At 38.7% G+C, this 288,358-nt stretch overlaps 2 protein-coding genes across 2 annotated transcripts; one reads left to right on the top strand and one right to left on the bottom strand.

Moving 5' to 3' along the window:
* The first annotated feature begins 66,453 nt into the window (after nucleotides 1-66,453).
* Nucleotides 66,454-276,298, top strand: LOC129766907 (serine protease inhibitor dipetalogastin). The gene is made up of 5 exons (XM_055767504.1): nucleotides 66,454-67,387; nucleotides 273,491-273,908; nucleotides 273,975-274,388; nucleotides 274,465-274,656; nucleotides 274,722-276,298. The coding sequence occupies exons 1-5, from the start codon at nucleotides 67,318-67,320 to the stop codon at nucleotides 275,266-275,268; spliced, it is 1,641 nt and encodes a 546-aa protein (XP_055623479.1). The 5' UTR covers nucleotides 66,454-67,317; the 3' UTR covers nucleotides 275,269-276,298.
* LOC129766906 (mucin-5AC) lies at nucleotides 205,475-207,805 on the bottom strand. Its single transcript, XM_055767503.1, has one exon. It carries the CDS (start codon nucleotides 207,786-207,788, stop codon nucleotides 206,079-206,081), a length of 1,710 nt encoding a protein of 569 aa, XP_055623478.1. The 5' UTR covers nucleotides 207,789-207,805; the 3' UTR covers nucleotides 205,475-206,078.
* Nucleotides 276,299-288,358: the final 12,060 nt, after the last annotated feature.

Raw genomic sequence — 288,358 nt, 5'->3', positions numbered from 1 at the left:
CTCCACCATCTTTATGTGTTTGATCGTGATATCGGTAAATCATGTTGCTAAAATTACCAACATTGCAGATTGCCTTTACAAATTCAATTAATTGGAAAAACACGAACCTGCTGTTCTTATCATATCCCAGAGTATTCTTCAGGAAAAAAGTACTATCATAGATTCGCAACAAATCAAGTGCACCTTTTCCAGATATTTCACCAAATTTCTTCCAATTTTTCCCAACACTAATGGTGTAGTCGATTACGTCTCCTATGCAATCATGGGCAGTTTTGCCACCATCGGAATGTGTTCCCTAACAGAGACATCAAAACCAAGTATCTTTTATCTGATACGCACCATCCAACGACTATTTACCATCCTTCTGTCATCATCACTCGGTAAACACTGGTAAAGTGAATAAACAATACCCAACAACCAAACAAAACGGCCCTTTTCAGGAGGCCACCAAATCATTATCAAAGAGTTTAACGATGTAATTCTTCAAGTATACCTAAAATCAACAGATAGTCTAACGGAATCCTACGTCAACTATGCGGTCGTGTCTCGGACACAACCCTCCTGGTACTTTTTCATTGCGCCAAGATTGAGATATATTTCGCGCGACTGACAGCTGAGACGCGAAAACGATAGCATCGCGCGATTTGTTTGATAGTTTTTCAACGCTCGGAAGTTTTAATTGCTTCGTCCGAAACGTTTTCGCTTCCTGTCGTGTTTTGTGTCGGAATTGGCGGAAAATTATAATAACCAAAGATACCACACACCCGGCGGAGACCCATGGATGAAAGTGAATCTGAAAGCCATTAGCATTTTTGCACTTGGGATGGAAATCGAAATGCGCTTTTATCATTGCTAAATACAGCAATAATAGGCAATCAGTGAGCGAAGGAAAATACAGTACTGGAAAAAAACATTAACAATCGACAAATTGTTAATTAGTGGGTCCAAAAGACTCCTAATGAATTTACCCTTTGCGAAAGAAACCTAAATATGGAATGTGCACTGCAACACTAAGCCAGATAAAAGCTCGCTGTAAAAAATATGTCTTTGTGAAGAGATAATCCATCATGACTAGGGATGCGTTAGCTTTAAATTCACAGCAATGAACTTCTAGCTCGTCGTTTTATATCCAAATGCTAGAGTTTTGCATCTGATTTATATCCAAATGCTAGAGTTTTGCATTTGATTTGATTCCACAGTACCCTCGGTCAACTGTTTCAAAAATTTTTACCACATATTCGCGAGATCTTTCTCACTATTTGCATTTCCTCTCGATTTTCTCAGGTCTTGCTCCATGATTTTCCAGTATATATCGATCGGAAGAAGTTCTTGCGCGTTTGGAGAATTGCGGTCTTTCGGCCCAGTGTTGTTGTTATTTTCCATAAACAACATCTTTCCGGCATTGCAAGATGCCAAAACAAGCCAGCATAACACTGAACATTTGTACTTTTGGATAAAAGGCAGAAGTCATTCTGTAAGCACTTTTTGACGTAAACTCGATGATTCATCGTGCTTGGAGTATTGATGTTATTGCTGTTTCACCCAGAACTGCCTATGATCTGCCGAACCATAGCGAGCATCGGTAGATTTTTGTTCTTAAAATGATCGCTATCATTGGCACGTTCTGCATTCGTCTTCCTAAGCTCGAAGCCGCCGGACGGTTTTATATCGTTATCGTCCATCGTTGAAGTGATACCGTTATTTTCGTGGCTGGTGAAGTGAGTGTTGGACACTAACGGGATTCCCTGTGAATTCATTGAAGCAGACACAACAAGCGAGAGGAAGAAACCCTGCACGCGAGCGCTGAGTGCTGGTGTGTTATCGCCGTAGCACCGTCTTCGACATCATCACCGCGTGGTGCGATACACGGGTTCAGCTGTACCGAACGATCAACACGCAGCACCGTTATAAATAATCCGCACTGGTGTGCATAATAAGTATACTCAAATTAATAGGTTGAGGTTATTAGGTTAAGGAATTATAAAAAAAAATTGCAAAAATTATAAGAAAGTGTACATCTGCCATTTTAAATGGCAGAAGGGGAAGAAAGCGTTGACATGGATATCGAATCCACTGTCTCCCCCTCCCCAGCTACGGGTGCTGGGAAGTCGCTTAAACGCGTTCCCCCCTGAGAAGATGTCTCTTTACAGGAAGAGTTAACTCACCTCAACAAGCCTCCCTCAAGAAAATTTGCAAACCTTTCCTCTTCACCCCCTCATTCTCCCGCTCCCGTTTCCGCTCAACTCCCGAACTTGCCTCCCAGCCCTACTGATCCCGCTCCCGCTCAACAATCGACCTCGACCTCCCCCTCAGTTGCTTCTTCTCCTCGTGTCAAGGTCTATCCAGAAGATTCACCTGGAGCTGGCCCATGGGTTATTTTTTTCCGGCCCAAACCGAACGGAAAATCCATCAATGTCATTCAGGTTTCGAAAGATCTGGCAAGATATTATTCCTCCGTGGTCGAAATCTCTAAGGTTAGACCGAACAAACTGCGTGTTGTCGTGAGTGATCGGAAACACGCAAATGCAGTTGTGATCGACGAGAGATTCTCCCTAGAGTATCGTGTCTACGTGCCGTCCCATGACGTAGAAATCTCGGGGGTGATAACTGAAACGGGTCTGACGTGTGAAATGATAAAGGAAGGAGTTGGTAAATTTAAAAGACTCCCGTTGGTGGGCGTTAAAATTTTGGACAGCCGCCAACTAGGGAAAGTATCCCAAGAAAAGGGAAAAACTAAATTCACGCCGTCAGACTCGTTTCGCGTAACTTTTGCTGGTTCCGCTCTCCCTGACTACGTCATGGTGGGCAAATTAAGACTGCCTGTGCGACTCTTCGTGCCAAAGCCCATGACTTGCCAAAAATGCAAGTCAGTTGGTCACACTTCAGATTATTGTGCCAACAAGGAGCGCTGTGCCACTTGCGGAGAGCAACATGAGGGGAAATCCTGCAGTGCGACTGAGCATAAATGTCCATATTGCGGGGGATCCCCACACGAGCTCTCAGTTTGTGAAACTTACAAGAGTCGCTGGGAGAAACAGAAGCGCTCTTTGAAGGAACGCTCGAAACGCACTTTTGCGGATATTTTAAAGGGCGCTTCTCCACTGGCCCAACAACAACAACCAATCATCACACAAAATGTCTTCGCCACGTTGCCCGTTGACGAAATGGAAGCGGACACAGCTAACGGGGGCACACCGTTCATTTTCCAAGGGAATCCCCGGCGCAAAAATGTGACCACTCCCAAAGTTCAAGGACAAGCCCCTCCGGTTATACCTCCTGTTAGCATGCCTAAAAAATCGAGTGCAGCGGACAAGCAAAATCAGGTTCCTCCTGGCTTCCGTGGGAATAGTTCACCTTCGAACGACCCAGCACTCGAGGGGACATCAAAAACCCCAAATGTCCCTATTTTTCCGTCCAGCTCAACTCCCCAATCGGGATTTATAAAGTTGTCTGACCTTTTGGACCAAATCTTCAAGTGTTTTAATGTTTCCGACTCCATCAGAACCATTGTCATTTCAATGCTTCCAGTATTAAAGACAATTTTGCAACAATTGATGCAAACATGGCCCCTCCTTGCAATGATTATCTCTCTTGATGTCTAATTCAAATAGAGAGGTCGGAGATATCACTGTTTTACAGTGGAATTGTCGTAGTCTTATCCCTAAATTGAATACATTCAAATTTTTAATTCATAACTTCAATTGTGATGTTTTTGCTCTGTCCGAAACTTGGCTTTCTTCGCGAGATGATATCTCTTTCCACGATTTTAATATTATACGCTTGGACCGTGTTGACAGATACGGAGGGGTGCTATTGGGTATCAATAAGTGCCACTCATTTTTTCGAATTGACCTTCCACCTATTGGAGGGATCGAAGCTGTTGCTTGTCATGCAAACATCAGAGGCAAAGACCTCTGTATTGTCAGCTTGTATTGGCCTCCGAGAGCTGCGGTTAGCCGCAAGCAACTTGTTGACATGTGCTCACTCCTTCCTGAGCCACGATTGATCTTGGGAGACTTCAACTCTCACGGAACTGCCTGGGGGGAACAGTACGACGACAATCGTTCATTGTTGATATATGACCTTTGTAACAGCTTCAATATGACCGTTTTGAACACTGGGGAAACAACACGTGTGCCTAAACCTCCTGCTAACCCAAGTGCTCTTGACCTCTCGCTTTGCTCGAATTCACTATCGTTAGATTGCAAGTGGAATGTAATCCAGGACCCCAACGGTAGTGATCACTTGCCAATCAAAATTTCCATCACCATTGGTTCGAATTCTTCTGAATCTATAAACATGGCATATGACCTCACAAGACACATTGACTGGAAAAAATATGCGGACGCAATTGCTCTAGCCATCAATTCCAGAGATGGTTTGCCTCCATTGGAGGAGTATAACTTCCTTTCTCGTTTGATATATGACAGCGCGGTTCGCGCTCAAACGAAACCCATCCCAGGCTCCACTTTTCGTCAAAGGCCTCCCAATCCATGGTGGGATAGCCAATGTTCCAAGCTTTATCAGGATAAATCGAACGCATTTAAAGCTTTTCGGAAACGTGGAACCATTGAGAATTTTCAAACGTATTTGGACCTTGAAAATCAATTTAAAAACTTGATCAAAGGGAAAAAACGTGCTTATTGGCGAAATTTCGTGGGAGGTTTGTCACGAGAAACGTCAATGAAAAAATTATGGAAAGTGGCTCGAAACATGAGAAATCGCTCTTCATCGAATGAAAGCGAAGAATATTCACATCGATGGATTTTTAATTTTGCACGGAAGGTTTGTCCCGATTCCGTTCCTGTGCAAAAAATTGTTCGAGATATACCACAAGATAGGTGCGATCTTGATTCCGAGTTTTCGATGGTAGAATTCTCTCTTGCTCTTCTTTCTTGTAACAATTCGACTCCAGGAACGGATAGAATTAAGTTCAACTTGTTAAAAAACCTCCCTGATGTGGCGAAACATCGCTTGTTGAATTTATTCAATCGGTTTCTGGAGCATAATATTGTTCCAGATGATTGGAGACAAGTGCGAATTATAGCTATTCAAAACCCCGGAAAACCCGCGTCCGACTTCAATTCGTACCGCTCAATAGCAATGCTGTCTTGTATACGGAAATTGTTGGAGAAAATGATCTTGTTTCGCCTTGATCGATGGGTTGAAACGAATGGCCTACTCTCAGATACACAATATGGGTTCCGCAGGGGCAAGGGGACGAATGATTGTCTTGCGTTGCTTTCTTCAGAAATTCAAATGGCTTACGCCGAAAAAAAACAAATGGCTTCAGTATTCTTGGACATAAAGGGGGCCTTTGATTCTGTTTCAATAGAGGTTTTGTCAGACAAATTACACTCTCGGGGTCTGCCGCCTCTGTTGAATAATATGTTATATAACTTGCTTTGTGAGAAACATTTGAATTTTTCTCACGGGGATTCGACAGTAAATCGGGTCTCCTACATGGGCCTCCCCCAGGGCTCATGTTTAAGCCCCCTTTTGTACAACTTCTATGTAAGCGACATCGACAATTGTCTTACACAAAATTGCAGCCTAGGACAACTTGCAGATGACGGAGTGGTGTCTGTCGTAGGATCAAACGAATCCGACCTGCAAGGACCCTTACAAGATACTTTGAACAATTTTTCAACCTGAGCCATTGGGCTAGGGATCGAATTCTCCACGGAGAAAACAGAGATGGTGGTTTTTTCTAGGAAGCATAGACCAGCAAAACCAAAGCTTCAACTTTTGGGTAAACCGATCACTCATGCTATGTCATTCAAGTATCTTGGGGTCTGGTTCGACTCCAAATGTACTTGGGGGGCCCATATTAGGTATCTGAGTAAAAAATGCCAACAAAGAATAAACTTTCTCCGTACAATTACCGGCACATGGTGGGGAGCCCATCCCGAAGATCTTATAATATTGTATCGAACAACTATTCTCTCAGTGATGGAGTATGGCAGTTTCTGTTTTCAATCAGCTGCCAAAACACATCTCATTAAACTCGAGCGAATTCAGTATCTTTGTCTCCGTATTGCGTTGGGATGTATGCCCTCAACGCATACCATGAGTCTCGAGGTTTTGGCAGGCCTACTCCCACTAAAAGATCGCTTCAATTTATTATCGCTTCGGTTCCTCATCCGGTGTAAGGTCATGAACCTATTGGTGATCGGAAATTTTGAGCAGCTTATCGAGCTAAATTTTCATTCAGGATTCATGAGCTCATATCATGAATTCATCTCCATGCAGGTTGATCCTTCTTCGTATACTCCCAACCGTGTTTGTTTTCCTGACTACATCAATTCCTCTGTACATTTTGATCTGTTCATGAAGGAGAAAATCCATGGAATTCCAGATTATCATCGATCGGGGATCATTCCTACGATCTTCAATGCAAAGTATGGGCGTGTCAATTGTGTTAATATGTACTTTACTGATGGGTCCTCTATGAATGAGTCCACAGGATTTGGAGTGTTCAACGAATTTTTTAGCACCTCCCACAGTCTTCAGAATCCTTGCTCTGTGTATATTGCTGAATTGGCAGCAATACATTGGGCGCTGGACAGCGTCGCCTCACGACCTGTTGAACACTATTACATTGTAACGGATAGTCTTAGCTCTGTCGAAGCTATCCGTTCAGTGAGGCCGGAAAAGCACTCGCCGTACTTCCTTGAGAGAATACGAGAAAATTTGAGAGCTTTAACCAGACGCTGTTATGTCATTACCTTTGTCTGGGTCCCTTCACATTGCTCAATTCCAGGTAACGAGAGTGCTGACTCATTGGCAAAGGTAGGTGCAATTGAAGGCGATATTTATCAGCGTCAAATCGCTTTCAATGAATTTTATTCTTTAGTCTGTAAAAATACCATCGCTAACTGGCAACGTAAGTGGAACGAAAATGATTTGGGTCGGTGGCTTCACTCGATTATCCCTAAGGTTAGCCTCAAACCATGGTTCAAAAGTCTGGACTTAAGTCGGGACTTTATTCGCACCTTCTCTCGACTCATGTCCAATCACTGTTCGTTAGACGCGCTACTCTTTCGTTTTAATCTTGCCGATGGCAATATCTGTGCTTGTGGCCAAGGTCAGCCACAGACGGTCCTTCTTCGGAAACTTGGAGTGGGAAGTGTACTTGACGTCATCGCTTACCTTTTTGGTGAGTACCAGGTCCCCTGCCAGTCGTTCCCGTCCAGAGTCAAGTATATACAAGTATAACATCATCCGTTATGATCACCAAGTCGCCTTTCGCCGGAAGCATGTTGTTCACCGGAACCTTCAACCGCTCCTTCTGGGTGATTGCTTGCTGTTTCGCCGTAGCGGGCCTCGACTAACGCTTCCGCATAGGAATGGCCATTTTGGCCAGATGTTCTTCTTCACCGTTTGGTCGGTTGCTTGGACCTCTCGGCCTAAAGTGCGGAGTGACGAGGTCACCTTGCTCTTGGTCTTACTCTTAAACTACTGCTGCAACGTTACGTAAAAAAATCCATTTTTATTCCCTAATAAAGCAGCAGACTTCGATTCTGGATTCATCGACCGAATGAAGTGTGTTTCCTGAGACAAGATGATAAAGCACGTGTTGTAATGGGACTAACAGCATCCAATAAGCAGGCTCCGATATAAATGCATCTCGAATACCGCGTTAATGTTCCGGATCATGATTTTGTCGTAACAGCTAAACATTAGCTTATTCCATTTTTTATCGTAGGATGCAGAATAAAGGACATATTGATCATGCTCAAGCAATTGGATACAATGGTGCACTTCGTTCAAGGCACTGTTTTTCGAACGCATCTTCTCGTGGGTCCGATTTTAAAAGAGAGTGTGAGCTGCCTGAATTTCGTGAAACTATTCGGTATTAAGGAATAATCAATCCAGCAATCATAATTACTGTGGTTGGTGGACCAGGTGAGAACCATCGTTATGAAGAGGTCACTACATGGGCTGGGCAGTCCGGGATTTTTAATGAAAACAATCGTTTTTTGGGCAAAGCTGTATTTATTCCTCAACATAGTTTCCTTCGAGGGCAATACACTTGGTATAGCGAGTTTCCAACATTTCGATTCCCTTTCTGTAGTACGAAACTTCCTGGCTTCCTCATTCGATAATACTCTCCGGTATTCGTTTTTCCCTTCTGCAGGTTGAAGATGAAAATTATGCCATGTGCATCCCAAAAAACGGGGGCTAAAACCTTCCCGGCCGACTGTTGGTCTTTTTGCCGTTTTGGCCGTCTTTCGTGGTTCGTTAGCCACTATGCAGACTGCCTATTGGACTCAGGAGTGTGGTAATGGATCCACGTAAAAAGTGTAAAGTGTACGTAAAAGGAGTGTGGTAATGGAGGTCGTAAAAAGTTCACTCGATTACGCCAAACCGGCTGTTGAATCATCAACGCGCCGCTGCTTCTGGTCGACAGTCAGCAAACGCGGCACCCATCGCGCGAACAGCTTTTTCATGTCCAAAATGTCGTTCTTTTAAAACGCCTCCGGCCTCAGCTAACTCGCGTAACTTTACTTTACGATCGTTCAAAACGAGTCGATGAGCTTGTTTTAAGATTTCTAGATTCGTAGTCTTTTTTTCATTCGATCTCGTCGAAATATTTGCCAAAATTTGGGTTGTGTTTGTCAAGCTTCGTTTTCGGCATCGTGAGAAAGGTAGACACATAAGATCATTCCGAACTATGTGAATATTAGTTGATATTAAGCATGTTTTTTGATACTTGGGCGATAGACCAAAAGTCGGAGGAGCGATTTCGAAAACCATGAAAAAACATAATACGTTTGGCACAGTAGAGCGGAAATCCTTGAATAAAGTATTGAATAAAGGGCTATTTTGTTAAAAATCCGGAAGTGGAAGGCCTCGCAAAACCTCAGTTCACAAAGATCGCCTTATTCGCCGCTTGGTTCGATCGTATCCCGATAAATCTTGTCGGGTGATCCAGAAAGAGTTGAGACTCAACATAACTAGTCGAACTGTGAACAACCGACTTCGTGAATCAGGTCTACAGAGCTTCTTAAAAAAAAGCCATTGATACGGAAAGCCAATATCAAAAAACGCCGAAATTTCGCAAAGAAATATGCTTCTTGGCCTACCGACTTTCGGAAGAAGATTGTTTGGACCGATGAGAGTAAGTTTGTGCTAAAAAATACGAAGAAACGTCAGCGAACTCGTGGCCTGAAGTCTGAACGTCTGTGGGGCTGTTTTCCTGGAATGGGATGGGCAATCTTGTTAAGATCGATGGAAAGATGACTGATGAAACCTACGTCAAAGTCTTGGGGGAAAACTTAAAGCCGTCACCCAGGAAAATGAATATGAATTACTATATTTTCCAAAAGGACAATGACCCCAAGCACACCTCGAAGGTTGCGAAGCGCTGTTTCCAGCCCAAAAAGATTAAAATTCTTAAGTGGTCACCCCACTCCCACCTCAACTTCATTGAGCATATATGGTCAATATTGAATGAACAAATTCCATTGGATTCGCGGAACCGATTTTTGGACGGGTATGCAAACAGCGTGGGATGCGATTCCTAAACAAATGTTGCATAATTTGGTCGAAAGTATGCCTAAACAACTCATGACAGTAATAGAGAAGCACAGAGGACATACTATATATTCAGCCATTACATGACAAACCGATATAGTGGTTCTCAGATTTCTCAGATTTTGGGAAAATTATTTTTTCAAATTTCATAACTTTTGAACTACTAGACCGATTTTGATGATCAATATATCAAATTGAAGCCAACCAGCTAATCTTTATATAATTAACATACTTAATATTATACTTGCAAAAAAATTGGTTTCGTTTTCGTAATTATTGATTGTATTTGTGTCACCGCGATCAAGTCCTTTTTCGGGTATGGGAATCAGTGCCTACGATTTTTGGGATAAGTTCTAGAAGATCTGAGCCCATATTGCTCCACCAGTTAAGAATGAAACGATAATTCGGTGTGATGCGTAGAAGGTTTAATTTGATACTAATCCTATTGCTTGAATCCGTACAACTTCTAAGTGAGAGAATAAGTGAACAGAGATGATGCGACAGCTCTCTTTGGATAAAGTCTTGTCCAGTTAGAATCCGTACGGAAGAAATCATTTATATCTCGGAGATAGAATGACATACAAAAAAGAGTGATCAACCAAAAGAAAGATATATTCTTGCACTTTTACAAAAAAATGTCCTTAAAATTATTTTTCTTCATTTCTGATGAAACTTCTCACTTTTCTGGTGATTCCTCCCATCAAACGTTGCACAGCGGCAGTGTCGACCTCTGTGGCCAGTTTTTTCCAGAATCTGGTCATCCCTGCAGCGTCCCGAGCCATTTTTCCGGTCTTCTTTAGCTTCCGCTTCATAATCGCCCAATATTTTTCAATTGGGCGGAATTGGGGGCAGTTTGGTGGGTTGAACTCCTTCTCGATAAAATCCACCCCGTTGTCGCGGTACCACTGGAGAACCTCCCGGCTATAGTGGCAACTCGCTAAGTCAGGCCAAAACTTAACGGGACCATTGTGTGCCTTTATGAAAGGCAACACACGCTCCTTCAGGCACTCTTCCTTGTACAATTTCGAATCCATGGTCTTTGTAGTGATGAAAACCGGCGTCTTCGCACCACAGGTGCATATACCCTGCCAGATCATCATCTTCTTGGCAAATTTGTCCATGAACATGAACTTGAATTTGGCGGGGACATCGCCTCGTGCCGTGGAAAGATAAAATTTTTGTCCCGGAAGTTGGCCGAAGTCCATTTTTACATAAGTTTCGTCATCCTGGAGCAGGCATCCATGGTACTTCGTTAGTACCTGATAATACAACTTACGAGCGCGAGTTTTCGTCACTAGACTCTGCTTCATCGTCCTATTTGGTTGCTTGATTGCTTTGTAGGAATGAAATCCAGCTCGGTGAATGATTCGTCGAACGGTACTACGAGCGGCACCGTATTTCTGAGCGATATCATGTTCGGACAGTCCAGGGTTTGCTCTGACGGTTCTCAACACCTTCCAATTCAGCTGACGATCGTAGGTTCCGCTTCGACGCTTCTTTTGAACCGCCCGGTCCACGCTGTTCCGCTCGCGGAATCGTCTGAGCACATCACATACGGTAGTTTTAGCGATATCCAACTGTTTCGCGATCTTCGCACCCGACCACGTTGGATTGTCAACGTGGGTGTGCAAGATTAATTTTCTTCTTCTGTCTTCCATGTGGAATAACTCCGGACTTACGGCACGAAAAAATTTGAAACTTTTACCACCAGAAGAGGAAACATTTGTAAACAAACCGCTGTAAAAACTTTCTTGCAGCGGCCACTGACTGTGCCGCTGTAAAATGTGCAACGCGTACGGATTCTAACTGGACAAGACTTTAGTGGTCGGATGCTGCGACAAAATTCCCCAATTCACGTTAGGCGTGAACAATTTGATTTTCATAGTTTACTTGGTCTCGGGACCAATATCTTTTTTTTCTTGAAAGCTGAGGTATTTCCACATAACACATCCAAAATTCAGAGAGGCGTTATTTTTCGTTCTTGAGTTATGATTTTTCAAAATTAACCGATGGTTCGAAACGTCATTTTTCTCTTTTTTTTTTTTTTTTTCCAAAAATGACTTTCTTCAAAAATGTATGACGTTTGAACTACGGGGTCGATTCAGATTATCGATATATCAATTTGAAGCCAATGAGTTGGCCTTCTTTGAAAAAATAGTAAACTTGCGTAAACATTGGATTCTAGTCACATAGGCACCCTAATAAAAATATGGGTCAAATATTTTGGGATAAGGAACCACTTCTGGTGAAAACTCGAGAACCACTATATCAATTTGGCATGGAATGGCTCTATTAAGATATATTTCCCACGAGCATCGCTTCCTTAACAGTGAACTGAATCACTGATATTTGAAACAAAAATGAATTGAAGTACAGGTCGGACTCGATTATCCGGAGACTCATTATCCGGGATTCGATTATTCGGAATTTTAGACTCGATTATCCAGAGTATTTTATTTTTGATTTTCGGAAATTTTGAATAATTTGTATAATAATTCTATATTGAATAGCTAGTATGGGTATCAAAAGAAAGGGCTTGATTGGTAGAATGCAGTTATTTATGAAAAATGCAAATCCAAGATGGCGGCCACTACAAAATGGCGGACTTCATATTTTCTCAGAAACCCATCAATATGGGTATCAAACAAAATGGCTTGACTAGTAGAACACAATTATTTATGAAAAATGCAAATCTAAGATGGCGGCCACTACAAAATGGCGGATTACATATTTTCTCAGAACCCCATCAATATGGGTATCAAATGAAAAGGCTTGACTAGTAAATCACAGTTATTTATAAAAAATGACCAAAAATGTATCAAAAGAAAGTTGTCGACTAGTAGCACATAGCAGATAATGAAAAATACAATTTCAAAATGGCCGCAGTGCCCAAACAACTAATTACTTTATGAATGGTTTCATTCAACTTGACTTGTTTCTATGTATGTTTGAATGTTTGTTAGTTTGTTCCACATTAATAGAAAATTGACCCCGTTCCTGTTGAATGATTGATCTGAAATTTGGAACATACATTTAATTCTACCGTCATTATAAAACTGCGTATTCCATGATCCTGAAAAATTCAATTTGGCCGCCGCAAAAAATGACTGAATGGCTTGATTTGGAGAATACACTACACTATGAACAACATAAATTCGAAAAGGTCGCCGCCACAAAATGGTCGACTATGTATTTTTTGCAATCCCCTCAATATTGGTATCAAATGGAATGTTTTGACTAATAGAATACAGTACAGGTCGGACTCGATTATATACAGACTCGATTATATGTGATTCAATTATATACAATTTTGAACTCGATTATATTCAGTTTGGAATTTTTTTTATATATTTCAAATATGGCTTATTTCATGAAGCAATGTAACTTTTCAATGTTAAGGTGCAGTTTAAGTGGCTATTACATGTACAGTGGGGTAAAAATCGTGATTTTTGTAGATTTTGCTTGAATTTTCACCAGGAATTATTTATATCGATATTGCAGCCAAATTAAGAAAGATAGAAGTTGTGCGTCAAAGAACAAATTGTGGAGCGGTTAAAGAACTTCATTTTAATTGATAGAAACAATCTAGTTTAAAACAAATTTTTAGGAAAATTAATAATAACACATTAAAAATTATTAACTTGTAAGTGTTTCACTTCCAAAATGTTATTAAAATTCACTAATTTAGTTGTTCCACTACTATATCCTGTACTTAATTTTCTCATCTTTCAAATGAAAGCATCAGAATCGTCTTCCGTAGCGTACTTTTTAAAGTAGAGCCAGTTTGAAGCAACAGAGTCAGAAATTCGAACATGTGCGTAGGGGGATTTTTTTCATCAAATATGATCGTCTATCACCTCCTGAGAGAATCTGGATAATTTTTTTTTTCATTTGAGAAAGGTGTTTTCTGACTTTAAGGGGATGAATCAAAAATCAAATTCCTCTTTTATTTTCAAAAAACCAAAAATACATGCACAAAAACAAATAAAGAAAACAATTGTTTTGACTCGATTATCCGGAGTGAAAAAAAAGTCAATACTCCGGATAATCGAGTCCGACCTGTACTATAAATTTCAAAATGGACACAAACAATGGCTTATTTACATCCTTTTCATTGTAAGAAATACGTAATTTTCCAAAAAAAATCATGAATAAGTATCCTTACCGTTTACTTTTGTTCTTTCCAACACTGTATGGATGAATCGTATTGTATTTGTATTTTTAAATATTTTTTTTTATGATTATAAAAGTTGTAAAAATAATTCTTCAGCCAATGCTAATAAAACATGAAATTCAACCGAACGTACTTGCTCTATATATTATATTCGATGACGATGAATAACTGCAATTTTATTGCAGAATATGGAATATTCTGTTCAATCGATTGCGAAGATTCTGTGAATATATCAAACAAGAACATATGTCATTTTTGTGTGAAAATAATCGGCATAAACTATATCACATTTGACAACTCCAACTTTTCACGTGATTCGTTTTCATTGTTCTTTGTGCTTGGTAGCTGAAAAGCTAAAGAAGGGAAGTTGCATGTATTTTTTTCTGGGAATGAGAATAATAATTGTGCAACTCGGATAGGCTCCTGTTTATTCCAAAAATTTTTTTTTTCTTGGACGCTTGTTTTTTTTCTTCCTCAAAATGTTCACCAGACGGTGTAATAGTAAATCTGTAAGCGAGGGAAGTAGTGACGACGAAATATTGAGAAACGCTAGAAGAAAAGATTCGAGTATTATCTCATCGAGTTCCGATTCGGATATTGAGGAACTATACGCAAGTGAAGACCTGTACGATATGTTCGAAGAACTTTCTATAGACTACATAAATATATAAAAGATTTTAATATTAAATTAAATTTTTGAGAATGATTTTTTAGCAGTAAAATTCGAAATGTGATTTTTCACAAATTGTTTATTAATTTTTCAACAACTTTTCACAAATAAGTATGTTCAACTAGTCAACCCCTTCCGTTCGACACCCATATCGATGAATTGAAAAAAATGTCGCGATTTTGTGATGGCGGCCATTTTGAATTTGCATTTTCATAAATAACTGTGTTCTACTAGTCAAGCTAGACATTTGATACCCATATTGATGAGGTTTTGATAAAATATGTAGTCCGCCATTTTGTAGCGGCCGCCATCTTGGGTTTTCAAGATAATGGAATACGCAGTTTTACAAACATACTTACAATAGGTCGTGCTAAATAGAACCGTTTAAAAGTATAGTATAAAAACTATATTTTTTATGTTTTTGTTTTTTTATTATTATTCTACATATCCCATATTTACATTTAAGTGCCTATTCTATCAAATTCTATCAAAATCCTATACAAATTGAGGGGCTTAGAATGAAAGGGGTGTAAGTGATTTCATCGATTTCTCTACATCGACTCTCTCTTTTGGTCATAACTTAGCTGCAAATACATTCCCAGCTGTATTTGACAATGCGGAAGAGCATTATTTTTATGAGACCCCCTCTCCTTTCCAGAGGAGGAAGGGGTGTCATACCATCATAGAAACATTTCTCGTACCCAAAACCCTCACACCCCAAATTCGGCTTCATTTGGGTGTAGATGTGTCGAACCACCATAGAAACGTTTCGTGCCCCCTAAAACCTCCACATGCCAAATATGGCTCAATTTACTTGATTAGTTCTCGAATTATGCAAAAATTTGTGTTTCATTTGTATGGCAGCCCCCTTTTAGAGAGGAGGGTGGAGTGTCTAACTACTATAGAAACATTTATTGCACCCTAAAGCCTCAAGATGCCTAATTTGGTTGCATTTGCTTGATTAATTCTCGAGTAATGTAGAAATTTGTGTTTCATTTGTATGGCAGGCCCCCCTTAGAGAGGGGGGAGGGGTCTCAAACTATCATGAAAACCTTCCCCTGCCCCAAAAATCTCTACATATCAATTTTCATGTCGATCGGTTCAGTAGTTTCCGAATCCATAGGAATCAGACAGACAGACAGACAGAAATCCATTTTTATATTAGGCTGTCAAAAAAGTCCTGCGGTATTTTTTTTTTGAATTTTCATTTGTTCATAAAATTAGTTACAATCATCTGTTTTAAGTCAAATATGCGCCGTTTTGTTCGATGACTTGTTCCCAACGAGATGCCAACTTCATAATACCCCTGTTATAGAAGCTCGCTTCCTTATTGGCAAAAAACTCGGATAGCCAATTTTCACAGGCCTCTTTTGTGGCTAACTTCTGACTACCTAGCTCGTTCGCCATGGACAAAAACAGGTGGTAGTCACTTGGTGCAAGGTCCGGACTATCACTTCTCATCGCCAGTCACCATCCGCTTCAGAAACGGGTCGATTTTGTTGCGATTCAGCAGCGATTCACATGCTTCTTTGTGAATCCAAGCTTCTTCAAATGGTTAATAACGGTTTGATGACTTATCCCCAGCTCTTGGCCAATGCTACGGCTGCTAATATGCCGGTCTTTCTCGGCTAATTCAGCGATTTTGTCGCAATTTTCGACGACAGGCCTTCCGGAGCGTGGCGCATCTTCGACAACCTCTACACCAGAACGAAAACGTTGAAACCATCGTTGTGCGGTGGAAATGGAAACTGCATCGGGTCCATAAACTGCACAAATTTTATTGGCAGCTTGAGATGCATTTTTGCCTTTGTCATAGTAGTACTGTAAAATATGTCGGATTTTCTCTTTATTTTGCTCCATATTTGCGACACTCTAACTCACGAACAACTTAACCAAACAAAACACTGTCAAGGACTATATTATAGCGCGCAAAAATACCTTTCCAACAAGCTATAGTATGACTCGATACAATGAATACAACTAGAACTACGCGCTTACAACGACACCTCGCGGAAATACCGCAGGACTTTTTTGACAGCCTAATATATAGATTTCTCTTGAATTGAATTTATCTTTTCCGATTTCCTGAATAAAACATATTTTTATAAAATGTTTCGCATTATTTTTGTGGATTATTTGAAGGAAATTTGTAAATTGGCCAGAGGAGGATAGACATTTTTACACACTGTAAATCCGTCAGCAAAATATACGATCAACGGTTACATACAAAGCACACTGTTCGGTAGCTGCGGGGATGTCGTAATCTTCTTTCGATAGATTAGCTCCCTCAGATCGATTGGATAGTTTCCTGGATATCCATTTCCTTCTTCAAAAACTCCCGTGTCCAATTTCACGAATATATGATTTTTTGAAGAAGCCTGTTTCGATTTTGAAACATTGAAGTTCAATAACTCTCTTGATCATTGTGCAATATTAATTGGCCATTTCTCTGTCTCACACTGTATGTATACTGACTCCAGAAGATTTATTCATACCGATTCCATGAAATTACGCTGATCGTTACATCTGGTTAACCACCACCCACCCAGAGACAGAGAAAATCAGTGATCATTTCCACTTGAATTGGCATCCGTTACGAGCGTTCCGTTATTTATTTAATTACAAACTATGATACCCTGCCATTCTCGTGGGCATGCTGCGCTGCTGCGAATGCAATCGAGAGGAGAAGAAAAAATAACAACTGTTTGTTATTGACGTTGCACTTTTCCTTTCAAAACGTAAAACATGCCCATTAACGGTTATACCAATGTCAGTCACAACATCTTATCATTCCGAGGTAGTCACCTCACTCTAGCATCGATAAGCGCAACAAGCGCGGTTGGTTGATCAGATTGCAAGCTTCGATGCACAATTTGCAGTCGCATCCAGTTTTCAGCAAAAGTGAAACGGAAGAGGGGGGGGGGGGAAAAGAAAGCAATTATGCGATGATTTGTAGCGGGCTGAGGGAAAAAATAAATAAATATAAAAACCTTGGCGACAAGTTGGCATACTCTCGGTGGTCCTAATTTGTAAAACGATCGATCGATAGATTCAGCGAGAGTAATTGCAAAAATCTCTATACGTGCAAGTGCCTGGTTGCCCCAGAGGAACCTGTGGCTCGTGCCAACTCTCGATGCATTCGACTACCGTCGAAATGAGGGGGTGGAAGGTGCGGATGGGAAAACTGCTCGACCCATTCTCTACTGTCGATGACCAAGATTGCGTCTCGATGTGACTGAATTGAACCGAAATTGTTATTTCGCTGACATTGCTCGTTTTCTAAATTGATGACAAATAGAAAGCATTATTTTTTTTTTGCTCTGCTCTGCTCCAACAAAGAAGATTGCAATTGGAACACATTCTCCGACCGTGTTTCACAGCACAGGAATGCCAATTTTCGCGCTTGTTCCCTCCAAATTAGGAACATACGGTAATTTACATTTTACAACCTTGCATACTCGTGTGCCCAGTGCCGATAATTCGAAAAAACCAATAGAGGGAAGGAAAAAAATTAAAACAAGGACGGTAACAAGTTGCCTAGTCACGGGCACAAGAGTGGCAAGCTCAATCGCGAAAACTTATTTGCACCTATTTCACTTTCTTCTCGATGGCCTCCGTCCTCCTCCTTCTGGCAGGGGTCCCATTTTGCACACCGTTTAGGCACTGACAACGTGTTTAAAGTCATCGCAGTTTAGGTGCCCACGATGCGGACATAAATCACGAGCCAATAAATCAAACCGAGACCTCATCGTGTGGCCGTCGTGGTGGTTTGTTGGAGTTAATTAAAAAATTAAAGACATTCCAGTGTTTCCCCCCGGGTCTGCATGCGAAGCACGGCCAAAAGTGGAGTCCTCGAGTGGAGTGTTGTATTAGGTGATCGCCTGGTCCGAGTTAAGTGCGGTGTGCATAAGCAGCTGGAGAAAGGTGTGATTCAGTTTATACATCCGCGTAGATGATATTCGATGCGAGCGAGAGGCCTGTTCAAATGATACACTTATATGGGTGATTTTGTGGAATGTTTAATCACTAGAATCAGCAAATCAGCGTTGTCACTGATTGGAGCACTGATTGGTATTTCACATTCTCACTTTTCTTTTCGTTTGCACCCTCATGAGATTCCTATATCAGAGAAACCATTTGCCATGAGAAACGAACAGATGAAACTCTGTGCATCTGAATGAAGCGAATTGGTTTGGCAATAAATGAGAAAAAAAAGTTTACACATTGTGGCACATATCGATCCCTTTGATATGATGTCTTCACTTTCGAAATCAAATCGACAACGCTTCCACAAGGATTATATAATGACAGATTTTCTAGTTCGACGAGATTTAGAAAACTTTAGCTGATAAGTGATGATGATGTTGGGGGTCCCATAACAAAGGTGTGAAGTGGACTTGACGATTGCATTTGCGAAACCTGTAGTAAAAGGAAAACTGACTGGTTCTGTTGCAGACACAGATTTACTATCAAAGGAACTACAGGCAATAGAGACCAATTCCAAATGAGGGGGTTAGAATGCAAGGGGTGTAAGTGACTTGATCGATTTCTCTTCATCAACTTTTTCTTTAGGTCATAACTCAATTGCAAAAACGTTCCAATTTAAGTTTGCTATAGAATCTGATAGGTGAGGTCCTGACCTATCTTCCACATTGTCAAATACAGCTGGGAATGTATCTGAGACTAAGCTATGACCAAAAGAGAGAGTCGATGTAGAGAAATCGATCAAATCACTTACACCCCTTTCATTCTAAGCCCCTCAAATGAAATCGTCCTATAAATGCAGATTTTGAAACCATCTATTTTTGATTGGAATGAGAGTTTGTATTCCGTTTGGGTTGGTGGAAATATGACTTTTCCACAGCAATTGGGATTATTTTTAATTCAAGTGTAACTTTTCAATAGGGCGTATCGATTTTAGTAAGAGAAATCTTGATAATTTATATCTCAAAAACTATGAGTCGTATTGAAATAGTGTTCTAGAAAGAGTTATAGAGTACTGATGTTTAGATGTGAAAAAAATGCACTGAGAAAAAAAAATAGTACTCTTTTTTAACGGTTTTAAGGGCTGTCCACATACCACGGACAACTTTAGAGGGGTAGGGGGTTAGAAAATGTCAACTCTTGTCCACGGAGAGGGGGAGCTGCCATACAAATGAAACAAAAAATTTCTGCATTACTCGAGAATTAATCAAGCAAATGAAACGAAACTTGGTATGTGGAGGTTTTAGGGTGCAATAAATGTTTCTATGGTGGTTAGACACTCCATCCCCCTCTCTAAGGGGGAGGGGATGGCTGGGTGGCTTCCATACAAATGAAACACAAATTTATGCATTACTCGAGAATTAATCAAGCAAACGGAACCAAATTTGGCATTTGGAGGTTTTATGGGGAAGAAACATTTCTAAGGTGGTTCGATACTCCTCTTCCCCTTTCTCCCATACATATAAAATACAAATTTCTGCATAACTCGAGAACTCATCAAGCAAACGAAACCAAATTTGGCATGTGGAGGTTTTAGGATGCAATAAATGTTTCTATGATGGTTCGAAATTCCTCCTCCTCTCTTAGGGTGAGCTTAGGGTGAAAAACAAATTTCTGCATAACTCGAAAACTAATCAAGCAAATGGAGAAAAAATTGACATGTGAAGATTTTAGGGGGCACGAAACGTTTCTATGGTGAATAGACACTCCTCCCTCCTCTCTAAGAGGAGAAAAGAAGAGGGGTCTGCCCTTATTTTGTCATAATTTCTGTATCAAAAATTTATTCCATGTAACGGAGAAACATGTTTGCAAGTGGTTGAAAAATCTTGAACGAGAATTGTGTCAGAAAATAATCTGATAATATAATGATGAGTTTTGGTAGAAGTACTAGGAAATTTTTAGTAAAAGGTAAATTCAACGGGGTCGATTAGAAGATCAATCAATGAACAGTTTTGCGATAGGACTCATGAACTTGCGTTTAGTAAGAAAACATGAATGTTTGAAGGTATTGATAACAAAAAATAAATGTTGGGCGTTACGAAGTTTGCCGGGTCAGCTAGTTTATCAATAAACGGATTGAGAAGCCTGAGAGTGCTGCCCAGTCAAACGTTCATATATTTTTTCTCATATCATGGATCTTCTCCAGTGAAATCTGTATTATAAAAATATCTCACGTAAATTGTGAATGACCAACTATTTGCTATGATCGAACTTTTATAGTCACGGGGTATGCGTAGCCCTCATAGCCAAAACTATAAAAATAAAACGATTCCATAATGGTTGAGATTCCATGATATACGTAAATGATTTTTATCAAATATAATTTTCTATACATGTTGTTAGATCTCGAGAACAATGTATGATACGTCTGTATAGTTTTTCATACAGAATTGCGCGTAAAATCATTTTCCCAAAGTATTTTCATTCCATTATTTTCTAGGAATAAATATTTACATTTGCAGGAGATTATCAATGCACCACTAGTCGTCAACTTAAAACAATTGAACCAGTGTTCTGATATATTATAGGATAACTAGCTAACCCGGCAAACTTCGTCCCGCCCATTTACTTGATTAATTCTCGAGTAATGTAGAAATTTGTATTTTATTTGTATGGCAGCCACCCCTAAGAGAGGGGGGAGGGGTATCTAACCACCATAGAAACATTCATTGCACCCTAAAATTTCCATATGCCTAATTTGGTTTAATTTGCTTGATTAATTCTCGGGTAATGCAAAAATTTGTGTTTCATTTGTACGGCAGCCCCCTCTAAGAGAGGGGGAAGGAGTATCTTAACACCATAGAAACATTTATTGCATCCTAAAACCTCCACATGCCAAATTTGGTTTCATTTGCTTGATTAATTCTCGAGTAATGCAGAAATTTGTGTTTCATTTGTATGGCAGCCCCCCTTTGAGTGGGGGACGGACTGTCTAACCATCATAGAAACATTTATTGCACCCTAAAACTTTCACATGCCAACTTTGGTTTCGTTTGCTTGGTTAATTTCCGAGTAATGCAGAAATTTGTGTTTCATTTGTATGGCAGCCCCCCCTTAGAGAGGGGGGAGGGGACTCAAAATATCACGAAAACCTTCCCCGGCCCCAAAAACCCCTACATACCAATTTTCATGTCGATCGGTTCAGTAGTTTCCGAGTCTATAAGAATCAGACAGACAGACAGACATCACTCCATTTTTATATATATATATATATATAGATAGATAGATAGATAGATTTCAGGAGGTGAAGAGGATCATGTTTGATGAAAAATCCTACGCCATGTGGTCAATTCTCAACTAGGGCATTGTTGAATTTTTGCTAAGTCTAATTTTATGTCTTGAACTGACTCTAATCTAGAAAGTACGCTCCTCAGAATAATTATACTGTTCATTTGAAAGATAAGAAATTTTTGCATAGCATGCAATGGTAAAACTTTCAAATTAATGAAACCCAGAATCAACTTTTAAATGTAAAGAAGAAACTTCAAATTTTGTGTTTTTAATTAATTTTCCAAAAATGCATGACAAACTAGATTGTTTCTATCAGCCAAATTGAAGCTCTCCAACCACTCTACAGTTCCTTCCTTGACACCAAACTATTATCCTTTTTGTTATCTTCCACTAATTTAAATGTGTTCCTCAAATGAAAGCAATTCAATCGTGCAAAATAGCGCACTTTTTGAAGTCTCAGGGAAAAGTTCAATAATTCTTTCGTAGTGAGGATGGCGATCATAAGCGTGGAAGATTTTTCATGATGCCCTATCTCCTAAAATATTTCGGATCAGCTACCTAACAACCTATATAAAACAATATGTTAAACAGATATAATAGTTTTCGATATTTGATTCAATTTATGAGAAAGTTTTCTCAATAGTGTAAACATTTATAAAAAAAATAATAGAAGGTTAATAAATTTTTCAAAAAAAAAAAAGTTTCAATCGGGCAACAGGCTTCAAGGCCATTTTTGGAAAAAATGAACAAAATTTTAATATAATGGGGAGGATCGGGGCAGCGGAAGATTAATTTGACATTGACTTTCTCTCTGGAAAACTGTGACGCTAGTGACGTTCTGATAAGGATTTAGCTAAATTAAAACTAAACAGCAATACAAATAACTTTTCGTGGAAGGTTAGTAAAAAATTATTGAGTCGTGAGTTTTCTGATGTTTTTTTATCCACGAGCATTTTGGAAGCTATCAAGGCACTCAAGGCAGAATGGTCAATAAGCAGGTGAAAAATAAAACAATATGTAGATACTGAAAATATTTTTAACAAGGTACCGTTTTGTCTCAAATTCCGAACATTTTAGCTTTGATGACCATTAAACGGTGTTTCATTACTCAAAATGGAACTTTGAGAACTAATCACATTTGTCTCAAATTCCGAACACCATTTTTGTCACTTACTCATATTCTGAACACTTTTGTCTCAAATTCCGAACAGCGAAAATGCAATTTTTTTTTAAAATCATAACTTTTGAACTACTAGACCGATTCATATGCTCGATATATTAAATTAAAGCCAATTGGCTAGTCTTTTTTGGGAAAATGTTACACTCGCAAAAAATTTGGATTTTATTTTCGTGATTATTGATTGTATTTGTTTTTTATAGTTAACATGGTTTTAGGACCAAGGTCGCTATATTTTTCATATTTTTCATGAAAGCTGAGGTTTTTTTACATTACATATGTATTATTATTATGCTACAACAAAATTTTCTCGTGTTGTGTGGCGTTTCCGAAAAACGGTAAGAAATGTTCATCTGAAAAACCTTTCTTAACCGTGTCAATGATTGAGAAATTTAAGTTAATGGGATGCAATATCCTTTTAGATACATTTGCGAATCGAGCCTCTATACTCTTCCGAACCGAAGCAGTATAATACTGAGGAGCAGAGCAATACAGAAGAGCAACCTTCTAATCCAGCTGTATTAGGTAAGTTTCTTCGGTTTTACAACAGATGGCGTAACTTGATTATTATTCCAGTGAATCAAATCATAGTTTTATGCCACTTCGAATATGTCGAATTTCGTACCAACGAGAGTGTTTTTGCGGAGAGTTCTACTTCATTACTTCAATGTGAAGAAAAAGCTGCTGAAAGTCATCGCATTTTGATGGAAGTTTATGGTGACCAAGCTCCAACTGAGCGAACGTGTCAGACGTGGTTTGCAAGGTTTAAAAGTGGTAATTTTGACTTGGAAGACGAAGAACGTTCCGGACCGCCAAAAAAATTTGCAGATGAAGAGTTGGAGGCTTTACACGATCAAGATCCGTCACAAACTCAACAAGAACTTGCAGATACACTTGGAGTAGCTCAGCAAACCATATCCGATTGTTTAAAAGAAACGGGAATGATCCGAACGATAGAACATTGGATGCCGGATGAATTGAAGGAAACGCTGAAATAGCAGGTCCTGTCCCACCCGCCGTATTCTTCAGACATTGCTCCGTCCGCAAAACTTTGAATATTAAAAATATATATAATTTTTGCAGAATAAAGCATTATTTTTGAAAAAAACATGCCGGAACTTCTATTAGATATACCGATAGCAGTAGCAAATACTCTAGAAGAACTTCCATAAAAAATTTCAGTCATTTCACCATCTTCACAAGATTCCCAAAACAGCAATATATTAGAGTATTCCCAAGCGTACAACTTTGAGGTATTCAACAAGAGAATCGCCGGTATTAACGTTTCACCGATAATGACGAGGAGACTTGAATATGCTAGTTTCCCCGAGCGAAAACTCGAAGAAATTTCTAAAGTTATTAAAAGAAATGTATTTTCCTTTTCACATAAAGAAGACGAGGAGTCGAACTATCAACAAAAGGCAAAAGAGTTTGATGAGATTATCAATCAGCTCGAAGAGAAATTTCTCCACACAGAGACAAGAAGGTCAGAAAAAGTTAGAATTTTAACGATTGTCCGTGCGAAAAATGGAAAAAGAATTTGTCGTTAACCCCTTCCCGTACGATTTAATTTTCAAAACAGCGGACCAAATGCAAACGCTTCGATGGGTCACGGATCGAGTAATTTCACTACCCTGCTGAGCGTCTTAGGGGCCTTGTGATGTGCAAGCGCACCACGAGAGAGACTCGATACTGTACGTTTTGGCACAATCAATTCATATCGAGTGAGACTCGATGTTTTACGTGAAAGGGTTAATATTAGGTTGGGGAAAAAGTTATCCATTATTTTCTCGTTGGCTGGCTTTAGTGATCAATATCTCGCGTAATATCGATCATACAATTTCAAGTTTAGGATCATTGTATAGGTGGCACTTCACACTGAAAAAAATGGCACTTCACACAAAAAAAAAATACCGAATTACGGCTTAATCTGTCGTGTGAAGTAAAATCTCGTTTTCTGCATTTTAATTCAATTTCACTTTCTATACGACATAGAATATGCCAAGTTATACGATTGATTGATTTCTCCTGCCGGGAAAATTCCACTATCGGTCCTAAGAGACCAACGTGGGCCAGCCGGAAATTTCATTGTAGGGTCGAGACTCGACGTGTTAAAAAAAATATAAAGACAACTATTCTGACTAATCACAGTCCTACGAAAAAGATTCCGTTCGTGCCCCTAGGGATATACTTTCCTATTTGTTTCGTCGTTTCGACAGATCGGAAGTGGTATTAACACGTTCGTCGCCCAACGCGACGTTTTTGGGGTTTCTTGCAAGGCCCAACTTGCGAATAAATTATTAAATGTTGATCTTCTTAGTTTGTAGATAACTTTTACATGATCTAGCAAAATTTAGTTAAAGATAATTTAGTTATTTTTTTCAGCATTGAAATCAGTTAGGCAAACAAAAAAAAACAACGAACTGATTTTATTTACAGATCTAAGTTCAAAAAATTGCAATGTCAAATGACAAGCCAATACTCAGTCATGTGTGCAACAGAGCCGATACGGCCACGACGAGGCCCTTGCAGCCGAGTGGTCCACCAGAGCACAAGCCCAACCGCCAGCCTTGTATTGGATTGACTATGAATATCCTCATCCAGAGAAATCGAGAAAATTTCCTTAACGAATAATTTCTAGACCGGCACTTAGAAAACTTTCAATTCAATATCCTTTATATCTGTGCTACGCGCGCGACGCTCAAACTAATGTAGACTACTTTTATTTTTTTAACTAATATAATATAAAACAACAAAATAAAAATAAAAATAGTCCATCATCACCAGGATCATGACGGACATAATAGAGAGGACATAAATACAAATTAAAAAAAAGATAATTTAAAAAATTGAGTAGTTTGCATAATATAATCCGTTCAAAAAAAACTTCGTCAGGTTAATTGAAAATATAAAAAACAAACTGAACATTAAATTATCCGTTCGTATAAAACTTCGTCAGTAACAATCTTCGTCATAAAATTTAAAAATATATCGGTCGGCTGTTAATGAAACCCAGCTTTCACGTGTGAAATACAGTGCCTCTTAAATTCTGTAAGTGTTGTTGCACGTTTAATATGTCTTGGCATCGAGTTGAACACATTTATACCTTTGAAATGTCAAGAAATTGGGTGTTCTCAATTCATTCGCATTTCTTGTGTTATAACTGTGAAAGTCACTTCCTCTTTCAACTCGATCACACAAATATCGAGGCAGCAAACCTTTAACTACTTTGAAAATGAACACCATAGTTAAATGAACAATCCTTTGCTTCACGGATAACCATTGCAGAGCGTCCAACATTAAAGATGAGGAAGTGAATCTGTTACATTTTAGTATCAACCGCATTATTTTATTTTGCAAACGCTGTAATCTCGATATTTGTGTTTCATTGGCCAGAAATAAAATGGAAGAGCAAAAGTCTAAATGAAGAGAGGTGATTGATTTGTGAAGCTGTATTTTGCTGCAAATAGTTAAATCGTTTTTCAATCGGCATTGATTCCATACTTCTTGGAAATTTTCTTGATGACATTGTCAATGTGAGTGTTGAACTTGAGTTTGCCATCAATAATCACGCCAAGATATTTAATTTCCCGAACGCGATCAATAGTCTCATCATCAATAACAATAGAGACGTTTTCATTTGAACGATTTCGCGAGATTACCATATATTTCGTTTTACTTATGTTCAATTTTTATTGCTTATACTTCAACCATCTACTTAAAGAATGCAAATCTCCATTTAAATGTAACGCGACCTGGTTCTGCAAAAAGATTGATATCACAAAATCGTAAAACTCGTCGCATGTCATTAATGTACATAATAAATAAAAAATATTGATTATATTGATTATGATTTTATGTTTTTACATTTTATTATTTTTCTACACATCCTGTAGTTACATTTAGATGCCTGTTCTAGCAAATTCCTTCTGAAAATACTATTCAATTTTAACGAGGAAAGTGTCACCCATATCTAGGTGACGAAACGACGAAAGGGTTAGAAGAATTGCGCCAAGTTTAAGTCGAACTAATTTTAGCCGTAACACACTCTAGTTTTGAAATTCGTGAACTTTTCTTCTCATACCTCACATCTTTTCTTGATCATTCTGTTGGTACGTAAATTCAGAACGTGATGTGACCGAAAGGTGGAGGCAGCACTTCGATGAACACCTGAATGACGTACAGGCAGAGTACCAAAATGACGATGGAAGCAATTACGTTGGTGCAGTAAATAATGAAGATGTATCACACCCAACGATAGGTGAAGTAAGGAATGCTGTTAATCAGTTGAAGAGCAACAAATCAACTGGCAAAGATGGCATCGGAGCGGAACTTATCAAGATGGGCCCGGAAAAATTGGTTAGTTACCTGCATCGACTGATTGTTAGAATTTGGGAAACAGAACAACTACCGCAGGAGTGGAAAGATGGGGTTATTTGCCCTATCTTCAAGAAAGGAGACAAACTAGACTGTGAAAACTTTCGGGCAATCACCGTCCTGGATGCCGGCTACAAAGTGCTTCCCCAAATCATCTTCCGTCGTCTATCGCCACTGACAAACAGATTCGTGAGAGGTTATCAGGCCGGCTCCATCAAAGGTCGGTCTACTACTGACCAAATCTTCACCTTGCGGCAGATCCTCCAGAAATGCCGTGAGTACAGAGTCCCCACGCACCATCTATTCATCGACTTTGAAGCCGCATACGATTCAATAACACGAACAGAACTATGGAGAATCATGGACGAAAACGGCTTCCCCGTGAAGCTGACATGACTGATTAAGGCTACGATGGATGGAATACAGTGCTGTGTGTGAATTTCGGGTGGATTATCTGATCCATTTGAGTCCCGCAGGGGGCTTCGACAAGGTGATGGTCTCTCTTGCCTGCTCTGCCGTAATCTCGCAAAGTGACACAAGCGCCAAAATTGTCATTTTACTTTTTATGTTATAGATCGATAAAGAATACCAAATCCTTTCAAACGACTGCGAAGTTTTATAGAAATGTGAAAGAATGACCCCGCAAAAGCTTGAAAACGGAATGGCGTAAGCGCCATTTCCACAGTGATGCGGCGCAAGTGCCATTTCCCTTATAATGTGATGTAATTTGAATCTGATGCGATGTGATTTTTAATCCATTCTGATGGCATAAAGGGTGTGTCACATCAAATTGCCTCACGGAAAAAACGCTGTAGAAATTCGCCCAGTAGACCGATCCTTTTGAAAATTTTAGACAGTAAATAAAAACTATTGAACAACTTTTGGCATTTTCTTTTTATACATACTTCGAGCCCAAGCCCGTATGCTCGCACCTTCCTCTTTACCCCGTCCATAAGGTTCTGTACAACGTCAGGTTGTAGTTTGTTTTGAACAGAAATCCATTTTCTCTTGAAGTCCGCCTCCGAATTGACAACTTTTGGGTTCTTCCGGAGGGCCTGCTTCATAATCGCCCAATATTTCTCTATTGGGGGCGCTCCGCTTTCCGCAAGAGCAGATCGCTTGCCACACCATGTACTTTTTGGCAATCTTGGATAGTTTCTGTTTGCGAATCTCCTCCGGAACGCTGAATTTGTCCCCTGCGGAGAAGAACAACAGGCCCGGCAGCTGACGAAAGTCCGCTTTGACGTAGGTTTCGTCGTCCATTACCAGGCAATGCGGCTTCGTCAGCATTTCGGTGTACAGCTTCCGGGCTCGCGTCTTCCCCACCATGTTTTACCTTTCGTCGCGGTTAGGAGCCTTCTGAACCTTGTATGTACGCAGGCCCTCCCGCTACTTGGTCCGCTGGACGAATGAACTTGACAAATTCAGCTTATTGGCGACATCCCGGACCGAACTTCTCGGATCACGTCTAAACTGCTTAACTACGCGCTTGTGATCTTTTTCACTGACGGAGCATCCATTTTTGCCGTTCTTCACCTTCCGGTCGATGGTTAGGTTCTCGAAGTATCGTTTTAGTACTCTGCTGACCGTGGATTGGACGATTCCCAGCATCTTACCGATGTCCCGATGTGACAACTCCGGATTCTCGAAATGAGTGCACAGGATTAATTCACGACGCTCTTTTTCGTTCGACGGCCTTTTTCCCAAATTTACGAAAAATTGACAGTGAATCATGGCCAACGTGATCTATACACTCTTATCTGATAATAAGCGAAAGCTGAAGATATAATTCCTAAAAATTAAATTTCTACAGCGTTTTTTCCGTGATGCAATTTGATGTGACACACCCTTTAGAATGAACGAGAAGGGACAACAAATTTCAAATAACAACATCAATCAAGGGACAAAGCATCTTGACGATGTTCACTTACCTCACTTGCTCAATGTCTCTTTCGGATGAATTGAAGCTGAGAGTTGATCGAAGGGTAAATGTCGGATTTGCTGAACAGCTGCACTCTTCTACAATCTCCATCGAAACGCATCTTATAACAAAACTCAGAACATCCTCGCGGAAACTGTATTTGCTTTACATCGGATAATTTCGGACGGCATTATCTTGTTCAACACGGATGTTTTCAATTGCATTTTGGATTGGAAAAGAAAGTTCTGTCGATAGTTGTTACAATCGGGTTCTCAACTACGTTGGCCCGCTCGACACATGCTACAAAGATGGAAAATGTGTAGAACTGTTCTCCCTGATGCTACCTCATGCTCCACTCAACGGTGGCATGTTGTTCAAAATATTTGGAAACAGATTCTCCCATATTTGATGGATGAACGCCAATCGGTTGTGGAAACAGCGATTAAAATTTGCCGTTTCCTCAACAAACTGGCGTTGGTAACATATCTTAAATAAAACTGCATTTTTTCAAAAATCGTGCCTATGGCAATGTTTTTCAATCAATTGTACACAATTTGTACAGATCAGATTTTCGAAATGTACGCGTATGCTGATTATACATCCAATTTTACGAAAAGTCTCGTACTGAAAAAAATTCTCCCTCTGGCGCTTGCGTCAATTTGCGAGATTACGGCAGTGCTGTTCAACATCGCGCTAGAGGGTGTTATGAGACGAGCGGCGTTTAACTTGCGTGGTACGATTTTACCATATAGATCCAGTCAATTCATTTGCTTCACTGATGACGCAGACATTGTCGGCAGAACATTTGAGACGGTAGCTGAACATTACACCAGACTTAAGTACGAACCAGAGAGAATTGGACTGAAACCCAAGGCGTCTAAAACCAAATACATGCTGGCATTCGGATCCAAGCACGAAAGGACCCGATTAGGTAGTAGTGTAATGATCGACGGCGATGAGTTCGAGGTAGTGGACCAATTTGTCTACCTTGGCTCAATGTTAACGTCTGACAATGATACCAGCCGCGAGATCCGGAGACGCATCATCAGTTACTCTGGTCTCGACAAACACTTAAGGTCAGACAGACTTAGCAATCGTGCGAAATGTTCCCTGTACAAAGCGTTCATAAGACCGATTGTCCTCTATGGACACGAGACGTCGACAATACTCGAAGAGGACCTGCGAGCACTCGGAGTCTTTGAACGGCGGGTGTTAAGAACCATCTTCGGCGGTGTACAGGAGAACGGCGTATAGAAGCGAAGGATGAACCACGAGCTCGCGCGACTCACCGGCGAGCCCAGTATCCAGAAAGTGATCAAAGCTGGAAGTATGCGCTGGGCAGGACATGTTTCAAGAATGTCGGACAACTATCCTGCAAAAATTGTGTTCATCGGGAATCCGGCTGGTACGAGGCTTAAGCGCCACCTCGTAAGAGGGCCACTCACTCGCTGTCTGCCCGGCAAGAATTCCGACCTCAGGGCGGGTTCTTGAATCGATCCCAAAACTCACAAATAGCTGAATCCTCCTGACACCTACACCTCGCGTTCCCGTTTCTCTGCTCTGTCTCCAACAACACAAACGAGAGAAAGTTCGCAGATTCTACCGGAGGCACTGATACGAACACCAAAGCGTCTTCCCTTGGTTCCTCCTGCGGCCTAAACCTTCCCAGTCGCTTCCGTGAACAAGAGCCGAGATGGACTGAGACTCCCAAGCAGTCCACACTTGGAGTACAAACAAAAATCTACGAACAGAAGACGACGCGAAGCTCGAAAGGGTTTCTCCAAACAATAACGTCAACTCAATCTAACTACAACATTTATCTAACATGAAATATTTATTCTTTTAACCTACACTATACATTCATTTCCCTAATCTAATCCCTATCTATAAACGACGAACCGGCCTCCATTCATCCGCATTGCTATGCTTTGTGTCGTGATCACTTCATTCAAATTTTATTTCAACAAAAAGTACCCACCCACATGGTCATGTATTTATAGGGCTAGGGTACTCACGCGTTGGTTGGCTCTGCCTGAAGCGCTGTATTGATTTAGCAGCTTCCTTCCGACGATTAATCGTTCGTGTCGAGAATTCCTATCCAACACGTGGGGTCAGAAGTGCGGTCAACGATGGTACGAGGTGATGTTGCGGTGCGCCGAGCACAAAACCGGGAATAGCAGTTCCGGTCAGCCGAAATCCTCTGGATTTTTGAACCATAATAAAAAAGCCGTCGAACGGCTGTCCGACGCATTTAAATTCATGCCTTCCCTACATATAATTTTAATAATTTACCTTTTGGAAATATTTCTCACAACACAAAACACTGAGGAATAATTATTTTAAATTCCTGATCACCATTCTATAAGAATCAAAGAAAAAAACCAAAAATGACTAGCCACATTTGAACAAAACCATTTAACGAGTCTTACAAGGTTAAACTCGCCGCGACGCGACAACGAAAAATATCACGCACTCCTGTCTGTTCCACGAATCAGGTTGAAATGGGTGAGCAAAAATCCTCAGTTCCTCAGAACACAATTAGTGCCTGATCTTTGCCCCCGGAGAACAATATTTGCTAAAGCAAATAATGTTCTATTCAAATCCGCGAACTTCCCCCAGCCCACGGTTCGAAACAGAGCAAAGAAACGATTGTCCGCTCTCATGAGTCAGGTTGAGTCAGCATTCTCGCGAGTTTCAGAATCGCCTCTCGAAACCTGACTCGGAACTCTCGCCAAGCCGCGCATAAGTGACCCAATTGCGAGGTACCTCGTTCACTCAACCTTGAAATGTATATGTGTGACGAAACATGATTCGCTGCGCTTGCGTCCAACCACACAACGATTGCGTACAACTTATGCACATCGTTGTGTGCAAGATGTGATAGATAGCAGTCCGTTTTATTTGAACTGATACCCTCCGGAAAATATTTATAACTTGTAGCATGACTGCTACAAAGGTGGTTAGACCAAGTGGAGCATGACATGGTGAGCACGGGGAGCCCGCGGAATTGGTGAGAGATAGCCACGAACCGAGTTCATTGGGTTAAAATTGTTAATCAGGCCATGTTGTAAAGACGTTAAGCCAAAATAAATAAAAAACAGGAAGTGGGTTATATCTATGGTATAACCGCAAGGGTGACGTAGGACTATCGTTGATTTAGAGATCATTTGTTTGAAGTTGAATCTAAATCCATCCTGAATGAATGAATAAATAAATATTTGGGTGACTTCAAAAACGAGAGTGTTACGTTGGAATAATCTGGAGACTCAAGGTTTTATGCATCCAATATTGGATACAAAAAACCTTGTTCTGAAGAATAATCTTCAGAAGCTTTCCTGCTAACTGCACTTGATTGACAAATCACAAAACCAAATGTATGTGGTCGCTGTATTATATGGATAGAAAATATTAAAATAAACTCGCTTGAATGTAATTTTCAATTCCAAGGGGAACTGGCAGATTATTTTTCAGCAACGATCATTTCTTTCCAGGTTTCCTCAAGATAACCAGCAAACGAAAAGAGTTGCGCGCGTGTATGTGTGTGTGTGGCGGCTGCTTCTATGTCTTCCCGAGGAACCGTATTTCGATGCTGATACTCTCTTGGTCACGAGAGTATCAGCATCGGCTTTTCTGCGCTCCCTCACAGTTAAAACAAACTGATTGCATTTCAGGTCAGGTCAGGCCAGGTAATGAATCCCTCGATCCCTCGCCGTTCAGCTCGTTCAGTAACGATGTTGTCTTGTCGATGTCCTCAGGCGTCGTACACAAATTACGTAACGCTAAAAATCCGAATTTTGAACCACCTCTCCCCCCCCCCTTTCGTAACGCAATTTCCTATCTCTAATAAACAGAAAGTAACGCAACATCTACCCCCTCCCCCCTTATCACGTTACGTAATTTGTGCACGACGCCTCACGAAAAATGAATCGGTTTCACCACCAGAATATCATTTCAGTATGCTTTTCGTGCGTGATTGAATCGAGAGAAGGTGTGGTTTACGATGGCAATTTGGAAGGCAAACTAGAGGAGAATGAACTCTCTGAGTATGAAAATTTCGGCGACTGAGCAATAATCGATTGAAAATTATATAATTTTCGCGATACGAAACATTTTCCGTTTTTCATGTTATGCATCCAATATTGGATACGAAAATATCCTACTGATGGGAAAGAATAATCTTCAGAAGCTTTCCAGCTAATTACACTTGATTGAAAAATTACGAAATCAAATGTATTTGGTCGCTGTGTTCGCCATATAATTAGAAAACATTAAAATAAACTCTTTCGCATGGATGTATTCTTCAATTCCCAGGGAACTGGCAGATTATTTTTCAGCAACGATTAGATCTTTCCGGAATTTTCTCGATGCTGTATGGCATCCAAACGAAAATTCTTGTTTCAGTTTGGCCTGCAAAAAACTTTTCTAAACTCTAATCCATCAAATTTGGAGCCCTGAAAAGGACCGATGATTATATGCTAAGCTAATATAGCACCCTCTCCTTGGATTCGATGGGCCAGCTGAATGTCCTTGGGCATGATGTGACGCGTTTTGCGTGGATAGCACACAAATTGGTATCTTCGAATAAGCCTCCTGCAGCGTCATAACCGCGGAAGTTTGGAAGCGCAAGTCGGTTTTGAAGTCCTGAGCAATTCCACGATCCAAAAGCTGCAAAGGTAGCTTGCGGATCAGCAATTCGGTCGACTTCCGATAGCGATGAATTTCACGCAAAGTTCCCGGTCGATAGCGATGACTTCTTCACCTATCCTGCGGCTGGTGCGCTTATCCGAGCTGCTTTCGTGTGCCTTACCACTGAAAGACTAACTACCTATCTGCTTGGTCCCAAACAAACGAGTCGTCACGGTGCGAGAGTAGAGTAAGAAATGAACGAAAGCAAAGGAAGCGTCATTTTATAAACCATAAAAGTATAGACTGTGGTATGATATTGAATGTAATGCAAAGTGTCCGGATTCAAAAGCATTACTGTAAAAAAGAGTTAACTCGACTGAAATTTTTTCGGTTTGGCCTGCAAAAACGAAATTAAGAGCCCCCGCCGACTGCAGACTGACTTGTCGACCGATAGTTCGGTCGGCTTCTTAATCAGTACGGAGAAAAAAAGTCTGTAGTGTACAGCATAATGCATAGACGTAAGTATGAGCTTCCCCATCTCACATTCCAATAAGATTAATGGGTTTCCAAGTGGGCGCGCTACGCTACGAATGATTTCAATAACCTGTTTTCGAAGCTATCATTAAGCTATTGAAACAATTTTTCGACTCAATAAATAGCAATCATATAACTCTTGGACATTTTATCTTTTGTATGAAATGATTATCATACTGTTCCGTTGATCCGAAGCAGAATGAATCACGCTTTAAGAAGGAATGGATTTTTTCTTGGAATTTAGTCAGCAGAAATAATGCCCATTCCCAACAATTAAAAACGACAAACGGTAAACAGTTTCATCAAAGTGATTTCTTCGAAATGGGGATATATTCACTACATCATGTCATATATTTCATATTTTTCATTATGAAATCCATATCCATGGCACCTATCGGTATCGAATTATCATCGACACCACGATTTTCGCTAAATGCTCCTTTCAGTTCGGCTTGTAAAAAACTTTTCTGAACTCTAATCCATCAAATTTGGAGCCCTGAAAAGGGCTGTTGATTATATGCTAAGCTAATATAGCACGCTCTCCTCGGATACGATGGGCCAGCTGGATGTCCTTGGGCATGATGTGACGCGTTTTGCATGGATAACACACAAATTGGTATCTTCTAATAAGCCTCCTGCAGCGTCATAACCGCGGAACTTTGGAAGCGCAAGTCGGTTTTGAAGTCCTGAGCAATTCCACGAACCAAATGCTGCAAAGGTAGCTTGCGGATCAGCAATTCGGTCGACTTCTGATAGCGACGAATTTCATGCGAAGTTCCCGGTCGATAGCGATGTGGCTTCTTCACGCTTCCTGTGGCTGATGCGCTTATCCGAGCTGCTTTCGTGGTGCCTTACCACCGAAAGACTAACGAGCTGTCTGCTTAGTCCCGATGAAACGAGTCCTCACGGTGCGAGAGTAGAGTAAGAAATGAACGAAAGCAAGGGAAGTGTCGTTTTATAAAACATAAAAGAATCGAATGTAAACCCCACCCTCTTTATTGTATAAGCTTACTGTATACTCACGAATATAATATGGGTGGGATTTAGATTCTATACTTTTATGGTTTATAAAATGACGCTTCCTTTGCTTTAGTTCATGGTTGTGGTTCTTGTACGGTAGAGAAATGAGTGGCATAACAAAGCACATGCTTTTTGTGAGTTTAATTTTGAAATACTTCAACAGTTGTCCGGACATCAGGAAAGGAGGAAGCAGCCGAGAAGCCCCCAACGGAACCAATCAGGAAGTTGGTTCGGTCGGATTGGCCACTTTGACCGGCAGTTTTCACTGCCCCTTGCGTGTCCCGCTGTTTGCGACCGTTTCATCAGCAACGTTTTCCCTGCCAGTGACGCGCGATTTTGGCGCAATTTTCTTCTCATCAATCATCAGCAGCTCAGGAGGTGTGAAAAGAGTTTTTCTTCGCTTCGTCGCTTCGAACCGCTGCGGCGATTGCCCTGCCGTCGGCGGTATCTGGTCCCTTCCCCGCTACCCCACTACCATTTGGTGGTGTATTAGGAGTGGTTCTTCAACACGATCGGTGAGTGACCAAACCTTTATTAATACCAGGAGCTAGTGAAAAATAGGACGCCCATAGGGTATAGGTTAGAAAAAAAAAAAACTTTTTACTACATATCCCAAATTGATTTTAATTTAACTGACATTTAAAAAGTGATTTTTTCCAAGTGTTTTTAAAAAATAGTGTTTTTCCGCCAAGTGATTTCGGTGTTTGTTCTTGTAACTGCGTCGGCATTGTCCCCCGCCGTTACTGTCCTCCGCCGTTTTCGTCCCCCGTCGCACGTCGTATAGTCTACTTTGGTTCGTGAATATTTTTCCGCGCCTGGCTGTATTTCGATATAGCCAGGCCCCAATCATGGCTTCCAGCAGCTCCGGCGCCGGAAGGCCAACCAACATTTACAGAGGTGTTACCACCTCTCGTACCTTGCCCAGATGGGCTGATCCTTTTGGTGGCAACTTGCAAATATTATTGTTGAGAGCCACTGAAGGTAACATTCTTCCATCGAATCCTTTCACCGTTTCCAAATCGATCCAAGGAGTGATCGGTACGGAATTTAAAGACGCGAAACCTCAACGCGACGATAAAAATCGCCTGCAATATGCGCTACATTTACGAGATGAAAAACTCGTTCAATTGCTTCTGGGTACAAAGTCGCTGATCGACGAAACACCCATCGAAATTTTATACCATCCCACCTTGAACCAACGCAAATGCGTTGTGTCCTGTCGTGACGTAATGTTCTTAAACGAAGACGTCCTCCTAACTGAACTAGCCGACCAAAATGTGATCGGCGTTAAAAAAATCCTACGATTTGACCCAGTCTTGAAGGAAAGAGTTCCTACTTCAACAATGATCCTTACCATTAACGGAACAGTTATCCCTGAAGCAATTAACTTCGGATTCCTCCGTGCTTCAACCAGGAATTTTTATCCAAACCCGATGCAATGCTTCGGATGCTTCGTTTTCGGCCACACTTCCAAAAAATGCGCCAAAAAAATCCAGCTTTGTCGTAACTGCGGTGTAGCCCACCCTGAACTTAACACAAATAGTAACGATAAGGACAAAATTAAATATTTTATCTGCAATGCACCTGCCTCTTGTGTGAACTGCAAGGGAAATCACGCCTCTACCAGTAGGAAGTGCCCAGTGTGGATCGCAGAGGATAACATCACCAGAGTCCGAATTGACCAAGGTGTATCTTATAAGGAAGCTAAATCCATTTTTGAGAACAAAAATGGTCCTTCCTTTGCTAGTAAGCTTCAAGAAAGACTAGTCAAAATCCAGAATACTGGTTGTTCTCAATGCAAATGCAACTGCAATCAGGCTAAGCTAACTTCTTCAGAAAAAGCAGTTCCAACCCCGTCCAGTAATCCACAGGAATCGGAACTCAACACCTCCTCGTCAGATTCAGAATCCGACCCAGAAATTTCTATGGAAATCGAAACTACCCCTTCCAACAAGAGGAAAAATACAAACAAAAGGTCAACCTCAGATGAATTCAAATCATCAGAAGAGGAAATTTTTAGAGGAAAAGAATCCAATAGGAAGAAATCCAAAAACCAAAAATATAACTCAACCCAACCAGCCAACGAATCCAAACCATCCACTTCCTTCCAACCATCCACTTCCCCCCAACCATCCACTTCATTCCAACCAACCACCGCAACCAAAACTAAAACTTCCAACCAATCCAACCATTCAAACAAACCCACCCCACCTGGCAACAAATCAATTGCCAAAGCTTCCAAAAATGATCCTAGACTGAAGAACAAATCCAGCAAATCTACCCATTCCTAATCTCAAGTCTTCTGATGAGGAAAACAAGCAAACCAAAGAAGTCCAACGGAAACGGACAAGGAACGAACAAACAAATCAAATAAATGAAAGAAACAACACACACACACCAACAATAAACACCCACATAACAACAATCAACAATCACATGCTAACACTCTATACCACTCCACTCCAAATAAAAATAACACTAACACAAATAACACACACACCAGGAAAGTTTCCAGCCCTCCAAAGGGTAATAATAAAAACAAATAAATTATTCCTTCTATTACATAATTTTAACCTTTGATCTGCAGCATTTTTATATCAATCAATATTATTTTAGTTAAACCGAACGGCCCGGAGTTACCGTCCACCTTATTTTTGAGGGAGGTAGGATGGACGGCGGCTCCAGCCCTCGATCTCTTGATACTATTTACCATACTTTTCATAAAATAATTCATAAATCGAAAGACCTGGAGTCACCTTCCGCCTTATTTAAGAGGGATTGGACGGAGGGCGGTCTTCAGGCTTTCACTTATTCATATTATATTTAATCTGATTAATTCTTTAAATAACTTTCATAATCGTAGGACCGGAAACCGACTCTCACCTTATTTTTGAGATGGCAGGGTGAGCGGCGGTTCCTAGTCTAATATTATATTTTCTCTAAAGGCCGGGAGTTGTCCTCCATTTCACTCAGTGGGAGTGATGGCGAAGACTCACGGTTGCAGACACCATAAGGACAGCACTATCGGACGACGCCGTCGAGCAAAAAAGGACCATCTAGTTCCTAAAGGATACAGGTTCATTCGATCAGATCTAATGACAAATTACTATATCTACCTATACTAATAAAACTACGTTTGTTTTCTCTTCTAATTTCAGCAAAAGATGAGCAGGTTTTTTACGCCCTTTTTAGAAGCGAGCTCGTCAAGCACACTAAAAGGGGCTTTTTCCCTGCTCCAATTGTTTGGTTGTGTTTTTGGCCCCAGAGCCGTGTAGGGTGCGGCGATACGACATACGTCCATAGCGGTTACTAAGATTGAGTCGAGCGAGAATAACGAATTTTGCAATAGTTTTTCTTAGTTTTCCTTTAGTTAAATTTCCCGCCCTCAAGGGCAAGAGACGAATGAACTCTCAGAGTTTAAAGTCTCTCTAATTCATTACCATTACCATTCAGTTCATTTCTTATTGTACTCTCGCACCGTGAGGACTCGAGCTCGTTAGTCTTTCGCAGACAGCTCGTTAGTCATTCGGTGGTAAGGCACACGAAGTCAGCTCGGATAAGCGCACCAGTAGCAGGATAGGTGGAGAAGCCACATCGCTATCGACCGGGAACTTCGCATGAAATTCGTCGCTATCAGATATCGACCGAATTGCTGATCCGCAAGCTACCTTTGCAGCATTTGGTTCGTGGAATTGCTCAGGACTTCAAAACCGACTTGCGCTTCCAAACTTCCGCGGTTATGACGCTGCAGGAGGCTTATTCGAAGATACCAATTTGTGTGCTATCCATGCAAAACGCGTCACATCATGCCCAAGGACATCCAGCTGGCCCATCGTATCCGAGGAGAGCGTGCTATATTAGCTTAGCATATAATCAACGGCCCTTTTCAGGGCTCCAAATTTGATGGATTAGAGTACAGAAAAGTTTTTTACAGGCCGAACTGAAAGGAGCATTTAGCGAAAATCGTGGTTTCGATAATAATTCGTTACCGATAGATGCCATGGATATGGATTTCCTTATGAAGAATATGAAATACATGACATGATGTAGTGAATATATCCGAAGAAATCACTTTGGTGAAACTGCATTATAAAATTATTTGTGTACGAATGCCGCAATCGATAGTCGACTCTAATTTGCGCTGGGTAATTTCCTCGGAGGACTCGATTCCTCCTTTGAGCATTAATAATCTCTTTCTGGCAAAACGATATGGTATGAATCACATTATTTGAATGATAGAATGAAGAAGTTTTCTGCCAATTTCCTTCAACCTCCAAACGTATCTTTCTCCCGTTTGTCGTTTTCGCGTTCGCTAATCCTCTCTCACAACACCCATTTCTAGTTTGAGAAATTGTTGAGTAAACATTGTTTGCCAGTGCGCGTAGAGCGGGAATTCCTAAAGATTCATTGCACCTCTAATAAATTGCCGAAAGACGTGGTCTTACGTTGATCGCACTTGATTAAAAAAAATCCAAAACGAAATGTATTTGGTCGAAGCATTATATGATTAGAAAGCAAATAATCGCTCGAAAATGACTTGATTTTCGCGATGTGAAACATTTTCCGTTTTTCATGTTATGTATCCAATATTGGATACGAAAATTTCCACTGATGGGGAAAAAAATATTCAGAAGCTTTCCTGTTAATTGCGATTGATTGAAAAATAACAAAACCAAATGTATTTGGTTGCAGTGTTATATAGATAGAAAACATTAAAATAAACTATTTCGCATGAATGTATTTTTCAATTCCCAGGGGAACTGGCAGATTATTTTTCAGCAACGATGATAGCAACGAGAATTCCGCGCGTGTATGTGTGTGTGTGTGTGTGGCGGCTGCTCCGATGTTTCAAGCGGAACCGTGGCATCACTCTCCTCCTGATGGATTCCCTTTTGGCCTTAGGTGCACAAACAGGCTCTTGGTGACACCGTTCATCAGCGCATTCATGATAAACGAAATTAGCTTCACAACAACAGCGACAACATGCTCCAATCGCTGTTCAATCATAACTGAGTGGGTTTACGAGCGGCGCTCGCTTATATACCGATTTTTGATTTCAATAGCCTGTTTTGAAAGCAATTTTAAGACTATTGAAACAAGTTTTTGGATGAAAAAGTAACAAGTATATGACGCGTAGACATTTTATCTTTCAAATGAAGTGTTTATCATACCATTTCGTTCAGTTGTTTAAGAGCTATTAACGCTCAAAATCTCGGTCTCCAGCGTAACGCTTTCGTTCTCGAAACTTTGGTTCTACACCCCGGTATAGAAATGAAAGACGTAGTCCTACGTCAAAACGTAAATTCAGATTACGATCATGAGAAAATATGCTTGATAATTTGTTAGAAAAAATCAGCTGATTTTGTGGTTTTTGTAGGACATACTCTTAACATGAATATTTATATCAACCTCCCCTCAAATAACTCAAACGACCTCAAGCAATCCACAATGCGATCATGATCGATCCAAAGGGTTCCGAGATCCCGTCAGTACCTTCCATATAAAAGAAAAACCCTATAAATTTAATCGTGCAGTTGAAAACCGAAAGTAATCAATTTCCACGATTCGCCGCCGCCGCCGTCAAACGATTCTTCCCACAATTCTCGCTCCCAACTCCAGCGCTTAACCACGGAGAGCTGCGCTTAAATCGTTTAATCTGCAAACTAGCCACCGATGTTTCTTTTCGCGTCAATCTGTCAAACAACCGTGACTTGATCAGTCACTGGTCGCCGCGACTTCGCTGACTTCGAACTTCCCTTTCAAATTTGCTTCCCACCTTAACCGACACATGAAATCGTCGGAATGGTGGCGGAATGGTGCAGCATTAAATACATCAATAAAACATCATTTTGCTCGAATAGGTCAACGGGCAAATCGTGATTGCACCCCTGGGGGAGAAATGTGAAATGTGATCCTGTGTGTGTGTGTGTATGATTGTGGCCGGCTGGAGCTTTCGATGCACATTGTGTTTTTCCTTTCCTGTGACCGACCGGCGATGGCCTTATCGGGGCGGATGGTCCAGCGCGACAGCGGAAACTGAGCATCCAACTTTCTTTCGCGGTGGCGGGACACGGCACAAATTTATTCTGAAGCACGCGAGCTGAGGCTGGGGCTGGCTGGTGAAACCCAACGCGGGATGAAAGCGAAAGTTCGCATGAATCAAGTGAATCGCGCGGGACCCAAAGGGGATCGACCGGTAAGTACAGCTTTTGGCACACCGTAGCTTTTTCCTGCGGTGGATTATTCAACAATGCGTGATGTGCTTGCTGGTGGATAGATAAAACCTGGCCATAATAGACCCCACCGGCATAAACTATATGATTATTCAAAGCGTAATTTCTATTGCGACGAAGTGGGAATACACAATTGCGAGAAAAGTCATGATAAGTCAAAACAAACACTAATTACGATGCACTTTTTTTCTCTCCTATCTCGGAAAGGGGGGGGGGGTGATTTTATGCGCAATGAATACATGTCGAGGAAAAGTAAAAGTGAACGGCGAATGGGAAAACAATAATTATTGTTGTGGTGTAGTGCTTCTTCCAAAATGCAGATGCGGAATTTAATTCGATAGGATATTTGAAGATACAACTCGGAAAACGATTTCATCTGGAGAATCACAGTCATTGCTGTATAGAAGATGATCGTAACTTTGCGAGCATTCGCCTTATTTTGCATGTATGTAAATAGGCCTAATCTTACTAAAATATATACATTCATACAAAATGGGAAAACGAGAAAACTTTCGAAGGTATCGTTTCTAAATTTGTTCACTGTTTAGCGGCTGCGGGTTTGTCGCAAAGTAACGTAAAAATTGCATTATATTTTAAAAGTTTCTTATGTTAACATATTTTATTTTCTTTTTTTATCATCCTTGTTCATGAGTTATCTATATAAATAAAAATGATTTGGTGTCCGTTCCTCACGATTTAACTCAAGAACGGAGCAACGGATTTGAACAGTCAGTATCAGGATTGAGGAGTATCAGTGTGTGCCTGGTGTATATGTCAAGAAAGAAATTATATACTGCCAATATAGATCGCGCACAGAAAAATAATTCTCGGGAACGTGAGTGTTCGAAATTATTTAAATCATAAAAGCAATTGTGGGCGGGACGAAGTTTGCTAGCTAGTATGAAATAAAACATTTGAGTAAGTAAAATTCAAGTAAAACTGATACACCCGAAACGCACAGCTATCAGACGGAGGCAGATCATTGAATTATTATTCCTAACAATAGTAGGGTAGGGCGAGGCTAGTTGGTCATATGGGTAAGTTGGTCAGTGACGATATCTTGGAATCTGAGAATCCAAAAAATTTGCGATCTATGGATGAAAAATAGCGAATTGCTGATACAAAAAAATAAGCAAATCGGAAAAACTTTTCATTAAGTAGGTTAAAAAATACGGACATGGTTCCGATTTCGTCAAAAATCATTCACGGCTTGCGCATTATAAAATGTGTTCTAAAACTGGTTAATAACCATGAACAAAATCGGCTCAAACGTAAAACAAAGCTTTATTGTACGTATTAGCTTTAAATGTTAATAGAAATCGCTTTTACAATTATTTTTGTTGAATTTTCATGAATATTCTTTTTCTTATATAGAGGGGCTAGTTGGTCACACAAATTGATCGTTTGAGAGCAACGCATATAAAATTTTCAGGTATGCTGTGTTTCCTTACGCAAGCTATAAACAAATAAAGAAGGCACATGTTTTACTACTAAACGCAGTGTATTTGAAACGAGACAACCACCACACAAACCACTTGCAATATAATTGTCAGAGTTATATTTTTTGTTGTAGAATTTTCATTAAATATAATAAACGCTAACATTGAATATCAGAACTCACAATAATGCATTGAGTATTGTAGCATACCTGAAGGCTATTTCTATATACTTTGGGGCGAACGGTACAATTGTCATCAAAACAAATGTAAGTAAGAATGCAAGCGGTTTTGCGTCGCAGGGATGCCATTTTTTCAAAAGTCTTGACATGGTACGAGAAATTTCTTCATCATAATATCGGAGGAAAGATCTTCACACAAAAAAGGAACTCTATTTGTTTATTTTAGCTTTGAAATTTTGGTTGTAACTCAAACCATATCCATGAAACTAATTGTAGAAAAGACATGTAACCGAAAGACCTTCGATTTGTGAAGTGGTCGTTTGAAAGATCTAGGTTAATCTATTGTATAGTAGGGCCAAAATAATAGAAATTCTATGTCAAAATCATTCGAATTTTCGAGCGCAAATGATCTAATGTCTTTTAGAGAGAATATGCATTCGGACCGCTTCGATCGCTGAGACTAAAGCCCTACCTTTTGGACGATATTTTCGGCCAATAGTTAGAATTTCATGGAAATACTATCTTTTAAAAATCCACGTACGCTATCATACTGAAATTTCTTCACATATTTCATAATGTCTTCAAAATGTCTTCACAAAATCAAATGTCTTCAAAATGAAGACATGTATTCAAACCTGGCATCTCTGGTTCGCCACAAAGTGGAAGACAGACGAAATCGCTAGAAAAGATTGTCTGACTAATTTTCAACGATGATAATTTGAAATTTTCATTAATTTGTTTTATTACTTGCTACATGATATCAGTTAACTGTTTTTGTTTTGATTTAATTAATTTATTTATAATGAAGGAAACTTGTATTCCGTTTGGGTTGGAGGAAATATGAGTTTTCCACAGCATTTGGGAATTTTTTGACTCATATGTAACTTTTGAAGAAGGCGAATCGATTTTAGTAAGAGAAATCTTTGATAATTTATATCTCTAAAAATAATAAGTCGTACCGAAATAGTGTCTTAGAGAGAGTTATAGAGTATTGTTGTTAAAACGTGAAAAAAATGTACACTAAGAAAAGAAATTAGTACTCTAAAAAACTTGATTGCAATATCTAAAATATATATATATATATATTATTTTATTTTTAATTATTCATATAAAATCGAAATCATGTAGAAAATTTAAAAAATGATTCCAAGATGGTGAAACTATTTTTGACAAACTTTGTGGAACGTCGAATTTTTATGAATTTTCGAAACTTCGAATTTCATTCAATCCATTTCAAACCAATCATTTTTAGCCACAAATAAAGAATCCTGATGTGATTTAAAATAAAAAAGCTCTTTATCAATCTCCTTCTAAGAGCAGCCATTCTCGAGATATTTGAAAAAAACATTTCTAATTTATTGTCTTTCAATTTTATTTTATTTTTTTTAATTTTTATATGTATTTTTAATTTTTTTTCTATTTGTTCATATAAAATAGAAGTCATGTAGAAAATTTAAAAAATTAGTCCAGGGTGGTAAAACTAACTCCTAAACATATAGTTTTATCATAATGATGTATTTGGAAAAGTTGTTGAAAATTATAAACAAATTCATAAAATTTTATGGACATGGCGGTAAAATACGACAAACATTTTGAAGGAGTCTATTTACTATAAAAAAGACAATACATTAGAAATATTATTCAACACCAAACCTACCATGAGGGGTCAAATGACCCATTTTAAACATTTTCAAAATTTTCTACCAAATTACCTTGTCACAACATCATTTACCTACAATACTTTTCCTAAAACATACATCGAATGCATTTTTCAGTGGTTACTCCTCTCTTGGTATGTTTTTTACTGAGAAATATATGTAATTTGCCCTAACTACCGCAACGGTTCATTTGAACCTTGCAAACATTTATATGATACTAGCTGACCCGGCAAACTTCGTCCCGCCCAAAATTTGTTTTTTGTTATCAATACTTTCAAACATTTACGTTTTTTACTAAGCGCAAGTTCATGGGTCAAATCGCAGAACTGTTCATTAATTGATCTTCTAATCGACCCTGTTAAATTTACCTTTTACTATAAAATTCCTAGTATTTCTACCAAAACTCATCATTATAATATCAGATTATTTTCTGACACAATTCTCGTTCAAGATTTTTCAACCACTTGCAAATAACATGTTTCGCCGTTACATGGAATAAATGTTTGACACAGAAAATATGATAGAATAAAGACAGCCCTAAATCGGACAGTTCCTTCCTCGAGTTTTGCTCTTATCAACATATTCGGCAATCCATTTTTATTGGTATAGATAGAAGAAGATAAAGATATTTCGTTAGCGCAAACATCAAATGGACTAACAACGCTTGTCACTATGTAATTGTAGAACATATGGGAATTTAATTTTCCGAATTTTCCCTTTTTCCTTTCCCCCCTTAGATAGGGAGGAGTGCATTCATCATAGAAACGTTTCGTGCCCCCTAACACCTTCACCTGCCAAATTTGGCTCCATTTTCTTGATTAATTCTCGAGTTATACAGAAATTTGTGTTTCATTTGTATCTTCTTAGAAAGATGGAAGGAGTGTTGAACCACTTTAGAAATGTTTCTTACCCCCTAGAACCTTTGGTTCCGTTAGCTTGATTAGTTCTTGAATTATGCAGAAATGTATGCTTCATTTGTATGGCAGTCCCCCACCAAGTGCCAATTCACCATAGAAACGTTTCGAGTCCCCTAAAACATTCGCATGCCAAATTTGGCTCTATTTACTTGATTAGTTTTCGAGGAATGCAGAAATTTGTGTTTCATTTGTATGGCAACCCACCCTTAGAAAGGGGGAGGAGTGTCTAACCACCTCAGAAACATGTATTGCACCCTAAAACCTCCATATGCCTAATTTGGTTTCATTTGCCTCCCCTCAGGGAGGGGGGAGGTGTCTCAAACTATCACGAAAACCTTCCCTGACCCCAAAAACCCCTAGATACCAATTTTCATGTGGATCGGTTCAGTAGTTTTCGAGTCCATAAGAATCAGACAGACAGACAGACAGACAGAAATCCATTTTTATATATTAGGCTGTCAAAAAAGTCCTGCGGTATTTTTTTTTTGAATTTTCATTTGTTCATAAAATTAGTTACAATCATCTGTTTTAAGTCAAATATGCGCCGTTTTGTTCGATGACTTGTTCCCAACGAGATGCCAACTTCATAATACCCCTGTTATAGAAGCTCGCTTCCTTATTGGCAAAAAACTCGGATAGCCAATTTTCACAGGCCTCTTTTGTGGCTAACTTCTGACTACCTAGCTCGTTCGCCATGGACAAAAACAGGTGGTAGTCACTTGGTGCAAGGTCCGGACTATACGGCGGATGCAAAAGAACCTCCCATCCGAGCTCCCGGAGCTTCTGGCGCGTCACCAAAGAAGTGTGTGGCCTGGCGTTGTCCTGATGGAAGACAATGCGGCCTCTGTTTATCAAAGATGGCCTCTTCTTCATGAGTGCTACCTTCAAGCGATCCAGTTGTTTGCAGTACAGGTCCGAATTGAGCGTTTGGCTATAGGGAAGCAGCTCATAATAGATTATTCCTTGACAATCCCACCAAACACACAGCAGAACCTTCCTGGCCGTTAATGAGGGCTTGGCCACCGTCTGAGCCGCTTCAGCGGGCTACGACCACGACCGTTTGCGCTTCACGTTGTCGTAAGTGACCCACTTTTCATCGCCAGTCACCATCCGCTTCAGAAACGGGTCGATTTTGTTGCGATTCAGCAGCGATTCACATGCTTCTTTGTGAATCCAAGCTTCTTCAAATGGTTAATAACGGTTTGATGACTTATTCCCAGCTCTTGGCCGATGCTACGGCTGCTAATATGCCGGTCTTTCTCGGCTAATTCAGCGATTTTGTCGCAATTTTCGACGATAGGCCTTCCGGAGCGTGGCGCATCTTCGACGACCTCTACACCAGAACGAAAACGTTGAAACCATCGTTGTGCGGTGGATATGGAAACTGTATCAGATCCATAAACTGCACAAATTTTATTGGCAGCTTGAGATGCATTCTTGCCTTTGTCATAGTAGTACTGTAAAATATGTCGGATTTTCTCTTTATTTTGCTCCATATTTGCGACACTATAACTCACGAACGACTTAGCCAAACAAAACACTGTCAAAGACTATATTATAGCGCGCAAATAATATAGTCTTTGAAAAAAAAAATACCTTTCCAACAAGCTATAGTATGACTCGATACAATGAATACAACTAGAACTACGCGCTTACAACGACACCTCGCTGAAATACCGCAGGACTTTTTTGACAGTCTTATATATAGATAGATCAGAATGATTTGTATGTGTGGTTGTGATATAAAACCATTGCATTACACATTTTTTTGCTATTGCTTTCTATATTTTGTTGTATTTGTGAATTTGTGAATGATCAGAATTAATTGTATTGCTGACTATCCAAGCGAGCTAACGGTAACCATTCGAAGCTACAGTGCTATTTTACGTGTCAAAAATTGTAATTTCAATATTTTGCTTAAAATTGTTATCCCAAAATGTCGAAATATACAGGAGAAATATGGTATGCCACGATCCTCAACAGAACTATATAAATCGAGTCATTTATTCACTAACTATTAATAAAGGGTCACTTGACCCGCTGTGGTAGGAATAGGTATACATGAAACATCGGTAGGTTTAGTGTTAAATATCTCGAGAATGACTGCATTTAGAAGGAGATTGATGATGAGCTTTTTTGTTTTAAATTACATCAGGATTCATAATTTGTACCTAAAAATGATTGCTAACATGAAAAATTCGAAGTTTCGAAAATTCATAAAAATTGGATGTTCCACAAAGTTCGTCAAAAATAATTTCACCATCTTGTACCCATTTTTTTTATTTTTCTACATGACTTCTATTTGATATGAATTTTTTTCTAAATTAAAAAATATGTGTTTTAGATTGCAAATTAATTTTCTTTTCTATTTCGACTTATAGTTTTTGAGATATATATTATCTAAAATTTCTCTTACTAAAATCGATACGCCCTTTTCAAAAGTTACACTTGAGTAAAAAAAATTCCCAAATGCTGAGGAAAACTCATATTTTCTCCAACCCAAACGGAATACAAACTTTCATTCGAATCAAAAATACTCATGTTTTGTCATTTGTCGATTTCATTTGGAATTGCTCAATATTCACAAACAAATTCTTTGCAGTCACTGATTGTTCAAAATTCAAACACTTCTGAGTCATTGTTCCTAACGTACCCCACAGCAGAAAGTGAAACTTTCCCACAGCTCGTTTTACCTATTAGCGGTTCAATTAACGAGAAGAAATGAGAAATACACAAACTGTGTTGTCTGTTTGAAGAATGGATCAGTCAGCGAGAAAACTGAGTTCTACCACTAACCCTCGTTTTGGGAATCATCTTCCACTGTTTTAGTGCTCATTTTTTGAGGCACTATAAAAAATTGAAAACCTAACAAATTGAGCGGTGAAGTAGTCCTTCTATACTTTTCATACGGTGGCAACATCGGGTTTACCCAAGGAAGATGTAGGAGGCGAGCGACACGTGAATCACGACTTCTCCAGGCCCAACGTGTCTTTTCCGTACAAAAATACCTGCATCAGCATAGGGGATAAAACAAAAATCTCAATCGAACATGTGAAGCCGTTTGCCTTATTAAATTATTCACACCAGACCTTCGTTTTTCTCTGTTGTCATCAGTCCACCACCCCCTCCTGCCCACTTCCAGAAGTAACGCCGGATGACAGCGAAAGTTTAGTGGCTCTCTGCAAATTGACCGCAGTGAGAGTGTAAACAAGAAAGGGAAAGACTGGGAATTTCCCTTGAATCGTTCTGATTGTTTGACAACGCATCGGGTGTTTCTGTTGAGTGGGAAAGGTCAACGGTTTCAATATGTCTCTTTTTTTTCTCGGGATGAACAGTTGAACGCACTTTATCGGACTGAAAAAATCTTGCGCGAAGTGGTGATTATAGAGTTACATCACTCGAGCTTGATGATTGACTTAATTCGCGAAATTCATTAGGGATAACGAGTGAAACTGCATGCAGCTGCTTATTGTTTTGGTGCATTTCAGTGACCCCGGAGTGCATCACGTTTTATGGAGTCCGGAATTTGGGAGCTCAATGACCTGAATGGCGCGCGGTTCTGTTGTGATTCGCGATAATTTATGTTGCTTGAGGTGACTCGTGAAACAATCCATTGTTAAAGTTCTATGAAACGGAGTTTCGTGGAAAATTTGAAATCATTTTAATAAAAAATTTAACATTTGCGAAAAAAAAATAGATTTTGTTATCGTAATTATTGATTGTATTTGTTTTTAATAGTTTACTCGGTTAAAGATAGAGGGCGCTATATTTTTTTGTATTTTATTTCTTGAGAGCTGATGGTTTTTCAACATAACATATCCAAAAATCGGAGAGGTATTGTTTATCGTTTTGAGTTATTATTTTTCGAAGGTTAACATGTTTTCAGTCTTCGTTCAATATTCCTATGCGACAAAGGTAGGCCTATGTGACAAGAGTCCAATTTTTCTACAAGTGTAATATTTTTTTAACGAAGACTAGCTCATTGGCTTCAGTTTAATATGTCGTTCATTTGAATCGGTCTAGAAGTTCAAAAGTTATGATTTTTGAAAAAATGCATTTTCGGATAAAATTTTGGATGAATTTTACGGACTATCGGTTAACTTTGAAAAATCATAACTCAAAAACGAAAAAAACGCCTCTCCGATTTTTGGGCATGTTAAGTAAAAAAAACCCAAGAGAAAATATTTAATAAAAATCTGGTACCCTCTAGTACAAAGCAACGAAAACAACAAAAACACATAAACAATCAATAATCACGAGCAAAACATTTTTGCAAGTGTGGTATTTTCTCAAAGAAGATTAAAAATTTTTTAAAATCGCTTTAATTTGATATGTCGATCATCTGAATCGGTCCGGTAGTTCAAAAGTAATGATTTTTTGAAAAAAAAAATCATTTTCGGAAAAAAGGGAGTAAACTAATTTTTCAGACCACCCTAAATTGTAATATTTATTTAATTATAATATTAAAATGTAATATTTTGCGATAAGGCACAAAACTACCACTTTTCACGGAAATCTGAGAAGCACTATATCGGTTTGGCTTGGAATGGCGGAATTAGCATAATAACTAATAAGCAAATTGCACAATTTCATTTAAAGACTTTTCATAGATTTTTTTTTTTTCTTGCGAGAAATAATTTCGACAGTTCAGATGGACTCAGTTTTACTGGATATATTCACGAGAGGAAGCATGGTATATTTTCAAAAGAAACTTCAAAGGTGGTTTTTTAATAGTTTGGGGAGCCTTGACACGCTAGAGTCGACTTTCCCTAGCAGTGATAACTGAATTCTACTACAGAATAAAATAAGTAAAAAAAACTTTTTAAGTTAAACGATTCAATTGTGATTACACATAATAATGTACTAAAAGCTAGAAAATAATTAGGCAAGTAGCAGTTAGCAGTTATCACACCTCTCCTTCATTAGTCTAGGGCATTGATGAGACTAAAATAAAATCGTGAGACATATGATGGAGTCGCTAATTGTGAATAATGGAAATCCAACTTGCCCCACGATTTTATTTTAGTCTTATAAATGCCCTAGACTAATGAAGGAGAGGTGTGATAACTGCTAACTGCTACTTGCCTAATTATTTTCTAGCTTTTAGTACATTATTATGTGTAATCACAATTAAACCGTTTAACTTAAAAAGTTTTTTTACTTATTTTATTTTCTAGTTTTTAGTACATTATCTGTTTCATTAGAATATTTCTCTACAATAAAACCATTGTACTGTATTCTATCAGTCAAAACATTTCATTTGATACCGTTATTGAGTGGATTGCAGAAAATACATAGTATGTTTTCCAAGTCAAGTTCATTCGTTTGATACACATATCTCAATCAACCTTTTTTTTTTGAGATGATATGGAATCAGCTATTTTGTAGCGGCGGCAAAATTGGACTTTCAAGATAAGCAATTTTAAAATGACAGCAGAGATAAAGATGTTTTATAAATTCTTTAGTTCCTATTGGTCAAATTTCTATTAATTTAGAACAACCCTATAGACATACAAACATACATACGAGCAGTTCAAGCTAAATAAAACCGTTTGATAAAGTAATTGGCTATTTTGTGATTGCGGCCATCTTGAATTTGATTTTTCATGATCTACTGTGATCTACTATTCAAGCCCTTTCATTTGATACTCATATTAATCGGGTTTGAGAAAATATGCAGCCCGCCATTTGATTTAGGCAGCCATCATAGATTTGCATTTTTCATAAATAACTATGTTCTACTAGTCAAGCCCTTTCATTTTGGTTTTGAGAAAATGTGTAGTACGCCATTTTGTAGTGGCAGCCATCTTGGATTTGCAATTTTCATAAATAACCGTATTCTACTAGTCAAGCCCTTTCATTTGATACCCATATTGATGGGGTTCTGGAAAACCCAAATTGATTTTTTTTTTTATTAAATCGTTCATTTACATAAGTTTAAAGGAGCCAAACTCCTATCTGTATAGTTATAAGTATATATAAACATTTTTTATTAATTCTAATGTTAATGAAGTAGAGAACCGATTACTCGCGGCTTGCTTGAGTTTAGAAGGGTGACATTTTGTTTCAGGAAAAGGATGGGATATAAGGATATGTTGACAATGTTCACACTCACATTCGCACTCACATTCATCATACTCAATTCTTAAGCCTATCTTATATCTAACATGTATTTACATTTCACCTTATTCTATTGTTAGTAAGAAGGGATTTGATTTCTCGCGAAGGAAAAGGAAAAGGAGAATATAAAGATATAAGGACAATCACACACGAAGATCGATAGCTTTTAGGAAGACATATATTTGGGACATGTAATCAAGGTCTAACCGAGCCAACACATCTCTCTCCGGCACATTGGGCTGTCTTCCTCTAGCCCGAAGAGAGTTTTCTAAATTCGATCTGGCAACAAGATACTCCTCGCACGACCAAACAACGTGTTCGATGTCGTGGTAACCTTGGCCACAAGCACAGATATTGCCATCGGCAAGATTAAAACGAAAGAGTAGCGCGTCTAACGAACAGTGATTGGACATGAGTCGAGAGAAGGTGCGAATAAAGTCCCGACTTAAGTCCAGACTTTTGAACCATGGTTTGAGGCTAACCTTAGGGATAATCGAGTGAAGCCACCGACCCAAATCATCTTCGTTCCACTTACGTTGCCAGTTAGCGATGGTATTTTTACAGACTAAAGAATAAAATTCATTGAAAGCGATTTGACGCTGATAAATATCGCCTTCAATTGCACCTACCTTTGCCAATGAGTCAGCCCTCTCGTTACCTGCAATTGAGCAATGTGAAGGGACCCAGACAAAGGTAATGACATAACAGCGTCTGGTTAAGGCTCTCAAATTTTCTCGTATTCTCTCAAGGAAGTACGGCGAGTGCTTTTCCGGCCTCACTGAACGGATAGCTTCGACAGAGCTAAGACTATCCGTTACAATGTAATAGTGTTCAACAGGTCGCGAGGCGACGCTGTCCAGCGCCCAATGTATTGCTGCCAATTCAGCAATATACACAGAGCAAGGATTCTGAAGACTGTGGGAGGTGCTAAAAATTTCGTTGAACACTCCAAATCCTGTGGACTCATTTATAGTGGACCCATCAGTAAAGTACATATTATCACAATTGATACCCCTATATTTTTCATCGAAGACCGTTGGAGCGATCCTCGATCGTTGGTAATCTGAATATCCATGGATATCTTGCTTCATGGACAGATCAAAATGCACAGAGGAATTGATGTAGTCAGGAAAACAAACACGGTTGGGAATATACGAAGAAGGATCAACCTGCATGGAGATGAATTCATGATATGAACTCATGAATCCGGAGTGAAAATTTAGCTCGATCAGCTGCTCAAAATTTCCGATTACCAATGGGTTCATGACCTTACACCGGATGAAGAACCGAAGAGATAATAAATTGAAGCGATCTTTTAGTGGGAGTACGCCTGCCAAAACCTCGAGACTCATGGTATGCGTTGAGGGCATACATCCCAACGCAATACGGAGACAAAGATACTGAATTCGCTCGAGTTTAATGAGGTGTGTTTTGGCAGCTGATTGAAAACAGAAACTGCCATACTCCATCACTGAGAGAATAGTTGTTCGATACAACATTATAAGATCTTCGGGATGGGCTCCCCACCAGGTGCCGGTAATTGTACGGAGAAAGTTTATTCTTTGTTGGCATTTTTTACTCAGATACCTTATTTGGGCCCCCCAAGTACATTTGGAGTCGAACCAGACCCCAAGATACTTGAATGACATAGCATGAGTGATCGGTTTACCCAAAAGTTGAAGCTTTGGTTTTGCTGGTCTATGCTTCCTAGAAAAAACCACCATCTCTGTTTTCTCCGTGGAGAATTCGATCCCTAGCCCAATGGCCCAGGTTGAAAAATTGTTCAAAGTATCTTGTAAGGGTCCTTGCAGGTCGGATTCGTTTGATCCCACGACAGACACCACTCCGTCATCTGCAAGTTGTCTTAGGCTGCAATTTTGTGTATGACAATTGTCGATGTCGCTTACATAGAAGTTGTACAAAAGGGGGCTTAAACATGAGCCCTGGGGGAGTCCCATGTAGGAGACCCGACTTACTGTCGAATCCCCGTGAGAAAAATTCAAATGCTTCTCACAAAGCAAGTTATATAACATATTATTCAATAGAGGCGGCAGACCCCGAGAGTGTAATTTGTCTGACAGGACCTCTATTGAAACTGAATCAAAGGCCCCCTTTATGTCCAAGAATACTGAAGCCATTTGTTTTTTTCCGGCGTAAGCCATTTGAATTTCTGAAGAAAGCAACGCAAGACAATCATTCGTCCCCTTGCCCCTGCGGAACCCATATTGTGTATCTGAGAGTAGGCCATTCGTTTCAACCCATCGATTAAGGCGAAACAAGATCATTTTCTCCAACAATTTCCGTATACAAGACAGCATTGCTATTGGGCGGTACGAATTGAAGTCGGACGCGGGTTTTCCGGGTTTTTGAATAGCTATAACTCGTACTTGTCTCCAATCATCTGGAACAATATTATTCTCCAGAAACCGATTGAATAAATTCGATGTTTCGCCACATCAGGGAGGTTTTTCAGCAAGTTGAACTTAATTCTATCCGATCCCGGAGCAGAATTGTTACATGAGAGCAGAGCAAGAGAGAATTCTACCATCGAAAACTCGGAATCAAGATCGCACCTATCTTGTGGTATATCTCGAACAATTTTTTGCACAGGAACGGAATCGGGACAAACCTTCCGTGCAAAATTAAAAATCCATCGATGTGAATATTCTTCGCTTTCATTCGATGAAGAGCGATTTCTCATGTTTCGAGCCACTTTCCATATTTTTTTCATTGACGTTTCTCGTGACAAACCTCCCACGAAATTTCGCCAATAAACTCGTTTTTTTCCTTTGATCAAGTTTTTAAATTGATTTTCAAGGTCCAAATACGTTTGAAAATTCTCAATGGTTCCACGTTTCCGAAAAGCTTGAAATGCGTTCGATTTATCCTGATAAAGCTTGGAGCATTGGCTATCCCACCATGGATTGGGATGCCTTTGACGAAAAGTGGACAACCCATACTTTTTTTTCCCCAAAATATATTTTTTATTAAGGCACATGTGGCGTTAGCCTGACGGGGCCGGGAGTCCAATATTTTGACAATTTTTGTCTTACAACTATGTTAGTAATATGTAACCGATTACTCGCGGTTGGCTCGAGGTTAGTATTACAAGTGTTCTCATAATTGGTATGTTGCAGTCTTCGATGCTCTATACGTGTGCCCGACACGGGCTACTTCCTATTGGGATGCAGCTGACCATTAATCAGCAACGCTCCCTAGTCTGTACCCCATATCTAGCGTGGTGCGTCTTTCTCGACTCGAGGAATCCAGGATAGAATGGTCACTAGCCGGCGCAATCATCAGTTCGTGTAGAGTTGTCATGAGCGGTACAACCTTTGGCTCTTGTTGAATGATCAGTGGACTGCACAACCTTTGGCCCGTGCATCTGTAAAGAGTGTGTGTATGTATTGCCGCGACTAAGTAAAAGTTTATCGATCGGATAGGAGGGATATGAAACGGGGACACAACGAAGGAAACATCATTAAACGTTGACATCGGCGTTTCTGAGGAACAGGTATAGATGAAGCAGAAGATCAGGATCCCGGCTACCTAAGATATCCCGGACGGGGATATCCGATTGTCTGCCTTGTGCTCTCAGTGCTCTAGAGAGCTGAGAGCGAGCAGCATGGAACCGGATACACGACCAGACAACATGCTCGATGTCGTGGTAGCCATCGCCACAATCACAAAGATTGTTTGCTGCGAGCCCAATGCGATAGAGATGCGCGTTTAGGTTGTAGTGATTGGACATAAGCCGAGATATAACGCGAATGAAATCACGACCTACATTCAATCCCTTGAACCATGCACTCGTCGAGACCTTAGGGATAATCGTGTGTAACCAACGACCGAACTCATCTTCACTCCACATGCGCTGCCAACTAACGAGTGTGTCCTGACGAGGAATGTGAAAAAATTCATTATAGGCAATTTGCCTTTCAAAAAGTGTACCTTCTGAAGCGCCCACCTTAGCTAGCGAGTCCGCTTTTGATGAGGTTTGATTTTGATGATGATTTTGATGATTTTGATGAGGTTTTGAGAAAATATGTGATCCGCCATTTTGTAGCGGCCGCCATCTCGGATTTTCAAGATCATGAAATACGCAGTTTTAGAGTGACTGCAGAGATAAAGGTGTGTTCCAAATTTCAGATCAATCGATCAACAGGAAAGGGGCCAAATTTCTATTAATGTGGGTCAGCGCTACAGACAAACACGTTACACGTTACAAACATACAAACATACAAACAGATTACAGGGCAAGCTAAATAAAACTGTTTAAAAATCATGCTCCCTTTTTCAAATCGTAACCACGGAAAATACATTGAATTCCTCAAAAGATAAAGTCGTGGTGTATAGGAGTGAGTTTCGTTACTAGCTGTTGACAAAACGTTAAATTCACGTTAATTGCAATATCCACTTTTTTTTTTTTGCAGACTTGTCTCACACTTCTTAACTAGGCGAACCTGGTCAGAATTTTCACCTGCCCCCGGGCTTCTGAATGCCAAAGGGGGACTAGGCTCTGCGGAATGCACGTATCTGCATGCTCGTGTTTTTTAGTCCTGACCGAGGAGTTGTCGGACAACCGCGCAGGAGCTAAGGATAACCGACTTTTGGATGCCGGCCAATTCCTTCTCCATATTCAACACCTTCAGCGTTTCCAGAAGTGTCTTCGAGACAATTCCAGTTCCAGAGAGAACGACTGGAACAATTCCCCCACAGTTTCTATCAGCTCCACGGGCAATGGTCGGTACTTGCAAATTTTGCGACCGTGGGTCTCCTCCAGATTTTGGTTCAGTGGAATAGAGGAACATCGATTATGGTGACTTTACAGTCGTAAGTCGTATCTGGGTGGTTGTGGTGGATCGAGAGGTCGGTCAGAACAGTGTGATCCCAGTACAGCTTGAAACGGTCAATTACAGGACAGGTGCAGACAGGTACCGGTATTTTGGTACGTTGTCTTCCAGTAGAGTACATTGCAGCGCCAGTTGTCAGTGAATAATACGGGCCACGTTGTTGTGGCGCTCGGTGTAGGCTACGTTGGCCAAAACGGGACAGCCTCCCATAATGTGCTCTATGTTTTCACCTGGTTGATGGCACATCCAGCATCTTGGAAAATTCACATTATTTTTTTAAAAGACATTTTTAAACGCTATTTTAGGAAGGTGCCCCCGAGGATGAAATAATGAATCAAAAATTCCTCTACAGCTAACAAATTTAGATGATTAGAGCAAAATCGGAGCATTTTTGACGTGTGATTACGTCCTTCGGGAACATATTGGGGTACAAATTGAAGATTTAAAATCGAGCACATCGTGAAAATTATCCAATTTCAAACGCTTATTGCTCAGTCAGTCATGATGGATTGATGAAATTTTTGCGTCAATCGATTTCGGTACTCCATAAAAAAATTTTATATTGAAGAAAATAATATATGTCATGAAACTAACTATCGAACCATTGAAAAATCTCAACCTCTATCCTAACGGAAATATCCACGTCTGATTGGTCGAAACTGACGACACATGCGGCGGGTCCCTAACAGAGACATCAAAACCAAGTTGCCTGGGGGAAATCGGCGTTGCAAATACATGAAAGTAGGGGGAGCTTTTGTTCTTACCGAAATGTATTCCCCAACAGAGATATCAAAACCAAGGTGACTGGGGAAAATCGGCATTGCAAATATATGCAAATCGGGGGCATTTTGATATTGCAAGTAAGGTGAGTGATACGATTTGTTCTAGCAAATAAAATTTAAATTTGGAACTTTAATGTTGGTTGATTCGTAAAATTTCATATCAATGACCGATCGTGTATTGTAAAAAATTTACAACAAGTGTAAGTGTAAAATTGTATATGGTAGTAGTTGTGTTATAAATGACTTGATATATGAAACGATTTATTTCAATTTTCATAAATAAAAACCAAGGTGTGTTCCTGCTCGAGAACGGGTCGTTCGGTTTAAGCTGTCTGTTTTGTTGTGTTCATTTTCACCCAAGGAAATTTTTTATTGCGAGATAAATTGGAAAAGTGAAGAAATATTAGAAAAAGTGATTTCCCATATGCTCTACATATAGTATTAGTTGTTGCTAGTCCAATTAAATGATGATGATGACTCACCTCATACCCCTACAAAGGTTTGAACTGGCCGATTTATCTAATATATAATATTTATATTTAACCAAATTAAGATATCAGTATTATGAAACAAAACAGCGAACTGACTCTGTTGCAGGCATGAATTGCTATTAATCGAACATCATAAATAGGCAAAAACTTTAAAAGAAAAACGATGGTCCTATCCGTATCGACATTATCATAATGATAATCCCAACTTCAGACCCAAAATATTTTTAAGGCATGTCAAGAAGATTTCCAACCCGGGAAGATCCTTGACAGATTGGGAATCGAACCCAATATCTAAAAGTGTCTACTTAGAACATGAGAACATGAGAACATTCAGAAATACTCGATATAACCATCTTATAAAAAGATAGTTTACGACAATTCTGAATGAGCTATGCCCATTCCAGTTTCCACTTCAGACCCACAAAAAAATTTCATTATGTATCCGTGTTCTGCCAGTGTTCCCTTAACATAGTCCAGGCCCACCAAACGCGCGCGGGTCTCAAACTTTCGTAGACAACGCTTATTTTTTTTTTTACAATATACATTAACAAAACAACAACAAAAAATCATCATCATCATCAGTACGAACATGGTAGTTTAACCTGTAAATAAATTTTATTAATTTTAATCAATTGAAAACATAAATGGATGATTTAGGAAAAAAATTATAAAACCTGTTTACAAAACCCTACCCTTCTGCGACCTACTAAACATAAAGTTGGGTGTTCTTGCATCATTCGCGTTTCTTGTATTGTATCTATGAACATCACTTCCTCTTTCAATTCGATCACACAAATATCGAGGCAACATATCGTTTAAAATTTTGAAAATGAACACCATTGTCATGTAATAAATTCTCAGCTTCACAGATAGCCTCTGTAGCGCGTCCAACATCAAACTAGAGGAAGTGTATCTACTACATCTTAAACTCAAACGCATCACTTTATCTTTTCAACGCTGCAATCTCGTTAATTGTGTATTATTTGCAAGGCATAGGATCGACGAGCAAAAATCTATGTGCGGTGAAATCAATGATTTATACAATTTAATTTTACTGTTTATTGTCAACTCTTTCTTCAAACGACACAAAACGCCGTACTTCTTGGCAATCTTTTTGATGACATTATAGATGAGAGACTTAAAAGTTAACGTGTCATCAATAATAACTCCTAAGTATTTGATTTCTTTCACGCGTTCTAATGTCTCACCATCTATTTCGAAATTTACGTCAATGCTGGAGTTTGCTGCAGAAATGAGCATGTATTTTGTTTTGCCAACATTTAACTTCAATTGTTTAAATTTAAGCCATTTAGCCAGAGAATGCAAATCTTCGTCTATGTGCTCCGCGGTTTCTTTTATATCCTTAGCTGCGATGAACAGGACAGTATCATCCGCGAACAAATTAATGTCGCAATATCGTAAAACCCGTCGCAGATCATTTATATATAAAATGAACAAAATAGGCCCTAAAACACTTCCCTGTGGCACCCCGAGTGAGTTGCCAATGGGATCGGAAACAGAATCGTTGAAAAGAGTCTTTTGAGTTCTGTCGCACAAACAGCTTTCAAACCATTTGTACGCCATTCCTACAATTCCAATGCGCTTCAGTGTTTGTAACAATAAGGGCCTAGAAATTGTTTCAAAAGCGCGTTTAAGATCCAGAAATATCTCTATAATCTCTTTCGCCTCGATATTCTCTTTCCATTTTGCTTATACCAGATTCAGCGCGGTTTCACAAGAGTGTCCCTCTCGATATCCCGATGGTTCTGGTATTAGCAAACTATTATTATCTATAAAATCATCAGCTGACCTTTCACAACAGGTTCTAACACTTTCTCTAATAGGTGCAGCATGTTAATAGGGCGGTACTCTTCAGCTTTATCCGTCCCATTAACTTTGGGGATTGGAATCACAAGGGATTGCTTCCAAACCTTTGGCACGTGCCCAGTTCGTGAAGATTCATTTATCACGTCCAGCAGATCGTGTCCAATGATGTGAAAGCAATCTTGAATCACTTTCGCGTTGACATTATCGGTACCAGCCGATTTTTGCAATGAAAAACAGATACCTTTCAACTCAACAAAAGTGATAGGTGAAAAACAATCTAGTCTGCAATTAACAGAAATCGGCTGTATTATTTCGTCAGGTCAGGTTAATATACATTGGGTTGAATAAACACTCAGAAAGTAAAAATTATAAAAGAAAACTACATTTTCCATTTCAAATATGTTTTCTCTATATTAAAGTAACATGTTTTTACTGATTTTTTTTTATTTTGATGTGAGGGAAAAGCCTGCTGAGAAAAAATTATAATTGTGTTCGGTATTGATAATTGTCTTATATTACATTGGTGAGTTTTTTATTCATTGCATTCATACCTAACACAGGAGGCATCTCGTCTAGGATCACAGAGAGCGGTTTTCATCATATCTCGTTCCACTGCGGTATCTTTTATCTGATACGCACCATCCAACGACTGTTTACCATACTTCTATTATCATCACTCGGTAAAAACTGGTGGAGTGAACAAACGACACCCAACAACTAAACAAAACGGCCCTTTTCAGAGGCACCAAATCATTATCAAAGAGTTTAACGATGTCATTCTTCGAACATATCCCAAATAAACAGATAACCTTCCTGTGACTTTTTTTGTGTATTCTTTTTTCATGAAATTCTGCTTTTTATGTTTTTCACACGGATGGTTTGATGACTTCTGCATCGCTTCTGGAAGGTTGAAACACTTTTTGATAAAAATTTTAAAAGTTTTTTTTTGATGATATGAATATTGTGGTTGATAACTCATTAGAAACATTATGACTGATGCCATGAAAAAAAAGATTTACTGAAAAAAATATAACTCCGATATTGCTCAAACTTGTTTTTTTTGTTTCTTTCCGAAAAATTTTGAACGCGCAGAATTCAGAAAATTTGCAACTTCTAAACCGCTAAACTGATTTGCGATTTCATAAATGCAAATGAAAGGTATTTTATTAGATTTTTCAGAAAAAAAATGTTATTTAGCAACTCAAATGCTTTCTTTCGGGCGAATAGCATATAAATGTTCGTTTTTTTTGTGGTTTTCTATGTATATCAAGACATAAGAGGCCGTAGCTTTTTAAATCTTATTCAGAAATCTGACACATTTTTAAATAAAACTAGCTGATCCACCGAACTTCGTCCCGCCCAAATTGACATTTTCTTACTAAGCGAATGTGCTTGGGTTCAACCCTCGAACTATTCGACAATTGATCTTCAAATTGGTGTTTTTCAAGGCTAAGGCTAAATCATAATTTTCCATAAATAATCATTATAAATAAATCATAATAAATAATAAGGAAATCATACTTTGTAGTTCACAGCCTCTTTAATAAAAATAAAAACAATTAATTCGCGACAGATACGGAGGTATGAAGTATGTAGTCGTACTCAAATCACGAAATCACTGAAGGTGGCTAAATTGACAGTGTATGATGTATTGAAACACGTTTTTATGAACGTGCCAGTGTTGTTCTGATGGATCAGAGAACGCGTCTTAGTCGAACATACGATCGGAAGCTGAGGTTGAAGGTATTGAGATAATTAACGCAAACTCTCGGACTACGACATCGTCACAAATACAAACTCTAACCAAAGCAAATATCCGGAAAATCCATATGCGAGAACGTTATCGTAATTTCTGTGTCTGCGAGCAAACAAAGAAGAAGCTGAAGCAAAACCTGGTAGCCATAAGACGCGCTCGAAAGTTGTACAACAATGTTTTGATGAAGTACGAAGGATACAGGCTGATGGATGACGAAGTGTACGTGAAGATGGCCCTCTGGCCTGAAATTCTAGAAGGGCACTGCTAGACAAGCCATTCCCAGAATATTTAAGTTTGTTTTCGCTGATAAATTTACCAGAAAGATCTTGGTTTGGCAAGGGATTTGCAGCTGTGGACAGAAAACCAAGGTTTTTGTCACAAACAAGCCAATGGACTTGAACATATATAAAGGAGCGTGCCTACAGAAACGTCCAATCCAGTTTCTGCCAAATTTGGTAACCGACCAATCGAAAAATATTGGCCAATTGTCAAGCGGAATTGCGGAATTTGTGCCAAAGTGATGCTGCAGACATGAAGAGATCGTGAAATGAAATGGGCAGAGCCCAAAAGTATGAAAATTCATAAAAACTGTAAAGGAGTTACTTTTACAATATTTTTTCTGAAAAAAAAATGTATATTTTGATATAAAAACATGTTTTGTACCTTTAACCAATCCCGAGATAAAATTGGTTTTATGATTCCGGATTCTAAATGAATCAAGCTTTAATCGATAGTATGACCATGAGAAAGGTTGGCTTCATCTTCTAGTTCAATTTTTTCTATCATTCTTTGATTATCTTATCCATACAGCAACACAAAAAAGTAATATAAGCTATGTTCCTGAGGTCTTTATTATGCTTCGATATAACGTACAAATTTGAAAGTAAATGTACGTTATATCAAAGTTTCCCTGTGTACAGTGACTCAAATCCGTAATCGTACTCCACCATGCAGATCTCCAGCTTTCGGGACATTCTATTTAGATAAAATTATAGTGTCATATGAGAGTTAAAAGGTTTGCTATCTGTTTTCAGAATAATTATTTTTATTTCTCTCAAAATGGTTAATGTATATGAAAATTGACTCAAACTCATAATCGTACGCTGGTTGAAATCTCTACTCAATTTCGAAGGAGTTGGCCAAATTTTCCTTATTCCATCATTAGTATGGTATCCCTTGTTCATTGCAACTATCGTTAGCTGGCCTTATCTACGAGTTTTTTGGTGTATTCGGAAAGTAGGTATTATTTTTTTTCATTAAGTGGTTTTTAAAATCATTATTTTTAGAAATTTAATGGTTTCTAAATTTCCTACACAGATAACTTTCCTAGTTTTTTACTGGGATTGTTGTCGGAAGGTTGTGGAGAAATATCAATAACTTTTGAGTTATTGTAATGTAACCATGCCCTGGGTCATTGTCTTAGCAAAACTTGAGTCCTCGATTCCATCTCATTTTGTTCACACTTTGCTACATGCTACACCTATAGGATGTTCAAGTAAACATTCAGATCCATTACACCATCGATAAAAACCAAATTGAGCAAACAAGAAGTTTGTAATGTGCCTAGGAAGGGCAGCTTGAATGTCCGAGCACAGATGGACAAACCGTTTCTCGGCAATAAAAAATCAGTAACTTCAATTTGAGTATTCCAAACAGCATGAAACACATCAATGTCATACTGGTAAGATGTTATTTCCATAGATGGGTCCTAATTTGATATTTTTGGCTCCGATGGTTATCGTTTCGTATGGAGGAATCCAACGATGAATTAAACGTAAAAAAAATCTGAAAGCAACGTTCAAACATGGTGGTGATGGAGAGACGATATGAGGATGCATGTATGAGGAATTTGGTTTTTATCGATGGTGTATTGGATCAGAATGTTTACTTGAACATCCTGATGGAAAATATGAAGCAAAGTGTGAACAAATGTGATGGAATCGAAAATTCAAGTTTTGCTAAGACATCATTGAGCTCAAGACGTATGAAGTTCGCACATGGTTACATTACAATTACTCAGTTTTTGATATTCCTCCACAATCTTTCGACATCAATCCCAGTAAAAAAAACTAGGGAAGTTATCTGTGTAGGAAATTTAGAAACCATTAAATTTCTAAAAATAATTATTTTAAAAACCACTTAATGAAAAAAAAAATGTAAGGGGTTGTATCTAGGACACGACCGCATGTTTTCGACGTAGAACTACGCAATTATTTTATGCAATCCACTTGTTTTCCACTTCGAATATTATTTTAGAATGCGTCGAAATTTTTGTAATAGATTATGTTCTTCGTTACAAATAAATTTGATGGACGTCCTTTTACGTTTGAAATGATGCCTAGGACTACAAAATATGTGAACGGAAAAATTGTCAAACGATCGTTGTATTTTACATTTCCCTCTGAAATTATTGCACACCTCATGTTTACGTAGTTCTCGAACCGCGAAAGTTAATTCATCTCTGGTACCTGAAATGACGATTTTCCCAGGCTTCTCAGTTTAAAAGTACGTTTTAGGGAAACATTCTGGTCTGCACAACGATAAGCGAGTCCAAAAGTACTCAACACCAAAGAATACCCCCGACAGGCATGTAATTGAAAAAGCGGATTTCCCCAGGCACATTGATTTTGAAGTCCGTGTTAGGGAAACGCAGCTCAATGGGAAAGAAATACCCCCGACTTGCATGTATATTAGGGATGGGCAAACCGTTCATGAACTATTCATAAGAACTAGTTCATCAAAAAGAGTGAACGAACGGTCGTTCTTTTTTACTGGGCAATAGTTCACATGAACTGCTTACCCAGTTCAGAACGAACTGTGTACGAAGACCGCTGGCTGAACTGTGTATACAGTTCAGTTCAGAACCAACTGTGTGCGGAGAACGATGAACTGTGTATACAGTTCATAACTAGTTCAGAACGAACTGTGTACGATGACCGCTGACGGAACTATGTATACAGTTCAGAACGAACTGACCGCTGGCTGAACTGTGCATACAGTTCAGAACGAACTGTGTATGGTGATCGGTGTATAAGAGGAAGGTAAACAGTGCTCAAATTAACGAATGAAAACAAACTGTAGCCCATATCATAGTTTGATTTTCTTTTCTGCTAAGATATTTTTAAGAAAATTCGGACATATAATTATTTGCTAACAGAAAACATTTTATGAATGAACAGAACAGGCATGTCACAACATGTCACACTTTTTTATACTTGCTTTGGCATATCCCTCTAATGTACGAAAGAGTGAGTGAACTGTTCGAAAGAACTAGTTCACTTAAGTGAACGGTTGGTCACTGAACGGTTCATTAAAGTGAACCGTTTTGTCCATCTCTAATGTATATTTGCAAAGCGAATTTCCACAGGTACTTCGATTTTGAAGTCTGTGTTGGGGAAACCGTAAATCGGGCCAATCAAAACTTAGTAGTTAGGGCGTTGAGATAAAGATTGACATTTTACAGTTATTCAATTGTTCATTTCATGAAAAATAATATTTTCTTATTTGTGATAGACGCGTAGAAATATTTCCTATCAACTGAGGGAAACATCTTTCCGATTTGTTAAGATTATGTTCGAGTTATAATCATTCGAAATACGGGTAGGGTTAGCACACAAATTGGCAGAACAAATGTATGGGAAAAAAGGAAGTTCTTCTAGTTTTCATGAATTTAAACCGTTTAGAGATTAGCGAATTGTAATGTATAGCATGTCAAACAAATCTTAGAGAATTTCCGATTCGATTGGTATGCAAATCATGGGAATTCGTTCACAGTGAAAATAGTTATTAACGTTAACTTTATTTCATAAAAACGTGACCTGTTTTCTGATTTGGCACCCTTCCTGAAAGACGTAGTTCTACGTCAAAATGATAAATATACCTTCCGAATTCGCCAAAAAAACTCGTAGATAAGGCTAAAGACAGCTAAAGATAGTTGCAATGAATAAGGAATACCACACTAATGATGGAATTAGTAAATTGGTTAACACATTCGAAATCGAGTAGAGATTTCAACCAGCGTACGATTATGAGTTTGAGTTAATTTTCATACATTCGCCATTTTTAGAGAAATAAAAACCATTATTCTGAAGACAGGTAGCAAACCTTTTAACTCTCATATGACACTATAATTTTATCTAAATAGAATGTTCCGAAAGCTTGTTTTCGACTTTCAAAAGAAGGGAAAAGAGATCTGCATGGTGGAGTACGATTACGGATTTGAGTCACTGTATAAATCCCCAAACATCTTTGAACATAGTAAAAATAATCCTTTAAACGCACATCATCGCTCATCGCCCTCCGAACGTAACAAGCTGGTAACCGCACGACACGCAAATACACCAAAACAAAAAGAAATCCCATCGAAACCGAGCAAAACAAACCGCGAAGATCATAAAACAAATTCACGAGAGATAGGATGCGCTTTTGATGCCCTCATCGTCATAATCATCATCATCATCTCAGCAGCGCCGTCATCATCTGCACACACAGTCTCCCCAGGAGAAAGCATCGGCTGCGAGAGCGAGAGTGCACAGCGAATCAAGAGAACCGACACAGTTTTCCCGACTCTCCTTCTCTCGCGGGTTCTCTCGATGCATCCGAACGCAGCTTCCGACACAGGTGAAAGACACACACACACACACACACACACACACACACGCGAGAGAAGATCTATTCGCGCGGTTCGGTTCGGGAGAGCCCCGTGAGGGGTTCGTCTCTTGCGCTACGCACCAAGTCCCCCAAACAAACAAACAATCAAACGAACGGACAGACGGCGCTCGCAGCATAAAACTCTTCTCAAGCGAAGTGCCATCGCGCGAGAGCAAAGCCAAGAGCAAAAACCGTTCCCGCGAGGGTCCATTTCCCGCTCAACGCGGAATTTGCTAGCCACCTTTCTCTATAAATGGTGCAAGCCTTGGCATTGAAAATTCATTCTCGGGTTATTTCTCCTTGGACTTGGACCAGTTTCTTGAACCCAAAACCCGGTGGCTCCCGGCAGCAGCGGTGTTTATTATTATTTTCCCAAGAAGTGTGTGTGTTTTTCACGCGACAACCACGACCCACCCACGACAGGTTTCGTGTTCTTTTTATTTTGTGTAATTTATTTTCTATTTTCCGCGGATTTCGGAGGGTTTTTTTGGCCGTTTTTCGGGCGGTTCCGACGAAGTGTTTCGCGATTTGCAAAAGACGTAAACCGAGCTTCCGCGCGAAGGAAATTCAAGTGCATACGAGTTCGAGTGTGAAGTGCATAGAAGTGTGACTTTTTATTCCCCCCCCTGCTTTCAGAGGGCCGGCAAACAGAAACAGAACTCTGATCATTCTCCTAGAACCAGTTTGAGCAGGTTGGATTGCATTTTATGCTATCTGGCTGCTGACTCGGCTTCGGTGCAGTCGGATACTCCAAGATCGTTATCGGTGAACCGGCGGAGGGAAAGGCTGAAAATCTGATCTAGCAAGGGCTTTAATTAGCAAAACCGAAAGGCGCCCAGAACGGGGAGAAGAAGAACAAATAAAAAAAAAAGATAGTGAATAGCGAACTCGGAAAATCGGAAGTTTGAAGTTATCACCGATCTCTCCCCAGTGTGTTTGGAAGAAATATTGCCATCGGAAGGCTAACAAGCAAAGGGCCCAAGTGTTCGAATAGAAGAAAAAAGTGCAACAACAACAACGACAAAAACAAGAGCAACTTGAACGAAGCGACAGCAGTGAAGTTTAAGAAAAACAAAATAGAAAGATAGTGTGCCTGACAGCATCCAGCGGAGTGAACGGCGAGGATCGTGTATCGTCGGAAGGCTTGAGATCTCAAGGATGTGGAAATCAGCAGCGGTAATACTGGTGGCAGCGGTGATGCTTCTGTTCGAGGCCAGCTTTGCAAAAGGTGCGTCGGGGAAGGGGGAAGTGAGGGGATGGACAGGAGGGTGGAAGAACATTTGCATAAATTTGGCGCCCGTTGCCCACGGAGTGGACCGATACGATTCGAGTGATTCAATTCTTTCAAATAATGTTGGTTTATATAGATTTAGGGGCATCCGCTATTCACGCTGGCATAAAACAGCTTGGGGTATAATGTACAAAATATGTCGATGCCTTGGTTGTCGTTTCAGGGAATATCGATGGTCGTTTGAACTCGTTCTGCTAGATGAGTTAATTGATTCTGTACTCATTGATTTTTTTTTATATAAATCGTTTATTTTTACAGGCTCAGATACATTAGTTTAAAGGAGCCGAATTCTTAAATATATGTTTTAAAACTATACATAAATAATTTTCCTAACACTATGGTTAGTAAGGTGGAAAACCGATTACTCGCGGTTTACTCGAGTTTAGAGGGTGACATATTCTTTCAGGAAAGGGATGGGATATAAGGGAATTGTTACAATGTTGATGATCACACTCGATTCTTAAATCTATTCGTATATCTATTGTATATTTACATTTCAACTTATTTTGCTGTTTATACCAAGGGGGCCAATCGCTCGCAATGGATGAAAAGGAGGGTATAAGGACATAGGTACAATCACACACGAAGATCGATAGCTTTAAGGAAAACATATATTTGGGTCATGTAATCAAGGTCTAACCGAGCCAACACATCTCTCACCGGCACATTGGGCTGTCTTCCTCGGGCCCGAAGGGAGTTTTCTAAATTCGATCTGGCGACAAGATACACCTCGCACGACCAAACAACATGCTCGATGTCGTGATAACCTTGACCACAGACGCAGAGATTGTTGCTGGCAAGATTGAAACGAAAGAGAAGCGCATCTAACGAACAGTGATTGGACATGAGTCGGGAGAAGGTGCGAATAAAGTCCCGACTCAAGTCCAGACTTTTGAACCACGGTTTGAGGCTAACCTTAGGGATAATCGAGTGAAACCACCGGCCCAATTCATCTTCGTTCCATTTGCGTTGCCAGTTAGCGATGGTATACACTCATTGATTTATTTGAACGTTATTTAGCCATTTGGATTAAGTTATAAAATATAGATCTGTTGTTTTAGCTGCCCAATATAGCACACCGGATCTAAGGTTCAAGGATGGTATTCATTGACGTTTTGACGTAGAACTACGTCTTTCATTAAGGGTGCCAAATCGGAAAACAGGTCACGTTTTTATGAAATAAAGTTATCGTTAATAACTATTTTTGCCGGCAACAGATTTTGACGATTTATATACCAAACGAATCGGAAATTCCCTAAGATTTGTTTGTTATGCTATATATTACAATCCCCTGGTGTGTAAACGGCTTAAATTGATGAAAACTAGAAGCGTTTCTTTTTCCCCATACATTTGTTCTGCACATTTGTGAGCTTCCCAACCCATGCCGTCAAAACCGAGCAACTTATCGGCGTTTAACGAGGGGAATGATTTAAAGATTGGGAATGACTAAAGAGTATTTGCCTAAAGCATAAATATTGGATCTCGCTGAGCCAAACTTTCAGTATCATTCTAGATACGAAGCAATGAACATTGCTTGTACTTCCTTGTTTTGCGTCATCACATGTTTTCGTTTCGGATTGAGATGTGGACGCGACCAAATTACTTTCTCGCTGATGTCTCTGGCATTGCAATCATTACATCAAAATGACGCCATTCCTTTAAGGTTCTAAACTACACAACTGTGTGGGAGTTATAAAACTGGACTATGATCGGCCCACCAAGAAAATAATTGTTCAGGAATTTTGTGTTTGATTTGGTTTCGCATGACAGTAGCAAAACTATCTCTCGAATATTTGCGCTAGGATTCATATGGATCTCTGCTGAGGCAAATATTCAGCCTTTGAAGCAGTTAACACCAGGTTCACGGAACGCGTCAATTTGACGCATTTTGAATTTCCTAAGGAAAATTATATAAACCGGTATTGAAATATAGAAATTCTCTATGTTCTTGCCTACGTTTAAATTGTAAACATCAATAACATATGCGGAATATATAGGAATATATCCACATTTCGATCCGCTATCTCTGTTATCTCGCTATTTGAAATGAAACAAGCGATAGACAACTGTTGCCGAAAAGCAACAATAGAAAGTGCACCTCAATTTTACATATTTTAATTTTCTACTTATCTATATATATATATATATATATATAAATGGATTTCTGTCTGTCTGTCTGTCTGTCTGTCTGATTTTTATGGACTCGGAAACTACTGAACCAATCAACATGAAAATTGGTATGTAAGGGTTTTTGGGGCCGGGGAAGATTTTCGTAATAGCCCTAAGGAGGGGCTGCCATACAAATGAAACACAAATTTCTGCATTACTCGAGAATTGATCAAGCAAATAAAACCAAATTTGGCATGTAACGTAACGGAGAAACATGTTATTTGCAAGTGGTTGAAAAATCTTGAACGAGAATTGTGTCTGAAAATAATCTGATATTATAATGCCGAGTTTTGGCTGAAGTACTAGGAATTTTATAGTAGAAGTAATTAAAAGATCAATCAATGAATAAGTGGAGGCGATCTGGCGTAGTGGTAACAACCATACCTCTCACGCAGAGATCACGAGTTCCATTCTCACTCCCGACATTCTTCCAAAAATGGAAGTAAAAGTGACGAACCAGCCGAAATGTGTTGAAAGTCACTATAAAAGAGAAAAAAAAATCAATGAATAATTCTGCGATTGGACCCATGAACAGCGGTTAGTAAGAAAACGTGGATGTGATAATGAAAAATAAAAATTGGGCGAGACGATGTTTGCCGGGTCAGCTAGTAGTATATACTTAAGTAGCTTTCTAAGTGTTGTAATATGTGTGCAGCGTCAAAATGACGCGTGTTCGTAGAGATAGATATATAAGAAACGTCCGTAAACCTAGTGTTAACAGCGCTTGTTTTCCGTCATCATAAGGACTTCGTTGGTGCCTTTGACATTGTATCAATGCATCGAACTGACGCTATGGCGAATCATGCGTTAAGGTTGTGTGCCACATAATTATTTGAGGAATATCAAACTAAACCATAGTGAAAGTCGTGCTGGAATATTGTAAGTTATTTGCATTTGCACAGCAGATAGAATTTATTTCGTTTTCGTTTATTTCTATTTATTATTTCTCTTCAGCTTTGCTTCTGCCCGTCAGTGCAGGTTCAGCATTATGCTTACTTCACGCATATTCTGAGGCGAAAATTCCGAAAAGGCATCCGTTCAACATGGTAGCAAAATAGAAGCAGAGCGAGCACAATATTTATAGTGTCTTCATACCCATCCGATGACATGCAGCAACCGCTGACTATGGAAAAAAGTTTTGGAGTCTAAAAGTTTCGCATGTGATTGTCATATCAAGTCGTTCATTTGACAGAGAGTTATTAGCCCTTAAACCCTTGCACCCCAAACGTAACGTTCGCGTTTCCAAAATTCTGAACTAACACCCCAATATAGATGCAAAAATGATGTGGTGCAAAAATTCAGAATTACTCTCGACCAGACGGCATGGAAATCGACGAGGTGTCTCCACCGAACAAAATTGCGTCTCAGTGTGCGACATCCTTCTTCCATTCTTCCTTTGTATCGAACGAAACAGCTGTATATGACATCAGCATTGCGAAAAACTGCTATCTGCTAGCTGAAGCGAGACTGTGACTTGAATAATGATGATCATGGTTTGAATTATGAAGGCTAAATTCTTTTGCCTCTAGTCTTGAAAAAGGCCAATTTGGAAAGGCTATTTGGAAAACTTCTCTTTCGTTTGGACGTTAGCTGGATGAATACTGTGAAATCGCGAAGATCTTGTTTTTACTCAACTAGCTGACCCGGCAAACTTCGTCCCGTTTAAAATTTATTTTTCGTTATCAAATCCACGTTTTCTCACTATGCACATGTTCATGGGTTCAATCGCAGAACTGTTCGTTAATTGCTGTTCTAATCTACCCTTTACTTTTTTTTACTATAAAATTTCAGTACTTCCACCAATTTGCTTGATTAGTTCTCGAGTTATACAGAAGTTTGTGTTTCATCTGTATGGCAGCGTGTCGAACCACCATAGAAACATTTCGTGCCCTCTAAAACCTCCACATGCCAAATTTGATTCCGTTTGCTTGATTGATTTTCGAGTTATGCGAGTGTCAAACCACTATAGAAGCATTTATTGCCCTTTATATTATTACTATTCATTGATTCTTGAGTTCTGCAGCATCCCCCCTGAGGGAGGTGGGAGGAGTGTCAAACCACCATAGAAACATTTATCGATCCCTGAAAACTTTTTATGCCAAGTTTGATTCCATTTGCTTGATTAGTTCTAGAGTTATTCAGGCCCCCTCCCCTTCAGAGAGAGGCCTAACCTACCATAGGAACAATTACTCCTCCCTTAAACTACCACATGCCAATTTTGGGTTCGTTTGCTTAATTACTTCCCGAGTTATGCTGAAATTTGTGTTTCATTTGTATGGCTTAACACTGTATTTGTATTTGAATCCACTTAGTAAACACTTTCTTATACAACCAATCATCTTATATCAGTACATTCTAGCTAGAACTAGGAAAAAATGAAAAGTAATCATGTTTGTCGATTGACATTTTGACATTTATGACTTTTATGAACGATTTAATATTCATATCCACAAAACGAATAAAAGGTAAATATTTACTACGACACGAAATTATTCCCAATTCCTCCATGAAAGAACATTTTCTTAGGTTTGATGTATCAATATACATAATTAATTAAATTACTTGCTCTTCTGCGTATCTTCTTCGGGTATAATTATTTTTTTATGAAGAGTTAGTTTTTGAAAGGATGTATGCATTTTAGCATAAACTTTATTTAGAGAATTATAGTCCTGAAACTATCTGTTGTGTAAAAAAAAACTTATCGACTACCGTCGATGGGGATGAGAGTAATACCTTCACAAATTTTGAAGATATTTTGGAATGCCGTGAACCGTTTAACAAGACACACATTTTCACTACTTCCAATGCATAATACTCAACTGAAGTACAGATAGTTATTGTTCGATAATTCTTCAAATTTTGATTTGTAAATGACCATCAAATAACTCCTCAGAAAAATCTAATGTATTATACATTATACTACTACAAGGTTAAATGTTCCATAGAATTCTTCTTTTACGTCATGTCTAGATGAATAATAAAATAAAGCGATATTTTCACTTTGGAAAATTTTTATTCAGTCTTTTTGCAACGATCATAGATATTGATAAAAAAAAAAGCTAGGTACAGTTTTGTATCAGTAGAATTTAATTTAATGTAAGCAGTTTACATGTACGGACCGAAGAGTTATATTCGAAGTTTTCATTTCCAACCAGTTGTTGACAAACCTTTAATGCTAGTTGTTGACTTCTGGTTGATGTGATGACATCGAAACGCAAAATTGCCGCTTGTGTGATTATTTTAAAAATGCTGGAGAGGAAGAAAACACGTTCTGTGTGGATTCGAGATTGGATTCTGAAACGTGAGAGATATGGTGCCTGCAGTCAGTTGATGTCTGAGCTCTATATCGAGGATCCAGCTCAGTTTTCCAACTTCCTGAGAGTCAACCCAACCAATTTTGAGAAGCTTATCTGTAGAATTGGTCCTTTGGTATCGAAACAAGATACCAGCTTCTGAAAAGCTATTGATGTAACAACACGGCTTGCTGTTACATTGCGTTTCTTAGCAACAGGTGAGCAGAATTTTGCTGTATTATACTACTTAATGATAAATTATTACACATTATAATTTCAGGTGATTCATACGCTAGTTTGAGCTATTTGTTCAGGGTACCAAAATGTACAATTAGCATAATTGTTCCAGAAGTATGCAGAGCTATATATTCAGCACTGAAAGACGATTATATTAGCACTGAAAGACGATTATAGGTAATTTCTATATATATATATATATATATATATATATATATATATATATATATATATATTATTAATTGTCGTCAGTTCTCACAGTTTCAGTTTCTATATCAATCAACATTTGTGGCGAGGGTACGTTTTCATAATATTGCGAATGGTTTGATGAGTCGGTACGTCTATTTACGGAATTCGCGGAAGCACTCAAATATTCATCTTCCTCGCTTATTTCTATCATGATTTGTTGAAATTTTCGCTTCATTTGACAAGGACCCAATATGTTTATCACGGAAAATTAAAAAATATAAACTGATAAAACAAAAACTATCAAAAATCACGGAAAATTTCTGATCATTTCCGCAAAACCAAGCAAAATTGTATGTTCGTCGGGATATCAGGGAACGTGCAAAAAAGTCTGGGAAATCCTGAAAAAAACTGGAAGGCTGGCATATCTACCAATGTTGCAAGTTCACAAGAAAGTATTGAAAACAAGGGGAACCAAGGGATTCCTCAATTCGAATCGAGACATAGTTGATGAGGGTGGCACACGAAAGCCAAAAAAAGAAGTGTGACATCCCTGCCGGAACCAGCTTCACGGCAGAATGAGGAAAAATCTTCAAATATAATCCTTTTCATCGCACTTTTAGGTGGATTTTCACTATTTTCGTAACTCAAATACAAAATTGAAGAATCATGTTCAGGAATCAATTTCCTAATAAGCTCATTTGAGCATCATTTGAACATAATTCTTAGAAGAAAACAATACCTTCTAAGGGGTGAGATTGGGTCAACCTTCAATTTAATAACAGTTCTGTGAAAAATTAATACTTCTCTACAATTTTCTGCACACTCGTAAGTTTATTTACAGAACATTAGAGAACATATCTACATAATCAGTAATGGGTTCCACTTCAATTTACGATAGTAATTCAACAAAAAATTCGAAAACATCCTTTTTTGGCCCATGCTCACTTAAAAACTTTTGTTTTACAAATGATTTCGGAACTATAGTAGCAATTTCCAGCTACTGTATGTATTTTTTATTATTTTAAATGGAAATTGAAGCAAATTACTATACACTAAAGTATGTTTAACATACCATTCAATTTACGTCGAGTGCAGTTAAAGTGGAGTAATTCAGTATACCAAAAAAGTAAGTGAGTGATAAATATGTTAGGAGAAAAATAACAAAAACTTCTTAAGCCAAAAATTGTAATGGGTTGTATCTAGGACACTACCGCAGTTTTCGACGTAGAACAACGGAATTATATTATTCAATTCACTTGTTTATCACTTCGGATATTATTTTAGAATGCATCAAAATGTTTGTAATATCTTTTTAGCTTTTTAATTTTGTATTACTTCAGGAGACTCGAAAGATTCGAGTAGAAAGCTATCAGCACTTCTCGTTTATTTGGTTCAACTTGCATCAGACTTTCTCCATCCCACTCAGATATCGATCACAAACTATGAACCCTTTTGCTCCTATATTCCGCTTGAGATGTGATCGAACCCCACAACATGCAATAGTAAGCTTACTCTGCTGGAATTTGAAAGCATACTTTCATGAAATATACGTTTATCTAGAGAAATGCAGTGTATATCTATATTCCAAAATTCTGGATACTCTTCCATATTCGCACTAGCACAAAAAATTCTCGTATGCTGCTCTTCTTTATTGTAGCACACATTGATACAGAGGGCTTCTTCTCCTTATATCGAGCTGTGTGTGTATGTGTGTGAAATCAGCATTAGGCATGAATGATATTCGCTGGTTGTGTTATGCTAGCTCACTCACATCTGTGTTTTCATTCTATTCTATTTTTGGTTTCCGCCTCTAGCCCTGAGAAGGGCCCTCGTGGAAAGAAACTCTATTCCATACTCCTCCTTCACCCGACTTTAAAACAAACCTCTCCCGCTCGACGCTCTGCGGCAATGTTGCTTCGATGACCACCAAACGAGAAGTGGTGTTGGCTTCAGGAAGGAAGGATGGATGTTGAATTAAAGAGACTTTGAAATCTGGAGTGCTCATTCGTCTCTAGCCTTGAGAAAGGCTCTTGGAAAACTTTACTCTACTCCTGCACTACACCTCCACCCTCTTTGCCTTGAGAAAGGCACGATGAGGGATCGCCCTCGTCGTCCAGCTCGTCCAGCAACGATGTTGTCAAGTCGGCGTCCACACAAAGAATGGTGTGGCTTCCAATCGTGGATGGCTTATTTAAACCAAATATGTTGAAAACGGGCAGAAACGAATGTATCAGTTGCTCGTTATTGACAGCTCTGTTCGGGAATGCACACAAATCGGCAGAACAAATGTATGGGAAAATGAGAATGATTCCAGTTTTCATTAAATTAAACTGTATAGGCATTAGTGGATTGTACTGCATATTATATTAAACGAATCTTAGAGAATTTCCGATTCCATTGTTGTGCAAAGTATCACAATTTGTTCGCTGTGAAAATATTTATTAACGTTAACTTTATTTCACAAAAACGTGACCTGTTTTCTGATTTGGCACCCTTCCTGAAAGACGTAGTTCTACGTCAAAAAAATATTTTTGCTTCCGAAATATCACGTGATTCTACTTGCTGGATAATGTGGGAACTCTGCTTAGAGGAAATTGTTCTCAATTCAGTTGAAATTTTTTGTCGTCCTCAGAAGGGTCGATGTATTGCGAGTTTTCGTCGCATCCTTTTCTGCAGTCCTCTAATCCCTAACCCATTCAAAAACTTCCAAATTGTGTAAAGTTCAATTTGAAAGTTTTCGATTTGGATTTTAAAATTGTGTGTTCATCTCTCGCGTTAATCCACCACCATATACCGTTCTGAATCATTCGGAACACTCTGTAATAATAGCTTGAAATACTCAATGCCATGATGATATAAGTATAAAATTAGTATAACAATTGATTTTTAAGAGTGACCCTGGGCACGCACACAAACTGTCACTTCGGTTCGTAATCACGATTTTGTTTTCAAATATCTTCACGCGATACAAAAATACTTCTTTACGTGTTTTCACAACCATTTTGATGGTTTTATATACATATATTAGGGTGCCAATGAATGTATGGCAAAAAAACGACCCTAAAATTTCAAAAAGTTACCCTACGCAATATGTTCACCACCTCGAAAAAAAACACCATATGCCAAATTTCAGCTCAAGTGGCGCATGTCGATCAAAGTTTGAGTTTTTTGAAAATCGAAAAATCACCCAAGGGGGGAGTAAAGGAAGGGGTTTTCGAATAAAGAATGTTGATGCCAAATGTCTTAAAATTTTGCACAGTTATCTCAAATATTTTTTTTTTTTGTGAAAAATCATCTTTTCAGGCAAAGAAACGAAACTTTGCGTAAGTACCATCATTTGATACTCACGACAATTCGCGGCTCAGTGCATGCAAATTGTGTCTCGTCGCTAAATTAGCTACTTGTTATACGCCCTGATCGGGTAGACCCAAAACTACATAAAACAAATATTGAGTTTGGGAAAAAGTAATCCATTATTTTTGCGTGAAATCCAAATCTTTGCCCGATTTGTGTCAAATATGCACCGTTTTGTTTTCAAATCTGTTGTCATAGTAAAGCTGGCTTCATAGTGCATCTCTCATCGTAATTTTGGTCCTTATTGGCGAAAAACACTAGCAATCGATTTTTACAGTCTTCTCATCATCCCAATTTCATATCACTCAGGAAATTTTGCAATACGAGTAGAAGGTGGTAATCGCTTGATGTCAGGTCCGGAATATACGGTGGGTACATCAAAACATTCCAATCAAGATCCCGGAATCTTCGGTGAATCACTATAGTATTTTCTGTTACAGTATCGACACCATGAACACTATTCACAATATCAGCGGTCTGGCTTGCATTTTCGCCTTTATCAAAAAAAAAAATGTACCGAATTTTCTCTTTGTTGACTTCCATTGTTAACACCCTGTAACCCACAACTGAATGAAACAATAAAAAAATGCAAAGGATTTTTTTCAAGTATTAAATGTCACCTTTACAACGAGCATAAACTTGAAATTGTATTATCGATATTATACAAGATATCGATCAGTACATCCTGCTATCGAGAAAATAAACGATTATTTTTTCCCCAACCTAATATATGAACAAATGGGAAGGCACAAAATGCACAGGATTTTCGTAAATTGGAATAATGATCATCTATCATCAACAACAGATTCTCAATAAGTTTCCTAACATCATATATATATATGTATATATATATATATATATATTACTAGGAAATCAATGATTTTGTAACGGAATATATTTAAAAAGATGGGTGGGTTATATCTATGATATTACCGCAAGGTTGACGTGGGACTACCTTAGCTTAGTAATCATTTGTTTGTATTCATTGAATTTTTGATTGAATAAAACAATTTCCGAATTCAATTGAATTCAATATATTTGAGTTGTGAGAAAAAATTTGAACAAATGCAATGTCTCTAGTGTCTGCACGATCTTACCAGGTACCTAAGTTTAGAAGACCGTGTTAGGGAAACGCATTCTAGTCTGTACAAAGGTAAGCGAGTACAAAAGTACTCGCAGTTTGCATGTGATTTCAATGCCGATTTCCCCAGACACCTTGGTTTAGAAGTCTTTATAGGTAATCAGATTTCAGTCGGAACAAAAATACTCCCGACCTGCATGAATTTGCAATCCCAATTTTCCTAGACACCTTGGTTTTGAAGCCTGTGTTCAGGAAACATATTTTAGTCGGAACAAAAATGCTCTCGACTTGCATGTATTTGCAATGCCAATTTCCCCTCGCTCCATGGATTTGAAGTCTGTGTTACGGAAACACATTTCAGTCGGAACAAAAATGCCCCCGAATGCATGAATTCGCAATGCAAATTTTCCCAAGCTCCTTGGATTTGAAGTCTGTGTTAAGGAAACACATTTCAATTGGAACAAAAATACCCCAGACTTGCATGTATTTGCAATGCCAACTTCCCCACGCTCCTTGGATTTGAAGTCTGTGTTAGGGAAACACATTTCGGTGGGAACAAAAGCTCCCCCTACTTTCATGTATTTGCAATGTCGGTTTCTCCAATGTTGCTTGGTTTTAAAGTCTGTGTTAGGGAACACATTTCGGAGAGAACAAAAGTCCCCCTACTTTCATGTATTTGCAATTCCGATTTCCCCAAGGCTGCTTGGTTTTGAAGTCTGTGTTGGGGAAACCGTAAAGCGGGCCAATCAAAACGAGGCAGTAAGGGCGTTTAGATAACGCTTAACATTTTACAGTTATTCAATTATTTACCTAATGGAAAATAACATTTTACTAATTGCGATAGATGCGTAGAAATATTTCCTATCAATTGATGCAAACATCTTTCCGATTCAGTAGAAAATGTTCGAGTTATAAGCATTCGAAATCTTGCATTTTTTCCTGCATGTTCAGTGTTAATGTTTTCATTTTACCCCCCATATATTCCGGTTAGACGTAGTCCCACGCCAAAAACGTCGATTTACGTAGATTCAGTTGCATAAAAAGTATCATGGGTCTGACAGCTCTGGTGTTCGAGAGTGATGGACAGTACGACTACGGTTCCGAAACTGTGTAAAACATTTCAGGAATATGATTTTTAATATATAAAACCTGTAGCACGGGTAGTCTTAGCGTAACAATCTCAATATAGTTAGCCCAATAGAATCAGTTTTGTTTATGATAACATTTCCTGAAAAGCTACAGTTTTGAAAAGTTTTGAAAATCCATTATTGAAAAACAATATGTCGTCCTTTTCGCAAGCCCGACGACGTGCTCCTAGTTGTCAAGCTTTGGGAAATTAGGTATGCAATATAATGAAAACGAAATACAGGTCGGACTCGATTCTATGTGATTTGATTGTATACAGCTTGAAGAATTTTTTTTTTTTAATATGACTTCTTTCATGAAAAAATGTTACCTTTCATCGTTAATTTGAAATTTAACTGGCTATTACATGTACAGTGGGGTAAAAATCGTGGTTTTTGAAGATTTCGCTTGAATTTTTACCGAGAATTGTTTATATCTATATTGAGAAGTATAGAAGTTGGATGTCAAAGAACAAATTGTAGAGCGGTTGGAGAGCCTCAATTGAATTGATAGAAACAATTAAGTTTAATATAAATTTTAAGGATAAAAACACATGAGGAATTATTAACTTTTAAGCTTTTCACTTCCAAAATGTTATTAAAATCCACTAATTTGAATGTTCCACTACTATATCCTGTACTATTTTTTCTCATCTTTCAAATGAAACCAATAGAATCGTCTTCCGTAGCGGACTTTCAACACTAGAGTTACACGTCATTTTGACGCATTTCGAATTTTATAAGGAAAATTACAAAAATCGTCCGCATTTATATTTCATCTCTACTTATTTCACTTTTATGCATTGATCGATGTAAATATAAATATGTTGATGTCTATTTCCTCCTTGAAAGTGACGCGTGCCCGTAAAGATGATATATAAGAAACGTCCATAAACCAATGATCGTCTATCATCTCTTGAGAGAATCTGGATAAGTTTTTTTTGCCATGTGAGAAAGAAGTTTTCTGACTTTAAGAGGATGAATCAAAAAAACATTTTTTTTTAATTTAGAAAACCTAAAATACATGCATAAAAAACGAATAAAAAATATTTTTGGCTCGATTATATACAGTGAAAAGAAATCAGAGGCTGTATATAATCGAGTCCGCCCTGTATATAAAAAATATTTATTTTATTTAGAAGAGTTTTAATTATTGTTGTAAAATCTATAAACTCTCCAACAATATAGCTGTTACGATTTTTGAAGAAACAAATCAAAATTATGGAGACACCCTTATAAAAAATTATTTACAATTAGAACTGATCATATAATGTGAGAGGCATAGTTCTGGCCTGGTCTTTCTGGACTATTTCATCAAAAACTACTACCATAATTTTATAGAGTTGTTTGTTAACTATAATAGTTTCAAATGATTGACAAGATTTTCTATTTTTGTTAGATTTTGTTCACTCCCTTACATGACTTCTTTAATGTGTGCAAATATGCGCTGATAAAAATAAAAGCCCATCCCTAAAAACAGTATCAAAACCGCTAAAAATCTTTGAGTATCCCCTCGTTTTTCATGTTAAAACAGTTAGAGCTGTGCGGTATTGTTAGCAATCGATAGTGAGGCGATATGAACAAAGTGTTTTTTCATTGTATTGAAAACAGCACTAGATAACGATTTTCTCAATTTTGTTTGAATAAAAAACAAGTTTTATTTAATAGCAATTTGATGAGCAACAAAAAACAACATTTTTCATTGCATTTCTATTCATGTTTCATTCATGTTTAGCTGGATTCAAAGCTAACAGTTCAGCAAGCGAACTGTTAGCTTTGTGCTTGTGCACAATTTCATGGACTGCTCCCCGGCTTATTTCGAACTTATCTGCAATCTTCCGCTGCGAAATCTGCTGCAAAAGATCCTGAACAACAAGATTTTGGACTTGCATGCAGATTTTCTTTCCACCCACTTTGATTTTGTTGAAAACTCTTTGTGTAGACAATAACAATCGACTTTTATGTACCGACGTAAACTACACATTGTTTATACCGCGTCAACTGAATCACTGAAAGGTTGTAAATAATATCGCACAGCCCTAGCTGTCTTAACATGTGAAAACGTGTGGTTACTCAAAGGTTTCGAATATTTGGGGTGGGCTTATATTTTAGTCATCGCATATTTGCATACTTTAAAGAAGCCATGTAAGTAAATTAACAAAACCCTACAAAGATGGCAAAAATTGTTAATTACTTGAAATAGTAATAGTTAATATACATTTCTGTGGAATTGAGACAGTAGTTTTTGATGAAATAGCCCTGAAATTGAGGAATGTTTTTGAATATGCAAGGTGGGCTATTTTATGCCAATCACTGTAATAAAAAAAAATTTAAGGTAGTCGCCAATCCGACGAGGATCCGAACGTCAGCATTAGGAGTTACCCGCCAATCTTTTCCAAACGATTGTACGCGTTGGGAATAATTCAAATGGAAGGATCTTGAGTTTCCTAGGATGTTGAGTCAAGAGACGATGCGCTATGTTTGTTCTTCTGTAAACACAGCGGAAGGATGGTTTACTTTGCGAGGGTCATGCGGTGTACCTCGAGGACCAAGTGCACCCCCATTTAAAATCGAACGAAACTTTCATTGAGGAAGGATACAAAATCCAATTGATGCGTCTGAGACGAGTATTGCGCTGAAAATGGCCACAATATGAGCAGAAGCACGAAAAAGTGATTCTACACCATGACAACGCTCGGTCACGTTGCCAAACCCATTAAAACATGCTTGCAAATACTCAAATGGGAAATAGTGTCGCTGGTCAGCAGCTCCGCTCATATGAAAACATCAGAATATGGCTTGATTCATGAATAGTGCCAAACGACGAAGATTTTTGCCGTAACGCGCGTAATTTGAATGATTCATTTGTAATCATTTTTTCACGAGAAGTTGCATTTAAAATAAACAACGGGTATTTAGCGGCGCTTTCCATGAGCAAACAATACGATTCGGTATAATATGCTTGAAAATCTGCGACATCACGAAGGATATGAAAATATCATTAACGAAGATCTGAGATTGAAAGCATTATTTCTTGTTTCCCTCATTCGGGCGCCCTTTCGGGTGCATTTTGATTCTTCCGAAGAGCACCTTTTGACCATCGTTGAACCGCAAACGTCGAAAGAGCGATTCCTACCGAGGTAACCCCACCGTGCGTTCGCTGATCCTGCCATTAACCGATGTGGCAGGAGTGAGCGAGTAAATATTTCGAGATTTGCGTTTTGTTCGCTGCGCTGTTTGTGCTAAATTTATCTCCCGAAAGGATGCTGGAACTGCTCGTGAAGCCCCATGTTACGCTCGCTAATCCAGCTAAGCATTCACGGTTTGCTTTTGGGTTGCTATTTTTTCGACTTCTGGAACCGCACTGGGAACATTCGGTGCTCCTCGTACACCGCTAATATGGCTATTTAAATAATGTTGATATGCACGAGAAAAGGGTGCTTCAATCCCACGTTTGTTTTGCGCGCTAATCCGTCTCGAATGACGTGTTTGGTTTTTTTTCTCTCTCCGAAACGTTGACTGCTGATGTCGGGACGTCTGGAAATGAACTTTCCGGTTGATTGTGCTGATGCGATTGAAATTGTTTTGAAATTCCACGATTCCTTTCCATTCTGTCTTTGTTGCATTTTGACTAGCTGCCTTTGAGTGTTTCATCTTCTGTTGGTTACCGCGCTTACCTTCCCCAAACCATGATTATTTATTGGGCACGCTTCAGGCCCGATCGATCGGAAAATGGGCCGTAACGATTAGGGCAGAAAAACTGAATTTCACAGCGATAATCGCTGTGGACCCATGGCCCATTTCATCGCACTTTTTAGGTATCGATTACAGCGGAAAGATTGCTACCTTTCAGCGGCGCACCCTTCTCATAAAAACAGTCGATTGATTGAAATAATAATGGTGAAAATCGACAATTTGGGGGATTCGTCAGAGATTCTGAGGGTTCCGTCTGAAAAAACTTCCCTAATTATGTGTGATGAATGAGTGAATGCACGTTCGGTGGTGGCTCCCATCGCAGCGTTTGAAATCCGTGTCATGATTTCGACAATCGAACGCTTTCACTAGTTTTTGTTTGCGAGAAATATTTTCATGGTTTTCTGTCAAATATCAACTGCGTGACTCCCGCCGTCCCGGTAGAGATTTGAGTTTCTTCCGAGTCTTTCAATTTGGATTGAAAGAATGGCATTGACTATCACCCAAATGGGTCACATTTCGTGCTCTCGTCGCACTCGGGACGGCAAACTCACTCACGGAACCGTGAAATGAAAAGTGAAACTCGCATTCAAATGTGCAGTCAAGCTTCCTCCTTTGCTCTCTGGATGCCGTTAGCTCCAAGGTGGAATGCTAGTCGGGGTCCACGATCTGTACTGCTGTGAAAACCAGCCGCACGTGTTTCGCTGATGTTCGCATTGAAATATGCTGCGGAAAGATTTTCCACTACCGCCAGCATCCTGCGTTATCCCTCTTCGTACCCTAATCGGTTGGATGGGAGCGAAATAAGAGGAGGAAGAAAAAAAAGATATGCAACAGCTAAAATGCACGAAAGTGAAATCTAGTCGGATGCATGAGGGCCTGCATCCGCAAGCGAATCTCTCGGACTCGGTTCGCGGTGGGAATGCGGGGGAGTCTCGGTTTATGCTCTGGTGCAAAAAATAACAGATGATGATTCGTATATGCAGATACGAAAAACGTTGAACCCTAGCATGAATGCTCTCAGTTCATACCAATTTTGAAGTTCACTACTTCAAACCATCGATGCCCGTATTTACTAATTATTTTCCTCTACTTACAGGTGAATGCTTTTTCATACACGATAATTTATTTGCGAGCAAAAAAAATGGTATCTCTCCGGTATGTATTACATTATCTCCTCCAATTTTAATTGTTGCGCTCCAACAGAAAATGCTCCCACACGAATCATACCAGGCCTATAGTCCAGTGCGGTTCATAATTGATACACTTCAAACTTAGCGCGTTACTCTCATTATGTATGTAAAAACGAACACCGACCAACATCCTACTTTGCAAAGTCTGGAAGGCGGCCGAAGAACAAAGTGCGCGGAACCGCCGACACTAATCCCAGCTCCGAATAACAACGGTAGAATATATTAGAATGGAACAGAATAGACACAGCGGTTAGCATCGGAGGAAAATATCCGACGGTAACGCTTCGATAGAATCAATTAATCACAGCCCCCCGACTGGTGTGAAGAAAACCGGAGAGGTGGCCAGGGGGGTTTCGCGTTCTTTGGTTTTGCTACTTTGCATTTTTTTTCCTATGCTCGGAAATTGACCATATGTTGTTATCTTTCGGTAGCCAGCCAATGTTTACGTGAAATACTCGAAAAGCTGCCCAGGTGTGTCGAGCCTTGATATCGGTATTATAACGGCGAAATGATTATGGTTCAAAGAATCATTTTAACAACGGTTTTTTGCTATACGATTTTTAATTATTTTTTTGCAAACTATATCAGACTACATTTTTGGAAAAAAGATAGAAAGTTTATATTAAATATCGAAAACAAAAAAAAAAATTTTTTCATCTCTTTTTATCAGGTCATAACCGACATTTTAATCACATTTCAGGGATGTAAAATAAAGCATGTCCACGTTAACTTTCGAACACCAATATGATGCCAGTAAAACAAAAATTAACATTAAAAAAGACATTCCTTCTCGTAGACATCTTTATTGATAGTGCCGGTAGAGACGAAAGATTTGGATTTCCGGCCACAACTAAACACACTAAACACGGTACTCTTCGGCAGTTTTAGCTTTTTGGCGAGATCGCGTACTTCCACTTGATTCGACGCCATTTTACCAAACTGAAGAAGAATGTAAACATGTTGGACATCGAAATGAAGAGGAAGGTTTCAGCTGTCATGCAAGTGAAATATTTCATTGATTAATGAAATATTTCATAAACAACACTGAAAGAAAAGTGTTCGAAATTTAACGTGGACAGGCTTTAAAAAGAAACGAAATATGAATTAACTTTTAGTTCAATTTTCAAATCTATTATTATTATTAAAAGTAAACATATTCTGATGATGTATTATAGCTCTAAGGACATTTGAAATCACGGATCTCATAATAATAAACATACCAAAGTATCCGTTTTCGATTATTTAAGTATAACAAATCTGAATAGTTTATGAAAATACACCCTTCTCGTAAGAATTTCGCGTTTCTCCAACGACAATTGTTTTTTTTTTTAAAGGTTTACTTATTTTTAAATTAACTATCTCTTTAACTCTTTCACTCAGACTTTTGACTCTTAATTCTCTACTCTCTTCACAGGGTAAAATAACATTTATTATATCACTATTTAAATTACATTTTTTGTTTGTTATTATCGATATTATATCAGCCATTCCATTCCGTATTTTTTTATTTTATTATTTTATAATTTATTTTTTTTTGTTAGAGTGATCATTTTCATTTTAAGGTGGTCTGAAAAATCATTTTTTTTGCATTTTTTGCCAAAAAATATTATTTTCAAAAAATCATGACTTTCGAACCACTGGACCAATTCAGATGTTCGACATATTAAATTAAAGCCAACTAGCTGGTTTTTTTTTTGGAAAAATACTACAGTTGCAGGAAATTTCAATAATGTTTTCGTTATTGTTGATTGTATTTGTTTTGAAAAGTTTTCATGGTCTCGGGACCAAAGGCGCTATATATTTTTTATATTTTTTGTGGAATTCTGAGGATTTTTCACATAACATATCTCAAAACCAGGGATGTTTTTTTTCGTTTTTGGGTAATGTTTTTTCAAAGCTAACCGATGGTCCGAGAAATCTTTTTTTTTCTCTACAAAAAATATAAACTTTTGATCTAAAGTCTGCTTCATTTAATATAGAAACAAATTCTTTTGCTCATTGTGGCGCTCCTAGTGGACGGATTTAGAAACTTTTTTCACCCACGTGTCGGGAAATTCATTACCTTTCACCATGTATTTATGTCATAACACCAAACGATAGCATTTTGTAAACAACCGCCATGGAAGCCGAACGGAGAGATAAAATTGTGCACAGTTTTCTTGAAAATCCATTGTTGTCGGCATCTAAGCTAGCTAAACAGCTTAAAATGCCCAGAAATACCGTATGGCGTGTTATCAAGCAGTACAAGGAAACATTGACGACGGCTCGGAAGCCGCATTCGAAGCGTCGGAGTGGAACTGTCGACCGGAAACTGCGTGGGAAAGTCATCAAGGCCGTCAAGAGGAATCCCAATCTTTCAGACCGTTTCAGACCAATAAGTTTCAGGCCGCTCACAGTACGGTGCGACGAATTCGTCTCCGGGAAGGAATAAGGTCATTCCGAGCCAGCAAACAGCCAAATCGGACGCTGAAGCAGAACAATGTGGCCAGAATCCGTGCTCGAAAGCTGTACGACCAAGTGCTGACCAAGTTCGACGGATGTATTCTGATGGACGATGAGACCTACGTGAAGGCGGACTTTGGGCAAATCCCAGGTCAAAAAATTTATTTGGCGACGGCTCGGGGGGATGTACCTGTAAAATTTAAGTTCGTGTTTGCGGATAAATTCGCCCGCAAGTACATGATTTGGCAGGGGATATGCAGTTGTGGACAGAAAACCAAAGTCTTTCTCACTGACAAGACAATGACATCAGAAGTCTACAAAAAAGAGTGCCTACAGAAACTGATTCTGCCGTTTATTCGTGCCCACGACCGTCCAGTAATGTTTTGGCCGGACCTCGCAAGCTGCCATTACAACAAAACGGTTATAGAATGGTACGCAACGAACGGGGTCAGCGTAATACCGAAGGACCTCAACCCCCCAAACTGCCACCAGTTCCGGCCGATAGAGAAATACTGGGCAATCACGAAGCGGAGGCTTAAGGCAAAGGGAAAACTTGTTAGGAACATGACTCAAATGAAGAACTGGTGGAATCAAATCGCCAAAACGGTGGACGAATGTTATCACATGTTTGCAGTTTTTTGTTCAATATTTCTATGCGACTAGACTGGATGTGTGTGACTATAATCCAATTACTTGGCAAATGTGTTATTTTTGCAAAAAAGGCTAGCTAGGCTTTAATTTGATATGTGAAAAAAGGAAAAAAGGAAAAATGATTTTTTGGATCGGGTAACTTTGAAAAATCATAACCCAAAAACGAAAAAACATCTCCTATATCATATGTGAAAAACTCAGCTTTCAAGAAAAAATATAAAAAATATAGCTCCCTTGGTCTCGAAACCATTTAAGCTATAAATAATAAATACAATGAATAATTACGAAATAACTACGAGTAACTTTGAAAAATCATAACTTAAAAACAAAAAAAACGCCTCTCTGATTTCGAGATATGTTATGTAAAAATTTCTCAGCTATCCAAAAAAATATAAAAAATATAGCGCCTTTGGTCCCGAGACCATGAAAAACAAAAAAAAACAACTACAATTAATAGTAACGAAACCAAAATTAAATTTTGTTGCAACTCTGGTATGGCCAAAAAAGATCAGCTAATTGGATTTAATTTGATATGTCGATAATCTAAAACGGCTCAGTAGTTCAAAAGCTATGAATTTCAAAAAAAGTCATTTTTTGAAAAAAGTGAAAAAAATAGATTTTTCGGACCACCCTAAAATGGAAATGATCCCCCTAACAAAAAAAAAAATACGGGTCTAATAGTTTGCGACAAAGAACAAAATTTCCACTATTCACGACAATCTGAGAACCACTATATCGGTTTGGCATGCAATGGCTGATATAACAGTTTTACTTAAATGGATTATGTTATCCATTAACATTTCTGAACTGATTTCATGAATATAAGTCCCATTTTATTATTTATTTTTTAACCCCGAAACATTCAACAATAACAAACCAGCACGAATTGTATACTCAATCTTGCGATTGACTGTATGTATTATGATTACCTGGTACTTCATCATTAGAAAACAGTTTTAGGATGTACATGGTCTTAAAAATATACTTTCCAAAATAATTCCAAATTTTATTCTTTATTTATACTAGCTAACCCGGCAAACTTCGTCCCGCCCAAAATTTATTTTTCGTTATCACATTCTTATCACATTCTTAGTAAGCGCACGTTCATGGGTCCAATCGCAGAACTGTTCATTGATTGATTTTCTTATCTACCCTTTAAAATTACCTTTCACATTACCTTTACCGTTCAAGATTTTTCAACCACTTGCAAATAACATGTTTCTCCGTTACATGGAATAAATGTTTGATACAGAAAATTTGATAGAATAAAGACAGCTCCCTCTCCTCTTCACCCCTTAGAGAGGGGGAGGAGTGTCCATTCATCATAGAAACGTTTCGTGCCCCTGAAATCTTCAAATGCCAAATTTTGCTCCATTTGCTTGATTTGTTTTCGAGTTATGCAGAAAGGGCCTGGCCGGGTAAGGGAGTAAAAAGTGCCCCCAAACCAAATCACTAGCTGTATGGCAAATATTGTAAAGGATATTAAATAAGAAATTTTGGTGGTTTATTTGAAACCCTATGTGGTTTGACGTAGGATCTATAGTGAAAAACGTACTTTTTGGATTATTTCACGCCATCCTCAAAAGATCCGAAATAAAAAATTGAAAAAAATACTGAATGTGCATCTTACTACGGTGTATAAAAAAAAATTTCATCAAAAATTTTAGTACTGAAAAAATATTGAAATTTTGCAAAATTTTGTTTTGGGATTTAGAGATTCAGTACTACTCTAATTCATATTTTAATGTATTTCTACGGCTTTTCTAGATATGTGTGATTTTTTCAGATTTTTTTCAATGTTGCGCGGTATCAAAAAATATTTTTTTTATATTTCCAAGAGTGGTTAGGTAAGGGAGTAAAAAGTGCCCCCAAACCAAATCACTAGCTGTATGGCAAATATTGTAAAGGATATTAAATAAGAAATTTTGGCGGTTTATTTGAACCCCTATGTGGTTTGACGTGGGATCTATAGTGAAAAACATACTTTTTCGTTTATTTCACGCCATCCTCAATAGGTCCGAGATAAAAATTATCAAAAAATACTGAATGTGCATCTTACCACGGTGTATCAAGAAAAATTATCAAAAAAATATTTCATCAAAAATTTTAGTACTAAAAAAATATTTAAACTTTGAATTTTTTTTTTAGGATTTAGAGATTCAGTACTACTCTAATTCATATTTAAATGTGCTCTTACGGCTTTTCTAGATTGATAAATATCTTCAAGCTGTTTTTTTCAAATATCTAATAATAAAAATAAAATAATAAAAAAAAAATAATACACAGTACCAAAAAATGTTATAGATTTTCTGGAATTTCGAAATTTTGAAAAAAAAATATAACTTTGAGACCACAAATTCGATTTGTTTTTTTATTTTAATCTTTCAATTGAAAACCACGAATACAATAAAATAATCGTTTACAAAAAAATAAAAATAATAATGCAGACGATGAAGAAAATTATTTTTGTGTCACACAATGCTCTTAAAAATTCAGGAAAAATTACGCCACATGTAGAAAAAAGACACATACGAACGCATTTAAATAAAAATTTGAGCAGGAGTGGGTCTCAAAGTTATATTTTTTTTTCAAAATTTCGAAATGCCAGAAAATCTATAACAATTTTTTGTACTGTGTATTTTTTTTAATTTTATTTTTATTATTAGATATTTGAAAAAAAAAACAGTTTGAAGATATTTATCAATCAAGAAAATCCGTAAGAGCACATTTAAATATGAATTAGAGTAGTACTGAATCTCTAAATCCCAAAAACTTTTTTTTTGAATTTAAATATTTTTAGTACTAAAATTTTTGATGAAATTTTTTTTGATAATTTTTCTTGATACACCGTGGAAGATGTACATTCAGTATTTTTTTTCAAATTTTTATCTCGGATCTATTGAGGATGGCGTGAAATAAACGAAAAAGTACGTTTTTCACTATAGATCCTACGTCAAACCACATAGGGGTTTAAATAAACCACCAAAATTTCTTATTTAATATCCTTTACAATATTTGCCATACAGCTAGTGATTTGGTTTGGGGGCACTTTTTATTCCCTTACCTAACCACTCTTTGGAAATATAAAAAAAAATTTTGATACCGCGCAACACTGAAAAAAGTCTGAAAAAAATCACACATATCTAGAAAAGCCGTAGAAATACATTTAAATATGAATTAGAGTAGTACTGAATCTCTAAATCTCAAAAAAAAAATATTCTAAATTTCAATATTTTTTTAAGTACTAAAATTTTTGATGAAATTTTTTTTTGATAATTTTTCTTGATACACCGTAGTAAGATGCACATTCAGTATTTTTTTCAAATTTTTATCTCGGATCTTTTGAGGGTGGCATGAAATATACGAAAAAGTACGTTTTTCACTATAGATCCTACGTCAAACCACATAGGGGTTCAAATAAACCGCCAAAATTTCTTATTTAATATCCTTTACAATATTTGCCATACAGCTAGTGATTTGGTTTGGGGGCACTTTTTACTCCCTTACCCGGCCAGGCCCTTTGTTTTTCCCCTAAAACCTCAATATGCCTAATTTGCTTTCATTTGCTTGATAAATTCTCGAGTAATGCAGAAATTTGTGTTTCATTTGTATGGCAACCCCCCTTAGAGAGGGGAATGGAGTGTCTAACCACTATAAAAACATTTATTGCACCCTAAAAACTTCATATGCCATATGTCCAATCAGCCATTTTGACCAGCTATGTCATACTTTACACTCGTTAATTTTTTCAAACAATCACCTGCGTCAACATTCAAAAACGGTACCGAAAATTGCCGATTCTACAATTTCCTTTCATTCGTCGTCTGGCACTGTTTTTTTTTTTTTTTTATCTTCGCTTATTTTTCGTCGGCCTATTTCCGCCACTTTAGTGCCAATCACCGACATCAGGGAGGCGACTCCACCTGTTCCTACCTATCAGACTCAACAACTCATGAGCCGGGCCAACTTCTTTTACTTCCGCTCCGAAGGAAGACGTAACCAGAGATTTTTCGCCTCAGAAAATCCCAACGACGCCAGCTGGGATTGAACCCAGGCCGATCGGATTGTGAGGCTGTTACGCTAACCACACAACCACTGGCGCCGTCGTCTGGCACTGTTCAAATGTAAGAATGTGACCACCGGACCGAGGCGCGACGATGTGTCGAATTATAATCACCAAACAGAAATAATGAGATAACGATTCTCCACTTTTTTTCCGTCAGGTGAGAAGTTAAGATAAACGCAAGGGACTGCCTGCCTTTCTACCATCGACGATAAATAATGTTCCCAAGCCGAACGAAGCGAAAAAAAAATCGCTCTGGAAAGCATTTCGCATTTAAAAAACCATCAGACCCAATCATCCACAATCATCATTTTCTGACCTTGTTTCATAATTACCGATAAAACCGCAGAGCTCATGTGAAAAAATAAGACGTGATTGGTTCCCGACTACGATACGGTGAAAGTACCACGCAGAATGCATTTCAAGCTAAACGGCCATAAGTTCCCTTTTTGTGCTGCTGCTGCTGCCTTTGGGAGTTTTTCGAAAGTTTGTTTGCACTTTAACTCCGTTCCAAATCTACAGATTCCCTGCCTTCCCTCCGGACTTTCGTGCATTCGGTCAAACGGAGGTTTCGAGCAGGGAAAGGGCTGAGAGACATTCCCCTATCCGATCCCGTTGACTAGGTCAACGGCTAATATTTATTTGCTTTCGACAGATTGGGTTGATTTTGGTAAGAGGTATGCAAACAGGGCAGCGTGAGATCAGATTGATCGTTTGGGCGTTGGAGGGTACCCAATTCGGTCAATCTTCCCAAGCAAGCTGGAGATGACAAGCGAATGATGTCTCGGGTCCACAGGTGGTAATCAATTAACATCTGCATATGTCGTCAACGGGATGAGCAACCCTGGATGAGGAACACGTGCGAGGGCCACATGCGCTATTTGTTTTAAATCGTGTCGCTTCCATTGGGGCCGCCGTAATTAACTTCCCACGGAGAGAAAGATTGGTTGCGTTGCGTGCACTGGTTTCGGTCGCTGACACGAGGATTTGCTCTGGTTGGCACTATGCAACATGGGGGCTAGCGCAAAAGCGGAAGACGGAACAAATAAGCCGAACCTCGCGGCTTTTGCTATACACCGAAGTGCCGAGCGCGGTTAGGTTTAAGCGATTTGCGGTGGCTCGGTGCGATTGGAGGGACCACAAAGTGCCGAGCGGTGCGCTAAAGAGCGTAACAGGTAGCAGCACGTTAGTAAAAGCGTAAATATTTAACCAGACCAGACCGCAGGGAAAAGTGGTCGCTTCACTTTGACAAACACGCGAGCCGATAGGGCCGATGGTAAATAACCGGCCAGGTCACTTTCGGTTTTCAAACAACATTGTCCACCACTTAGCCACATTTGAATTAGGATCGATTCCAGCTTGTCTGCCGATACAGGTTGATAGGTATGCGGGTTGTCAAACAATGATGAAGGTCTCACTTAATCCCGCGACAAATGCGTTGTGTCGGACAAGTTAATTTGAAGCTGACCACAAACGAGGATTCCCCTTTCATATAAAATTTTCCACAAAGAGATAAAACTTTACGGGGTTTATGTGACTATCCTAAGAATTGCATGAACCTAAATGTAGCCCTTAGTATTTGAATGATGGGATTTTCCAATAATTATGTTACCAACACACGATCTTATGCTCAGCCAGAGAACTTAACAACCCCAAGATAATTTCTAGCCTTCAGACCCTTCATAATTTAGAGTTTGAGCATATTTATTGGATCTCGTCATCAAATTTGCCAAATTTTTTTGATAAAGACAAAAATGTTGCCAAGCGAAATGCGCCCAGGATTCTATCCTCCAAATTCGTGAATTTGAGAACCATAGCACATACTTATTGAAGTAGAATTTCACATTAGGAATATGACTATAAATGTTTTATTGCAATTTTGGGTTGACAAGTTTGTTACGGATACAAACCCTGATAACAAACTAAAAAAAAGTCACAGAAGGGTTGCGTCCGAGACACGACCGCATAGTTGATATAGGATTCCGCTAGGCTATCTGTTGATTTTAGTTTTAGTTTGAAGAATAACATCGTTAAACTCTTTGATAATGATTTGATGGCCCTGAAAAGGGCCGTTTTGTTTGGTTGTTGGGTATGGTTTGTTCACTTCACCGGATGATGTTGACAGAAGGATGGTAAACAGTCCTTGGATGGTGCGTATCAGATAGAAAATGCCGAAGTAGCATGAGATGTGATGAAAACCGCCCCCTGTGACCCTAGACTAAATGCCACCTGTGTTATGTATGGATGAAATAAAGAAAAAAAAAAGCTCACCAATGTAATATAAGATAATTATCAATACCGAACACAATTATTAATTTTTCTAATCAGTAAAAACATGTAACTTTAATATAGAGAAAACATATTTGAAATGGAAAAGGTAATTTTCTTTTATAATTTTTACTTTTTGAGTGTTTTTTAAACCCAATGTGAATTTTAATTGGACTGACAACACCTAATACTATATGTAGAGCAAATGGAAAATCACATTTTCGAACATTTCTTCACTTTTCCAATTTTTGGACATATATTATTTTATTTAATATAAAAATTGTTATGGAGTGATGAAATCGATTGACGCAAAAATGTCATCAATCCATAATGAATTGACCGAGCAATAACCGTTTGAAATTGGACAATTTTCACGATGTGCTCCATTTTCAATTTTCAATTTGTACCTCAATATGTTCCCGAAAGACGTAGTCCTACGTCAAAAACTAAACAAGCACAAAGTACACAAGAAACAATACGAAAAGCGCGTCATTATTTCGTCAACCTTCGCTTTTTCTCTATCGAATAAATCACAAATCCAATTGTTTCAGGCGAATGTTCTAGGATACACTATAATTGAGCAAAATAAAGCTAGAAATGCAGAAAAAGTAGGGTGTTGTGTCTAGGACACGACCATATTGTTGACTTAGTCATACTACTTTCGACTAAGAAATAGACTACTAAATTATTTCATTTTTAAAACAACTTTTTAGTAGAGAGTTTTTGTGACGTGTAAATATGTTTCGTAGAACCAATCTTTAAAAGATGGTTGTGTCAAGATTCATCTTTTCTCTCACGAGTAGCACGACGAACACGATAATAATCAGCAAGCATTGATGGGGCTTACCCGTTCCTTTTCGAAGGATTTTCCACCGCCGATAAACGACGGCCCAGAAGACGTATTGCAATGGCGGGATACACCGACGCTGGCTATCCGTTGAATTCGTTGACTCCAACGATGGGATGCTCGGCCACTTGTTCACCGCAAGTTGTGCTTGATGCAATTCTGTTGCACAGGGAACCAACGATTCCAGGAAGTTCGGTTCACTAAAATTATTCTCGTGACCACTAAATTTCCGTCTAAGTTTTATTACACGACTGAACAATAATACGAATCATGAGGAACGACTTCACACTCCAATGATAAATTTCGTACTGACCTATTCTTAACAATAGTTTCCTATCCTAGCCTATATATACAGTGTCCACTACTAGTGGACATCGAACGGAATTGTTCTCTCTTCGCTTTATCTCTTAGATATAAATTCTAGGGTGATCCCTTTAGATCGGGTCATCATAGATTTAGATATAAATTTTAGGTAACTAAATTAATTAGAAAATAAGTTCAAATAGATTTAAGCGCATTTAGTGTTAAGTTAAGATATTTTGGTTAAGATAGATTAAGTAATTAATGCATGACAATATTCGTCAAGCATCACATACGTTATTTTTCTTCTTGGTCTTCTAACTATAGAAGTTATCGTGGCTGTCTTTTTCCAGTTGTATGTCAACGGTCATATATACAAAATATCAAAACCATTTGTAACCATTTCGATCAGCATTTGGCAACGCATCACAACAACTGATTGTGATGTAAAAATATACAAACACTCTACATCAGATGGCATGAATACGATCTCATTCACGACACGAGACACTATCGACCCTCCAAAGTGATGTTGACCGCTGGCTAGCTGACCAATAGAAATCTTCGATATTCTTCTTTTACAATATGACTGTGTAAGTAAGTTTCCTTCGGGCGGAGCTTAAGTTGCAATATTTACTCTCTCCACATATAAGCTCTGTCCGTGCACATGTGGCAACATTTCGGATTTTTTGCTTTACGATTTTTTTCGCTAAACATGTTTATATTCTACCAATGTTTCGACAGCTGAAGGTTGTGTAGTTCCAGTTACGAATGTTTGCTTCTAGTGTAAAGCTGACTAGCGTTGTCAGGATATGACCTCGCCACACCTGGTTGTAGGCTTTATTGATATCCAAGAGAGTACTTGTACTCCACTGCTACTTTGGAATACAAAATGTCGTTCTTTCTGTAGCAGAACCTTACAAATTCTCTCCCATTGACACATTGTCACTCAATATTGAACCTACCGCATTTCAAGTTACGGGTTTTTCGCCGCAACGCCGTTTTTCGGTGCTCTCTCTTCACGTTCAATGAAGAAAATATTTCTGCTCCTACGTGCATGCTTCTTTCGCTTCACGTTCATTCTGATGGACAATGAATAGAGCCATCCGAGCAATTTCAATCGTCATTAAAAGCTACTACTTTCCAAATTGAAAATAAACGACAACAGAAATGAATGAAACAGAAGAATCGATGTTTCACTACGGGTAGTGTCTAAGTTCGGCCACAACTATTTGGCTGAAAGTTCTACGTTAATCCCGCTAATCAACTGAACCTGATCCGTTTTTGCTCTCCGAACACACCTTTTAACAACTTGCTGAACCGGATGAACCTTAGGATCATCATTCCCTAGCCTAGTGTTTTAAAAAAAGATTCTGTATTTTTGTAATGTAGTTTTAATGTAGTAAGTAAGTGGTAATGTTGGAATTGTATTAGATTTGTTCTGTCCATTTGTAAAAAAAAATTAAAGAAATTTTCATTCTCGGGTCTCGAAATCGCTCAAAGCGTTCCTTCAAAAAGAAATCAAAAAATCTAATTATGGAGTTTCGCATTTAAATTTACCATTTACCAAAAAAAAATCAAAATGAAAATGTAAATGTGCCATTAGTTTCGGTCAATCCAAATCTGTTATAATTGAAACTGCGCATAAATTTATCGAAGATCGGGATGTTGATTCGGAGTCCAGCAAGATCTTTCGCATTTATCAACGATCGCTAACGTGAGAATTAGAAATTCGAACATTTCGATGGATTCAAACATATTCTGCTGTTAAAATTTTCCAGCATAGCCTATGTAGTTCACAGGATGGTACATTTTGAAATTATCTACACACGAACGCAACTAGAGCTTTATATGTGTGTCATCAGTCTACTCTTAGAAAATTCTGATGAACGACCATTGAACTCATGGTCAAAACTTGTCAATGATGATGATCCTTACTGCACCAATCAGAATCTCACAAATTCCGTTAGATGTTGCTTCCTCCAATGACGTAATATAACTTACAGGAACTCATAAACTCGTCCATATTTCTTCCAATAAAATTTCTCATTCTCGGTTTGTACAAGACTCGGATGTAAGAACGCTGGCAGCAGAAACTGAAGGGAATTCTTCACATTTCCTTTCAAACACCACGGGTCATGCTTTTATTGCTCAGCTCCATGATCCAAATGTCACCATCATTTGCGAACAAATTTCTTTATCGCGCGGTGTAAATTACCAAAATGACCCATCACGAATGGGTTTAATTTTCATACTCGTGTGCCTGAGCCCGCATCGAAGCGAAGCCTTTCCCACAGCCAACAAATTACCTCCATATTGATGCAGAGAATTTGGATTTTTTTTGTGTATTTCACACGTTCCTTTCATTCACCTCAAAATATTTCCTCGCATCCGACGCCAATGCGCTTTTTTGTTGTTTTAATGCATACCAAATCCGAACCTGGACCGCCGATAAATTTATGCAAGTCAAACCGCGACCAATTTCAGCGGCATTCCGTTTGGACCAATCCCAGGGTGTGTGTGTTTGTGGTTCTCTTTCGGTGCAAGGGCGCCACGCTGTTCAAAAATCTGCGAAGCGTGCAAAAATGTGTTTGCACGAAAAGTTGGAATGAATTGGTTGGATTGCCAGCAAACCGCACTCGAGAGTTCTTTCCCTGTTTTCGTTTTTTTTTTCGCGCCAGTTTTTTTTTTGTGTACGAGTGAAAGTTTGTGGGTTTGTGCATTGAACATTTATTCTCAACGTGCGAAATGCAATTAAAAACGATTCAGTCAATCTGGAGGCTTCAATGACCAGTCTAGATTATGGCTGGTAAATCATCATGTAAATTAGAATCAAGCCGCGGTTGTTACTCTCCTCAGTCAGGAGGGTCTGAGGGCGCAATACAAAGGCGTAAAAGCAGGAAGTGCCGTCTCAGTCACCTCTTGGTGAGCTGGAGGAGAAACATGGACGGGAGGAATGCGTATAAAAATAGCACCCGGAGAGATGATGGGGGCTATTCCAAGCAATTCCCTAATGAAAATATATTTATTGCAAATCACCTCTAAGACCGGCGATTTACAAGCACCGCTATTGAATCAGCAATTGCGCGGCAGAACTTGCAGCCAGCAGTCAGTGCATTCCGGCGGAACGCGAAAAGAGACGGTCTCGCGCGGTGCAGGACATGACCACTCGCGGGCTCAGGTGGCGTCCACTCACATTTACCGGTTTTTGCTCAGCTGTCAGCCAGAGAAAGACGGAAGTGGAACAACAACGGGAGGGTTCATAGACCTTGTGGCTAGTAATCTTGCTGCGTCTCCGCTACCGGGGGCCTATAAAATACAAAAAAAACACAGACCACACCGTCTGAGAATAAAAACGATACAGCAGGAAATCGCAGAATAACGAAGAAATAACGCACAGAATCGTTGGTCGGTAATTCGAGATACACCGGATGATCCGGCAGAAGCGGCATTCGTCGGTGGCAGTCTTAACAAATATCTGGAAGCCAATCTATTGACAACGGTATTCTGTTCTTGAACTGGTTCGTCTTCTGCTGTAGACAAGTATATTATCGATCGAAATTGGACCACTGATTCGAAACTGGTTTTGCGTCATGCTGTTATTATACCCATCTCTCTGCCCGAGAAGTTACCCAAGAACGCTTCGATAGTAGGTTCCACACGAAGCTATCTGAGCTTTATTTTGTCATCATTTGTTATCAGTCGATTGGTGGGAGTTGCTCTAAAGATCATTCTTATAAGACAATCGAAAATCAGAAATATAAAACTGGTCACAACTATCAGAATCAAATTATCGACATTGCCAACAAATATTGAATTGTTCAAAAAAATGGCCAAATGATCTTGGATGCGAAAAAATTGCATCACAGTTTCATTCTCAACGCGATACTCTGTCCACTCTCCAAAGTTGATGTTGACCTCTCGCTAACAGGAGCAATACTGGTTATGGAAAATGTAAATATTTTGCTACGGCGCTCTGGCCAGATAAGCATACAAATGTATGGGAAACCAGGAATGCTTCTAATTGTTATCAATTTAAATCATACACAGACTAACGGTTTGTAATGTATAGCATATAAAAAAAAACTTAAAGAATTTCCGATTCGCAAACAAAAATTCGTTCGCTTTAAAAATAGTTATGACCTATGTGTCAACAAATTTTATTTACCATTCGTCTAATGACCCATTCCAGCGTGACGTGACCAGGTTTCTTCTCGGGTTCATGTATAAATCACACGATTTCCAAATAGTAAACGTTATTAAAGCAAAATAGAGAAAATTTCCTACAAGAATTTTCAGTTGGAGAATATTTTACAGTACAATTCGCTATAATGTTGTAGCAAGCTATAAACTATTTTAAATGTTTTTATTACTCTGAAAACTTCTCACTTTCCTCTGAGATCTCCCCTTCCCCTTCCAAAGGTCCATCCTATAGGGGAATGTGGTCCTAACCCGACCGGTGATCCTGAACCTACCCCTCTTTGTATCTCAGGAACGGTACTTCCTACCGATTTTCAGTAGTGTCAAATGAAAGGTGTCATAACGCTGACAATTTGATAACATGGTGACTTATTTCTGACTTTCTTCATTCTAGCGTTTTAGCGTCATTGCTTCAAAAATAAAGCATAAATATTTTTGACCTGTATGCAAAATGAGTTCAAAGTTCTTTTAGATTGTGAAACATTGCGAAACAAGGCAATTGTATGTTATGTTCATCAGAATAATCTATATAAATTGAATCTACCTGTTACCTGTAATACACGGTATGCCATTTTTTTTGGGAAAATTCGAAGTGGTCCTAAACTGACCTCCAATTTTTACATCGTGATTATTTAACACCTTCACTCTGGCGCTTGCCATCAATGGCTAGCACGCATGGTTCATGGTTCATCGAGTGGCGCTCTACAGGGAGAACGCATTTGATTTTTCTATCATAAATTTTTGATAAACTCTTTGTATGCATCTGTGTGCATGTGCGCGTACCTTTGCAAGGGCGTTTATGTGTGCGTGTTGAAGAGACTTCGACTTTAACTTGGACGTAGACTTTGATCGTTAACCGTTGACGTTTGCGTGTGCATTTGAATGTGTACCTCCTTTGTCTAAAGGTGGAAACAGAATGCCGCGTTGTGCGTTGCTTCTCATCAGTTGTCATTGCTTGCGTTTGTACTAAAACATTTGCCCGACGCAGTCTGTTGATTTGCAGTCACAATCTAGCATTCGCGTCACCACTTTACATGTAAACAAAAACAAAATAAAATTCATATGAAAATCTTGTTCTTGTTGTGTCCACGAATCAGTTGAATGTTTTTAAAAACAACACATTGACATATCCGCGCTGGCGGCATTGAGCTTCGTTTACTAGTTTAGGGGAGCGAGAAAGAATAGCTGAGTTTCAGTCGGAATGAATACATTTTCAAAATTAAAATTATGAATGAAAATTAGCTTTTCCTTATCAAACCGGTATTCTATTTAAATGAAAAACATTTTTGTTTGCAGGTGGTGAAAAAGTCTCATAGGAAAATTGTTTATGAAGACAACTCTATATTATGATGAAAAAAATTAGCAACAATGTTGAAATTGTTTAGCCATATGGTTGAATGAAAGTCAGAAATACGTGTTTCTAGTAATCAAATAACATGATGAAAATTTTCATTCAAATTTTAGAATTTAAAAACCGGCTTCGTGTCTTCTAATCTGATAGAGATTACACTAACGAGTTTGGGACCCAAATTATGGCCCTAATTTGAAGTTGCCACCAGACGTCGACACCATGCCACTTTCATCGCGAATTCGGCGCAAGCAGTTTAGAACAAATGTTAGCGTTTGGTACAACGATGTTAATGACGCAACGCATTATTGTGTTCGACTAAATGGAAACACACATATTTAAAATGAAGTGTCAAAGCACAATTGTCGCAACGCGACGCATAGCGCGGCATTCTGGTCCCACCTTAACTCCACACGCGTCACTCTAAGGCTAAGTTCTTACCACTCAAATATTATCTCCCTCTCGCTTGAATCGTATCAGCTCACTATCAAACTTTATTCTCTTTCTTCATCATTTTTCGCCTACCCATGAATAAATGCCAAAGCTACCATTCACGATCGTATTGTGGAATTTCATGCCATTTTCGGTCTTTTAGATCCGTTTTTAACGAACCGGAAGTCACCATCCTTGATTTGAAAATTACATCGGAATACGATATTCTACTTCCGCTGGTAAGACACCTGCAACGAAATAACCAAATCGTATTGGGTTTCCATATTTTTTGTCATTCAATACCCGAAGTCGAAACAAGAATCAATTCTATATTGTGGAATCTACGTGTATCTATTGTTGACAAAACATAGAAGAAAGTTCATTTGTATGTTTTGAAACGGTTTCAGTTCCGGTTCAAACATTAATGTTCAACAGTCCGAAACAAAGTCAGTTGATGTTTCGTCACAAAAGTATTTGACAGACAACAAGTCAATCTACACCCAAACTAGCGTTGGCTGAAAACATTTCATCTTTGGTAGGAATAATGCTTTTTCGTGTGCTGGAGGGTCAATTGCGCAAATAATGAGCTGTTTTAATAGCTTAATGGGAGCAGACATCTCTTTCTTTTTTCTTTCTTCATTTCATTTGGGATTGTGCCAAAAAAAAGTCCATACGACATCAATGGGGATCGAACCAAGGCCGGCTGGAATGCGAAGCTGTTTCATACGACCACGTTTTACATATAGCTACTAGTTCTGTTATATGAAAGCTTGGTAATATTTCACCTCATCATAAAATGAAGTTGGAAAATGTTTTCTAAGAGGAAAAAGAAAAGCTTGAGCGAGAATAGATATTTTTCTCTGTCTGGGCCGTGTATTTGGAAAACTATGTTTCGCCTGTTTCGCTCGCTCATATTGGCTCATATTGGCTCATATAGGTTCTAGCAAATATATTATAAAAATTATACACACGTATTGGGGAGTAGAGCATTTTCTGTTATTTTTTCTGTTATTTAATGTAATAAATCGGGATGCTAAAAATGTGCTAAAAATTAACTTTGGGTGCATCTATAAATATATATTCTCCAACTAATGATTCTTGTAATAAATTTTCTCAATTTCACTAAAACATCGTTTAATTTTGTGTGTTTCAAACATAAAAACGCCAAAAAATGTTTTGTATTGAGTCGAAATATTACCACGTCACGCTGGAATAGATCGTATACTTTGCGTGACGTGACAACGACTTTTTGAGACAGTTGATACTCCTCTATTTGTGGACCGATCTTAACCAAATTTTGTGGGTTGTTGACTCTTAGTGTTTGCTCAGAGAAACCGAAGTATAAAAAGGTTTGGACTTAGGTTCAGCTGATAAATTAAAAAAAAAAAGATCTATTTTTGTGACGTGTCAACGCTTCAAAATACCTGTATTTTAAATGCTTGTTTCTCATATATTACAACATGAAACCTAGATCTACCCACGGCTCTTCAAACAAGTATTTAATTATCAATTCAATGGAATATAGACTTTAAATTTTGGTTAAGCAATTGCGGAGATATCTCAAGAAATTCGCTAGATTCATCTATTGATAAACAGCGGGCACTTAGTTGCGCACCTAATATCACAAACGTTCGTGATCAGGCCCTATATAAACCGACTTCGTCCAGAAATAGTTTTTCACCCAGAAGTGCTTTTTTTACAAAGCACGTATTTGTATGTTGATCCTTTGGAAGGAAGAACTGTGCGCAAGTTATGGTCGTTATGAGTTGGTGATTTCAACCTGGAAGACCATTAACCCCTGGGGCAGATATTCCATCTCGATGATGACGAAATTGAGATGAAACGGTCAAGAAGAATTCTCGATATACATCATATGAATTAGCGAATTCATAATAGAGCAATTCCATGCAAAATCGGCCGACCGCTAACCTGACCCCCTTCGTTTTTTTTTAAACTTGGTACTTATGATGAAAACTACCTCAAATCCCATTTTGTACTGTTTTACCAATTTGAATTACGACTGATTTTTGAAAAGGGCGTATTCAAACTCATTGATCTTTATTTCAAAAATTCATAACACAAAATCCAGATGTCTGGTTAAAATATGATGTTTGACAAAGTTGTTGGAAAATCAATTAGCTATTTAGAAAAAAAATTCAGAATACACTGTTAGAAAATCTCACTCGACAATTGAATTCAATATTACAAACTTCTATGTTCCAAAACAGCTGTCGAGCTGAAAATGCTAATTTCCACTTAAATGCACCTCCTGGACCATTGTGGCATCAATTGAATTCAAAACCGTTGCCGTTGGTGGTTTCAACCTGAAGACCAACAACCCATGAGGCAGATCTTCTACCTCTGATGGTTTCCAAATTGAGACGAAATAGTCAAGGAGAATTCTCGATATACAACACATGAATTAGCAGATTCATTATACACTGCGTTTCACAACTATAGAACCACTCATTTTTTCTGAGTTTCCAGAGATATGCATTTTTTCTGCGTTTCACAACTATAGAACCACTCATTTTTTCTGAGTTTCCAGAGATATGTAGATATGAAGTCGATTGAATTGAAGTATATAGTGTAGGATATAACAACTATCTTCATTTAAAAGACTGGCCAATTGATCTTTATTGTTGTGTTTAGGCGCGAAACAATCAAAAAACAAACAAAAAATCCAGTGTTTCATAACTATAGAACCAGATGGAAAAACTCTCACTCCTTTACAAAATTAACGTGAATTTCACATAAATTACAATAAATTTCTAATTCGTATGTCATCTTTAGTCATCAATCAGTTCAAATAACCCATTCGAGGTGGTTTTGACCAAGTTGCGCCTTGTTGTAGTGCGTGTCTTGTTCTACGCAGAGGATACTGCTCGTTTAAGCTCTTCAAATCACTTATACTGCCTGTAAGCTGCATCTACTATTCGTACGATCACTCCTCATAAGTTCTTGATAGGGTTTTGATCTGGTAAACAAGCTGACCAGTCCAGAATCTGAAGCCCCTATTCAATACACCATGATTTGACTTTCCGGATGTTATGAATTGATGCCAAATTGCCCAATCATCACATTGTTTTTTTATGTAAAAACATCAGTAAATGATTCTGAAGAACTTCGTTGCACTTCTGGCTGTTGATTCGTGTTGATGGTAAGCTACCTAAACCAGATAAAATTCTCCCCAAACCATAAAAATCCCATCTCCAAAGCTGCGGGTTCAAAAACTAATGTGGAAGCTAATGCCTTGTGTTTCAGTACTTCAGGAGCACTTTGATAAAAAAACAACTTGAATGGAATTTCTTCATACTGGAAGGAATTACGGAACGGGTCATGTAATTTTTCAACTCGTAACTTTGCAGGCGGGAGATATGAAAATCGATGATTGTCAGAAAAATCAACAAGATGTTGGATCTTCAAAATATCCACATCATACTATTTTTAATACTGCAAGAGAACAATAAATAACTTCTTCGGATATACATACTGAGATGCAATTTAGATTTTAATGCAATTTTATATGCACTTGGTGCATATCGAACAAGAATTTTTACCGTTCAATATCTACGAAATAAGATATTGGATCCTACATTATTCTGATGAACAAAAAACAAAAATCGATGGGATTTATACGTTTTTGTAGAAGAGACGAGCGTTCCCAGAATATGTGGACTGACAAATTTGCTCTCATATCGAAGTTTGGCATATAAAAAATCCAAAACTGCTACAAACCAGTTGGAAATGTTATTGTTTACGAATAGACAAAATCTAGATGCAGATCTACTCAATATGAGCAATGAAATTTGTATCAAAAATAACTACATTAGTAGGAATTATTTGATTGAATGAAATTACCCAAGCCCGCAAAACAAAAGAAAGACAAAATGGCACGTACATCAGTGCAGCCTTACATATCAGATAATTGTAGTTTTACAATCATCAAAAACAAACCGAACACATAAGTTCTCTTACTAAATTGGAAGCATAAATTTGTGGAAAAAAACAAGTCAATGTATACGACGGACAGACGGGTAGAAAGGACCAAATGGCCAGAATGTATAAAACAAACAACAAAACCTCGTAGACAGGCCTTCTAACATTTTGGATTTAATTGCTATAAATGCATGGGCTTTATATGATCAAACAACTGGAGAAAGAATATCGCGACAAGAATTTTCAGTTCAGTTGGCAGATGAACTTTCCACTGAATACAGTAATTTACAGCAGCAGGAAATGAAGAGTATAGATGAAACTTCAGAAGATTTAATAACAATTTATAAACGACTTAAACAAGTCAAATTTGACATTGCGAAAAAAAAATTAAAACAATAAACATTTGTTCTAAAGGTGAAAATATGTTTGTGGAAAATTTTTACGACAGAGACCTTTCATCTGATTAATTTCAAATGAAATCGTCCTATAAAAGCAGATTTTTAGAACATGTATATTTGATTCGAATGAAATTTCGTATTCCGTTTGGGTTGGAGCAAATATGAGTTTTTCACAGCAATTGGAAATTTTTTGACGAATTTTTATGAATTTTCGAGACATCGATTTTTTGTATGTTCACAATCGATTTTAGCCACAAATTACTAATTCTGATATCATTTAAAACAAAAAGCTCATTATCGATCTCCTTCTAAATGCAGCAATTCTCGAGATATTTAAAAAAATATTTCTAATTTATTGTCTGTTTTATGGTAAATAGGCCGTTTTAATATGTTTGTTGTGTTACATCATCATTTTCATGAAATTCTGTGAATTTGCTTATAATTTCCAATAACTTTTCCAAATACATGACTATGATAAAAATATATGGTTATGAGTGTATGAGTTATGAATGTTGAAAAACATTCGAAGACATGTAGGTTAATACAAAACGATATTGAAAAATCTTTTTTTATCTTAATACAAACTTTTACCGTATTACTCGTGTTTCACAAACAGAATACGAACTATTTTCTCTTTATAGAGATAAACGGCATAATACGCAAATTTCCAAAGATGTATTCAAAAGAATATTGAAGGCCATTAACTTAAGTTTCTCAATCACTGACACGGTTAAGAAACGTTTTTCAGATGAACATTTCTTGCCGTTTTTCGGAAACGGTCTACAACACAAGAAAATTTTGTTCCAGTCCATTGTGTTATACTGTTATTAACTCTGAAAGGGAAATTGTTCGACTGATAAAAGATGTAGTACAAATAGTTATTATTTAATAATTCATCAAAGTTTGGAGTGTAAATAGCCATCAAAACACACCTCAGAAAAAATCTCATGCCCAGCATTATACAGAACTACTAAAATTGTAAGTATTGGATAGAATTATTATTTGATGTCTTGCCCAATGAGTCATTACTGATTTTGAACATCAAAATTTTTCTTTTTCCATTAGGATTTCAGTATTTTCGAACTAATCTCTTATTTACACTGAGTAGGGGTGAGAATGGGTCAAGCACAAAATTGAATTCCATACCAAACCGATATTGATTGTCAGATTTTCATGAAAATTGTTAGTTATTCCTCATCGTTAAATACTAGACCTTTTTTTTATTTTTTTACATCAGGGTGGCCATTTTCATTTTATGGTGGTCCGAAAAATAACTTTTCCTCCTTTTTTTTCCAAAAAAGACCTTTTTCAATAATTCATAACTTTTGAACTACTGGACCGATTTAGATAATCGATATATAAAATTAAAGCCAATGAGTTAGTTTTGTTTAAAAAACATTACACCTAAAAAGAAAACAGATTTTGTTTTCGTAATTATTGATTGTAATTGTTTATCATAGCTTACATGGTTTCGGAACTAAGGTCGCCATATTTTCTTGTAAGCTGAGGTTTTTTTACCTAACATATCCGAACATCAGAGAGGTGTTTTTTTCGTTTTCGAGTGACTTTGCGAAGTTAAGAGTTTGTTCTCAGTTTTCGTTCAATATTCCTATGACATCTATGCGACTAGAATTATGGATTTAAAAAAAGTTTTTTTTTTAAAAAAGCGGAAAATGATTTTTCGGACCATCAGTTAATTTTGAAAAAAAAACTATAACTCAATAACACAAAAAACGCATCTCTGAATTTTGGATATGATATCTAAGAAAATCTCAGCTTTCAAGAAAATATATAAAAAAATATAGCGCCCTTGGTCCCGAGACAATGTAAACTATAAAAAATACAATCAATAATTACAAGACCAAAATCCGCTACTAAGCGAACGATCATGAGCTTATAACTCAGGGCCCCTCAACTGACCATCTCTGTGTGTTATTCTAGCTACTATCTCCACGCAACAATCATATGTGACGGTAATCCCAGCTCCATACCGCTCACATTTTCGGTCTGCTGCATCGGTAATTGGCACTGTTAATAACACAACAATGGAAGCCTCATATCAACAGTCCCGCTGTGAACAGTCCAACTGTTAACATTCGAACAATAGAAATATTCTTACGCCGAAGAAGACGACATGTGTTATGTATCGATAGAATAGCAAATACTCGTACGCCTCAACTGCTACTGTGTAATGGATAAATCTTTAGAGGCGAATGAACTTCCAAGTTTAAAGCCTCTTAAAAACAAAGAAAGAAGAAGATAAATGTTTATCGATGGATAGGAATATACTCTTACGCCTTAAAAAATTGGTAATAGTGTAATATACAACAAAAGTTATCTTGAGATAAAAAAATGTAGAGGAACTGGTACAAATTCGGTACCCCGTGGGTAATTTGGTACCCACCCGGACCTCCGGCGGTAATGAGCGCACTCTGGTGGTGAGTAAAAAAAAGTGTTCAAGTAATGTAGTAACAAACTTCAGATGCCAAAACCCCAAAATATTTGTGCTTTTAAAAAAAATTCAAGTTTTGTTGTTTTGAAAATCTCGAAAATTGTTCATGTGCGTCTTTTGAAAAATCATTGAAAATCGAATAGTGAGCCGATTTTAAATATTAAAGCTGATTTGGATCAAGAGGTTGATGTTCTTCAACGAATTCGAGTAAGTGTATCGAGATTTTAATCACAAATTTCATAGATTTCATTCCAAAGTGAAAATTCGGTATGCGGGTAATTTGGCACCCCAATGTAAACATAGTGTTGATGATACACTATGCTAAGTATTGCATGCCCATGTAGCAACTACGCTTGTGACTTTGTAAAGGCTTTTGATTCGTTTTACTTCTTAGTTAGAAATAAATCGAGATGAAATTTGTTCACTTTTTCTTGAAAAAATCGTTTTTTTGTTCCTCTTTGTTTTGTAAAATTGCATGCTTTTTCATCAAAGTTGAGTTAATTTACGTAGGATAGTGTACTTCACTTCTATTTTGTATGAAAATGTCAAAAAATACATTTTTCAGTGATTTCAGGACGATTCTTTTAATTTGAAAAAATCTCGAACACTCGAATTTGAGTTGTTTCACTTCTATGCTCAAAGCTCCGAGCCAAATCAAGATTTTTGAATTCGGTTTGCGGGGAAATGTCCGCAATAGATCCCTCCATAAGCTGACGTAATATGAAGAAATTCCGAGCATTGGCCAAGAGCTAAGTCCAAAAACCCAAAATGGGGTACCGAATTTGTACCAGTTCCTCAACATATTCGGCTCTGTTACTGCTGAATAGCTAAATGAGCATAATAAAATAATCTGATGGGATGAAAAAAAAATATCCAAAATTTCTGCAATTATAAAGAGACTAACTAATTGGCTTTAATTTGATATGTCGATCATCCGAATCGGTGCAGTAGTTCAAAAGTTATGAGTTTTTAAAAAAAAGTCATTTTTGGAAGAAAAAAAAAAGAAAAAAATGATCTTTCGGACCACCCTAAAATGGAAATGGTCGCCTATTTAATTTGATATGTAGATCATTCGGATCGGTACAGTAGTTCAAAAGCTATGAATTTAAAAAAAAAGTGATTCTTGGAAAAAAGACGAAAAAGTTGATTTTTTGGACAACCACTATATCGGTTTGACATGGAATGGCTGTATATAAACATTTCCATCGCACTTCTATGTGGATTGACACTATTTTCGTAACTCAAACAATCGTTCAAGACACTTACATGTTGTTAAATTATCTTGAAATTGTTGAGAAATGGATTTCTAAACACAATTCTTAATAGAAAGTAATGTTCACTACTTAGACCCATTGTCACCCCCTCTAAGGGGTGAGATTGGGTCAACTTTCATTTAATCGTAGTTCAGTGAAAAATTAATAGTATTCAACAATTTCTGGAACACTTACGAGTGTTCATCATTAGAGAACATTTCTACGTAATCAGAATTGTGTTTTACTCTAATTCAAGATAGTTATTCAACAAAAAGTTCGAAAACTACCTTTTTTGACTCATTTTCACCCCCATCGACGGTGCTTTAAAATATTTTTTTCCGTTCAATTCTCATGTTTTGTTAAATTATTCAACGAAGAATTGAACATTCCACATTATTTCTTATGTTTTGGAAAACGTGATATAAGCGAAACATTTTCAGTGATAAATTCGAGATTGATATAAACGAGACGTGATATGAACGCACAGTGATAAAATCGAGACATCACTTTATATTGTTTACAAAAAATATGCGGTAAAAACGACTTCAAAGGCTGAACTGACACCAACTAGTGTGATGCTGTGTATATGATGAGATTGGAAGATAGTCGTCTACTATGTTGTGTTTGCACAAAGTCTGTTGAATAATTCAGAGCTCTAGCTCTACAGGACAGATTACACGAAATGTCCAAACGATTTCCATCATGGCAACGTAAGACCACACATATCTTTGATGAAGTCCCAAAAATTGAGTTAAATTGATTAGGAAGTACAGAAGTTCTACACGGGCGGAATAACATCAATTCCAAATGAAATCGTAGGGGGGTTTCCGTAGCCACATTGGTTGCGCGTTCGCTTAGTAAGCGATCGATCGTGAGTTCAAAACTCAGGGCCCTCATTGACCATCTTTGTGTTGTTACAGAATAGCTTCGTCCACGCAACAATCATCAGCGATGGAGATCGATCCACGGTCGAAATAAGATCGATTCATCTATACAACTGCTCTACTCTGCAAGAAACATCGGGCTGCTATTCTATTAATAACTCAACAATGATCATATCAACTGTCTCCGCTGTCCGGTCTAACTGGACAATGGAAGAACAGAACGAATACTCTTACGCCTAAATGGCTACTGTGAAATGTAATGTACCATATGCAATGGTATAGAAGGAATACTATAACGCCAAAAAAAATGGCAACTGTGTAATGTGCTATTTATAGATATGATAAACATGTGACATGTGCACTATTAAAATTCGGCTCTGTTACAGCTGAAATACTAATGAGCCTGAAATAAACGAATGGGATAAAAAAAAATGAAATCGTCCTAAAAATGCAGATTTTAAAAACTTATATTTTTGATTCCAATGAAAGTGTGTATTCCGTTTGGGTTGGAGGAAATATGAGTTTTTCACAGCAATTGGGAATTTTTACTTTTTACAAGCGTAACTTTTGAAAAGGGCGTATCGATTTTAGTAAGAGAAATCTTTGATAATTTATATCTCAAAAACTATGAGTCGTTCCGAAATAGTGTCTTAGAAAGAGTTATAGAGTATTGTTGGTTGAATATGAAAAAAATGTACATTGAGAAAAAAAATTACTACTCTTTTTTTTATTTACAAAATAAAAATTCAATATGCAATATCCAAAATACATATTTTTTAATTTTTTTTAATTTTTTTCATACAAAATAGAAGTCATGCAGAAAATTTAAAAAAAGGGCCTAAGATGGTAAAACTATTTTCGACGAACTTTGTGGAACATCGAATTTTTAGGAATTTTCGAAACTTCGAATTTTTGTATGTTAACAATCATTTTTAGCCACAAATTATGAAACCTGATGTGATTTAAAACAAAAAAGGTTATTATTAAGGTAATTAAGGTAAATAAGGTAAAATTTAAAAAAAAATTCTATTTTATTGTCGTTTTTATAGTAAATAATCCCTTTTAATATGTTTGTCGTGCTATACCGTCATGTTCATGAAATTTTATGAATTTGCTTATAATTTCCAACAACTTTTCCAAATACATCATCATGGTTCATTTTTTGACTCAAGCGTAACTTTTGAAAAGAGCGTATCGATTTGAGTAAGAGAAATCTTTGATAATTTATATATCAAAAAATATGAGTCGTACCAAAATAGTGTGTTAGAAAGAGTTATAGAGTATTGTTGTTTGAACAAAATATACACTGAGAAGAAAAATTAGTACTCTTTTTTTTTATTTACAAAATAGAATTTTAATTTGCGATATCAAAAAATATGTATTATTTATATATTTTTTTCTATTTTTTCATATAAAATAGAAGTCATGTAGAAAATTTTAAAGATGGGCTCAAGATGTTAAAACTATTTTTGACGAACTTTGTGGAACATCGATTTTTTTAGGAATTTTCGAAACTTCGAGTTTTTGTATGGTGTTAAGATACTCCTTCCCCCTCTCTTAGAGGGGGCTGCCGTACAAATGAAACACAAATTTTTGCATTACCCGAGAATTAATCAAGCAAATTAAACCAAATTAGGCATATGGAAACTTTAGGGTGTAATGAATGTTTCTATGGTGGTTAGATACCCCTCCCCCCTCTCTTAGGGGTGGCTGCCATACAAATAAAACACAAATTTCTGCATTACTCGAGAATTAATCAAGTAAATGGGCGGGACGAAGTTTGCCGGGTTAGCTAGTATATATATATATATATATATATATATATATATATATATATATAGATTTTTTTTCAGACGTTTCGCGTGTGTTGTATAATTTGGGCTCGTGGGGTCTCGATTAAATATTTAGGAAAACAGAAATTTATATATATATTTATATATATATATATATATATATATATATATATATATATATATATATATATATATATATATATATATTTATATATATATATTTTTTTTTACTATGTTGTGTTTGCACAAAGTCTGTTGAATAATTCAGAGATATACTAAAGATATACTAATTGATGCATACACATAGCTTCTTTCCGATCAATAATTTTACCCTATCATCAGGGTGTTGCGTATTACGCCCCATATAGTGTTCAACCCCCTGAATAAATTTGCGCAGCCACGCACCCCACATATTCTCCTTTTTAATCGAATCATCAACTCATATCAATCTGTAGACGAAATTAAAAAAAAACAGATCCCGCATACTTCAAACAAACCGTTACAAAGTTTCGAACTTTATCCCGCAAATCGCATCACGGGTGCTTCCGAATAAGAAATTCGTCTCGGTTCGGTGCATTGACACACTTTACAATCCGTTGCCCCAAGTGGCACAAACCAAGATATGTTTTTTTTTCTTGCTGCTAGTGCTCCTCCATCGTATAATCCAATAAAACCGTGCACTTTCCGAGATGGCATCTGTTGGGTGCTACCCTTTTAAGTGCCACAGCTGGAGAAATGTGGCCACGGAAAGAACGCCAATCAGATACGCCATTTATCATGATTTTCCCACCCAAGAGTAGCAGTCGTAGCAGCATCAGCAGATGTCGAGGCTCTTATTCTGTGGAGGGCAGGTTGATTGGTCCCCAGTCCCGCCCCATCTAATGCGGGCATTTCGCTAATTCGCGAATCTAAAAGCGCAACATCAAAGACATAGCATTATATCTTGTATGATTCGTATGACGGAAACGCTGAGCATTTGCCGTTCCGAGGCTCGGCATCCCCAGGCTGGACCCGACCCGGGCTCTGAAGTTGATAAATCTGTTCGCTTCTCAATCCAGCACATACTGCTTGCCCCTCCTCCTGCTCCCTCGTCTATTCGATATCGTTCAATGCTAACATTTTTGTTTTCTTCTTTTTCCATCCCCATTCCCCATTGCAGGTGAGAGAAGATTATCGATGTAGGTCTCGGCATTCGGTGGGTGCGATGATGATGATGAGAAGAGAATAGCAACAGACCGGGCCGAAGGTAGCAACGATGAAAAAGTGAGTCCAATCCAGGGAAAATGGGTTTCTTTTGATAGGAATCAAATCGTTTAATGTGAAACTAAAGCTGCCGGGTTGTTTGAATTAATTAGCAGCATTTCTCGGAGGAGGCTCGAAGCGGGTTATTTTATGACTTTGTAACTAAATAGAATATTCAAACCGATTATTTCGTATCAAAGGGTTAACTTTAATGAAGCTACTCCTTTGTGAGTCGGTTCGTGAAGGTATCACGGGGTGACCTTGACCTAGATTTGAACCACATTTCAAATTCTTCCCACTCCCACAAACTGGATAAATCCAATCCTCATGTTTGAATAAATGAATAGATTTATTTTCCGATGAATCATCATCTCGCACGAAAAGCAATATAATGCTGACAAACAACAGAAATAATCTTCTGGAATAGAACCACTTTTTATATGCCGTTACACAAAATTTGATCATCTGCGTACGTTCGTGTGTAGCTCACACCTTTATTTTTTCCCTTGCAGGAAGTTCGAGAAATAATTTCATGTGTGTATCGGATTCATTCCACTTGTTCGGCCGGATAATTAATTTGGGCTTTTTTTCTCCATTCTTGATTCGTGCGCCGTTCTGGGCAACGTGATCCGAGCCCGATCGGATAGAATTCAAAAAATTACCAAACTGCTTTTTTCAGACGTTTCGCGTGTGTTGTATAATTTGGGCTCGTGGGGTCTCGATTAAATATTTAGGAAAACAGAAATTTCCAACGGCGTTCTACCCATTAGTTTTCCGATCGAAATGAAGGGCTAACGGTTGGCCGTGGCTAATGATACGCCGCGCGCAGGTGGTCAGTAATCCACACAATTCAATCCGGAGGGATGTGGAGGACGCCCCCTTTGTTTGTTGAGCGTTCTCTGTCGATTTTTTTTTTTGTTTGTTTATCGCCGATTTGTTTTGCAGGGGGTCATTCTTTGAGTGCGTGATTGATGCCCGGATTATCGCAAGTTTGCATTTAGTGGGCAAACGATTCACGACACTATTAGATTTGTTTCAATCTGTTCACTGATTCCTAGAATTTATCGATATAAGTACGATACAGCTGAAACTAAAAAAAGCTGAATTCTAAAAAGGTTTATTCATCATTTCCTATTAGTTAACACCTTTTATGCACCATTCTCATAAAGTTTTCATGGATTCAAATTATTCATAAACGCCACAATCGAATGTTATCAAAACTTTATTGCTCACATTGAACCAAAAAACAACTCACTCATAAGTTCCTACTACTTCACAATATTTCACGTTTTCCCAGATTTTTGCATTTCTATTTTATCAGAAAGAAAATTATCCTCACATGTATAACGCTTATATTAAATTCACTAGCTGACCCGGCAAACTTCGTCCAGCCCATCATTTATTTTTCGTTATCACATCCACGTTTTCTTACTGAGCGCTCGTTCATGGGTCCAATCGCAGAACTGTTCATTGATAGATCTTCTAATCTACCCTTTAAAATTACCTTTTACTATTAAATTCCTAGTACTATCAGATTATGTTTTGACACAATTCTCGTTCAAGATTTTTCAACCACTTGCAAACAACATGTTTCTCCGTTACATGGAATAAATGTTTGATACGGAAACTATGTTAGAATAAAGAGATTCCTTTCTCGAGTTTTGCTCTCATTAACAAATTCAGTGATACATTTATATTTATATAGATAGAAGAAAAGATATCAGAGGAGGGAGTGGTGTTATACCATCATAGAGACATCTCTAGTGCCAAAAATCCCTCACATCCCAAATTTGGCTCCATTTGCAGCACCGCTAAACCAAAACAATTAATGTTTCATTTGTATGACAGCCCCCCTAAGAGAGGGAGAAGGAATGTCTAACCACCATAGAACCATTTATTGCACCCTAAGACGTTTCTTGCCCCCTAAAACCTCCACGTGCCAAATTTCGTTTCATTTGCTTGATAAATTTCGGAAATAAAAGCGGAAATTTGTGCTTCATTTGTATGGCAGCCCCCCCTTTGAGTGGGGGGAGGAGTGTCTAACCACCAGCGAAACATTTATTGCACCCTAAAACCTTCACATGCCAACTTTGGTTTCGTTTGCTTGATTAATTCCCGAGTAATGCAGAAATTTGTGTTTCATTTGTATATATAGATAGTTTATTGCTTTCGACACTTTTCGCTGGTTTGTCACTTCAATTTCGTTTTGGAAGAACCTCGTGACCTTTAACGTAATAGGTACGGTCGTTACCACGACGCAGATCGCCTCCACACAAAAAATAGCTCTGACATACAGGTCAATTTTCGTGTAATTTATTACGAAACATAATGAGGATCGCTCGTGAAAACCCATTTGATTTACGACTTTTCTTAAACGGGTTTGACTGTTTTTTTCGCATTAAATAGTGATAGTTGAAATAGTGAATAAAATAGTGAATAGTTCGCATAAAATAGTGAATATGAAAAAAAGCTATAAAATTGTAACAAGCCGTACTGAAATTGAATGTGAACCTCAACAAAACTTCAATTAAAACCTGTAAAATTTTTAGCCATGAAATTTAAGTTAAGATGGATGAAAATTGACTTTGTGCGCTCTACTGAAATTCTTATAAACTTTACTTTTATTGGTAAAACTATTGAAACCATGCCAGAAATGAGATACAAATGTAGCGGAATGTTTAATTGAAACTAAATAAATGGAAAACTTATATTATAGACTGACTAAAGTTTATTATATTGAAATATCGCTAATAACTATGTCACCCTTCTAATCTCGAGTCGACCGCGAGTAATCGGTTTCCTACTTTATTAACCCTAGATTTAAGGAAACATGTTGATATATACTAATAAAAGTATAGCTAAGAGTTCGGCTCCTTTAAACCTATGTAACTGAGCCTGTAAAAATAAATTACTTAAATAAATATCGCTAATGTTCTTTGAAAATTTACTTAAATTTATCTCAATTTTATTTAACTGGACTTTCAACTCTCCAAATTCGCAGATTTTATGTTGATTTCTTTATTCTTCCAAATTTATGTATCGTGAATGTCTAAAACCACAACTGTGCTGGAGAATGTTGCCGGATTATTTTATGTGCATAGCAAATAATATCAAGTACAACCCATTCGGCCAGAAATAATATTAAAATAAAGAGAAGAATGGATTGAACTGTGTGTGATGTCAAAAAAAAATGTATTCGATTCTAATTTGAGTCACTTCTTAGCGAAAAATAATCTTAAAAAGATCTAATTTTCGTGTGATTCTTACGGTCGTTTTGAGGCTTCGAGTTTGCAGTGTTAATAGATTTTTTTTCCAACAACAGTATTTGACCTAAACTAAGACAAATAGCCAAATAAAAGACAAATAAAAGTCGCTGAAATCATGTTCTTCTCCATTCTTCATTAATATTTCATTTAGTTCCTAGTTCTAGTATTATTCAGGGTTTAAGCCAAGAATATCCGTTCCATTACCGTTAGCAAAGTTGGTTTTTGAGGTGTAGATCCCTCAGAAATTACCTTTTCACATAAAAAAACGAATTCTTTCAGTGGATGATAGCGGATCATAAACATTTAAAATTGCTTCTATCAACCAACGATCTAGCTCTATAACCGCTCTACAATTTGTTTTTTGATACCCATCTTCTATCTTTCTTGATTTCGCTGCAATTTCTTTTGGATTTCCTGATGAGTCTTCATACAAAATCTTCAGAAATTTAGATTTATACTTCATATAGTGTAGCCAATTAAATTTCACGTTGAAATATCATATTTTTTCATTAAATAAGCCACATTTCAAATATAAAAAAAAAAATCATAATGTGTATAATCGAGTCCGACCTGTACATAGTTTTTCGCAATTATTGTTTTGTTTATTTCGAAATATATACCCGCATTTGGAAATGTTTAACTTTCAAACCGCCTGACTGATTTCCGGTTTTTGTACATTATGCGGAAGACATTTGAATGAACTTTCTAGGCAAAATTGAAAACTGCTCCCCAAATGTCTACTTTTAGAGGAAAGAGAAAAATGTTTATGAGTTTTGAGGTACCAAAAAGTCCTTTGCTTTCTATACTATTTTCTGGAAATATGAGACTGTTTTTCAAAAGTTACAAACTTTCAAAAATGAGCATATTGGTCGATTTTTCAGACCATTCAGTTCTAAACGAAGAGCCAAGAGTGAAATAAAAAATAACGGGAATACAAATTTTCCAAAAATATTGAATAGAGGTGATGTAAGCATACCCCGAAATTTTTATTTTTTTTTTAGTAGATCATTTTTCATGAAATTGCAGATAGTGGGTTGAACCCACGATCGTTCGCTTGGTGTGCGGCCGCGCTGTCGTTTAATAGATTCCCTGGAAACTACTTTGGTGTCCGATTGGATATTTTTGTTTGCCAAAAACCTAAAAAAATGAATTGAATTTCAATTTCAACAGTTTTACTGTCGCATCTATGTTGTGCATGACATAAGGATAATTGATATTCGTTTTCACCAATTTTTGACGTAGGATTACGTCTTTCGGGAACATATTGGGATACAAATTGAAAATCGAGAATCGAGCACATCGCGAAAATTGTCCAATTTCAATCTCAGTCGTTTCATGATGGATTGATGAAATTTTTGCGTCAATCGATTTCGGCACTCCATAACAATTTTTTATATTGAATAAAATAATATATATCATTAAACTAACTATCAAACAATTGAAAAATCTCAACCCCTATCCTAACGGAAATACCCACTTCTGATTGGTCGAAATTGACGACACATGCGGCGGTTCCCTAACAGCGACATCATAACCAAGCTGCCTAGAATGAATCAAATCATCGATTGAAATTAAAGCATCGATCATAAAAAGACTTCCCTTTGTACCGTTCAAGTTACATTTCGAACATGAAAAATTGACGTTCGACATCTCTCACTTTCATTTCGTATGGAACATAATTTCCTTGCTTTGAGGTGTATCCTGTGGCCTTGAATCGTTAAGCTTGTCGAATTACTCCCAATGATTGCAATGAGAAGTATGTTTGTGTTTGACACGAACCTTCACCGAGTAATGTCTGTTATTCTTCATCTTCAAACATTTTCGGTTGAGCCGAACGTTTTTTCTTCTTCAACACTAAAATCACCACTTTTAAATCGTCCAAACCGTACCTTACTAAATCTAACCAATGGTGCAGAGTCACCAAAAACTTCCACTAGCGATTCGATGCACTTCAGCTGCACTTTTCTTCCAATGGAAACAGAAAATCGAATTTTCCCGCAAACTTGACATTTTCAGCACAGTCAAAATTAAACTTGTTGTGCAACATTCAAAGACTTCTAAACAATATTTAGTTGACAGATGCTGATACTTCTCGATTCAATGAAAATTAACTGTCGCCACCGACAATTTATAGCACTTTGAAACGGAACGAACTAAGTAGCACACCCAATATTTTTGACTACGGTGACCCTAATTAATATCAATGAAAAGACATAGAATATCCATGGACTGGGCAATTAAGACTGGACACAAACATGTTTAAATTGTTCATATTTTAATTGAATACATTATTGCTATCTGAAACTTGATGTAAACTAAAGGGTGTGTCACATCAAATTGCATCACGGAAAAAACGCTGTAGAAATTTAATTTTTAGGAATTATATCTTCAGCTTCCGCTTATAATCAGATAAGAGTGTATAGATCACGTTGGCCATGCTTCACTGTCAATTTTTCGTAAATTTGGAAAAATGTCGTCGAACGAAAAAGAGCGTCGTGAATTAATCCTGTGCACTCATTTCGAGAATCCGGAGTTGTCACATCGGGACATCGGTAAGATGCTGGGAATCGTCCAATCCACGGTCAGCAGAGTATTAAAACGATACTTCGAGAACCTAACCATCGACCGGAAGGTGAAGAACGGCAAAAATGGATGCTCCGTCAGTGAAAAAGATCACAAGCGCGTAGTTAAGCAGTTTAGACGTGATCCGAGAAGTTCGGTCCGGGATGTCGTCAATAAGTTGAATTTGTCAAGTTCATTCGTCCAGTGGACCAAGCAGCGGGAGGGCCTGCGTACATACAAGGTTCAGAAGGCTCCTAACCGCGACGAAAGGCAAAACATGGTGGGGAAGACGCGAGCCCGGAAGCTGTACACCGAAATGCTGACGAAGCCGCATTGCCTGGTAATGGACGAAGAAACCTACGTCAAAGCGGACTTTTGTCAGCTGCCGGGCCTGTTGTTCTTCTCCGCAGAGGACAAATTCAGCGTTCCGGAGGAGATTCGCAAGCAGAAACTATCCAAGTTTGCCAAAAAGTACATGGTGTGGCAAGCGATCTGCTCTTGCGGAAAGCGGAGCGCCCCCTTCGTGATGACCGGCACGGTAAACGGGCAGGTTTACCTTAAGGAGTGCCTACAGAAGCGCTTACTACCACTATTGAAGCAGCACGAGGGCCCGACCATCTTCTGGCCGGATCTCGCTTCGTGCCACTATTCAAAGGACGTGTTGGAGTGGTACGAAGCCAACGGGGTCACCTTCGTGCCAAAGGAAATGAACCCGCCCAACGCGCCGGAGCTTCGTCCAATAGAGAAATATTGGGCGATTATGAAGCAGGCCCTCCGGAAGAACCCAAAAGTTGTCAAATCGGAGGCGGACTTCAAGAGAAAATGGATTTCTGTTAAAAAAAAACTGCAACCTGACGTTGTACAGAACCTTATCGACGGGGTAAAGAGGAAGGTGCGAGCATACGGGCTTGGGCTCGAAGTATGAATAAAAAGAAAATGCCAAAAGTTGTTTAATAGTTTTTATTTTACTGTCTAAAATTTTCAAAAGGATCGGTCTACTGGGCGAATTTCTACAGCGTTTTTTCCGTGATGCAATTTGATGTGACACACCCTTTAGTATTAGTCCAGTCAATATAGCTCATTTAAGAGCTCAGCTTGTAACAAATTGGCAGATAATTTTTTTTTTCGCCAAAGTGCTTGGAAAGGTGTCCTAATCAACATACAAAAAATCTACCAAAATCGGATCGGTGCTTATCCCCCAAAACTCCACATTTTTGCCCCCTGAAACAGTTTTTTTGCATTCTCTGAAAGAAATGTTTATTTTGGTGTGGTCTATTTAACTAAGGATTCAAAATGTTTGTAATGGATTCCCAAGGTAATCATGTACCCCCTCCTCACTAACAGACTTGAAGAGTGAAAAAAAGAAGGCAAAAGCCAAACGTAGAACTGCGCATAAGGTTTCTACTCTACAAATTAAGGAGTCGATAATGGAAATTGCCAAATCGCGAAATGATGCATATGCAAAAACTGTGGCCCTTCGTTTAGGTGGGTTATACTGTTTAAAAAGCAAAAACTTGACTCCGTTTTGTGGTTTAGTATACAAAGTTTCTGATTTGTAAGTAATTTGAGTGATCTGGTTGCTACGGACGCGATGTACAATGGGGATTGCTATACGAATTGATTTCTCAATTTAGCAATCAAACATCGATCGCTTCGATGGACTATACGCGTGTTCTTCCTCTAACCAGCCGGATGTACTGGCTCGCTCAGCATCGAAAAGTTTATCATCGTTGGACATCTCAAACCAGCTAACAGCACTAGCTGGTCAGGTAATACTACATCAAATATATGTCCTGCCGAAGCATCTGTGGATACTGCACCTCTCCTAAGTTGTATCAAACCATTACAGGTGAGGTTGGAATCCGTCTCCGATAATGGTTCCTATAAAGCAGCAGGAGCAGCATCAATTCCCGAGCAGGATAGTAATCCACTCCGCGCAACACACTCCAGTAAGCTTGAAATCTATTACCAGAACGTGCGAGGTTTGCGTACAAAAATTGAGGATTTTTTCTCGCAATCTGCGAATCACATTACGACATAATTGTGCTTACCGAAACTTGGCTCGACGAGAAGATATTCTCTTCTCAGCTTTTCGGTAATTCCTATAATGTTTACAGGAATGATCGTAATCATTTTCTGGATAGAACTCAAGTTATTCATTCACTCGAGCATCTGTGGGTTACCCTAAAGTTGTCCGATTCAAACATAAGCATTGGTGTATTGTATCTACCACCAGATCGTAAGAATGACCTGATCAGTATGAATGACCATATCGATTCTATCAGAGCCATTTTCTCCAATCTCAGAGTGCATGATCACGCACTCCTATTCGGGGACTATAATCAGTCGGGATTAGTATGGAACTCAACCAGCCCCGATTATCTTACTGTGAATGTTTTGGAATCGCATATTTCTTCTGCGTGTACTGTGCTGCTCGACGGTTTTAATTTGAATAATTTGAGACAAATCAACAAAATTCATAATAGATTAGGACGTCTTCTCGATCTAGTGTTGATTACGGACTCATTGATTGGACAGTGCAAACTATCTGAAGCCATCGAGCCGCTTACCCTCAATGACTCTAGTCATCCAGCCCCTTCAGTAGAGATTGAAGTGCTAATTCCTCCTATATTTGAAGAACTGCACTCAAACACCGTCGAACTAAACTACCGTAGAGCTAACTATGTAGCGTTGAATGAAGTTTTCCATCTAACAGATTGGACGTTTCTTGAACTATCAGCGAATGTGGACGATGCCGTCAGTCATTTCTCACAGTCGGTAAACGAAGCGTTGGCGGAACATGTTCCTGTTCGAAGACCTACTCCCAAACCGCCATGGGGGAATGCTCATCTACGACACCTAAAACGTATCAGATCAAGAACTCTTCGTTGGTATAGAAAAACCCGGTGTCCTTTTCGTAAGCAGGCATTCGTTTGCGCCAGCAACAGCTATCGCCTTTACAATCGGTATCTGTACAAACGATATTCTCTCCGCACACAAGACAACCTTCGAAGAAATCCTAAGCAGTTCTGGAATTTCGTGAACTCTAAACGCAAAGAAAACGGACTCCCTGCTGAAATGTTCCTAGATCATGATGTCGCTTCCTCCTCTTCTGAAAAATGCAGGCTTTTTGCCACCCACTTCAAGAGTGTATTTAACAGTTTTATCGCCTCCGCTGAACAAGCCGCAGCTGCATGTAGAAACACCACTATCAACGCATTTGAATTGAGAAATGTTGTTATCAACCAACAACAGGTTGAACGCGCCATCTCTAAAATGAAATTCTCATCAACTAGTCCGGATGGGATTCCGGCCTGCGTTTTAAAACATTGCTTGAGCTCACTGATTCGTCCTTTAACGCTACTCTTCAATATGTCCCTTCGTGAAGGTTTATTTCCTTCCAATTGGAAATTGTCGGTTATGTTCCCTGTTTATAAAAAAGGAAATAAGCAAAACATTGAAAACTATCGAGGTATTACATCGTTATATGCATGCTCCGAAGTATTTGAGATTATCGTCAATGAAGTATTGTTTGTAAGTTGTAAAAATTACATAACAGCTGATCAACACGGCTTTTACCCCAAGCGATCTGTCTCGACAAATCTAGTGCAGTTTACATCATTCTGCTTGCGCAATCTAGATGCCGGATCACAAGTTGACGTGATATACACTGATCTCAAAGCAGCTTTCGATAGAGTCGATCATAAGATACTGCTTATAAAACTGGACAAGCTAGGAGTTTCGAATGACCTCATAAGATGGTTTAAATCATATCTCACGGATCGAAGACTATGTGTGCGAATTGGATCTGAGTCATCTGAATTTTTCACCAACATATCAGGTGTCCCGCAGGGGAGCAATCTAGGACCTCTTCTATTTTCTATTTTCATCAACGAGTTATCAAAACTACTGCCACCGGGATGTCGCCTTTTCTACGCGGATGATGTCAAAATATACACAGCCATAAATCACATCCAAGATTGCTACACTCTACAACAAAAGATCAATGAATTCGAAGAGTGGTGCACAAATAATTTATTGACGATCAGTATCCATAAATGCAACGCAATATCGTTTCATCGAAAATTGAACCCAATCATCCACAATTACAATATTTCTAACGAGCCTCTAGTGCGTGTTGATCAAATACGCGACTTGGGAATCATCCTTGACACAGGGTTGACTTTTCGCCCCCATTATGACAGCATAATTGTAAAGGCTAACCGACAACTAGGATTTATATTTAAAGTATCCAACGAATTCCGTGATCCACAATGTCTTCGGTCGCTTTACTGTGTACTGGTGCGCTCCATTCTGGAATCAAATGCAATCGTATGGTGCCCGCATCAGTTAAACTGGATAAGTAGATTCGAATCAATACAAAAAATACAAAAAATTCATTAGATACGCGCTCCGTAGTCTTCCATGGCGAGACCCGTTGAATTTACCACCGTATGAAGAGCGATGTAGGCTCCTCGGGCTTGACACGTTGGAACGCAGGAGATATGTTGCCCAAGTTATGTTTGTCGCAAAAATACTTTTGGGCGATATTGACTCAGCGGAAATATTGACACAACTAAATATATATGCACCTATTAGAGCCCTTCGACAGCGGGACTTCCTGTTACTAGACGGTCGTCGTTCAGCATATGGTCAATACGACCCCATTCGATTTATGGCGACAAGATTCAACGGAGTCTATCAGATGTTCGATTTCAACTCTTCTGCTGCAGCATTCAATCGAAACCTATTAAATGGATAACACCCAACATTGGAATACTGAAGAACCACCACGATCAGCAGCTTCACTGTATACATTTTATTATTCATGACTCTAATTTTATTATTATGATTTATGAGAATGTTTGTTTTTATGTTTTTTCTCTGTACTATGTGCTTAGTTATTGTTAATATTTTGGAGTAGGAATTATGAAAAGATATGAGGTTTTTATTCCCTTTTGTGTAAAACATCCAACAACTCAAAAGGGCTTTTTCTCATCTTATCGGTACATGTGATATCATTAAGGCAACTAGCCAGATGAGAAATAAATATATAAATAAATAAATAAAACTGGGTATAGACCATAAAACCGTTTGGAATCATTTGCAGAAGATTGGATTCCAAAAAAAGCTGGATGTATGGGTGCCACACGAGTTGACGCAAAAAAAAATCTTTTAGACCGAATCAACGCCTGCGATGCACTGCTGAAACGGAACGAACTCGACCCATTTTTAAAGAAGATGGTGACTGGTGATGAAAAGAGGATCACGTACGACAACCTAAAGCGAAAAAAGTCGTGGTCGAAGCGTGGTGAGCCGGCCCAAACCATCGCCAAGCCCGGATTGACGGCCAGGAAGGTTTTGCTGTGTGTTTGGTGGGATTGGGAGGGAATCACCCACTTTGAGCTGCTCAACTATGGACAGACCCTCAACTCGGTTCTCTACTGTGAGCAGCTTGACCGTTTAAAGCAGGCGATTTACCAGAAGCGGCCAGAAATGATCAATAGGAATGGTGTTGTTTTCCACCAGGACAACGCTCGGCCTCACACATCTTTGATGACCCGCCAGAAGCTACGGGAGCTCGGATTGGATGTCCTATTGCACCCACCGTATAGTCCGGATTTGACTTCAAGTGATTATCATCTCTTCCGGTCCGCTCTTGGTGATACTAAGTTGGCCTCAAAGGAGGCTTGCGAAAACTGGCTGTCTGAGTTTTTTGCAAATAAGGAAGGGGATTTTTATAAGGGGGGATAATGAAGTTGCCTTCTAAATGGCAAATAGTTTGCGAACAAAACGGCGCATATTTGACTTAAATTGGACAATTTTAAGTATGTTAAATAAAGCGTCAAATTTCGATCAACCCTATATGATATCAGAAATATTTGTATGCGTGGTTGTGATATAAAACCATTGCATTTCACATTGTTGCTATTGGCTTATATATTTTGTTGTATTTGTAAATGAATAGTAAATGATTAGAATTATTTGTATTGCTGACTATCCAAGCGAGCTAACAGTTCATTTCAAGCCACAGTGCTATTTTGCGTGTCAAAATTGTAACTTCATTATTTTGCTAATAATTGTTATCCCAAAACGTCGAAATATCCAGAAGCAAGATGGTATACATCGTTTCTCAACAAAACTATATAAATCGAGTCACTAACTATTCATAAAGGGTCACTTGACCCGCTGGTGTGATCGAAGAGCAGTATGAATTTCATGTCGTCTATAGACGACGCTCGTAACAAAAGGGTTAATCGTGTACATGTCACATGTTTATCATATCTATAATTAACACATTACACAGTTGCCATTGTTCGGCGTTAGAGTATTCCCTTCTATGCCATTGCATATGGTAAACATTTACACAGTAGCCATTTAGGCGTAAGAGTTTTTCCTTCTGTTCTTCCATTATCCAGTTAGACCGAACAGCGGAGACAGTTGATTGATCATTGTTGAGTTATTTATAGAACAGCAGCCCAATGTGTCTTGCAGAGCAGAACACAATTGTATGGATGAACCGATCTTATGTCGACCGTGGATCGATCTCCATCGCTGATGATTGTTGTTGCGTGGACGTAGTTATTCTGTAACAACACAAAGATGGTCAATGAGGGCCCTGAGTTTTGAACTCACGATCGATCGCTTACTAAACGAACGCGCAACCAATGTGGCTACGGAGATCCCCATCTGGTCCAATAGTATTAATAAATCGAGTTCAAAATGTAAAATAATATTCTGCTGATAGTTTTTTTTCCTTGTTCTTGGATGACACTAACGTTCCTAGTGAAATTTTTGTCTTCTCAACGTAGGTAGAACATCATTTTCATTAGTAGTGCTTAGTTGAGATTTCTTTGCCGAAAAACACGCCTTCAATGTTCTCTGGAGTGACAAGCTCTGGAATATGCGTGACCATAGTGCAAATCGGAAAAAATTTCTTTGATGAAAACTCCCCCGGCCAGAACGGGAGTCGAACCCGAACCCCCGGCATGATAATGTGTGAAGCTACAACTCGACCAAGGGACCACTCTGACCGTGTGTATGTCAACTAGAACTATAAGATCAAGGACAAAAATAGTGTTTAATATGCATGCATTCTGGTATGTTGTAGACCCAAGTTTTACCGAACCGGAACGGGAAGCAAAATCTGTAGACAAACGTTCAAGGAAACTCTACGCGAGTTTTGTGGTTTTTCTCGTCGTCCTTGGAAACTTCGGAAAATGCTTCTTCTCGGTTTCGATATGGTTGAAGTCGAGACTTACTCTCAGTACACGAAGTCCATCTCAGGTTTTTTACTCAGCTTAATTCAGTCACCCTATTTGTCACGAAAAATTCGGAGTAGCTGCGTGGTTTTGACGGGCTAATGATGTGTTGATAATGATTTTGTCGATGCTCGCATACGATGTAAAATAACACTCACAGTGCAATATGCAGTTCAAATAGAATCTTCAGCAGCACTCTACTTTCCATTCATAGTCGCATGAAACGAATACCATGAATTTCTCTACAGTCTTACTATCCTCACACCCGTTTTGCCGTCTAGGACCTTACCGAAAATTACTATGGTGAATTCAGACCAATGTTTGCATTTGCAGATCTACAATTCACCATGAAACGGATCATGTGAGAGATTTATATACATCTAAACATATTAACATCATCAGACTTTTTTTTCAAATCAGCTATTTAGGACAGGATACCGCCGAATGAGAATTCAGAAACACTTTTCGTTTTCGAAAGCTACATCAGATAACCCAATATTAATTTGTTCGATTTTGCCTGAATCCTCTTCAACATAAACCAATGAAATCCACAGCACCGCACCGTGGGCAAAAGTTTTAATTAGTGCAGGCGGCTGTGAAACTTTTAATTTATTTGTCCGCTCCATCAGAGCAAAGCAAGTGGAGAACAGAGCGAAAGAAAAAATTCTGATTGCAGGAGCTGCAAACACGCAAGATTCAACAAGAATGCTCTCTTAGGCGCTATCAATTCCCACCCACTTCCAAACTCCGAATAATTAACTGCATACTTGCACTTCCGACATTCCATTGCCAACCCAATCCCGGCTTCTTGGCAGCAGGCAGGAAACGGCCCTCAGGGTGGTGCCGAACCCAGGAACGACCCGGTAAGAATTCTTTTCCACTCGAGACCTCCCCCAGCATTCTGCGAGAGATAGCGAAAGCGAAATGAATGCATCTTCCATGCGTTGGCAGAATTAATTAAACTTCTTAAAATTATGTAGTTCACTGGAATCGGAACGATTAACGTAATGGAGCTGAATTGGTCTCGGGTCTTCTGTCTTCCTGTCGATTTATCAGTCTTGCCCAGAGTCTGGCAAACTTGTTCCTCCTCTAACGCTCGAAAAAACACATTAACGATTTACGTTTCCACCCTGCTGAACAAGTTCCAGCGCGAAACTTGTTATACATTTCCAACCTTTTTCTTCTAATGCCCTCCGCACGTCTCGAAGTTAGCTGAACTCGGCTGAAAACACCTTTCGGGGAAGCAGATATGTAAGCATAGGAAACAAGCGCAGCATAAAGCATAACACAACGCATCCGACATCAATTCGGAACAAGCTGAGCGCGCGCGCTTCGCTTCCGAAGGTCACTTTCCTTTCACTGTGCACGAATCGCACGCGGATCGAAAATCACGTTCCGCCGTTGCAACCGACTTGGCAAAACGGTCGGGGATTTGTGTCCGCAGAGTTTCACTTATGTCAATATGTTTATTCATTCTGCGCAATGGTCCCGGAAGGGGAATGTGGGAGGAATTGGTAATTAACTGCAGTTGACCTCGTGCATTTGATTGCACATTTCTTCAACTTGAAGTAACTAAGACTTTGTTTCAAAAAGTTCGCGCTGCATCCAGAACTTATTGGATGCATCATCAAAACAAGTAATTTTCGCTGTTAAATGACCATTCATTTATGCAGCGTTGATTATGTGAGACAGGGAAATGACTGCAACGGAATGTGTAAGTAATTAGAGCCCCGGCCCCGTTGCGAAGTGCGACGCGCACCGATCACGCGAGGGAAGTCAATCTAGAGAGCCGTACCCAGAGCGCCTAATGAATGACACGGTCTCCGCACGTAATGCAATCATCACTCGAGATTCTAACGGATGGTAAATTATCGACTTGTCAACGCGATAATCGCCCCTGGAAGGAAAAATTAGTTAAACTCGCTACGTGAGGTAACCCAGTGACATTCCGTCGGTTGCGAAAAATAACTGAATCTCAAGTGAAATGCTGATTTCATACAGAGAGGTACATGTACCTATTTCGATATGTTAATCACAGCAGCGGTGACTACTGCTCTGGCATTCCCACGTAATCCAGGAAGCCGCAAAATCGCCGAACCCGTTAGTTAGCTCCCCCTCGACCCTGACAATGGCTTCCACTACTTCTCTGCGACCACTTTTCTGCCCCAAAAAAGTTATTAAATTTTCGGCAATTAAAGTACCATAATTCTTCGTGGCGCAAAACCGGTACCCAAGACGACGTGACAACTTCCCTGGAAAGCACATCGTGCCATCAACCCGAGGGCCGCGGCCCGAACCATGGGAATGTCAGCGCGTCGTGTGCAGAAAACCGGCCCACTCAGCCGACCCATCATACACGCAGCAGACCCTGCTGTCACGCGCATTCCTCATGCGACGCCTCCGGGAACTTGCGCGTTGCGTTCCATGTATGCCCTTGTCCGAAACCCGCGCGGCAATATAAGAGAGCCGCAGAAATTCGCGCCGACATTCATTTGTCACTGCAGCAGTACAAGCGGTGACTTACGGGTGGAATAATTTAGGAAACTGTCCGGCCGAGTACTACTCCGTGGGTACTCAAGTTCTGTCGGTTCAATTTTGCGCTTCACACGCTCGGGTAAACTGCGCTTCTCGAAGACATACGACCGAGTCGAGCATTCAATTGTCTCTTCGCTACAAAGAAGCTCTAGTTTTATTGTACGCCGTTTTCAGGAAGCGCTGGAGGTTATAACCCTTTTGAAAAGGGCGTATCGATTTTAGTAGGAGAAATCTTTGATTATTTATATCTAAAAAACAATGAGTCGTACCGAAATAGTGTCTTAGAAAGAGTTATAGCGTTTTGATGTATAAACATGAAAAAAATACACTGAGAAAAAAAATTAGTACTCTTTTTTTTTATTTACAAAAAAAAACTTTAATTTGCAATATCCAAAATACATATTTTTAAATTTTTTTTTTAATTTTTTCATAAAAAATAGAAGTCATGTAGAAAATTAAAAAAATGGGCCCAAGATGGTAAAACTATTTATGACGTACTTTGTGGAACATCGAATTTTTATGAATTTCCGAAACTTCGAATTTTTGTATGTTTACAATCATTTTTAGCCACAAATTATGATTTCTGATGTGATTTGAAACAAAAAAGCTCATTATAAATCTCCTTCTAAATGTAGCCATTCTCGAAATATTTGAAAAAATATTTTTAATTTATTGTCTTTTCTATAGTAAATATTCCCTTTTAATATGTCGTGTCGTGTTATACCGTCATGTTCATGAAATTTTATGAATTTGCTTATAATTTCCAACAAATTTTCCAAATACATCATTATGGTAAAAATATATGTTTTTGAGTTACGTTGAAAAACATTTTAAGACATATGGGTCAACACAAAACGTAGCAATATTAAAAAATATTTTTTTATCTTAATACAAACTTTTAACATATTATTCGTGTTACACAATCAAACCACGAACAGTAGAATTGAAATCCCAACAACAAATACACCTTGTTGATTCAACCGGACGTTATGGGTACAAATATAATCAACTTGTTAACGTTATGCCTAGATTATACCTGAAGTCAGGTATCTCAGGTCTATATAGGTATATAAAGTCAGGTATCTTTAAGCTACCTCTGTACAGGTATATAAAGTAAGGTACCTTTAAGGTACCTCCATGATGTATATAAAGTTACTCAAATTCAAACATCGTTCATCATTCGAACAATCTTCTTTATAGAGTGAATGGACCACAATGGACAACAAAATTTTCTCGTGTTGTAGACCGTTTCCAAAAAACGGTAAGAAATGTTCATCTGAAAAACGCTTCTTAACGTTGTCAATGACTGAGAAACTTAAGTCAATGGGATGCAATATCCTTTTAGATACATCTTTAAAAATTTGCGGATCATGCCGTTTATCTGTATACTCTTCCAAACCAAAGCAGTGTAATACTGAGGAGCAGATCAGTACAGTAGTAGGAAATACTTTAGAAGAAGTACCATCAATAGTTTCAGTCGTTTCAGCATCTTCGCAAGATTCCCAAAACAGCAATATACCAGAGTATTCCCGAGCGTACAACATTGAGCTATTCAACAAGGGAATCGCCAGTTTTAACGTTTCACCAATAATGACGAAAGGACTTGGACAGGCTAGTTACCCCGAACAAAAATTCAAAGAAATTTCTAAAGGTATTAAAAAAATCTATTTTCCTTTTCACACGAAGAAGACGAAGAGTCGAACTTTAAACAAAAGGCAAAAGAGTTTGATGAGATTATCAATCAGCTCAAAGAGAAATTTGACCACACAGAGACAACAAGATCAGAAAAAAGTTAGAATTTTAACAGTTTTGCCTAAGTCTTGGTCCGTGCAAAAAAGTGGAAGAAGAATTTGGCGTTAATAAATATGTGGCAATTCAAGCCAAAAACTGGCAAATGAAAAAGGTGTATTGTCGACATCACATTGAAAATATGGACCAAGTTTAAGTGAAGATGTTAAAAATCATGTTTTGGAATTTTATAATGACGACGATATCAGTCGATCATTACCTGGAGAAAGAGACTATGTTTCTGTAGCCAAAGATGGGAAGCGTAAACACATCCAAAAAAGGTTATTAATAACATCATTACGGAAAACTTCAAACAGATTTAAGGAACTTAATCCAAATTGCAAAATTGGATTTATCTCTTTAGCATCAATGTGTCCAAAGCATTGCAAATTGCTGAGTAGTTCAGGAAATCATAACGTTTGTGTTTGTACATTCCATGAAAATGTAAATCTTATGCTTCATAGTCTCAAAAAATATTCCTTTAACATTGAATGTAAAGAATATATGGAAAAAATACTATGTAACATATCAAATAGATCAAAATACTGTTACCTTCGTGAATGTAAAAAATGCCCAACAATGGACGAGTTTGGAAACTGGTTTCTAGATAAGCTTCAGGAACGCAATTTAATTAAAATCACTTATGCACAATGGATTTCTACTGATCGATGCGGCGTAGAAACTCACGTAAAACCGGTGGAAGAATTTGTATCGTATTTTTGCGAAAAAATAGAAAAATTACTTACTCATGATTACATTAAAACACAACAGTCCACATTTATTAACAATATAAAAGCTAATTTGCAATAAAATGAGGTTGTTGTGATTTGCGATTTTCCCGAAAATTATTCATTTGTGCTTCAAGATGGAGTTCAAAGTCATCACTGGAACAATGATCAAGCAACAATCCATCCATTCGTTGTTTATTATAGAGATGAAAAAGGTTCTCTGGCAAATTTAAGCTTTGTAGTTATATCTGAAGCTTTAAGTCATGACACAATAGCTGTGCAAGTATTTATTTCTAAATTGGTAACAGTTTTGAAACAACAAATGCAGGTAAAAAGAATAAAATTTCATGTCGGATGGTGCTGCATCCCAGTATAAAAATAGGAAAAATTTTGCGAGTTTATGTCAGTTTAAATCGAAATACGACATTGACGCTGAATGGCATTTTTTTGCAACATCACACGGCAAAGGACCTTGTGATGCAATTGGTGGTACATTAAAACGGATGGCAACAAGAGCTAGTTTGGCTAGGCAGCATGAACATCCGATTACGAGTGCAAAAACGTTATTTGACTGGACTAGCAAGCGAAAAGAAGACTATCTTACAAAATTGTCATTTTCATATATGTCACAAGAAAAATATGATCAGGGTGTGGAAGAGTTGAGTAGCATGTATGATAACACCAAACAAATTCCAGATACCCAAAAGTATCATTCTTTTGTACCTGTATCCGAGAATGAAGTAGCAGCAAAGTTGTACTCTAACGACAATGCAGCAAGTTATCATAATGTGTATAGAAATATAAGAAAATAATGAAAAAATTAAATTATATAAAACAAAATTGTTAGTTGATAAAAATAAATGTTGATAAAAAATAAATGCTAAAAACTCTAGTATTATTATTAGTATCTTTTAAACTCCGATAAATATAGGAATTATTTGATCAAATTGTAGAGAATTATATGTATAACATGTTAAAAGTTTGTATTAAGATAAAAAAAAACATTTTTTTATATCTCTACGTTTTATATTAACCCACATGTGTTCAAATGATTTTCAACGTAACTCCTAAACATATATTTTTACCATGATGATGTATTTGGAAAAGTTGTTGGAAATTATAAGCAAATTCAGAAAATTTCATGAACATGAAATTAGATGTTCCACAAAGTTCGTCAAAAATAGTTCTACCATCTTGGACCCATTTTTTAAATTTTCTACATGACTTCTATTTTATATGACAAAATTTTTAAAAAAATAAAAAATATGTATTTTGGATATTGCAAATTAAAGTTTTTTTTGTAAATAAAAAAAAAGAGTACTAATTTTTTTCTCAGTGTATATTTTTTTCATGTTTAGACATCAATACTCTATAACTCTTTCTAAGACACTATTCCGGTACGACTCATAGCTTTTGAGATATAAATTATCAAAGATTTCTCCTACTAAAATCGATACGCCCTTTTCAAAAGTTACGCTTGAGTCAAAAAAATCCCAATTGCTGTGGAAAACTCATATTTCCTTCAACCCAAACGGAATACAAACTTTCATTCGAATCAAAAATACTCATGTTTTGTTATTTGTCGATTTCATTTGGAATTGCTCGTAAGGCAAACGGCGAATTGCAACCGTATTCTAATTTATGTTCATCGCTATAATTATTTGGACAAGGTGTTTACATGGTTCATTCCTGTTGATCGAAAGGTCGATCGATTAAATTGTAACATAAAGGGTGGTAAACCCACTCGGGTAGCGGGGCCAGATACCTTTAGAAGTCTTTAGATAAGCAAAATATTTAAATAAAGGGTGTGTCACATCAAATTGCATCACGGTAAAAACGCTGTAGAAATTCGCCCAGTAGACCGATCCTTTTGAAAATTTTAGACAGTAAAATAAAAACTATTAAACAACTTTTGGCATTTTCTTCTTATTCATACTTCGAGCCCAAGCCCGTATGCTCGCACCTTCCTCTTTACCCCGTCCATAAGGTTCTGTACAACGTCAGGTTGCAGTTTTTTTTGAACAGAAATCCATTTTCTCTTGAAGTCCGCCTCCGATTTGACAACTTTTGGGTTCTTCCGGAGGGCCTGCTTCATAATCGCTCAATATTTCTCTATTGGGCGAAGCTCCGGCGCGTTGGGCGGGTTCATTTCCTTTGGCACGAAGGTGACCCCGTTGGCTTCGTACCACTCCAACACGTCCTTTGAATAGTGGCACGAAGCGAGATCTGGCCAGAAGATGGTCGGGCCCTCGTGCTGCTTCAATAGTGGTAGTAAGCGCTTCTGTAGGCACTCCTTAAGGTAAACCTGCCCGTTTACCGTGCCGGTCATCACGAAGGGGGCGCTCCGCTTTCCGCAAGAGCAGATCGCTTGCCACACCATGTACTTTTTGGCAAACTTGGATAGTTTCTGCTTGCGAATCTCCTCCGGAACGCTGAATTTGTCCTCTGCGGAGAAGAACAACAGGCCCGGCAGCTGACAAAGGTCCGCTTTGACGTAGGTTTCTTCGTCCATTACCAGGCAATGCGGCTTCGTCAGCATTTCGGTGTACAGCTTCCGGGCTCGCGTCTTCCCCACCATGTTTTGCCTTTCGTCGCGGTTAGGAGCCTTCTGAACCTTGTATGTACGCAGGCCCTCCCGCTGCTTGGTCCGCTGGACGAATGAACTTGACAAATTCAGCTCATTGACGACATCCCGAACCGAACTTCTCGGATCACATCTAAACTGCTTAACTACGCGCTTGAGATCTTTTTCACTGACGGAGCATCCATTTTTGCCATTCTTCACCTTCCGGTCGATGGTTAGGTTCTCGAAGTATCGTTTTAGTACTCTGCTGACCGTGGATTGGACGATTCCCAGCATCTTACCGATGTGCCGATGTGACAACTCCGGATTCTCGAAATAAGTGCACAGGATTAATACACGACGACATTTTTCCAAATTTACGAAAAATTGACAATGAAGCATGGCCAACGTGAGATATACACTCTTATCTGATTATAAGCGAAAGCTGAAGATATAATTCCTAAAAATTAAATTTCTACAGCGTTTTTTCCGTGATGCAATTTGATGTGACACACCCTTTAAAATTCCAAGTGCAGCGAAAAAAAAAATTCCTTGTGGGTGGCAATATAGTTACCACAGCATTATGAAGGGTTAAAGAAAAAGGAATCAGATTCAGAGTCATTAAAACATTAAAAAGTGCTACTTTGTGTTATTTACTTCATCCCGTCTCATATGCTCCTCTTCTTGCTAAGCATTTTTGTCCAACGTTATTTTAACAAGACAGGTTTTCTGTGTAATTTTCTTTGCGATATCACTTTAAATAAAAACTAGGAATGAATTATATCTCACTACATTCACTATACCATAACAAACATTCCGCACTCTTCGCTGCCAAATTCACGGTCAATGACACCCATCAGCAGTCTTCCAAAAAACTCTTACAAATGTGTGCCTATGTTCAAATTTCATGTTTTTGTTTAAACACGAACATACTTTTCGCTAGTGTTGAATGTTTATCCCAAACACGCCCAATGATACTCAAACACGAACATGTTTAAACCACACGCGTTTCTCACATCATAAACAAACATGGTGTTTATTATTCAAACATATCATGTCGCAGTATTCATTCGCGATGACTTCATTGCGCTTCGTTTACTAGTTTAGGGGAGCGTCGAAGAATAATTGATTTTCAGGCGAATTGAACACGGTTTTAGAAATTAAAATTATGAATCAAAATTAACTTTTCCGTATCAAATTATTATGCCATTTCAATTAAAAACACTTTTTTGGAGGTGGTAAAAAAATCTCATATGAAAATTGTTTTGAAGACAACTTTACATTATAATGAAAAGCTTCAGTGACAATGTTGGAAATGTGTAGACAAATGGTTTGATAAAAGTAAGAACTACGCGTTTCAAGTAATTGACTATAATTTAAAAAATTCATTCAAATTTTAACATTTGAAAACTGACTTCGTGTCTTCTAATCAGATAGAGCTTACACTAACGAGTTTGGGACCCAAATTATGGCCCCTAATTGAAAGTCGCCCCCAGACGTCGATGCTGTTCCATTGTCATCGCGAATTGCCTTTCGTTTCTTTTCATGCACGGAAAGAAATTATTCATCTCAAAACATTCCTTTGTAGAATATGCACATTTTGCAAGTCTGATTAAATAATCCTTGGTTTTCTTTCGTGCAAAGAAAACATTCTCTGAATAGAAAGAAGCTTTCTATGAGATTTTATTTGCGTGCATTTGAAATCTGGGGAACCGACTGCACAACGGGGCGACGTCGTACAAATGCTGGCCAAATAAGTAAAAAAATAGCCAAAAATCAGTTTTAGATGCATGGTTTCAGGAAAGTTTACACCTATTTTTATGTGGATAACTAAACATCTCCGCCACGCTCTATCCAATTTTAGTACTTGTTCATGTTGTGTTTTCTCATTGAGAGCTTCGCTACAATAATACCGATGAACCTCTACGCTTCGTATATTATGAACCTGTCCATATACCCCCCCCCACTACATGTCCATTATACCCGCACCGATGAAAATGGTCTACCTTTCGGCTTGTTTTATTTTCATTAAAAACAAGGAGAAACATATTTTTATAAAACATTTGGCCAGTTATTTCGAAAACCACTATGTTGAACTGTAAGAAACTGCTTTTAAATTTTTGAAAACATGAGATACAATTGAAGCTTTCCTTAACATGTCCGTCTTACCCCCATCTCCCCTGCGTTAACTAGCGTGCCAATGATAATGGTCATCTCGAATTTCAAAAATTTCCTCTTTCACACATGAACAGCGGCGCGAGCAACAGTAATTCCACATCGCGCTTCATCAGGTTATTTTTCGGCTTTCCACCGAAAGCACCTTGGGCACCTTGGTTTCGATGGATGTGTTAGGGAAGACACTTCGATGGTACCGACAATACTTACTAGAGTCGGAGACGTTAAAATTTGAGTTTTTTGAAAACCGAAAAATCACCGGAAATCAAGGTTTTCAAAAAAAAAAGTGTTTGATGCCAAATGTCTTATAATCGCACGAAACGTCGATATTTACTGCTACCTTTTTTGCGCTCGGTCGTTTTTTTTTATCTGAAAAGTGTATTTTCGAGAAATTGTTTTTAGATAACTGTAAATCTCGACGTGTCATGCAATTTAAAGACATTTGGCATAAAAAAAAATGGGTGGGATATATTTATGATATAACTGCAAGGTTGACGTGGGACTACCTTAGCTTAGCAATGATTTCAGTGAGCAGAAGATATGGAGACATATCCTTCAATGCAATCTCGAATAACCGAGCCAAAGCGTTATGTTCGTACCCGTTTTCGATTTTTCCGTGTCAGGAAAACACTTTTCGGAGTGCAAAAAAACATACGAGTGCAGAAGCACCTCCGGCTTGCATGAATCAACAACTTCAACTGAAACGGTCTACTTTTTATACTATAGAGTATTTAAACCTGAAAGTTCATTCGCCTCTAGTGTCTGCACGATTTTCCCAGGTTCCTAAGTTTAGGAGACCGTGTTAAGGGAACATATTCTAGTTTGCTCAAAGGCAAGCGAGTACAAATGTTTTCGCAGTTTACATTTATTTGCAAAGCCGATTTCCCCAGACATCTTGGTTGTGAAGTTTGTGTTAGGCAAACACATTTCAGCCGGAACAAAAATGCCTCCGACTTGTATGAATTTGCAATGCCAATTACCTCAATTACTCCTTGGTTCTGAAGTCTGTGTTGGGGTAACACATTTCAATCGAAACAAAAATACCCCCGATCTGCATGTATTTGCAATTCCAATTTCCCTACGCTCCATGGATTTGAAGTCTGTGTTGGGGAAACACATTTCAGTCGGAACAAAATTACCCCCGACTTTCATGTATTTGCAATGCCGATTTCTACAGGGCTGCTTGGTTTTTTTGGCTGTGTTAGGGAAACCGTAAATCGGGCCAATCAAAACGAGGCAGTTAGGGCGTTTAGATAACTCTTAACATTTTACAGTTTTTCAATTGTTTATCTAATGAAAAATTACATTTTATCTATTGCGATAGAAGCGTAGAAATATTCCCTATCAATTGATGCCAAAATCTTTCCGATCCAGTATGAAATGTTCGAGTTATAAGCATTCGGACTCTTTCATTTTTTCCTGCATGTTCTGTGTTTAGGTTTTCATTTTACCCCCCATATACTCCGGTTAGACGTAGTCCCACGTCAAAAAAATTTGAAAATCGCGATTTCCTGTGATTTTTCTGTTTTCGAAAAACTCAATTTTAACGTCTGTGACACTAGATAATGAAGTCCCATTGAGCTAATATTTTGCATGGGGTATATTATCGTGCTAATCAACATTTCGCAGCAAGTTTCTAATGAAAAATCCAGATATCTCTTTTTATTGGCACCCAAAACCATACGTTTGGCCTTGTATTTCAAGTCCCAAGGTGTCGATTTTAGACAAAAAATGTTGTAATTTTCATGTAATTTTAAGACATTTGGCATCTTTTTTTTTTTAAACCCCGATTTCCTTTACTCCCCCTTTGAGTGATTTTTCGATTTTCAAAAAACTCAAACGTTAACCGCTTTGCGCCACTCTTCCTTAAGTCCGATTAAGTTGAAATTTTGCGTAGTGTGTTTTTTCGAGGTGGTGAACATTTTGCATGGGGTAACTTTTTGAAATTTTAGGGTCGATTTTTTCCCATACATTCATTGGCTCCCTAGTGTACGTTTTACCTTCTTTTCCCCCTATTATTTTCCAAGATAGGGGAATTATACATATCCAGAAGAATTGGACAAATCAGGATCGTTTAAAAACAGAAAAAAAATAAATATATATTTAATAAATTATTTATATTACTGCTTCAGTTTTTGGTTCTTGATCCAATGCTTGGATTCCGTTTTTTCTTATTTTGATACTTTTTTCTTGGTACTGAACACAGACCAATTAGTAGGCATACGAAAGTAAATGAAAGTTATCAGAAAATATTTTGTAACGGATTCATGAAAATTCAGTTAACAACGATCCCACTAATGAGTTATATTGGGAATTGTGAACCTAATTCATATGAAAATCATGAAATTGACGCATTCCGTAAGAAGAGTTTCATTTAACACAATTTGACTTCGTAATATTTGTTCTGTGTTATTAATCAGTAGCAGGGTTGCCACATTTAATTCTGTGATTTTTTTTTTAAATTTGTATATCTGTATTTTTAGCAAAAAAAATCGGTATCGAAAAATTAAGGGAAACAAATGAATCCTCTGAATTGTATGGTGTTTGTACATGGTTTTGTTGAACTTTGCCTTGCGGCTCCGTCTTGAGCTGATACATAATTCTTCGCTTTCAAAATAGAGCAGGGTCCGAAATCCGCGTTGACTAGGACTACTTCAGCATTCGCAGTCAACCTGATTTGAATTGAATTCATTTTAGGGGGAGTCACTTCAATAAGCAATGAAATCCATTTGACGGGAAAGAATGAAACGAGATAATCGAGTCGTACAGGGAGATAGCTTCCTAGCGACTAAACGCCCGACTGACTGTTGAGTCATGATGACGGGGAAACCGCTTTATGAAGCCAAAACTCATTTCCAATTGAATACGAAAGCGAATTTCTTCATAGTCCCGTGACTATCCTCAGTTGAATATGACCGAGCCCTGGTTGTGGGTGCCAACCGATTTCCAGACTTTGTTTTGTTGGCATTATAAAGCGAAAATATTCACTCAACACACGCTGATGAATGCTATCGAAAAGTCTCTTACAAGCGCCTTTTGACATCTAACATCTGGGACAAGTTAAGTTATATCTCAATTTTTTTCCAAATAAGATTCGTCTTGAGTAGCCTGAGTTGGTTATCCAAGCCTTGACTATTTTCTGCTTCAACGAATTGAGGAAATTAGCGCATCAAATCATTAAGGTTTGGTAGCTTGACGAAATTTCGAGGGTTTATCAAGGCCGCAGTTTTGATATCCGGATCGCTGAAATCAAATCGCTTTTAAATCTGTTTCACGAGTTCAATATAGAAGTCACGACAAATCGATTTGAAGGTTACCTTCGTAGCTGCGTCCAACCCCTTTTCATTTTCTTCTGCATCGATATCAACTTCCTCAGGCTTCTTCAGAAAGTTTTCAAAATCTTTCACATCAAGGTCAGCATCAGAGAATCGTTGCACATAGCTCTCCAAACATAAGTTACCCAACATTATCAGCAATAACATTTTTGTTTCATTATAAAGCTTGCGAAATTGAGAACTTTCTGATAGAACAGAGAAATTGACGTTATTGATGAGCGGTAGAACAATGTTTAGGAACAGCATAATCGGTTTAGTCAAAGGATCGTTCAAATGAGTCAATATACGATCGGCGGATTTATTATGATCATGCTTAACTTGGAACGAAAATAATAGTTTGAGTTCTTCAAATCGCTCAAGATGTCGCTTAACAACTGCCTCCAACGAAAGCCATCTCGTTGCGTTGTGTTTAACATATTTATAAATCACTACCTGAACCGGCAAACTTCGTCCCGCCCAAAATTTGTTTTTTGTTATCAATACCTCCAAACATTCACGCTTTCTTACTATGAGCAAGTTCATGGGTCCAACCGCAGAACTGTTCATTGATTGATCTTCTAATCGACCTCGTTGAATTTACCTTTTACTATAAAATTCCTAGTATTTCTAACAAAACTCATCATTACAATATCAGATTATTTTCAGACACAATTCTCGTTCAAGATTTTTCAACCACTTGCAAATAACATGTTTCTCCGTAACATGGAATAAATTCATTAAACATTTCTCATACCCAAAAACCTTCACATCCCAAATTGTGCTTGATTAGTTATCGAGTTATGCAGAAGTTTGTATTTGTGTGCCCCCTGTAATTTTTGTTTCATTTGTATTTCCCTTAAAGAGGGGGTGGAGTGTTTGACCACCATAGAAGGGTCTTAAACTATCACGAAAACCTTCCCCTGCCCCAAAAACCCCTACATTCCAATTTTCAAGTTGATCGGTTCAGTAGTTTCCGAGTCCATAAGAATCAGGCAGACAGACAGACAGAAATTTATTTTTATATATATAGATGGTATCTATGTATACTAGGGTGGCAATGGATGTATGGAGAAAAAACAGGAAGTGGGTTATATCTATGGTATAACCGCAAGGGTGACGTAGGACTATCGTTGATTTAGAGATCATTTGTTTGAAGTTGAATCAAAATCCATTCTGAATGAATGAATAAATTAATATTTGGGGGACTTCGAAAACGAGAGCGTTACGTTGGAGGCACAAGGTTTTATGCATCCAATATAGGATACGAAAAACCTTGTTCTGAAGAATAATCTTCAGAAGCTTTCCTGCTAACTGCACTTGATTGACAAATCACAAAACCAAATGTATTATATGGATATTTTATGGATAGAAAACATTAAAATAAACTCTTTCGCTTGAATGTAATTTTCAATTCCAAGGGGAACTGGCAGATTATTTTCCAGCAACGCAGTATATGGCAGGATATTTCCACATTTTCCTTGATACTGGAAGCCCACCAGTGGTTAATACTAACTCGATAACCACCTGTTAATAGCACTTGATTGAAAAATATTTGGTCACAGTGTTACATGGATAGAAAACATTAAAATAAACTCTTTCACATGAATGTATTTTTAAATTCCCAGAGGAACTGGCAGACTATTTTCCAGAAATGATTAGATCTTTCCGGAACTTTCTCGATGCTGAATGGCATCCAAACGGAAAGAATTCTGCGCGTGTATGTGTCTCCTCCAGCACGTTATGCAACGATGTTGTCTTGTCGAAGTCCTCACGAAAAATGAATGCGTCTCACCACCAGAATATCGCTTAAGTATGCTTTTTGTGTGAGATTGAATCGAGAGAAGGTGTGGTTTACGATGGCAATTTGGAAGGCAAACTAGAGGGGAATGAACTCTCTGAGCTCAAAACTTTCGGCGACTGAGCAATAATCGATTGCGTGCGCATACAATATTGGATACGGAAATATGCTACTGATGGGGAAGAATAATCTTCAGAAGCTTTCCTGCTAATTACACTTGGTTGAAAAATTACAAAATCAAATGTATTTGATCTCTGTGTTACATGGTTAGAAAACATTAAAATAAACTCTTCCACATGAATGTATTTTTAAATTCCCAGAGGAACTGGCAGATTATTTTCCAGAAATGATTAGATCTTTCCGGAACTTTCTCGATGCTGAATGGCATCCAAACGGAAAGAATTCCGCGCGTGTATGTGTGTGTAGCGATGTCTTCCCGGGGAACCGTTTGTGGCATCACCGTCCTCCTGATGGATTCCCTTCTGGCCTAAGGTGCACAAACAGGCTCTTGGTGACACCGTTCATCCGCGCTTTCATGATAAACGAAGAGCTTCACCACAACAGCGACAACATGCTCCAATCGCTGTTCAATTAGAACTGAGTGGATTTCCGAGCGGCGCCCGCTTATATACCGATTGGTGATTTCAATAGTCTGTTTCGAGAACAATTTTAAGGTTATTGAAACAAGATTTTGGATCAAAAAGTAACAAGTATATAACGCGTAGACATTTTATCTTTCGAATGAAGTGTTTATCATACCATTTCGTTCAGTTGTTCAGAAGCTATTAACGCTCAAAAGCTCGGTCTTCGGCGTAACGCTTTCGGTTTCGAAACTTTGATTTTACGCCCCGGTATAGAAATGAAAGACGTAGTCCTACGTCAAAAAATCATAATCGAATTTCAAAAACCGACCATGTACATTTTGTTTATTGGCCCAAAAAAATGGACTGTGCAAAATTTCAGCTCATTCGGACATGATTTAGGGGTAATTCAAAGTTTTGATTTTTTGCTAGAGGGGCCTTGCTGATTATTTTTCAGCTGCATTCCAATAGGAAGTATCCCGTGTCAGGCACACGTACAGAGCGTTGGAGACTTTAACATTCCAATTATGAGAACACTTTGTAATACTAACCTCGAGCCAACCGTGAGTAATCGGTTACATATTACTAATATAGGTGATAAGAAAAATTGTGAAAATCTCGAACTCCCGGCCCCGTTAGGCTAACGCCATGTAAAATAAATATATTTTAGAAAAAAAAGGCTGGTTGGAAACAACGAGAAAATATTTTATTCCAACGAGGAGAAGATTGCAGAAACGAAATGAATCCTATTACTCAGAAGGGATCAACAACTAGAGCAGCGGATGATGTGCATAAGCCTAAAAGGAGGCTATGTTGAAAGAAAAAAGGTTTACACTAAACAATTAAATAGTTTTTTTTCATTTTTGCGTAGACTATCCAAACGTGTCTCGTTATCTCGAACAATAGTGAACAAAAGCAGAAATCTCCCGAATACAGACATTGCAATTACATACTAGTCGTGCAACAATAAAGTAGTGAATTTGTCAAACGCCTCCACGAATTCAAAAATTCTACTTCCCCAAGTATCGCACCTTCGAGACATTCGAGGTCAGCAACAGTGCTACTCGTGACTGCAATATTATTTTAACAGCTCTAGACTGCCCCTAATCTACTTCAGCATCTCAGTTGGACCCACCTGTTTTTCCTCTCTTTTCGTTCCGAGAACCACGTAATTGCAGGTTTTCAGTTCGATCCCATTTCACGTCGATTTGAGAAGCCCTCGGCACTCAACGAGCCATACGTTACTTCTCTCGTCGTCACTTCGGAAGGCAAATGCCGAGACGCCGGCGCGCAGAACACGTTCACGTTCGCCATTTACCACCGCCGCAAATTGCTTTGATGATGGTCTTTAGGGATCATTTGGAAGTTACGATTAGCTACAATGTTTGCCCGGTTGTGGGAAATTGTGGACTGTTGGCGCTGTCTGGTTAACCAATTCCGGGTGTGAAACTTGGCGAACGAAGCGACCTCGTTGAGAGTGGATTCCCATTTGGAGGCTACCCTCCGCTGATGATAGGGCGTTGCTTGATGATTGTAATGAAATAATGCAGTTAAAAAAATGCACTTACACAGGAAAGACCACGCAAGACCACGCTTACCAAACGCCCACAGACTGTACATGAAATACGAGATTAGCCAACGATGAACTCTCTCTCTCTCAATCACCTTTCACTAGCGGAGTAATAATCGTAAAATGTACCGGACCTTAAGTTAACTCAAACATCGCACTTATAAAATATTGACCCAAAATGGTTCTTTCCTCGCATCGTATGGTGAAATGCCTTTCTCGGAAGGTACGTTTATTCGCTCATAGCCGGTGATTTCACAGGTGCGTTGGAATCGCAACCACAGCTAACGTTTGCGTTAATCAGATTATTGTAATCATATCTCAAATGCCCATCATAGCTTTCCCGGTGAAGTAAGAGATTTTTCAAGCGCGGGAGATGACGAGGAACACTGATTCATTATCCTATCTACCTTGGGTGGTATGTAATAAGGAAGTTTTACTCAGACGGTAATAAAATTCCTATCGCTTTTTTACTTAATTATTATTTCAATCAAAATAATTTCACATTCCTACCGCCGCAAACGGACGATTGTATATTTTACAATCTGATTAAATGTCTGATTAAAACATAATGTTTGATAAAGATGTTGGAAAATTAATTAACAATTTAGGAAAAATAATACATCAAATCACACAAAAATTTAATTTAATATTTAAAAACAAATAAATCTCAAAACATCCCATCTTTGATATTTTTAGTATATTTTCATTAGGAAACCCTTCAAATTTAAAAAGTCACAGGAGGGCATAGTTGACGTAGGATTCCGTTAGGCTATCTGTTGATTTCGGATATGTTTGAAGAATTACATCGTTAAATTCTTTGATTATGATTTGGTGGCTCTGAAAAAGGCCGTTTTATTTGGTTATTGGGTATTGTTTGTTCACTCCACCAATGTTTACCGAGTGATGATGACAGAAGGATGGTAAACAGTCGTTGGATGGTGCGTATCAGATAAAAGATACCGAAGTGGAACGAGATATGATGAAGACCGCCCTCTGTGATCTTAGACGACATGCCTCCTGTGTTATGTAATATGTAATGTAATGTAATGTAAAATAAGATAATTACCGATACCGAACACAATTATCAATTTTTATCATCAGTATAATCATGTTACTTTAATATAGAGAAAATATATTTGAAATGGAAAAGGTAATTGTCTTTTATATGTTATACTTTCTGAGTGTTTATTCAACCCAATGCGAATTTTAATTGGACTCACAACACTTAATACTATATGTAGAGCATATAGGAAAACACTTTTTAATCATCATCATTCTTTAATATTTCTTCACTTTTCCAATTTTTCTCGCCGTATAAATTTTCCTTGGGTGAAAATGAACACAACAAAACAGACAGCTTAAACCAAACGACTCGTTCTCGAGCGGGTACACACCTTGGTTTTTATTTATGAAAATTGAAATAAATCGTTTCATATATTAAGTCATTTTTGATACAACTGCTACCATTTACAATTTACATTTACACTTGTGCTAAATTTTTCACAATACACGATCGGTCATTGATATGAAATTTTACGAAGCAACCAAAATTAAAGTTCCAAATTTAAATTTTATTTGCAAGAATTAATCGTACAGGGAAACTTCGATATAACGTACACATTATCAAAGTCCAAAGGAATATTTTTTTTAATATATTTTTTTTCTGAAAGAACAATAAATTATCTGTATTTTGATACTAAAGCACGTGTTGTTCCTTTGACCAATCCAGATATACAACTGTTTTGTGATTCTGGATTCTAGATGAAACAAATTTTAATCAACAGTACATAGGGAAATATCATGAGAATGATTGGTTTCGTCTTCTAGTTGAATTTATTCATTAACCTTACTCAAGCAGCAACATAATAAAGTAATATAAGCTACGTTTCTGAGTTCTTTATTATGCTTCGATATAACGTACAATTCGATACAACGTACAATTTTGAATGTAAAATGTACCATGGCATGGCATATATTATGTTATTCAATATTAAAAATTCTTATGGAGTGCCGAAATCGATTGACGCAAAAATTTCAACAATCCATCATGAAAAGACTGAGCAATAAGCGTTTGAAATTGGACGATTTTCACGATGTGCTCGATTTTCGCTTTTCAATTTGTACCCCAATATGTTCCCGAAAGACGTAATCCTTCGTCAAAAAAAAGATGTACAGTAGTGCCGTGCAAACTGAAGATAAGAATTTTTGAAAATTTGTGAAATTTCAATACTTCGTGAAATTGTAACAGTTTAAGAAAAGTAACATAAAATGGAATCTACATGCGATTCAACGTGAAAAACTATCCAACGTGAAACTATTATCCATATGAAGAATCGCCAGCAATAAAGTATTGAAGAGTATATTGAAGAAATAAGTAATTAATTTCAGAACATTTTTTTTTCGGACTTTTCAACAACTCCAGTATGACTCATTCTGACTATCACTTATTTCGGTTTGATGGGTCATCCTGGTTCGTTGGTTAAATATAGCCTTCAAGCGCTCCATTGAAACGTATCTTTTTTTCTACTTTCTGCAATTTAGTTCCTTAATTTTTCTAACAATTACTATCCTTTCCAAATCCTTCTCAAGTTCCTTAAATGAACTTCGTAATCCCTAACTCGAAACACAGAATAGACTCACATGGTTGATGATTCATTCGAAGAAGCCAAGCATTTTGTTGATTTTTTTTTGAAAGTCCATAGAAGATTTAATTTAAACAGCGCGGAATCCATATGCTGCCTAAAAAATGGGGAATTGTCGTAACTGACGATGGGAAATGCGTTGAATAGAATACTAGCTTAATCAAAAAGTTCCCGGAATCACCACCGTGTGGCGCTCTCAGTCACTCGTTCTTATTGATCTTTTTTGACGTAGAACTATGTCTTTCAGGAAGGGTGCCAAATCATAAAACAGGTAACGTTTTTATGAAATAAAGTTAACGTTTATAACTATTTTCACTGTGAACGAATTTTCATGATTTACATACCAATCGAATCGGAAATTCTCTAAGATTTGTTTGATATGCTATACATTACAATTCGCTAATCTATAAATGGCTTAAATTTATGAAAACTGGAAGAACTTCCTTTTTTTCCCATACATTTGTGCTGCCGATTTGTGTGCTAACCCTACCCGTATTTCGAATGCTTATAACTCGAACATTTCTTAACGGATCGAAAAGATGTTTACATCAATTGATAGGAAATATTTCTACGCGTCTATCACAATTAATAAAATGTTATTGTTCGTGAGATGAACAACTGAATAACTGTAAAGTGTCAAGCGTTATCTAAATGCCCTCACTGCCAAGTTTGATTGGCCCGCTTTACGGTTTCCCCAACACAGACTTCCAAACCGATGTACCTGTGGAAATCCGCTTGGCAAATGCATGCAAGTCGGGGGTATTTTTTGGTGTTGAGTACATTTGTACTCGCTTGTAGTTGTGCAGACCGGAATATGTTTCCCTAAAACGTACTTTTAAAATGAGGAGCCTGGGAAAATCGTCATTTCAGATACTAGAAGTGAATGAACTTTTGCGGTTCGAGAACTACGTAAACATGAAATGTGCAATAATTTCAGGCGAAAATGTAAAATACTATGGTCGTTTGACAATTCTTCCGTTCACATATTTGGTTAGACCTAGGCATCATATCATGCGTTCATCAAATTTATTTGTAACGAAGAACATAATCTATTACAAAAATTTCGATGCATTCTAAAATAATATTCGAAGTGGTAAACAAGTGGATTGCATAATATAATTGCGTAGTTCTACGTCGAAAATATGAATATCTGAGAATAAAGCTACCAAACTAAAAAAATAATATTCATTCGTATCGTATATTGAGTCGGAAGACGTTTATGAAAATCCCTATTTATTCTCGCTTGCGAGTTTTAACATCGATTTTCGTTGTTCAAATTAGTAGATTTAGGTAAATATCAATTCATAATTGCAGAACTTCCTGTTAATATTATTTTTATCCTCTCTGGAGCTACCAGGTGATTGAATTTGGGTTGGCAGTACAGAATCTTGTGGACCATATGAAGCTTGCGCAGCTTCACGAGCACCTTTGTAATCCTATGTTGTTACACGAGCTGGTTGAGAAGCTGCCAGCCATTTGGAAGATGCAGTGGTCTGCCTACAAGAGAGCTTGTCCGAACGTCAACTTGGCCACGTTTGGAGGGTTTATGTCCGACTTAGTGAACACAGCTTGTGTGAATCCGTGAAGACGAATAGAAAACAATATTGAAACACTCGTGAACACTACACTCTACACTTTTTTAGTCTCTATCGACGGTCAAATATGATCAAAATCAGACACTTCACCTGATCTGTGCATTCGTGCCACAAGCCAAGTTTCTCAAAAGTACATCTAAATTTTCCTGAAAAACTTCCCCACGTTAACCCAAATTACCCATCCTTTCACAAAACTGAACATTCCTGAAGATTTAAATCTAATAGCCCCTTCAAACCACTCAGGCGTCAATTAGGTTTCCCGATTCCAGCCCTCCGATGCATTAATTAGTCACGACTTTGTGCTTGTTTTACAGGCGTCTTTCCACTGCATAAAAATCAAGACGTCCAGACATGCTCCAGCCTTCAGCCGATTTTTTTTTTCATGTTCACGCCGTCAGTAACCCCTCACATTGTGGGTGGAATGACGCCCAACGGTTCTTCTGGTAGCGGGCCGAATTGTGCAGACCAAGTCGGACCAAGACGGACGCTACCAGGCGTCAAGTACGACGCAATGCCTGACAGCGCGTGTGTACTCCAGATAGGAAACCATTCAGCAACCAGTTTCCTCCAATACGGTGGCTAATGGATATCATTAGTCTCCTCCATCAAGCAGCACATGTTTTGGAAGGGGGCATCGTATGAGATGCCTCGGAGCGTCCCATCTCTCTCTTCACTGGTTTGGCTATTCTTTCCACTCTGATGCAACTCCGCGCCGTCGTCATCGTTATCGGTTGACTGTCTAAGGCGGCTCGCACACCGCAGCAATAAGCAACTAGCAAACTGCAGTACACAATATGCAACAGGAAACATATTTTGTTGTTCTTCGCATACCAGAGCAATAAAAACCCCTGACATTATGCAAACAATCGCCTTAATGTACGAAACTTGTCAAAATATGAGCGATAAGTTGCTATTCAACCGACACGCCGTGTTGCTAGCGACATGTGTTGCTCTGTAAAGGCGACAGCGATATCGTATTGCGTCGGTGTGCGAGATCAACAAAGATTAAATGGAAAAATCCATTGGTGATAATATTGCTTATTGCATGTTGACAGTTGCTAGTTGCTCATTGCTCCGGTGTGCGAGCCGCCTAAGGTAATTGCTGTAATTTGAGACTCACTTTCGACGCTGGACGGGAAAAGACCTTGAGGAAGCCCTGGCTGAAGTTACCAGTTTACGTAATTGGAGAAGGAAGGGAGCAAACGGACACGAATTTTCCCCCTCCGGGGGTCCTAACAAGCGACCCGGCGCGGGGACAACATAATCGGTGCAGAGATCTTAATCACCTCTGCCCGCAAAGGTGAAGAAATATGATGTTGTGCGCCGATCTCGTAATAAGGTTCTCCTATCAATGGCTTCAGGGCGGTGGCGCACTGTCTTGGAACAACAGCTCCGAACAAGACATCAATACGGCGGACCCCGTGCAGACCCGAGAGACTTATGATCCGCGCAATCGGCTATTAGCGAAAACAAGTATAAATGTTTACTTAACTCCGATTTAGCATCATTTTTAATTACAAACCCCACACGCACTTGTGCGGACTTCGCTCTGAGCCCTGCGTGATGTCGCGGCTAGCGCAAAGTGCATCACCTAATGATGACCGTCCGTTGCGTTGGCCGACGGAGAGATGATGAATAATAACAGGTTTTTAAACGCCTTCGTTTTATTAGCGCTGTTTACATTCCGGAGTGCACATCCCGAAGTGGGATCGGAAAATTAAAATGATTGCCTTCACAGAATCGTCCCGACAGATGGCCGTCGTCATCAGGGCCCCAGGAATCCCAAGAATTTACTGCAAGTTGACAGGTGAGTATTTCTCTATTCATGCCACGATGGAAGCGCGAAGGAATCTCTCCTGCTTCGCTCTCCTGTCATAAAACAAACAAATAAACGCAGGTTGGAGCCGACCCCTTTGCGAGGGAACAACTTGTTTTATGGTGGGACAGGTTGTCCGAAGGGTATTGAAGTTTATGTTGTGGACGCACGTACCTTCCAACGGAACTGATGGGCACCGTCTAGCTCGTGTTATATCCCTCGGGAGTGATTAAAGTCCAGGCATCCATCCGTTTATAATAACGACTGATAAAACTGAAGCGAATTTAACTATTACTGGGAAGAAAAGCAACAGAATTGTTTCGCAATCAGTACTCAACACTGCACGATAAACACCCATCATAAATGACCAGCATTCGTCAATCGAGCCGTGTGCATTGATAGGGCCAACCTGTGGCCTGGAAATGGATTCCATACTTAGTAATAAAGGTACCAATTACCCACCATCATGCGAGCGAGCTTTGCGTGTTTTCATCTCTTACGGTACGGAACACCCCGGTGGACCCAAGCGCCCTTCGAAGGGACCCTTAAATCGTCTTCGGCCGATGCGCAAATTACCCACAGTGACTGTCCGCTTTATTCGGGCAATTTTCTGGCATGTTGTCAGTTTTCGAACAGGAGAAAGTGCAAACTGACCCAAGTCAAAAGCGCAATTTTAGTTTTTTTTTTCTGAAAGTGATCGTTAATCCGACGCATGATAATGATAACCATTCGGGGGGATCAGGGCGAATAATTTGCGGCTATATTTAGGGAACACTTGAGCATCGTTCAAAATTTGGGTTAATTGGAAGTTAATACCAGCCGCAAAGATTTAAAAAATACGAGAGAAAAGCACCTTAGCAGCTTTGCGTTAATTGTGGCAACCAATGCACTGTGAATCGGTGGTCGGCATATCGTTTATGGTCGAAGGATCGCCGCAGCGAGAGGGCAGGGATGATTACAGATTGTCGTAAAAAACAAGGTCAGCCGAGATTGAAGGTTAGCCTCTCGGGCGATAGCATAGCTGTCGCTTAATCACAGGTAATCATATTTAGTGGTCATTTTCGGTCCATCATAATTGAAGACCGCTGGTTTCTTTTACAACACTTTAGGGGCGACTTTCTAATTACAATCTTCATGAACGGCAGGTCCCCGATTGGAGAAGAATATTGATTAGCCTTTCCTATGCACTTCCTTCTTGTAAGATAAGGTTATAATCTTCGCAGCTACCGTCACTTTAAATAAAGCAATGAGGCGTCTATCTGGAGTATTTGTTAACACATAATTTAGTTTTATGTTTATTAACTCTTTTCAACTTCAATAACTTCCATAAAAAAGCATGCAATAACGGCTTTGAGTCAGTTTTTGATTTATTATTGTGCACTTCGAGTACCATTTTTTGACACCAAACCAGTTCGAAAGAATCCTGCAGTGTCTTCTGAGACTTGAATATACTTATTTCCCCAGTCCAATTACTTTTTAATCAAGCAAAAGCATCAACATCACCCATGCTGTTATTTACTTTGAAAATTTGATTGAACATACTGTTAGCCAAATTTTTCAATACAGATTGCTCGATATTTACCCATACCTCCGACATCATAATCTTGGGCTCATCTACAGTAGCATACTGCTTCCTCTTGGCGCAAGCCTTTCAAACTAGGATCCGTTGAAAGTTTTCCAGCTGACGACGATATTTGTGCAAAAAAGATAGAACATAGTCCTCCACAATCCAGATCAAGTGCTTAATATTTATTGTTATGGATTTTACTGTCTTAAGCTTCCCAGCTGCTGAAAATCCTGCCGATACCATGCATTATCCGTCATCGGACTTTTGTGGAGACATATTGTGCTTCCTTCCATAAATCACGTCAGCGACTTTTTAATCTTTCACCATCGAGGTTGAAATTTTTTTCGTCACAGGATAAAACCTGAAAATACTGTAAGATTGTGTTCGAGACTGGACTGCATAGTTGACGTAGGGCTATATGTTGCTGGTTAATGTTGGATATCTATGAAGAGTTTCGTTAATAAATTCTTTGGAAACGATCTGGTGACCCTGAGAACAGTGATAGGATGGTGATTAATCCTTGAAAGCTGTGCATTTCGAGAAAAGATGTCGAGTTAAGATAAGATAGTCAGAAATTCGACCAAAAGTAGTCACACTTCGTAACACATCCGAAACAAACCATATTTTATTTATTTTCTCATTTTGTAACTGTCGGTCCCAGTGATCAACACTCTTCTAACAAAAAATCCATTGTTAGTCCTGGAACTCTTAGCCTCGAGGAAGAATATTTGGTATGCTTGCTTTCAGGAAAGTTATTGTCTTGTTGCTGGCCCACTGATTTGAGAATGAGGGGCGAATTGTATGATTTTTTTTCCAACGGGTGGCAACTAAATTATTGATTTTTTTCGGAGCCCCTATAATAACTCTTTGGCGGTTGACGACAACAAACGAGCTCACAGAGAAATGAAAGTTTGTTTGTGTTAGCTCTTTTTCTTTCCTCCTTCTACTAGTAATTTTTGTTTTGTTTATGTTTGCTCAGTTTGCACAAACTACCGTCGAAACAAAAAGCATTTCGCGAGCGCATTGTACAGTTCTACGATCTGCACAGAAATCTCGACAAAAAGTGTATGGTACAACATTTTAGGAGCGAAAATGTTGCAGGTTCGACTGTTTATTAAAAACCCCAAGATCCCCAACAACTACTCGCAGCTACTCGATCCCCAACAGCTACTCGCAACAACAGGGATTTACTGAGATGCCGCAAGAAAGTTCAACTGTCCTCACCAGTAAATATGTAAAACATTGAAGAGAGTCAGAATAAAGTGGCGAGAGAAGACAAGAGGCCCGGAATGCACTGAGAAACTGATTTCGAGCTTGAGCTTGGGTAGACTGTACAATTCGTAGTTGCTCTCCGTGATTGACCTGAACCAACCAAATTGCACAAAGAACACACAGAATGGCAACACGGCTTCAGACGCTACAGTCGGGGCACATCGATTCGTTATAAGACGTCAGAGTTACAAAGTCGAGAGGGAGAAGGAAAATCGCAGAGATGGAAGATTGATCGTTCGCTTTTCCGTCATGTCACAATTATCCTCGATAAAATCTGATCAGTGTGAACGTGCTTTTTTAGAGGTGAATTCGACTTAAAATCTAGAATTGTCGATTACTTAGAAGTATACTTAAATACTAAAATATACTTACAAACCATACAGTTTATACTTAAAACTAGTTGTGGAGTGAAAATTTCAATATCAAAATCTATGCTAAATAGTGAGTAGATTAAAATAACTTAACCTATTGAGAACTTAACCTAGTTTTTTTTTTTTTAATAACCTAGCTTTTCTTAATTCTATGTAGCGCTTATAGTGCACGGAAACTAAAATTGAAATTGTGGGTTATTTAAGACTTATCGCATACCGAATTTTGTAAGTAAAAATATGTACAACTTATGAACTATGTTAGAATGCAATTAAAATAAATTACAGCTAAAGCAACGTCAAAATAAAACTACCGTACACGTGACTGGCTAAAAGAAATCGGTGCAATTTCTATAACATAACCCAACATCTCGTATTACGAGACGCGGCAGAAATTATCTTTTGGTATCCTAAGAAGGAAAACCTGTAAAATGTAAAATTTTTCGACCAGCAATATATTCTATCGTTTAACGCATATACTTTTCATCGAAATCCAATGGCGACGGCGGAGAGTTATCCTTGGGAAACCTGAGAAGGTAACCGAGAGTAATCTAGATATTCTATTACTCATCGCACGTACTTCTCATCGAAATATTTCCGCGTTGTCTTTGGGAACCTGACAAGGTAACCGAGAGAAATCTACACATTCTATTATTTATCGCTCGTACTTTGTATTTAAATGAATAAAGAATTATATAATAAAAGTTAAACGAGTTAAACAAATAATGAATGTATAATTTTTATACGCATTTTTCTACAAATTTGCATCAAAATGACACCCGGCATCGCTCCACTGGAGCCCAGGAGTGAATCAACTATAAATCAACAGTATATCGTGCAAAAACTATACACAAGTGAACACTTACACACTAATTAGAAACTTTCTACGTCAAATTTTCAAGGTACATAAAGAGGAGAATTGAAGTTAATAAAACTTAGCCTTTCGCCTGCATATCGGACACTTACAAAAAACAGATACACTTTTCTATACAAAAAGCATAACTCTTTTGATCCACTCCCAGTATCCGAAATCTGAATCAAAATCAGGAATATTGTTAAGAATTTACAGTTTCTCTCGGGAGTCTTCAATCTGAATACTTCATCAGAAATATGAATTAGTGAATTGTAAACCAAAATTGAGATACACAATTTTTTAATAAACAATTCACAGGATATATTAGGCTGTCAAAAAAGTCCTGCGGTATTTTTATTGAATTTTCATTTGTTCATAAAATTAGTTACAATCATCTGTTCTCGCCGTTCTGTTCAAATATGCACCGTTTTGCTCGATGACTTGTTCCCAACGAGATGCCAACTTCATAATACCCCTGTTATAGAAGCTCGCTTCCTTATTGGCAAAAAACTCGGATAGCCAATTTTCACAGGCCTCTTTTGTGGCTAACTTCTGACTACCTAGCTCGTTCGCCATGGACAAAAACAGGTGGTAGTCACTTGGGGCAAGGTCCGGACTATACGGCGGATGCAAAAGAACCTCCCATCCGAGCTCCCGGAGCTTCTGGCGCGTCACCAAAGAAGTGTGTGGCCTGGCGTTGTCCTGATGGAAGACAATGCGGCCTCTGTTTATCAAAGATGGCCTCTTCTTCATGAGTACTACCTTCAAGCGGTCCAGTTGTTGGCAGTGCAGGTCCGAATTGAGCGTTTGGCTATAGGGAAGCAGCTCATAATAGATTATTCCTTGACAATCCCACCAAACACACAGCAGAACCTTCCTGGCCTTCTGAGCCGCTTCAGCGGGCTTCGACCACGACCGTTTGCGCTTCACGTTGTCGTAAGTGACCCACTTTTCATCGCCAGTCACCATCCGCTTCAGAAACGGGTCGTTTTTGTTGCGATTCAGCAGCGATTCACATGCGTCGATACGGTCAAAGATGTTTTTTTGCGTCAACGTGTGTGGCACCCATACATCGAGCTTCTTTGTGAATCCAAGCTTCTTCAAATGGTTAATAACGGTTTGATGACTTATCCCCAGCTCTTGGCCGATGCTACGGCTGCTACTAAAGGGTGTGTCACATCAAATTGCATCACGGAAAAAACTCTGTAGAAATTCGCCCAGCCCAGATCCTTTTGAAAATTTTAGACAGTAAAATAAAAACTATTAAACAACTTTTGGCATTTTCTTTTTATTCATACTTCGAGCCCAAGCCCGTATGCTCGCACCTTCCTCTTTACCCCGTCCATAAGGTTCTGTACAACGTCAGGTTGTAGTTTTTTTTGAACAGAAATTCATTTTCTCTTGAAGTCCGCCCCCGATTTGACATCTTTTGGGTTCTTCCGGAGGGCTTGCTTCATAATCGTCTAATATTTCTCTATTGGGCGAAGCTCCGGCGCGTCGGGCGGGTTCATTTCCTTTGGCACGAAGGTGACCCCGTTGGCTTCGTACCACTCCAACACGTCATTTGAATAGTGGCACGAAGCGAGATCCGGCCAGAAGATGGTCGGGCCCTCGTGCTGCTTCAATAGTGGTAGTAAGCGCTTCTGTAGGCACTCCTTAAGGTAAACCTGCCCGTTTACCGTGTCGGTCATCACGAAGGGGGCGCTCCGCTTTCCGCAAGAGCAGATCGCTTGCCACACCATGTACTTTTTGGCAAACTTGGATAGTTTCTGCTTGCGAATCTCCTCCGGAACGCTGAATTTGTCCTCTGCGGAGAAGAACAACAGGCCCGGCAGCTGACGAAAGTCCGCTTTGACGTAGGTTTCGTCGTCCATTACCAGGCAATGCGGCTTCGTCAGCATTTCGGTGTACAGCTTCCGGGCTCGCGTCTTCCACACCATGTTTTGCCTTTCGTCGCGGTTAGGAGCCTTCTGAACCTTGTATGTACGCAGGCCCTCCCGCTGCTTGGTCCGCTGGACGAATGAACTTGACAAATTCAGCTTATTGGCGACATCCCGGACCGAACTTCTCGGATCACGTCTAAACTGCTTAACTACGCGCTTGTGATCTTATTCACTGACGGAGCATCCATTTTTGCCGTTCTTCACCTTCCGGTCGATGGTTAGGTTCTCGAAGTATCGTTTTAGTACTCTGCTGACCGTGGATTGGACGATTCCCAGCATCTTACCGATGTCCCGATGTGACAACTCCGGATTCTCGAAATGAGTGCACAGGATTAATTCACGATGCTCTTTTTCGTTCGACGACATTTTTCCAAATTTACGAAAAATTGACAGTGATGCATGGCCAACGTGATCTATACACTCTTATCTGATTATAAGCGAAAGCTGAAGATATAATTCCTAAAAATTAAATTTTTACAGCGTTTTTTCCGTGATGCAATTTGATGTGACACACCCTTTATGCCGGTCTTTCTCGGCTAATTCAGAGATTTTGTCGCAATTTTCGACGACAGGCCTTCCGGAGCGTGGCGCATCTTCGACGACCTCTACACCAGAACGAAAACGTTGAAACTATCTTTGTGCGGTGGAAATGGAAACTGTATCGGGTTCATAAACTGCACAAATTTTATTGGCAGCTTGAGATGCATTTTTGCCTTTGTCATAGTAGTACTGTAAAATATGTCGGATTTTCTCTTTATTTTGCTCCACTATAACTCACGAACGACTTAACCAAACAAAACACTGTCAAGGACTATATTATAGCGCGCAATAATACCTTTCCAACAAGCTATAGTATGATTCGATACAATGAATACAACTAGAACTACGCGCTTACAACGACACCTCGCGGAAATACCGCAGGACTTTTTTGACAGCCTAATATTTGAAGTTGCATCAATTATATACACTCTAATAAATGGATAGGTAAGCGGTGTCAGGAACCCCCAACCAGAATATAGAAATGCATTGTATATTAAAGTCAAGAACGGTAGTCTCAAATCAACTCCCCAAGTTGCCAAATTGGCTGCCCAAATTTTACCTGAAATTTTAGTTTTTGACGACTTCAGCATTGTATGGCAAGGCTACCCCACTATGCCCTCCACCAATTGGCTCGATTCATAGGTGTGTAAAAATGGAATTGATAAATCAATCGATTTAATACTACCGGTCACCCTAGGACCACAATCCCCTATTTATTACACAGCTGTTCCAAACACAAACATGCACGATACGCTTCTACATCCCGAAAATAAAGCTAAACATCAGGTATAACTAGATGTCATCACTACCAAGGATACATACATACACAAATATTGAACATAATAAAATAGTGAAACATAAGAAGAAAAAGAAATCGCTCATAGTTGCTTTTCACGGAAGCAACTGCTATCGCGGTTCAACATAGAAATTCAAAAAGAGAGATATAAAGAGGAAATTGCATTCTATTCCTTAGCTTTTTTGTGCTGTTGCTGGCGGAACTGCGATGTCCAAATAGTGGTGATAATATCACTGCACATTCTATAGATTGATGCAACTGCATTCCTTTCTGGTATCCGGTTTTGCGCTGGCTCGATGTAGCGTAATGGTTTACTAACACACATGCACTTTTCCGTCATATGGGAACATGAATGAACGTGAAATGCCCGCACACACACAATGCTAATCTGATGTTCCACACTCGACGGCAACATGCAATCAAAAATGGCTTCGCCGGAAGATTATTCTAATTAAACTCCATTATTTCCGCAATGCTTCCATTGCATTTGAACGGATTTCATACAATTAAATTTCACCGAGGCACAAAGTGCATATTTTCGCAGAACTTAAGCACTTTTCAACTATTAAACGACCAACAAAAACAGACGCGCAAGGAGTGAGCAACACACACGCCTGATCGGCACGGTTGCTCGACTCGAACTCCTGCACTGAGAAACTGATTTCGAAGTCGAAAACCCAATGCCGCTGGTTAATTAAATATAATTCCGGAAAATGTTTTGTATTGGATGACGACAGTTACTTGTCCCTTTCGAAGACGAACATTCCCGGAAACAATCGATGCTATTCCATGGATAGTTCTACTCCATATCCGAACATAGAATTTATAAGTTAGAAGTTTAGGTTCAAGTTTGAACAGAAAGTGATGCTGTACATTTCTATTTCCGAGAGAGGAATTTCTAACTACAAAAATTCACCTTTAGCCTTGAAAAAAGCCAATCAATCAATGGAAAGTCTTGGAATTGGATATCCGATCGTTCGCTTGGTAAGCGGACGCTCAGTCACTTCAATTACAGAGACCCTCTAATGAAGACCCTCTCCATGATATCATAGAGCCTTCATACTTTAAAGTTCATTTGTCTATAGTCTTGAAAAAGGCCAACTTAGAAGATTGGCAAGGGGGGAGAGGGATGTATACGCAGACACGCGCCATATTTGGCTATGAAAACCCCTCTGACTTTATCCTAATCGTGGAGAACTCCTTTCTATTCCCTCACTCGGATACAAGAGCGCCTGCAGGCTACCTTCCTTATTTGTATCGAAGGGGTTTTAAACTTGCCCGGCAACCTGATTGGTTCATTGATTTTTTTTTAGTTGTAGTGGTTTTAAACTATACAATTCATTCATCTCAAGCATTGAATAGTAAATCAACCAAGGGAGAGCCCTAGGATTGACCCACGGTCGTCAGTTAAACGCTATCTTAACAAATTAAAAATTGGAAGATTTTTTTTCGTATACAGGTCTGACTCGAGTATATACGGACTCGATTATATATGATTCGATTATATACAATTTTAGACTCGATTATAAACAGGTCGAAAAAAAAATTCTTGTATATTTTCAAATATGGTCGTTCAGGAAAACGATAAGTCTGAAATATTTCAAGGCATTTTTCGCCCGTGAGTGGGCGCAGTTGTAGTATAGGCGAAAACCAATGGAGATTATGGCAACACTTTCTTAAACAGAGTTGTTGAGGATAGCTGCCCGACCATCTAGTTCAGTTGGACTTTAACATCTCAACCGAGTAGATTCAAAAATACAAATAGTTAAACACAACGTAGGTTGTCCAAGTTTTTCAAAAGTGAATAAAACATTTGGTGCCGTGACCAGGATCTTTGAATCCTTTGTTTCCTTTGAAACTGCCGTGAAAGGACCCTTTCAAAGGACTTCGGACAATTCAGACAATTGTCCACTTCAACAACATCGATTGTCCAGCTATTGAAAGCCATCGCCATTTGAGAGGATTTTATACAATAGTACAAGGCCTTTTGTATAAGGATACAAGGTAAAGACCTGTCCAATTATCCTCGCAGGGTGCAACAGATACCCTTTAGATTTCCAATTTTTTCTTGGATTTTCGATACTGCGGTTCTGGATCATCGAGTTCAACTGCAGCTGCCTTCAACCTGTTAGTGATACAACGGAGTGTGGGCTCGTTTTACTCTACGTTTACGAGACAGCGTGCTGAAATTCAAAAAGGATTTTCTATTCAACCGAGAATCGGAGGATTTCTTCAATACATTGTACAAGGCATTTCATTGCCTTGGAACAGGTGAGCACCTTTCCAAGTTGCTATAATTTGTTTGTCCGGCCTACCTTGGTCTTTTTATCGCCAGGATAATTCGAAAAATCTGTTCGAGTATCAACGATGGCGAGTGCAGAGCAGCTTATCTCGCGACGAAGCACCTTGATTGCAACGTTGGGTCGGGCAGAGGCATTCGTGGCAAATTTCAACGAGGACAGAGATCTACCACAGGTGCAGCTGAGGATTGAACGCTTAGATGAGCTATGGAGAAAGCTGGAAGATGTTCAGGAAAGTTTAGTGGAGCTGGAAGAGGAAGGTGAAGGTAGGAGAGAGCATGAAGAGATTCACGCTGGTATAGAATCTCGACTTTTTCTAATAAAATCGAATCTTCTTTCTAAATTGTCTTCTCCACTTACTGATAACTCTCGCATCCCTCAATCTGTACGCACTAACTCCACTCTCTCCGGAATCAAATTGCCGACGATAACACTTCCCGAGTTCAATGGAGATTATATGCATTGGCTCGCATTTCACGACACATTCTTAGCACTGATCCACTCCAACCCCGACGTACCAGAAATACAGAAGTTTCACTATTTGAAGGCTGCGGTCAAAGGTGAAGCACCTCAATTGATTGAGTCGATAGCGATTAGTTCTGCTAACTATAATTTAGCTTGGCACAGTTTGAAATCTCGATACTCTAACGACTACTTATTAAAGAAGAGACACCTGCAGGCACTCTTCGACATACAGGTGGTCAAAAAGGAATCAGCGACTACCCTTCATGTACTAGTAGACGAGTTTGAACGTCATATTAAAGTTTTGCATCAACTAGAAGAACCAACCGACACTTGGAGCACAATTCTTGAGCACCTTTTGTGTACCAGGTTGCCAGAGGAAACACTGAAAGCGTGGGAGGACCATGCTTCGCGTGAGGAAGAGCCGAATTATACTTGTCTTGTTCAATTTCTCCAGCGGAGAATCAGAGTGCTGGAATCAATATCTGTGAATAATCATAACGCATCTACAAGTTCCACGAACACAGCACACCAACCGAAAAAGTCAGCACCGTTTCGACTTTCTTCTTACACATCTACCGCCACTTCTACCGATAAATGTCCGGCGTGTAATCTGCCGCATTGCTTAATGAAATGCCAAAAGTTCAATCGATTTTCCCCTTCTGAACGCCAACAATTTGTCGCAACGAAACGATTATGCCATAATTGTATGCGAAAGGATCACATGGCTCGCAACTGCCCATCCAGTTTCAGTTGCCGATTATGTAACCGTCGACATCACACGTTATTACATCCCGGCATCCGTGAGAGCTCTACTAATCAACCTGGAAACCGAGATTCTGCGAGGCCAGAATCGTTCACGAGAACTGGGTCCCTACCAGTCCCGTCTAATGCACCAGATTCGTCACAAATATCGGTCACAGCCACCGAAACTACACCGAACATAGTCAATTGTACACCTATAAAACAAACTTCTGAAAACGTTTTTCTATTAACAGCTGTCGTAAAAATTGTTGATGCCTACGGACACGATCATCTAGCGCGTGCACTATTGGACAGCGCCTCCCAGCCAAACCTGATTACTGATCGAATGGCACAAATTCTGAAACTGAAGCGAGCAAAAGTGAATGTCACTATACAAGGAGCGGGTAAAATGTCCAAAGTAGTTCGTGAATCTGTTTTCACAGAAATAAAATCGAGAAAAGAAGAATTCTCTTGCGGAGTTGAGTTCCTGATAATGGACAAAGTCACTGGAAACATTCCGTCCCAGAACGTTTCATTAACTGGATGGAAAATCCCAAGCGATTTGGTTCTTGCAGATCCACAATTCAACAAATCACAGCCCATTGACATGGTGTTGGGAATCAAACACTTCTATTCTTTCTTTCCTCATTCAGCGCGTATTGAGCTAGGCACTGAACTTCCCCTACTCGTGGACAGTGTGTTTGGATGGATTATCGCAGGCTCCGCCAACGCAAATACACCAACGTACAATCCCAATATTGTCGAGATATCTATGCTCTCACTGGAGGACTCTATCGAACGATTTTGGCAATGCGAAGAGTTACTCAACAAAGACAATTTCTCGATCGAAGAGCGACAATGTGAAACCTTATTCCAATCGACCTCTGAACGCAACACGGAAGGGCGATACATTGTTCGCTTGCCCAAGAAGCCAGATTTCGAGTCTATGCTAGGCCATTCAAAAGCCACTGCCATTCATCGCTTTGAATTACTCGAAAAAAGATTAAAACAAAACTCTGAATTACGAACTGAATACCATAAATTCATGCACGATTACCTCACTCTAGGGCATATGCGGCTGGTAGAAAGAGAATATGCCAACGAAAAGCAATATTACTTGCCTCATCACTGCGTCGTGAAGGAAGCTAGTAAGACCACAAAAGTACGCGTGGTGTTTGATGGCTCGGCAAAGACATCTACAGGATTCTCGCTCAACGATGCTCTGTGTGTGGGCCCAGTAGTCCAAGACGACTTGTTAAATATCATTCTACGATTCCGCACGTTTCAAGTGGCCCTTGTCGGTGACATAGCTAAAATGTACCGTCAGATCTTGGTTCATCCTGATGACGTACCACTGCAGCGCATACTGTGGAGATTTTCTGAGGATTCTCCAATTCAAGCATACGAATTATTAACCGTGACTTACGGTCTAGCTCCTTCGGCTTTTCTAGCAACTCGTAGTCTCCAGCAATTGGCAAATGATGAAGGCGAACCATACTCACTTGGTCGTCCAGCGTTACAGAAAAGCTTCTACGTCGATGACTTTATCGGTGGTGCACAATCGGTGGAAGAAGCGATACAGCTTCGGAACGAATTAAGTGAACTTCTCAACAAAGGCGGATTCACGCTCCGCAAATGGGCTTCGAACAAATTGGAGGTGTTGCAAGGATTAAACGTTGACCAAATTGGAACACTGTCGGCTTTGCATTTTAGTCCCGATGAGACGGTGAAAGCTCTAGGAGTTACATGGGAACCAGGGACTGATATGCTCCGATTCGATTCGAACATTCGTCACAACAATGAATCATCAACGAAGCGTAGCATTTTATCCACGATCGCCAGACTGTTCGATCCGCTAGGATTAATAGCGCCCATAGTTGTGAGAGCCAAAATCCTTATGCAGAATTTGTGGTTATTATCTTGCTCTTGGGACGAGCCTGTTCCCAAGAATATTCAGGAAAGTTGGGACAAATATCATCAACATTTGCCATTGATTTCCTCATATCGCATACAACGCTGCGCTTTCCTACCAAACGCCATTCTTCAATTGCACACGTTTTCTGACGCCTCTGAAGCTGCATATGGTGCTTGCACCTACATACGATGCGAAGATACGAAGGGCAATATTACTGTCCATCTACTTTCCTCTAAATCCAAAGTGTCTCCATTAAAACGCATAACACTCGCTCGCTTGGAACTTTGTGCTGCTGTCCTTGCTGCTCAATTACATAATCGCATTAAACAAGCAATTGAAGTTAATATTTCCGCCTCCTATTTCTGGTCGGACTCTTCGGTTACGCTGCATTGGTTAAAATCGCCACCTAATACATGGAGGACTTACGTAGCAAATCGTGTCTCCGAAATTCAAAACCTCACAGAGACATGCCATTGGAACCACGTCTCTGGAAAAGAGAATCCTGCCGATTTAGTCTCAAGAGGCATGGACGTATCGGACTTCATCGTCAGCGAGCTCTGGTGTTGTGGGCCACCATGGTTGAAACGAGACGCACATGAATGGCCTATCAGCACACCATCAAACATTCCTGTTAAAGAGATGGAAATACGAAACATCCAAACAGCTCAAGCTACCATTCAAACAAATCAAGCAGTCAATGGCTTATTTCTTCGATGGTCATCCTACAGTCGATTATTGCACGTGATTGGATACTGTCTCCGTTTTGCCAACAACGCACGAGAAAAAGCCAGAACTCGAATGTCATCAGATGCAGTTCCAGCATGTCGTTCACTTACCGTTCATCAGCTGGAAAAAGCCAAAATCATCCTCATTCGTCTTGCTCAAGAAGATAAATTCAACTCAGAAATTGAACACTTGAAACAAGCAAAGTCGTTAAGAAAGCAATCCAAAATTCGTAAACTAAATCCGTTTCTTGATTCCGAGAGTGTGTTGAGAGTGGGAGGTCGATTGCGCTTTTCACAGTTATCTTTCCAAGCTAAACACCCAGCACTGCTCCCTTCCAATCACCCTTTCACCAATCAAATTGCTCAATATTTTCACCACAAATTGCTTCACGGCGGCGGGCGCCTCTTATTAAACGCTATTCGAGAGGAATACTGGCCAATACAAGGACGTCGTCTTGCCAGAAGCATCGTTCGAAGTTGTTTCCGCTGCAATCGCTTAAACCCAGAACCAGCTCAACAACAGATCGGACAATTACCTGCTCATCGCGTGATCCCCAGTCGTCCATTTACCATATCTGGAGTGGACTATGCAGGTCCTCTGTACCTGAAACCGCAACACAAAAGAGCACACGCTGTAAAATCTTACCTCTGTCTTTTCGTCTGTTTTGCCACTAAGGCAGTTCACCTGGAGTTGGTAAGCGATCTAACAACTCAGGCCTTCCTATGCTCCTTCCGAAGATTCATCGCCAGACGAGGTCGTCCAGCCCATGTGTATTCGGATAATGGGAAGAACTTCGAAGGTGCGAGCAACCAGCTCGCGGATTTATTTATTTGGCAACAAAAGCAAACCGAGAGAGAAAAAATTATTTCCTTCTGTACTGACGAAGGAATCGTATGGCATTTTTCTCCCCCGAAGGCACCACACTTCGGTGGCCTTTGGGAAGCGGCGATTAAAGTGGCGAAGAAACACTTGTTTCGTCAACTCGGCTCAACACGACTATCATTCGAAGACATGTGTACAGTCCTAACCCAGATTGAAGCTCAAATGAACTCCAGACCACTTCTTCCACTTTTAGAGGATCCAAATGATCTAGCCGCTCTTACTCCAGCCCATTTTCTTGTCGGGACCACGTTGAACGCCCTGCCCGACCCGGACCTGAGCCATATACCAACGAACCGCCTCGACCATTATCAACAGCTCCAGTTACATGTGCAGAAATTCTGGTACCACTGGCGACGTGAATATTTGCAGGAATTGCAAAGGGATACCGTACGTGCCGGCCTCAACGAAGACATCAAACCAGGACGAATGGTCATCGTTGTCGATGAGCTGCAACCGCCGCTCCGATGGCCGCTAGCTCGCATCATATCCGTACATCCTGGAATCGACAACATAACGCGGGTTGTATCACTGCGCACTGCTAAAGGAAACATCACACGCCCAATTACTAAAATTTGTTTGTTACCTGTTTATTCAAACGCTTCCGGGCCAGAAGCAAGTGATTCGGAGACAATCAATCCACATACAGCAATAGAACAAGCTGAACTTACAGAATTAAATGAAAATATTGTATAATGTATGTAGAATTAAGCACCAACCATACGATTGTTTGTTTTTGTTGTAATAACAATAGTTGAACGTCATTGTTCAAGGCGGCGGGCATGTTCAGGAAAACGATAAGTCTGAAATATTTCAAGGCATTTTTCGCCCGTGAGTGGGCGCAGTTGTAGTATAGGCGAAAACCAATGGAGATTATGGCAACACTTTCTTAAACAGAGTTGTTGAGGATAGCTGCCCGACCATCTAGTTCAGTTGGACTTTAACATCTCAACCGAGTAGATTCAAAAATACAAATAGTTAAACACAACGTAGGTTGTCCAAGTTTTTCAAAAGTGAATAAAACAATGGCTTATTTCAAGAGAAAATGAAATGGGTCAACCTTGAGGTGAAAGATATTTGGCTATTACGAGTATAGTAAAGTGAAAATCGTGATTTTGGTAGATTTTATCTGAGGATTCACCAAGAATTGTTTAAAATGATTTTGTAGCGAAATTAAAAAAGGTAGATGTTGGGTATCAAAGAACAAATTGTAGAGCGGTTAGAGAGTTTCAATTTGGCTGATGGAAATATTCATCTTTATTATGTACTTTTTGGATAAAATTAAGAATAACACCTTAAAACCACAAACATTGAAGTTTTTCACTTCTAAAATGTTGCACAAATCCACTAATTTGGAAGTTTCACAACTGTATCCTGTATATGCAATTTTCTTATCTTTCAAATGGAAGCAACAAAATTTTCCTACGTAGCGTAATTTTTGAATAAGACCCAGTTTAGGGGAAACAGGACCCGAAACAGAGAAAAAGTTCAATAACTCTGCCATTGTTGGAATTCGAAAATATGCGTAGAAGGATTTTCATCATCAAATATGATCTTCTATCACATTCTGATAAAATTAAATTCAAATCAAAATCAAATCAACATTAAATTCTTCTTTCATAATAAAAAACGAAAAGTATGTGTATAAAAAACAAATAAAATAATATTTTTTTGACTCGATTATATACAGGATTCGGTTTTATAGAGTGAAAAGAAATCGAAGACTGTGTTGCAATAGGAAGTATCCAACGGCATCGACGAATCATGGAACATACTACCTTGATCAAAAAGTTCCCGGAATTTATTCAGGAAATGAAAAATTTAAGATTATACATTAATATCGATATTGTCCCCTTCAAAGTACTCCCCATCGCCTGCAACGCACTTATGCCAACACCTATCCTCGAAACATTTATTATGTGGTTAATGATTTTGATTTGTTCAGTCTAAAATATGATCATGGTTTGTCCACTTTTTTGAATGCTCTAGTTCAGCGCACCTGTGCCAAATCAGGCAATCAAATGTTTCCAAACATATCAATAAAGTAGTCTTTTTCATGATTTACAATAGTTTTATATGATAATCTTAGGAACTTACATGTTTTGAAGGTTTATAAAATCCACCTTCTATTGATATCAATTGTCCCTCGTTTGAGCTAACTTTCAATCAATCACCAGAGGTTTATTTGGTACATATTCAGACCTATTCAGGATTATAAAACTTATAAATATTATAAACACTATGCTTGCACACCATTTGGATCAGATTTAAACATCTAAATAATGTAATTAATACATCTCGTTGAACTCAATTCTGATCATGGTTTGATCGATAGTTCACGGGATATCAATATCAATATCAACCGAGAAAATTGTGCATTTCGTTTTTCCCTGCCTAATATTGTAAAACGATCAATTATAAAATACAGCTCTCCATGAAATTAAACTTATAACTTTTTCCTTAGATCGACATATCATTAATTTGTTTCCTTTTTCGTTTTCTTTACAGGTAAAATCCCATTAATTCCATGACTTGTTGAATCAAGAGAGCTAAGAGAGCATGAAGAAAACAATCACGGTATGACAGGCGACTTACAGTCAGCATAATCAAATTTAAATAAAAAATTGAAATGTATAAAAAATAGAATATATTAGGTTGGGGAAAAAGAAATCCATTATTTTTGCGTCAAATTAAAAATGTTATTTAACACTAGAACTACCGACAGTTGTTATATATCTATTTCTACCAAACCGGTCATTTTGACCTGTCTGATATTTAGTTATCAAAATCAGGGCTCGGCAAAGTCATATTCAACTGAGGATAGTCAGGGGACTAGGAAGAAATTCGCCTTCGTATTCAATCGAAAATGAGTTCTGGTTTCTTCCAGCAGTTTCTCCGTCAACCTGACTCAACAGTCATTCGGGCGTTTAGTTGCTATCTCACTCTATCTCATTTCATTCTTCCCCGTCAAATGGACTTCATTACATATTGAAGTCACTCCCTCCAAAATGAATTCGTTTGACTCTCCCATGTATCACGTATGCATGTATCGTGTGTTTGGCTATGAAAACCCCTCTGACTTTATCCTAATCGTGGAAAACTCCTTTCTATTCCCTCACTCGGATACAAGAGCGCCTGTTCAACGTGATTTGACATATACTACAGGTGAGGTAGATTTTTTGTATCATACACGAACATTACTAGCACACATAAAATAGCGTGCACTGATGTGTTCAGAAACTTTGACAAATTTGTAAATTTTGTTGATATAAACCCGTTTCTCTGTGTGTTTTCCACAAAATTGAACTCGGAGACAAAGTGAACCAAAATTTTGTTTAGAATTCCTTCCAAATTACACGCTATTCACTAGTACTAACGCGAAGACCTTTATAGCCTACCTGGTAACTGTCTAAGTTCGTTGGTTTGAGTTTACGGTGAGTGAACAATGGAGCTACTACTTTTTTGCATCAGAAATCAAGTTTTGACGTAGGATTACGTCTTTCGGGAACATATTGGGGTACAAATTGAAAATCGAAAATCGAGCACATCGTGAAAATTGTCCAATTTCAAACGCCTATTGCTCAGTCATTTCATGATGAATTGATGAAATTTTTGCGTCAATAGATTTCGGTACTCCATAACATTTTTTTATATTGAACAAAATAATATATGTCATTCAACTAACTATCGAACAATGAATCCTATCCTAACGGAAATACTCACTTCTGATTGGTCGAAATTGACGACACATACGGCGGGTCCCCAACAGAGACATCAAAACCAAGCTGCCTGGGGGGGCATTGCAAATAGATAAAGGAAGGGGGGCTTTTGTTCCTACCGAAATATGTTCCCTAACAGAGACATCCAAACCAAACTGCCTGGGGAAAATCGGCACTGCAAATACATAAAAATAGTGGGAGCTTTTATTCCTACCGAAAAAATAACAGAGATATAAAAACCAAGGTGCCCTGGGAAAATCGGGATTACAAATATATGCAAGTCGGGGGCATTTTTATATTGCAAGTAAGGTGATTGATACGATTAATTCCAGCAAATAATATGTCAATTTGGAACTTCAATGTTGGTTGGTTCGTGAAATTACATATCAATGTGAAAAATTTGTGTATTGTGAAAAATTTAGCACAAGTGTAGGTGCAAAATTGTATATGGTAGCAGTTATGTTAAAAATGACTTGATATATGAAATGATTTATTCAAATTTTCATAAATAAAAACCATGGTGTGTTCCCGCTCGAGAACGGGTCGTTTGGTTTAAGCTGTCTGTTTTGTTGTGTTCATTTTCACCCAAGGAAAGTTTATACGGTGAGAAAAATTGGAAAAGTGAAGAAATATTAGAAAAAGTGATTCCCATATGCTCTACATATAGTATTAGTTGTTGTTAGTCCAATTAAAATTCGCATTGGGTTGAATCAACACTCAGAAAGGAAAAATTTTAAAACAAAATCACCTTGTGTTTTTTCTATTTCAAAGTAACATGTTTTACTGATGAGAAAAAAATATAATTGTGATCGGTATTGGAAATTATCTTATATTACATTGGTGAGTTTTTTTTCTTAATTTCATCCATACATAACCCAGGAGGCATCTCGTCTAGGATCACAGAGGGTGGTTTTCATCATGGCTCGTTCCACTTCGGTATCTTTTATCTGATACGCATCATCCAACGAATGTTTACCATCCTTCTGAATCCTGAAAAATTATGATGTCCTCCTGTCATCATAATTCTTCAAACATATCCAAAATCAACAGATAGCAAACGGAATCCTACGTCAACTATGCGGTCGTGTCTCGGATACAACCCTCCTGTGACTTTTCGTTTCACTTTATATGGACGTTGAAATAAGATTGTGTACGCGGGTAACAAGATTCATGTCAGGGGGAGTAGAAGTGTGGATTGAACTAAGGTTCAATGAAGAGATAGATTTGTATTCATCCGTCACGTCAATTAGAATAACCGTTTGCTGGAATAGTTCATCAGTCATCCTCGCTCTTACACGCTCGTCAATTCAAGACATGTTGACGTTGAATGCCGAAGTAGTACTAGTCGAAGCGAAGCCACTGAACGGAGAGTCGATTTTCATGTTTTGTCTTCGTTGGACCCTGATTGAAACAAATAGATTCGACGAACTTTGTTCCGCCCAAAATTGTTCCGTTAAATATTGAGTTTGTAGTTTTCTCCGGTTTTTTTTCTCGTACATCTCTCAAATTTCAATTAGTGAATGAATGAAAGACTCTTCGAATTAAATTAAATTCAACACCCTTCATTCTCTCTATAAGTGAAGAGTTTGAGCCAATCACATGTTAGGTCGATTCAATGCAATCGTTGGGACATTAAATTGACATTCATGACATACCGTCGAGCGTTCATCCTCTCTGATAATGATATTGTGAACGTTGAAAGGCAAATTTGCCATTGCCATCTTGAATCAGCGAACCGAAGCGTTGTGTTGGATTAATGGACTGAATTCGGAAACTTAGATCTGTGATATGTGATTATTTGGACAGTGGTACATGATGTGTCCTAAATCATTTGTTAACAAGTATTGTTTACAAAGATCAATAGATATTAACTTCCACAGACTAATCTGTCTTTTGAAGTCATTTAGTCGAAACCGATGCGAAAAAGCAGCGTTTTATCTAATTGCAGGCTTAGAATAAAATTCATCCTTCTCTTCGGAAATCACTGAGTAGTGGGTCTTGCCAGATGTTTTCTGTTTCGATCTTAAAAACATCTAGCAAATCCTGTAACCGATTTTGAATGATTTTCAAGTGTTAACAAGCATTTAAAGCGTTCTCTGCTCCATCATTCCCGACCAGATTTGTTTGACCTGGTGACTATTCCTGACGATGATTCTTCAACTATGTTTATTGATATAATTTATCAAACTTTTTTTTTGTCTATTTGGAGTTGCTTAGCAAAGGGAAAACACCTCCATAATCAGTATAATATTGAATTTCTTCATAGATTTTGTTCCCACATTCTTCTCTGCTTTCATTAACACAACTGTTCCTGTTTTGATTTGTAAATCCTGTTGTTAATCTTCGACTGAGAGATCAATTTTTCTATTGAATCCTAGAAACCGGAAAACAGAATGAAATGTATCAATAATCCATCGTTATTTATTGTGTCAATTCCTATCAGTTTATCTATAAGATTGAATATATATTCTGAATTTCAATATTGTTAGCAGATTAAAAAAAGCTAAAATACAGCCATTCCCTGCCGAACCGATATAGTGGTTCTCAGATTATTGTGAAGTTGGTAGTTTTGTTCCTTATCGCACAACATTAGACCTGTATTTTTTATATTTTCATCGCAGGGCCCATTCCTATTCACAAAATCCTAACTTTTGAACAACTTTTGTTATCGGGACCAAGGTGCTATATAATATATTATATTTTTCCTTGAAAGCTGATGATTTTTACAAAACATATCCAAAAATCAAAGATGTGTTTTTTTTCGTTTTTGAGTTAAGAATTTAAACTCACGAAATTGGATTCTACTCACATAGATCTATTCTAGTCGCATAGGGATATTGAACGAAGACTAAAAACATGTTAACTTTGAGAAATCATAACTCAAAAATGAAGAAAAACACATCTCTGAGTTTTGGATACGTTATGGAAAAAGTCTCAGCTACTAAGAAAAAATATAAAAAATAACGCCCGAAACCATGTAAACTATAAAAAGCACACACGACAAAAGAAATTAGAGGAACAGAGTGCGAAGTCGGAAATTTTAAGTGATTTTTCACATGCTGTAACTTCGTGAAAATCAACGCAAACCGATGGGATGTACATCATTTTGAATCTGCAACTTTCAGGTATAAGAATATTTTACGCACATATTTCTATCGTGGTGTTTAGGTGTAGTGGGCATCAATATCAGGAGAAATGAAAAATCCATTTCGCTCTGTTTTCACAAAGATTTTCTGGTCTAACACAATTTTTTGCTAACCGACTCAACAGCAAATCCAATTAACCTTATCAATCAGCTTTTATTTGGTTTCTTGAACGTTCCTGTAGGACTTTTCCATACAGAGATATTTCAGTTTGAATGAAAAATTACCCCTTCGTCTTGATGATGAATAATTCAATGAACAACCATCGCACCGCAAATCGAAAGGCATTTTAAAAACTCCAATAATTTCTGCACAAGAATAATTTCTTACTTTGGCGAAAAAAAATTAAAATTTTTTACATCGATTTCAAAAAAGTGCCAAAAACAGGATTTTCATAGCGCTTTACAAAACTCAATGTAATTCTTCAAATATCGCAGTAAGTTCTAATGTTTGCAGGCAATTTTTTAAGCCTAGTGTTTTCCCTGAACATCTGTGACCGTTATTGATACTTTCAGCAGTTTTTTCAAAGTTTGGAGTAAATTAGAGGGGCATTTAATCACAAATCGTATCAGAAATATAAAATCCTAAGCGACTCTCAGAACGAACAATTCGTAACTTTCGTTTTCATGCATTTGTAGGTACAAGGATTGTAAGGAGTGATTATACTCACACGTATACACACGCATTTCCACACAAACACGCACTCCTCACCCACATCAGCTAATTGGCTTTAATTTGATATTTCGATCATCTGAATCAGTTCAGTAGTTCAATAGTTATAATTTTTTTTTTAAAAAAGGTAATTTTGGAAAATATGAAAGAAATGTAATTTCGGACCACCCCAAAATCGACATGGTCACCCTAATGCGAAAATGAAAAATACGGGTGTAATCTTTTAATCTATAATCGATAACAAACAAAACTACCAATTTTCACGAATATCTGGGATCCACTATATTGGTTTGGCATGGAATGGCTGAATATTTATATTTTTTTCTAAAAATGACATGTGTATAGGTAAATAGTGATTTTTTATCAGAAATACGATTACTGACTACATTTATATTTATATATTAGGCTGTCAAAAAAGTCCTGCGATATTTCCGCGAGGTGTCGTTGTAAGCGCGTAGTTCTAGTTGTATTCATTGTTCGAGTCATACTATAGCTTGTTGGAAAGGTATTTTTGCGCGCTATAATATAGTCCTTGACAGTGTTTTGTTTGGTTAAGTCGTTCGTGAGTTATAGTGTCGCAAATATGGAGCAAAATAAAGAGAAAATCCGACATATTTTACAGTACTATTTACTATGACAAAGGCAAAAATGCATCTCAAGCTGCCAATAAAATTTGTGCAGTTTATGGACCCGATACAGTTTCCATTTCCACCGCACAACGATGGTTTCAACGTTTTCGTTCTGGTGTAGAGGTCGTCGAAGATGCGCCACGCTCCGGAAGGCCTGTCGTCGAAAATTGCGACAAAATCGCTGAATTAGCCGAGAAAGACCGGCATAGTAGCAGCCGTAGCATCGGCCAAGAGCTGGGGATAAGTCATCAAACCGTTATTAACCATTTGAAGAAGCTTGGATTCACAAAGAAGCTCGATGTATGGGTGCCACACACGTTGACGCAAAAAAACATCTTTGACCGTATCGACGCATGTGAATCGCAATATAATTATATATATATATATATATATATATATATATATATATATATATATATATATATATATATATATATATATATATATATATATCTCCAAGGGGAGCTGCCAAACAAATGAAACACAAATTTCTGCATTACTCGTGAATTAATCAAGCAAACGAAACCATATTTGGCGTGTAGAGGTTTTAGGGTGCAATAAATATTTCTATGCTGGTTAGACACTCCTCCCCCTCTCTAAGGGGGGACTGCCAAACAAATGAAACACAAATTTCTGCATTACTCGGGAATTAATGAAGCAAACGGAACCACAGATGACATGTGGAAGTTTTAGGATGCAATAAATGTTTCTATGGAGGTTACACACTCCTCCTCCTCTCTAAGGGGGGGGGGGTCTGCCATACAAATGAAACACAAATTTCTGCATTACTCGGGAATTAATCAAGCAAACGGAACCACAGTTGAAATGTGGAGGTTTTAGGATGCAATAAACGTTTCTATGGTGGTTAGACATTCTTCCTCCTCTCTAAGGGGAGGCTGCCATACAAATGAAACACAAATTTCTGCATTACTCAAGAAATATTCAAGCTAAAGGAACCAAATTTAGTATATGGAGATTTCCGTAGACAATAAATGTTTCAATGGTGGTTTGACACTCCTCCCCCTTCCTAAGGTGGGGGCTGCATTACTCGAAAATCAATCAGGCAAACGAAGCCAAATTTGGGATGTGAGGGTTTTGGGTACGAGAAATGTTTCTATGATGGTACGACACCCCTCCCTCCTCTGGAATGGAGAGGGAGTCCCATAAAAATAATACACATATTTCAACCAAACATATTCTAACCAAACACGAAAATTGAAAATTTTCGGAAAACTCTGAAGGAAGATGGGAAAATTCGAAAAATCCAATTCGCATATGTTCTACTATTACATATTGATAAGCGTTGTTAGTCCATTTGATGTTTGCGCTAACGAAATCGATCTTGGTTCGAAAGTTGAAATGGATTTTAATGTGATAAACACATTCCTATATCGTCTTCTATCTATATAAATAAAAATGAATCGCCGAATGTGTTGATAAGAGACAAACTCGAGAAAGGAATTGTTCGATTTAGGGCTGTCTTCATTCTATAATATTTTCTGTATCAAACATTTATTCCATGTAACGGAGAAACATGTTATTTGCAAGTGAATGAAAAACCTTGCACGAGAATTGTGTCTGAAAATAATCTGATATCGAGTTTTGGTACAAGTACTGAAATTTTATAGTAAAAAATAAATTTAAAGGGTAGATTAGAAGATCAATCAATGAACAGTTCTGCGATTGGACCCATGAACGTGCGCTTAGTAAGAAAACATTGATGTGATAACGAAAAATAAATTTTGGGCGGGACGAAGTTTGCCGGGTCAGCTAGTGTACTATTTGCATACAGCCAATACAATACAAAAAAAATCACTCCAAATTGGTCGCAGAGCCGAATTTTATTCGTGTACATTTTTATCTAACGATATTACACCATCTTATATTATTATTCTTATATCAGTGTATTATTGCACCATATCACACCAATCAATCAATATAAAATTTTAACTAGGGGAAGGGCGGTAAAGATGGATACCTTAAGTAAAAGTAGATTTTTTTCGTGAATATCACAAAAAATAGGTATCTTACCACGAAGACGGACACTTGAAGGTAAAGATGAACACTAAATGCAAAATTATATTTTGAAATTCAAGTTGATGTACTCAGCAGGTTTTGGAGGTCTTCCAATGAAAAAAAATAAATAGGCTTGACTCAAATCACCTAGAAAGGCCTAGTATTTTTTCTCGTTTTTTCATGTCTAAAATAGCTTCATGCATCCGGAATGACAGAGTCGGATTACGTTCTAAAAACTGCTAAACCAGGCTTTTCCAATCATTTGAGTGAGCGTCAGTCCGTTTGCACCAGTTCGAAAACCTATTTTCTAACTTCCGACATAGACTTCGCATAGAAACTCCTCTCGAGGTCGAAAAGATGTTCCACTAGCTCTTGTTCCTGCTACTGACTGAAAACTGTCGGAAGTGATCCTAATAGAGGTGAACAATTGAAAAATTGAAATTTTCAAAGTACCATATGAGTGTCGTTCTTGGAATGTTGAAATTCACCACAGCTGTGTTCACGGCTTTTACAGCTTCTTCTATTCCCTGTTTTATCCATGATTTCCGGTGGCTCTTGCAAACTTAGTTAGTGGGCAGCTGTTAAAAAAAGGAGGAGATAATCGAATTGTTTCCAAAACATGTTCGTCTTTCCCTTCGGTGGAGTGTCCGTCTTATCAAACTTGATTAGTATTTTTTTTTTCATCAATATTTCTGAGGTAAAAATGAGAAAACTCACCACTGATTCGATAAACTGGAATAAAAGTGATGGTTAAGGTGAAGGTGGAAGCTAGCCATTGTAGTAGTATAGGTAAACCCTCGTGTAAAAATGGGGTAATAGTGTTTGTGAGAGAAGAGCAAAGCACACGTAAATAGATCAATTCACTTATCAGACTGAGTGGCGCTTCATTGACACGAGTCTTTGAATACATTTGAAAAAAAAAATAACAATTCAATACTAAAGTAAAATGTATGAACGATATGTTCCGATGAACAATTGCAAATATAAATATATATAGAAGGTGCATTTGCATATGATTCTGATTATACGCGAGCGTAACATGAGCAAATTTATAACACATGCGAATTGGGGCTCTTTTGGTATTAACAAGTTCTTCCGCATAGTAACTCGATGTTGATAATTCCTTAATATTTTCCTTCGTTGATTGTATTGTTCTCACATATTCACGTTGGAAAGCCTTAACCCTTCTCTTCTTTGGCCGAGGCATTTAGATTGAATTTAATACTTTTCCGTTTACCGTTTTTGAAAGCATAGGCAGCCGTGGCAGTGTTCCGAGCTCTGCAATACAATTTTCTTACCCAATGTTAAAGTTGCTAAAACTTACATTATAGACCCATTAAACGTAAAAATAATAATTGTATTGATATCAACACAACTTTATTCTATTGATTTTCATGACATGGGACGCTATGACTCCGGAATAACATTTTATTGAGTGGTTTTTATAGCTGTTTCGATGATGTTGTTTGGCATCAGTGTCGAAAAAATAACGATGCTTCCACCAATACAAACAAAACCATTGCTGAAGATTGAAAAACGAAAATTTCACTTTCAGAGCACTTGCTCGAGTTTTCCGACGTTCTTCACTATACGGTGCGAAAGCAGATGAAAATTTAATATCTTGTGAGTAATCGATTAAAGTTTGGTTGATATTACTTGATGGGTAGTGTGCAAAAACGATCATTTTCTTCACACTGTTTCGCAAAATTATTGATTTTCTGGCGAGGGGTGAGGGAGGGAGATGAAAGAAATGAGCGCCATTGTAGCAGCCATTTGTGGCTAGCTTCCACCTTCACCTTAAACACTCACGTAACGAAAAATACACAAAAAAATTACCCGATAATAATGAGAACCTTATTTTCTACAGACGAAAATTTGCACCGAGCTGTTCTTTGTAGATTACTTTTTTGTTTTTATTTACAATTTCGGCAGAAGGCCAGCTGTATGTACACAGTGAATGTCAAAAGTATTGATACACTGTATTGCTATTTTATACATCATTCAAGTTTAAAATGAAAATGTATGTCATCAATCATTCATAGGTGTCCATCTTTCCCACCCTGTCCGTCTTTTCCGACTTTCCTCTACATATTTCGAAACGAAAATTTCTGCTATTAGATTCAATGGAATTTCCCCTTTCTGGGTATGTTCTGGGTATGTTTCATTGCGTTTTTTATATCTTTTTCAGTATATATATTTTTTATTTTGCTTTAACACTTGTGTGTTCATCGTGTTCTTTGAATAATAGTTTATGGTCTGAATAGACTCTGTCTTCTGATCTGCATCACATGATCTAGACGGCTTATTTACAGATGCAAAACGTGAGATTTACTGCTCACGAAACACGCCTCTCAATGTTTTGGACCAGATTCAATAATTTCAATTTGGAAGAGAAAAAGTCCATCGGCACTAACAGAAACGAGGAAAATACGGTCATACGGTTCTTAATTTTGGGGGATCTATATCATAAATCTGGTATCCAAAAAGCGGAAAGTACAAAAACGGTCCGAGGTACCAAGTCTTAGGCAATGACTGCTCTCAATTATTAAGCGATATATTTTCATCCCTCAAATATCAATACGACAACATAATGCTAATGGGGGATTTTAACACAAATATGTTGGACATGAACTCGGAGTGGCGCAAACGTTTTGATCAGTTCTTAAGAAACTTGTCGTTTGAGTGTATTGGATCAGAGCCCACTCACTTTCACAAAACAGGTTCTTCACAAATAGATCTCATGGTAACAAATAATCACAATACGATTTTAAAATTCAACCAAGTAAGTGTTCCTTTCATGTCTAACCATGATCTGCTCTTCGCTTCGCTTGATATAGACTGTTGCTGTAATGAAAATTCAATCAGTTTTCGTGATAATGCTGCTATAGATCCTGCACATGTTATAACATTATATAATGTAATCGATTGGCATAGCTTTTATCAAATGAGTAATCCTGATTCAATCGTAGACTTTCTTACTTCAAATGTAAAGAACATGCATGATACGTGCGTCCCGATAAAATGTTATCGCAAATTAAGGAGATACAAACCATGGTTCAATCCCGAAATATCCAAAGAGATTATCATTCGTGATCTTGCATTTGAAAAATGGAAGCAAAGTCAATCTGAGGCTGACCATGCAATGTACAAGACTCAAAGAAACAAAGTGACTAAAATGATAGTAATTGCCAAAGAAAGTTTCATCAATAGTAGGTTTACGAATAACATGTCTTCAAAAGATTTATGGAAAGAATTTGATAAAATAGGTCTAAGAATAAGCCTATGATTCGTCTTCAGATTTTACTGCGGACCAAATCAATGAATATTTCAGTAGTAACTTTACTCTAAGTAATTCAGTAAGCAATCTTGGTAGCACCGATAACAGAATTCCTTTTTTTCAGTTCAATGACGTTGAAGAATATCACATTGTTAAAGCGATTTTTGAAATTAAATCGAACGCAGTTGGATTAGATGGCATTCCCATAAAATTTGACAAAATAATTTTGCCATTAATTATTGAACCACTCAAATATTTATTCAATAAAATTTTCAAATATTTCATCAATATCAAAATTATTCCAATTAGGAAAAGGAAACATCCTCGTCACTTGAAAATCTTAGACCAATAAGCATCTTAAGTGCTTTATCAAAGGCATTTGAGCGAGTGGCCAAGGAGCAAATCAGTTGTTTTATATCCAGAAATAATCTACTCTCTCCCAATCAATCTCTGGACACAGTATCAAAACTGCAATGTTAAGTGTTTGTGATGATATTGAGCTAGTTCTTGATAAGGGAGGCAACATAGTCACGATTCTTTTGGATTTTTCGAAAGCATTCGACATGCTAATTTATGTAAAAAACTTGAAAACCAGTTTAGATTCTGTCCAAAAGCTGTTCAGTTAGTTCGTTCCTATTTGTCTAGTAGATTTCAAACTGTTTTCTGTAATGATCGTTTTTCTTCTATGCTACCAATAAGTTCTGGTGTTCCGCAAGGATCTGTTTTAGGCCCATTACTTTTTTCCTTGTACATCAATGATTTGCCTTCGAAATTGAGTAACTGTGTGGTTCATCTTTTCGCTGATGATGTCCAAATGTATTTCAACTGCACGAATATGCAACAGAAACACGTTGAATTGCTCATCAATAATTTTTTTTTTTTCATATCGTTTATTTACACAGGCTCAGTTACATAGGTTTAAAGGAGCCGAACTCCTTACTGTATTGTTATTAGTATATATACATTTTTCTTTAATTCTAATGTTAATAATATAGGAAACCGATTACTCGCGGTCGACTTCGAGTTTAGAAGGGTGACATATTTTCATTAGGAAAAGGATGGGATGTAAGGAGATGTGTGTTTACACTCGCACTCACATTCACATTCACATTCTCATTCACACTGACACTTCACACTCAATTCTTAAAACTATCCTTACATCTAATATGTATTTACAATTTAACTTATTCTAATGTTAGTAGGAAGGGAACCGATAGCTCGCGAAGGACGAAAAGGAGGGGAAAAGGATGTATAAACAATCACACTCGAAGATCGATAGCTTTAAGGAAAACATATATTTGGGACATGTAATCAAGGTCTAACCGAGCCAACACATCTCTCACCGGCACATTGGACTGCTTTCCTCCAGCCCGAAGGGAGTTTTCTAAATTCGATCTGGCGACAAGATACAACTCGCACGACCAAACAACGTGTTCGATATCGTGGTAACCATGGCCACAACCGCAGAGATTGCTGTCGGCAAGATTAAAACGAAAAAGCAGCGCGTCTAACGAACAGTGATTGGACATGAGTCGGGAGAAGGTGCGAATAAAGTCCCGACTCAATTCCAGACTTTTGAACCACGGATTGAGGCTAACCTTAGGGATAATTGAGTGCAGCCACCGGCCCAATTCATCTTCGTTCCACTTGCGTTGCCAGTTAGCGATGGTATTTTTACGAACTAAAGAATAAAATTCATTGAAGGCGATTTGACGCTGATAAATTTCGCCTTCAATTGCACCTACCTTTGCTAATGAGTCAGCCCTCTCATTACCCGGAATTGAGCAATGTGAAGGGACCCAGACAAAGGTAATGACATAACAGCGTCTGGATAAAGCACTCAAAATTTCTCGTATTCTCTCAAGGAAGTACGGCGAGTGCTTTTCCGGCCTCACTGAACGGATAGCTTCGACAGAGCTAAGACTATCCGTTACAATGTGATAGTGTTCAACAGGTCGTGACGCGACGCTGTCCAGCGCCCAGTGTATTGCTGCCAATTCAGCAATATACACTGAGCAAGGATACTGAAGACTGTGTGAGGTGCTAAAAAATTTGTTGAACACTCCAAATCCTGTGGACTCATTCATAGAGGACCCATCAGTAAAGTACATATTATCACAATTGACACGCCCATACTTTGCTTCGAAAATCGTAGGAACGATCCCCGATCGATGATAATCTGGAATTCCATGGATATCCTGCATCATGGACAGATCAAAATGCACAGAGGAATTGATGTAGTCAGGAAAACAAACACGGTTGGGAATATACGAAGAAGGATCAACCTGCATGGAGACGAATTCATGATATGAGCTCATGAATCCAGAATGAAAATTTAGCTCGATCAGCTGCTCAAAATTTCCGATCACCAATGGGTTCATAACCTTACACCGAATGAAGAACCGAAGAGATAATAAATTGAAGCGATCTTTTAGTGGGAGCACGCCTGCCAAAACCTCGAGACTCATGGTATGCGTTGAGGGCATACATCCCAACGCAATACGGAGACAAAGATACTGAATTCGCTCGAGTTTAATGAGGTGTGTTTTGGCAGCTGATTGAAAACAGAAACTGCCATACTCCATCACTGAGAGAATAGTTGTTCGATACAACATTAGAAGATCTTCGGGATGGGCTCCCCACCAGGTGCCGGTAATTGTACGGAGAAAGTTTATTCTTTGTTGGCATTTTTTACTCAGATACCTAATATGGGCCCCCCAAGTACATTTGGAGTCGAACCAGACCCCAAGATACTTGAAAGACATAGCATGAGTGATCGGTTTACCCAAAAGTTGAAGCTTTGGTTATGCTGGTCTATGCTTCCTAGAAAAAACCACCATCTCTGTTTTCTCCGTGGAGAATTCGATCCCTAGCCCAATGGCCCAGGTTGAAAAATTGTTCAAAGTATCTTGTAAGGGTCCTTGCAGGTCGGATTCGTTTGATCCTACGACAGACACCACTCCGTCATCTGCAAGTTGTCTTAGGCTGCAATTTTGTGTAAGACAATTGTCGATGTCGCTTACATAGAAGTTGTACAAAAGGGGGCTTAAACATGAGCCCTGGGGGAGTCCCATGTAGGAGACCCGACTTACTGTCGAATCCCCGTGAGAAAAATTCAAATGTTTCTCACAAAGCAAGTTATATAACATATTATTCAATAGAGGCGGCAAACCCCGAGAGATCAATACTTGTTTTGTTAATGTCGCCGATTGGGCAAATGATAATTCGTTGATTCTAAATGCACAGAAAACGCAAGCAATATTCGTTTCTCGAAGCAGAAATGTTTTCAGTGAACTTAACATCTCGCTTCAGAATAGTAGAATTTTATTCTCAAATGACGTCGTGAGTCTAGGAGTGACAATTCAGAGTAATTTTGAATGGGATGCCTTTGTATTAAAACAATGTGGAAAAATCTACGCGACTTTGAGAACTCTTAGATGGAAAGCAAGTTCTCTTGGTTCTCGGACTAAACAAATGCTTTTCAAAACTCTAATCTACCCGCATTTTTTATTCCCTGATTTTGTACTAATGCAAGTCTCAGCAAACGTCATAAACTGACTTAGGGTTGCATTAAATTGTTGCATATGTTTTGTTTTCAATTTAAATCGGTTCGCAAGCGTGACTCATTTACAGCACTTTTTAATAGGTTCAAGATTAGATAAATTTTTGAAAATGCGATCAGTTATCCTGTCACATAAATTAGTATCTAGTCGAACTCCTCCATACCTGCATACAAAACTGATGCCTATGAGAAGCCAGCGAGGTAGAAAATTTTTAATCCCCCGTTACAGTACATCGCATTATGGAAGCTCATTATTTTTAAGAGGTGTTAATATATGGAATGAGTTACCGTCTTATATCCAATTAATAGATTCAATATTTCAATCAAAATTAGATATAGTTTTTATTCTTCCAAAAGTATATTTTTGTGAATATGGAATTTTATATAATACGAAATGTAATGGATCACTTAGTCTTACCAGCGGCACTTGAACACAAAAGACGTATGTCTTAAGTTTTTGCAGATCAATAAAATAATAATAATAATAATAATACCAAACGGTACCCACGAGGTCTTAGATAATTCCAACAGCTCACAAGAACCAGCCATTTTGTAACAAAGTTGTTGTTGAAGATTTCCCCCAAACTCATTAATCAATCCGCCCCTTGGCGAACACCGAGCCAAGACATAGCCCCGGTCCGGTTCTCCATCCAAGCTCCCATCATCAGTCATAATCCGGAATACGTAACATCTCTGCCCAGTCACGAAACTCATCCTCATCGGCAATGAAAGTAAAACCCACTTCCTGCTCCGCTTGATGATCTATGATGCCACGCATGCTTCCTCCACTCCGAGCAGCAGCGAAAAGAATCGCACAAAAGTGAGAGTGTTAATTGGCCGCATCGCCAAATGATTCCACCGGATTCCACCGGTAGTCGCACAGAAATTGGACTAGCCGACGGCTGCGCATGCTAATTGACCAGCCGCACTCACCTGCTTCACCTTGTTCGAACAGGTGTGCAAAAACAAAATCAAACTAGAGAAAAAATAAAAGGTGTAAAAGAAACGAGTTCGTGACCAGCGCGTCAGAGATCATCGATCTGCGCTTAGTGCCGGCCGATTCATCCGACGACGACGACGACGAGTTTGGAGTGTTGATTGTTTCGTCCACCGAGAAGTGCTGGGAGCAGACGGCGTCATCCGTTTAGGGTCGTAAAACAGCGAAAGTGACTACGATGGCGCGCGCCATCGGTCAGAAGAAGTAGATAACGACCGGAGGGTGGGCACGGGGAGAAATCAAAACAAAGGGCAATTGGATTCGAGGCTGCATTTACGTCGTTGATGGCGTTGTTTTGGGTTTAGTTTTATTTTACGACGATCGATTCCGGAGGGGAGGCAGACGCCAGTCACACGTTCCCAAAGCCGATCGGTCGGACCATGGGCATGGAAGATGGAGCAGCGTGAGAGAGAGTGGAGTGGTGGTAGATGTTTATGGCAATTCTTTTCCTCTAAATGGGAGATGAATGTGCATAAAGAAAGGCAATCAAGACAATCGATTGTCAGGGGGCTGAAATTTCTCCTAATTTGCTTTTAAAAGCACTCATCAGCATGATTTTTAATGGTATTATGAGCCATAAGACAATTTTCACCCAATATAACGATTTTAGTGTCCGATCATGACTTGGAATAACATTGATCACGTTTTTAATCATCGTTCGGGAGTCTCGATGGGCAGCTGGTTGAAGTTTGTTACATCCCGCTAGCCTGTGTGATGTTGATGACATCGTGAAACTAATCGATATTGAAAAGCTTTCTTCTGATGATATGTGAGTTTGTTTATTTCGTGATATGACAATGATATGACTGACAGCGGCAAACTCGAACGTCGAGAAAAAAGCATGAAATTGACTCCTGTATATTTTATTTTCTATTTCATAGTTTATCAAAGTTGGTTATGAGAACCAATTACTACTCTGGTATTATAAAAGGTTCATTTCCGAGAAAAAAAACAAACACTAAGCAAATGGAACATGTTGTGTGTTTTGTGATGAATATGTTAATATTTTATTGCGTAATCAATAACTTTCAATAACAGCGACGCATCTTCGGGGCATGGTTTAATTCAACTTGTCGATTGTTTCCTTTGAAATTTTGCCCCAACCCTCAGATAATGCTTGAAACAACTCGGATGTGCTTCAATATGAAACATTCGTTCGGTGGTTCACGATTTTCCAAAGGTTTTCTGTGGGATTTAAATCAGGCGGTCGCTCTTCTATTTTGTGTTCATGGAACCATTATTTTTCATTACATTGTCTTGCTGATACTTCCAATTCAGCGATCCATCTTCGGTCTAGGGGCATTTTCCACAATCTCTCTATTCATTATTCCGTAAATACGATGACGAGATTCCACTCTGTTCCCAAAGAATCCAAAGAAGCATCCGGACACCAGAACACTTTGTCTTACTTTCTTGACTAATATATGCCAAGAATAATACATCAAATCGGTGTGGAGGCGATCTGGCGTAGTGGTAACATCCATACCTCTCACGCTAAAGGTCACGAGTTCAATTCTCACTCCCGACATTCTTCCAAAAATGGAAGCAAAGTGACGAACCAGCCAAATGAGTTGAAAGTCACTAAAATACAGATAAAAAAAAAAAAAACATCAAATCGGATGTCCAGGACCAGACTTTGGAGATTTAGAATCTGTAGCATCTGAAGATATCTACATAGGTGTTGAAAATGTAGAAATAGAAGCTACTGAACAGGGCGAGAACGAAACATTAACTTGTAGAACCATCTGCTGAACCATGAAACTACAACCATCTGCAGAACGGCTAAAGTTTGATTAAAAGTATAAATTTATATAAAAACATACCCAAATAATTTGGTTAAGAATGAAAAATTCCTGTCCTGTCCATATCCTAAGCATTAGCTATATAGTAACATCATGTGCTCTTCTCAAGCGTTGACCATTCTTCAGTTTAGCCTTATTATGCTACCATCTAATTCATTTCTACCATTGCATTTTTGTGTATACTTGAAATATATTATAATGAAGGTATTTACGTTGCCCAATGTGTAAAAGCATCCCCTGGTAACTGAATGAATTTGTACTACAGTGTATATGTTTCCTGGCATTACGTGGATACCATCAACATTGTCTAATCAATGATTTCTATGCCAATCAATGATACTAAAGCTAAAGTCATGCTTAAAAATTTGGCTTATGAACCTAATACAGATTTCAATACAGATTTTTTTGAGAAAAAGCTTAGGTAAAAAGATTTTTTTTAGATCAAAAACACAGATCTGGATTTTGTCATGGGTGCTAGACGAAAGCTTATTCGGTCTGTTTTCACAGGAAGCTTGGACTCCTTGGTAATGCTGGAGCAGTTTAATACAGTGGTCCAATGTACGTTGCAGATCGTCAAGGAAGGCTGAACGGCTGTTCTTTGAACGCATATTCTCATGGGCTCGATTTTAAAAGGGTGATTGAGCAGCCTAAATTCGAGATTATTCAACTTCAAGGACTAATCAAGCCAGTAATCATAATTAATGTGGATGAAGACCAGACGAGAACACGTTTTAAAAAGGTGATAGATATTTTCGAAGTATCATTCTAATCAATTGAATTTTGATCCAATACGCGTTACTACAAATGCTTCAGGACGCAGTGCTTTCAATCGTTGAATATCGGATGGCTGCTCTTCCTCGGGAGTAAGTAGGAAACGAAACATTTGAAGTATGCAGGGGAATCGTTAGCTGATGTGTGGAATAATCTGGCGATCGACGGATATTCCCTCATAGCAGAATATATTGAGTTCACAAACTCGATATTAAGTCGAGTGGTTTTCTCGTCACATAAGACATCCCAGGGCATTTTACAAGTAGTGAGATGTAACGGCAGGAACTGCTGCATTGAACCAAGAGGTAGTTACATTTGTGTAAATCAACATCAATTTATATCAGTCCATGTTCTCTATGCTTAACGCCAGATCGGTTGAAAGCACCAATCCCAACTGATGTCAGCATTAATTTTTCGTCTATCAACGTTGCGAAAGTTCTCCCGATGTCACTACTTGCATATAAACTTCCGTAAGAACATTTTATTCCGACCTGGGTAGATACCTACTTTTTTATGCTGGACGAACGACCTTGACATTGTGTGAAGATTAGCGTTACTTGACATAAGGGGGAGGGGGGGTTTTTTGCGTTACTTTTGGTTACACGGAGGGGGGTTTAAAAACGCATTTTTGGCGTTACGTAATTTGTACACGACGCCTTAGGCCGTCCGCACACGGATCAACTGAAACTCGATCTCAACTTGTCCTCATCTCAGCTGTCAAACTTGAGCTCAACTTCGATCCGCACACGAAGCAACTCGAAACTTATCGTTAAGTTTTGTCCGTCATCTTTAAATCGCAGAACCTGACTCTAGAGCTTTTGTGAAGCGACAAAGACAAGGATTTTCATATGAAACACTTTCAAAATAAAAATTATGAATAAAAAATAACTTTTTCGTGTCAAATATGCGTTCTGTGTAATTGAGAATCATATTTCTCACTACTGATGAAACAATCTTGATCGCAAATGGTGTCCAAAGATAATTTTATATAATTGTAATTATTTTTTGTGGGATTATCAGAAAAAATATAGAAAAAGGATTAAATTATGGTCAGCACCACGTGTTTCAAATTATTTAATAAAATCAAAGAAAATATTAAATCAAATTTTAACGATTTAAAACTGCCTTCAGGCCTGCCAATCTCATAGCGATTGTAATTTGTAATATAAACAACAATGCCGCCATAGATGTCGACACCGTAAAATTTCTTCGACGAATCAGTTGAACGAACCAGTGATGCCAGGTCTGGAGATAAATTTGTTTACATGATTTTTCAATTTGTAGCACAGGTTTTTAAACCCGACAATTTTACAATTCTCCGCACATGAAATATATTAGTGAACTAGCTGACCAGGCAAACGTTGTTCTGCCAAATAAATTATTTCTAGTGAATATTTTGGGTGTTGAATAAAACACACTAATGTATTGTAAGTGTGTTTGAATATTTTAACAATCTTTAAAATAAATCGAATGTGATCGATAAAAAAACGAATAGATGATTTGAACGAAAGGTTATATGATGTTTCTTGGTGTATTTCATTAACGTAACTGACATGTTTGATCTCTTAAAAGTTAAACGTCAACTGAAAAAAGTGATATAAGTTTGTCGTAAAGTAGAAAAAATGAAATATAGAAAATCAATATTAATTGCTGTCTCCTTATTAGAAAATACGTGCATGTGATTTTCAACATGGCTTATGCGGGCGCTACACGATTCGTCCAACGTTTCACTCGAACGTTGGACTCAAACATTTGACTCGATGAATCGCCAAATGTTGTGACGAATGTGCTGGTACACGGTGAAGTGAATGTTCGATTCAATGCATTCGGTCCAAACAATCGGCGAGTATTTGGATCGAATGTTTATTGTTTTTATTTATCATCAAAAACGTTAGGAAACTGGATGACGATGCGAGTATTGAAATTGCTGCCGTAGTAATTGTACTGATATCGGGCTGTAAATTAGAAATGCTCGAAATCAACATTATAAAACTGCAATATTTTGCCGAATATTTTGAATTTTATGAATCATTTTCATAGTTCCTTCATCTAAAACTTGTAAACAAACCAATCTGTCAAAGGTAGATTCGGACGAATCGTGTAGCGCTGTATCGAATGTCATCGAGTGTCGAATCAACGAATGACAAAAATCCTTTGACTCGTGCCACTCGCGTTGGAAGGTAATCCACAACGAACGGATTACCTTCCAACGCGAATATTCGTCACTCGACATTGGAGGTTCGTAGCTCGTCAGTCGACTACACGATGCGTCGAATCATCGAGCGTCCAGCATTCGAGGGTGTTCGTAGCATCGTGTAGCGCTGGCTTTAGTTTATAACAGCTTGGTCTCGTTCATAAATAGGAAAACAGCGATACGCCAGCTAACTTCAATGGAGCTGATTAATCGGCCTGTTTGGAATCGCGTTATTTTATCGTTGTCATTCAATCGAGGAGTATTCACATCGGTAATCTAAGTTTGAAACACAGCCATATTGCTTCCTTTATTCATGGATGTTTTTATTACTCTTCACCGATTTGTAGAACTCAATATTCATATATGCATATGAGTGATCGGATTTTACAATTCGATCGAAATCGACTTTTACACTCTTAAATTTGTTCGCCTTGTCGCGAAACAATGGTCAAAATAAGTCATCCGTATTTGTGGTTCAATTTGCTCTCTATCTGATCGGCATAATTCCGGAAATAATTCTAAATTGTTGAAATTTGAATGAAAATTATTATTCGATTTCGTTTGGATGCTAAATTTGTTTTGAATGTGTTTGAATGCAAAATTTTGCGTGTTTATTCCACCCGAAAAACCATTACTATTTTTGCTTCATAGAAATGGAACATGGATACCAATGTTGTTTACGTCGAATTGCGTGGCAAGGTTGTCACATTTGCTCAACTCGATTGGACTTGAGCTTGAACAGAATGCCAAATTGCGCTTTTTCCATTCAACAGAATACAACCAACAATATGTGGGGACGAATACGATCGAACTTCATTTTGTGTTTGAACACACGCGCAATGCATTGCGCTTTGGCCTGGCTATAACTAAAGCTGTGTCGGCGTTGCTCATGATAGTGTCTCGCAAGTGAATGTATTATTCCTCGCACCGCTATTGTTGATTGTGTAGTAAGAATTGCAGTCGTTCAATCTCTACCTTCGCGTATATGTCGACCATAAATTGTTGACACAGCTTACGATATCTTGAATTGGCGTTTCTTGACCATGTCAAATCACCATATGATAAACATAAAAATCCATCGAGCGCGCCCTCTGTTTGTTTCGTCGCTTGTTCATAAATATTAAATCAAAATGAGAAATAATGTTCATAATGAATTAAGTATCTGGGACGGGGTCTCGTTGGTCTAATGTTTATGCAAGAGATTTTTCGTTAAAGAAACCCTTCTGACTTGCACTGTAGTCACGCGTATTCTTGAGCTTGCCACTCCAGAATACATTCAAGGCGTATTGTTCGTCATAGAAATCTCAACTATCTACTAATAAAAATGACGCAAGTAGTACTACGTTGAGAAGGCGAACCTTGGGAACGTTAGTGCCATTGAAGAAGAACATAGTGAGGGTCGTATGAACGGTGTGTGTCAACGATGAATTCCAGATTATTGTTTTTTCTTCGCATTAAATTTCTCGTGTCACCGTGCTGTCATGATTCCAGCAGCGCTTGTGCTTTGGATCTACACACGTGCTCTCCAGCTGATGTTTTATCAGGGTTGATGGCAATAGCGTGATTGTCATTTTGTAATCCGAGCAAATGTGATTTGAAGAATTTCGATAACTCATTGTGCTCATTCAAAAAGGCTTCCAGCTCGTCGGAGATGCTCCCTGCTTTAGATGAATTGATGTTACTTGTGTATTTGTAGATGGATGTTCAATGAAGCGGGCGTTACGCCATCAGTCATTGAACAACTTAAATGAATTCGTTCTGTTGAAAAAACGAACAACGGTTAAATTATTAGAATATTTTTGACACAAAAATAATAAAATCGCAATTAAAAATAAAAATGGGTGGGTTATATCTATGATATAACCGCAAGGTTGACGCGGGACCACCTTAGCTTAGTAATAATTTGTTTGTATTTATGAAACTTTTGATTGAATGAAACAATTTCCGAATTCAATTGAATTTAATATATTTGCGTTGTGAGACCGTGTTAGGGAAACGCACTCTAGTCTACACGAAGGCAAGCGAGTACAAAAGTATTCTCAGTTTGCATGTATTTGCAATGCCGATTTCCCCAGACACCTTGGTTTAGAAGTCTTTATAGGTAAACAGATTTCAGTCGGAACAAAAATATTCCCGACCTGCATGAACTTGCAATCCCAATTTCCCTAGACAACTTGATTCTGAAGCCTGTGTTGAGGAAACATTTTTTAGTCGGAACAAAAATGCCCCCGATTTGCATGAATTTGCAATGCCAATTTTCCCAAGCTCCTTGGATTTGAAGTCTGTGTTAAGGAAACACATTTCAGTTGGACCAAAAATGTTCCGACTTGCATGTATTTGCAATGCCAACATCCCCACGCTCCTTGGATTTGAAGTCTGTGTTAGGGAAACACATTTCGGTGGGAACAAAAGCTTCCCCTACTTTCATGTATTTGCAATGTCGATTTCTCCAACGCTGCTTGGTTTTGAAGTCTGTGTTGGGGAAATCGTAAAGCGGGCCAATCAAAACGAGGCAGCTTGGGCGCTTAACATTTTACAGTTATTCAATTATTTTACTAATGAAAAATAACATTTTGTTAATTGTGATAGATGCGTAGAAATATTCCCTATCAATGATTTTACTAATGAAAAATAACATTTTGTTAATTGTGATAGATGCGTAGAAATATTCCCTATCAATTGATGCAAACATCTTTCCGATTCAGTAGAAAATGTTCGAGTTATAAGCACTCGAAATCTTGCATTTTTTCCTGCGTGTTCAGTGTTTATGTTTTCATATTACCCCCATATACTCCGGTTAGACGTAGTCCCACGTCAATAGGGAATTGGGGTCAAAATTTAAGGTTATATGTATGGTATGAAGTCAAATTTTTGAAAAAAAATATCCAGATATTTTTTTCTGCATAGAGCCACCCTATTCGGTATTAAATGTATGGTTATCGGTATCCTACCGGTATCATATATAGTTTACAACCTATTCTCATACCTACCAAGTATTTTGAGTATAATTTCATCAAAATCGGTCGAGCCGTTTCGGAGGAGTTCGGTAACAAACACCGTGACACGATATTTTTATATATATAGATTGAAAATATTCATTTTGATTAAAACAAACATTTTTGTTCAGCAACAGAATCTATTTCATGTTCATGTTATATTATCATATTATGTTCATGCGGTTGAATATATGAATTTATGTCGGAATTCATATTCATAGAATTCGGAATTCATCTCTTATTAAACTTTAGTCCAAACTAAAAGCATCATAAAATACATGTATAGATTACTTAACGCTTTCACGTACAACACTCTCACTCCTCTCACTCGATGTGAAATGATTGTGCCAAAACGTACAACATCAAATCTTTCTCGTTGTACGCTTGCATATCACAAGGCGCCTAGACGCTCAGCAGAGTAGTGAAATTAATCAATACATGACCCATCGAAGCGTTCGCATTTGGCCTACTCTTGAAAATTAAATCGTACACGAAGGGGTTAATATAGAAATAGAATATTGGAGCAGAAACAGACTAAAAATTTATCAAAGTAAATTGTTCAGAAGAAGTTTCTTTCGTAACATTTTTTAACAGTTAAAAGTTGTGATTACAAACGATAAAATATGTTCTATGAGTCGATTAACCATTTACGGTCGTATGACTGCTCTCAGTCCCCACAGCAAGGAGCCGTACTAATATTATATTTTATGCAACCATATATTAGTTTACACTTTTTCTGAACAAATCTTAATGTATCGTAAACCTGTTCAAGAATTAATACGAAGCTCTTATGAATAGAAGATAACGGTACAAAACAAAAAACTAGAAGTGGGTTATATCTTTGATATAACCGCAAGGTGGACGTAGGACTAACGTTGACTTAGCTATCAATAAATAACAAGCATATAAATCTTTCAAATCGTTTCATCTTTCGAATAAAGTGATTATCATACCACTTCGTTTAGCCGGAAAAGAATTATTAACGTTCAAAGAGGGAATCGATTCCTCCTCGGAAATACCCAGCACAAAAAGTACCCACTTCCAAAGCCCCGACAATTGGAATCATCGGAGCAAGATTATTAACGCTTGAGAAGGAATAGATTCCTCCTCGGAATTGCACAGCGAAAATGAGACCCCCTTCCCAACAATTCCAACTTTCCGAAAGCTACGATCGATTGCAGCATTCGTAAACAAATAATTTTATAACGCTGCTTTTATGAATGTGATTTCTTCGATATGTAATCAAATATCCACTTCGATCATATCCACTACATCGTATCATACCATATCAAATCCATAGATAATCCGCGTGCAATAGAACCCGCTACTTGCATCTAATTTGCTATGCCAATTTTCCCTGGCTCCATGGTTTAGAAATCTGTGTTAGGGAGACATTCCGATTAGCAGAAAAGCATGCGAGTACAAAAGTACCCGCAGCACACATTTATTTTGCTATGCAAATTTCCCCATGCTTCATGATTTTGAAGTCTGTTTTAGGGAAACATTCCAATTTGCAGAAACGCAAACGAATACATAAGTACCCGCCGCTCACATCTATTTTGCAATGTCGATTTCCCCAGGCTACATGATTTTGAAGTCTGTGTAAGGGAAACATTTCAATTTGCAGAAACGCAAACGAGTACAAAAGTACCCGCTGCTTGCATCTAATTTGCTATGCCAGTTTCCCCTGGCTCCATGGTTTTGAAGTGTGTGTTAGGGAAGCATTTCGATTTCCAGAAACGCAAGCGAGTACAAAAGTACCCGCAGCTCGCATCTATTTTGCAATGTCGATTTCCCCAGGCTTCATGATTTTGAAGTCTGTGTTAGGGAAACATTCCAATTTACAGAAACGCAAGCGAATATAAAATACCCGCTGCTCTCATCTATTTTGCAATGCCGATTTGCCGAAACACAAACGAATACAAAATACCCGCAGCTTGCATCTAATTTGCAATGCCAATTTCCCCTGGCTCCATAGTTTCGAAGTCTGTGTTAGGGAAACATTCTAATTTCCAGATACATAAGCGAGTACAAAAGTATCCACTGCTTACATCTATTTTGCAATGTCGATTTCCCCTGGCTCCATGGTTTTGAAGTCTGTGTTGGGGCAACTTCCATCCATTCCAGCGATCCTACCTCAATCGTTGCGCAATTACAACTGAGTGGATTTCCGAGCGTCACTCGCTTATATACCGATTGGTGTGATTTCAGTAGCCTGTTTTGAAAGCAATTTTTGGGGCTATTGAAACAAATTTTTGGATCAACAAGTAACAAGCATATAACGCGTAGACATTTTATCTTTCGAATGAAGTGTTTATCATGCTATTTCGTTCAGTTGTTTAGGAGCTATAAACGCTCAAAATCTCGTTCTCCGGCGTAACGCTTTCGTTTTCGAAAGTTTGAACTTACACCCCAGTATAGAAATTAAAGACGTAGTCCTACGTCAAAAAATCTTTATTTTTCATAATCTTACACGTTATGCTTCACTGCTATTTCAAGGGATATTATTGCTGACCAGTATGACACCCATATAAAAATTTATTACGACCGCAAAGAGTTAACATGTGTAGGCAAACAAAATATGTAAAAATATATTTTTAAGTTAAACGGTTTCATTGTGATTAAACGCAATAATAATACAGGCTTGCCATTTTGTAGCGGCGACCTTTTTGGAATTATATTGCTCATAATGTAGTGTATTCTCCAAGTCGAGGCTATTCATTTGATACACATATTCCAATCAATATTTTTTTTAAATATATGATATCAGTCATTTTCTAGCTGCAGACAAACTGGATTCTTCATATTATGGAATACGCATAATAATAATGACAACATAAATAAAGGTGTGTACTAAATTCAAAAGTAAACAATCAAAAGGAAGAAAATCTGTCATTTGATTTCCATATGCGGGAGTTGCATAAAAATAAAAAATAAAGTAATTGGTCTTATTGTAACTATTGCCATCTTCAATTCAGATTTTCCATAGATAACTGTGTTCTACTAGTCAAGCCCTTCCATTTGATACCCATATTGTCATCAATACAATAATATAGTAATGAATTCTTGAAGTATATTTTATTTTTTGTAAACACATCTTTCATTTGATAAAATAAACTTACACAGATTCACAAAAAAATGATCTGGAATCTTTTTAACGAACCACAGAAAATGACGCGAACAAAAATTTAACGAAAATGTTGTCAACCTGAAACAACTTGACTTGCTAGGTTGCTTGCAACAGGTTGATTCAACCTTGTCAACTGGTTGCCCCGTGTGCGGACTCCCATTTAATTTCACATGCTTTCAATCTTCGTCAAGCTGAAGTTGGTTTTCAGTTGCCCCGTGTGCGGACGGCCTTACGTGTTTGCAAGGTCTCCGCATACTGCGAATCTGGTTCAGAAATGATGTCGGAAAAATTTAACTGTCTTTTCGGCCAAAAATGGATGGTCTCCTAGCTCAACAGATCTGAATCTCGTCGAAGGTAAATGATCAAAATGTGTCTAATTTGACCAAGTTCAAGGCAGTGATTCTCCGGATTTGGAATGAAATCCCGATGAAGGTCGTGCGTGCCGCCTGCGACGGATTTGAAAAAACGTTTGAAACTGGTCAAAACGATTGAAGGCGGTGAGGCTCGCCCTCGCACAACAATTTCACAAATAAATGCATTGTTTGATTGGATAGTACCCCAGAGCTTAGAAATGTTAACATAAATATCAAAAACAAATGAAAATATCTATAAACACACTTTTCAGGAATACATGAAACCCAATGCTGAGCAATACGTTTCGTTTGTATGGACTTCCACGCATGACGTTAATTCTCAGCGTACTTTCAAACATGTGAAGCAATGGCTGTATATTGATGTTTATCTTAGCCACCTCAAAGCTGGAAGTCTAACGCAACGATTGTAAACAGTTCTTGCTCAGAAAGGATTCTACACTGAAAACCACAATCTCTAGAATAATTCCTAGCTCTAACGTTACTTCCAATCATCATCAGTCAAGCGGACAAATGACTCCACAATAACCTATCTAACACCCAGTATCAGTGATCCTCCTCCCCGGGCACTATCAGAAATGCAAATCCTAGACGCATCCGTGGATGTACACAAGCTGCATACTCGCAGAACACACGATTAATTATCATCAAGTTTCTGGAACATTAGTCACCCAAGCGAGAAAGAGACCGGAGCGAGCGCTGCCAGAATCTACATCCTGCATTTAATCTAAGGTTGAGCTTCCCAACCCCAGATATGCACACACACCGTCAGTCAATACACGCACTCAACACACCTACACAAACTGGTGGAACCAGGAAGGTGCGAAAATCACTTATCACGCAAATCCAGTGCATCTCTCGCACCTGGGTTGAGATTTCGCGTGAGCAATCGTGCGATAGCATAGCAGTGTGTCGAGAACAAATGATGCTCATGCTGAGGTGTTTGGTTTCATGTTACGCGGCCCGTGTAGGTGTTTGGTGGGACTCAATTTGTGCATCCACTCCGTGTGTAAATGCGATATACACAATTAGGTGGACAATTGGGATGATGACAATCACACGACTGACAGCGATTTATTGCACAAGTATCAATTAATGATTGTAAACATACAAATTCACGATACCGTCGTGCGCTTGCATCTCCCATGAAGCGGCTTAGCGAATGAGCCGGAAGAAGTTTCAGATTTCCATATTTGAAATATGTATCGAAGTGTTACGTAAGAAAATGGCGTTGAGTGGATCATGAAAAGGTTTCGTGCATTCTGCGCGTTTTGCCCATCCATTTTTTTCAATTCGTTAACCCATTAGTACCCAGCGTATGAAATTAAATACGCAAAAATTCCCGTTTTTGAAAAACTGTTTTTGATGAAACTAAAGTGTTAAGTTAAGCTTTGGCGAATATGGTTTGATCACCTAAAAATCAACAAAATGTAATAACAATTATTTATTTATCCTTGGTTGGAACAGTGGAAACGCCAGTTTCATCAACATTGTAAATGTCACACGAAGGAAAACGATATTGAGCTCGTATTTCTCCCAAAGTTCGAAAAAATGAGTCGCAATTTTCTTTATTAAATAAATGCCATTAATCGAGCCACCGAGGTATTTTCTGGATTGGTCTCTTTTTCGCTTCTAAGTTCTAATCATCTGGAATAAAAAACCAAAAATTAACATAACTTGCCCCAAGCGACTTTTTCATTGAAAAAATTTAGCTGAAAAAAAATCATGATTGAAACTCGCCGGAAACAAACCGATTATGTACAATAGAGTTCCTTTATCATGTATAAAATTATTTTGTAATTTTAACTTTTCTCATAAAGTGGATAATGAAATTTAAAAAAACGGAAAAAAAATAACAAAATCGCGATTTTCCACATTTTTATTTTTCACTTTTTTTTTGTGATAACATTTTCGGCAGAGTTACCGAGTACAAAGTTTGGCCTTGTTATGATGCATCTTTAGTAAAAAGTAGAAGGCGCTACCTTCATTACAACGGGTCAAATTACCGTAATTTTGCCTCCCTCGCCAACTTGCATCCCTCTCCCCTACCACATGACAATTTAGGAGTGTTTTTGTGTCAGTGTCATTTTATCTGTCATTTTTGCTGTTTTGTTGTGTATTGAAGCTTGGAAAGTGGAGACAGCGATGTGGATGCTGGAGATAGTGACTCGGGGACGGCCCTTCCAATTTTGGCAAACAAGTGAATGTCGAGAGCAACATTGAACGAGGCCAATCACAAGAATGCTCCTCGGGCAGCAGCAAGAAGCGGAGAGCCAGACACTGGGAAAAAATTACCTTAAATTCGGATGCAGATGCAGCCGTTGTTCTTGAAGGACATTCACCTGATCTTAGTGATCTCTGCTCGAAACATAAATGGTCTGCCGTTCGGTCTGCAGGTTTCGTCGGACTAATCACCACAGAGACAAATAAGTACGCACTGCCAAAAGGAGATACAAGATTCCGTGTGACCGTACCGGAAATGTACAAATTTCTAGGAATTGAACCGTGGGACAATTATGCGTATAACGGCAGTACACGAAAGTGCTAATAAGCCATGAAAATGGTTGTTGAAGTTGAATTTTATGAAATAAAACCGTTTTGTTCGATATTCAAATGATTTCCGTTTTTGATACTGTATCGGCTCAGCGTATGAAACTTCATACGTCAGATATCTCAACTTCCAAAGAACTCCAAACCAAAATATTGCATTTCCCCCCCGTTTCGGGACAAACCTAGATGGACTAGAAAGTTTCGTGCCATATGGATCAAGTTCTTGTACACCTGGGCAGTAATGGGTTAATACACTGCGTTTCACAACTATAGAACCACTAATTTTTTCTGAGTTTCCAGAGATATGTAAGATGTCGGTTGAATTGAAGTATATAGTGTTGGATATAATAACTATCTTCATTTAAAAGACTGGCCATTTGAACTGTATTGTTGTGTTCAGGCACGAAACATTCAAAAAACTAAAAGTCCAGTGTTTCATAACTATAGAACCAGATGGATAAACTCTCACTCCTTTACAAAATTAACGTCGATTTCACATGAATTACAATAAGTTTCTAATTCGTAGGTCATCTTTAGTTCTCAATCAGTTCAAATAACCCATTCGAGGTGGTTTGACCAAGCTGCACCATGTTGTAGTGTGTATCTCGTTCTACGCAGAAGATACTGCTCGTTTAAGCTCGAAACTATGTAGTAAATACTTTTCCTACAAATTTTTCATAGGTAAATAAGCTTAGTTTTCTTTGAACGTTCATTTTTATTGTGCGCCAATATTGTTATATTCCATCACAATCAAATTAAAATCTGATTTTGTGGCGAGCGAAGAAGAAAAGGCGAAACGAAACATAATCGACTTTGTATACGTGCACTCTATATTTATTTGAAAATTGCTTCGAGTATTGGGATGTTTCGTGAAACCTCAAGTATTGGAATCAATGTTTGATATAATAAAGCTAAGACTAAAACTAAGGATGATTTGAAATTAATGAATGAGATACACATAAGCATACCTATCTCAGGACCCTCCATTGATAGATCTTCTAATTGGCCTTTTTCAAATTGACCTGGCGTTTTCAAAGTCTTGGAAGCGATGTTGACACAAGCTCCACCACTCCAGCCTTTTATGCAAGGGTGGGGTTCTCCTGGGACCCGCTTTCACAGTTCGATTTCCTTGGGAGCTGCGAGGCATCTGGAATAGATGGAAAGTATGTCCCAATTACCTTCAACTAACTGGAAATCATGCCAGGCTCCACTCAAAGTGTGACGGTCTTACCCCAACAGCATACATTTTTTAAAAAGAGACCATTTCTATTAATTTATTGCTTTAACTTAACTCGAATCCCAGTGATAGTTAACAATCCAGGGGACAAACTGTAGCACAACGAATAAGGATTTGAAACCGCGTGCAAGAATAAAAGCTTAAATTCCCTTTACCGAAAAATTACATCCGGTTGCACATTATCGGCACTCGCGTTTGTTTTGATTAATATTTTAACATTTGACGAATTACGGTGAGTCGGATTTGATACTAACATGAACAGTGCTCAAAAACATAGCTAACTAGAGTTTTCTAGTTAAACTGAAGGGGTGCCGGTCTTACCCCTAGTGACGGGCTTACCTCCAGTTTCCCTAGATGCTTAAGTTTCTGCTTGGCGATCGTTCAAAATCGTAAATACCAAACAACTTTCACTTGATACTTTGATAATTCGAGAGTAATTCAACACTTTTTCCAGTTTCATGCCATCGAATTCCAGAGAATAACAGCTCTGAAAATTGGAATAGTTCGAAACAAAACGTTATTCTCAGCTTCACTAAAGACAGTTGAAGCATGGCTACATAGCTTCAGACAGATAGTAGGGCAAATGATCTTGGTTTGTCCGATTTGGGGTGTTTTTACGCAACTTTTCTTCATGAAAACCACATATAATCGATATGAGTTTGGGTTTGTTGAAAAGCCGTTGGCGTTTTAGGCGTTGAAATTATTCAAATTTTCATGTTTTTTAACGATTTTCCTCAAAGAGGAATTATGATCATGGTTTGACCACCTCTGATCATGGTTTGTCCGGCTTTGGAAATCACCAGTTTTGAATGAAAACATTCGAATTCTCAATTAGATGTTGCATTTATCATTGCTTGAGTTTACTGTCTTCATATTGATCCATTCATAATTTAGGCTTTCTTCAGATAATTGCATTTCCTTGGGCATTTCAAAAGTGTTCATCTCAACACACTCAACATAGAGAAACTTTATTTCTGCTATGCGCGAAGGACACAATAAACAAACTGCAGCGCACTAAGCGGTTGCCATAGAAATCATGTGGACAAAACAACATTATTGAATTGGACAACTCATGATCAGAATGATGATTGATGATTGAGTTCATCAAAATGTGTTAAGGTGAAGGTGGAAGCTAGCCAAATGGCTGCCACAATGGCGCTCATTTCTTTCATCTTGTTTACGATAATTTTGCGGAACAGTGTGAAGAAAATGATCGTTTTCGCACACTTCCTATCAAGTAATATCAACCAAACTCTAATCGATTACTCACAAGATATTAAATTCTCAGCTGCTGTCGCACTGTATAGTGAAAAACGTCGGAAAACTCGAGCTAGTGCTCTGAAAGTTAAATTTTCATTTTTCAATCTTCGGCAATGGTTTTGTTTGTATTGGTTAAAGCATCGTTATTTTTTCGACACTGATGCCGGACAACATAATCGAAACAGCTATAAAAACCACTCAATAAAATTTTATTCCTGAGTCATAGCGTTTCATGTCATGAAAATCAATAGAATAAAATTGTTTTGATATCAATACAATTATTATTTTTATGTTTAATGGGTCTATAATGTAAGTTTTAGCAACATTAACATTGGGTAAGATAATTGTATTGCAGAGCTCGGAATACTGCCACGGCTGCCTATGCTTTCAAAAAAAAGTAAACGGAGAAGTATTACATTCAATCAAAATGCCTCGGCAAACGAACAGGAGAGGAAGGCTCTCCAAAGTGAATTAAGGAATTATCAACATCGAGTTACTATGCGAAAGAACTTGTTAATACCAAAAGAGCCCCAATTCGCATGTGTTATAAATTTGCTCATGTTACGCTCGCGTATAATCAGAATTTTACTTCATATGCAAATGCACCTTCTATATATATTTATATTTGCAATTGTTCATGGAAACATATCGTTCATACACTTTACTTTAGCTTTGAATTATTTTTTTTTTCAAATGTATTCAAAGACTCGAAATGATCTATTTACGTGTGCCTTGCTCTTCTCTTACAAACACTATTACCCCATTTTTAAACGTGCGTTTACCTATACTACTACAATGGCTAGCTTCCACCTTCGACCAAAAAAAAAAGTTCAATCATTTTGATCCCCTTTTCAAATTTCATATTTTCAGCCTTCTAACTGCAGGAATGTTTATGATGTTGGCCCCGTTTGCTGCCCCTAGCTGTAGAAATTTGTGTTATTTTGTCATATCAGTCATATCGGTCCCTCAATACAGATTTTTTTTATCATTTTGGACCCCTAGCCAACTAATTTCACATTTTTAATTTCTATAGTTTTGGCATAAACCATATCGTATCATGTTTTCAGGCTCCTAGCTGCAAAAAAAAATGTAAGAGGTTGTGCCTAGGACACGACCGCATTTTCGACGTAGAACTACCGAATTTTATCAATCAATCCGCTTAGTTATTTAGTTACACGTTCGTAATAGTAAACTACTTCTGTAGTAAAAATTGTAACTTAAAATTTGGAAAATTTCAAACTGCCTTTGATAAACTGATAGAGAATAATATACTTTCCTAAACGGAACATACGTCGACGCTTTATTAAATATAAAACATATTATATAATACGAGGGTTGTTCAAAAAAATAAATATCAGTGCCTCACAAATCGCGGAAAAATTAAGTTAGGACAAAAAACAAGGTGATTTTCGTAATCTACGTTTAATTTTTTATGTTGCTATTTTCACGTTTTCGTTGTTCTTTACGCTTGGTAGATAAAAAGCTAAAAGAAGAGGCAAGCTGCAAGTTTTTTTTTCCGAGAATGAGAATAATAATTGCGCAACTCGGATAGGTCTCTGCTTTCTAAAAAAAAAGTTTTTTTTCTTAGACGCACATATGCTTTTTTTCATCCTCAAAATGTTCACCCAATTGCGTAATAGTAAATCTGAAAGCGAGGGAAGTAGTGACGACGAAATAGTGCGAAGTGCTAGAAGAAACGTTTAAATATTAATTGATTAAAGGGTGTGTCACATCAAATTGCATCACGGAAAAAACTCTGTAGAAATTAAATTTTTAGGAATTATATCTTCAGCTTTCGCTTATAATTAGATAGGAGTGTATACATCACGTTGGCCATGCTTCACTGTAAATTTTTCGTAAATTTGGAAAAATGTCGTCGAACGAAAAAGAGCGTCGTGAATTAATCCTGCGCACTCATTTCGAGAATCCGGAGTTGTCACATCGGGACATCGGTAGGATGCTGGGAATCGTCCAATCCACGGTCAGCAGAGTACTAAAACGATACTTCGAGAACCTAACCATCAACCGGAAGGTGAAGAACGGCAAAAATGGATGCTCCGTCAGTGAAAAAGATCACAAGCGCGTAGTTAAGCAGTTTAGACGTGATCCGAGAAGTTCGGTCCGGGATGTCGCCAATAAGCTGAATTTGTCAAGTTCATTCGTCCAGCGGACCACGCAGCGGGGGGGGCCTGCGTACATACAAGGTTCAGAAGGCTCCTAACCGCGACGAAAGGCAAAACATGGTGGGGAAGACGCGAGCCCGGAAGCTGTACACCGAAATGCTGACGAAGCCGCATTGCCTGATGATGGATGACGAAACCTACGTCAAAGCGGACTTTCGTCAGCTGCCGGGCCTGTTGTTCTTCTCCGGAGAGGACAAATTCAGCGTTCCGGAGGAGATTCGCAAGCAGAAACTATCCAAGTTTGCCAAAAAGTACATGGTGTGGCAAGCGATCTGCTCTTGCGGAAAGCGGAGCGGAGTAAACGGACAGGTTTACCTTAAGGAGTGCCTACAGAAGCGCTTACTACCACTATTGAAGCAGCACGAGGGCCCGACCATCTTCTGGCTGGATCTCGCTTCGTGCCACTATTCAAAGGACGTGTTGGAGTGGTGCGAAGCCAACGGGGTCACCTTCGTACCAAAGGAAATGAACCCGCCAAACGCGCCGGAGCTTCGCCCAATAGAGAAATATTGGGCGATTATGAAGCAGGCCCTCCGGAAGAACCCAAAAGTTGTCAAATCGGAGGCGGACTTCAAGAGAAAATGGATTTCTGTTCAAAAAAAACTACAACCTGACGTTGTACAAAACCTTATGGACGGGGTAAAGAGGAAAGTGCGAGCATACGGGCTTGGGCTCGAAGTATGAATAAGAAGAAAATGCCAAAAGTTGTTTAATAGTTTTTATTTTACTGTCTAAAATTTTCAAAAGGATCGGTCTACTGGGCGAATTTCTACAGCGTTTTTTCCGTGATGCAATTTGAAGTGACATACCCTTCATGTGATTTTTTGATTTTGTGATTTGAGTGATTTTTCTCAAACGGTTTATTGATTTTCCAATAAGTTTGTCACCATTATATTTTAATTGGACATTTGGTTTTTCAGTTACAATTTTTTGAAAGAAAGATCAATCATTTTAATTACGCCCTTCTAAAAAGTCAGTCATAATTCAAATTGGTCATCTATATAAATAAAAATGTAAGGCAAAATCTGTTGGTAAGCGGAAAACTCGAAGAAGGAATGGTCCGATTTTAGCCTTCTTTATTGTGTTGTATTCGTCTCTTCCCATAGATCAATATAGTGGAGAGGAAGATCGGAAAATCCTGAAGGAAGGTTGGAAAATTCGGAAAATTTATTTCCCACATGTTTGAAAATTACATCATAATAAGCGTTGTTAGTCCATCCGATATTTGCGCTATCGAAATTGATCTTTGTTCGTAAGTGGAAATGGGTTTTCAGGCGAAATAACGCATTTCCATATCTTATATCTACAAATAAAAAAGAAAGGCCAAATGTGTTGGTAAGCGCAAAACCCGAGGAAGGAATAGTTCAATTTGAGTCATCTATATTTTGAATGCGTTTGAATTTGAGTCATCTATTCAAGAATGCAACATTGTGCTAATATAAAATCCGACAACACAACTTTTTTTTTCAATTCGAACACTGCGATTAGATCAACATCGTTTTTTTTTATTATTTATATCCCTTCTGTATTGTTTCGACGAATTTCCTTGATATATGCCAATAACTGTTCTCATACAAAGCGCTTGATTTCATTGTTTGATTTTTTTGATACTCAAATAACCAACCAGCTTTAATGAAAATATTCGAGAGTAGATTCACAAGTGATATTTTTACATGAATATGGAGATAATGTAAATGGAATTTGGCAGGCAATAATGAACTTCTCGGACAATCTTGAAAAGAATCCAAGAATTTGAAACAAATCGTTACTATTAATAAGACTATCATTTTTATCAATAAAAACATGTAATAGGAAATAGAAACAAACTTGAAATGAAATTTAAGCGGAAAATATATAATTTTCTTGACTTTTTTCTCCAAAACCTGTCCACGTGCAGAATAGGGGGAGGGGTATAAGAAATGTCCACGCCTGTCCACGGTGGGGTAGGGGTGTCTAAAATCATGCTTTTCCTGTCCTGGTATGTGGACAGCCCCTAATCTGCATATACAGATTCTTGGCCAGAAAAAAAGCTGTGGCAACACTGGCCGTGCGTGTTTCTATTTGTGTGATATCAGCATTAGGAATGAATGAAGTCCGCTCGCTTGACCTTGAAAATCCTTCCAGTAATGCATAGCATATCGAACAAATCTTAGGGACTTTTCGATTCGATTGGTATAAAATACGTCAAAATCTGTTCGAAGCAAAAATAGTTAGGGGTAGTGGGGGCAAAGTGGTCACCTGCTTGTTTGGTAGTATAACTATTGACTATAGATGCCGTATTGATAGTCACCTTATGTTTGAAGAATTTAATGACTTTTGAGTCACCCTGTACTTCAGTAGAGCTGTCGCATGTCAAAATACAAATAAAAACAGAAATTACTCTCTAGATAGCCATTCGGCCGTAGCTCTGTGCGCATGGTATCTAAGGAATTTCTCGTGAAATTTAGTTTATTTAATCTGATGTATTGGACAAATCATCAGTTTGGACGACTGTTCACATATTCTAGTAGAGGTGAACAGATATTTTGTTTAATCTCAGCGATTAATTAACATAGAAATTATTTTGATGTTTGGGGGCAAAGTGGTCATAGGTGAATAACAACTTACAATGTTCTGTTTACTAAAGCTGATATACCTCATCACATTCTGCTTTTGAAGAAGATCTTTTTGTGGCTTTGACCCTTGATGAATATGCCACTCCAACTAAACCAAAACTCATTATGCGGAACGTTATGTGTTTTTTACTACGTTGTTGTATGAAAGAGAAAGTTTTTAATTGGGACTTTAGGTGAATACGCCAAGCTTATTTCATACATGTAGCTACTATATCAAATATGATTTGAACAAATTTGGACGAAAAGAACGCATAAATCTATCCTATTTAGCTTGATATGTGCGGGTGACCACTTTACCTCCATTAGCATTAGCATTGAGCAAGTTGCACAATATCGTAGGTGGTACGAATTCAGAACTGTTAAGTTAAAAACTAGCCTCCATCCGTTGCTGATGATTGGTAATATCTCTTAGATGAAGGCATGCTTTCTCCAACAGTAAAGAATTGCCCTGGCCACGTCCTTGCAACTGCTAAGGAAAGGGAAGGAATGTTAGTTCGACATTTACTTAAGAGAGATGCAGAGAACTCTACGACCTCTCATAAATGTCTCGGGAAATTAGGAATGTGTTAGTAGGGTAGGTAAGCCATAGGATACACTCAGCCGGTGTTACTGGCTTAACTTGTTATTACTATTACTATTACTATTACTCTTACTATTACTCTTACTATTACTCTTACTCTTACTATTACTATTACTATTACTATTACTATTACTATTACTATTACTATTACTATTACTATTACTATTACTATTACTATTACTATTACTATTACTATTACTATTACTATTACTATTACTATTACTATTACTATTACTATTACTATTACTATTACTATTACTATTACTATTACTATTACTATTACTATTACTATTACTATTACTATTACTATTACTATTACTATTACTATTACTATTACTATTACTATTACTATTACTATTACTATTACTATTACTATTACTATTACTATTACTATTACTATTACTATTACTATTACTATTACTATTACTATTACTATTACTATTACTATTACTATTACTATTACTATTACTATTACTATTACTATTACTATTACTATTACTATTACTATTACTATTACTATTACTATTACTATTACTATTACTATTACTATTACTATTACTATTACTATTACTATTACTATTACTATTACTATTACTATTACTATTACTATTACTATTACTATTACTATTACTATTACTATTACTATTACTATTACTATTACTATTACTATTACTATTACTATTACTTGTGGTATCTGTTGAAGGAATTTGTTAATAAATTGTAGGATGTTACGAATGCGCCTGAAAGGCGTTGTCTTAATAGAAGCTGTATGATAAGAATCAGTTAGTTTAATTTTGACATTGATAAAGGAAAAATCCGCGGGAGTAAGGGAGTCTCTGTAACCCTCTCTATATCTTCATCATAATAATTATATACTCCAACTGGTGTTTAAATTATAATAAAGAATTACCGCAAGATTGAGTAAAATGCCCCAGATATAAGGGTAATACCAAAAAGAAAATATAAATAAAAATTGAGTAGTAAAATTATGCAAATTTATCGGTGAATTGCGGTTAATGGATGTGTGAAAATAAATCAATCTAGAAACTAGATACAATACAGAGTGTGGGGACTAATCACCTAGAAACAGAAAAGAGAATCCAGTCAGTCTCATTCTTCTCGAACAAAATTATCAACACTCAACAAGGAACATGCTCCACATGAAGGAGGAAATGAAATCTTGAAATAAAGTTATATTGTGAATAAATGTTAGTATATAATGAATAAAAAAAGTATAATACAGTAGAACCCCCATTATCCGCGAGCGGATTACCCGCGGTGCGGTGCGGTATTTCGCGGATAATCGGGGTTCTACTGTATATAGTAATATTGTTATATAATATAACATTAAAATAAAAAATAAAAATATATATATATATATATATATATATATATATATATATATATATATATATATATATATATATATAATACACCAACTGAAACCTTTAAGGGGGGATCCTGGGCTGGAAGTCGAAAAAAATTAATTATATTTGCATTCCTGGGCAGCCCATGCCCACTGCGATACATGAATTCGTTGGAAAATTACAGCCAAAAGTATGAGGTCACCTCAAGGAACATACTATTGCTGCGCGAGCCTTCATAGGCGTTTCATTCGAAACGATGTTTTTCAGCTGGTGCCATCGATATCTCTACCGATTTGGCAGGCAATCTACATCAGCATGCAAAAATGAATTATCATAACCGTTTTTTTGAAATACAACCCCTTCAATTTCCTATGAGCCTCCAAACAGCGATCCTTCATGAAAAACATCTCATTTCCAACAACAATGGGTGCCATTTTGGCAATCATTCGAACTTTCAAAGAACCCTATGTAACGCTTCAGGACTTGTCCCAAGATTTCAAATTCATTGGAATTCGCTCCGCGACACTCCACCGCATCAGAACCGATTTTCAGATAGCATCTACGAATCAATTAACAGCTTAATAATAACCATTCCTGCACTCAAAAAATGGAAACATCTTCATCTTCATACATCTTCAAATATACTTCAAACAACACCCAAAACACCCGAACACTTCGCTCAATTTCCAACATCCGATAATAAAATCATGAAAATTAATTATTTTTTTGCCCTCCAGCCGAGGGTCTCCCCATTGAATTAAAAAAAAAATTTGATACTGATGATTTACATTAATATGGAGGAAACCCCGCGGAAGGGAGAATGCTTCAACTATATCTTCTCCCGCAGATACAAACCTCTACACCTCTTCATCTTAGCAGTTATATGTTAAACTTGATTTTTGAAACACAAGTGGAATTTATTGGAAAACTAAAAATCTAAAAATTATAAGTTCAAAATATACCATTCGCCAATTCGAAAATGTTACCCATAACCATAATCGAATGCCAGTGAAACACAATGTAGGAAGAATGCAAAAGATGTGTGTGGGGTAAAATAAGAGAATAAGAGAAAGGATTCAAAACAGAGGATACTTAGCTTGGGCTGCTGTCCAGTCAGCCCGGTGTCATGCCGGCGATTTTGAAGGGTGATATTTACACTGAAGCACCCACCTCGCACTCGCAAACCAAAACATCTGTTTGCCCGAATTGCGATTACGAAGCTTACACGACATTAAGCATCAACAAGAAACAAAGCGGGCCACGACTCAGGAACCTTCAAAATATCATTATATTACCGCGAAAATAACTAAATATGTTTGTCATTTGGGTGACCACTTTACCTCCAAGCAAAAAAAAAAGATTCGATTTTTCACCTTTTTTTCTAATGATGAAAAGGGTACTATTTTGAATTTTTATAGTAAAAGCCGTTTGCTATCTTGAAGAACAATAAGTTGAACTATAATATTCTTCGAGAAACGGGAATTGAAGCGGTATGTGGGCGCTGGAAATAGGCATATTCCTTAGGGTGACCACTTTGCCCCCACAACGTTAACTTTATTTCATAAAAATGTAACCTGCACTCTTAACGATAGACGTAGTTCTACGTCAAAAAAACATTCGAAAACTTCCACAAGCGGTTCTTCCAATAATTTGACTAAGTAATGCATTTATTTTCACTGTAGAAAAGTGGTTTTTGAGTTATATACATATCAATAAATAATGGAAAGATATAACATTGAATTTAATCAATTTTCATTTGGGTTTTTTTGGAAACTTAAAATTGAAATCTAAATAGTTGTTGAAATGTCCTCACATATTCACGACCAATATTAATTTTATATCCTAAATTCGTAACATAAAATTCAATAGATTCGACTAAATTTCTATATATGCCATAATATATGTATGCCTGACATATCTTAGAACTGAAAAAACAGCCTGAATACATTTTTTACATTAATTATCCAAACTGATTCATGCATGTTGCATTATCACTCGATGTAGTTTTGCAATGCATAATACGTAGTAGGAAGGTTTTGTTCTCCCCAATAAATCAAATCATACTTAGATACTACCCTTTTTCATCCTCATCAGCGGACAAACAAAAACAATTCGTTTTGCTCACAGTATCATATCAGAGAATGCTTCCATCTCAGTCCCGATAGTTCGACCTGAACCTAAGCTTCCGCAACAGCTTCCGGAAGTACTTGAGACCTTCTCGAGTTCCGATCGGTTGCCCATAGCCAACGTATCCATCCCGAGCAAACCGGGTGCGATCTGGCTGTGGCGTTGCCTTTGTGCCGAACTTCCGGGCCGGTATCCTAACAACCACATCCCCGTCGTTCGATCTCGGACTGGTGCTAGACGGCAGCACGTCTTTATGCTTCCGCGCCACTTTACTGCGGTGGGTCGGTGCGTGCGACGTGGACTGATGATAATGGTGCCGGTTCTGCTGACGCTTGGCGAAATCGATTTGGTTCAGCTTGCGATACAGTCGTCTGAACACATCGCGACAACTTCCACAAGGACTCCTGAGCCGGCAAGCCGTTTTCCGGAAGCAGCCACGACAGCGACCGGTGGGTTTCGTTGGCGGGGTGGTGGTGGTGATGGTTGATGTTGTCCCCGTTACTGCAGTGGTCGAAGTATCCCGAGTTGTTGTGATGGTATTCTCCGAGGTAGTGGAAGTTGGTGCTTCCGACGTTGTAGAAGTCGTCATTGCTTCCGACGTGGTAGGAGTCGTTGCTCCAGAAGTAGAAGAAGTTGTCACTTCCGAAGCAGTAGAAGTGGTTGCTACTGAAGTGCTAGAAACAGTTGTTTCCGATGTAGTAGAGGTGGTTCCTTCCAGAGTGGTAGAAGTCGTTGCTCCAGAAGCAGTAGAAGTCGTTCCTTCCGAAGTGGTTGTTGATGTTGTTGATGAAGTTGATGAAGAAGTTGATGTTGATGAAATTGATGAAGAAGTTGTTGTTTCTGGAGAGCTAGATACAGTTGTTTTCGATGTAGTAGAAGTAGTTCCTCCTGAAGAAGTAGAAGTTGTTGATGCCGAAGTAGAAGAAGTCGTTACCTCAGAAGAGATTGACGTTGATGAACTATCAGTTGTGGTCTGGGAAGTGGTTGAGGTTGTTGTAGTCGAAGCGGAAGTTGTCGTTGTTGTTGGTGCAATCGTAGTCGTTGTTCTATGAGGTACTTTTGTGGTTCTGTGTTTAGTTGTCCTCGTTCGGGTTGGTTTGTGAGTATGACGGCTCGTAGTCGTTACCGGTGTAGTTGTGGTTGTAATCGGCGTAACCGTCGTTGGTTTGGAGGATGTCGTGGATGTAACTTCACAAGTTGTAGTCGTTGATGGTTTGGTGGAAGTTGTCGTTCTACCTTCTGTAGTGGTGGGCCGATCAGTAGTTGTAGAGGTCGTAAGTAATGTTGTTGTATGTGATTCGCATGTTATCGTTGTACCCTCCGTAGATAATGTAGTAATTGCAGGTTTCGTAGACGCAGTAGTAGGAACAAGAGTCGTAGACGTAGTAGTAATAACTGGTTTTATGGTGGTAGCCTCTGTGGTCGTGGAACCCTCTCCACTATCGGTGCAAACCTCACAGGAACACTGCGCACAGTTCAACTCATTACACTCGTCCGAATTCACATAAAAATGCTTCAACAGGTCCGGATCCAAACGCGTTTTGAACTCATCACTCCGAGTCAGCCGTATCAATTCGTGCTCCAACTCTTCAAATTCTCCACTCAGACCCTCCTCGTGGCTGAGGGCGTAAAAATGCTTACGATAGTGTCGGAAGCTGAGTACAGTTCTGGCGATTGCCACAGTCATCACTAACGAAACTACCCACGCACAGCCCCCACCGCCCTTCCTACGCATTCTATCCGATACACGAATCACTCTTCCTACGCATTCTATCCGATACACGAATCACTCACCAATAAACAAAGTCTCAGCCAAAGACGGATATTTTTATGCACCTCCAGCGTGGATGTAATCCGCTCGGTAAGAGGTGCCCTCTCTGTAAACAGTCAACGTCCGGAATGAATCAAGTTCAACCGTTCGCTGCGGGCGCACCGTGAATTTCGACTCATGTTTTTGTTTATGTTTTCAAATGCTAGATAAAACAATCCGTGCCGTAAATAACCATCGCTTCCATCTTTGGCTCTGTCATATGACCGACTAAATTTGGTCGCTTCTCAGAGTGTGAGTTATGTTATGAAACTGCAACATGTTTTTCCATTGCACGTTGAGACAATCGGAATGTTTCGTAACGAAAGAAAATAAAAACAGTGGAAAAAAATGTAATGTTGTCAAATCCGGTCACATTCAGCCATACTGGATGAAAAACCAATAACTTGATAAATTACGACAATGTGAAATATGAAAACATAGCATATAATTACTATTGGTGATTTAGATCTCATTATTCAATCTTATACCAAAATCTTTGTAATCTAACCAGAAATGTTCGAGCTATAAGCTTTTAACATTTTTCGTTAGTTGATACATGTTCAGATCATAGATTCTCTTTTTACACCTTCCTGTTAAACGTAATCCTCCGGTAAAAATCCATTACTTCGAACCATTTCATTGCGACCGTTAAATGGCAAGTGCATATTCGCACGCACGAATTGAACAATAAACTAAGCTATGGATAATTAACCTGACTCAACTCCACTGACAATAATCTATGGATAATCTTTATTATAGAAGTGATGTATTAATCGTAACCGTTTCGCCGTATAATTCCCGCCATTCGTTGTCACTTATTTACAGTCAGTTTTTACGACCGTAGAATAATAGTTGTTTATTGTCGATTTTTAATGTTTATTTACCTTTTCTTTCATCTCTTTTTTTTTTTGCAGGTTTGTAACGCATGAATACCAAGTGAGACGCGTCGCAATCGTGATGTCAGATGCTGATGTTCGGCAACTTCGGTAATCTCTACTGAGCGGTTGTTAAATCCAAGTCAGACAAGTGGCGAAAATCAACACGTCAAGACAATGCCGGTCTATCTGCGGTTAATCTGTCAGGGTTTGATATTGCGCGCAAACATGAAATTCCCTAGTGCGGTTGATAAAAAAAAGCGCGCGATAAAAAACGTGATTGTGATAAGTTTAGGCCGGTAGCGGAGACTGCGAGGCACGTGATTTAATTTTCATCGTTTTGGGGCTTGCGGTGACTTGCAAGCTTTTGTTTTACGACGCCGACCAAAGATAATCTATATTGTATAGATTTTTATTATGCAATTCGGATGGCACAGTTTATGTTTGCTCTAGAAAAACCTCTAGCGATGGAAGTTTCTCATCAGGAAAAAATGTTTGACAACGCGATTCTCGTAAACCATGATATTCCCTGTTACTTCACCATTTTTAACGTAGGACTACGTTCAACCGGAAGGTATAAGGTGTAAAATTAAGATCAAAAAAATTAACATAAACAGAATTACGAAAAATTCGAACGCTATAAGCGTTTTGAACCATTTATTATTAGATCACAGAGATCTTTACATCAATCAATTGGAAATATTTCTATACGTCTATCACATTAAATAAATTAGTTTTTTGATAAACAAAGGTTAACATTGATTAACATTTTCTAAACGAAAACAATACAAAACACAAAAAGTAAAATAAGACCGATTGCACGATTTTGGTTTTAATCTTCCAACTGTTTGTGTTATTATTTAATTTATCATAATTGATTTCTTGGAAATTATTATTAGGTGTACCGGTTTCTTCGGTTTTACAACAGATGGCGTAACTTGATTATTATTCCAGTGAATCAAATTCCCAGATATTCGTTGGAAAGCTACTGTCATTGCGCGTCTTTTCCTGTACAGGTCGGACTCTATTCTCCCGAGTATTGTTGTTTTTTTTTCACTCCGGATAATCGAATCCTCCGAATAATGACCCATTTCATGAGGTTACGCACCAGAGAATCAAATTTCAAATCTAGTTTTAGGAGAAAATTGAAAACGTTATTTGAATAAGCTCTAGTTATATCATAATTTTTTTGTAACAAATTTAATTTTTATGCACCAACCTTTTTTTTTCCCAAAATATATATTTTATTAAGGCACATGTGGCGTTAGCCTGACGGGGCCGGAAGTCCAATATTTTGACAATTTTTGTCTTACAACTATGTTAGTAATATGTAACCGATTACTCGCGGTTGGCTCGAGGTTAGTACATATTACAAGTGTTCTCATAATTGATATGTTGCAGTCTTCGATGCTCTGTACGTGTGCCCGACACGGGATACTTCCTATTGGGATGCAGCTGACCATTAATCAGCAACGCCCCCCTAGTCTGTACCCCATATCTAGCGTGGTGCGTCTTCTCGACTCGAGGAATCCAGGATAGAATGGTCACTAGCCGGCACAATCATCAGCTCGTGTAGAGTTGTCATGAGCGGTACAACCTTTGGCTCTTGTTGAATGATCAGTGGACTGGATATGGTAATATTTGTTGCATTTTTAGCAAAGATAATATGTTGGTTTGCCTCAGCTTCTGCACTGGCAGCGACGTACTTTAAAATCGAGATGCCTTATAATAAAGTGTCCTCCGCTAATACGGGGAATATTAGGGTGCCAATGAATGTATGAGAAGAAATCGATTGCCCAAAAATTATACAAAATTGAATGAAATTTAAGTTAATAAATTAAGCTATCTTTTGGTGCAAAAACATAACCATATGGTTGCTTTCCAATGACATGAAAAATTATCAAAGCTGTTGTTCGATTTTTCGAACGCTTGGCACAAAATGGGTTAATCAGAAGACTGTTTTGAAGATTCCAATACATACTGTACAAGGTTCAAGGTTCGATGTCGAAGAGCAGATTTTCTTCGTTTTCGTCAAAGCAAAGGGCCACTTATTCTCCGCAAATGTGGTTCCGCTAAATATTTGTCTAGCTCAACTACTGCAGCAGCTTCTGGATCACACGCTTCATCTATTTTTAATAATAAATAATAATAAGGTATGTAAAAAAATTCAAGTTAAACGGTTTTGTTGGAGGTTGCCAACAGAATCACGAATCGGGATGTTCCGAAATATTAATTCCGCAATACAGCGATGAGCACAAAAAATCCAATCAAATCAAATCAAAATCAAAGCATTACAATATTAATAGTTTTTTCAAACATTTGGATATCCCAGTCGTAAAAAACATTTTACCTAAGTAAAAGTAGGTAATTAGTAGACAATTTTGCCATTTCAGTATAGTTGATTTATTTTTAAGAAAAACAAAAAAGGCTTTTGTTCCTAAATGAGTACTTTTAGAGTATGATATGAAAAAAAACCACTTGCGTAAATTTGTTTTACCGTGTTGTTTACCTAGTTGTTTACATCTGACGCGAACATAGTTTTCGTAGCTGTTCAGTCAATTTTTTGTGCGTAGTGAAGTGTTTTTGATGCTGAGGAAGTGTCCCGGAAATTGGTGAAGGGTAAATCTCAACACACGTCCAAAATTTGAGTGTGCGTGACTTCCAGCGTAAGGAGTTTCAACAGAACATTGCTGCGAAGACTGGGGTAAGCCGTGGTGCGGTCCAGCTGGTCATTCGGTGGTCTGATGCAAGAACAGACACGCTAATCATCCGGGATGTAAAGGAAAACCCACGGAACCAACCAAAACAAAAGATCAAGAGCCTTCCACTCACGGACAAATATCGGAAAGATGTATAGAATTACTATAAACTATTACTATAGAGAGATAATCGGGGTTCTACCGTACAGTAAAATTTAAAAAATATATTTTCATTGGTTCATGCGAAGAAAAGAAGTAATAAAAATTATTCACATCAAATTTCGAATAAATCGATTCAGTAGAACTTAAGATATCGTGTACGCCAGCTTAAAAAAGCAATTTCAAGAAAAAAACGCGTTTGAAGTTTTGTGTCAAGGCTATACCAGTTTAGATATCGCATCACTAAAATGCCTATAAGTAATCGGATTTCTGAAAAGTCCTTTCTAGGGTATATTCTTGAACGGGCGATTAGAGAAAGGTTGGATCTGGACTTTTCTAATCGCACCATTCGACGATGTTTGGTGGAATGGAACCTGAAGAGCCAACCAACAACAAACAAAATGACCTCAGTTTGGGAATGACCATTTCAGTAAGCCGCTGGAATTCTGGAAACGCTTTATTTGGTCAGAGACGTCCAAGTTCAAACTGCTCAACAAGAAAAAGTAACTCCGAATGTGGCGGAAGAGCGACGAGGGCATTCAGGACCGGCATCTACAACCGACTATGAAGCATGGCGATGGGAGCATCATGGTTTGGAGCTGTTTCTCGTGGACTGGGGTGGGAAATATTTCGCAGGTCAACGGTATGATGACGGTTACATCGACATTTTGTGCGAGATCCACGAATAATCCATGCTGAAATGGAACTAAACTTTCCAGCAAGATAAGAACCTTCGGGCACACTGTGAAGAAAACAGCAACATTCTTCCGATCGGCCCGTATCAAACCAATGATGAGGCCTCTCCAAAGCACCGACTTGAATCCTATTGAGAATTCATAGGCGATTTTAGATAACAAGGTGGACAAAACTGACGATACAAACAAGAAAAACTATTTTGCTGCGTTGAAGAAGGCCTGGGACGAGCTTGACCTCATAACCACCGGAACCTCGTGGAGAGTTTGCCAAAGCGTTGTCACTTGGTTATCGAGACCAAAGACAGTAATATTTGACTCTGTGACTATTTGTTACTAAACCGTTATGGCATACTCAAATACAGTAGAACCCCGATTATCCGCGAAACAGTCGAGCTATGCCTACGCGTATAATGCAATACAAGACTAAAAATGAGGTACAAACACGAAAATTATATATTTTAGCATGAAAACTATGTTTTATCAATAAAGAAATTATTTGACTATCAATCTGTAAGGTCGTGTACACCACTGATCAGATAATGTGGAAGCCATGACCAAAACAAAAATGCTAGACTCTACCACTCATTAAAAAATTTCGGGAAGGTTTATAGATTTACTAGGGAAAACACTTTCGCGGATAACCCGCACCGCGGATTAACCATTCGCTGATAATCGAGGTTCTACTGTATACGCATGTTCTTATGCCGGAAAAAAAATCCTCTGATGAAAAATTCCGTCGACCTGGTCGAACATTGAATTCGATTTTTTGACGCGTTTAGGACTCATCCACAAAATAATATTTCATTCAATCGTATTCAAAACAAAATATCACAATGACTATAGTTTAGTTCATCATCGTATTTGAAAAGTAGATCTACGAAAGACATAGAGCTTTTTATTATTAAACGGTTTGATTAAGCTTGCCCTGTTTGTATGTTTGTAACATGTCTGTAGCGCTGTCCCATATAAATAGAAATTTGACTCCCTTCCTGTTAACCGATTGATCTGAAATTTGGAACACACCTTTATCTCTGCAGTCACTCTAAAACTGCGTATTTCATAATCTTGAAAATCCAAGATGGCGGCCTCATCAACATGGGTTTTTCCAAAACCCCATCAATATGGGTATCAAATGAATGAGCTTGACTAGTAGACCACAGTTGTTTATAAAAATTGCAAATCCAAAATGCCTGCCACTACAAAATGACGTCATATATATATTTTTTTTCAAACCTCCACCAATATTGGTATCAAATGAAAGGGTCTGACTAGTAGAACAAAGTTATTTATGCAAAATGTAAATCCAAGATGGCAGCCGCTACAAAATGGCGGATCACATGTTTTCTCAGAACCCCATCAATATGGGTATCAAATTAAAGGGCTTGATTAGTAGATCACATTTATTTATAAAAAAATGCAAATCCAAAATGGCTGCCACCACAATATAGCGATATATATATATAACTTACGTTTTTAAATTAAAGGAGAGCGTTTTTAAAAAAGAACTACACTTGTTCACTGTAAGATTAAGACTAACTTTATTATCGCTTCCAGTTTACATGACTTATGATTTATGCCTACTCAATGAGCCGAAGGGAATTTGATACCTACATTCTCGAGTTGCGTACCGTTGCCTGTTATGCTGATTCGTGTTGTGGTGTCTACGTTGAATATGTTATTTCAGTGAAGATGGGACGTTTGGCCAAAAGTGATGATGCCGCTGTTTAGGTTGTTCGAGCTGGTGCATGGCTGGTGTTGCCGTTTGGAATTGACGGTAACTGCTCCCTCATGAAGTTCGAACCGTCCCGGTTCGATTTTAGCGGATGTTGGTTTCTCTGAATTTTCCTTCTTCTCTGGTAATGTTCTGCGGGGTTCTGGGAATGGATGCTGGCCAATTTTAAATACGTTACTAGTGCGTTTGTTGATTTTCGTTATGGCTATTACTATTCCAGAAATTATAATTATCGAAAATATTCCGATATTTGTTGAGATATGGATTGCAAATGATTCTTCTATTGAATCCATTCGTTCACGGTTGCGGATGTTTAATTCTTGTAGTTTTTCTATAGTTATATTCTCCTCGAGAGCGCCTTTTTCTATTTGTAGACCATCTAGCGATATTGCCAGTGGTGTTTGTTTGTTGTGTCTTTCTCGATTGTCAAACTTTGTGCCATTGATGATTACTGCACAGTTTGAGAAGTATATTAGAAAACTACCTGATAGTGTTCTGTTTGTCAGTTTGCAATCCGTTTGTATGAATACTTTTTGAACGTCCTTCAGCACGATATGGAAATCAGTTAGCCGCTTGACGCCTGAATTGGCATCGTGATCCACGAAGCTGCACTTTCCGGAAAATCCTCGTAGGATTTTGGAATAACATGCGTCGTTGGAAACGTCTATCAGATTGTTCTGATCGCACATGGTATTTTGTCCCACAGGTTGGCATCGCCCGTTGAGAAGATAAGTTGATTGGCTTCCTACTATTGCTGTCCTTGATGGTAGTTTTAGAGATGTTCCGTTGATTGGTAATGGTTCCAGCAGCAACTCGTTAAATGTTTCCGTTTTAACAAATGGCACTGAGATAACAAAATATAATTTGCTGTTCTTAAAGACTATTTTTATACTTATAAATTCATAAGCCTGTTCTGAATTAAGCAATGTAATGTTCTGTTTTTCTAACTGATGTACTATGACTTTTAATTCCTCCGGTTCTAGGAAGTTCCTCGAAATCACATTTACGCGAGCTAATTGAATGGTTTCGAATACGGTGTCTAGGTGGTTTCGTATTTGGTCTAGGTGAAATGAAACTCTGATTACTTTGCTGAGGGCCGTGAAATTTTGGTTTACATTGTTGGGATCTAATATAGCTTGTCTATTTGAAATAATTTGTTTTACCAACTTACTTTGTTGGTCATTAATGGATTGGATTATTTTATTTATTCTATTTTGTAGTTTTTCATTGATTGTTGCTTGTAAATTGTTTTCATTAATTAACTGTCGATTTCCTGCCTTGAGATGTTCAATCTCCGTGTTAATTCTGTCTAAATCTTCTTGGTCTAGGTTTCCTGTAATTAATTTTATTGTAGACCCTAAAAAATTGAAGGCTCCTCTTCTGTGTCTCTCCTTAGGGGAAAGGATTCTGTATAAGTTTGTAATTTCATGCATTTTACTACGCAACATTCTTGTGATTTCTCTGATGTTAGGAAAGGTTTCTAATCCGGTGATTATGGTGTTGAGTTGGTTAAGTATAGGTTGGTATAGGTCGAGGTCTACTTCGTGATAAACGTGAATATGTCCGTTTTTGATGAATGTTGATTCCATTCGTATGGTCAATAGTCCGGGGTTTGTTGAAATGTCTTGAATTTGAATGATTTGTCCAAAATAAAGTTGCATTTGCAGAACAAGAAGGATCAACAGACAAAGTGCCATCTGAAAGAAAAAATATTATTAGTTATTATTTATTCTTTTTATATTATTTTTGTGTAATCTACGATTCGAGTCGTCAATAAAGCTTTTCAATCTGTCTTCGACAACTTGAACCGTTGAATATCGTTTTCTCGTTTTATTCCGAATTCCCTGCACTTTATGTAACACTTGCTGATCTGGGACCAATTTTGGTTCGTCTTCCAGATGCCGGTTGTGTTGTTTATGTGTGTTCCTTTGTGTTTTGGTCAGTGTTAATACGACTTCGTCATATAATTTATCTCTTTTTGCCAATATTTCTTCGGCGTCCAGAGGTCTTTCATCTTGGTCCTTGATACCTAAAAAGATTTCTCGGGGTTTCATGTTAGTTGCAGAATGTATGGTTTCATTATATAAAGTGCAAGAAATTCTGTATAATTCTTTGTTGGATAGTGATTCATACTTATGCCTATTACAACGATAAATCTCGGCGAGTGTACTGTGGAATCTTTCCACTATTCCGTTGGTCTCGCTATGATTTGTCGGTGTAAAATATATTTGTATGCCTAGGTCATCGAGGAGTCCTCGAACCTCAATAGATCTCATGGATGGCTCGTTATCGCATACAATAAGTTGAGGTTTCCCATGAGTGCTAAAGAACTTCAGAAGGGCTCTTCTTATATCTTGTATTGTTCTGGACTTGATACTTACTAAAACTCCGAACCTAGAGAATTTATCTACAATGGATAAGAACATATCCGGTTGAGATATGAATATGTCCACATGGATAATCTCTAGTGGCCGTTTTGGGATGGGGGTCTGTCCTAGTTTGATTTTGTAAGGTGCTCTATCATATTTGGCTTTATTGCATTGATCGCATAATCTTATGTACGTTCTGATTTTTCTTTTCATGCTAGGGAAATAGTATGTTCGAGAGATTTGCTGAAGATTTTCCTGAATACCTCTGTGGGCGAAATCGTGTTGTCCTCGTATGATTTCGTTCTGGCGTTCTTCGGTAGTGACGTCTTCTAAGGTGATTTGGGATATTCTCATTCTAAAAGTTTTATTTCGGCTAAAATAGTTTTTGTAGACTATTTGAAGAGAAGGTATGACGGTCTCTGGACAATTGATGCAATTTAATTTTTTTGGATTTGTGTAATCACGTAGTATTCTTAGAAGGGTCGGAACTCCGAAATGTAATTTTGTTATCGTTTTTCTGAACACGCGTGGAAAAATCTCTTCGACTTCTTCACTGTCTGTCTGTCCAATTTTTAAAACTATTTGATTTGAAAATGCATTCAGTGGTTTTAGTGTCATAGGTATGAATTCCGAGTCATCCGTGTCTGCCGTCGTCGGTATCGTTTTCGTCTTCGTTATTATCTGTGTCTTCGTTGAGATTGATCTCTAGGGGAATCCGAGATAGGGAGTCGGCAACAGTGTTTTGTTTGCCTGGTCGGTATTTAATGTCATAGTCGTATTCTTCAAGATCTAATCTCCAGCGGATCAATTTACTGTTGGGGGTTTTCAAATTTAAACCGTAAGTCAAGGGCTGGTGGTCAGTGTATAGTGTGAATTTGCGGCCAAATAAATATGGTCGAAAGTATTTACAGCCCCACCAAATGGCTAGTAATTCCTTTTCGATCGTTGAGAGATTTTCTTCGGATTTGGTTAGAGTTCTCGAGGCGAACGCTACTGGTTTGTCTCGACCTATTATGCCTTGGGATAATACGGCTCCAATCGCGTGGTTAGAGGCGTCTGTGGTTAAGATGAAGTCTCGTGTAAAGTCGGGGTATTGCAGTATGTCGCTACTTGTTAATATATTTTTACATTTGTGAAAAGCTTCAATAAATTCCTCTGAATGATGGACTTCCTCACCTTTCCTCAAACAGTTTGTTAGGGGCTTTGCGATTTTCGCAAAGTCTCTAATGAACTTCCTATAATATCCTAACACGCCGAGGAACCCACGGAGTTGTTTCTCATTCTTAGGTAAAGGCCACTCTTTTATTGTTTGTATTTTATTGGGATTAGGCTTAACGCCCTCTGGAGTCACAATATGACCCAGGAAAGCAACTTCTTTTTTCAAGAATTCGCTTTTGTCCAACTGAAGTTTCATGTTAAATCTTTTAAGTCTATCGAAAATTTTACAAAGGCTTTCAATGTGTTCTTGAAGACTGGTGGAGAAAATTATAATGTCATCCATATACACAAGGCATATGGTGCCAATATAATCTCTAAGGACATTATCCATCACGCGTTGAAACGTGGATGGAGCATTCCGAAGACCAAATGACATCCTAAGGAATTCATAGTGCCCATGCTCCACGCTGAAGGCGGTTTTTGGTATGTCCCGATCTTGAATTTCAATTTGGTGAAACCCACTAGCTAAGTCCAATGTAGAGAAATAGTGACAACGTCCCAGTTTGTCCAATATTTCATTTATATTGGGTATAGGGTACTTGTCTTCGATAGTCTTTTGGTTCAATTTTCTATAGTCTATCACTAGACGCCATTTTCGCTTCCCTGATGCGTCCTCTTTCTTGGGGACAATCCACACCGGGGAAGACCAAGGGCTGCTCGAGTGACGAATAATACCCTGATCGAGCATTTTGCTTATTTGCTGTTGCACTTCAGCTTTATGGCAATAAGGGTATCTATAGGATTTCGAGTGTACCGGTATTTCATCTTTGGTGTTAATTTCGTGTTTAATAGCACTTGTGAAGGTCAAGTTTAGTCCTTCTTGATGAAATATATCGCTGTATTTCTTTATTATTTTGAACAGATTTTGGCGTTCTTCTGAGTTTAGGTGGTCTGAGCGGATTTGTTTCAGCAGTTCTTGAGGGTTATTATTCATTGAATCAGGAGGTGAGACTTCGTCAAAATTGTTTAATTCGGAAAAAATAGGTCTGTTTGAATTAACTTTCACCGGACAATGGCTAGTATTTCTAATCATGACAGTAGCTTTATTATCGGTTGATCGATAGAGTCCTGGAAGGATATTCACGTCGTTTGTTAAGGAGTAAAGTTCTGGAATATAGAAGTCACCGTTCTGTATGTCTATTGGAAGTTTTATAGGAACCTCTTCATTTGCATTCAAGTTGATGTCGTAGGAATTAGGATATTTCCTACTCATCTGGATGGTATAGTCTGGAAATTTAAGTGTGTTAGAAGAAGTGATTATGTCGGCTTCAAGTTCAGTCAATGTTTGATAGCCAATAAGTCCGTCAAAGTAGGGATGAAATTTGAACAAAAAGAATGTGATGGGAGGTTTTCCATCGAAGGGAGAAAATTCAACGGATTCGCTAATGGAATGGGTGCCGTTGATATTTCTGACGAAAGAATGATTTAGTTTGGAAATTTTTAGATTTGCAATTTTCGCAGGATTGATGTAATTTTTGTTAGCGCCACTGTCTATCAAAAATTTCATCTCTCCTATTTTCGTGTTTAATTTTACATATGGGATAAAATTTGTTATCTCTCGTTTGAACTGTCTGAATCCGGTTGAAAATTTAAATCATCTACATTTCCTTCTGTGTTCTCAGATGTCTCATTGGTTTCGATGTTTCCTCCGAAAATGTTTGGATCATTTTCTGAATAGATGTTGTTATGGGGGTCATAGTCTGGGTAATTTCCCTCAACCTTCGCTAAGGCATAATTGTCATTTTCAGCATGTCCATAATCGGGCAAATATGTTTCTTCACAATGTTCGAAATGATAGTTGGGACTTGGGTGAAAAGGATTTAAATTCTGGCGTGGTTTAAAATGGTTATTATTGTTTCTATTCATGTAATTTACGTTCCTACTTCGGATCGAGTGATCCACCTCCATAGGGACTGGTTTGGGAAAATTATTTTGATGGTTTTGTCCAAACTGATTGCGGGGAAAATTAGGATTTGGTTGCTGGGTGAAATTATTTCTGAAAATTGGGGGTCTCTGAATTGGGTTTGGAGAGAAATTAGGTTGCCAATTGATTGGTTTGGGGTTCGGTGGAAAACGGGGTACGTTCACAGGACCATTGTATGGTGCTGAAAATTTAAAAGGATTCACTGGCCGGGTAGGTATGTTTGGAGGAATAGGAGCTCTTGGATGATTAAATGGTTTCGGTGGTAGCATTGGTTTATATGATTTTACATAATTATAGTTTTGTTCCTCCATACAAAGTCGGAGAGCGTCTTTCATTGTAGTGGGGCATTGGGCTCTAATGATTGGTCCTAGCGGCTCTCTTAAGCCAGCGAGGAAAACTTTTAGCCCTATGTCCTGGAAAAATTCTTTCTTTGCTTGTTTCACGGCTGCATTTTGTTCTGTTATGCTCAGATTATTTGTGAGCAGTGAAACGATGTGCGATACCTTGGAGTAAAATTCTTCCACGTTTCCGATTTGGTTCAATTTGAAGAGGTCTCTGGTGAGGGAGACCTCGTCACGCCTGTCGCTGTAATGTGTGATTAGGGTTTGTTTTATCTCGGCCCACGTTAGGTTGGTGCCGTATAGTTCGAGTACGTTGTCAGCGTCCCCAATTACTTTTGTGCGGATCGCTTGAATCCACACTCTATAGACGTTAGTATTCTGTGCCTCATTCAGCAGAGGGATTATATTATCAATCCCCTTTAAAAATGAGTTTAATTTTAACGGGTTTCCGTCGAAACACGGAAGATCCCGAATAATTTGGGGCGTCTGTAACGATTTTAGTATCGATTCCGTTCTTTGCTCCGGCACTTGAATCACCTGCACGGGGTTCGCTTGCCTGTTGGCAGCCAGTTGGGCGGCAAGTGATTGAGCATTTCGCTCACCTTGCGCTGCTTGGATTTGTAATTGAGCGATCTGCTCATCCTTCTCGGCCAGACGGCTGGCCAGTTGTTCCAAACTCGCTTGGAGAAGTTCGAGCTGGTTCTCTGCCATGTCTCGGCCTCGATTGAAATTCCTAAATCGCTTAATATTGGAAATTAAAATTTCCTTGTTTAAAAAAGTATTTTACTTGGTACCGGTTATAAAAATTCACCTTTTTATTCGTTATTAAATCACTAAATATTAAATCACTACACCTAGTCTCTAGGAAATTAAAATATCTTTTTATAAAGTTTTTCACTTGGTACCGGTTATAAAAAAAATCACCTTTTTATTCGTTATTAAATCACTAAATATTAAATCACTATACCTAGTCTCTTTTTGCTTACCTTAATTTTTGCGATATTCCTTCGCTGGTTCTGATCGCTTGGTTTTGTTAGCTGTCCTTGGGGTGCCACTACAATCGATAAGCCGTCGATTCGGTCACACATGCGAACTTCTAACTAAAACCGCAATCCGCACGACTGCGCCACTTACGTTTTTAAATTAAAGGAGAGCGTTTTTAAAAAAGAACTACACTTGTTCACTGTAAGATTAAGACTAACTTTATTATCGCTTCCAGTTTACATGACTTATGATTTATGCCTACTCAATGAGCCGAAGGGAATTTGATACCTACATTCTCGAGTTGCGTACCGTTGCCTGTTATGCTGATTCGTGTTGTGGTGTCTACGTTGAATATGTTATTTCAGTGAAGATGGGACGTTTGGCCAAAAGTGATGATGCCGCTGTTTAGGTTGTTCGAGCTGGTGCATGGCTGGTGTTGCCGTTTGGAATTGACGGTAACTTATATATATATATATATATATATATATATATATATATATATATATATATATATATATATATATATATATATTTATATATAAGTTATTTGTTCATAGGCGTTCGGAGCCTTTTTAAAAAACTAAACTACTATTTAGACCGACTGTCACACGCGACGATCACCACGACACTAACTTTATTTTTTCCAACAAACAATTCAACACTTAGACTCTACTTAATTCTACACCTATCTAGCTGTGGGAACTGCTGATGGACAACATTCCGCGCCGGTCGAGTGTATCATTCCGTCCTGTGTGTTGCGGCGCATGTTGGAGGTGTCGGGTTGCGTGGGTTAAATGTGCAAGTCGTCAAGTGGTGACGACTGCACGTCAGCTGACTCTATAACTGCTCCCTCCTTAAAGTCCGAAACGTCCCGGTTCGATGGGAATCCTTGTGGCTCTTCGAGTTTGGGGTCTGCGGCACAGGTGTTTACTGATGACGACGGCAATATCCGATTCTCAATTTTAAGGGTGTTTCTTCGTTTGGTGATAAAAATCATGGTTATTATTCCAATAAATAGACAAATTGTTGATAGGCTGACAGATGTGTACATTCGCATCTTCTGCTCCTATAAGGACATCTAAATGGTGTCTATTGACAAAGTTAAGCGGATCAATTTTCTTCAGTTCTTCGGCCTGTGTTTCCAGAATTCTTAAGCCATCAAGGGGTATTACAATGGCCGGTTCAGAACGTAGCAATTCTATGTTCGAGTATCTGGTTTTATTAATGGTCACTGAACAGTTATGGATTTCCAACAGGAACATCCCGGATATATTACGATTGGTAATGCCACAATCAGTGTCAATACGGGTCATATTTGGTTCTTTCACCACTATGTGATTAGTTGTAATTTGTTTTATGGTTGATTTTTCGTCATATTGCGTAAACAGACATTCACCTGATAATCCTCGCAGTAGCTTTGAGTAACATAGATCTTCGGTATAGTCGATTAGGTTTTCATTCTTACATATCGTTGATTTTCCGACACGAGCGCAACTTGTAATGATAAAGTAAGTATTATCTGCGTTGATGATAGCTGAAGACGATGGCAGTTTCAATGTCTTATGCCCTACTGGTAGTGGTTCTGAAATAAAATTTTGATAGGTACAATTTTGTAACAGTGGAATAGATACAATGAATATCAATTTTGAATGATTGTAAAAGGCGGTTAGCTCCATATATTCGTATACTTCATCTGGATTGTGAACTGATATCTGATTTTCCTCTAGTTTATCTATGGCAAAGTCTAATTCCTCATGCGTCAATATTTGTTTTGATATAATATTTAATTTAGCTAGTTGAATAGCTTCGAACAGGTCCTCAAAATGTTTGTTTAGATAATCGATAGTAAAAATTGCTTTCAATATTTCTTTGAGAATATGGAGATTTTGATTGTTTGTGTTTTGGGTTTTTATAATGTTTATGTTTCTCGAAATTGTGTCCTGTTGATGATTAACTTGCTTTATAATGTGGTTGATTCTTTCTTCTAGCTGTAAATTTATTTTTGCTTGTTCATTGTTCTCATTGACCAGTAAATGAGTTGTAGATTGCAAGAGGGAAATATCTTTTAAAATTGACATAAGGTCGTTATTGTCCGGATTTCCGGTTATCATCTTAATTCCGGTTCCGAGGATATCTAGTAATCCTCTACGGGTTCGACTCTTGGGTCTTAGATTAGAATATAATTAATTCAATAACCGTTTTTGAAACTCTTTCGAAAACAGATTCGTAGTTGGCTAAATTAATTACATGATAGATTTTATGTTCTCCTATTTTCATAAAACTCTTTCCATATTTTAATGTCAGTATTCCAGGGTTGTTGTTAAGAGTTGTTATTTGGATGGACCGGGAATAGCAGGTTATAGGTAAGAATAAGAGTGGTAGGAAGAAGAGTAAATTGTGTGTCTGCGTCATTCGGAGTCCTGAAAAAGAGAAAAATATTTTAGTTAATTGGTTCATCATAAGTTTATTATTGTCGTACACGACGCATATTAGTTTTATGGAGTTTACGTTCTTTATCATCGTTATAAGTTTCAATGTGGTCAGCAGAAACAGCAACAGCTTCGAATTTCTCTCGAGTCTTAGATTTAACTCCCTGCCGTTGATTAAATACGATCTGGCCTTCTTCCAAGTGTGGAGGTTCTTCTCTAGAAGAATTGTGTTGGTCGTGCTGTTTTTGCTGACATTGTTTAAGTTTTATGACATTTTCGTCATACAGTTTGTCGCGAGCTTGAATCATTTCACGTATATCCAACGGTCTCTCTTCGTCGTCTCGGATTCCGTAAAATAACTCTCTCGGTTTCAGATTGGTTGATGAATGTATTGCCTTGTTGTACATAGAGCAAGCGAGAAGAAACATTTCTTTTACAGATAAATCACGGTATGAAGGTCGGTTGTAGCGGTAAATTTCACTGATAGTTGAATGGAATCGTTCAACTATTCCATTTACTTCGCTTCTGTTGCTAGGTGTGAAATATTGCTGAATACCCAAGTCGGACAGCATGCCTCTCATTTCGATCGACTTTAGGGCTGGTTCGTTATCGGAAACAATTAATTTAGGGGTACCGTGTAGGGAGAAATACTTTATTATGCCTTTCCTCACATCCGGTGTTGTTCTAGATTTAATTTGGATCAAAGTACCAAGTCGTGAAAATTTGTCGACTATTGATAGAAAAATACATGGTTGGGAAATAAATATGTCTAGATGGATTATGTCAAGGGGTTTTTGGGGAATTGGTGTTTCGCCTAAATGAATTTTGTACGGTTTCCTTTCGTATTTCTGCTGGTTGCAGGTATCGCAGAGAACAATGTATTTCCGAATTTTGAATTTCATTCTGGGAAAGTAGAACTTTCGTAATATTTCTGAATGATTTTCTCTTATTCCTCTGTGAGGAGTCTGGTGTGTTTCCTCTATAACGCGGTCTTGTTCTTGCTCGTCTCTTATATCGATTAAGAGTTTTTGAGATAGTTTTATCTTAAAGGTTTTTCATCTGCTAAAATATGTCTTATACACATGTTGTACAATTCCCATTATCTGTTCTGGACAATGAAGACAATTTTGGCGATTCGGGTTCATGTATTCTCTAAATATTCTAAGCAGGATAGGCACTCCGAAAATGGTTTTTGTAATTACTCGTCTGTGTATTCGGGGAAATATTTCTGTGTACTCTTCTGATTCAATCTCTCCAAGTTTCAGGATAATTTGATTATGAAAGAAATTAATAGGAAGCTCCGTGCATGGAATAAAATCCGAATGATCGGTATTTGCAGAATGGACGGAGGCTTCTTCTTCTGATTCCTCGTTCATATTAATTTGTGCAGGAATGCGGGACAAAGCATCAGCTACGGCATTCTGTTTGCCGGGCCGATGTTTGATTTCGAAGTCGAACTCAGCTAGTTGCAATCTCCACTTTACTAGTCTTGAGTTCGGTGTCTTCAAACTTAATGCATACGTGAGTGGTTGGTGGTCCGTATAAAGTGTGAACCTGCGCCCAAACAAGTACGGTCGAAAATGTTTTGCTGCCCAAACTATGGCTAGCAATTCCTTTTCGATGGCGGAATAGTTTTCCTCCGTCTTTGTTAATGTGCGCGAAGCGTATGCTTTTGGTCTATCGTTTCCGATAGTACCCTGTGAGAGTACGGCGCCGATAGCGAAGTTGCTGGCATCCGTGGTTAAAATGAAGGACTTTTCAAAGTCCGGATACTGTAACACATCACTGTGCACGAGCAAAGTTTTACAAAATTCGAACGTTTTAATAAATTCCGCGGTATGTTCGATTTTTTCACCCTTACGTAACTGAGCCGTAAGAGGTTTCGTGATTTCCGCAAAGTCACGAATAAATTTTCTATAATATCCTAAAATTCCTAGGAAGCCTTTAAGTTCCTTTGTATTTTTAGGTAAAGGCCAATTTTTAATAGCCTTAATTTTGTCGGGATTAGGGCAAACTCCCTCATTAGTTATTATGTGGCCCAGGAAAGCCACTTCCTTTCGCAAAAATTCACTTTTATCAAGTTGAATTTTAAGGTTAACATCCTCTAATGCAGTGAAAATCTTTTTCAGCTTTTCGATATGCTCTTGTAAACTTGTTGTAAACTTGTAAACTAGACAACATACACCTATCAAATCACGAAGGACGTGATCCATTACGCGCTGAAAAGTTGCTGGCGCATTTTTCAGACCGAATGGCATCCTCACATATTCATATAGCCCATGTTCTACAGAAAACGAGGTTTTTGGAATGTCCTTTGGGTGGACCTCGATTTGGTGGAAGCCCGAGGCCAAATCGAGGGTACTGAAATATTGGCAACGACCTAGTTTGTCTAGGATTTCAGTTATATTTGGTAACGGATATCGGTCGCCTACTGTCTTTTCTTCAGCTTCCGATAATCTACAACAAGTCGCCACTTTTGTTTTCCAGAAGCGTCCGCCTTCTTTGGTACGATCCATATGGGTGAGCACCAGGGGGATGTACTAGGACGAATAATTCCTTGGGCGAGCATGTCATTTATTTGCCTTTTGACTTCCGCTTTATGGCAGAAGGGATATCGATAACTTTTTGAGAAAATAGGCAGATCGTCTTGGGTCACTATTTTGTGTTTTATCACATTAGTGAAAGAGAGATCTTCGCCTTCTATGAAGAAAATGTTTTTATGTTGAGAGATCAATTTTATCAATTCGGCTTTCTCTTCCTGATTCAAATGGTCGAGACGTAATTGGTCTGAAAAGTTTATACAAGGAGAGTTATTTTTTCGATGAGAAGGACAAATTTCTTCGAAATTATTAATTTCGGCATTAATTTGTGATGTGTAATTACTGTTTACACTTACTTTTCTGGTTTCAGAAGAGTTGTTTATTAAAGGCATTTGAGCATGATAGTTATCTGCTTTATAAATTCCTGAAGGTACGAAAACATTAGGGGCTATTTCGACATCATGATCGAGATAGAAATCTCCTGATTCAAAAGGCACTGGTATTGTACGTGTTAGCGATTCACCTTCTTGAAAGTGAAGCTCAGAAATGTTCGGAAATTTTTTTCGCATTGGAATCTTGAGGTCTCCTATTTTTAATGTATTTGTAGAAGCATTTATGATGGCTCCCAAAGATCTGAGTGACTCATAACCTATAAGTCCGTGAAAATATTCATGAAAGTTCAATAGATGGAACCTTTGATTAGGCAACTTACTACTTCTATCAAAGAAAAAGATGGCGTTCCAATCAACGTATTCATCGGTACGATGGATTCCATTGATATTTTTCACAAAACTGGAGGATTTCGACAAATTTTTGGAACAAATTTTGGACTTATATAATTTGTTGGCTCCTGTGTCTACGAGGAGTCTGAGTGGTCCATATTTAGAATCTATTTCGATGAATGGTAGAAAATTATTTGTTAAATCGGATTTCCCGGATCCGTTAGAAACTGAAAATTCGTATTATCAATATTCTGTGCTTGATCGTCGACGGTGTTATTTAATGCTTCGCCTTCTTCTTGATAATCGTTCTGATATTCTTCAGAAGGACAGCTTTCTTCATAATTCTCATGGAAATGTATCGGTCTTTTGTTCATGGCGGAGGCTGGCTCTGCTTTTATAGCAAGAATATTTCTGTTTGAGGTATTTTGAAACGTCCTGGGTTGAAACGGTTGGTAGGGAATAGGCCTTGGCTTAAAGGGTCTATTGAATCTAGGCGGTTGTGTTTGAAATTTATCTCTCCTTCTCTTGGCCGCGTTTATCTGTCCAAGGGCGGACTGATAGGCCTGTAGAAGGGTTTGGGGATTCGATGTACGTGTGAGGGCTGCGAATGGTTCATGAAGCCCATCAATGAAGGCATTGCAAATCATGAGCTCATAATTGCTCATGATAACTTTTAAGCAAGGTCTCATTTCGTCGTTCAAAGAGACCTTTGTGTTAATTTCCCCTAACAATTATTGGCATTTATAATAATAATGGGTGACATCTAGTGACCCTTGTTTTAAATATTGTATGTTCGACAGGAGAGTAGAGAGATCAGTTTTATCTCCGAATCTCTCTTTTAATGTGTTTTTTTATGTGTTCCCAGACTACGGGAGTTTGGGCACTAGAGAGTGCTGCGTCCGCTTTGCCAGTGATCTGGTCACGGATAATGCCTACCCATAATGGTAGTACAACGTCCACCTGATCTTTGGGGATCGCCTGTTTACAAAAATCTAGTTTTTGCTCAACGGATTTGAGCCACGTGACGAGACATTTCTCGTCTCCGTCATATTTGGGTACTGATTTTATTATATCAGGAACTCTGAATTTATTGAATGTTTCTTCTGCCGGTTGCTGACGCACCTGGTGTACAACAGAATCACTACTTCTAGCGGCTTGCAACTCCGCTATCACCTTAGCTTGGCGTTCTAACGCCTTGGTCAATTTGTCAATTTTACTATTTAATTCCTCGCTAATGTTTCTAGTGAGGTGCATTCACTATGTTTGAAAATTAAAATTGAACACGATTTCCACTCGGTTTCCACTTGTTTAAAATGAAAATTATTGTTCGTAAAATGTGCACGATTTTCACTCGTGATCCCTGGTTTATATTAAAAGTTTTACAAATCGTTTCACACGATTTTCACTCGTGTTCACTCGTTTTTTTTGTTCATAAAAATAAAAATTCACTAGTCGTTATCGTTCCGCACGATTTTCTCTCGTATTCGTTTGTTCTTTAAAAAATAAATTTCACAAATCGTTATCGTTTCACACGATTTTCTCTCGTGTTCGCTTGTTCTTAAAAAATTAAATTTCACAATTCGTTGTCGTTTCACACACTTTTCACTTATTTAAAAATTAAAGATTACTTATTAATTGTCCTTTGCGCGAGGACTAACTTCTGCCGGGTGTGTTGGTAAGTTGTTGATGTTCCCTCAACAACGCTGTAAAAAGCACAACACTACACTCGCGGAGCTGATCCTGCGCGCAATCCTACCGACTGCGCCAGTTATTTGTTCATAGGCGTTCGGAGCCTTTTTAAAAAACTAAACTACTATTTAGACCGACTGTCACACGCGACGATCACCACGACACTAACTTTATTTTTTCCAACAAACAATTCAACACTTAGACTCTACTTAATTCTACACCTATCTAGCTGTGGGAACTGCTGATGGACAACATTCCGCGCCGGTCGAGTGTATCATTCCGTCCTGTGTGTTGCGGCGCATGTTGGAGGTGTCGGGTTGCGTGGGTTAAATGTGCAAGTCGTCAAGTGGTGACGACTGCACGTCAGCTGACTCTATAACTGCTCCCTCCTTAAAGTCCGAAACGTCCCGGTTCGATGGGAATCCTTGTGGCTCTTCGAGTTTGGGGTCTGCGGCACAGGTGTTTACTGATGACGACGGCAATATCCGATTCTCAATTTTAAGGGTGTTTCTTCGTTTGGTGATAAAAATCATGGTTATTATTCCAATAAATAGACAAATTGTTGATAGGCTGACAGATGTGTACATTCGCATCTTCTGCTCCTATAAGGACATCTAAATGGTGTCTATTGACAAAGTTAAGCGGATCAATTTTCTTCAGTTCTTCGGCCTGTGTTTCCAGAATTCTTAAGCCATCAAGGGGTATTACAATGGCCGGTTCAGAACGTAGCAATTCTATGTTCGAGTATCTGGTTTTATTAATGGTCACTGAACAGTTATGGATTTCCAACAGGAACATCCCGGATATATTACGATTGGTAATGCCACAATCAGTGTCAATACGGGTCATATTTGGTTCTTTCACCACTATGTGATTAGTTGTAATTTGTTTTATGGTTGATTTTTCGTCATATTGCGTAAACAGACATTCACCTGATAATCCTCGCAGTAGCTTTGAGTAACATAGATCTTCGGTATAGTCGATTAGGTTTTCATTCTTACATATCGTTGATTTTCCGACACGAGCGCAACTTGTAATGATAAAGTAAGTATTATCTGCGTTGATGATAGCTGAAGACGATGGCAGTTTCAATGTCTTATGCCCTACTGGTAGTGGTTCTGAAATAAAATTTTGATAGGTACAATTTTGTAACAGTGGAATAGATACAATGAATATCAATTTTGAATGATTGTAAAAGGCGGTTAGCTCCATATATTCGTATACTTCATCTGGATTGTGAACTGATATCTGATTTTCCTCTAGTTTATCTATGGCAAAGTCTAATTCCTCATGCGTCAATATTTGTTTTGATATAATATTTAATTTAGCTAGTTGAATAGCTTCGAACAGGTCCTCAAAATGTTTGTTTAGATAATCGATAGTAAAAATTGCTTTCAATATTTCTTTGAGAATATGGAGATTTTGATTGTTTGTGTTTTGGGTTTTTATAATGTTTATGTTTCTCGAAATTGTGTCCTGTTGATGATTAACTTGCTTTATAATGTGGTTGATTCTTTCTTCTAGCTGTAAATTTATTTTTGCTTGTTCATTGTTCTCATTGACCAGTAAATGAGTTGTAGATTGCAAGAGGGAAATATCTTTTAAAATTGACATAAGGTCGTTATTGTCCGGATTTCCGGTTATCATCTTAATTCCGGTTCCGAGGATATCTAGTAATCCTCTACGGGTTCGACTCTTGGGTCTTAGATTAGAATATAATTAATTCAATAACCGTTTTTGAAACTCTTTCGAAAACAGATTCGTAGTTGGCTAAATTAATTACATGATAGATTTTATGTTCTCCTATTTTCATAAAACTCTTTCCATATTTTAATGTCAGTATTCCAGGGTTGTTGTTAAGAGTTGTTATTTGGATGGACCGGGAATAGCAGGTTATAGGTAAGAATAAGAGTGGTAGGAAGAAGAGTAAATTGTGTGTCTGCGTCATTCGGAGTCCTGAAAAAGAGAAAAATATTTTAGTTAATTGGTTCATCATAAGTTTATTATTGTCGTACACGACGCATATTAGTTTTATGGAGTTTACGTTCTTTATCATCGTTATAAGTTTCAATGTGGTCAGCAGAAACAGCAACAGCTTCGAATTTCTCTCGAGTCTTAGATTTAACTCCCTGCCGTTGATTAAATACGATCTGGCCTTCTTCCAAGTGTGGAGGTTCTTCTCTAGAAGAATTGTGTTGGTCGTGCTGTTTTTGCTGACATTGTTTAAGTTTTATGACATTTTCGTCATACAGTTTGTCGCGAGCTTGAATCATTTCACGTATATCCAACGGTCTCTCTTCGTCGTCTCGGATTCCGTAAAATAACTCTCTCGGTTTCAGATTGGTTGATGAATGTATTGCCTTGTTGTACATAGAGCAAGCGAGAAGAAACATTTCTTTTACAGATAAATCACGGTATGAAGGTCGGTTGTAGCGGTAAATTTCACTGATAGTTGAATGGAATCGTTCAACTATTCCATTTACTTCGCTTCTGTTGCTAGGTGTGAAATATTGCTGAATACCCAAGTCGGACAGCATGCCTCTCATTTCGATCGACTTTAGGGCTGGTTCGTTATCGGAAACAATTAATTTAGGGGTACCGTGTAGGGAGAAATACTTTATTATGCCTTTCCTCACATCCGGTGTTGTTCTAGATTTAATTTGGATCAAAGTACCAAGTCGTGAAAATTTGTCGACTATTGATAGAAAAATACATGGTTGGGAAATAAATATGTCTAGATGGATTATGTCAAGGGGTTTTTGGGGAATTGGTGTTTCGCCTAAATGAATTTTGTACGGTTTCCTTTCGTATTTCTGCTGGTTGCAGGTATCGCAGAGAACAATGTATTTCCGAATTTTGAATTTCATTCTGGGAAAGTAGAACTTTCGTAATATTTCTGAATGATTTTCTCTTATTCCTCTGTGAGGAGTCTGGTGTGTTTCCTCTATAACGCGGTCTTGTTCTTGCTCGTCTCTTATATCGATTAAGAGTTTTTGAGATAGTTTTATCTTAAAGGTTTTTCATCTGCTAAAATATGTCTTATACACATGTTGTACAATTCCCATTATCTGTTCTGGACAATGAAGACAATTTTGGCGATTCGGGTTCATGTATTCTCTAAATATTCTAAGCAGGATAGGCACTCCGAAAATGGTTTTTGTAATTACTCGTCTGTGTATTCGGGGAAATATTTCTGTGTACTCTTCTGATTCAATCTCTCCAAGTTTCAGGATAATTTGATTATGAAAGAAATTAATAGGAAGCTCCGTGCATGGAATAAAATCCGAATGATCGGTATTTGCAGAATGGACGGAGGCTTCTTCTTCTGATTCCTCGTTCATATTAATTTGTGCAGGAATGCGGGACAAAGCATCAGCTACGGCATTCTGTTTGCCGGGCCGATGTTTGATTTCGAAGTCGAACTCAGCTAGTTGCAATCTCCACTTTACTAGTCTTGAGTTCGGTGTCTTCAAACTTAATGCATACGTGAGTGGTTGGTGGTCCGTATAAAGTGTGAACCTGCGCCCAAACAAGTACGGTCGAAAATGTTTTGCTGCCCAAACTATGGCTAGCAATTCCTTTTCGATGGCGGAATAGTTTTCCTCCGTCTTTGTTAATGTGCGCGAAGCGTATGCTTTTGGTCTATCGTTTCCGATAGTACCCTGTGAGAGTACGGCGCCGATAGCGAAGTTGCTGGCATCCGTGGTTAAAATGAAGGACTTTTCAAAGTCCGGATACTGTAACACATCACTGTGCACGAGCAAAGTTTTACAAAATTCGAACGTTTTAATAAATTCCGCGGTATGTTCGATTTTTTCACCCTTACGTAACTGAGCCGTAAGAGGTTTCGTGATTTCCGCAAAGTCACGAATAAATTTTCTATAATATCCTAAAATTCCTAGGAAGCCTTTAAGTTCCTTTGTATTTTTAGGTAAAGGCCAATTTTTAATAGCCTTAATTTTGTCGGGATTAGGGCAAACTCCCTCATTAGTTATTATGTGGCCCAGGAAAGCCACTTCCTTTCGCAAAAATTCACTTTTATCAAGTTGAATTTTAAGGTTAACATCCTCTAATGCAGTGAAAATCTTTTTCAGCTTTTCGATATGCTCTTGTAAACTTGTTGTAAACTTGTAAACTAGACAACATACACCTATCAAATCACGAAGGACGTGATCCATTACGCGCTGAAAAGTTGCTGGCGCATTTTTCAGACCGAATGGCATCCTCACATATTCATATAGCCCATGTTCTACAGAAAACGAGGTTTTTGGAATGTCCTTTGGGTGGACCTCGATTTGGTGGAAGCCCGAGGCCAAATCGAGGGTACTGAAATATTGGCAACGACCTAGTTTGTCTAGGATTTCAGTTATATTTGGTAACGGATATCGGTCGCCTACTGTCTTTTCTTCAGCTTCCGATAATCTACAACAAGTCGCCACTTTTGTTTTCCAGAAGCGTCCGCCTTCTTTGGTACGATCCATATGGGTGAGCACCAGGGGGATGTACTAGGACGAATAATTCCTTGGGCGAGCATGTCATTTATTTGCCTTTTGACTTCCGCTTTATGGCAGAAGGGATATCGATAACTTTTTGAGAAAATAGGCAGATCGTCTTGGGTCACTATTTTGTGTTTTATCACATTAGTGAAAGAGAGATCTTCGCCTTCTATGAAGAAAATGTTTTTATGTTGAGAGATCAATTTTATCAATTCGGCTTTCTCTTCCTGATTCAAATGGTCGAGACGTAATTGGTCTGAAAAGTTTATACAAGGAGAGTTATTTTTTCGATGAGAAGGACAAATTTCTTCGAAATTATTAATTTCGGCATTAATTTGTGATGTGTAATTACTGTTTACACTTACTTTTCTGGTTTCAGAAGAGTTGTTTATTAAAGGCATTTGAGCATGATAGTTATCTGCTTTATAAATTCCTGAAGGTACGAAAACATTAGGGGCTATTTCGACATCATGATCGAGATAGAAATCTCCTGATTCAAAAGGCACTGGTATTGTACGTGTTAGCGATTCACCTTCTTGAAAGTGAAGCTCAGAAATGTTCGGAAATTTTTTTCGCATTGGAATCTTGAGGTCTCCTATTTTTAATGTATTTGTAGAAGCATTTATGATGGCTCCCAAAGATCTGAGTGACTCATAACCTATAAGTCCGTGAAAATATTCATGAAAGTTCAATAGATGGAACCTTTGATTAGGCAACTTACTACTTCTATCAAAGAAAAAGATGGCGTTCCAATCAACGTATTCATCGGTACGATGGATTCCATTGATATTTTTCACAAAACTGGAGGATTTCGACAAATTTTTGGAACAAATTTTGGACTTATATAATTTGTTGGCTCCTGTGTCTACGAGGAGTCTGAGTGGTCCATATTTAGAATCTATTTCGATGAATGGTAGAAAATTATTTGTTAAATCGGATTTCCCGGATCCGTTAGAAACTGAAAATTCGTATTATCAATATTCTGTGCTTGATCGTCGACGGTGTTATTTAATGCTTCGCCTTCTTCTTGATAATCGTTCTGATATTCTTCAGAAGGACAGCTTTCTTCATAATTCTCATGGAAATGTATCGGTCTTTTGTTCATGGCGGAGGCTGGCTCTGCTTTTATAGCAAGAATATTTCTGTTTGAGGTATTTTGAAACGTCCTGGGTTGAAACGGTTGGTAGGGAATAGGCCTTGGCTTAAAGGGTCTATTGAATCTAGGCGGTTGTGTTTGAAATTTATCTCTCCTTCTCTTGGCCGCGTTTATCTGTCCAAGGGCGGACTGATAGGCCTGTAGAAGGGTTTGGGGATTCGATGTACGTGTGAGGGCTGCGAATGGTTCATGAAGCCCATCAATGAAGGCATTGCAAATCATGAGCTCATAATTGCTCATGATAACTTTTAAGCAAGGTCTCATTTCGTCGTTCAAAGAGACCTTTGTGTTAATTTCCCCTAACAATTATTGGCATTTATAATAATAATGGGTGACATCTAGTGACCCTTGTTTTAAATATTGTATGTTCGACAGGAGAGTAGAGAGATCAGTTTTATCTCCGAATCTCTCTTTTAATGTGTTTTTTTATGTGTTCCCAGACTACGGGAGTTTGGGCACTAGAGAGTGCTGCGTCCGCTTTGCCAGTGATCTGGTCACGGATAATGCCTACCCATAATGGTAGTACAACGTCCACCTGATCTTTGGGGATCGCCTGTTTACAAAAATCTAGTTTTTGCTCAACGGATTTGAGCCACGTGACGAGACATTTCTCGTCTCCGTCATATTTGGGTACTGATTTTATTATATCAGGAACTCTGAATTTATTGAATGTTTCTTCTGCCGGTTGCTGACGCACCTGGTGTACAACAGAATCACTACTTCTAGCGGCTTGCAACTCCGCTATCACCTTAGCTTGGCGTTCTAACGCCTTGGTCAATTTGTCAATTTTACTATTTAATTCCTCGCTAATGTTTCTAGTGAGGTGCATTCACTATGTTTGAAAATTAAAATTGAACACGATTTCCACTCGGTTTCCACTTGTTTAAAATGAAAATTATTGTTCGTAAAATGTGCACGATTTTCACTCGTGATCCCTGGTTTATATTAAAAGTTTTACAAATCGTTTCACACGATTTTCACTCGTGTTCACTCGTTTTTTTTGTTCATAAAAATAAAAATTCACTAGTCGTTATCGTTCCGCACGATTTTCTCTCGTATTCGTTTGTTCTTTAAAAAATAAATTTCACAAATCGTTATCGTTTCACACGATTTTCTCTCGTGTTCGCTTGTTCTTAAAAAATTAAATTTCACAATTCGTTGTCGTTTCACACACTTTTCACTTATTTAAAAATTAAAGATTACTTATTAATTGTCCTTTGCGCGAGGACTAACTTCTGCCGGGTGTGTTGGTAAGTTGTTGATGTTCCCTCAACAACGCTGTAAAAAGCACAACACTACACTCGCGGAGCTGATCCTGCGCGCAATCCTACCGACTGCGCCAGTTATTTGTTCATAGGCGTTCGGAGCCTTTTTAAAAAACTAAACTACTATTTAGACCGACTGTCACACGCGACGATCACCACGACACTAACTTTATTTTTTCCAACAAACAATTCAACACTTAGACTCTACTTAATTCTACACCTATCTAGCTGTGGGAACTGCTGATGGACAACATTCCTCGCCGGTCGGGTGTATCATTCCGTCCTGTGTGTTGCGGCGCATGTTAGAGGTGTCGGGTTGCGTGGGTTAAATGTGCAAGTCGTCAAGTGGTGACGACTGCACCTCAGCTGACTCTATAACTTATATATATATATATATATATATATATATATATATATATATATATATATATATATATATATATATATATTTTTTTTTTTTTTTTTTTTGAAAATCTCATCAATATGAGTATCAAATGAACCACCAGTACAAAACGGTGAATATTTTTTGTTCAATACCCCTTCAATATGGGTATCAAATGAAAGTGCTATTAAAACGTCGTAGATCATTAAAAATACAAATACAAGATGGAAGCAGTCCCCAAATAACCATTTACTTTTTTAAAAGGTTTCATTCAACTTAACCTGTTTGTATGTATATTTGAATGTCTGTGGGGTAGGTACCATGTATTTTTGCAATCCCCTTATGGTCGGTACCAAATTAAATGATTTAATTAATAGAATACGGTACATCATAAAAATATTCCAAAAAAATTAGGTAATAAATAAAAAATTGAAAAAAAGTTGAATGGTTTTATTATAGAAGAATAAGCAAATGACACAAATAATGTACTAAAAACCAGAAAATAAAATAAATTTGAAAATACTTTTTAAATTAAACGGTTTCTTTGTGGCTAAACATAATAATTATACAGATAATTTACTAAAAGCTAGAAAACAATTAGGCAAGTTGCAGTTAGCAGTTATCATACCCCTTCCTTCATTAATCAATGACATTTTTTTTTTCCAAAATATATTTTTTATTAAGGTACATGTGGCGTTAGCCTGACGGGGCCGGGAGTCCAATATTTTGACAATTTTTGTCTTACAACTATGTTAGTAATATGTAACCGATTACTCGCGGTTGGCTCGAGGTTAGTATTACAAGTGTTCTCATAATTGGTATGTTGCAGTCTTCGATGCTCTATACGTGTGCCCGACACGGGATACTTCCTATTGGGATGCAGCTGACCATTAATCAGCAACGCCCCCCTAGTCTGTACCCCATATCTAGCGTGGTGCGTCTTCTCGACTCGAGGAATCCAGGATAGAATGGTCACTAGCCGGCACAATCATCAGCTCGTGTAGAGTTGTCATGAGCGGTACAACCTTTGGTTCTTGTTGAATGATCAGTGGACTGCACAACCTTTGGCCCGTGCATCTGTAAAGAGTGTGTGTATGTATTGCCGCGACTAAGTAAAAGTTTATCGATCGGATAGGAGGGATATGAAACGGGGACACAACGAAGGAAACATCATTAAACGTTGACATCGGCGTTTCTGAGGAACAGGTATAGATGAAGCAGAAGATCAGGATCCCGGCTACCTAAGATATCCCGGACGGGGATATCCGATTTTCTGCCTTGTGCTCTCAGTGCTCTAGAGAGCTGAGAGCGAGCAGCATGGAACCGGATACACGACCAGACAACATGCTCGATGTCGTGGTAGCCATCGCCACAATCACAAAGATTGTTTGCTGCGAGCCCAATGCGATAGAGATGCGCGTTTAGGTTGTAGTGATTGGACATAAGCCGAGATATCACGCGAATGAAATCACGACCTACATTCAATCCCTTGAACCATGCACTCGTCGAGACCTTAGGGATAATCGTGTGTAACCACCGACCGAACTCATCTTCACTCCACATGCGCTGCCAACTAACGAGTGTGTCGTGACGAGGAATGTGAAAAAATTCATTATAGGCAATTTGCCTTTCAAAAAGTGTGCCTTCTGAAGCGCCCACCTTAGCTAGCGAGTCCGCTTTCTCATTCCCCGGAATCGAGCAATGAGAGGGAACCCATGCTAAGGTAATCTTGAATAATTTTTCGACCAAAACACTCAATAGATGTCTTATTCTTGTTAGGAAATAAGATGAGCGTTTATCAACCTTCATTGTGCGGATTGCCTCTATTGAGCTGAGACTGTCTGAAAAAATAAAATAATGGTCGATGGGCAGTGTTTCAATGATCCCTAGAGCATAGTATATCGCACCCATTTCTGCGACATACACGGAACAAGGATCTTTGAGTTTGAAAGAGGCACTGGAATTTTCATTGAAGATGCCGAAGCCAGTGGACCCGTTTATGTATGAACCGTCAGTAAAGAACATTTTATCAGATCCAACTTTCCCATATTTTTCCGAAAATATCGACGGAATAACATTGGAGCGTAGGTGATCTGGTATTCCATGGATTTTTTGTCGCATGGACAGATCAAAAATGACAGAGGAATTGCAGAAGTATGGGAAGCAAACTTGGTTGGAGATGCCTGGTGAAGGGTGCACGTCGTGGGTAAGGTACTCATGGTATAAAGACATAAAACATGACTGAGGAGTCAGTTGGAGTAGATTTTCGAAGTTATCAATCACCAATGGATTCATGATCTTGCAACGGATGAGAAATCTGTAGGATAATTCTGTGAACCGAAGAGTAAGCGGGGGTACTCCTGCCAAAACTTCGAGACTCATCGTATGTGTCGAATGCAAACACCCCATGGCTATACGCAAGCAACGATATTGTATCCTCTCCAGCTTGAGAATATGAATCCTGGCAGCTGATCGGAAGCAAAAACTGCCATATTCTAACACTGACAATATCGTTGTTTTGTACAACTGAATGAGGTCTCCTGGATGGGCGCCCCACCATGTTCCGGTAATTGTTTGGAGAAAATTGATTCTTTGCTGGCATTTCTGTTTCAAATACGCAATGTGTCACCCCCAGGTACATTTAGAATCAAAATATACACCCAGATATTTGAAAAACATAGAGTGTTGGATCGTTTTGCCGGATAGGTGAAGCTGGAATTGGGCGGGTTCGTGCTTCCTAGAAAGAACGACCATTCCAGTTTTCTCCGTAGAGAATTCGATACCCAGCTTGAGGGCCCACGTGAACAGATTGTTCAGGGTATCTTGCAACGACTTTTGCAGAGCGACGGGATTAGTACCCGTGATGGAAATAACTCCATCGTCTGCAAGTTGTCTCAGCGTGCAGTCTCTAGTTAGACAATCATCCATATCATTGACGTAAAAACTGTACAAGAGGGGGCTTAGGCAGGAGCCTTGCGGTAGGCCCATAAAACTGTATCGAGAAGATTTCAAGCTGCCATGATTGAAAAACATGTGCTTTTCTGACAGTAAATTGTACAGGAAATTATTCAGAATTGGTGAAAGTCCACGATTATGAAGCTTCTCTGAGAGAATTTCCATGGAAACTGAATCAAATGCCCCTTTGATATCGAGGAAAACGGAAGCCATTTGTTCTTTGCGAGCAAATGCGATTTGGATTTCAGAAGATAGCAGCGCCAGACAATCGTTCGTCCCTTTACCTCGGCGGAAGCCAAACTGCGTATTTGACAGCAAATTGTTCGCTTCAACCCACTTGTCCAAACGAAGTAGAATCATTTTCTCTAACAATTTGCGAATACAGGATAACATTGCAATCGGCCTATACGAGTTGTGATCGCAAGCCGGCTTGTTGGGTTTTCGTATGGCTATCACTCTCACTTGTCTCCAGTCATGCGGGACAATATTCAGCTCCAGAAACTTGTTGAACAAGTTCAGCAAACGCTGTTTTGCCAAGTCGGGAAGATTCTTCAACAAGTTGAATTTAATCTTGTCCGACCCCGGAGCTGAATTGTTACATGAGAGGAGGGCAATTGAGAATTCCACCATCGAAAAATTCTCATAATCGCATTGGAGCGGAATATCGCGTACGACGCTTTGTGCAGGAACAGAATCGGGACAAACCTTCCTTGCAAATTTGAAAATCCAACGGTCAGAGTATTCCTCACTTTCATTGGTATGGTTCCAGCCACGCATTCTCCTAGCCGTATTCCAAAGAGTACTCATAGCGGTCTCCCTTGACAAACCATTGACGAATTTCCGCCAATATCCACGCTTTTTTGCTTTAATCAGACCTTTTAGTTTGGCTTCTAGAGCTTGGTACTTTCGAAACCATTCCACTGATCCAGTTTTCCTGAATTTTTTGAAAGCGGATGATTTTTCAAGGTAGACCTTTGAACACTCCTTGTCCCACCAAAGTGATGGAGGACGACGTCAGAAAGTGGTAGCCGGTACACGTTTGTTTTGAGCTTGAAGTGCGCTATCGTAAATCAAACTTGATATAAAATCATACTCTTCAAGGGGAGGAAGTTCATGCATCGAAATGATTGCTTCAGATATTAATTCTGCATATTTTCTCCAGTCAATATTCTTCGTGAGGTCATACGCAATATCGACTGACTCACTAGATTTTGATTCATTGGCGATCGATAAAATTATTGGTAGGTGATCACTACCGTGGGGATCTTGGATTACCTTCCATGTGCAATCCAGGGATAATGAAGAAGAGCAGAGAGATATGTCTAGCATGCTTGCCCGTGCAGGAGGGTTGGCTATCCTAGTTGCTTCCCCAGTATTTAAAACTGTCATGTTGAAGTTGTCGCACAGATCATAAATCAACGTGGCACGGTTGTTATCGTAGAGTGACCCCCATGCTGTTCCATGGGAGTTGAAGTCACCTAAGATTAACCGCGGCTCCGGCAATGCCTCGATAATATCAAAGAACTGATGGCGGCCTACAGTAGTCCTGGGAGGAATATATATCTAAGCAATGCAGAGTTCTTTGCCATTGATTTGTATCTGGCAAGCGACAACTTCAATGCCTGTAATCGATGGGATAGTGACTCTATAGAAGGAGTGACGTTTTTTGATCCCCAATAGTACGCCACCAAACGAGTCGTTACGATCTAGGCGAATAATGTTGAAATCGTGAAAATTCAGCTCGTCGGCTGAACAAAGCCATGTTTCACAGAGAGAAAATACATCACAGTTAGAACTGTGAACTATCAAATCAAGGACATTGATGAGACTAAAATAAAATCGTGGGGTACGTTGGATTTCCATTATCCACATTTAATAGTTTCATCATATGTTCCTCGATTTTATTTTAGTCTCATCAATGTCCTTGATTATTGAAGGAAGGGGTCTGATAACTGCTAACTGCAACTTCCCTAATTATTTTCTAGCTTTTAGTACATTATCTGTATGATTATTATGTTTACCCACAAAGAAACCGTTTAACTTAAAAAGTTTTTTTTTTAATTTATGTTATTCTACATACAGAACATCATCTTCACTTCACTTTCCACATCATAACTCATTACGTCCGACACGCTGCTCCATCTGATGTAATTTATCCCGAGTGGCACCGAACAAGAAGTATGCGATCCGTCCGCCCCGACATGAGGCTCATTAAAACTGTCAGCTTGACTAAGCGGAATGAAATTTGGCTGAAATGGAAGTCCCACTCACGACAGGGACCACCCAAAAACCAAACGCAAATGCAACACACGAGAAAAAAAAAGCGGAGAAGTGCGAATTTGCGAAAATTCTGCGCCCAAAACACTCGTTTTGCAAAGCAAATCAAGAAGGAAGTGAACGTTAATTACTGTCTTCTTTTTCTCCGGGGGAGCGTTGGAGTACGGAGTTTTTGAAAAATCATCCTCTTCGGGAACGAAGAAGAGCCAATGAACTCTTGGCCCTAAGTTAAGAGGAAATAAATCAAACGTTCGTTTGACGGTGGTCCAACGATGAAATATTGAAACAATTTAAAAACATGTGCATGCGCTATAATTTGCGAATATCGATTATCACGGAATATTTTCTTGTTTATTCCGTCAAATATACACTTTCACGCAGCCTCCGATGATTAATCACCCTCGCGACAGTGATGGATTTCATGGCAACTAATTTGAACGTATTATGTTTATTTGTTTAAACATTAATTAGACAATGGTTTTTGCAGGTTATGTTTCACGTTACGTAATTATTACACTTTCATCTATTATCATCTCATCTTCTAGCCCGCTTCGGCGGAAAGACTCCGAACGATCGTTTGAAAAAAAAACACAAACTTTCGCTCTCGATGAACTCTTACCGTTGTTCTCCGGTGTCTAGGAACTCCGGCGGTCAAATTATGTCGATGTCTGCCGCAAACTCCCCTCAGGGCGTGAAAGTGAAATTCTTACCTAACCTTGTCCATTACGATGGGAAGCTCGTTGAACATGACCGACGGAGACCATAACGATGATACTTTCATCATTTACATGGCACGCGAAGTAACGCTAGAGATTGCCTCATTTTTTCCGCCGCAGATAAATGCCGGGCAAAGGGGTCAGTGTTTATGTTTACAATGCTGTGAATGTTTTTTCTTGGAGTTTTACGATCCCTTATCTGGCTGGTGCCATCATCATCTCGGATGAATTTATTGAACTGACAAACATCAACTTTTATTCCACAATTGCGACGCTTCGGACAATCCAAAATTGATGGTTACACCGGTAAGTAGAATGGTGGATAACATTGAAACTATACTGCACATGAAAAATGAGTTTCTTCAGCTTCCATTTTTGTCCAACAAGAGAGAAAAACAGCAGCCGTCAGTACTGTCCTTCAAATCCGTTCGGGCAATTCCGGCATTTTTGAGTTAAGAGCCTTCCGAGGTCGACGGCGGAAAGCTTTTTCTCAAATTCGAAGCGGGCAGTTGCTCAAATGTGTGCAACAAAATATGAATGAGATGATTTACCAATCCCCATTGCAACTGAGGTTCAAGATGCAAACGTTGCAAAAATTCTTACCCCCAATGCACAATGGTCCAGGAGATGTATTTAAGTGGAAATTAGCTCGACAGTTATTCTCTAGACAAAAACTGTCTTCGACAAAGTTGTTACATATGATAGAGCGCTCATTTTCACGTTATCAAAAATAGGGTGACCAAAATTGTCGATAAAATAAAAAAAAAACTAACTTTCTTATCATTATAGATAAAGGTAAACATAGTTCGACAGTGTTGTAGTCCCAGTTATTTGAGACATCTTTGTAGAACAATGTTGGTTTTCTATCCGTCGAAATAACCGATATAGCGCCTTTTTTCTAAGTTACGTTAGGGTCACCATGAAAAAAAACGGGTTTTTGCTCTAACTTTTATATTTCAAATTCTACATACAAACTGTCTTCGGAAGACTTTTAAAACTTACTAATGAGTAATTCCAAATGAAATCGACAAATGACAAAACATGAGTGTTTTTGATTCGATTGAAAGTGTGTATTCCGTTTGGGTTAGAGGAAATATTTGTTTTCCACAGCAATTGGGATTTTTTTGACTCAAGCGTAACTTTTGGAAAAGGCGCATCGATTTGAGTAAGAGAAATCTTTGATAATTTATTTCTCAAAAACTATGAGTCGTACAAAAATAGTGTCTTAAAAAGAGTTATAGAGTATTGATGGTTGAATATGGAAAAAATGTACACTGAGAAAAAAATTAGTACTCTTTTTTCTATTTACAAAATAAAAATTCAATTTGCAATATCCAAAATACATATTTCTTATTTATTTTTTTTATTTTTTCATACAAAATAGAAGACATGCAGAAAATTTAAAAAATGGGCCCAATATGGCAAAGCTATTTTTGACGAACTTTGTGGAACATTGAATTTTTAGGAATTTTCGAAACTTCGAATTTTTGTATGTTAACAAACATTTTTAGCCACAAATTATAAATCTTGAAGTGATTTAAAACAAAAAAGGTTATTATCAATCTCCTTCTAAATGTAGCCATTCTCGAAATATTTAAAAATATATTTCTAATTTATTGCCTTTTTTATAGTAAATAATCCCTTTTAATATGTTTGTCGTGTTATACCGTCATGTTCATGAGATTTTATGAATTTGCTTATAATTTCCAACAACTTTTCCAAATACATCATCATGGTTCATTTTTTGACTCAAGCGTAACTTTTGAAAAGGGTTATCAATTTGAGTAAAAGAAATCATTGATAATTTATATCTCAAAAAATTAGAGTCGTACCGAAATAGTGTGTTAGAAAGAGTTATAGAGTATTGTTGGCTTAATTTGAAAAAAATATACACTAAGAAGAAAAATTAGTACTTTTTTTTATTTACAGAATAAAATTTTAATTTGCCATATCAAAAAAATATGTATTTTTTCATATTTTTTCCAATTTGTTCATATAAAAAAGAAGTCAAGTAGAAAATTTTAAAAATGTGCCCAAGATGGTAAAACTATTTTTGACGAATTTTGTGGAACGTTTTTTAGGAATTTTCGAAACTTCGAATTTTTGTATGTTAGCAATCATTCTTAGTCACAAATTATGAATCCTGATGTGATTTAAAACAAAAAAGGTTATTATCAATCTCCACCTAAATGCAACCATTCTCGAGATATTTTAAAAATATTTCTAATTTATAGTCTTTTTTATAGTAAATAATCTCTTTTAATATGTTTGTCGTGTTATACCGTCATGTTCATGAAATTTTATGAATTTTCTTCTAATTTCCAACAATTTTTTTGATTGATTGAAGTTTGTATTAAGATAAAAAAGATTTTTTAGTTTCGCTACGTTTTGTATTAACCCATATGTCTTCGAATGTTTCGTAACGTAACTCCTAAACATATGTCTTTACCATAACGATGTATTTGGAGAAGTTGTTGGAAATTATAAGCGAATTCATAAAATCTCATGAACATGATGGTATAACACGACAAACATATTAAAAGGGATTATTTACTATAAAAAAGACAATAAAATAGAAATATTTTTTTTTTAAATTTCGAGAATGGCTACATTTAGAAGGAGATTGATAATAACCTTTTTTGTTTTAAATCACATCAGGATTCATAATTTGTGGCTAAAAATGATTGTTAACATACAAAAATTCGAAGTTTCTAAAATTCCTAAAATATTCGATGTTCCACAAAGTTTGCTTTTTAAAAATTAAAAAATATGTATTTTGGATATTGCAAATTGAATTTTTATTTTGTAAATAAAAAAAGAGTACTATTTTTTTTTCTCAGTGTACATTTTTTTCATATTCAACCACCAATACCAATACTCTATAACTCTTTCTAAGACACTATTTCGGTACGACTCATAGTTTTTGAGATATAAATTATCAAAGATTTCTCTTACTAAAATCCATACGACCTTTTCAAAAGTTACGCTTGAGTCAAAAAATTCCCAATTGCTGTGAAAAACTCATATTTCCTCCAACCCAAACGGAATACACACTTTCATTGAAATCAAAAATACAAGTTTTTAAAATCTGCATTTTTAGGACGATTTCATTTGGAATTGCTGTAATACAAACATTTGGCGATGCAGAACTTGTCAATATCTCAACTTTACCCGAAGTTATTGATATTTCTTTTCATAAAAATATAAAATATAAAAACATGAAAAATGTTTGGTGACGGCATTTCAAAGAACAAATTTCACTACAAACAATATGTGATTTTCAAAACTGTGTTATTTTTTGTGTCTGAGTAAATTAAAATTGAAATCATGAGTTTTTGGGTAAAAAACACCAATAACTTTGAGTAGGATTAGGATATTGACAAGTTCTGCATCTCAAAATGTTGGTATTGGTAAGCTCTAATCGTACGAAGAAAATTTTAATGTAGAATTTTTAATATAAAAGTTAGAGTAAAAAAAAACCGTTTTTTCATGGTTACCCTAATGCAACTTAGAAAGAAAGCGCCAAAAATAACTTTGTGGGAGATATTTGTTCTTTAGACAAAAACTGTCTTCGACAAAATTGTTACATATGATAGAGCGCTCATTTTTATGTTATCAAAAATAGGTTGACCAAAATTGTCGATGAAATAAAAAATCTAAATTTCTTATCTTTATAGATAGAGATAAACAAAGTTTGAAAATGTTGTAGCCCCAGTTATTTTAAACAACTTTGTAGATCAAAGCTTTTTTCAATCTTTTAACATGATCGGCTCAGCGCTTTTTTTCAAAGTTGCATTAGGGTGACCATGAAAAAACGTTTTTTTTGCTTTAACTTTCATTTTTCAAATTTTACATCAAAACTATCTTCGTACGACTTTTAGAGCTTGTCAATTTCAACATTTTGCAATGCAGAACTTGTCAATATATCAATCCTACACAATGTTATTGATGTTTTTTATCCTAAAACTCATGATTTCAATTTTAATTTACTCAAACACAAAAAAAAACATAGTGTTGAAAATCACATATTATATAGAGTGAAATTTGTTCTTTCAAATTCCATCAACAAACATTTGTTATATTTGCCCCAGAAAGAATGACAAACAAATGAAAATGTGGAGGCGATCTGGCGTAGTGGTAACATCCATGCCTCTCACGCTAAAGGTCACGAGTTCAATTCTCACTCCCGACATTCTTCCAAAAATGGAAGTAAATGTGACGAACCAGCCTAATGAGTTGAAAGTCACTATAATACAGATATATAAAAAAAAAACAAATGAAAAGAGCGTGTTTTTTGGGAAGAAATATCAATAACTTTAAGGAAGTTGAGATATTGACAAGTTCTGCATCGCAAAATGTTTGTATTAGTAAGCTCTAAAAGTCTTCCGAAGACAGTTTGTATGTAGAATTTGAAATATAAAAGTTAGAGCAAAAAAACAGTTTTTTTCATGGTGACCCTAACGTAACATAGAAAAAAGGCGCTATATCGGTTATTTCGAGAGATAGAAAAACAACTTTGTTCTACAAAGATGTCTCAAATAACAGGGACTACAACACTGTCGAACTATTTTTTCCTTCATCTATAATGATAAGAAAGTTTAGTTTTTTTATTTTATCGACAATTTTGGTCACCCTATTTTTGATAACGTGAAAATGAGCGCTCTATCACATGTAACAACTTTGTCGAAGACAGTTTTTGTCTAGAGAATAACTGTCGAGCTCTAAATGCTAATTTCCACTTAAATACATCTCCTGGACCATTGTGCACTGGTTAACTTCTCTTTGCGAGATATCGTTGTATACTCCATACTCTATTAGCGAATTCATTTTTAAAACTGACTCAGTGCCACACTGACTCTGTAATAAAAAAAACGTTTTTAGTTTCACGAATGCGGTGGTTTGTTGGTGTGCGTTATATAGTCTGATTTGTTTATATTTGCGACGACAAATGTACAGTGTAGACGTCTGGTGGCGATATTAGTGCTTGAGAGGTAAATTATTCTCTATCAGATCAGAAGGGCCAAATGCAGTGTAAAAATTTGAAAGTCTGAATGAAAATTTTTACTTCATATTGTTTGATTACCTAACACATGTAGTCCTGACACTCACTTAACCATTTGTCGATGCATTTCCTGTTTGTTCCACAAATAATTATTATTATAATATAAAATCATCGTTAGACACAGCTTTCGTTCAATGTTTCTGCGATATCGGAAAAAAAAACCCTCTTATTTAATCACATAAAATCAATATTCGATACGTTTAAGTAAATTTTCATTCATAATTTTGATTTTGAGAGCATGTTTATTCCTCCTGAATATCCATAATAATTTTCGCCTCCCAATGAAAGCACACGGAGCTTAATGCCGTCTACACGAATATACTCTTCAAAATCAGAATCCGAATTGGATTACGATTCCAATAATACAAAAGCAAGAACAGTAGGTTTTCCATTTTCATAGTCTTTATTTTTAGATTTTCCAAGACAATACTCGGAACTTGACAGTTCAGTATAGTTGTATTGGTGAACCCGAGTGCCAACCCGTGAAACATTTCAGTGCGAAACAAACAGCTTTCGGGGCGAATCTAGTGCGACACTGAGCGCGAACTGTGTGAATAAAAAAACGTTTTGACAGCAGTTAGTGCGGCACTGAGGTTGAAACTGAACAAAAACGAATTCGCTCTATGAAAAACATATCACCACAAGCTAGCCCCACCAAACTTGTTTCTCACACGTACTGGAATTGATGCATGTTCACCCCTCATGTTGCTGGTATGAATCCTAATGCTCGAAATTCGGCTCATATGGTTAAACTGTATCCAATAGTCTATTTATATTCAAAGGGTTTAGGGTGTGTTGAGGCACAAACACATTGGTCTAAGTGTGAAACCACCTGTGAAAAATCATGTCCAGCAGCTAAAAAGCCATCTGATTGAAAGGAAGAATCATAGCACCACTTCGAATAAATTCCGAGCGTGTCGAGTTGTTGTTTGAAAACAGTTCAATAAACCATCGCCCGTTGAGCACCAACCAATAACCATATATTCCAACTAATGAATCTTATTTTCACCCGAAAGAAAGAGAGGTGATTCATTTTTTAATTGCCTCATCCACGCATACGCTAATGGGCTCCACAACCAGACCCAATCGACCCTCGATCGACTTCTCGGAAGCCGGAGCAAATAGCACCACTACCCGCAGTAAAACCAATTCGCACTTTCTCTAATAGCCCTCCGTGGTGAAATATTGGCGTCGTTTCATCGCGGACCATACCAGGTAATTTATACGTTCACCCTCTCCCCCCGGACAGAGGACCCAGAGGTCTTTGACGCGACGCGAAAAAAATTATAAAAATGCAAATGAAACGACACTCGCGATCGCGGCGCGATCGGATCTTGGGTCCGTTCCGCTCTGCTTTATTTTGCAAACGATCGCGTGCCGCGTTCCGTAGCTCGCCAAACTCGACGACCCGTCCGCTGAACCGCAGCGGATGGGATGAAAGATTAAGTAGAGGGACGTTTTTGTGGAAATCGGTGGGGTTGAGGTATAGAGTCCTCGATGCAGGGTTCAATCTAATGATTCCAATCCAACACACTAGCTACTAGATAGCATACAGCAGACTCAGAATACAATTTGAAATTGACTCCAACCCTAAACGCTCAATTTGATCGTATCACAGGTTACTTCCCTCTGTCTAAGCAAAGTGTTAGCAATAGTCGGGTGAAGAGCGAAATCTATAATGATCGGCACTTCCTACTGATCATATAATCATCAGCCGTTGGTTGACATTTGTCCCAGTATTCGTGAGTAGGGTTACCAAATCTACAGATAAACTGTATTTATACAGATTTTTTAGACTTCCTAAACCAAGAATCTGTAGATACAGATTACAGATTTTCGGGATTTCATACAGAATTAACAGATTTTGAAAGATAAGGTTCCAATTTTATACAAAATTTTTTTTTTCCATGAATTTCAATATTTTTTTCCGATCACTCCAGAAATTCTCCATTTCTAGAGCTCATTTCTTAGTCATTTCTTGATGAATTTACGAGATGTCGATATATATTGCAATCAATTCGAACACCCCTCCCCCTTCTATAAGGGTGGGCTGCCATACAAATTAAACACGAATTTCTACATTACTCGAGAAATAATCAAGCAAATGAAACTAAATTGTACATATGGAAGTTTTAGGATGCAATAAATGGTTCTATGATGGTTAGACTCTTCACCCCCCCTCTCAAAGGGGGGGGGGGGGTCTGCCATGCAAATGAAACACAAAGGGCCTGGCCGGGTAAGGGAGTAAAAAGTGCCCCCAAACCAAATCACTAGCTGTATGACAAATATTGTAAAGGATATTAAATAAGAAATTTTGGTGGTTTATTTGAACCCCTATGTGGTTTGACGTAGGATCTATAGTGAAAAACGTACTTTTTCGTTTATTTCACGCCATCCTCAATAGATCCGAGATAAAAATTTGAAAAAAAATGCTGAATGTACATCTTACCACGGTGTATCAAGAAAAATTATCAAAAAAAAATTTAGTACTAAAAAAAATATTTTAATTCTGAAAAAACAATTTTGGGGTTTAGAGATTCAGTACTACTCTAATTCATATTTAAATGTGCTCTTACGGCTTTTCTAGATTGATAAATATCTTCAAACTGTTTTTTTTACAAATATCTAATAATAAAAATAAAATAAAAAAAAACACAGTACAAAAAAATGTTATAGATTTTCTTGCATTTCGAAATTTTGAAAAAAAATATAACTGCGTTCCTACCTATCTGGACGGTGGGCGTATGCAAACATCAATGGCTCTCACTCTCGATATTTTCCCATCACATCAGGGGTACCACAGGGAAGTGTTCTTGGGCCGCTTATCTTCGTTTTGTTCATAAACGACCTGAGCTTTCGACTGAATGCTGGAAAACTGCTCTATGCCGACGATCTGAAAATTTATAGATCAATAACATCCCATCTGGACTGCGCTTCAGGCTGACGTAGAGGAGCTACGGCGGTGGTGTGAGGATAACGAAATGGAATTGAATATCAAAAAATGCAAAACAGTGTCGTTCACCCGCCGGCAGTCTCGAATTGAATTTCGTTATTCAGTCGGGCCTGAAACACTAGAGTGTGTTGATTCCATTCGCGACCTTGGAGTCGTCCTAGATAACAAACTAAGGTTCAATGAGCATATCTGCGTCACTACCGCTAAAGCGTTTGCGTTTGGATTTGTTCGTCGGTGCACCAATAACTTCAGAGATGTCTACGCAATCAAATCGCTATACTGCTCATTAGTACGTAGCATTTTGGAGTATGCTGTCTGCGTGTGGTCTCCGTTTCACATCACCCAAATCACACGAATGGAGAGAGTACAGCGTAGTTTCATTAGATATGCTCTCCGACAACTACCTTGGATAGATCCAGACCATCTCCCCGACTACTTGAGCCGCTGCATACTGATCGCGTTGGAATCGTTAGCTTCTAGACGTGCCAACATTTAAAAAATATTTGTGTTTGATCTGTTAAATGGAAACTTTGATTGTCCATCCTTATTATATAATGTATCATTCTATGTACCATTTCGACAACTACGTGAGCGAGATCTATTGTTTATCAATCGCCATAGGACTTCCTACGGATTCCATAACCCCTTAGAGAATTGTTTCCGTGAATTCAATAGTGCTTGTGCTGTGTTCGATTTTAACGTGTCCAAAACTATCTTTAAAAATAGGATTAAGAATTTAATATAAGGATTCAGTCTGAGGAATTTTAAACAATTCGAGACGGTGATAAATAAATAAATAAAAGAAAAAAATGTTTCTGTTCAACGACCAGAACTGGTTCGAAAGCATCATCCTTTATCGCTCTCAGTTCATCATCGTTAAAGCTTCTCCTGTGTTTCGTTTTCAAATCGAGCAATGATTTTTTAACTGAAGTTCGAAGGTCGTAAAATCGGCGCAACACTGCCTGTTGTGTTTTTTCGAGTAATATTTCAAATATTATTAATGAGGTAAAAAGAAAAATTACCGAAATTACCGGTTTTTGATTGTTAAATTACCGGTAATTCGGTAATGAAAAATGACTCGGTATTACCGGTAAAACCGGTAACGTTAAAACCGCTCATCCCTAGTCCCCAGCTAAAGAAGAGCGGCTTTGACATCCCCTTCTCGCTGATTGTCAGCCACAGCAGCAGCAGGGAACTTGGTATGTGAAATAAACTTCACTTCGGAGCTCACTTCCTTCGTGAGGGAACTAAAATACGAAGTGTCCTGCCAGTTGTTGCCATCCAGGGTGAGATAGGTCTCGTCGTCCATCACCACCACCACGTCGCGATCCGCCGAGAAAATCAACTCAACCATCTTATTCAGCCGTTGCCGTTGCGTCATGGCCTGCAGCTCCAAGACCAGTGGGCGGAACTTCCGCTTCTTGACATGTATGTCCATGTTCGCCTGGTACTTTTTCACTGTTTGGCCGGTTGCACCGACCTCCCGGCCAAGCGCACGCAGCGATGTAGCATCCGTCAGCATCCTTTGGAGCTTCTTGTCGCTCAGGGTCGTCGGCCGTCCAGAACCGGGCGTTTTCGACGCGGCGGGGTACCGTTCTTTGAACGCGCACACTTCTGAACGGAGTAGCTTCACTGTTTTCGCCATCACGATTAGAGTACGACTGATAGAGCTGTCAAATTTTTCCTGCCGACTCATAGGTTACTACACCCAGAATTGATTTTTAGCTCATGTTTTGTCATCCCGATATATGACATTAAATGAGACATAACATAACAGAAAATGTCATGACTCACAAATACTGGTAAGCATTTGTATAATATACATGGTACAGCAATATGAGATTAATCCGAGCGAACGATACAAAAGACAAATAAGCATTCCGCATACTTTGCCGCATACACGGCCCAGACCGAGGTAGATAGTGTTCTCCTTCATGCGCTCCTTTTTTACTCTTAGAAAACACTTCCCAACTTCATTTTATAATCAGGTGCAATATTATCACGTATTTGCTGAACAATTACTGAAGGATCATTAGCCATGTGGATAGCATGGTCGTGTAAAATAGCTTTGCATACCACCCGGCCTTGGTTCTACCCCCATTGACGTCGTATGGACTTTTTTGACGTGGGACTACGTCTAACCGGAATATATGGAGGGTAAAATGAAAACCTAAACACAGAACATGCAGGAAAAAATGAAAGATTTCGAATGATTATAGCTCGAACATTTCGTACTGGATAGGAGAGATGTTTGCATCACTTGATAGGGAATATTTCTACGCATCTATCGCAACTAACAAAATGTTGTTTTTCATTAGATAAACAATTGAATAACTGTAAAATATTAGGCGTTATCTAAACGCCCTAACTGCATCGTTTTGATTGGCCCGATTTACGGTTTCCCTAACACAGCCATCAAAACCAAGCAGCCTTGGGGAAATCGGCATTGCAAATACATGAAAGTAGGGGGACTTTTGTTCTCATCGAAAAATGTTCCCTAACACAGACTTTAAAACCAAGCAGCGAAATCGGCATTGCAAGCACACGAAAGAGCCTAGAGGCGAGTGAACTGAAAAGTTTAAACCCTCTTAAAGCCAAAAAGAAGAAAAAGAACACACGAAAGTAGGGGGAGCTTTTGTTCCCACCGAAATGTGTTCCCTAATAGAGATTTCTAAACCAAGGTGCCTGGAGAAATCGGTATTTCAAATTCATGCAAGTCGGGGGTATTTTTGTTCCGACTGGAATGTGTTTCCCTAACACAGACTTCCAATCCATGAAGCGTGGGGAAATCGGCATTGCGAATTCATACAAATCGGGGGTATTTTTGTTCCGATTGAAATGTGTTTCCCTAACACAGACTTCAAAACCGAGGTTTCTGGGGAAATCGGCTCTGCAAATAAATGCAAACTGCGAGTACTTTTGTCCTCGCTTGCCTTTGTGCAGAGTGGAATATGTCTGTCCTAACATGATCTTCTAAACTTAGGAACCTGGGAAAATCGTGCAGCCACTAGAAGCGAATGAACTTCCCAGTTTCAAGCAAATTCGAGATTCGAGAAATATGTACACTTTTGGGATGTAAACTTCAGAGGGAAATGTAAAATAAAATAATCGTTTAATAATTTTTTTTTTTTGTCTTTATTGGAAAGATTTTCAGCCTTAGGCTGGTTCATCAAACGTTTGATAATTCTTCCGTACATATATTTTGTTCTAGTCATCATACCAAACGTAAAAGGTCCGTGATTAAATTTACTTGTTACGAAGAACAATCAATCACAATAAATGAATTGACTTTACACGGCATTTGTTCATTTTTTTCACTCACAGAGCAAATATATTGAACTCAATTGAATTTGGAAACTGTTTCATTCAATCAAGAATCTAATCAATACAAACGAATGATTGCTCAGCTAAGGTAGTTCCACGTGAACCTTGCGGTTATATCATAGATATAACCCACTAATTTTTTTTTTTGGCACAATACCAAATGAAATGAGAAAAGAAAACAGAAAGAGATGTCTGCACGCATACATACAAACCATTTTAAAGCTTTTAAAACAGCTCATTATTTGCGCATTTGACTCTCCAGCATACTAAATGGCATCATTTCTGCCAAAGATGAAATATTTTCTGCCAACGCTAGTTTGGGTGTATGATTGATGTTGCATGGGTAGTTTCGTCAGTGCGCGTGAAGGTAAACCCATGAAAGATCGGTAATTTTTGTTCATTTTTTTAATGCAAACGCTAGACGTGGATTTCGATTTCGGCTCAATTTCATGACAGTATTCCGAAATTTGTTGACTCGTAATTCCAACCATGTCGACACGGTTTGTCATGCTCGTAAATAACTGTCTTTTCACCAATTACAATACATTCTATGATACTGGGGTCTAAGTTGACTCGTTTCAGCATGTCTACAGTTACCATTCTGAATCATATTTCGGACACTTTGTTCTAATATCATGAAATACTTAATGCACTGATGATATAACTATAAAATTAATATCACAATTGGTTCTTTAGAGCAATCCCTTGGTTTCACTATTATTTCATATGAGAACTACATTTGAATTATAGCATAATCGGCAAAAACCTGACAACACTATTCACTATCGTTTGTGTTTGACGTTTACTTCGCGTGAGCACGTAGAATTTACCCGTTCATCAATATTTGAATTTCTCCCGTGTTTCATCAGTTCTCATCATCGTCAACAGTTTACTGTGATTGCTTGGTAAGTGTTTCGCAGTTGACTATAAAATATAATCAAGTGTAATGTAATTTTCGTCTAAAAAATTACAAAAATAAAGAGTTCGAAATTTGAATTCAATCTGTCCGAAATTTGATTTAGTGTCAGAAATTTGATTCTTGAAAATTCTTGATATTGAAAATATCAACCAAATAATACCTGTGCATAAAGTTTAGATCTGTTTTCTGCATCAGATGCCTTAAGCGTCCGAAATATGATTCAGAACGGTATACGTGATTTAGTTTTTCTGAGAATATTTAACTTGAACGGATCTCATCGAGCGGAAATGCGTTTCATGCTCCTATAATTAAGTGAATTATATATTAGGCTGTCAAAAAAGTCCTGCGGTAGTTTTGTTCATAAAATTAGTTACAATCATCTGTTTTAATTCAAATATGCGCCGTTTTGTTCGATGACTTGTTCCCAACGAGATTCCAACTTCATAATACCCCTGTTATAGAAGCTCGCTTCCTTATTGGCAAAAAACTCGGATAGCCAATTTTCACAGGCCTCTTTTGTGGCTAACTTCTGACTACCTAGCTCGTTCGCAATGGACAAAAACAGGTGGTAGTCACTTGGTGCAAGGTCCGGACTATACGGCGGATGCAAAAGAACCTCCCATCCGAGCTCCCGGAGCTTCTGGCGCGTCACCAAAGAAGTGTGTGGCCTGGCGTTGTCCTGATGGAAGACAATGCGGCCTCTGTTTATCAAAGATGGCCTCTTCTTCATGAGTGCTACCTTCAAGCGGTCCAGTTGTTGGCAGTACAGGTCCGAATTGAGCGTATGGCCATAGGGAAGCAGCTCATAATAGATTATTCCTTGACAATCCCACCAAACACACAGAAGAACCTTCCTGGCCGTTAATGAGGGCTTGGCCACCGTCTGAACCGCTTCAGCGGGCTTCGACCACGACCACGTTTGCGCTTCACGTTGTCGTAAGTGACCCACTTCTCATCGACAGTCACCATCCGCTTCAGAAACGGGTCGATTTTGTTGCGATTCAGCAGCGATTCACATGCGTCGATACGGTCAAAGATGTTTTTTTGCGTCAACGTGTGTGGCACCCATACATCGAGCTTCTTTGTGAATCCAAGCTTCTTCAAATGGTTAATAACGGTTTGATGACTTATCCCCAGCTCTTGGCCGATGCTACGGCTGCTACTATGCCGGTCTTTCTCGGCTAATTCAGCGATTTTGTCGCAATTTTCGACGACAGGCCTTCCGGAGCGTGGCGCATCTGCGACGACCTCTACACCAGAACGAAAACGTTGAAACCATCGTTGTGCGGTGGAAATGGAAACTGTATCGGGTTCATAAACTGCACAAATTTTATTGGCAGCTTGAGATGCATTTTTGCCTTTGTCATAGTAGTACTGTAAAATATGTCGGATTTTCTCTTTATTTTGCTCCATATTTGCGACACTATAACTCACGAACGACTTAACCAAACAAAACACTGTCAAGGACTATATTATAGCGCGCAAAAATACCTTTCCAACAAGCTATAGTATGATTCGATACAATGAATACAACTAGAACTACGCGCTTACAACGACACCTCGCGGAAATACCGCAGGACTTTTTTGACAGCCTAATATTTCACGAACAATACATGCCGTTCGTGAAATATATAAATTTTAACAGCATTATCTCTTAAACTTAAAGGAGGTGGCAAATCTTCTACCATATCTACAACGCTTTAAATGCACCTTACCACCCATATACAGGGTTTTCCATTTCGGGCTTCCGAAAGTATACAGCCCTGCGCTGACAACCGTTTGACATAGCTGTCAACCAAAGCGTCATATCGTTAGTTGAATGTCTGCCATTTTACAATATGGATCGTTTCAGCATCGCACAACGTGTTAATTTTGTTAAATTATACTATAAAAATGATGAAAAACCGGCAAATGTTTTTCGAGCATTACTGACGGATTTTGGTCGTCATGGACGGTATACAGAGCACACAATCGCTAATGTAGTGCGTAAATTCGAACAAACTGGATCCGTAGCGGATATTGTGAAACCTGTGCATCATCGTAATGTGCGTTCGGCCGAAAATATTGCTGCTGTTGCTGCCAGTGTGGAGGATGACCCGAATGTTTCGATTCCACGGCGTGCTCAGCAATTGGGCTTGTCAAACACATCATTGTGGCGAATTTTGCATTTGGACTTGCACCTACATCCATACTACAGTCCAACTGGTACAAAAATTAGAGCGTGGTGACCATGGAATGCGTCGGGTATACGTCGATTGGGTGAACGAACAACAGCAGCAAAATGCTGAATTTTCGCATCAAATTTTCTTCAGCGATGAGGCACATTTCGAGCTCGGTGACTATGTGAACACCCAAAATTTCCGTATATGGGGCTCAGAAAATCCACACGTGATTGTTGAGAGGCTATTGCATCCGCCAAAAGTCATTGTTTGGTGCGCATCATGGTCTGGTGGAGTCATCGGGCCGTATTTCTTTGAAAATGAGGACGGTGAGACGGTAACTGTGAATGGTGAGCGCTATGGCCGCATGTCAACCGATTTTTTTTGCCACAAATCGAAGATATGGATACGGATGACATGTGGTTTCGGCAGGACGGCGCCACGTGCCACACAACACGACCGAACATGGCCATATTGCGAACGAAATTTGAGGGACGCATAATTTCGCGTTTTGGTGATGCCAATTGGCCGTTCAGATCTTGCGATTTGAACCCGCTAGACTTTTTTTTTGGGGTTATGCGAAAGACCGTGTCTATGCCAACCCTCCGCAATCTCTTGAACATTTGAAAGACAACATTCGTGAAGTTATGACCGAGATACCGCCCCATATGTGCCGAAAAGTCATCGAAAATTACCTGTTCCGGATCAAGGTGTGCGAGGAAGCCCTAGGTGGACATTTGAATGATGTTGTATTTCACACATAATGGCATAAACCAAACTTTAATTTGAAATAAAAGTTTTATCGAAATTCGAATTCTAAGTGTGTTTTATTTCAATTTACTTTCGGAATTTAAAGTTGGAAAACCCTGTACATGTGTTTCTGAAATTCAACGTTTCTGGTAAAGTCAGTTCTATATTTCGTCCGTTGTAGAACACGCTAATCCCTGTTGACTGACAAAATCGAACACTTTAGGAAATTCAATGACGCTTTCAATGAGCTTTCAAACTACGTGGCGGCCAACTTAGCGAAAAATATTTTCAAAAAGAGAATGGTTTAAAAATCTGATTGATCTGAGTTCATACTTCGAAATGAAAACGTGGGAATTTCTTTCACATTACGTTCAAACTTAATTGAACCCTAACTTTTATCAAAGCATAATTTTGTGGGCGTACTGGAAATGAAGATAAATAGGTATTCGTTTTTGTTGCTTTAATTCGAATACGCATACAATCTAATCAATTATATATTTTATTCCAGTTTTCTCAACTATCTTAACAAATTATCGTCTTTCGTTGAAACGTACACAAGTACCGAGATCTTCTATTATGGATTGACTCCCAAAAGCACCGATAAAATAAAACCCTAAAAAACGGACTGCCTATTGAGTCATTTCCGTCGCCCTACAACTTTACGTATTCTGCCGTGTTCCTCCTACTCGACGGCGGCAAAGTCATCGCGCATTCATCAAAGCGATAGCGCTTCTGATCGGGACAAAAGCACGATGAAGACCCTGCGCACCATTTAAAATTAATCCCATTTGGGTTTTCTATTGTCCTATCCACGTCATTGGGATGAAAATAAAACGGGAGGGAGGTTCATTGAACCGTGTAAGCTTTGATCATCGGCTCTAAATTGCGTTAAATACCTGCCCCAGACCGATTACCACTCTAGTTTACCGTTAAATTGCAAATAACCTTCATCAATCGGTTGCCACTTGGAAGGCGTCAAAAGGCGAACGAATTTCGCGCGCCCCGTACCTAATTCGGAGCCGCGGATCCGCTGGAACCGAGTTCAACGTTTCCCACCTACACTACAGGCTGCGCCGTTGGTTGTTTCACTCCATGAAACTCGTGCTCTCAGTTCCGAACAACCGCGGAACAAAAACAGAAACGGATCTTCTGGTTCTGTCGGAACAGAAGAAAGCAACTGTTGCCACCCACACAAACACACACACCCACCCACCCAATAGAGCTGTCACATTCAGTTGGAGAGTTTTCATCAAGCGAGGATGAGGGCGCGGGCGTTCGCCACGATCGTTATTCAATGTCATCACATTGACCCTAAACTGTTGCGCCGGATGACAAGACGGAATGAACACACACCTTCGGGGGGTTCGTGTGCATCAAGAAACAATGACAGACTCTACGGGCGCTGCGAGGGCGGAGGAACTCTAGTAACCTAGATTTGCACTCTCGTGCACCGCATCGACCGAACGGAGCGTTGCCCTTTTGAAGCGTTGAACCTCCTACTCCACATCAAGAGATTAGTGCGCGAACGTCAGTGGGAGAAGTAGATTATGCTCCTGTCATTGCGAATTCGTGACACTGTTAAAAACCCAGGGAATTATATGAATGCCCTACTTCTCTGCGCCTGTCGCTGTTGAGCACTCTTTCTGATCTTACTCCGGTTGAATTCGCTGATACTGATGTGCAGAGACATTTGTTGCATGCAAGTTAATTTGAAACAAAAATAGCCCTGTCAATGATGTTGGAAAAAAGGAAAGCCCTTTCCAATTACTATGCTCATTGTGAGTGGTTATCGTTTGGTAACATTGTATCAAAGTACGTTGTGTGATGGGTTAATGTACATTTATTAACACTTTGAGTGACACGCGGTTTTATAGCGACTTTCCCGTCAGTTATCGTTATCGTGTACAGCAAATGCGAAGAGCAATGTTGGCAAATTAGAATATTAGAAACTCGATGGAAATGTTTATTCAAATGTTTATTGACGTAAAAATCTACAACTAGGCGGCGCTACAGCGAAAGTGATGATGGTTTTAGATTTTGAAATGTGAGTTTATACGAGGGTCACTATTTATATTTCGGGAATTGGCAACACTGATGTCATGTGAGTCCATCGTAAAGTTTGACATTTTTGACGATATACGTACTCAGAACATTTTGTCATACGGACGCTATTTGTTTATTTTATATTTAGTTGAAAGTTTGGTCTCGGCAAAAAAATGGAAGTGAATCGTGAACATTTTCGTGCGATGATTTTTTACGACTTTCGACGTGGATTATCACAACAAGAGTGCGTCAATCTACTTAATTTGACTTTTGGCGATGAAGCTCCATCAAAAACCACTGTGTATCGCTGGTATAGTGAATTCAATCGTGGTCGTAGTTCGCTTTCCGACGAGTTTCGTGAAGGTCGTCCAAAATCGACTGTAGTGCCAGAAAACATCTGCTGTGCACGAAATGATTAAGCAAGATCGTCATGTAATCTATTGTGAGATTGAGGCATCCCTAAGCATTAGTTCCACCAGCATATATGCGATTTTACATGAACACTTAGTTGTGCGAAAATTATGTTCACGTTGGATCCCACATAATTTGACAATCGCTCAAAAAAAAGGCTCGTGTCGATTGGAATAAATGCTTTGAAAATTGGTTTAAGCGCATGCAAAAGTGTATCGATCATCGTGGCGAGTACTTTGAAAAACAATAAAAATATATTCGCAGCTTAACTATTTGTTTTTGTTCCTATTCCCGAAATATAAATAGTGACCCTCGTAGAAGGTTTATAGTGGACTATAATACAGGAAAGGGAGCTGTCGATCTATCTGATCAGATGAGTGCTTATAATAGTCCACTAAAAAGATCTATGAAGTGGTATAGGAAACTGGCTGTTGAACTTTTGCTAAATACTGCAGTTCTGAATAGTTTCACTTCATACAAAAATATAACGAAGAAGAGAATAAGCATTACGGAATTTCGGAATAAATTGGCGGTTTACTTAACAAATAACAAGGAAACCAACGTTCCATCCAGCAGCATTGCAACCAGTAAACAACGACACAATCTGAAGACAAAACCTGGCTGAGCTTCAGCAATGCGAAAATATTGCAAATCGTGCTATAAAGAAAATATGGCACAGAGTGTCAGAAAAATAGCCCGAAATTTGATCAAACAGGTTATAACATTTTGTAACACTTGCGTGGGACAACCATTTTTATGTTTACCTTGTTTCAATAAAAAAACATCAAAGTTTTCTGGGAAGATTTTCAATTTTCACCTTTATTCCTTTATTCCTTTATTCCTTTATTATCATATTTTATACTGTCAGTCACCGTTGACTGACACGCAGGGATGCCAGGTTTGAAGACATGTCTACATTTTGAAGACATTTAATTTTGTGAAGACATTATGAAATGTGTGTATATCAGGCATTTCTAAACTCATGTAATTTAGTTCGCAGTTGTGAAATATATTCTGTTTGGGCACTTACCACAATTAACAAGCTGACCCTAATAGAATTTGCCATAATTATATTTAGTCACTCAATCCGTTTTGCATGACGCAAAGCGGAGGAGAGTAGTAATAGGAAATAGGATTCTCTCGCATCTCGTTATCGAGATGAAACACTCTGCCTCGATAACCACTATCAGTTTTATCGAGCAGATCAGTCTAACAAAAACCGTCGGATAAGATAGTTCTGTTTCCATTTCGCTACGAATAAAATTTCAATAGTGTACCACGTGTTACCGTTCGCGCTTTTATTACGGTAAACTTCTACCGTTCAACGGACCAGATTCCGCCGTGAAAAGATCACCAATCCGGAGAACCTGCGCCCCAACATTTAATGGTCCTTCGAGGAACCGGATTGGCGTGATCGAAATTATTGGCGGGAAAAGGAACACATTGTGTGTGGTGACAATACCACCATTGTAGTTGCTGGTCCTTTGTGCCATTGTTCCTGCGGCATCGGTTGACCAGATCGGCGATCCCAGATCCAGTAGACGAGCTGCATGGACTTTTTGCAACATATCTGAACCACGATTACTAGCATCCCGCAGACACGGAGCAAATTGGCATATTCTACATCATCCTCCTGTTTGTGGCAAGATTGGCGTGGGTCGATGAACAATAGACGGCAGCGTGAGTACACACAGCATCAAGGTACGAATATTTTTTGACGAAGAAATAAAGTTTGCATGCGCATTTCGATATGTTTTGAACAAATTGTGGTACAATTGATAAAACGTGGAAAGCAGAACGTGCTAGAATTATAATATCAATCCGATTTGCGAGCGATAAGAGGTTTATTCAACAATGGCGTCGTTACGTGAATTGACAAAGGAACGTGGTTTTATTGATTCATTGTCCAATTTGGAATCCTTTATTGAAAATTTCGTCCTAGAGCGGGATCATAGGAGAATTGTTTCCCGATTGGAGCATTTGGAGGTCCTGTTCAAAAATTTTCGTGAGAACAGGGCAAAAATTGAAGCTCGGCAAGATCAAGATTTGAGGTTGACTGGGTCCGATGAAAAAGAAGATCAAGTGAGGAAGGATGTGTTCACCTCCCAGTTTTTAAAATTCCATCCTTCGACGGCAGTGTTAAAGATTGGTTAGGTTTCCGTGATGCTTTTCAGAGCATGATTTCCAAAGATACGACGCTCTCGCCTATTGATAAATTCAACTATCTGTTATCGGTGGTGACGAGAGAAGCCAGAACTTTGGTGGAGTCGATTGAGGTGACTGCAGACAATTTTGATGTAGCATGGGAAATGTTGGAACAACGTTTTGAGAACAAAAAGGTCATCGCTCGAACATTGATGGACAGTTTCCTCGACGCTGAACCGATCAAGCGGGAATCTTACGACGCTCTAGTTGGTCTCATCGACTCGTACGAACGCAGCCTGTTACAACTCAAGAAAATCGGTCTGAAAACTGAAGGGTGGTCGCATCTCATCGCTCATTTGTTGTATAAACGTCTCGATAAAGAAACACAGAGGCTGTGGGAACGAGTACATAATTCACGTGAAGCACCAATCTACGAAGAATTGTTAAAGTTTCTCCGGGATCATCTGGCAACCCTACAACCCCTCACTTCCTCGAAATCTATTGCGTCAGTCTAACGTTCAGAACATAGTAGGATGGTAATGAAGTCGAAAATTGGTTCTACACTCACAACAACCACGCTCCTCCAGAAAGTTTGTCCACACTGTCAAAATCCTTTCCACTCTCCTTTCAAATGTATTTCATTCAATAAAATGACTCCTTCCCAACGACTTGAATCAGTCAAAAAGGCTAGTTTGTGTTTAAATTGCCTTTCTTCCTCCCATTTGGTGCGGGCTTGTCCTAGCTCAGCTTGTCGTGTTTGCGGTCAAAGACATCATACGATGCTACATCTGCGACCAGCAAGCAACACCTCCAACTCAGGACAAGAACCATCGCAATCGCAACCATCTAACTCCATAATACATCAACATCGATCAAATTCAATCGCACCAAACGCAAACAATCCATCTACTTCGCAATCGCAAACATATGCTACCACGCCCGTAACTGCACCGTCAATGAAATCCACTACCTCCACCCACATGCCAGTAGCCTTGCCCGCTAGTGTACCAGCCGATAGCAGTGTCGTTTTTCTCGCGACCGCCGTCGTTAAGATAGAAGATTATCACGGAAATACTTTATTTGCAAGAGCCCTTTTGGATGGATGCTCCGAACGCAATTTGATGAGCGAACAATTGGCGCAGAAATTGGCACTAAATCGGAAACACGATCCTCTCGCATTCCAAGGTATTGGACAAAGCACTGCAAACTCGAAACAATCGGCGATGGCAACCATCCGTTCACGCTGTACGGATTTTGTCGTCGATCTCAAATTCCACATTTTACCGGAATTTAAACCTATTTTGCCATCGAATCAAGTGTCCATAGTTAATTGGAACATCCCATCGCATATCCAGCTAGCCGATCCTCAGTTCTTTGAGCCCAACCAAATAGATGTCATCATTGGTGCAGACATCTATTTTAATCTACTGTGTGATGGTTTTGTCGACCTCGGACCGGAACTACCCCATCTAAAAGAAACCGTTTTCGGGTGGATAGTTTCCGGTAAATGCAACAAATTGCAGTCAACGAGACCAGCCAGCACTTTCGTATGTAGTAATGCTGAGCTGGAAAAACAACTTACTCGCTTCTGGGAAATTGAGTCGTGCCATTCGAATGAAACTCTTTCCGTGGAGGAACGGAAATGTGAATCTCACTTCACCGCTACCACGACACGAGATCCCAGCGGACGGTTTGTGGTTTCTTTACCTAAGAAACCAGATGTTCTAGAGAAATTAGGAAACTCCAGAGACATTGCAATCCGTCGTTTTTTATCGCTTGAACGGCGTCTCCATGCTAATCCTCAGCTGATGGAAGCATACGAAGCTTTTATTAAGGAGTACGTACACTTGGGACACATGATCCTGATCGATCCAACCAACGATGTTTCAAAACCTGGAGAGAAAATCTACTACATGCCTCATCATGGCATTATTCGAGCAGATAGTGCTACAACGAAACTCCGCGTTGTTTTCGATGCTTCATGTCCCTCCGATTCCGGCATCTCGCTGAACGACGCTTTGATGGTGGGACCGGTAGTTCAAGACGAACTGTATAGCATCATATTACGATTTCGCATACCTCGTTTCGTAATTGTGAGTGATTTGGAGAAAATGTACCGACAACTGCTGGTATATCCCAGCGATCGTTTGCTCCAGCGCATCGTCTTCCGGTCTTCTCCGTCGGAACCCATTCAAACCTTCGAATTGCTGACGGTCACTTACGGCACCGCATCGGCCCCATATCTAGCAACCCGCGCCCTGAAACAACTCGCCACTTATGGTGAATTGGCCCATCCCGACGCAGCCAAAGTCCTCGTTAAGGATTTTTATATTGACGATCTACTTTGTGAGGTAGATTCCGAAGAAGAAGGAATCAAACTCTGCCACCAACTGAACGATCTTTTGCAATCTGCGGGATTTAAATTGCATAAATGGGCATCCAACAGCGTGACTATTCTTCAAAATATTCCGGTGGAGCTTCGCGAAGAAAGAAATTTATTGGAGCTCGATTCATCGAGTACACAAGTAAAAACTCTTGGTTTACTGTGGCAGCCAGTCGACGACGTTTTCCGTTTTAAGATACCTGATTGGTCCTACGAAGCGCCGATTACCAAACGCTTGGTATTGTCCGAAGCAGCACGTTTATTCGACCCTATTGGTCTGTTGGGGCCAATCGTTCTACGCTCCAAGCTCTTTATGCAAGAGCTGTGGAAAGCGAAAGTTTCCTGGGATGACCCTTTGAAGGAAAATCATCAACAATTCTGGAAAGAGTTCCGGAAAGATCTTGAAATTCTCGACACATTTATTGTTCCACGGTGGGCGGCACCAATCACAGATCCTGTCAGTACAGAACTGCACGGCTTTAGCGATGCTTCGGAAAGCGCATACGGTGCGTGTATATTTCTTCGAACTATTTCTGCAACTGGAGTAGTTTCTGTACATTTGCTCACAGCAAAATCGAAAGTCGCCCCTAAGGCGACTGAAAAACTCGAACTCACTATTCGATTGCCACGGCTTGAGCTCTGTGGAGCGCTTCTATTAAGTCACTTATTCGAGAAGGTGGAAAGCAGTCTGCAAGTTGCAGCCCGTCCGTTCTTCTGGACGGACTCAATGATTGTTATGCATTGGCTAGCAGCATCGCCATCGCGCTGGAAAAAGTTCGTTTCCAATAGAGAGGCTGAAATCCAGCAAATTACCGCTTCAGGTGTCTGGGGACACGTTTCCGGTGTCGAAAATCCGGCAGATGTCATATCTAGGGGTATGCCAGCCAAAGAGCTGATCGACCATTCACTATGGTGGCAAGGGCCTCCATGGTTGCAACAGCCAAATAGATTCTGGCCCGAGATTGTTCGGACATCAGACAACATCTTCACTCAAGAACAACTGCAAGAGACACCAGTAGTGGCTCTTCCTGCCGTCGTACATAGCACTGTATTTTCAATTAAATCGTCTCTCTCAAATTTAGTTCGCTTAGTAGCCTACATACGTAGATTCTGCAGGAATGCAACCAAGCAAAATCGACAATCCAGAAGTTCCGGACCACTATCAACAGCCGAGCTAGAAGAAGCGTTAATATGTCTAGTGAAACTCTCCCAGCAGGAATCGTTCGCTGCTGATTTACAATCCATCCGAACAACCGGTCACGTGAAACCAACCTCCATGCTGAAAGCGCTCGTTCCAGTACTCGTCGATGGTGTACTTCGCACTCGTGGTCGTCTCAACCACGCAGCTGTACCCTACGCCCAGAAACAGCCAATGATTTTGGACCATAAACATCCGTTCACCTTATTAGTTGTTCGCCATTATCATCTGAACCGCTTACACGCCGGACCGACACTTTTGGCCGCCATCGTTCGCACAAAATTTTGGCCGTTACGTTTACGCGATCCTACTAGAAAAATCACACACGAATGCGTGACCTGCTTCCGCACACGTCCTAATTCTTCCGACCAAGTCATGGTAGATTTACCCCTTGTTCGTGTAAATCCAGCTTTGCCGTTTCTAAACTCCGGAGTGGACTTTTGTGGTCCCTTTTATCTTCGGCCACCTACCCGCAAGTCCGCACCGTTGAAAGTATTTGTGGCTGTATTTGTTTGCCTTTCTACCAAGGCAATCCACCTTGAATTGGTGGGAAATTTGTCCACCGATTCGTTCATCGCTTGCCTAAAGCGATTCGCAGCACGACGAGGGATACCCAAGACGATCTACTGCGACAATGCGACTAATTTTGTTGGAGCACGGCGAACACTAAACGAATTTGTCTACTTATTTAGCTCCCAGCAGAACCGCATGGAAACCACCCGTCATTGTACTGAAAATGGGATTCAGTTTTCGTTTATTCCTCCGAGGTCACCACATTTCGGTGGCATCTGGGAGGCGGCTGTCAAGTCGCTGAAGACACATCTTCATCGTACACTCGCAAACCCCATGGCCAACACCGAGCAATTGACAACACTACTCGTACAAATCGAAGCACTCCTCAACTCCAGGCCTCTCACGCAGCTCAGCAACGATCCCGAAGATCTAGACGTCCTCACTCCGGGCCACTTCTTGGTGCACAGGCCCCTTACTGCTATACCGGATCCATCGTACGAAGAAATACCCACCAATCGCTTATCGCAGTGGCAAATGATCCAAGAATATCTTCGCCGCATCTGGAAACGGTGGTCAACCGAATATCTGTCGGGATTACAACAGCGAACCAAATGGACCAAAGTACGAGACAACATTCGCATCGGTACGATGGTATTAGTTCGCGAAGAGAACCTGCCACCGCAAAAGTGGCGGTTAGGTCGAGTAGTGGAAGTATTTCCCGGCAGCGATGGACTCATCCGCGTCGTCAGCATCCGCACGAAAGACGGCATCTACAAACGGGCAATCACACGTATTTGCGTTCTGCCTATTGCTGACAATCAACCAGACCGAGAGACTGCAGCGTTCCAGACGTTCGAGGTGCCAGCAACAAACGCAATGTTGGATGGGAGGGGACCTAATGGTCCTCTCGCAAGTTAAGTATCTAATACGCTTCCTTGAAAATTGTAATCCCCGACCTAAAGTCAACCGAATTGGCAGGATACCTGGACTTGGACCACCCTATTCGTCAAGAGGAAGATGTCAACCTATCTGGCAACCCCCGCTGAAGATACCTCAAGATCCGATCTACCACCCTACTACGTTGTTCCAGAAGATGCAGTATTGATGAATTTATTGAAATGTATCCTTATATGTAGTTAGAAAAGCGAATTATTTATCTCTATCTATAAATTATGATTGAAATCAAGATTTCAATGGTGGGCGGAATGTTTGGGCACTTACCACAATTAACAAGCTGACCCTAATAGAATTTGCCATAATTATATTTAGTCACTCAATCCGTTTTGCATGACGCAAAGCGGAGGAGAGTAGTAATAGGAGATAGGATTCTCTCGCATCTCGTTATCGAGATGAAACACTCTGCCTCGATAACCACTATCAGTTTTATCGAGCAGATCAGTCTAACAAAAACCGTCGGATAAGATAGTTCTGTTTCCATTTCGCTACGAATAAAATTTCAATAGTGTACCACGTGTTACCGTTCGCGCTTTTATTACGGTAAACTTCTACCGTTCAACGGACCAGATTCCGCCGTGAAAAGATCACCAATCCGGAGAACCAGCGCCCCAACATATTCTTTGTTCACATTTATTGAAATAAACTTCAAAACCTCAAGGCAAGTTTACTGAAATGCGCTATAAAGGGCGAACACGAAATTATTGCGACACCGAAAATGTCATGCCAATTTTCTTATAATGTTTAGAATGAAACCAAAATTTTAGGGTAGTTTTATACATATATTTACTTCAAAAATCAAAAGAAAAGTTAATCGATGGAGCCTTGAGTGTGAAATTGAACGCATTTTCGCTTGATGACCTCCATCAAAGTCTTTACAGAGTCATCCGGTACCAGTTTCTCAGATTTTTTTCCATTTTCTTAACATGCCCTTCTCGTCTTTGACTGTCTTCTTGCTCTTCCGAAGTTCCCGCTTCATTATTGCCCAGTACTGCTCCACCGGGCGCAGCTCCGGACAGTTTGGCGGGTTCATGTCCTTTGGAACAAAATGGACAGAATTGGCCTCATACCACTCCAGGACATATTTAGAATAGTGGCATGATGTCAAATCTGGCCAAAATAGCGGAGCTTCGTCGTGCTGCTGCAAGAACGGCAAAAGGCGCTTCTCGAGGCACTCAGATTTGTTGATCTCGCCATTTACTGTGCCCTTTGTCACGAAAGGCTCACTCCTCAGTCCGCAAGAGCAGATGGCCTGCCAAACGAGATATTTGGAGGCGAACTTCGACATTTTCTTCCTCTTAAATTTGTCGTCCACATCGAACTTGCCCTTGCCGGTGAAAAACTCCAACCCCGGAATTTGCTTAAAATCGGCTTCTATATACATTTCGTCGTCCATCACACAGCAGCCTTATTTTGTCAGCATCTTCTTGTAGAGCTTCCGTGCCCGAGTTTTAGCCGTCGATTGTAGCCGCTCATCGCGGTTTGGGAAGTTCTGTACCTTGTATGTATGTAGTCCAGCTCTCTTCTTTGCATTCTGGACGTGGCTCTGCGACATGCCGATCTTTTTAGCCAAATCACGGCTTGAGACGTTGGGATTTGCTTTAATCATCCGCTTCACCTTTCCCTCCGTCTTTTTGTTCTCCGATCCCGGTTTTCTTCCAGCTCCTTTGCCGTGGTCCAACGTCAACCGCTCCTGGAACCGCTTCAACACTCTGGAGACGGTTGAATGGTGAATGTTCAACATTTTTCCTAACTGCCGGTGCGACAGGTCAGGAAATTCCAGGTGTTTGGAAAGAATTTGTTCTCTCGACTCGCGTTGGTTCACCTCCATTTTCGTTGAATCGAAAAACACGACTTTGAGTTTGACAGCATATAGACAATACACATCAATGAGAAAGTGTGCAAAATTTGGTTGATTTTTACCCAATGGTAAAAAAGTTATGCCCTGTTGAATGTGTCGCAATAATTTCGTGTTCACCCTTTATAACAATGCCAATTAATATAAACATTGAATAAGCTATCAAACTTTATCCAAATGTAGGCTATGAATTTTAGTTTTTTCGATATGACTGTGAAGACGTTTGAAGACATCTTTACGTACCATGTGGAGACATTCGAAAAAATCACCTGGCATCATTAAAATTTTCTGGAAAAAAAATAATTTAAAAATTATGTTTTACTATAAAATTTCAGTGCTTCTACCGAAACTCGACATTATAATATCAGATTATTTTCAGACACAATTCTCGTTCAAGATTTGTCGACCACTTGCAAATAACATTTGTCTCCGTGGAATAAATGTTTGATACAGAAAATATAATAGAATAAAGACAGCCCTAAATCGGACAATTCCTTTCTCGAGTATTGCTCTTATCAACACGTTCGGCGATCCATTTTTATTTATATAGATAGAAGAAGATATAGAAGCGCGTTTTATCACATTAGAAACTATTTCCACTTTTGAAGGAAGATTAATTTCGTAATCGCAAACATCAGATGGACTAACAACGATTGTTAATATATAATTGTAGAACAAATGCGAATAGAATTTTTCGAATTTTTCCATTTTCCTTCAGAGTTTTCCGGAAATTTTCAATTGCCATGTTTGATTGGAATATGTGCATTATTTTTATGGGACCCTCTCTCCTTTCCAGAGGAGAGAGGAGTGTCATACAATCATAGAAACATTGCTCGTACCCTAGAACCCTCACATCCCAAATTTGGCTGCATTTGCTTGATAAGTTCTCGAGTTATGCAGAAATTTGTGTTTTATTTGTATGGGAGCCCCCCTTTAGAGAGGGGGGAAGAGTGTCAAACTACCATAGAAACGTTTATCGATCCATAATACCTCTATATGCTAAGTTTGATTCAATTTGTTTGATTAGTTCTCGAGTTGTTCAGCACCCACCCCCCTCCTCACCTCCTTAGAGAGGGGAAAGGAGTGTCAAACCACCATTAAAACATTTATTGCACCCTAAAATATCCACATGCCAAATTTGGTACCGTTTGCTTGATTAGTTCTTGAATTATGCAGAAATTTGTCCTTTATTTGTATGGCAGCCCCCCCTTTAGAGAGAGGGGTGGAGTGTCTAACCACCGTAAAAACATTTATTGCACTCTAAAACCTCCATGTGCCTAATTTGGTTCCATTTGCTTGATTAGTTCTCGAGTAATGTAGAAATTTGTGTTTCGTTTGCTTGGCAGCCCACTCTTAGAGCGGGGGGAGGGGTCTCGAACTATCATAAGAACCTTCCCCGACCCCAAAAACCTCTACATACCAATTTTCATGTCGATCGGTTCAGTAGTTTCCGAGTCCATAAGAATCAGACTGACGGACAGACGGACAGAAATCCATTTTTATATTTATAAAGGGTATGTCACATCAAATTGCATCACGGAAAAAACGCTGTAGAAATTTAATTTTTAGGAATTATATCTTCAGCTTTCGCTTATAATCAGATAAGAGTGTATAGACCACGTTGGCCATGCTTCACTGTCAATTCTTCGTAAATTTGGAAAAATGTCGTAGAACGAAAAAAAGCGTCGTGAATTAATCCTGCGCACTCATTTCGAGAATCCGGAGTTGTCACATCGGGACATCGGTAAGATGCTGGGGATCGTCCAATCCACGGTCAGCAGAGTACAAAAACGATACTTCGAGAACCTAACCATCGACCGGAAGGTGAAGAACGGCATAAATGGATGCCTCGTCAGTGAAAAAGATTACAAGCGCGTAGTTAAGCAGTTTAGACGTGATCCGAGAAGTTCGGTCCGGGTTGTCGCCAATAAGCTGAATGGGCCTACCACAAGGCTCCTGCCTAAGCCCCCTCTTGTACAGTTTTTACGTCAATGATATGGATGATTGTCTAACTAGAGACTGCACGCTGAGACAACTTGCAGACGATGGAGTTATTTCCATCACGGGTACTAATCCCGTCGTTCTGCAAAAGTCGTTGCAAGATACCCTGAACAATCTGTTCACGTGGGCCCTCAAGCTGGGTATTGAATTCTCTACGGAGAAAACTGAAATGGTCGTTTTTTCTAGGAAGCACGAACCCGCCCAATTCCAGCTTCACCTATCCGGCAAAACGATCCAACACTCTATGTTTTTCAAATATCTGGGTGTATATTTTGATTCTAAATGTACCTGGGGGAGACACATTGCGCATTTGAAACAGAAATGCCAGCAAAGAATCAATTTTCTCCAAACAATTACCGGAACATGGTGGGGTGCCCATCCAGGAGACCTCATTCAGTTGTACAAAACAACGATATTATCAGTGTTAGAATATGGCAGTTTTTGCTTCCGATCAGCTGCCAGGATTCATATTCTCAAGCTGGAGAGGATACAATATCGTTGCTTGCGTATAGCCATGGGGTGTTTGCATTCGACACATACGATGAGTCTCGAAGTTTTGGCAGGAGTACCCCCGCTTACTCTTCGGTTCACCGAATTATCCTACAGATTTCTCATCCGTTGCAAGATCATGAATCCATTGGTGATTGATAACTTCGAAAATCTACTCCAACTGACTCCTCAGTCAAGTTTTATGTCTTTATACCATGAATACCTTACCCACGACGTGTACCCTTCACCAGGCATCTCCAACCAAGTTTGCTTCCCATACTTCTGCAATTCCTCTGTCACTTTTGATCTGTCCATGCGACAAAAAAATCCATGGAATCCCAGATCATCTACGCTTCGATTCTATTCCGCCGATATTTTCGGCAGAATATGGAAAAGTTAGATCTGATAAAATGTTCTTTACTGACGGTTCATTCATAAACGGGTCCTCTGGCTTCGGCATCTTCAATGAAAATTCCAGTGCCTCTTTCAAACTCAAAGATCCTTGTTCCGTGTATGTCGCTGAACTGGGTGCGATATATTACGCATTAGGGATCATTGAAACATTGCCCATCGACCACTATTTTATTTTTTCAGACAGTCTCAGCTCAATAGAGGCAATCCGCTCAATGAAAGTTGATAAATGCTCATCTTATTTCCTAACAAGAATAAGGCAACTATTGAGTGTTTTGGTCGAAAAATTATTCAAGATTACCTTAGCATGGGTTCCCTCTCATTGCTCGATTCCGGGGAATGAGAAAGCGGACTCGCTAGCTAAGGTGGGCGCTTTAGAAGGCACACTTTTTGAAAGGCAAATTGCTTATAATGAATTTTCCACATTCCTCGTCAGTATACGCTCGTATGTTGGCAGCGCATGTGGAGTGGAGATGAGTTCGGTCGTTGGTTACACACGATTTTCTCTAAGGTCTCGACGAGGGCATGGTTCAAGGGATTGAATGTAGGTCGTGATTTCATTCGCGTGATATCTCGGCTTATGTCCAATCACTACAACCTAAACGCGCATCTCTATCGCATTGGGCTCGCAGCAAACAATCTTTGTGATTGTGGCGATGGCTACCACGACATCGAGCATGTTGTCTGGTCGTGTATCCGGTTCCATGCTGCTCGCTCTCAGCTCTCTAGAGCACTGAGAGCACAAGGCAGACAATCGGATATCCCCGTCCGGGATATCTTAGGTAGCCGGGATCCTGATCTTCTGCTTCATCTATACCTGTTCCTCAGAAACGCCGATGTCAACGTTTAATGATGTTTCCTTCGTTGTGTCCCCGTTTCATATCCCTCCTATCCGATCGATAAACTTTTACTTAGTCGCGGCAATACATACACACACTCTTTACAGATACACGGGCCAAAGGTTGTGCAGTCCACTGATCATTCAACAAGAGCCAAAGGTTGTACCGCTCATGACAACTCTACACGAGCTGATGATTGCGCCGGCTAGTGACCATTCTATCCTGGATTCCTCGAGTCTAGAAAGACGCACCACGCTAGATATGGGGTACAGACTAGGGGGGCGTTGCTGATTAATGGTCAGCTGCATCCCAATAGGAAGTATCCCGTGTCGGGCACACGTACAGAGCATCGAAGACTGCAACATACCAATTATGAGAACACTTGTAATACTAACCTCGAGCCAACCGCGAGTAATCGGTTACATATTACTAACATAGTTGTTAGCAAATATTGTCGAAATGTTGAACTCCCGGCCCCGTTAGGCTGACGCCATATGAGCCTTAATAAAAATATATATTTTGGATAAAAAAAAAATATGAAGCACAGTATCGACTTGCAATTTTCCGAATTTGGAATTATCATTCATTTTAACTTTTTTTTTTAATTTACACATTGGGTTGGGGAAAAAGAAATGTCGTATATTATCAATATATGGCAATACTTAAACATGTCTTGTGTTGTACTTATCGCATCGGGTCATACTATACGGCTATTTAAAGACGACAATCTGTACTACAAGTGTCGTTTTGACAGTGTTGTGATTGTCCTTTTCAGTTTCAAGTTATAGCGCGTCAAGGATGGAGTCAACCAAGCAAGAAACTCGCCATATTTTACGTTTTTACTACCTGCAAGATAAAACTGCAACGAAGGCGGCCGAAAAAAATCGTGTAGTTTATGGACCCGATACTGTAACGATTCGCACAGCATAGCGTTGGTTTGATCGATTTCGTTCTAATGTAGTGGCTGTCGAAGATACAGCCCGTACTGGTAAGCCAATCGTCGTGGAAACCGATAAAATCGTTGAAATCACCCAAGTAGACCGGCATGTGAGCACTCGCTCGATTGGCCAGGAACTGTATATAGACCATAAAACCGTTTGGAACGATTTGCAGAAGATTGGATTCCAAAAAAAGCTGGATGTATGGGTGCCCCACGAGTTGACGCAAAAAAAATCTTTTAGACCGTATCAACGCCTGCGATGCACCGCTGAAACGGAACGAACTCGACCCATTTTTGAAGAAGACGGTGACTGGTGATGAAAAGAGGATCACGTACGACAACCTAAAGCGAAAAAAGTCGTGGTCGAAGCGCGGTGAGCCGGTCCAAACCATCTTGGACGGCTTGGCGCCCGGATTGACGGCCAGGAAGGTTTTGCTGTGTGTTTGGTGGGATTGGAAGGGAATCATCCACTATGAGCTGCTCAACTATGGTCAGACCCTCAACTCGGATCTCTACTATGAGCAGCTTGACCGTTTGAAGCAGGCGATTGACCAGAAGCGACCAGAAATGATAATTACGAAGAATAATTGTCGTATTCTAAATATTTCCATCATACTAACATCCCATTCCCTCTGCTTCTTATCATCCACAGAGGCCACACCGGCCCTCATCGACACAGACTCGCCCAACCGGCAGGGCAAAGCAGTTTCATCGCACTGTCCGCGCTCGTGTCCACTGGCCAGCACAATTCAGGATGCGATCTGTGGCTCGGATGGCCTCATCTACGCCAACAGTTGCGAGATGAAGAAGAAAACGTGCACCAAGAACGCCCCGAACAGTGTGACGGAGGACAAGAGTGGATGCGAGCGGGCCAAAGGGTCGCAATGTGGTCACCGTTGTCCCACCGACAAGGATCTGGTTTGCGGAACCGACGGCAGAACGTATCTCAATCGGTGCATGCTGAGAGTGCAGGCCTGCCGGGTTGGCACGGCTGCCGTCTCGATAGCCCACGTTGGGGCTTGCGCCAACGGAAGCGTTATCCGGGAATCGTGTCCGGTGGATTGCAACAGGCAATTTGAAGTTGATTCATTGGTGGGTGGGTTCAAATTTTGAATAATGGTTTGTGTTCATTACAGTGCCCCCCAAGATGGACCGGTTTGCGCTTCGGACGGCAACGTTTACAACTCAACCTGTCAGATGAAACTGATGACCTGTGGCCAGGGAGTGGTGCGAACCAGCCGGAAGCACTGTCAGAGCACCCGCAACTGTCGGGAATCCTGCTGGCGTGTTGCCCGGCCAACGTGTGGTTCGGATGGACGTTTGTACGCCAGCGCCTGTAAGATGCGGTCGTCCAACTGTGGAAAGCACGTGTTCGAGGTTCCCATCTCGTACTGTATGTCCCAGGAACGTGCCGGAGGTAGTTCGCTTGCTGCAACCAATAAAATCGAGGATTGCCCAACGGAATGCCCTCGCGAAAACCAGCAAATGATCTGTGGTAGTGATTCGAACGTATACACGTCGATGTGTGAACTTAAAATGCTGAACTGTGGGTAGGTTTTAGGTCTTAAGTCTTGGAAATTGTGAATTGGAAAAAAAATCATCGATATGTTTGCTTTGTGGTTTTAGTCAACGCAAAAAGATTCAGGCCGTATCCATTGATCGATGCAAGCAGAAAATGAGCCGCTGCAAGTCCATTCCAGCCTGCAAACACCACTCGAAGAATGGAGTCTCCTTCTTCGGCGATCACAAGGATCTGTTGTGCGGTACCGACTCCCGAACATATAACAATGAATGTGAATTGGCAAGGGCTACCTGTTTGTATGTATCGCTCCGTAGTCTTCCATGCTAACCATGAAGTATTGATCTAATATTTTTTCCTTTAGACGAGGCGTCCAGCTAGCTCACATCGGTGCCTGTACTCAACTCAAAACAAAGTCCGATATAAACGAATGCTTGGAATGTAACGAGGAGGAGGAAAAGCTTACCCCCATCTGTGGCTCCGATGGTAACACCTACCGATCCCTGTGCGAACTGAGGCAGAAGACCTGCGGACTTCGTGTGGTTCCGGTTTCGCTGAAGAACTGCGCTACGACAGCTAACTGTGAAGCCAACTGTGAAAGGATTCTTACAAACTACGTTTGCGGATCGGACAACAAACTCTACCCGAACGAGTGCCACATGCGAAAGGAAAACTGTGGCAAGCACATGTTCGTGGTCCCGATGAAGCGTTGTCTGGCTGCGTTCACCTTCAAGGGATGCTCGAGGATCTGCCCGCAGGAGTTCGAACCGGTGTGTGGCACGGACGGGAAAACATACTCGAACGAGTGCTTCCTCAGCATCGAAAACTGCCGATCGAGGTCGCTGGTTCAGAAGAAACACGTTGGACCCTGCGGTAGACCCGAGGAACCCTCGCACAACTATTTGTATTAGAAACATCCCCAAAATTGGCACACATCAGTCAGCAAGCCTGTTTCACCAATCAATTCTGTCTTCCTTGTTGAGTTTTTATCAGTGATGAAAAAAGAAGACTCATTGCCACAAACTGTTCTTATCGTACATCACGGCTGTTTAGGCTGTGTAGGAGTAGTTCCGTAATTAAAATAATTGCTCTAAATAAAAGACTAGCGACGAAGAGACGAGGTTACGCACCTGATATGGCGACCGGAAGAAAAGTATTAGTATTTTGACAACCTCACTCAACTATTCGACTGCCACTTGTTTCTAGATGGAAATGAGACCGGAGAATACAAGACTTCCATTTTGCATTTCTAAACATTTTTCCAACGAAAACTCGATTTTATACTATCTATTTTTTACAAAAATCACTTTTTATACAAACATACACAACAACAACAAAAAGAATGAACCACTCGGCGAAAACCGCCGGGTTTGGGCTCTAATTAGTTCAAATGCTAAGTTTTAGTCATTAGGCACGTGTAAAAAAGGAGACAAGCTAAACAAAAAAATAAAACTTTCTTTGTTTTATTATTATTTTTAAATAGTTTCGTAGTCAAACTAGCACACCCGAAGTAAGATCACGCTCGCACGCATGTGTGAATGATCCACCTAAATTATGTAATTTATTGCTAGAGCGAGCAACGAAATCATTGTAAACGTATTTATATTTAAAAAGGTAAAAAGAAAGAAAAAAGGAAAACAATGTGAACGCCTTTCGATGTTTTCAACTGAAGAACAAAACAAAAACTCGAAACAAAACGATAGTTTATTGAATCGTTAGTGATTAGCATAAAAAGTATACCGCTTCAGTAGGTTTTGTTTGTTAGCACAGGAAGGGAAAAAAGAAAAAAAAAAGTAAGAGAAGCGGGAATAGAAATAAATGAATATTAAGTAAATAAAAATCAAACCTAAAATTGACTGTCAAAAGTGAATACGTTATGTGCGGAACACAACCACATTTTTCAATGCAAGAAAAATTGATTTTGCTGAAAATTGAAATAAATGGAAAAATTTAACTTTACCAGAATGTGTATTTTATTTGCTGAGAAAAATCCTTTGTCATGCTGAGAGACGCTTACCCTATGAAAAGCAGCACATTACCAACTGTAAAACAGGGCTGCCAGATGCAGAGCCATTATCGATTGCAATTACATACCACGTGGACAACTTTATGGGGGTAAGGAATACGTGAGTGTCCACGCTTGTCCACATTATTAGGGGTTATGAATAATGTTCACTTGGACACGCTTAATAAGTATAGTATAAATGAAGTCTGAAATTTATTCTGCATTTTCAAGATTTTTTTTAAACTTTCCATCCTTAGTACTTAGTTTTACCTCTTGTTTGGTATTACATTACATTTTCCGTTGAACAACTTCACAACTAGTTATACAGTTTTCCCTTAGCAATCGACCTGTATTCCTCAATCAGCCTTAGCTTGGCCCGGATATAATTTCTTGGGAACCAAAGTGGCGCCTCGTTGTACTTTATAAACGTTTGGCCATATCTTAATAGTGACAGATTGCCATGACGGGTCATAAAAGCAGATAAACTCAAGACAGAAAAAGTCAACATCTTCAGAAGGAACTGCTTTTCAAAACGAATCCTGGTTTATTGTTGCAGGAGTTACGAAAGGTTCATTTTTTAGTTTGCAGCTATTAATGGAATTTGATAATTTTTTTTGTATCTTTCTGGGCACTTTGCAGATCTAACGAGGTATGTATTAAATTGTCCTTTTGTTTTTCCGAAAAAAAACATCTTCCATCATCCATAACGACACATCATCAGCAAATTCTTGTAGAGCAGGGGTTCTCCAACTGTTTTGGGCAGGAGACCCCTTTTCCAGAATTAGTTCCTACCTTAGACCCACATAGCCAAATTTCTTTGAAAATCCTATCTTTATTTTTTTCTTACTGAATAATCATCAATTTTAAAACTGGTTAAATGAATAAACTTGACATTATTTTCTCACAGAGGCGATCTGGCGTTGTTGTAACATCCGTACCTCTCACGCAAAAGATCACGAGTTCAATTCACACTCCTGACATTCTTCCAAAAAATGGAAGTAATGTGACAAACCAGCTAAAAGTTTTGAAAGTCACTATAATGCAGAGTAAAAATATTTTTTCATCATTTTCAACAAAATAAATAGAGATAAAATTTAGTAAATATCAAGTGCAATAAATAATTATTAATACAAATTACTCACAAACTATAAAAACATTCAAATCGCAAACCAATCTATCCACAACTACCAAAATATCAAACATGCAGCAAAAATAATTTGGCACATATTTTCATCTTTAATGTATCGAACATACCCCAACAACAGAGCTTCATTGCTGGGTAATGAAGAGTCGTCCAGCTGGAGAGCAAATCTGTTGGTCTATAATAAATTGAATAACATTTTCCCTCTTCGCGACCCATCTCATGTAAATACCTTGTAATCACTTGAATCAAATTAGAAAAGTTGAGCACATTATCATTCATGCTCCAACGTATTACATAACGCATATGAACTTGCAACCTCCTTCCTTCGTGTTATATCGCGTATATGTTTAAAATACAGAGAAATGTTAAACATGCCTGAAGGACACATTATCTTGCACGAACCTGTTCACGTTTTTTTACTTGCCGAATTTTTCATCTTGTACTTTTTGTATATTTTATTTGCATCTTGTGCACAATCATCGTCTTGTTTAGTTTCTAAAATTTGCAGCAATAATATTTTCTACTAAGATATTAATCATTCTCAGGGTTGCCACATATACTCAATATTCTGTATTTTACTGATTTTTCGCCAAATTTCAGATACAGAATCTGTATATATAGATTACAGATTTTCTGCAAAGATACAGAATTTGAAGATATTTTTTAAAACATTAATTTAAATGTTGAACTAACAAACTAATTACAGTTCATTTGCTCTGTCTACTTTCTTACTTATAGACTTTGTTTTTTTTATCGTTGAGTCATGAAGATATGTACCTTGATTTATGAAAATTTACAACCATATGAAATGGCACCTTACTTCTCCGTTCCTGCTAAGGATATTTTTGAGACAATTTTTTATAATTCCACATTCATCAGCGTGTGTTGAGTGAATATTCTCGCTTCACAATGCCAACAAAAACGGAAATTGACGGAAAATTGAAGAAAAGTAAAGTTCAACAAAACAATTTATTATACGAAAACTTTCATTTTGTTGTATTGATACGACTTAAGCTAACCATGAATAAAAACAATAAATTCGAAATGAAAATAAACGTTTCCTTCCATTTTTCCGTTAGTTTTTTGATACAGATTTTTTGCTAAAAATACAGATATATAGATTTTTTCAGAAAATTTTACACAATCAAACTTAATCAAACATAATCAAACTTAGATCTTAAAAATTGAATGCATCTTAAATATTTCAAAAAATAACTTGTGTTATTTTATAGGGGTCGATATTCAGCCAATGTCGACCCCCAAAATCAATTTTCGTTTCTGTCGACCCCCGGGAAACCGAAATCGACCCATGGGGGTCGATATCGACCACTTTGAGAACCCGATTCATTCGATAACTCGCAAGTAGATCGGACAGGTTTTCGAAACGATCCAACAAAGGTGTTTTTTTCCACATCGAATCAGACTGTGTTTTTTTTCATCGGTTGCGCTTGCGAGTAGAGCGAAGCTCAAAGTGGTGCGCGACCGAGACGCAGAGGATACAATTCAGACAGATTCATCACACACGCCACACAGCAGCGGCAAGTATAAGTTTATTTTTCTTTTGTCCTCCTATCATTCCTTCTACCATCTGTGCTCGATTTACACCATTGTTCATCTGTGTGTTTACCAAATCGCCAAACGTTGGCATTAGGGGTGTCTATTTTTTCTTAGTTACATTACCGTTGAAATTTTATTGGAACTTTTTTTTCATTTTAGAATTTTATATAAATAAAATAAATTAATATAAATATTTTATATTTATATAACCTTATAATATTTTTTTTTACTTATTCATTTTGATAATTATTATATTCTGTTCATATCGAACAGTTGGCCGATTTTTCTAATATGGCTGAGGGCGGAAAGGACCCCCCGTTGACGCAATTGAATATTTCTGATACCGAACCTCCTCCTGAAGAGCAGGAGGATGAAGCAGAAATTGAGGTAGAAAATTCTGTTTACGAAGTTGATAGTTCCGAAGATGAGGAAATCGACGAGAAACAGGATTTTCGTCCTAAAGAATACCCTGAAGGCTCCAAAGGCCCATTCATTGTGTACTTTAGACGAAAATCCAAACCTCTCAATGTCATTCGCATCTCGAAGGAACTAACTCAACATTTTTCTGACGTTACCGAAATTACACGGATGGGGCCAGACAAACTACGAGTTGTCGTCTCAAGCAGGACCCAAGCGAACAAAATAACGCGCTGCGACCTCTTTGCGATTGAGTATCGTGTATACGTACCCTGTTGCAACGTCGAAATAGACGGCGTAATAACCGAAAAGGGTTTGACCCGAAAAGAGATAATGTGGTGTGATGGTGTCGGTCGCTTCAAGAACTCCACACTAAAAACTGTGAAGATTCTTGCATGCGATCGACTGAAATCTGTGTCACATAAAAATGACAAAAGAATTCTCAATCGGACAAACTCTTTTCGTGTGACTTTTGAGGGTTCCGCCCTTCCAAATTACGTTGCAATAGGGGCACTTCGTTTACCTGTTCGATTGTTTGTACCCCGGGTAATGAAATGCAACAAATGTATGCAACTCGGTCACACGGCCGCCTATTGTTGCAATAAAAAACGTTGCGCAGATTGTGGAGAGAGCCATGATGAGAATCCTTGCGCGAAAGAGCACAAGTGTCTTCATTGCGGCGGGACTCCTCATGATCTTATTCAATGCCCGGTGTACAAACAACGAGGGGAAAAACTCAAGCGTTCCTTAAAGGAACGTTCCAAGCGGACTTTTGCAGAAATGCTTAAGAGTTCCGTGCCGACGACACAGGACAATCCCTACTCCATTCTGCAGAACGACGAGCCTGTTGCTGTCGCTCCCAATGCCGGATGTTCCGGTACATCGCAGGGTGCCATCAGGAAAAGAAAAATTACTTCTTTTCCTTCACTCCCCAGAAAGAATACCGAAACTTCCCAAGTTGGAATGAAGCCTCGAACTGAACGTGCTGAGAATAGGCCGAAGCAAGTACCTCCCGGTTTACGTGGTCATGCTACCAACCAGGGGTCCTCAGCACTTTCCGGAACAACAACGAACACGTCTGTTCCATTTTCGCGGTCGAAGCAACAGCCACTACCTGGCCTGCTTGCGCTTTCAGACCTTGTGGATAACATTTTATATGCTTTAAATATAAACGATCCTCTTAAAAGCATAGTATTATGTTTGCTTCCGGTTGTGAGAACATTTTTGAAAGAAAAATGTGGCTTTTTAGCAGCGTTCATTTCCCTCGATGCCTAATTCAGCGCAAGAGGTCAAGGATTTGACCACTGTCATACAGTGGAATTGCAGAAGCATCATCCCTAAACTAGACCAATTTAAATTTTTAGTTCACAGTTCTAACTGTGATGTATTTTCTCTCTGTGAAACATGGCTTTGTTCAGCCGACGAGCTGAATTTTCACGATTTCAACATTATTCGCCTAGATCGTAACGACTCGTTTGGTGGCGTACTATTGGGGATCAAAAAACGTCACTCCTTCTATAGAGTCACTATCCCATCAATTACAGGCATTGAAGTTGTCGCTTGCCAGATACAAATCAATGGCAAAGAACTCTGCATTGCTTCGATATATATTCCTCCCAGGACTACGGTAGGCCGCCATCAGTTCTTTGATATTATCGAGGCATTGCCGGAGCCGCGGTTAATCTTAGGTGACTTCAACTCCCATGGAACAGCATGGGGGTCACTCTACGATGACAACCGTGCCACGTTGATTTATGATCTATGCGACAACTTCAACATGACAGTTTTAAATACTGGGGAAGCAACTAGGATAGCCAACCCTCCTGCACGGGCAAGCATGCTAGACTTATCTTTCTGCTCTTCTTCATTATCCCTGGATTGCACATGGAAGGTAATCCAAGATCCCCACGGTAGTGATCACCTACCAATAATTTTATCGATCGCCAATGAATCAAAATCTAGTGAGTCAGTCGATATTGCGTATGACCCCACGAAGAATATTGACTGGAGAAAATTTTCAGAATTAATATCTGAAGCAATCATTTCGATGCATGAACTTCCTCCCCTTGAAGAGTATAATTTTATATCAAGTTTGATTTACGATAGCGCACTTCAAGCTCAAAAGAAACGTGTACCGGCTACCACTTTCCGACGTCGTCCTCCATCACTTTGGTGGGACAGGGAGTGTTCAAAGGTCTACCTTGAAAAATCATCCGCTTTCAAAAAATTCAGGAAAACTGGATTAGTGGAATGGTTTCGAAAGTACCAAGCTCTAGAAGCCAAACTAAAAGGTCTGATTAAAGCAAATAAGCGTGGATATTGGCGGAAATTCGTCAATGGTTTGTCAAGGGAGACCGCTATGAGTACTCTTTGGAATACGGCTAGGGGAATGCGTGGCTGGAACCATACCAATGAAAGTGAGGAATACTCTGACCGTTGGATTTTCAAATTTGCAAGGAAGGTTTGTCCCGATTCTGTTCCTACACAAAGCGTCGTACGCGATATTCCGCTCCAATGCGATTATGAGAATTTTTCGATGGTAGAATTCTCAATTGCCCTCCTCTCATGTAACAATTCAGCTCCGGGGTCGGACAAGATTAAATTCAACTTGTTGAAGAATCTTCCCGACTTGGCAAAACAGCGTTTGCTGAACTTGTTCAACAAGTTTCTGGAGCTGAATATTGTCCCGCATGACTGGAGACAAGTGAGAGTGATAGCCATACGAAAACCCAACAAGCCGGCTTGCGATCACAACTCGTATAGGCCGATTGCAATGTTATCCTGTATTCGTAAATTGTTAGAGAAAATGATTCTACTTCGTTTGGACAAGTGGGTCGAAACGAACAATTTGCTGTCAAATACGCAGTTTGGCTTCCGCCGAGGTAAAGGGACAAATGGTTGTTTCGCGCTGCTGTCTTCTGAAATCCAAATCGCATTTGCTCGCAAAGAACAAATGGCTTCCGTTTTTCTCGATATCAAAGGGGCATTTGATTCAGTTTCCATGGAAATTCTCTCAGAGAAACTTCATAATCGTGGACTTTCGCCAATTCTGAATAATTTCCTGTACAATTTACTGTCAGAAAAGCACATGTTTTTCAATCATGGCAGCTTGAAATCTTCTCGATACAGTTTTATGGGCCTACCACAAGGCTCCTGCCTAAGCCCCCTCTTGTACAGTTTTTACGTCAATGATATGGATGATTGTCTAACTAGAGACTGCACGCTGAGACAACTTGCAGACGATGGAGTTATTTCCATCACGGGTACTAATCCCGTCGTTCTGCAAAAGTCGTTGCAAGATACCCTGAACAATCTGTTCACGTGGGCCCTCAAGCTGGGTATCGAATTCTCTACGGAGAAAACTGAAATGGTCGTTTTTTCTAGGAAGCACGAACCCGCCCAATTCCAGCTTCACCTATCCGGCAAAACGATCCAACACTCTATGTTTTTCAAATACCTGGGTGTATATTTTGATTCTAAGTGTACCTGGGGGAGACACATTGCGTATTTGAAACAGAAATGCCAGCAAAGAATAAATTTTCTCCAAACAATAACCGGAACATGGTGGGGTGCCCATCCAGCAGACCTCATTCAGTTGTACAAAACAACGATATTGTCAGTGTTAGAATATGGCAGTTTTTGCTTCCGATCAGCTGCCAGGATTCATATTCTCAAGCTGGAGAGGATACAATATCGTTGCTTGCGTATAGCCATGGGTGTTTGCATTCGACACATACGATGAGTCTCGAAGTTTTGGCAGGAGTACCCCCGCTTACTCTTCGGTTCACAGAATTATCCTACAGATTTCTCATCCGTTGCAAGATCATGAATCCATTGGTGATTGATAACTTCGAAAATCTACTCCAACTGACTCCTCAGTCAAGTTTTATGTCTTTATACCATGAGTACCTTACCCACGACGTGCACCCTTCACCAGGCATCTCCAACCAAGTTTGCTTCCCATACTTTTGCAATTCCTCTGTCATTTTTTATCTGTCCATGCGACAAAAAATCCATGGAATACCAGATCACCTACGCTCCAATGTTATTCCGTCGATATTTTCGGAAAAATATGGGAAAGTTGGATCTGATAAAATGTTCTTTACTGACGGTTGATACATAAACGGGTCCACTGGCTTCGGCATCTTCAATGAAAATTACAGTGCCTCTTTCAAACTCAAAGATCCTTGTTCCGTGTATGTCGCTGAACTGGGTGCGATATATTACGCATTAGGGATCATTGAAACATTGCCCATCGACCACTATTTTATTTTTTCAGACAGTCTCAGCTCAATAGAGGCAATCCGCTCAATGAAAGTTGATAAATGCTCATCTTATTTCCTAACAAGAATAAGGCAACTATTGAGTGTTTTGGTCGAAAAATTATTCAAGATTACCTTAGCATGGGTTCCCTCTCATTGCTCGATTCCGGGGAATGAGAAAGCGGACTCGCTAGCTAAGGTGGGCGCTTCAGAAGGCACACTTTTTGAAAGGTAAATTGCCTATAATGAATTTTTTCACATTCCTCGTCAGGACACACTCGTTAGTTGGCAGCGCATGTGGAGTGAAGATGAGTTCGGTTGTTGGTTACACACGATTATCCCTAAGGTCTCGACGAGTGCATGGTTCAAGGGATTAAATGTAGGTCGTGATTTCATTCGCGTGATATCTCGGCTTATGTCCAATCACTACAACCTAAACGCGCATCTCTATCGCATTGGGCTCGCAGCAAACAATCTTTGTGATTGTGGCGATGGCTACCACGACTGTCTGGTCGTGTATCCGTTTCCATGCTGCTCGCTCTCAGCTCTCTAGAGCACTGAGAGCACAAGGCAGACAATCGGATATCCCCGTCCGGGATATCTTAGGTAGCCGGGATCCTGATCTTCTGCTTCATCTATACCTGTTCCTCAGAAACTCCGATGTCAACGTTTAATGATGTTTCCTTCGTTGTGTCCCCGTTTCATATCCCTCCTATCCGATCGATAAACTTTTACTTAGTCGCGGCAATACATACACACACTCTTTACAGATGCACGGGCCGAAGGTTGTGCAGTCCACTGATTATTCAACAAGAGCCAAAGGTTGTACCGCTCATGACAACTCTACACGAGCTGATGATTGCGCCGGCTAGTGACCATTCTATCCTGGATTCCTCGAGTCGAGAAAGACGCACCACGCTAGATATGGGGTACAGACTAGGGGGGCGTTGCTGATTAATGGTCAGCTGCATCCTAATAGGAAGTATCCCGTGTCGGGCACACGTACAGAGCATCGAAGACTGCAACATACCAATTATGAGAACACTTGTAATACTAACCTCGAGCCAACCGCGAGTAATCGGTTACATATTACTAACATAGTTGTAAGACAAAAATTGTCAAAATATTGGACTCCCGGCCCCGTCAGGCTAACGCCACATGTGCCTTAATAAAAATATATTTTGGGGAAAAAAAAAACCCCTGTTGTAGAGCATCCTTGAGCGTTCCTTTGATTCCAGATTTTACTTCGCATTACGGTTCGATACGACCTGTATCTCGACATTTTTCAAACCACTCCTTCATTTGTTTTTTGAATTTGAGATGGCGAAGCTCGTGCCATTTTCTCTGTGTTTTTCTGTGACAAATCCGGGGTCCGTTTGAAAAGAGCAACCGCTTTCGAGTGAGTTTTTTGGATGCCTTTGCTTCGATTTCCTGATTCCGTGTCGATGATTAGACATTTTTCAAATCGTAACAGGACGTAAAATAAGTGGAATTTAGAACAGTTGAACAGTTCAACCGACTCATGAAAGGATAGTCCAGATTTTCATTGCGTACGTGCAGGATAGATTCGTGACGCGCTAGTTCCCGGACGGCATGATATATGCAAACGAACTCATCCTGATATTTAAAATAATAAATTTTTATTCTCATACTGCTTCACGATTAATTATTTGCCAGCAAACTGCTATCTTTTTAATATAATGGTTTTTGATTCTCCAAAAACTTTTTCAAACTTTGTTTCAAGCTATCATCCTCTAAGAAACGATTGCTATTAGAATTTGTCATAAAATATCATAAGATATATAATGATAGCACGTGTCAAATCTAAGAATGATCTGCTCGAAACCTATAAAGGATGTTTTGATGCGAAATTGAACAACGGAAATATCAAGACTACTTGAATGGAATTTGGAAGAAACAGAATAGCGATACGAATTAACTATCAGGTAATGTTAGTAAAAAACTCAAAAGAACAGAAAAAACATGCAAAAAATATCCACGAGGACTTGAGGAGAGGGGTTTAGTTATGTCCACGCTTGTCCACGGAGGGGGAGGGGGAGTCTAAAATCATGCTTTTTCTGTCCACGTGGTATGTGGACAGCCCACAACTAGTCCAGTCTGGTCCTTTTGATTTTGTATTTATTCTCAATAAATCTTCATTTGTATCGATCACTTATCATAGCTGTAGACTATTTTTCTCCGAAACAAATTTTTGTTAGACAATCCAATAATCCATCCAATGATTGTCTAGCTGAAACTCACTGTTTTAGCTCATTCACTCACGAGCACGAACACAATATAACTTCGATCTGAGAATTTCCGATTCTTGCTGAACTGAAGATGTTATATATAGCACAAAATAATATTATTGATTTTCAAAACAGATCCGTGAAGATATCTATATGCACAAGAACATCTCTGGCATCTCTGGTAAGCAGCGTTGCCAATGTTCCAGTTTAAACTGGATTCTTCCAGTTTTTTTCCTCGATCCAGTCAAACAGTTAAACCTTACAAACTTCCAGTTTTTTAAAATATTGTCCAGTTGTATCCAGTTTTTTTATATGGTTGCATCATTTTACAAAGTTTTTGTAAAATAAATTCACGATGTATAAAAATCATCCTTCTCTCACTCTTCTTATTCCTTGACCAATTTTGTTTGTTGATATTATTTTTCCGATCGATCCAAGGTGTATTTGCTATGCTGGCCTAAAATTTTTATAAACATCAGAAGTTATAGGTCCACCAAATCATTCTATAGCTCAGAAGTTCATAGGGTCAATGTGCTCTATTGACTTTAATTGATATGAATGTAAAAAAAAACAAGTAAAATTCCTTCCGTTTACATTCGTTTACACCAATCGACCATTCGACGAAATGAAAATCCGAAAATTTCATGTGCCACAACATGGCAGGAAAGATTATTTTTAGATAACCTGAAAAAACCAGCACAATTAATTGGACCGGCCATATATTCTACTATTTATCGCATGCATCTTTTCCAATCGAAATCCAATCGCAACGATGGAAAGTTAACTGTGGGAAATCTGCTCAAAATACTCCTCTAAAATCAATCATCCCGCCGATATATTATGTTATTCGTAGCTTATACACTTTATAGAACTCCATTCGTGACGGCGGAGAGTTATTATTGGGAAACCTGGAAAGATAACTGGAAAAAAACTCTAGAACTAATCGGACCAGCGATATGTCGAACTCCAATCTCGAAGGGGAGTGTTATCTTTTGGAAACCTGAGAAACCGAGAGAACTCCTCTAGAAACCCGAAGTTCCGCGTACGCTTTCTAGAAATTTCATCGTGACGGAGGAGAGTTATCTTTTGTTAACCTGAGAAGGTAACCGAGAGAATCCTCTAAAACCCATATTCCCGGCGATATGTTCCGTTATCAATCGCGCGTACTCTGTATCGAACTTCAATCGCGACAGAGGAGATTTATCTTCCTTTAGATAATAGCCACGAACAACAACTTGCAGCCGTTCTCCTTGAGGGCTTTAGATACTCTGCTCTGAAAATAAATACGAGATATTTTTTTTTTCAAAATAAAACCATATTTCTAGAGGTTCTACAAGAAACGATCCTCAAATATTGTTTTACAGTAATGTTCGGGTGGTGGGAAACGTTATTTTGATCTGCTCGAATGGGTAATTAATAGTTTATTTAGCTATTTTATGAGCTACATACGCTTCAAAGGACTATTTCTTAAGAATTGGAATAAGTAAAAAAAATGATTTTAGATAAATCAAAGTCGAAATTCTCAAAATAAAACGATTTCACAGGATCCAGTTTTCTTCCAGTTTTTTTTAGATCAATCTTCCAGTTTTTTGAAAAATATTATTGGCAACCCTGCTGGTAAGAGGTAAACCAAAAAGCTTTGAAGCTTTGCTTTAGTGTCGAACGCGCCACCTGTGTATGAGTCTTAAACACATCGAGAAACATATGAGTGTAACGCCACCTAAAGCATGAAAACGTAACGCACAATCTAATGATTTTGTTCCACAATATACGGTTACGGAGGGTGAAATGGTCAGTGGGGATAAAATGGCCAGTTGTTTATGTGGTAGTATAATGGACAGAAAAAGCACGATTTCACATTTCAAACGATTTCCTCCTCCCCCTCCGTGGACAAACGTGGACATTGACTGTACTCCTCCCACTGTTGTCCACATGGAGATTCTTCCATATTATATTATCCATATCCATATTACAGTGGTAGACATTCGTTTAGCAGCGTTTAGCAGTTTTATCTCAATATTTTTAAAAATAATTCAAATCTTTGTACAGTTTTGCTCATAAAAGACGATTATTGTTTATTTCCATCCAATTCATTCTAAAAAAAAGTATAAATTCACTTTTTGTTTTCCAAGTAATTCGAATATGTGGAGTCAGGGTGGACATTCGTTTAGCCCCATCCTAAAATTTCAATAAAAGAAAATTTGTGCGGCAAATTTCAAGTCCAATCGGTAGCTAATATTTAGTATGTCCACCTCCATTTCGGATCACTTTGAAAACTCGATTTGGCATCGAGTCAGACAGCTTTTAAAGTGTTGCCATATTGATTCTATCCCAACATTCCTGAATTACTGCCTTGAGACTGGAAAT

The sequence above is a fragment of the Toxorhynchites rutilus genome, chromosome 2 (genome assembly GCF_029784135.1).
Source record: "Toxorhynchites rutilus septentrionalis strain SRP chromosome 2, ASM2978413v1, whole genome shotgun sequence".
NCBI classification, from domain to species: Eukaryota; Metazoa; Arthropoda; class Insecta; order Diptera; family Culicidae; genus Toxorhynchites; species Toxorhynchites rutilus.
Note: the sequence above shows the minus strand (reverse complement) of the source record. Positions and strands in the feature narration are given on the sequence as shown.

Coding starts and splice junctions, on each gene's coding strand:
- LOC129766907 (XM_055767504.1), top strand. CDS start 67,318: ATGTGGAAATCAGCAGCGGTAATACTGGTGGCAGCGGTGATGCTTCTG. Junction 67,388..273,490: donor CGAGGCCAGCTTTGCAAAAG/GTGCGTCGGGGA, acceptor TATCATCCACAG/AGGCCACACCGGCCCTCATC. Junction 274,657..274,721: donor TTGGCAAGGGCTACCTGTTT/GTATGTATCGCT, acceptor TTTTTCCTTTAG/ACGAGGCGTCCAGCTAGCTC.
- LOC129766906 (XM_055767503.1), bottom strand. CDS start 207,788: ATGCGTAGGAAGGGCGGTGGGGGCTGTGCGTGGGTAGTTTCGTTAGTG.